The 288,358-nt window shown below is 35.7% G+C and overlaps 8 protein-coding genes and 2 long non-coding RNA genes across 13 annotated transcripts; 5 read left to right on the forward strand and 5 right to left on the reverse strand.

The window, feature by feature from the left end:
• The first annotated feature begins 555 nt into the window (after positions 1-555).
• On the forward strand, positions 556-3,848 carry LOC128557791 (uncharacterized). The gene is made up of 2 exons (XM_053546088.1): positions 556-685; positions 977-3,848. The coding sequence occupies exon 2, from the start codon at positions 978-980 to the stop codon at positions 3,090-3,092; it is 2,115 nt and encodes a 704-aa protein (XP_053402063.1). The 5' UTR covers positions 556-685; position 977; the 3' UTR covers positions 3,093-3,848.
• An 11,883-nt stretch (positions 3,849-15,731) lies between these two features.
• LOC123548742 (UPF0598 protein CG30010-like) lies at positions 15,732-31,783 on the reverse strand. Its single transcript, XM_045336254.2, has 3 exons — positions 31,586-31,783; positions 22,460-22,508; positions 15,732-16,236 (listed from the first exon to the last, which is right to left on the reverse strand). The coding sequence occupies exons 1-3, from the start codon at positions 31,709-31,711 to the stop codon at positions 15,749-15,751; spliced, it is 663 nt and encodes a 220-aa protein (XP_045192189.2). The 5' UTR covers positions 31,712-31,783; the 3' UTR covers positions 15,732-15,748.
• On the forward strand, positions 31,242-147,118 carry LOC123548739 (katanin p80 WD40 repeat-containing subunit B1-like). 3 transcript variants are annotated; one of them, XM_053546091.1, is made up of 19 exons: positions 31,242-31,290; positions 41,713-41,843; positions 49,892-49,930; positions 56,902-57,019; positions 58,972-59,072; positions 59,988-60,113; positions 60,906-61,021; positions 61,413-61,484; positions 63,044-63,194; positions 65,131-65,240; positions 109,935-109,997; positions 110,456-110,580; positions 112,473-112,523; positions 113,535-113,818; positions 114,042-114,197; positions 123,731-123,807; positions 131,481-131,555; positions 132,494-132,610; positions 142,425-147,118. In XM_053546091.1, the coding sequence occupies exons 2-19, from the start codon at positions 41,754-41,756 to the stop codon at positions 142,555-142,557; spliced, it is 2,004 nt and encodes a 667-aa protein (XP_053402066.1). In that variant the 5' UTR covers positions 31,242-31,290; positions 41,713-41,753; the 3' UTR covers positions 142,558-147,118. The 3 variants fall into 3 exon arrangements, with proteins under 3 accessions (XP_053402066.1, XP_053402064.1, XP_053402065.1); XM_053546089.1 differs by lacking the exon at positions 31,242-31,290 and adding an exon at positions 31,869-32,048; XM_053546090.1 differs by lacking the exons at positions 31,242-31,290; positions 49,892-49,930 and adding an exon at positions 31,870-32,048.
• On the reverse strand, positions 87,390-99,566 carry LOC128557790 (uncharacterized). Its single transcript, XM_053546087.1, has 2 exons — positions 99,163-99,566; positions 87,390-95,278 (listed from the first exon to the last, which is right to left on the reverse strand). Exon 2 carries the CDS (start codon positions 95,275-95,277, stop codon positions 93,139-93,141), a length of 2,139 nt encoding a protein of 712 aa, XP_053402062.1. The 5' UTR covers position 95,278; positions 99,163-99,566; the 3' UTR covers positions 87,390-93,138.
• On the forward strand, positions 114,665-116,526 carry LOC128557794 (uncharacterized). Its single transcript, XR_008371392.1, has 3 exons — positions 114,665-114,740; positions 115,362-115,609; positions 116,157-116,526. It is a non-coding gene; the product is annotated as an uncharacterized LOC128557794 (long non-coding RNA).
• A 9,471-nt stretch (positions 147,119-156,589) lies between the features above and the next one.
• On the forward strand, positions 156,590-171,220 carry LOC128557792 (uncharacterized). The gene is made up of 7 exons (XM_053546092.1): positions 156,590-156,667; positions 162,229-162,360; positions 162,888-163,098; positions 164,189-164,378; positions 164,956-165,004; positions 167,073-167,275; positions 167,742-171,220. Exons 1-7 carry the CDS (start codon positions 156,605-156,607, stop codon positions 168,049-168,051), a joined length of 1,158 nt encoding a protein of 385 aa, XP_053402067.1. The 5' UTR covers positions 156,590-156,604; the 3' UTR covers positions 168,052-171,220.
• A 1,235-nt stretch (positions 171,221-172,455) lies between these two features.
• On the reverse strand, positions 172,456-177,987 carry LOC128557793 (uncharacterized). The gene is made up of 2 exons (XR_008371391.1): positions 177,392-177,987; positions 172,456-174,548 (listed from the first exon to the last, which is right to left on the reverse strand). It is a non-coding gene; the product is annotated as an uncharacterized LOC128557793 (long non-coding RNA).
• Positions 177,988-195,119: 17,132 nt separating this feature from the next.
• Positions 195,120-210,000, reverse strand: LOC123548720 (cytochrome b-c1 complex subunit Rieske, mitochondrial-like). Its single transcript, XM_045336225.2, has 4 exons — positions 209,782-210,000; positions 201,008-201,148; positions 197,716-198,018; positions 195,120-195,525 (listed from the first exon to the last, which is right to left on the reverse strand). The coding sequence occupies exons 1-4, from the start codon at positions 209,957-209,959 to the stop codon at positions 195,362-195,364; spliced, it is 786 nt and encodes a 261-aa protein (XP_045192160.2). The 5' UTR covers positions 209,960-210,000; the 3' UTR covers positions 195,120-195,361.
• Positions 210,001-210,143: 143 nt separating this feature from the next.
• Positions 210,144-264,135, forward strand: LOC123548718 (transmembrane protein 241-like). 2 transcript variants are annotated; one of them, XM_053546093.1, is made up of 14 exons: positions 210,144-210,260; positions 226,996-227,089; positions 227,825-227,871; positions 237,268-237,351; positions 242,303-242,384; positions 242,874-242,951; positions 245,454-245,580; positions 246,293-246,341; positions 246,874-246,909; positions 254,794-254,828; positions 255,337-255,406; positions 259,684-259,780; positions 260,178-260,242; positions 262,057-264,135. In XM_053546093.1, the coding sequence occupies exons 2-14, from the start codon at positions 227,021-227,023 to the stop codon at positions 262,217-262,219; spliced, it is 1,002 nt and encodes a 333-aa protein (XP_053402068.1). In that variant the 5' UTR covers positions 210,144-210,260; positions 226,996-227,020; the 3' UTR covers positions 262,220-264,135. The 2 variants fall into 2 exon arrangements, with proteins under 2 accessions (XP_053402068.1, XP_053402069.1); XM_053546094.1 differs by having other exon boundaries at positions 210,154-210,219.
• Positions 264,136-269,150: 5,015 nt separating this feature from the next.
• On the reverse strand, positions 269,151-283,155 carry LOC123548717 (exosome complex component MTR3-like). Its single transcript, XM_045336222.2, has 7 exons — positions 283,000-283,155; positions 278,981-279,038; positions 276,728-276,806; positions 274,014-274,335; positions 272,745-272,804; positions 271,777-271,887; positions 269,151-269,476 (listed from the first exon to the last, which is right to left on the reverse strand). Exons 1-7 carry the CDS (start codon positions 283,084-283,086, stop codon positions 269,378-269,380), a joined length of 816 nt encoding a protein of 271 aa, XP_045192157.2. The 5' UTR covers positions 283,087-283,155; the 3' UTR covers positions 269,151-269,377.
• Positions 283,156-288,358: the final 5,203 nt, after the last annotated feature.

A 288,358-nucleotide genomic window follows, 5' to 3' on the forward strand; every position in this document is an offset into this window, starting at 1 on the left:
TAACGATGTGCAAAGCGCATGTTCCGGGTGACTCGCTTCAAGGTCAAGGTCACACTTAAGGGTCAAAGGTCATATATGACTTTGCTTTGTGTATATTGCTCTGCATTGCAGTGGTCTTGTTTTTATTTGGCAGATCTCTTTTTTGTACTTACAATAATGTTTTTTTTTTTTAATTACTTCCCTTTTATGTTACTATAAATAGCTTATTTTGAAACTTTGTTGTTCCAGTCCTTTGGGGCTACAACAGTCAAGTTCTTAAAATTTTGCTCCAATCCTATGATGTAAGCCTTCGGGCGTATATTGCCCCGCATGGCGGCGCTCTTGTCTCAAAATGTAAGGCCAAGTCTTGATGTTACCAGTTATTTTCTCAATTAAGAAATTGTTTTAGATTTAGTGGTTCCTGGTGCCTTATTTAAAGGGACACTTAACTCCAGTTATTTCTCAAGCTCTATGCTTTTCTAGTATCTTAATACTGTCAAGGGAAATAATCAGCAGTTTTCTAGTCTTATTATGAAAATGAATTACCTCTCTTAGTTGAACAAACCAAAAGAGGAAGTAAATTTGAATAAAATTTCCTTAAAAGACTAAAAAAGAAAGTAAATTTAAAGTCATCAACATCATATGTCTTTAAAGACAGTAAAATAGACAATAAATAAAATCACTTTGTTAACAGGAAAATTTCAAGGTGGGTTGTGATCATTACTGGCACTTCTTTAAAAGAAATGGAGCATATCTATGTCTTTACACCTGATATGTTACACTTTACCATATATTAATAAAAACTTTATTCTGTTAAAAACGTCATTATGTCCTATAACCAGTTATAATATTCATATAGCACAAGAAAATACAAAGATACAGATTTTAAATAGACATTATATTTTATAATGCAAAAATTTCTGAATTTTTGATAAAAAACACATTTAAAGAAATAAGATGATAAAAGCATCAATATTTTTCTGCCTTTCATTTCCAGAATGTCTCAGGATCCTGATTATTACTGGATTGTATCATTGAAACTGTCAGAGGTGCTCAATGATATTGGTGTCGATGAAAGAATGATTCTGAAGAGGAGGAGGATGGCCTTGTTGAGGGAAACTATGCAGACTTGTAATCACAGATTGCAGGGTGGGAATAATTCCTTCTATAATTTTGGTAGCCAGTCTGAAGGGTCTACAACAATAGGACTCTATTCAGACACTGATCTACTCTTCTGCCTCTGTGAGTATAATGTGATACAGGACTGGGGTGAATGGCAACCTGGCAGGCCCAATCTACTGATGATCCAGGATGAGACCACATCACCAGGTTACTGTCTACTACAATGGCTGAGGCCGGATGAGCCTCTTCCTGTTCCTACTGATTTATTTAATCATGAAACAGACAGAGTTAGCAGAGGTAAAGTGCTGCTGAAGAACACATGTTATAGAGATGCTGTAGCAGGAAGTGTAATAAATGGTCCTGCTGCATCAAGGCAAGGAAGGCCAGGTCTTGTTGATCAAGACATTGTTTCAGCATTCCACTGTAAATCATGGCCTGCAGAAGCCCAACCATGGTTATTACAACAAGGCATAGGAAGATGGCCTACAGAAGACATGAAGAGGTATTGTGAGACTACTGGATGTTTTGTTGTAGCAGTGAGCAGTAAAAATGGCCAAAATGAGGAACTTGAATGGAGAATATCTACTTCACATGCTGAAAGATGTCTGATGTTTAATTTAAACATCACACAATTAAGATGTTACATTCTGATGAAGATGATTCTTAAAACATTTATAAATCCTCAGTGTGATGGTGTACTTTCAAGTTTCATGTGCAAAACTGTTTTATTTCATTGTATACAAAATAAACATTCAAATAACTGGATGCAATCTAACTTACTCCCATGTTTAATGTGCTGCCTTACAGTATTGCAGAACTTTGTAAGACAAGAAAACTGTCCACATTTTGTAATACCTGAAAACAACCTGATGTCTGGAAGAATTTCTCCTCATAACAAACTCAGAATTCTTGAAATACTACAAAAGATCATACAAAGTAAGGGTCGTGCACTGCTTGAGATTCCCATTGATGACTTTGGTCCAAGACTAACGGTGACAATGAACATGGATGAAACTTTTCAGTATTACCAAACTCCAGCCCAAATGTATGCCCACATTTCAACAAGTATGCTACTTAATACTGCCAATACAGTTATTTTCTGTCATATGGACTTTTTAGGAAACATGTATCATGATGGAAATGCAATAGTGCATGAGAATGTATCAAACTTTATGTTAACACTAACTAAAATGTACAAAGAAGTGGGTTTTAGCAGTTTGGAAAAATCTGCACTGAAGTTTTTAGCACCTCTACGTTCATCTTCCCTAGGATCTGTGATAGCATCTCACGACATTTACACTACTCACAGTATATCTCCAGAAGCACTGGGCTGGTTTTCAGCTGGTTTGAACTCAGATGTGGCATCTGGTAGATTGAAACTTGCATCAGCATTATATTGTGTAGGAGATATGGAAAGAGCAGAGTTGGTTCTGAGGAATACTGGAGAAAAGTATGATCTGAATACTGTTGAATCTGTATGTAATTGTTATGAACATCCCATGTATTACCTAAGGCCAGGATTCATGCATAAATGTAACACTGGAAATGAAGAAATGGTACAACATACTACAGCATTGTGTGTAAGATTTCTGCCGTGTGAAATTGGCTGTGTTCCTAAAGAGCTACAGTATGAAATGTTTAGATCTACACAAGAGGACAGGCTAGAAAGGAATGAATGTTTTGACACTTGGATGGACTGCGCTGTGGTAGATTGTCTCCCTTACCTCTACTTCCTACAATACAAGACTTACAGGGCTCTTCAGAGAGTGGCAGATCAACAATGTGCACTTACAAACCTTGTCACTACCATTGATTCAGAACAAAACCTAGGTCACAGGGAAACAGCACTGAACTTACTAGGACAGTGTATGGAACAGGAAAACCGACATATTGATGTTTTACACTGCTATATAATGTCTTTGAATATCCGAGCAAGAAACAATGCCGCAAATTTTCTTATTTGTAGACTTCTCAATGAAATCGTAAACTGAGTTGAACAGGGTATTCCATGGAACACGCATATCTACATAAAGATACTGTATGTTGCTATAAAACACTCATAATTAAATTATCTATTATTCATACAAGTACTATACAGGCAATGTAGAGGACTCAATGTTTAAACCAATCATGAAGAAAAATTGTATGAACAGATGTACACTATACGCAAACAAAAGCAGTCTAATGACAGTGTGCTCAACGATTTGAGACCCTTCCGCATAATAAAAAGCTTTATTAAAATTTTCATGAGCATATGAATAAAGAAGACACTTGGTACATTTTTGCATTAAGGGGACGATTTGTAAATAGGCAAAATAAAATCTAATTCACAATTGTCATTTCACAATGTTGATTACTATTGACGAGTTTCAAAGTATTGCAGCTCTGTTTAAATAAGTCAGGGTTGGTGGGTAGGAAAAATATTTTAATTTTTAAACTTATTTCATTTTGTTAACTAAACTGTTGCAGATAATTTGGATACTGCTATCATACAGAAAGGATAATAATAATAACGTCTTTATTTACAGAGGCTACACATTTGGGTAACCCAATCTTCCATTTGGGCCTCTTCAGATATTTACATGCATAATATGTACAAAACAAACAACGTTATTGACAAAATTAAGAAAAAGAAGAAAATAATAGTTACTGTAACTATAACTGTTACCGTGAATGGCTTTGTTGAATTCAACTTGATCCTTGAATTTCATCCAGCCTAGCTGTTTAAAGAGTTTCTGAAGGTGTGTCAAAATCTTTATTTTAAGTATGATTTTTGATACCCTTTTCTGGAATTTTAGCGTATCATCAAGAAAATTATTGCTACAATTTCCCCAGACAGTGCAACTATAATCCAGATGTGGTAATATGTATGCATTGAAGAATAGTTTTCGGACCTCTAGACTCAAGTATATACTAATTCTTAAAAGAAGATAGAGTAATGAATTGCATTTCTTTAGTGTGTTTTGAACTTGATCTCGCCAATTTAGACTATTATCTACACAGACCCCTAGCAACTTTTCTGTATTTGTAAAATCTATTACTTGGTTTTGTAGTTTTAGATGTGCATTAGGCGTGTTTTTAGTTTTTAGCTCACCTGTCACAAAGTGACAAGGTGAGCTTTTGTGATCGCGCAGCATCCGTCGGTCCGTAAACTTTTCCTTGTGACATCTCTAGAGGTCACATTTTTCATGGGATCTTTATGAAAGTTGGTCAGAATGTTCATCTTGGTAAATTCTAGGTCAAGTTCGAAACTGGGTCACGTGCCTTCGAAAACTAGGTCAGTAGGTCTAAAAATAGAAAAACCTTGTGACCTCTCTAGTGGCCATAATTTTCAATGGATCTTCATGAAAATTGGTCAGAATGTTCACCTTGATGATATCTAGGTCAAGTTTGAAACTGGGTCACGTGCCTTCAAAAACTAGGTCAGTAGGTCTAAAAATAGAAAAACCTTGTGACCTCTCTAGAGGCCATATATTTCACAAGATCTTCATGAAAATTGGTCAGAACGTTCACCTTGATGATGTCCAGGTCAAGTTCGAAACTGGGTCATGTGCAATCAAAAACTAGGTCAGTAGGTCAAATAATAGAAACAAGAGGACCATGATGGTCCTGAATCGCTCACCTATCCCCACAAGACCCAGTGTTGAACTGAGTATGACGTCGTTATTTCTATTATTTGACATAGTGACCTAGTTTTTGAGCACATGTGACCTAGATATCATCAAGATAACAAGAGGACCATGATGGTCCTGAATCGCTCACCTCTTCCCACATGACCCAGTTGATAAACATTCAGACCAACTTTCATACAGATCCCATGAAAAATATGGCCTCTAGAGAGGTCACAACGTTTTTTCATTATTTGACCTACTGACCTACATTTTGAAGGCACGTGACCCACTTTCGAACTTGACCTAGATATCATCAAGATGAACATTCTGACCAATTTTCATGAAGATCCATTCACAAATATGGCCTCTAGAGATGTCACAAGGTTTTTCTATTTTAGACCTACTGACCTAGTTTTTTGACCACACATGACCCTGTTTCGAACTTGACCTAGATATAATCAAGATGAACATTCAGACCAACTTTCATACAGATCCCATGAAAAATATGGCCTTTAGAGAGGTCACAAGGTTTTTCTATTATTTGACCTACTGACCTAGTTTTTGATGGCACCTGACCCACTTTCGAACTTGACCTAGATATCATCAAGATGAACATTCAGACCAACTTTCATACAGATCCCATGAAAAATATAGCCTCTAGAGAGGTCACAAGGTTTTTTGTATTATTTGACCTACTGACCTAGTTTTTGATGGCACATGACCCACTTTCGAACTTAACCTAGATATCATCAAGGTGAACATTCTGACCAATTTTCATGAAGATCTCATGAAATATATGGCCTCTAGAGAGGTCACAAGGTTTTTCTATTTTTAGACCTACTGACCTAGTTTTTGATCCCACGTGACCCAGTTTCAAACTTGACCTAGATATCATCAAGATGAACATTCAGACCAACTTTCATACAGATCCCATGAAAAATATGGCCTTTAGAGAGGTCGCAAGGTTTTTCTATTATTTGACCTACTGACCTAGTTTTTGAAGGCACGTGACCCAGTTTCGAACTTGACCTAGATATCATCAAGGTGAACGTTCTGACCAATTTTCATGAAGATCTTGTGAAATATATGGCCTCTAGAGAGGTCACAAGGTTTTTCTATTTTTAGACCTACTGACCTAGTTTTTGAAGGCACGCGACCCAGTTTCAAACTTGACCTAGATATCATCAAGGTGAACATTCTGACCAATTTTCATGAAGATCTTGTGAAATATATGGCCTCTAGAGAGGTCACAAGGTTTTTCTATTTTTAGACCTACTGACCTAGTTTTTGATGGGACGTGACCCAGTTTCGAACTTGACCTAGATATCATCAAGATGAACATTCTGACCAACTTTCATAAAGATCCCACAAAAAATGTGACCTCTAGAGTGGTCACAAGCAAAAGTTTACGGACGGACGGACTGACGCACGCACGCACGGACGGACGACGGACGACGGACGCTGCGTGATCACAAAAGCTCACCTTGTCACTATGTGACAGGTGAGCTAAAAAATTCTGACCAATTTTCATGAAGATCCATTGAAAAATATGGCCTCTAGAGAGGTCACAAGCTTTTTCTATTATTTGACCTAATGACCTAGTTTTTGAAGGCACGTGACCCACTTTTAAACTTGACCTAGATATCATCAAGGTGAAAAATTCTCACCAATTTTCAAGAAGACTCATGAAAAATATGGCCTCTAGAGAGGTCACAAGGTTTTTCTATTTTCGAGCTACTGACCTAGTTTTTGACCGCACATGACCCAGTTACGAACCTGACCTAGATATCATCAAGCTGAATATTCTCACCATTTTCATGAAGATCCATTGAGAAATATGGCCTCTAGAGAGGTCACAAGGTTTTTCTATTTTTAGACCTACTGACCTAGTTTTTGACCCCACGTGACCCAGTTTCGAACCTGACCTAGATATCATCAAGGTGAACATTCTGACCAATATTCATGAAGATCTCATGAAAAATATGGCCTCTAGAGAGGTCACAAGGTTTTTCTATTTTTAGATCTACTGACCTAGTTTTTAACCCCACGTGACCCAGTTTCGAACTTGATCTAGATATCATCAAGGTAAACATTCTGACCAATTTTCCTGAAGATCCATTGAAAAATATGGCCTCTAGAGAGGTCACAAGGTTTTTCTATTTTTAGACCTACTGACCTAGTTATTGACCGCATGTGACCCAGTTTCGAACTTGACCTAGATATCATCAAGGTGAACATTCTGACCAATTTTCATGAAGATCCATTGAGAAATATGGCCTCTAGAGAGGTCACAAGGTTTTTCTATTTTTAGACCTACTGACCTAGTTTTTGATCCAACATGACCCAGTATTGAACTTGACCTAGATATCATTAAGGTGAACATTGTGACCAACATTCATGAAGATCTCATGAAAAATATGGCCTCTAGAGAGGTCACAAGGTTTTTCTATTTTTAGATCTACTGACCTAGTTTTTACCCCCACGTGACCCAGTTTCGAACTTGACCTAGATATCATCAAGGTGAACATTCTGACCAATTTTCATTAAGATCCATTGAGAAATATGGCCTCTAGAGAGGTCAAAAGGTTTTTCTATTTTTAGACCTACTGACCTAGTTTTTGACCCCACCTGACCCAGTTTCGAACTTGACCTAGATATCATCAAGGTGAACATTCTAACCAATATTCATGAAGATCTCATGAAAAATATGGCCTCTAGAGAGGTCACAAGGTTTTTTTTATTTTTAGACCTACTGACCTAGTTTTTGACCGCACGTGACCCAGTTTCGAACTTGACCTAGATATCATCAAGGTGAACATTCTGACCAATTTTCATGAAGATCTTGTGAAATATATGGCCTCTAGAGAGGTCACAAGGTTTTTCTATTTTTAGACCTACTGACCTAGTTTTTGATGGCACGTGACCCAGTTTCGAACTTGTCCTAGATATCATCAGTGTGAACATTCTGACCAACTTTCATAAAGATCCCATGAAAAATGTGACCTCTAGAGTGGTCACAAGCAAAAGTTTACGGACGCACGCACGCACGCACGCACGCACGGACGGACGGACGGACGGACGACGCGCGATCACAAAAGCTCACCTTGTCACTTTGTGACAGGTGAGCTAAAAACCTTGTGACCTCTCTGAAGGCCATATTTTTCATGGGATCTGTATGAAAGTTGGTCTGAATGTTCATCTTGATGGTATCTAGATCAAGTTCGAAACTGGGTGCTGTGCGGTCAAAAACTAGGTCAGTAGGTCTAAAAATAGAAAAACCTTGTAACCTTTCTAGAGGCCATATATTTCACAAGATCTTCATGAAAATTGGTCAGAACGTTCACCTTGATGATATCTAGGTCAATTTCTAAAGTGGGTCACATGCCATCAAAAACTAGGTCAGTAGGTCAAATAATAGAAAAACTTTGTGACCTCTCTAGAGGCCATATTTTTCATGGGATCTGTATAAAAGTTGGTCTGAATGTTCATCTTGATGATATCTAGGTCAAGTTCGAAAGTGGGTCACGTGCCATCAAAACTAGGTCAGTAGGTCAAATAATAGAAAAACCTTGTGACCTCTCTAAAGGCCATATTTTTCATGGGATCTGTATGGAAGTTGGTCTGAATGTTCATCTTGATGATATCTAGGTCAAGTTCGAAACAGGGTCATGTGCGGTCAAAAACTAGGTCAGTAGGTCTAAAAATAGAAAAACCTTGTGACCTCTCTAGAGGCCATACTTGTGAATGGATCTCCATAAAAATTGGTCAGAATGTTCATCTTGATGATATCTAGGTCAAGTTTGAAAGTGGGTCACGTGCCATCAAAAAGTAGGTCAGTAGGTCAAATAATGGAAAAAAAGTTTTGACCTCTCTAAAAGGCCATATTTTTCATGGGATCTGTATGAAAGTTGGTCTGAATGTTCATCTTGATGATATCTAGGTCAAGTTCGAAGTGGGTCCCCGTGCCATCAAAAACTAGGTCAGTAGGTCCCAAATAATAGAAAAACCTTGTGACCTCTCTAAAGGCCATATTTTTCATGGGATCTGTATGAAAGTTGGTCTGAATGTTCATCTTGATGATATCTAGGTCAAGTTCGAAACAGGGTCATGTGCGGTCAAAAACTAGGTCAGTAGGTCTAAAAATAGAAAAACCTTGTGACCTCTCTAGAGGCCATACTTGTGAATGGATCTCCATAAAAATTGGTCAGAATGTTCATCTTGATGATATCTAGGTCAAGTTTGAAAGTGGGTCACGTGCCATCAAAAAGTAGGTCAGTAGGTCAAATAATGAAAAAACGTTGTGACCTCTCTAGAGGCCATATTTTTCATGGGATCTGTATAAAAGTTGATCTGAATGTTTATCGAGCTTTGATAGTAACAGAGATATTTGACTTTATCAAAAACTTTAACCAAAAGTTCTAAGTTAAAAAGGGGCATAACTCTGTCAAAATTCAAATCAGAGTAAATAACTATTTTGAGTTTCAAGTCAAAAGCTTTAATAGTAACAGAGATATTTAACTTTATCAAAAATTTTAACAAAAAATTCTAAGAAAGGGACATAATTCTGTAAAAATTCAAAACAGAGTTATGGGGATTGTTTTTCCTAGTGTAGACTTGGATGGTAAACAAGTATTTTAAGTTTCAAGTCAAAAGCTTTGATAGTAACAGAGATATTTGACTTTATCAAAAACTTTAACCAAAAGTTCTAAGTTAAAAAGGGGCATAATTCTGTCAAAATTCAAACCAGAGTTATGGGGATTGTTTCTCCTGGTGTAGACTTTTATAGTTAATAACTATTTTGAGTTTAAAGTTAATAGCTTTGATAGTAACAGAGATATTTGACTTTATCAAAAACTTTAACAAACGGTGACGCCGACACTGACGCGAGTACAATAGCTCTACTTTTCTTCAAAAAGTCGAGCTAAAAATGTATTAAATGCATTAGCTGTGGTTTTAGGGTCTAATATGAGAATGTCATTTTCATCATTGATTAAACCTGTCTGGGGTATTTGATTTTTTCCTGATAGGTCTTTAAGGTTCTTCCATAGCTTTTTTGGATTTCTTTTATTTTCATTTATCATTTTATTAAAAAAATTCTTTTTGGATTCTGAGATCAGTGTTTTAACTTTTTTTCGCCAAAATTTATACTGTTCGTGATCATTGGCTTGCTTAGCTTGATTTCTTGAACTTATAGCTGCTGCAATATTTTTATTAAACCAGTCAGGCTGGTGAACGTGTTTAACCCGTCGCTTCAGAATTAAGGACTGTTAGAAACATTTGGTTAAAACAATCAAGCGCATCATCAGGCCCATCAAAGATGTTAATAATGGACCATGGTTGTTTTTCCAATTCCTGAATGAAATCATTTTCTACAAAATGCTTTAAACTTCTGTAGGTTATAGTGTTGTGTACTAGACAATGTTTTTCTTTTGTACATTTTCTTGTAAAGCAGACTGGGTAGCCATCACTTAGTGACAGAACTGGTACTTTTACATTAAATTTTGATATATTATTTGGGAAGTTAGAATAGACATGGTCAATAATTGTACACGGTCAATAATGTTGTAAATACAACATCTCTGACCGTACATTTCTGAATGGACATGCCTGCTATTTCATATCAAATTCAATGTTTTCTCAGCTATATTAATATCAAGATTGACCAAATATAAGGCAATCTTTATTGTTACATGAACAGGGAAAATATTAAGATAAAACTTTTTTGTAATACATGAAAAGGATCTTTAAGGATGTAGGAGCGAATTTTTTCTAACGTTAAGAATTTTTTCATACTCTGTGAGCTTAAAGATTAGTTTCTAAGACAAACAAGAGAAGAAAAAACATAGGTCACCGAACTCGTTTTATTTTTATAGGGCATTTTCTTCACCCACTGTTTAAGCATTTCTGAAATTTTGTAAAATTGAAAAAATGATGGTACTTTATAAAACATATAATATCCCATTTAATGTTATAGGGATTTCATGTCTTACAGGTTAGTATGAATACAAGGTGATGTCAGTATTATATAAGCATAAATGTCACTAACAAATCTCTTTCATTTTTACATGTTGACATAATTACCCCACCCACTTTATTTTCAATGGAAAAATGTATTTAGATCTACAAAAAAAAATTCTGACGGTAAGATTTTCAAAATATTTTGCAGCTTTAATGACACACAAAAATGCTTCAAAACGGAAAGAAAAAAGGTTGGGGTCACCATGCATCTAAGAGATTTATTAAGAAAAAAACTGTTAAAAACTGGTGAATTTTTATAATTTTTGTACTTTTTGTTTTAATCTATATTTTCTAGATAAAATAAGGTGCTATCTTGAAAACTTTTATTTCAATTATAGCTTATCGTTATATGTATCAGTCAGTAAAATATCAAAACCAAACCTGATCTACTTTCATAGATATTTGAAATTACCTACCCCTACCCCATTGTAAATCTTACGTCAATTTTAGGCAAATGCCAGCCAAAAATAAGGGTGAAAAAAATTTTTTCGCAAAAAGTAGAATCTATTTGGTTAAATGGTACATTATTAGTCATATTTTAATTATTTAGCGTTAATTTTTGGTAAAACTTTCCTTAGAAAGCAATATTCGAAGAAACATTTTTCAAAATGGCGGATATCCTGAAAAAAACGCTCGTACATCCTTAACAGATTTTATTTTCATATGATGTAATGTTTGTTACAACTATTATCATTACTGAATAACAATGATAAATCATATAGTACTTTGTTTTATTTCCTTTTTTTCAAATGCTTAAATAACAAGAGCCTCCCGCTCAACTTCCATGATTCTGGGCCGAAACATTTTTGAGTTGTCATTCAGAAACCAATTGACCATACAGGTCACGTGGTACCAGAAAATACTAAACCTCTGGCTGCTGCTGCTACTTTACGTGATATTTCTGAAGAGATTGGCGAGAAATTTCTGTCTTATAATGTGTCTTTAAAACATTTAGATGAATTGCGAGAAAGTACTGTTAGGAGTCTTACATTGCTAGTTTTGGGATTTTCCAACATTCAGGGACGGAATTAGCTGAGAAAGCATAAATATTCAGATGTCAAAAGAAGACGAAAGAAGGCTACACGACAATAATAATTGATGATATCTACTGTTGAAAATTTTGTGTTCTTCTTTAACAAATCGCTAACAAATTTATGCTTGTTTTTATTATCATAAAAATATTTGTTTATCATTCAGTTTGATATTTTCTTAGTATTTGACTTGTACTCTATTAGTACTTATGCCCCGTGTGCAAAACTGGAAAAAGTGCAATGAAGGATAATGATACATTTACATTTTAGGCATAAATAGCCCTTCTCCCTCATCCCTCAGAAGAATTCACATCACCGAAGCCTTTCCAGGTTCATGTTGATCGAGGTAACTGATTTAGTGCGATTTTCGTACATATTCACGGGCTCCGCAGCCTCTATAATTTTGTTTAGCGAAAAGTTATACATATTTGAATTAATCGAAAGCCTGTAGACCATAGACATGTTGCAGGTGGCATTGCATAATCTCCGCACGGGCATCGTTAGGAGGCCAGGTGCTGATTGTGCAGCCAACGCACGATTTTCTGTGGACATAGTGCCTAAAAGAAATCGTATGGAGATTGTAGACACAGCGGCCACAATGCTCCTGCTTGCTGCAGTACCGAATGAAATCGCACAGATATTGAGCAATCATCGTGCGGCAACACTACAGCAGCCACATCATTTCCGTGTGGCGGCCTTGATATGGCATAACATTTTTGGTTGCGGGTTTATCCCGTGACCAAAGTTAAGTGTATTTCTGACAATCATGTAGCATCTTTATTTGATTCCAAATCACATCCAAAGGAATTTGTTCATGTGCTACACAAAGTAGTCCCATTCATGACCAATGCGGATGAATTATCAATGATCAAGCAGTTCTTATTCATCCTCTATCCTTTTACACTGGCCATTTAGATTATGCAAGGTCTGTCAATGATTAGGTATTCCAGCCCATGGTTACATCACTGACCTCCAGCTGTTCATGTAAGGTCAGGCAGAGGTTACAAATGTATCTTAGATATGAGGCACATTAGTATTTGTTTCTTATACATGTATATTTATAGATTGCCATTTAAAGTGAAAACCAAAAGGTTCCTTCTAGCGCATATAAACTATTCTTTTTAAGGATTACTGTTTTAGCATAATGTTACAAATGTTTAATGATGCAATGAGAAAAATATGTTCTGCCATTTTTGGTACAAACTTAACTATTTAAGAACAAATCTAAGTATTAACAGTTTTATTATAACCCAAAGTTGCTTTTTTAATATAACCAAGTGCAGTATATATTATGCTATTTGGAAGCATGTATTTCACTTCCGGATATTTTCATCACGCGACTATACCAGCGAGTACCTGCACACTTAACACAAAGAAATTTCATACATGCATTTACGATTTGAAAACCAAATCAGGAAGATTAAAAACATACGCGAAAGAAAGCACTTGCAAATCTGATACGTTAAAAGCTAAAAAAATCACGTGACCAGGGACAATTTCATTACGTATTTTTTTATTTGGCGGGAGTCTATTTTTAGATGATGAATATTCATTTCATAAATCTCGAATTTACTATGATATATTCAGTCGAGGAGTTACAGAATTTAAACTTTATTATTGTGTATTATTGTTCTGTTATTTTACGTACTGGTATTGCACTTAAGACTGAATTGAAAGACTGATTATGGGTAAACACATATTGGGCTAGAGGCTATTTGTAATGAATATGCATGAGTCAAAGATGGCGGCACACTACGGGAAACCAGATTCCTTTGACGATATCCTTGTATCCATTACATGCTCAGTCAAATGTGACATGTTCACCATAAGTGTTCCTTTCCTTGAGAAGGAACAATAACTCTAGCAAAACCCGCAACCATCAGACATCTCAAGGCTTTGATTCAAATGGTTATATTATATTGGTCATCTCCAGTACGTAAGATTTCCGTTGGAAGCTTGCAGTGACTGCAAGGCAACTGCACTGAAATTGCTTGATTTCCGTATACTGTAAACCTAGAATTGTTTTCGCGCTTTTTAAATTAGCGCCTTTCGCGGGTAGTATATTTCCGTGAAATTAAATAGCCGCAAAAAACTCTGTTCTAACAAAAACGCGAAAGCTTCTAGCTTCAGCTTATATAGATCGCTATAAAATGGTTCTGTGCTTAGACATAACTGGATATTAATAATTCATATTCTAGTACCGTAATTATATAACATGAGTGCACAAATCCACATTATTTCAATTTATTTACAATCTACTTATTTATGAAGTAACAGCATTTTCAATATCGATCCGTAAGGCAAACAGGGGATAAAAACAATATGCATCTATCGAATGATATATACATGCAATTTGCAGTCGGCTGCCAATACGATATAATATTTGTAAGTAAAATATTGTGTCTATTTCTGCTTAGTGCGGATTAATCGCCTATTTAAATGGCAAACAAATGACAAGAGTTATAACAGCAATTTACTGACTGTCAGTAATTGGAGGTGTGAATAACCGTTGATATGGATGAAAAGGATTAGGGTGCATTTATAATTGAAGGGTACAATAAAACTGAATGCTTTCGAGAATACTATAAATGCAACTATGCAGTGATACTTACCTTATTATACTAAATCTGTTCACGTGCGACTTCATATTCGCGGGATTCGCGATGGATATGATTCCGCGAAGATTTGTATCCACGAAAATGTTCATGTTTTGAAAAACGCGAAATATAGTATCCGCGAACATTTCTAGGTTTACAGTAATCTCCACACAGCGTCTGTACGAATTTCTCCTTGCTTGTACAAAAGAAAGGGCATGATGCCCGTATTTAATGTGAACACATACACCATAGCCACCTACGATACCAAATTTAGACCAATTTATAGCACAGCGCCCGGGTCAAATGTGAATTAGGTGAAAGCTAGATATATTTATACCATTGTATATACAAATATGTAGTAGTTTCCATTGATTTTATCCACTTTCAATTGTCTGTGAGGACGTCCAGTGTCTTAATCCAGCGAAGACACTTCTCAAAACTTTACTTAGGTTTTGGAAAAGGAATATCTAGGCGTTCTGTGAAGCGTCTATCGGACTTGCAAAGTCCCCACTGACACCTTTATACCATTTCTAATAAGTTTTACTTGTATATATATAATCATTTTCAAAAGGAATTTATCAAGCCCAAGCCTTCTCAAGGTATCCTTCAGAAAGGGTTTACCTGTTCTGCATTAATGTGACCTTCACCTTTGACCTACTGATCTCAAAATCTATAGGGGTCATCTGCTTGTCATGATTGGTCTACATTCTGATAGACCGACATCTGCAAAACAATATATCCCTTCTTCTTTGAAGGGGGGCATAATTAGGACCCCAGGGAGGGGCCTCTTTTCACCCCAAGGTAATAATTTAAATAATCTTGGTACAGGACCACTAGAGGGTGTCACATACCTAATATCAAAACCCTATGCCCTCTGTTTTTTTGACAAGAAGACTTTCGAAGTTTAGATAACCATTTTACTAGAATATTTAAACAAAATATCATTAGACTATGTTCACTGGAAACTATTGAAAGGAAAAGCTGGAAAGTCTCAAATTTTGGACCAATCACTTTGGATACCCTAAATAACATATATTATTTAATTTAACTCTTTTAAAGTGATGGTAGTTTTCCAACTGCACTCAATACAAAGTTATCAGCATTATAGGAATACGATATGAAAATTCTTCAAAGACAAAATTTCACACATATTTCACATCTACCTTCATATTTCTAAATAGCAACATATTGAATCAATTCAGAGAACACCTTTTAAGTAACAGATTTATTTTTAAACAATAACTCATATAATAATTTGATTTTTTCACCTATAACTTACAAATTGACTAATATATATTAAACTGCCAATTAACATTTAGTAAATCTCTGAGTACCCACGATAATGAACTTGTTACACATATACTTGTCTCGGCACTTTTTGCTAAAACTGTTATGGTTTCCTTTCTTCATGTAGAGCTGTCCAAGCTTCAGCAGGATCTGAATTTATCACAGACAACAAGTCATTACTTAATGTGTATTTCTCTCCATTCCATGTAAAATGTGTTGGTGCGTTTTCTTCACCATTACCGAATTCAAAGTATTTACTTATTGCGATAGCTATACTTGATTTAATTAAACCTACGCCACCAATCTCTGGATCTGCTGGATGGTATATACGGCCAGTTTCTGGTAACATACATATCTTTTCTGGCTGGAAAGGAACGTTCAAAGTTGGACTTCCAGGATAACCGTAAGATAAAATATTGCAAGTATCTTTATCTTGGTTGTCTGTCAAATGCACATAAACTATAGGTCTATCATCACATCGAATAAAATTCCTCTCCCGGCCACAGGGAGACAAAAATGGGAAATGTTCCATATATCTTCCGGTCTCATTCAAACGCAGTCTCTTGAAAAAGAAGTCCAAAAATTTCTTTTCTGAAATTGAAATGATTAAATTATAATTTATTAGTTTACAAATTAAACTATAAGTTTACAAATACATGGCACTGCACATGGCACTAGGACTGGGATGATTACTCGGTTAATCAAATCCGATTTGATTACTAGGTGAAACTGGTTTCAATTTCACAAAACTGCAAATTGCTCTCAAACAATAAACATCACAAATACTTTATCTATATACATTTTTTTGACCAGCATATAGCCCGCAGTATATTTCCACTAAAACACATCAACTGAACATTATCAATAGTCTCGAATTTGCTTGTCGTGATATATCTAAAATAAAATACACCAAAATACGACTTATTGTCACACTGCTTCCAAACGATAAAGTCTGTAAGTTTCTAATGAAGTCAGTTGCTGAAAGTACCTTTGTAGGGTCGTCAGGAAAGAAAACAGCATTTCAAATATGGTCGCCAATTAACCGGTTTGATTCGATTTTATACAAATGATTTACCGGTTTCAAAATTTTGAAATCATCCCAGCCCTACATGACATATGTCCTCTTGTTAACTGGAACATTCGTGCTATATGACTGATGACCGAGTTAGGAAGCATACTAAGAAAGGATCATATGGACCTTTGACCTCAGTGTGACCTTGACCTTTGAGAAAGGGGTTTAAGAGTTGTGCAAGACACATATCTGTATTATGGGTAACATTTTTCCAAGAAAATCTGTTGATGTATAACATGAAAATGCAGAATAATGGATAGACAAGCACAACCCAACAGTGCACGAAACTGGTTATAGGACTAGGATGGGACAGATTACTTCAAATCTATTGCCTTCTGTCAAAATATCAAGGAAACAATAGTCTAGCTCAAATTTTAAACACCTGTTCTTTTGCTCTCTTAACTTAGTAAATTGGGTCACTGGTATATAAAAGAATGAATAACTTTTACATCCAAGCAAGAACAGCAATTACTGAAATTGTTACATATAAGAACTATTACTGCTTAGCAAAACAGCGATTACTGATACGCTTATTTTCCTTTCCTTGCTTTTACTGCCCAGCAAAACAGTGATTACTGACATGATACTCTTTCATTTTACTATAACTACCAAGCAAAACAACAAGAGCTGTTCCTAAGACAGCGTGCTCCACTATTCAGCGATTTGAAAATGAATATGTGTCTCAATAAGAGACCTCTACTTTAAAAGGAAGATACACCAAGAGGCATAATTCTATCAAGAACATAAATTAGAGTTATTGGGATTGTTAACACACATGCAGATGATGATGGTAAAGATATATTTTGAGTTTCAAGTCTTTATCTTATATAGCACCAAAGTTATGTCCAGAAAACAAAGTTTGTTAAAAAATTTAAGTATGAAAGGGGCATAATTTGCTCAACAAGAGGGCCATGAAGGCCCTGTATCGCTCACCTGACCTATTGACCTAAAGATCATCAAGATTAACGTTCTGACCAAGTTTCATTAAGATATGGTCATAAATGTGGCCTCAAAAGTGTTAACTAGCTTTTCCTTTGATCTGGCACGTTGACCTAGTTTATTTAACCAACACGACCCAGATTTGAACTTGACCTAAAGATCATCAAGATTAACATTCTGAGAAAGTTTCATGAAGATACAGCCATAAATGTGGCCTCTAGACAGTTAACAAGCTTTTCTTTTGATTTGACCTGGTGACCTAGATTTTGATCCTGCATGACCCAGATTCGAACTTGACCTAAAGATCATCAAGATTAATATTCTGGCCAAGTGAAGATATATGATAGTAAATGTGGCCTCTAGAGTGTTAACAAGCTTTTCCTTTGATTTGATCTAGTGACCTAGTTTTTTACCCCACCTGACCCAGATTTGAACATGCACTATATATCAAGATTAACATTCTGACTTAGGTTCATTAAGACAAGGTCATACATGTGGCCTCTACAGTGTTAACTAGTATTTCCTTTGATTTGACCTGGTGACCCTACATGACCCAGATTCAAACTAGACCTTGAGATCATCAAGATTAACATTCTGACCAGGTTTAATGAAGATACATCATAAATGTGGCCTCTACAGTGTTAACAAGCTTTTTCTTTGATTTGACCTGGTGACCTAGTTTTTGACCCCAGATGACCCAATATCGAACTTGTCCAAGATTTTATTGTGTGTAACATTCTGACCAAGTTTCATTAAGATTGGGCCAAAACTGTGACCTCTAGAGTGTTAACAAGCTTTTCCTTTGATTTGACCTGGTGACCTAGTTTTTGACCCCAGATGACCCAATATCGAACTTGTCCAAGATTTAATTGAGAGTAACATTCTGACCAAGTTTCATTAAGATTGGGCCAAAATTGTGACCTCTATAGTGTTAACAGTCAAATTGTTGACGACGTCGGATGAACGACGGACACAGGGCGATCACAAAAGCTCACCTGAGCACGAAAAATACAAATCAGAGTTATGTGGATTGTTACCACACATGCAGATGATAATGATAAAGATACCTTTTAAGTTTCAAGACTTAATCTTATATTACATTAAAGTTATATCTGGAGAAAGTGAAGATTGGAAAAGAACTTAAGTACAAAAGGGGCATAATTCTGTCAAAAAATACAATCAGAGTTATGGGGTTTGTAACCACACATGCAGATGATGATTATAAGGAAATATTTTCAATTTCAAGTCGATGTCTTTTAAAGTACCAAAGATAATTACATGTATGTCTATAAACGAAGCTTTCGAAAAAAAATTAACGTGAAAATAATTCCAAGTATAACAACTTTGTGACCTTGACCTTGGGTATAATGAGCCCAGCCCATGCACATACTTTGTTTGTATGCAGAACAATATTTATGTGAACTTACAGTAAGACAAGAGGACCATGATGGTCCTGAATCGCTCACCTCTTCCCACATGACCCAGTTTTGAGTATGACGTCGTTTTTTCTATTATTTGACATAGTGACCTAGTTTTTGAGCTCATGTGACCCAGTTTTGAACTTGACCTAGATATTATCAAGATAAAAATTCTGACCAATTTTCATGAAGATCCAATGAAAAATATGGTCTCTAGAGAGGTCACAAGGTTTTTCTATTATTTGACCTATTGACCTAATTTTCGAAGGTATGTGACCCTCTTTTGAACTTGACCTAGATATCATCAAGGTGAACACTCTCACTAATTTTCATGAAGATCTCATGAAAAATATGGCCTCTAGAGAGGTCACAAGGTTTTTCTATTTTTATACCTACTGGCCTAGTTTTTGACCGCACGTGACCCAGTTTCGAAACTGACCTAGATATCATCAAGGTGAACATTCAGATCAATTTTCATGAAGAGCCATTGAAAAATATGGCCTCTAGAGAGGTCAAAAGATTTTAATAATTTTAGACCTACTGACCTAGTTTTTGACCGCAGTTGACCCAGTTTCAAATTTAACCTAGATATCATCAAGATGAACATTCAGACCAACTTTCATACAGATCCCATGAAAAGTATGGCCTCTAGAGAGGTCACAAGGTTTTTTTATTATTTGACCTACTGACCTAGTTTTTGAAGGCACATGACCCAGTTTTAAACTTGACCTAGATATCACCAAGGTGAACATTCTGACCAATTTTTATGGAGATCCATTCACAAGTATGGCCTCTAGAGAGGTCACAAGGTTTTTCTATTTTTAGACCTACTGACCTAGTTTTTGACCGCACATGACCCTGTTTCGAACTTGACCTAGATATCATCAAGATGAACATTCAGACCAATTTTCATACAGATCCCATGAAAAATATGGTCTTTAGAGAGGTCACAAGGTTTTTCTATTATTTGACCTACTGACCTAGTTTTTGATGGCACGTGACCCACTTTTGAACTTGACCTAGATATCATCAAGATGAACATTCAGACCAACTTTCATGCAGATCCCATGAAAAATATGGCCTCTAGAGAGGTCGCAAGGTTTTTCTATTATTTGACCTACTGACCTAGTTTTTGTAGGCACGTGACCCACTTTCGAACTTGACCTAGATATCATCAAGATGAACATTCTGACCAATTTTCATGAAGATCTCATGAAATATATGGCCTCTAGTGATGTCACAGGGTTTTTCTATTTTTAGACCTACTGACCTAGTTTTTGACTGCACGTGACCCAGTTTCAAACTTGACCTATAAATCATCAAGATGAACATTCAGACCAACTTTCATATAGATCCCATGTAAAATATGGCCTTTAGAGAGGTCACAAGGTTTTTCTATTATTTGACCTACTGACCAAGTTTTTGACAACACGTGACCCAGTTTCGAACATGACCTAGATATCATCAAGGTGAACGTTCTGACCAATTTTCATGAAGATCTTGTGAAATATATGGCCTCTAGAGAGGTCACAAGGTTTTTCTATTTTTAGACCTACTGACCTAGTTTTTGAGGGCACGTGACCCAGTTTCGAACTTGACCTAGATATCATCAAGGTGAACATTCTGACCAATTTTCATGAAGATCTTGTGAAATATATGGCCTCTAGAGAGGTCACAAGGTTTTTCTATTTTTAGCCCTACTGACCTAGTTTTTGAAGGCACGTGACCCAGTTTCGAACTTGACCTAGATATCATCAAGATGAACATTCTGACCAACTTTCATAAAGATCCCATGAAAAATGTGACCTCTAGAGTGGTCACAAGCAAAAGTTTATGGACGGACGCACGGACGCACGCACGCACGGACGACGGACACCGCGCGATCACAAAAGCTCACCTTGTCACTTTGTGACAGGTGAGCTAATAAAAGCAATAGTAACAAAGATATGACAGAAAAACAAACGTTGCAGAAAAACTTAAACCTTAAAATAACCCAAGTATAACACCTTGGTGACCTTGACCTGGGGTATAATGGGCCCAGCCCCTGTACATACTTTGTATGCTGAACAATGTTTATGTAAAGTTACAGTAAGATATAAGCAATAGTAACAAAGCTATGACAGAAAAACAAAGGTTGCAGAAAAACTTAAACCTTAAAATAACCCAAGTATAACGCCTTGGTGTCCTTGACTTTGGGTATAATGGGCTCAGCCCCTATACATACTTTGTTTGTATACTGGACAATGTTTATGTGAAGTTATAGTAAGATATAGGCAATAGAAACAAAGATTTGACAGAAAAACAAAGGTAGCCAAGAAAAGTCACGCAGACGCTGACGCCGGGGCTCCGAATAGTGGAGCTAAAAATTACTGAAATAGTTAATACCTGCATTACTATTACTGCTCAGCAAGACACTGTAGATACCTTTAATTACTATTACTGACCATCAAAACACTGCAAGACACTGTAGTTACCTTTAATTACTATTACTGTCCAGAAACACTGCAAGGCACTGTAGTTACCTTTAATTACTATTACTGTCCAGCAACACTGCAAGGCACTGTAGTTACCTTTAATTACTACTACTGTCCAGCTAAACACTGTAAGGCACTGTAGTTACCTTTTATTATTATTACTGTCCAGCAAAACAATGTAAGGCACTGTAGTTACCTTTAGTTACTATTACTGTCCAGCAAAACACTGCAAGGCACTGTAGTTATCTTAAATTACTATTACTGCCCAGCAACACTGCAAGGCACTGTAGTTACCTTTAATTACTACTACTGTCCAGCAAAACACTGTTAGGCACTGTAGTTACCTTTTATTATTATTACTGTCCAGCAAAACAATGTATGGCACTGTAGTTACCTTTAATTACTATTACTGTCCACCAAAACGCTGCAAGACACTGTAGTTATCTTTAATTACTAATACTGTCCAGCAACACTGCAAGACACTGTAGTTACCTTTAATTACTATTACTGTCCAGCAAAACAGTGTAAGGCACTGTAGTTACCTTTAATTACTATTACTGTCCACGAAAACACTGCAAAACACTGTAGTTACCTTTAACTACTATTACTGTCCAGCAAAACACTGTAGTTACCTTTAATTACTACTACTGTCCAGCAAAACACTGTAGTTACCTTTAATTACTATTACTGTCCAGCAAAACACTGTAGTTACCTTTAATTACTATTACTGTCCAGCAAAACACTGTAGTTACCTTTAATTACTACTACTGTCCAGCAAAACACTGTAGTTACCTTTAATTACTACTACTGTCCAGCAAAATGATGCTTAACTTTCTTTCTTTTCAATTACTGCTCTGCCAAAACACAGTTTATTGAGATGCTTTACATGTAGTAATTATTGAGATGATTACCTTTAAAACATGAGGTGAAATTTTTCATCTTTGAATCATCAAGGAACAGCTGAAAAACAAATAAATTTTAAAGTGAGTAATTGTTACAAAAATGTCTGAAGTATATGGAGACTATCCAATGCACTGGCACCAGATCAGAAAGAAAATGCCTCCGTACGTGTTATACCCTACCCCTAGGTATTCTATAAGAACCATGGTCGTGAACGGAAAAATATACTAACCCGTTTCAATCGCGCATTTCATACCTTAAACACGCAGTGGGGTAAATATGTACTATGGATATCAAACAAGTGGTAATTTATCTTCCATTGTGTGCCGGTCACATTTTTTCAATACATTTTATCTTAGAAAAACAACGCGTAGTTTATAGTAATTTCAACATTACACAAAAAACCTGCTTGAACTTCCCTGGTGAAGTTCCGTTCTAGATTATAAAACGATTCTGATTGGCTGTTGTAAAAATGTATGTCAATCGTCATTTTACTACACGTGTTCGCTAAAATATGAAAATGCAGCAAAATGTGCAAAATGAATAAAATATACTGAACAGATGCAGACCAATGTACGATTTCAAATTAAAGATCATATACAAGATGAATTTCATTCATCATTTCGAGTTTTAGTGTAAAATTGTGATTTTTGAAAAATCTGTTTGTGTTTGTTTACGTTTCGCCAAACATGTGCGCACTGCCGTGACCTCTAGACCGGATGTTCATTAGGGAAGTTCAAGCAAGTTTTTTCTGTAACGTTGACAAAAGCATAAAATATGTTTATAATCTCAGCAATATGGAATATTGAGACAATGTGACTGGTGCACGATGGAAGATAAATTATCGCTTGTTCAATATACTTGGTACCCATTCACCGAACTGCGCGTTTAAGTTGAGAAATGTACGATTGAAACGGATTAGTGCACTTTCCCGTTCATGACCATGGTTCTTATAGAATACCTAGGGGTAGGGTATAACACGTACGGAGGCATTTTCTTTCTGATCTGGTGCCAGTGATCCAATGGACACAAATCAGACATAATTAATCCCACTAGTATATATTCAAAGACCAGAGCATTATAACTGGCAGGGTGCCAGTATACCTGCACAGTATTAAATCCAGGTTTCTAAACTTTACAATTTACTGTAACTTATAATCAATGATTATCAAACACGCAGGAAAGTATATATTTTATTTGCCTAGAGAGACTAGTATTGCAAAAAAATTAATACCGAAAGGCTAAGACTAACAACAGGACGTCCCTGCTGATGATTTTCTTTATCCACATGACTGTTGTGCTGATTATTTTCGTTATTTGCACAGCGATCATGCCTGGGAAGTCACTGTCATGTCGATAATTTTTGTTATCCAAACAACTAAACATGTTGTACACATATGTCAAACTAAGTTAAGCTTTTCTGAAGTTTTTTCCCTCCTTACAAGATCCTAACAGAACTGCTTATTTGTCAATTTCTAGCATGCACCTTTTGGTAAGTTAACATGCAGTTATGATGCCTACCATTATTATGTTGAATAACTTTTGTACGATTTTTTTAATAAAACAAGAGGGCCATGAAAGCCCTGTATTGCTCACCTGACCTATTGACCTAAAGATCATCAAGATTAACATTCTGACCAAGTTTCATAAAGATATGGTCATAGATATGATCTCAAAGTGTTAACTAGCTTACATTTTCCTTTGATTTGACCTGGTGCCCTAGTTTCTGACCCCAAATGACCCAGATTGGAACATGACTTAAAGATCATTAAGATAAAACCAGAGTTTTGCATTCTTGTATCCTTTGACCTCTAAGTGTGACCTTGGCCTTAGACCTAGGGACCTGGCTCTTGTGCATGATACTCTGTCTCATGATGGTGAACAACCGTGCATAGCTGTCAAGGCTCAACAAAGGCCTGGAGTGTGATCGGGGTTCGAAGGGAAGGTTGTCCCTCTTAGGGGGTCTGGAGGACGATGATCCCTAAAAGCCGGAAACGCCCTCACATAATTATAAAATTTAGACTTTTAACACAAAATACATCTGGTTTTTAAAAGTTTCCCTCAATGTTTACTTTTTGTGACGTTTATTCATGCGGTAGTTTATTCATGCGGTAGAAATAACACGTTGAACCGGTGAATGTAAAAGCTGTATTATACGGTATAAAAACACCGTGTCAACGTCGCCTTGCATGTTCGATCCAATAATTTTCTACGAAAAAAACTATTTCTTTAAAATGCGTGTGACTTGGAAAAGTAGGCGTGTGAGCGTGATCTTGGGCCAAAATGCGTGTGACACATGCGCAATGCGTGTGTCTTGACAGGTATGAATGTGCCAAGTTACATCAAAATCCCTCCCCTTACAGAAGCAAGCCTCTGTGGCGTACATGCTGCGTATTTGCTGTGTATATGCCGCGAACACAGTAGTACGCCAAAGGAGTACATTTTACATACACGCATGCCGCGTACATGCCGCGTACTATTTCGACGAGTACACAGCATGTACGCAGGAGGTCACTAGTACACTTCAAGTACGCAGCACAGACTCTGAAAATTTAAGGAGTACACTGCATGTACGCAGGAGGGACTTGTACAAGAAAATAGTACACTGCATGTACACCGCAGATACTTCGAAATTTATAACACTTATATTTAGTTGCATTAAAGTTGTTTCCCCTTGATGCAGTTACGCCATTTTCTTCAGATGTTTACCAAATTACATGCTACAAAAATTGATTTATTTCATTGAAAAGTGGATGAAGAAAAGCATACTAATTTATTTGATAACATCAATCTACATTATTTTGGTAAGGGTAAATACTTATTGATGCATGTCACTTATCTTTTTTCTGTTTTTTTCTGTCCAAATGATCTGCATTTGCATAAAAAGTTGGTGGGGTAAGGAATTTACATTATCACAGCAGTTTGCCACAAGAGTACACAGCATGTATGCAGCAGGAGTACACAGCATGTACACCGCAGGACTCGGGCCAGGAGTACACAGAATGTACGCCGCAGGAGTACACAGCATGTACGCCACAGGAGTACACAGCATGTACGCCGCAGGGGTAGTACACCGCAGGCTCATTTGCATGTGAAAAGTGTATGTGCCGCGTACATGCTGCGTACTATTTTTCGCATACTAAATTCCTCCAGCGTACATCCTGTGTACTATGTAGTCCACAGCATGTACGCCGCAAGTAGTACGCGGCAGAGCTTATTTGCATGTCAAAAGTGTACTACAAACGTACTATCAGTGTATGTGCGGTGTATATCCTGCGTACTATTTAAAGCCCTTGATTTCAGTACACATCATGTACGCATCATATACGCTGTATGTACACAGCAAGAGTACGCAGCAGGCCTTTTTCTTCTGTAAGGGTCCATGTATGAAGAAGAAATGCTCCGGACAGAGTCATTTTTGAATTTGACCTTTGACCTTAAGTGTGACCTTGACCTTTGAGATAGGAACCTGGGGTTTGAGCATGACACTCCGTCTCACTGAAGTTAACATTCAAGCCAAATATAAACAAGGTTGCTCCATGCATGTCAATGTTATGGGCCGGACAAACAAATCCAGACAGGCGCCTTCACTTCCCCAAGCAGGCTCGACAAAAATTGGCAAAATTTAGTGGCAAGCTGCAACACAACTCAAAAACGAATTTATCTATAAGACTGCTCAATGCTGTTATATTCCACGATAATTTTTATTATACCTCCACAAAACATGGTTTGGAGTTGGGGGGGGGGCCGCGGGAGTATATAGGAGTGAGCTTGTCTGTTGGTCGGTGTGTCAGTCCATTAGTTTTCTGGTTTCCCGATGATGACTCATGAAAGAGTTGATCAATTTAAATAATTTTTGGTACACAGGTGTAACGTTAGAAAATACAGGTCAAGTCCGACTTTGCGGTCAGTAGGTCAAAGTAAAAGTGACCCAGAACAATTAAACGGTTTCTGGATGATAACCTAAGAAGGCTTAGGCCTAGAATCATATTTTTTGTTACACAGGTGTAACATCATGAAATACAGGTCAAGTTTGACTTTGAGGTCAGTAGGTCAAAGTCACAGTGACTTCGAAACAGTTGAATGGTTTCGGATGATAACTTATTAAAGACTTGACTGATTTAAATAATTTTGGTACACAGGTGTAAAATCAGAAAATACAGATCAAGTTTGACTTTGGGGTCAATAGGTTGAGGTCACAGTGACCCTGAACAGCTGAACAGTTTCCAGATGATAACTTGAGAACTCTTGGGCCTAGGATCATAAGTTTTGTTACACAGGTGTAACATCATCAAATACAGGTCATGTTCGACTTTGAGATGAGTAGGTCAAAGGTCAAGGTCACAATAACACGAAACAGTTAAACAGTTTCCGGATGGTACCTTGAGAACGCTTTGGCCTTGGATCAAGAGAATTAATAGGAAGGTTGGTTATGACCAGCAGATGACCCCTAATGATATTGAGGTCAGTAGGTCAAAGGTCAATGTCACAGTGACCTGGAACATTTAAATGGTTTTCAGACAATAACTGCAGATCGCTTGGGACTAGGATCTCGAAACTTAAAAGGGAGGTTGGTCATGACCAGCAGATGACCCTACTGATTTGGAATTCCAGAGGTCAAAGCAGAACACATTTTGACTTTAACCTATTTTTTGACCCCACCTGACCCAGATTCAAACCTGTCCTATAGATCATCAAGTTTAACATTCTGACCAAGTTTCATGAAGATATAGTCATAAATATTGCCTCCAGAGTGTTAACAAGCTTTTCCTTTGATTTGGCCTGGTGACCTAGTTTCTGATCCAACCTTACCCTGATTTGAACTTAGGCTATAGATCATCAAGATTAACATCTTGACCAAGTTTCATTAAGATATGGTCATAAATGTGGCCTATACAGTGTAAACTAGCTTTTCCTTTGATTTGACCTGGTGATCTAGTTTTTGATTCTACATGACCTAGATTCAAACCTGACCTACTGACCTTGAGATCATCAAGATTAACATAGTAATAACTAAATGTGACTGCGAGCAGATAAAAAATTTCAAAATAATTCAACTCAATGTGAGTGTGACACTAACCATTTAGTGACAATGTAGATAAAAAATTTCAAAATAATTTAGCATCCTAGTATCAACTCTATGGAATGAATCTGTAACTAACCATTTTTTGACGATGTAATTCATTCCGTATAGCTGATTTCTCGGGTTGTTTAAGAAGGAGATAGCAATCACTGAACCCTAGACTAGCTCCTAGACTATGATATATCTTTTTTACATTTTTATGATTAAATGAAGTGAACTGAGCCAGTCTATATTCTATGTCCAATATCATAATAATCTGTGAAAATCTCTAAAATAGACTGGCTTTTGTCTCTATGAAATTAAATTCGTCAAAAAAGGAAAAATGTAGAAATATATTATTATCAGTCTAGTGGCTAGTCTAACTGAACCCTAGCCAAAGAAGTATGAAATATATCTTTTACAGGAGAGATCGCCGTGATGTCATGCATCAACACCTGTTTATCTTGTGGCGGGCAAAACAAATATTTTTACATCATTTGTGTATTGGATCAGAATTTTTAATTTTGATAACTTTTTCGCTCATTTATGGATTTTAAAAATTCAAAAAGTTTTGAAATAATTATGATTTTCATATTTTCTTATTCAACTATTTTTTTTTCAAAATGAATAAAAGTTTTAAATGACATATGATTTTAACAGCGTTGTAGCGATGCTCCTAACTTTTAGAAAAAACACTGTAAGATAAACGTTCATAATCACTTTTATTTCGAAATAATAATTTATCAATAAATTGCTTGTTTTATTTCCTTTCCATTGATAAAAAAATTATTGATATCATTTGCGTTTTAAGAAAGTTTAAGCAGTTAGAAAAAAATCACAGTTTATCATAGTTTATAGAGATAGTACCTACCCAGCACGCAAGCCTATATGGGTCCCATATGGGCTACATCTGGGCAAATGTACCATATAGGTCCCACATGGGACCCTTATTGTAAGTATTGGCCCATATTGGTCCCATATGGGACCCGTATATAATGTCCCAGTGATGTAAATTACAAATGTATTCATTTTAAGTTTATATGTGGTGTCACCAGTATATAAGTTCATATTTTAAGTTTTCTTCGAAAATTTGTATATTTTTTGAAGTATCAGAAGAAACATGTTTCCAAGAAGGGTCCCATCTGGGTCCCATATTGTAAGTATTTGCCCACATTGGACCCATATGGGACCCATATACAATAACTCAGCGATGGATATACCAATCCATTCATTTTAAGTTTAAAAGTGATGTATCTAGCATAGAAAATAGTTTTTTATGGTTTCTCTGAATGTCTCTACGTTTTCTTTTCTCTCAAAAAGAAATACGTTTCCCAGAATGGTCCCATCTGGGTCCCATATTGTAAGTATTTGCACACATCAGAGCCATATGAGACCCATTGAAGTGATACAGCAACGTCTTGACTTTAAGACCATAAGTGTTGTCACTAGTATAACAATCCTTTTTTCTATGTTTTCTTTGAATTCTAATACATGTACATTTCTTTGGTCTCAAAAAATATGTTTCCCAGAAGGGCCCCATATGGGTCCCATCCCAGCAAACAAAAGACGTCTTGAAGACGTCTTTATTTGGTTGTTTTATGGTCATGTCATCTGTGAACAGAAAAAAAGACGTTCTTTTCCGTTGTTTTACCTACGAAATAAAGACGACTTTTAAAAGACGTTTTAAAGCCGTCTCTGTCTATAAGAAAATGCAAGGTTTCGTTCTTCTTAGCTGCAATAACATTTACAATATAAACTGTTAGAAAAAAAACTATGCTATTAGACATACCGGAATGCTGGATCGAAGGTTTGATAATTTTCTTACTTCATAATAGAAAGGACGGGTATAGCATTTTTATTGTATTTTCAAAATAAAATTACTAGGGTTACAAAATCATGAAAATGGACTAATATACTATTAAATGACTTCCGAAATTATTCCTAATTGTTATTAAAATTCGACTGTTGTCTAAGCTATTTCGAAATTGTGTAATTACTTTTTGATAATAACATTAATTCATTTTAAAATATTCAGGAAAGCTATACTGGACATTGGGAACATTTATAATACATGTTTGTAACCATGGTAACTAAGGGTCCATCTCTGTCTACACATGTTATCTATTAGTCACGCCAATGGTTTACACACTATTCAGTTAATTGGATGGAGGTTTAAGCTGCAATACAGAACAAGCTTATTCATTATGTACAGAAGGGACCGATGCAGAAAAAGTGAGTACAATACTTTAAACATTATTATAACATAATAATTATATAATTATTCGTCAATAACTTGACGTACTTATAAGATATCTATTTTGACATCATTAGCTTTTTTTTAATCTGCATTCTATTTCCTTAAAAATATCTCATACTATAAACTTATAGAAGACATCTCAGAAAATGTTGATAATAGTTTAAATGCTTCCATTAAATGTTTAATCAGTACCTTATTATCAAAACTGTTTTTGCATTTCTATTTAATTTACGGGAAAATGATGAATGATAATTATAAAAAAACTCGAATTTAATATATTTCAGGTGATATTAAAGCTATAAATTACGACTTACTTTTTTGCAAATAGTCTTAATTTTCATGGACAAATGCTCAGACTGACATTATTTTTACTACTTTACAGAATGCCTTTACAAAGAATTTGATGAAGTGAGTTGGAAATGCAATAGATCAAGATAAAAAGGTCCACAATGATTCTGAAACAACTACATGGGCAGCTACAATGTTTCGGACAGTTGACAGTATCAATCAATCAATAAGACCCATACAATTCTAGAACGCCCCTAAATGGCCCATACTATATATACGACATGGGACCCAGAAAGGTCCCACATGGGTTATAAGATCTGGGACCCATAAGGGGCCCACATTGGTCCCATATAGTATATCCCATATGGGACCCATGCCAAAATGGTTTGCAAAACCCATCTGGGTCCCATATGGGTAGCCCATATAGGTCCCATATGGGAACCCATATGGGTCCCACATGGGTCCCATGTATGCTTGCTAGCTGGGTAAGTTTTTAAAATCATAGTTATGAAGTTAAAAAACTTTGAATGAAGGCAAATTTTGTCCACATATATATTTCTCAAAAAAAGATATATAGATATTGGGTTAATATGAAAGGCTTTCTGAAACATCTGGTTACTGTGAAAGGCACATGACAACTCTTTCACAGTCAACAATGGTGTAATTATATATTAATCTGGTCATTGAAGAAAAGTTACAAGTTATTTTTGACTGTACACATCTGTTTCACAGTGTAAAATTGGAAATACTTGGCAAAACTAGAATTTCAGTGTAATTCAGTGTAATTTAAGAGATTGGTTTGTGCCCTGCATAGTAATCGTTACAGTTACATCATACTGCTATTAATAAACCAAAAAGAAAGTACCCTGACATCCAAGCTTCCGGTGAGAAACCACCAAAGAAATTTTTCTTTATTTGAGAATTGAAACAAGTGAAAAAGATAATCTATAATTTTACAGATTTTTCGATCTATAAATTTACAGATCAAATGTTTGAAAACTGCTAAATTTTCATCATACTTTGACTCAAAATCGCAGCTTGAAATTAATTGATTTACTTATGGTATGCATAAATAAAGGTCAATTATAACTTTCAGTCATTTCTGTTGACTTTGATATTTTTGAAAATGCCAAAAATTCAAAGTCAATAAAAGTGGCTGAAACTCACAAATGATGTTAATTTGTGCATACTGTAAATAAACCAATTAATTTCAAGCTGCGGTTTTGGGAATAAATGTAATTTCATAAATTTTCATACACACAATCTGTAAATTTACAGATAATCTGTAAATAAACCACTAAATTCCTAGACCTGCATGTACAAATCTTGTGGATGTGCTTATTCTTGGGTGTTGGATTAACCAAAATCAGGGAATTTTGTGGACAGCTTATTGTTATTAATACGTGAATTACGGTTCTTCCATACGGGAGGATAAAGACAAAGAAGAAGAAGAAGTACTACGAGAAGACAAACACTGAAACAGTCTTTCAATGCTTCATAAAAGTTAAAAACTTATGTAAGATTTTAAACCTGTCCTTGGTGGTCTATAAAATAGAAATATTCTCTTATTTTAGGCTCCGGAGACTGTCCTTGAATATAATGTACATTTCTGCAAAAAGTTCCTGCAAAAATCTTTGGTATTCGACGTGAAAACATAATTATTTGCAGCCCAGTAATTGAAACCTTTGATTCTGAGGGTATCAACAGGAAGTTGACAAAAATGTGTGGAAATAGTACTTGCGCAATGTATTAAATACGTGTTTGTTACCGGCGCCCTGATTAGTCATTTCGAAAACTCTCTGGATCCTTGTCCAATGAAACAAATTGTTACATGCTTTCTAAAAAAAATGGTCGAAGTTGAAGTCATGGACTCGAAATTCTTCTAAATTCCCAACTATTTGACTTATATATACTTTTGTATAGAATGAATTAGTGTTTTATTGCTTAATTAGTTATTACAAGATGTCTCAGACAAAGAGAGCATGGAAACTGCGTAAGTAGGCAGTACAGTTTTAAATGACAGAATCATGAAATGATTCCACAATCAGAAATTAATAAAAAGCTCATGAATGGTGTCTGTTGATCATTTGTGACATAAAAAAAACTTGCCTAACTGAAAATAATTTGCCAGATTTGTTTTCTAAAACGTGAAGCTGCTTGGAGCTGTTTATGCTCAAAGATGTATAGGAGAGATCCTGTTTGTATACAAATCCTTAGCAGCCTTAGTATTTTCTATTTTTAGCACGGATAAAACAGAGATCAGATGGGCCAAAGAATTATAAAATACACAGAATGGCAACTGGCTGTAATCTTGCATGATCTCATGTCAGAGCATGAACCGGCAATATCTTTTTGTACCTTTAAAACAACATTTAAAATACATGTTACCTTCTAAAACAACATTAGTTTAATGTAAAATAGTCTTAAGACACAAAGTACAGGTTTCTTACCATCAAAAGAAGCGTGGTGATACGGTGATAATTAATTTACTGATGAGTAATCGCTTTCGCATTCAGAATGGCATGTGGAGAACGCGTCACTTCCGGTAAACGAGATCCATTCAGTTGTCAAGTTTTTTTTGCGAGATTTGCTCTATGCCTTTCAAGTTTCCAATCTGTTTATTTTTATAGCTCTTTGGGTGGGCAGACGCTGAGCGTCCATGTTTTTTGTAAACTGAAGTTTTTCTAACGGCTTAAACTTCCTCAAAACTCATATATCCAGAGCTCCAGATAAGCTGCGTATTTGCGTAGATCTATTAGGGGTGTGGAATTCCTATGTCCGACTTGTCCGACTTTATTATTATTATTATTATTTTACCAGATTTATATAGCGCCCTTTTCATGATCAATTTCACATTCAAAGGCGCTTTACATAGTTCAGATGCAGCCACACGGCGCATAATTCATCCTCTACCAGTACAGACACAGAGCGATCTGACCAGAGGGACAGATTGAGACAAAGCCCCCACGACAGAGAGATCAGAAATCAGATACAGGCTTGTCCGGCTAACTTAGCCTAGCTCGTTGCGAATAGACAGCCTGGTTCTTTAATGTGCCCGGTGTATAGCACTGATACACGCAAGGATTGCCTAGGTTCCTGACCAGTACACCTCTAGTTGGGTGGGAAACACTGAAAAGCGTTTCTGAAAACTCCCGAGTAGCTACCGGGGATCAAACCCCTGACCTCAGGATTGGAAGGCCAGTGTGCAAACCACTGAGCTATCCGTCCACCCAATACTTGGGACTTGGGACTTTTTGATGGCGGACAAGTGAATTTTCTCATTCCGTTTGTCCGCGGACAAGCACAAATTTTCTGGTTTGAAATGAAAAAAGGAAAAAAATAATTCAGAAACGCTGAACAGTGCTTCCAAGTTTATGGAGTTAATAAAAGAATTTGACGTACAAAACGGATGTTTCACCCGCCGAGGGCCTCTCGATTTCTCAGGTTTTGGGAAAACCATACTGCGTCTAAATTTAGCATCTCTTTCTCTGCGTTTTGATTGGTTCGCGTGATTTTTGCACACTATAACTCGGCGAATAGAAACCGGAAACGTAAACAATTATCACAAAGTTTTGGACAAATTCGTTGTTACAACCTCGTCTGCCAACAAAAATGGAAGTCAACAGTCAAAGCACAAAGAGCTCGCTACTACGAGTCAGGAAGTTTCATGTTTTCTAACTGTAACAGTCAGAAAAGTTCATGCTTTCTCACATGATTTCGCATGGCATCATGACCAGTCTTCCAGGTATTTCTGTTAAATGTTCGACGGCCTCGCGGACGAACACAAGCTAAAGTGTCGAAAGCTTAATTTTTGAAACAGCTACAGTATTACACTTTATTATGTTTGCTTTTGTTAATACTTGTAGATTATTGTCGAAAATAAAGAATTATTTGCATGCTTAAATGTTGAAAATCTGGGCTAGTAAGTTTTGACTGCGGACAAGTAGATTTTTCAGTCTCATTTGTCCGTGGACAAGTGAAAAATATTGTGATTTCCACACCCCTGTCTATTTACGCAGTAAAAATTGCAGAAAACCCAATTGAATTCATACAGTGTGCGTACTGAAACACAGTTAAAGTTCCTAATACCAAATCATAAAAAATCTCTTGCGTATGATATTTTCCTTATTACTAGAACGGGTACGAGACTTTAACGCTAGACCATTCACTGGTAAAACGTTACCGCAGAACAGGTTGCAATTTATCGTAAAAAAAAACAGGCCCATTCAATCTGCTGATCGGTGTTATCTGGACGCTTTGTTAACAATTTTACGCTGATAAAATGTAAAGAGGTCGCAGAAAAACATTGTTGCAGCACTAACAAACAAATTAGTGGGTTATTTTGCTGTTAAACAATGACAGTTATCTGTTTGTGACGATGTAGTGTCACCGATACTGGCTGACATCTTACGGGAGAACGCATATTGCGGTGAACACATGGTTCGGTATTGTGGATGAATTGATCTCTGACTGTATAAAGTGAAACAGAAAACAGCAGTATGGAACAACAATATCTCAGAAAACAGTAAATGATTAGAGAAAAAATATCTTTGGTACTATGAATTAAAATACACATGTTTACATTGATTACAGGCTTGTAAAAATGATTAAAAAAGACAGTACTGTTTTAATTAATCACATTTCATTATAATTTTAAATACATTTTTGTATTAAACATTGAAGGGTGCCATTAAAGAACTTTTATGTAGTTAGTCAATCCATGTTAACGATAAATACCATTTATACTGTAAGCAAAAGATACTTAATTATTTGTGCGAGATTGGTGAAATACCCAATTGATTTTAGCAAATACCCAATTACTTCTAAAAAGGCTGGGTAATGATATTATTTTTACTCAATTCAGATTTCCAATACCCTATTCAGATAAAAAGTGATGGGTAAATACCCAATTGCACAAAAAGGTTATCTGGAGCTCTGTATATCAATAATTTTTTGATCAATAGAAAGGTTATAAAACAAGCAATTTATTAATAACTTAATTTCGAAGTAAAGTGGATCAATTATGAATGCATAAATATTACAGTGTTTTTCTAAAAGTTTTGAACATCGCTACGCTGCTATTAAAATCATATGTCATTTAAAATGGTAATTCATTTTATAAAGATAATTGCATAAGAAAATATGAAAATCATAAGCATTTCAAAACTTTTTGAATTTTTAAAATCCTTAAATAAACGAAAAAGTTATTAAAAATTAAAAATTCCGAACCCATACATAAACAATGTAAAAGTAATTGTTTTGCCAACCACCAGATAAACACGTGTTAATGCGTGACGTCACGGCGATTTCTCCTATACAAAGTTATGGTAGGTTTACACTAAGAGCTATAAAAATAAATAGATCGGTAACTTGAAAGGCATAGAGAGCAAATCTTGCCAAAAAAACGTTACAACTGAACGAGATCTCATTTACCGGAAGTGACGCGTTCTCCAGGTGCCTTTTTGTATGCGAAAGAGGGACCCGGTCAATTAATATTAATTTTATACCAGATTTATATAGAGCCCTTTTCATGATAAACACATTCAAAGGGGCTTTACATATCACAAATGCAGCAACACAGGGCATGAAATTCATCCTCTACTAGTACAGACACAGAGCGATCTGACCAGAGGGACAGACTGAGACAAAGCCCCCAGAACAGACAGAGAGAACTTTTTAGATACAGGTGTGTCCGGCTAACTTAGCCTAGCTCTTTGCGAATAGACAGTCTGGTTCTTTAATGTGCCCGGTATAAGCACTGATACACGCGAAGCCGTCTTTCCTGGGAAGAACCAGTACAGGCCTCTAGTTACTCTAGAGCATCTCAGAAATTTTCATTGCCTGGACTGGGATTCGAACCCTGGACCTCTGGATTGACAGTCAAGCATTTTATCACTAGACCACCGGCCCACCTATGGTAAACAAGCAAATTCACTGAATTGGTATCCCCCGCCAAAAGGTTTTGTGGTGAGGAATGGCAAAAAATATACCTGGCCAAAAAGTTAAGGATGTTACCAAGAAGCAAATAATTTCATTAGTCAAAATCATTTTAACAGGAAATGAATGCTTTTTGGGGGGTGGGGAGGTAGGGGGGCAGCGGGCGTGACTGGGTGGGGGTACAAAACTTCACATGTTGATTATAAATATTGATGGAAAATTAAAAATGAACAAAAAAAAATTGGGGAGGGGGGGTGGAGGGGGCGCGGATGCATGATTGGGGTGGTGGGCATGACTGAGTGGAGAGTGAGTTGGGGGGGGGGGGGGGGGGAGGGGGTGTGACCAAGGCAACAACTTCACATATTTATAATAAATGTTCATGGAAAAGAATGAAAGAACTCTAATGAAATTCTACCAATTGGTTGGTTTGTTATGTACAAGTCTGTGGATTTTTTAACAATTAAAGGGCAATAACTCTAAGGGAAACTGAATCCCCACCAAAAAAAAAAAAATTGACGGGCATCATAGTGGTATGCTGGTTCATGTTTATTTCAAGTTTTATGAAATTCTATCTGATAGTTACTGAGAAATTGCTTCAGACGGACATTTTTGGGCATTTTTCATTAAATCAAGGGCAATAACTCTAAGGGAAATTGACCAATCCCAAAAAAAACTTGACAGGCATCATCGCAGTATGTTGGTTCATCTTTATTTCAAATTTCATGAAATTCTACCAGCTAGTTACTAAGAAATGGCTGCGGACGGACAATTTTGGACATTTTTCAGTAAGTTAAGGGCAATAACTCTAAGGAAAATTGATCAGTCAAAAAAAAAAACACTTGACGGGCATCAGCGCAGTATGTTGGTTCATGTTTATTTCAAGTTTCATGAAATTCTACCGGCTTGTTACTGAGAAATGGCTGCGGACGGAAGGACGCACACACGGACGGATGGACGGACGGACAACGCCATTTCAATACCCCCTCCCGATTTCATTGGCGGGGGATAATTAATTGTCACCGTATAACCATGCTTCTTTTGATAGTAAGCCAGTGATTTTTTTTACTTTTAGGGGAAGGGTGTCGGTGTCCTTTGGAGGGGGGAAAATACAACGTAAAACTTAGAAAAGGGGAATTTTTATTTGTGTTGAAATAAACTAGTTTCAAGTTTATTGATAAATTCAGGGCCCATAAGAGCATGTGACATGACATATAACACAATGTAGCATACTGATACCAGATAACCAAATAAATTTTTCAATTTGGAGGATAAGACGAGAAATTTTGAGTATTCAATCCACAGAAAAATTGAACTACCAAAATTTACAAGAGACATTGGGTCCCTTCCTAAACAAGCTGTCGCTGAGCAGCTGCTTTTTAGCTCACCTGTCACCTGAGCATGAAGTGCTCAAAGGTGAGCTTTTGTGATCGCCCTGTGTCCGTCGTCCGTCCGTCGTCAACAATTTGACTGTTAACACTCTAGAGGTCACAATTTTGGCCCAAACTTAATGAAACTTGGTCAGAATGTTGCCCTCAAAAAAATCTTGAATGATTTCGATATTGGGTCATCTGGGGTCAAAAACTAGGTCACCAGGTCAAATCAAAGGAAAAGCTTGTTAACACTCTAGAGGTCACAATTTTGGTCCAATCTTAATGAAGCTTTGTCAGAATGTTACTCTCAATAAAATCTTGGACGAGTTCGATATTGGGTCATCTGGGGTCAGAAACTAGGTCACCAGCTCAAATCAAAGGAAAACCTTGTATACACTCTAGAGGTCACAGTTTTGGCCCAATCTTAATGAAACTTGGTCAGAATATTACTCTCAATAAAATCTTGGATGAGTTCGATATTGGGTCATCTGGGATCAAAAACTAGGTCACCAGGTCAAATAAAAGAAAAAGCTTGTTAACACTCTAGAGGTCACAATTTTGGCCCAATCTTAATGAATCTTGGTCAGAATATTACTCAATAAAATCTTGGATGAGTTCGATATTGGGTCATCTGGGGTCAAAAACTAGGTCACCAGGTCAAATCAAAGGAAAAGCTTTTTAACACTGTAGAGGCCACATTTAAGACTGTATCTTCATGCATCTGGGTCAGAATGTTAATCTTGATGGTCTCAAGGTCCAGTTTTAATCTGGGTCATGTAAGATCAAAAACTAGGTCACCAGGTCAAATCAAAGGAAAAGCTAGTTAACACTGTAGGGGCCACATTTAGGACCGTATCTTAATGAAACTTGGTCAGAATGTTGATCTTGATGATCTATAGGTCAAGTTCAAATCTGAGTCAGGTGGGGTCAAAAACTAGGTCACTAGGTCAAATAAAAGAAAAAGCTTGTTGACACTCTAGAGTCCACATTTATGACTGTATCTTCATGAAACATGGTCAGAATGTTAATCTTGATGATCTTTAGGTCAAGTTCGAATCTGGGTCATGTGGGGGTCAAAAACTAGGGCACCAGGTCAAATCAAAGGAAAAGCTAGTTAACACTTTAGAGATCACATTTATGACCATATCTTTATGAAACTTGGTCAGAATGTTAATCTTTAGGTCAGTAGGTCAGGTGAGCGATACAGGGCCTTCATGGCCCTCTTGTTTATTTCTGTCAAATTTGCAGACACCACTACATTTGACCTGTCACAATATAAAACAAACTGTAAAAAATGTGTATGCGTTGGACTAGTCCCTTCCCAAAGCATAAAATCAAACCCTGACCGACTAGAAGATGGAAAACTCAACACTACCCGTCCAAACAAATAGAACGCAAATCATTTACAGACAAACATTAAACACTGTTGTTGTGCAAAATAATAAAGTGCTTCGATGATACTGATTTATCAAGGGAAGTTACTCCAACCAGTGTCGATGTAAACAAAACGCGAGATACCGCGGTGAACTGTTTTCCACATGAAAATAAATAAAATGAACTAGTGAATTATGATTTAATTGATTGGCACTTTTTTTTGTATTTTCAAAGGGGAATTTTATGCATCGGGAAGGGGAAAAAAACATACTATTTTGAGGGGGAATGGGGCTGAATTTAGCCGAATATTTTGGTGGAAAAAAAAATGCTGTAAGCAGGGTTTTTTTTTTTCAGCCGTATTTACAGCCATTATTCGGCTGTATTCCCAATGCCAAAAAGTATGTGTTTTTCCCAAAATGAGTCTAAATTCCCAATCTACATTCTGAAAAAAAATTCACATTTACAGCCATTATTCGGCTATATTCCCAATGCCAGAAAGTATGTATTTTTCCCAATATGAGTCCAAATTCCCAATCTGCATTCTGAAAAAAATTTCATTAAAATTGCACAAAAAATGACCAAGTTATGGACAATTTTGCAATGGAAGTATGTTTAAGATGTTCTACAATGTGAAACAAGTGTATGAGAAAGTGCTTAAACACATCCTTACTATATCCTATAGGACTAAATATTTCCCAGTTTGGAACATTAACACGTCAAAATTCCCAATTTTGGGGGTATAGGCTATGTTCCCAAATAAGCTAGAAAAATCCCTGGTAAGAAACATATTTTGCGTCTTAAGGCTATTTCACATTAAACTAATGTTGTTTTAGAAGCTAACATTTAACGCTTCACTAAGATGACACAGAATTTTCTATTTTGGCCCTTTCAACCTTATAGAGGTTTCATTTATGCTTTGATTTGATACAAACTTGGACAGAATATTATCTTAATGATCTCTAGGCCTGGATCGAAACTGAGTCATGTCAAGTCAAAAACTAGGTTATCAGGTGAAATCAAAGGAAAAGCTTGTTAACAACTTAGAGGCCATATTTATGACCCTATCTTCATGGAACTTGGTCAGAATGTCCTGAGCCAAGTTTGAAACTGGGTCATGAAGGATCAAAAACTAGGTCACCACTCAAATCAAAGGAAAAGCTTGTTAACACACTATCGGTAATACTTATAACCCTATATTCATGTTACTTGGTAAGAATGTTTTTATGCCCCCGAAGGGAGGCATATTAGTTTTCAACTGTCCGTCCGGTTATTAGTTCGTCACAACGTTAACTTTTTGCATGAAGGCAACATTAACTTTTTGCATGAAGGCACTTTACTCGCGAACCACTGCACCCAGGACATTCAGACTTCACATGCTAATAGTACTTATTGAGTACACAACCCCTATTGACTTTGGGTTCACCAGGTCAAAGGTCAAGGCGCTGCGGGGGCATTTGTCACCATTAGTGACAGCTCTTTTTTCTTGACGATTCTCATACCAAGTTCGAAACTGGGTCATGTGGGGTCAAAAACCAGATCATCACTCAGATCAAAGGAAAAGCTTGATTACACTGTAGAGGCCACATCTATGGCTCTATCTTCATGAAACTTGGTCAGAATGTTTGTGTTGATGATTCAAAGACCAAGTTTAACATGTGAGCGATACAGGGTAATTATGACAGGGATATAAATTAACACTCACCAAGTGCAACCAAATTTAAAGCTGGTCCGGTCAGTTTTCCAAGATAGTCGCCCAGCCGGTGAATGGCTTTGGATTCTTTTAATGTCAATATTCTGGGGTTTTCAGAGACTGTCTTATTAATATGCATGATGTCACTTAAATCAACCAATTAAAATTACCGAAATATACAACAACCAGTCAGCAAACACGGATTATTTACTCCATCACTAACAATGGGTGTGCCCATAGAAATACAGCACTAGAAAGTAGAGGTTTATTGAAGGCTGTCAAAGAGCTTAGAACGGCCTGTTGCAGTGACAGAAGGAAATATCATCAGGATTATGAAACGTCCTAAAGCCCAAATAGGACTTTAAATGAAAAATGGGCTGTTAACAGACCATGGCTGCTTAGTACACTGACTGCAACATGGTTTGTACTTTTTGTACAAGTAATAATTTTGTGACACGTTGTGAGTCCTGTAACTTGACATTGTAACAAAATACTAGAATTCAGCTGATGTCTATAAGCGTGCAGCCTCTATCAAAAAAGCCCATGAACAACCCATAACCTCAAGTGCTGCAAAAATCATTTAAACTTTAAATTAAATGCGTTCATGTTTGAGAGGCTGTGTCCTACGTTTAGAACATGTCATGCATTGGGTGATTACAACTTTCCATTTTCAGTGTGAGTTTGACGAGTGTTCTGAATTTAAGAAATTGATGTATATTAGCAGGAAGCAAATTACGAGACTTATTATTAAGTATGTAGATCTAAACCACTGTTAGTATATTTTTCTGCTAATAATAGCTGGGCCCCTAGAATTTGCCTGTAAGGAGTCCAGATGGCTAATAGGGTCTGAGTTTTAATTTATATCACTGTTATGACCCTCTTGTTTAGTCTTTATCTACTAAATAATACAAACAACAGTTCATTGAAAGTTTTAGAGTTTTATAAATTCTGCAGTTTGTCAAATGAAAAGAAGAAGATGTGTAATTTTTAGACCACTCATGCCACATTGAATAGATTTACAAAGATAATCATGACTCCATTTTACCAAGGCATGGACAGTTGTATGGCAACTCCCTTGCTTGGCATTCAGTATGAGAGGGTTGTATGAGGGGGTAAAATGGCAGAAGATTAAAGGCCCTCAAACTATTACAGTGGATGGCAAAATATCAACTCCAAGCTGGAAACTAAAATTTTCAGGAAGTGGGGATGTGCTGATATGTTAACTATGAACAATTTTAAGCTATTATTCTCTTAATCCTTTGTCTAAAACATTGCTTATTTTACAGAGGAGTTTGTAGCCCATGGTGCAAATGTGAACTGTTTGGCAATGGGTCACAAGACAGGCCGAGTGATGGTGACAGGAGGTGAGGACAGGAAGGTCAACCTGTGGACGGCTGGAAAACCAAACTGTATCATGGTATGATTACTGAGTTATTGTTGTAGACTTGTTTCATGTGTTAGCAGCTCTAAATGAGGTGAATATTCAGCATAATAGGCTTACAAGGAGAGCTGAGGCATAATGTGTCTCCCACATGTAGTAGGGGAGACATATTGATTTGTAGTTTTTTGTCTGTCTGTCTGCCTGTAACAAAATTAGTCCACGCAACTCCTCTGTCACTACTGGATGGATTTACACCAGTCTTCACAGGAGTGAAAATTGGAAAACCAAGTTGTGCATTTAGTTGGCATTTTCTGGTTTGAGAATTTTTAGAGGAGTTATGGCCCTTGATTTGTCAAATTTTATGATGTTTTGACCACTTCTCATATACCGTAAAAACTTGAATATATTACACAGGTTTTTAGCTCACCTGTCACAAAGTGACAAGGTGAGCTTTTGTGATCGCGCGGTGTCCGTCGTCCGTCCGTGCGTCCGTAAACTTTTGCTTGTGACCACTCTAGAGGTCACATTTTTCATGGGATCTTTATGAAAGTTGGTCAGAATGTTCATCTTGATGATATCTAGGTCAAGTTCGAAACTGGGTCACGTGCCATCAAAAACTAGGTCAGTAGGTCTAAAAATAGAAAAACCTTGTGACCTCTCTAGAGGCCATATATATCACAAGATCTTCATGAAAATTGGTCAGAATGTTCACCTTGATGATATCTAGGTCAAGTTCGAAACTGGGTCACGTGCGGTCAAAAACTAGGTCAGTACACGGGTATGAAACGTTGCCTGCGGCACAAAATGTGCCGCACTGAAATGAAGGCATCGCGCCTCCGGCGGCGCAGGCATTGCGCAGGATGTTTACAAAAATAACGAGCAAGGTGAGTAAAATTGAATGTTTTTGGTTATTGTCTTTTTACAGTAAAAACTTTTTAGAAATCGGGGAATGCAGCGGGATGTAGTTGTGTCTTGCCGACAAACCCATGCCCAATTTGTGAACAGATATGTAATATTGTTATTTTGCGCGTGTTTTTCATTGGATACAGTAACGTGAAAATTACAAAAGCAGTGAATATTCAGAGTCATTTCACCTCCAGCTGGAAAAGAAATGATGTAATTCTGCAGTATACCGTATAAAGACATGATATCTGATCGATTGTGATAAAATACATGCCTAGGAAAAGGCATATGCCCTCGTTCTGCCGACTTTTCAGTCTAGTGCCGCAGGCATCTCGATGGTGCCGCAGACATCGTGAGAGGCGCAGTCATCTTGAATACTATTGTAGTCAGTAGTACGTGTAATTTCGACCTTCTAACATGTATTGAAGTGCAAAAATATCAGTAACAATGTTGTTCCTTCAGTTATTATAGTAGTAAGACAAATCTTCTCAATCTGAACTTTGTAATATAAATAGCTATTTTAAGAAGTTTGCAGTATTCTGTCTCGCTGTGTTTGGGAATGGGACCAGGGAAAATCACGTCATTTTGTATCAAGCTGGGATTCAATTTCTCCCGTAAAACAGCAATATTCAATTACTAAATATCCCATTTTTAACAGTTATTGATGCTTATAGTTCAAAGCAAGGTATGAAAATCAGCATCCGAACACAAAAACTGTCATATTTTTTGCCATTTTTCAACCAATTTTAATGTTTTTGTTTTAGCATCGAGTTTTTTTTACAGTTTAGGCGTACTTTTTTATTAGCGACGAGCTGAATTCCACCCACTCCAAAAAAAATAATAAAAATAAATGAAAACAAAATAATAAAAATGAATAAATGGTGAGCTTCGCAAAAAAACAAAAACACACACACACACACACACGCACATAAAAACATGAAATTTCGCTCGCGCTATGTTTTTCTGTAACAGTATATCAGCACAAATTTCACTGTTAAGTCAAGATATTTACATACGAACGAAGAATATTTAAAAAGATACTGTTCCCAAGTTTTGTGTAGAAAAGAACCAATGAAAAAAATGTCCAAAATGGGGCTCAACTTGTTCTTATCATTTCTGAAATTCTACAAAAATATTAACGTATTTTACTCACTCTTTGTCGTTCAGCTATGATTTAGGTCTGTGCACTGACTGTACACATAAAGTTTTCGTCTGATCATAAGGTGAAATGACTTTCTTTTTCCTTTTTATATAAACTGAATGCATGTACATCCATCTGAAAACATAATATAAACAAGATATTTAACTTTCGATAGCTTCATTGCTTCTTTTCCATACAAAACTTGGGAACGGTATCGTTTTAAGGGAAGTTTCATGTTTTTACGGTTTGTTTTTTTGTGTGTCTTTTTGCGTTCCTTTTTCTTCGGAAAGCCCCAAAATAGTGATATTTCGCCATTTTTTTCGAGGGGTTGGGGGAGGGGGAGGTCGAAATTCAGCTCATCGCTTATCAAAATAGTACGCCCAAACTGTAAAAAAAAAACAAAACAAACAAAACTTGATGCTGAAACAAAAACATCAAAATGGTTGAAAACTGACAAAAGTTATGACAGTTTTTGTGCTCAAATTCTTGTTTTCATACCTTGCTTTGAACTAAGCATTAATAATTGTTACAAACTGGAATGTTTGGCAATTGAATATTGTTTTTTAGGAGAAAATAATCCTAATTCGATACAAAATGACGTGACTTTCTCAACTTGGAGGCACCTGGTCCAATCCCCCAAAAGAGCAAGAAAAAATATTGCAAACTTCTTAAAATAGCTATTTATATTACAAAGTTCGGATTGAGGAGATTTGTCTTACACAATAACTGGAGGAACAACACTGTTATTGATTTTTTTGTACTTCAATACATGTTAGAAGGTCGAAATTACACGTACTACCGACTACAATAGTATTCAAGATGACTGCGCCTCTCACGATGTCTGCGGCACCATTGAGATGCCTGCGGCACTGGACTGAAAAGTCCGCAGAACGTGGGGATATGCCTTTTCCTTGACATGTATTTTATCTCAGTCGATCAGATGTCATGTCTTTATATAATATACTACAGAAATACATCATTCCTTTTACAGCAGGATATGAAATGACTCTGAATATTCACTGCTTTTGTAATTTTCACGTTACTGTATCCAATGAAAAACACGCGCAAAATAACAATATTACATATTTCTTCACAAACTGGGCATAGATTTGTCGGCAAGACACAACTACATCCCGCTGCATTCCCCGATTTCTAAAAAGTTTTTACTGTTAAAAGACAATAACCAAAAACATTCAATTTTACTCACCTTGCTCGTTATTTTTGTAAACATCCTGCGCAATGCCTGCGCCGTCGGAGGCGCGATGCCTTCATTTCAGTGCGGCACATTTTGTGCCGCAGGCAACGTTTCATACCCGTGCAGTAGGTCTAAAAATAGAAAAACCTTGTGACCTCTCTAGAGGCCATATTTTTCATGAGATCTTCATGAATATTGGTCAGAATGTTTACCTTGATGATATCTAGGTCAAGTTCGAAACTGGGTCACGTAGGGTCAAAAACTAGGTCATTAGGTCTAAAAATAGAAAAACCTTGTGACCTCTCTAGAGGCCATATTTCTCAATGGATCTTCATGAAAATTGGTCAGAATGTTCATCTTGATGATATCTAGGTCAAGTTCGAAACTGGGTCACGTGGGGTTAAAAACTAGGTCAGTAGATCTAAAAATAGAAAAACCTTGTGACCTCTCTAGAGGCCATATTTTTCATGAGATCTTCATGAATATTGGTCAGAATGTTCACCTTGATGATATCTAGGTCAGGTTCGAAACTGGGTCATGTGGGGTCAAAAACTAGGTCAGTAGATCTAAAAATAGAAAAACCTTGTGACCTCTCTAGAGGCCATATTTCTCAATGGAACTTCATGAAAATTGGTCAGAATGTTCAGCTTGATGATATCTAGGTCAAGTTCGAAACTGGGTCACGTGGGGTTAAAAACTAGGTCAGTAGGTCTAAAAATAGAAAAACCTTGTGACCTCTCTAGAGGCCATATTTTTCATGAGATCTTCATGAATATTGGTCAGAATGTTCATCTTGATGATATCTAAGTCAAATTCGAAACTGGGTCACGTGGGGTCAAAAACTAGGTCAGTAGGTCTAAAAATAGAAAAAACCTTGTGACCTCTCTAGAGGCCATATTTCTCAATGGATCTTCATGAAATTTGGTGAGAATGTTCAGCTTGATGATATCTAGGTCAGATTCGTAACTGGGTTATGTGCGGTCAAAAACTAGGTCAGTAGGTCTTAAAATAGAAAAACCTTGTGACCTCTCTAGAGGCCATATTTTTCACAAGATCTTCATGAAAATTGGTCAGAATGTTCACCTTGATGATATCTAGGTCAAGTTTAAAAGTGGGTCACGTGCCTTCAAAAACTAGGTCATAGGTCAAATAATAGAAAAACCTTGTGACCTCTCTAGAGGCCATATTTTTCAATGGATCTTCATGAAAATTGGTCAGAATTTTTTATCTTGATGATATCTAGGTCACATATGCTCAAAAACTAGGTCACTATGTCAAATAATAGAAATAACGACGTCATACTCAGTTGAACACTGGGTCATATGGGGGTAGGTGAGCGATTCAGGACCATCATGGTCCTCTTGTTTATGATTTTTTTCATTTTCACAAAAGTGTGCGTAGGGGTAAAGCTTTGTTCATTTTCGTCAAGCCTGCTTGCAGTAATCTCAATATAGTTGTCACTTTTGGCGGGTCTGCGTATGTGCGTCCGTCCAATTGTGTTCGGACCATAACTTTGACGTGCATAGACCAATTTTGTTTATATTTGGCATGAATGTTTACTTCAATGAGAAGGAGTGCCATGCACAAACCCCATGTTCCTATCTCAAAGGTCAAGGTCACAGTTGGAAGTCAGAGGTCAAATTGAAGTTTGTCCGGACCATAACTTTGATGTGCATGGACCGATCTTGTTTATATTTGGCATGAATGTTTACGTCAATGAGAAAGAGTGTCATGTGGCCCTCTTGTTTTTAGATTGTCTGTAACTGGTTAAGCAGCGAGTACAATTTTCATGCAAAGTTATCGTTACACGAGCCCCAAAAATGGCCGATTGTAAACAAAATTCTGACTGATTTTCAATGCATATTATAGTCCAGTGTATGTGTTTTTCCCAAGATTTTGATACAAGATCTGGGATGCGTAATATATACGCTGGCATAATATATTAAAGTTTTGAAGTAACAGGTAGGATTTCTACCAAACCTGACAGGAGATTTTAGTGCCAAGTGTGGTTATACATTCAACATTTTCTGGTTCAGTGATTTTCAGTAGAGTTATGGTTCTTCTTTTGTTGTATTTTACTCACTCAAGGACTGATCTTGTTTAGAGGCAGTCATATTTTGGTTTAGGATCGGGTACCCCAAAAGTAAAGGTTACGGGTCAGATTTTGTGTTGATTAAAGTTTCATGACACTCTTTTCAATTTCACTGTACATGTGTATTTTATGAAATTAACTTAAGTCTAAATACTGTTTTATATAGCCTCCTACCTCTAATTCTTTCTCTTTTTTTTAGCTCACCTGTCACAAAGTGACAAGGTGAGCTTTTGTGATCGTGCAGCGTCCGTCGTCAGTCCGTGCGTCTGTCCGTGCGTGTGTGCGTGCGTAAACTTTTGCTTGTGACCACTCTAGAGGTCACATTTTTCATGGGATCTTTATGAAAATTGGTCAGAATGTTCACCTTGATGATATCTAGGTCAAGTTTGAAACTGGGTCACGTGTGGTCAAAAACTAGGTCAGTAGGTCTAAAAATAGAAAAACCTTGTGACCTCTCTAGAGGCCATATATTTCAAAAGATCTTGATGAAAATTGGTCAGAATGTTCACCTTGATGATATCTAGATCAAGTTCGAAACTGGGTCACGTGCCGTCAAGTAGGTCAAATAATAGAAAAACCTTATGACCTCTCTAAAGGCCATATTTTTCATGGGATCTGTATGAAAGTTTGTCTGAATGTTCATCTTGATGATATCTAGGTCAAGTTTGAAACTGGGTCATGTGCGGTCAAAAACTAGGTCAGTAGGTCTAAAAATAGAAAAACCTTGTGACCTCTCTAGAGGCCATACTTGTGAATGGATCTTCATAAAAATTGGTCAGAATGATCAACTTGATGATATCTAGATCAAGTTCGAAAGTGGGTCACGTGTCATCAAAAAGTAGGTCAGTAGGTCAAATAATGAAAAAATAATGTCCATCTTGATGATATCTAGGTCAAGTTCGAAACTGGGTCACGTGCGGTCCAAAACTAGGTCAGTAGGTCTAAAAATAGAAAAACCTTGTGACCTCTCTTAGAGGCCATACTTTTGAATGGATCTTCATGAAAATTAGTCAGAATGTTCAACTTGATGATATCTATGTCAAGTTCGAAACTGGGTCACATGCCATCAAAAACTAGGTCAGTAGGTCAAATAATAAAGGAAACCTTGTGACCTCTCTAGAGGCCATATTTTTCATGATATCTGTATGAAAGTTGGTCTGAATGTTCATCTTGATGATACCTAGGTCAGATTCAAAACTGGGTCAACTGCGGTCAAAAACTAGGTCAGTAGATCTAAAAATAGAAAAACATTTTGACCTCTCTAGAGGCCACATTTTTTAATGGATCTTCATTAAAATTGGTCTGAATTTTCACCTTGATGATATCTAGGTCAAGTTCGAAATTGGGTCACGTGCGGTCAAAAACTAGGTCATTAGGTTAAATAATAGAAAAACCTTGTGACCTCTCTAGAGGCCATATTTTTCATTAGATCTTCATGAAAATTGGTGAGAATGTTCACCTTGATGATATCTAGCTCAAGTTCAAAACTGGGTCACGTGTGTTCAAAAACTAGGTCATTAGGTCAAATATTAGAAAAACCTTGCGACCTCTCTAGAGGCCATATTTTTCAATGGATTTTCATGAAAATTGGTCAGAATTTTTATCTTGATGATATCTAGGTCATATTCAAAATTGGGTCACATGAGCTCAAAAACTAGGTCACTGTGTCAAATAATAGAAAAAAACAACGTCATACTCAGTTCAAATTTGGGTCAAGTGGGGACAGGTGAGCGATTCAGGACCATCATGGTCCTCTTGTTTTTTGTTTTTTTTTTTCATTTCCTACACTGACTTAAATCTTATATATCTCATATTGTTTCTTACTTGTTGGATTACTCATTGCCAATCCAGAATTTTTACTCCTACCCATTACAACCATCCTGCCCTCCCCTTTCCCCCACCTCCAACCAAATTCTTAAAAAATGTTTTACACATCTTATATTGTAATGTGATTGTCATTAATTAGGTGACTTTAAGTGGACTTTTTTACCTGGGGACTGTTGCATTGGCTGAGTCCACTTTCATTTCCACTTCTCTGTTGGCATTTTCAAACAGTGGAGTGCACTGTAATTACATGGTTCTTGTTTGTTAGAGGATAACTCACAGCATGATAGCTTAGAAAATCTTAAATTATTCAATATGGGAATGATTTTATGTATGTCTTATGTCTTAGGCCTAAAAAAAATTTTGTTTCCGGTAACATGCTCAAAAAAATTGGGGTAGTTAGGTAGGAAAATTATTTTTTGGGGGATTTTTTTTATTAAGGAAATAATTTTTGTGTTAAAAAATGAATACAGATAAGGGGGTTATGCCTTTAGAGCACCAGTAAGTTGATTTCTAACATCACTGGTCATGTTTAAAGCATAAAAAGTGCAGTTTTGCAACTTTTTGTTTAAAAGTTGAAAAAAATATTCTCCAATGCCATAAAAACATTAAGGGTCTGGCCAAAAATTTAGGGTAGGTCAGGATACTGGAAACAAAATTTTTTTTTACGCCTTATTAGACATCTTCATCGACTTATAAAATGTTGGAAAAGTATACTGGTCATTTCCTAATATTAAATGTAATTTCCCAAATTTTAAATGACAAAAAAAACATGTCAGTACCAATTATTCTTGAATAGGTCGGATTGAAACTAGAAATTAAGGGCATTTTTTGCCTAAAGATACTCCAATCACTTTTGTCCATTTCCTATTAATTTAAGTAAATTTTTGCCTTTGAGTTGCTATGAAAGGTGAACTTGTTCATTCTAGAAAACAGAGGAATCAATTGGAGATTTTACCTCCATGATGGTAAGAAAGAATTCACACTTGTACACATTACCTTGAGGAAACAATAAAAAAAAAAAATTTCAGAGAAAAAAAAATCGTTCTACTAAAATCATACATACGTATGTGCATTAATAAGAAGGGAAGGTGAAAATTTTTTTACAGCTTGATGTATCTCTGCTTAATCCTACATTATAAAATTTTGAAACATTATCATGGATGTATTGAGATATTTTTGCATAATGGTGTCAAAAAATAGTTTGATATTGCTTACAGAAGCTAAAAGCTAGAAAACTATTTAATGATATGCATGTTACATGTAACAAAACTACAGCTGCAGGCTTGTCTCCAGATTCATGTCAATTTTTCTTAAACAGTTACTTTTTACATTTTCATTCAAAAACTGATTCTGTGCTTTTTAGGTAGGTTTATTTTTGTAAACCCTTTTAAGTGTTGGTAAAATATATGAGTAAACTTACATGCTCAATAAAAGTTAGCTGTGAATTGTATAATAATAGAGTAATAAAAGGTATTTTTTTATGAGTTACAATATTTATTATAGTTGCTTTAAAAATGATTGTGTTTTGTACATCTGGAGTCATGCCCCTTTAAATGCTGTTTTATAACCACATTTTATCAGTTGGGGGAGTTTGTATATTATGTGATCTTAATACAAGTGCCTTTGATGGCAGTTTCTGGGTCATTCACATGTATGCATTTCAGTCTGGCTGTTTAATTTTATTTCTGTCAATATTTTTGATTAAAACTTTTTATTTTCCACTTAACATTGTGTAAAACTGTTTATACTTGAGTAATGTAGCTTAAACAAAAAAGAAATATTGTCAGTTTTGTTATTACTAAAGTTTTTGCAAGACTTCTTGGTAATAATTGTATTTACTGTATATTCCATTCATATATTTAAATAAATATGAAATATAAATTCAACTCGTAGTGAATCAGTTTTAACAATAATAACACTACCATAGTGCTAGTATTCATATATTACCTAATTAACTATTAAATGAAATATTTTGGGAATATTGTGAAGTGAGAGGGCATTAAATAGAGGATATACAGCAAGACAAATAAAATGTTTGGCTCTAAGTGACTGGCAAGCTGGACAGACGTGGATTTGAGCTCTCAAGAAAGGGGTGAAATTGAAATTTATTAACATGAACTATGGTGGATATATTTATATGGCTGTGTTGCTTGGAATTTTCTCCATCTCACTGTGGAAATATTTTTGTGATTCTTAAGTTAGTATATTCATAAACTGGTGAAAATAATTCAAAACTATTCTGAAAATTGGAAATTGTTTAAGATATGGAATTCTCACATTAACAATACCAGCATACCAGAGACCTACTTGTAATCACATGGCCAGGTGGTGTTAACAGCTTTATCTGGACTTAATGTGATAACAATAGCAAGCAATTATAGATAATCAGGAACAATGGCCTCAAATAACACAACTTTAGATATGGAGGAATTTGAAGGATTTTCATACAATGAAATTTCTAGCAGCTATGTAACTGACAATCTGTTTGATCTTTATGTAAGCCAGACTAGTGACAACATTTCTATTACTTTCTATAAGAAGTCAACATATGCTAAAATGCTGCAAATTTTGCAATCAATGTATTCCCTAAAACCTACAAAGGACAATACTGGATTATCAACAACAATATCCCTTGAAGAAAAGAAAGTTGTAATAACAATATACAACACAATGACAATGTTAATCCAAGGATCAGGGTGTCGATTATGGCTAGACAAAATGCTTGACAAAATCAAAGTTGAACTTAACCAGATCTCTGAATGCAACAAAACTACAAATACTAACAACAATAGCCCTGAGATCAGGACACCATCAGTCCAATTAAAAAAAAGCAATTGTGTAAACTTAAAGAGTGGAGGATACCTTATTACCCCCAAGCATAAAGAAGGAAAGAAATCAAAGCGCTGGTTTAGTTTCAAGTCACTTTCAAGGCGACTCACGTCAACACCCTCTGGTTATTCCCAACCTGAAAACAGAAGCTTCTACTTACAAGAGCAACAAAATTCTGAGAAAAATATACTAAACCGTTCAGATGAACTTCAGTTAAATTCACCACTAATTGAAAGTGAAAGTCCAAGTTCATCACTGTCCCTGCTAGAGAACGAGAAGACATGCAATAGTGAGAACACTTCGTTAAAACAAGTCTATTCTGTAAATGGAACTGCAATTGAAACCGAGAATATAAACTACAAAGAAGCTCCTTTTCAGACAGTAGTCAGCACCTGCACCCAGACAGAAAACAAAAACTTGAATTTAAACACTGATACGCCCAAACAAACAGAAATTGACAATCAGTCTGACATAAAAGAATGTGTTCAGGCAATGAAAAAACTCAGACTAGAAAATGAAAAACTCACAGAAGCAAATAAATCACTAATACAGAAAAATGTGAAGCAAGCTCAACAGCTACAAGAGTCTGAAAGTAAAGCAAAACAAGCAAAAACGTCAGCAGATGAAGCAATACAAAATTTAAAAAGTGAATTGGCCAAATGCAATGGTAAAATACTTGGTCTAGAAGAAGAAAACACAAAACTTAAAAACCGTCAAAAAGTAACAAACAGTGAGAAGTCAAAACTTGAGACGGAATTAAAGAAAATAGAAAATGTAAGCAACAAACATCTTAAAGAAGAAATGAAAGAAATAATGACTGACTGGAAAGAAGAACTGACAAATGAACTAAGAGCTGTAAAAATTCAACTGCAACAGCTACAAACCATGAGTAGTGTTACCCAGAATCACACAGGTACATGTGTACAGATCCCAACAGAGGGGAATACAAGCTCAGTCCATAGCACAGAAAATCCAAGTCCAATAACTGTATCTACATCGAATGAAGGTAAAAACAAACCAAAAGTGTTCATACTTGGGGATTCAGTTACAAAAGTTTTGAACCGAAAACTCTTAGCTGGTGAAAAATTAGAAGTGAACATCAAAACGCATCCCGGAGCCAAAGTGAAAGACATTGAGAAAAACTTTACTGAGCTGTGCAACAAAGATTCAAACATTAAGGACTATGATGCTTTCCTGATACATGCAGGTATCAATAATGTCTCAGAAGCAGATCAACCGGAAACAATAGCTGCTCAATACCAGGATTTAACCATGTGCCTGCTACAGTCTAACCCTGCATCAAAAATTGTTATATCATCTATTCTCCCAAAGAAAATGGACAAACTCTCTCTTAGTGTCATCATGGAAACAAACAAGCTGATTAAAAGTTTTTGTAATGACAAAGGGTTTGAATTCTTGTCAAATGATGAAAGCTTTATGCCAAATGGGAATGTGAATCAGACTCTGTACTACAATGAAGTACATCTAAACAATAAAGGTGGGGCCGTCTTTGGTAAGAACATTAAGACGGCTCTCTACAAAATGTTTAGACAAACAGCAACCCAACAGGAAACAAGTGAAAATTTTCATTTTGCCCAAGATCGCCGAAGACCCCATCGGGTATACCAAAGTCACAAGCACAGAGGTTACCCTCCACACGTACACCCTCCCTTCATGATGATACCTCCATGGGCACAACCCCAGTGGCGGCAGAGGTTCAAAGCACATCCAGTTCAACGATTCTAAGCTGTGCCGAAAACTCATTTCCGGTGTCCATGTCTGACGCTTCTGATTCAAGAATTTCTGATTCCGAGTGGTTTGACAAAAAGGGATTAAAATTTATGCACCTAAATGTGCACTATCTTAGTCCAAAATTTGATGAAATAAAACTGCTTATACATGAAAAAGATCAAATTGATATCATTGGATTTTGTGAAACTTTCCTAAATGACTCCTTCAGTGACAGTGAATTCCAATTAAACAACTATTATATGTTTCGAAAAGATAGAAAGACAAATGGAGGTGGTGTAATTGTTTATATTAAAGATAAATTTCCTTGTGTACGTAGATTTGATTTTGAAGTAGAGGATCTTGAAATAATATGGCTTGAAGTAAGGCATTCCCAACAAAAGCCTTTCATTTTTGGATATATATACAGACCACCTTCATCATCAAAACAATGGATAGATCAATTTGAATTGACTCTAGAGAAAATTGTTTGTGAAGGCAGAGAAATTATTCTGTTAGGTGACCTAAACATAAATTTGTTAAGTAATAATTCTACTGTGAATAACTGGCTTTCTCTGACATCTTCATTTAATTTTGATCAGCTAGTCAGTGAACCTACAAGGATCACACCTACTACTGCAACCCTGATTGACCATTTATATACAAATGTACCATCCAATATTAAGAAAGTAACTGTTCCAAATATGTCAATCAGCGATCATTTTCCAGTTTGTGTAACACGTAAAATTTCATCTGAAACAAGTGGTCCAGTTCATAACATAATTACATACAGAGATGTGCGTGAATTTGTTGAAGAAAATTTTCTTGATGACCTAAAAACCCAACCTTGGTCAATTTTAGACATTTTTGATGACCCAAATGATGCTTTACACTGTTTTATAACCACATTTTCTGCTGTTTTAAATGCCCATGTGCCACTCAAAACAAAAAGGGTAAAATATAACAATCAGCCTGGCTGGTTTAATCAAGAAATTCAAAGTGCCATGAAAACAAGAGACTCCTTTAAGAAATCCGGTGATTCAACTCAATACAAATCTTGGAGAAATAAGGTTAAACAAATTATAAAATATGCAAAGAAGTCATACTATAGAGATGTTATAAACAACAATGAAAAAAATCCAAAAAAGTTGTGGAATCATTTGAAAGAGTTATCTGGTAAATCAATGAAACATCAAACAAACTACATAAATGATGATAATGGCAATCCTATTACGGATCCTAAAGAGGCAGCTGATGTTTTTAATAACTTTTTTGTTGAAATATATAAGAAAACTCAACACTCTGAAACTCAACACTCTGAATGTCAAAATGACAAGTATAACTTGGAATTCTTAGAAAACCATGTAAAATCAAACAATGTTCATGAATTTAAAATCCCACTGATAACAGAAGAATTTGTAGCAAATCATCTAAAAACTCTTAACCTTAGAAAAGCAACAGGGCTAGATGGAGTAAGTGCTCGATTTCTAAAGTCATCGTACAAAATAATTGCAGCACCATTGAAGACTATAATAAATCTTAGCATTAATACTGGTATTTTCCCAGATCAATTTAAACTAGCTAAAATAACTCCAATATTCAAAAAAGGGTCTAAATCAGAAAAAGAAAACTATCGCCCAATATCAGTTTTGCCTGTATTATCAAAGGTCATTGAACGTCATGTCAGTGACAGTTTGAAAGCCTACCTTGAAAGCAATAAGTTTTTATATGAATATCAATCAGGATTTAGAAGTCACCATTCCTGTGAAACAGCCCTTACATCTATAGCTGATAAATGGATAAATGCAATTAACAATGGACAGCTAGTTGGTACAATATTCTTAGACTTGTCTAAAGCATTCGACCTAGTCAACCATTCGGTACTGCTGCAAAAACTAAAAATATATAACTTTAGTCAAGAATCACTAGATTGGTTTAAATCATATTTAAGTAATAGATTTCAAAAAGTATGTATTTCTGGAAAAATATCTGAATCAAAGCCAATAATGTCTGGTGTCCCTCAAGGCTCTGTGCTTGGCCCTCTGCTTTTTATTTTATATATTAATGATCTGCCCCAACATCTGAAAGACAGTTTTACTGATATTTTTGCAGATGATACAACCTTAACTGTTGTTGGAAACACCAAACAAGAAATCAGTTCTGAATTACAGTCTGTACTCTCTAAAATTGAGGACTGGTGCAAGCATAATTATATGACAGCTAATGTACAAAAAACCAAAGCAATGTTTATCTCATCAAGAGGAACTAATAAAGATACTTTGAACCCATCGCCCCTTACATTCAACAATGAAACTGTCGAATATACAGAATCAGAAAAACTGTTAGGTGTACATGTCAGTAATAACTTAAGCTGGAAAGATCATATTGATAACACACTAAAGAAATGCAATTCCTTACTTTATCTTTTACAACGAATAAAATGCTACCTAGATATTCCCCAGAGAAAACTTTTCTTTAATGCTTATATTTTACCCCACTTGGATTATTGCTGCACAATTTGGGGTAATTGCAACAGGGATTCAATGGAAAAAATTACAAAATTTCAAAAAAGAGCAGCTCGAATCATCCTTGATAAATGTTTTGATTTTCCATCTGAAGATTTGTTTAAAGAGCTGAACTGGATGAAATTCAATGAACGACTGCATTATAAGAAAGCAATTTTAGTCTTTAAATCAATTAACAATCTTAGTCCATCCTATCTTCAAAGTAAATTTAAATTTGTACATAATCCTTACATTAATTTAAGATCAGAATCAAATAAATGTCTTGAAGTACCTAAACCAAACTTAGAACTGTACAGAAAATCCCTTGAATACTCGGGACCAAAAATCTGGAACACATTACCTCTTGAAGTAAAAAATTCTAACAGTCTTGAGCAGTTCAAAAGATCCTATTTAACAAACTGGAAAATGAACAACATAACATATGCTTAGAATGTTGTAATCATGCTATTGTCAAATTTGTATTTGAAATCTATTTGTAAATATTGTACATAATTTTGAGGCCCACTTGGAAGATTGGGCATGCCTAATAGTGTTGCCTCAATAAATAAAGTCATTATTATTACTGCTGGTGGTATGAACCCTGTATTGGTACCTACTGGAATTCAGTAGCATGTGCAAAATTACTAATTTCTTCCTGATTTGAACATTCATCTTATGTCCCAGTTCGACTCATTTATGCTTCCATCCATTTTGGTTATTAGTCTCATGATATCTGGGTTAGTGCAGTTTAATTTGCACTAGAAACTTCTTACAATTTTTTTAGTCCCAAGAGATAACCATTGTTTTGGTAGACTGTCATTAGTATAAGAAGAAGTGTTAAAATACAGAAATATCAACAGTCTTGTGTATTACAGAGCCTGGCTGGTCACACAACACCTGTAGATTCTGTGAGGTTTGGACACAATGAGGAAATGGTTGTGGCTGGCTCTATGTCCGGAGCGCTTAAAATATGGAACCTTGAGGAGGCCAAAAGTAAGAGATTTATTGTTAAAGCTTTAAAATGTCGTGTAGTTAAAAAATATGCGTAAATTTATTGTTGAAGCTTTATTTTCATTTCATGACTATGAATTTTATAATTTGTCATGATATAATTTTAATTGTGAAAAACTTTTGAATCAGAAAGCATTTCTAGTTTTAAAGTCAACATTCTTTTGTATAATAAGCTTATGTTTAAAATTTTCAGCATTCTTTCATGTAATAAGGTTACATTTATGAAATTTCACTGTTTTCTTGCAATCAGGTTGCAAAGTTCTGCAGAATTTCAGGAGAGTTGATTTAATGGTTGGACTACAATAAAGACGTCAATTTTAGTAATGTTACTGTCATATTTCAATGACATACGGTCAAAAGTTGTTGTCACCAAGATTTTGAAAATGTACCCACATTATTATACCAAGGGGGACATGTGTCCCCACCATTTTTTATCTTCAGCAGATCTCTGTGGTTGTGTCTATGGAATTTCAGTTTTTTCGTGTAATAAGGTTGTGTTTATGAAATTTTACCATCCTTTTGTGTAATAAGGATGTGCTTATGAAATTTCAACATTCTTCTTGCAATAAGGTTGTGCTTATGAAATCTACCAACTTTTTTGCTCACCTGAGCACAAAGTGCTCAAAGGTGTGCTCAAAGGTGAACTTTTGTGATCGCCCCGTGTCCGTCGTCCATCCGTCCTTCATCATTGTCAACAATTTGACTGTTAACACTCTAGAGGTTACAATTTTGGCCCAACCTTAATGAAACTTGGTCAGAAAGTTACTCTCAATTAAATCTTGGATGAGTTCGATATTGGGTCATCTGGGGTCAAAAACTAGGTCACCAGGTCAAATCAAAACCGCCTCGATAGCCTAGTCGTAGAGCGTCCGCTTCGAGTGCGGGAGGTCGCGGGTTCGATCCCCGGCCGCGTCATACCAAAGACGTGAAAAATGGTACCAGTAGCTCCCTTGCTTGGCGCTCAGCAATAAAAGGGAAACTGGCCTCTTCTCTCATACCCTCGTGGCGATGGATTCCATCAGGACGGAGGTGTCGAGAGTGATTAATATAAGTTGTAGAACTTTCTTCACAATCTACCTAAAATAAATTATGTATAAACTAAATAAAAGGAAAAGCTTTTTAACACTCTAGAGGTCACAATTTTGGCCCAATCTTAATGAAATTTGGTCAGAATGTTACCCTCAATAAAATCTTGGACGAGTTGATATTGGGTCATCTTTGGTCAAAAACTAGGTCATCAGGTCAAATCAAAGAAAAAGCTTGTTACCACTATAGAGGCCACATTTATGACTATATCTTAATGACACATGGTCAGAATGTTAATCTGGATGATCTCAAGGTCCAGTTTGAATCTGGGTCATGTAGGGTCAAAAACTAGGTTACCAGGTCATATCAAAGGAAAAGCTAGTTAACACTGTAGAGGCTACATGTATGACCATATCTTAATGAAACTAAGTCAGAATGTTAATCTTGATGATCTATAGTTCGTGTTCAGATCTAGGCCAGATGGGATAAAAAACTAGGTCACCAAGTCAAATCAAAGGAAAAGCTTGTTAACACTCTAGAGGTCACATTTATGACTGTATCTTCATAAAACCTGGTCAGAATGTTAATCTTGATGATCTTTAGGTCAAGTTCGAATCTGGGTCATGTGGGGTAAAAAACTAGGTCACTGGGTCAAATCCAAGGAAAAGCTTGTTAACAGCCTAGAGGCCACATTTATGACTATATCTTAATGAAACTTGGTCAGAATGTTAATCTTAATGATCTTTAGGTCAACAGGTCAGGTGAGCGATACAGGGCCTTAATGGCCCTCTTGTTGTGTAATAAGGATGTGTTTATGAAATTTCAACATTCTTTTTGCGTAAAAATGATATGTTTATGAAATTTCAGCCTTCTTTTCATGTAATAAGGTTATGTTTATTAAATTTCAGTATTAAGAACATTGACAGGACATAAATCAAGTGTAAAGAGTTTAGACTTCCATCCATATGGTGACTATGCTGCATCGGGATCACAAGATAGTACTATAAAGGTATTTGGTGTTTTTTCTCCTGTCAAATTTTAGAGCTAATTTTTTTCAGAGAGAAAACAGAATTCCAATCATATTTCTGAAAAAAAAAACACCTATATTTTCAATGCAGACCCTATCAAAATTATGAGTATTAATTTTCATACAAACAGCAAATTAATCTTTAAGATTTCAGATTGTTATAAATGTATAGTGAATATTTGTTTGCTTCAGAGTAAAATTAAAAAATCTTTCAACAAGTGAACACCAGATCTATGCAGTATTTTCTCAAATGTAAATATAAGATATGGTATTTTAATACATTGCTTGCTCACTAAATACATCACTGCATGTATATCATATGATACTGGTGGATGATGCATTACAAAACTATTAGAGTAACCTTGACCATAGCTGAATGACAGCATCTTTCAATTTGGCTATTCTGATGGATGACTGGGTGGGTTTCGGAAGAATAGGTGTGTAACGATACGATAGTCTCACGATACAATACATATCGTGATACAGATGCAAAGATATGGTACATATCTCGATACACATTAAGCATTCATTTGACAGAATGAAAAAGAAAAAACAAAGTCAAAGAAACTGTTATAAATGAAAAATTTGTTTAGTTACTAGCTTTAAGACTCATTTTATGAAAGTTTTGATTCAATATTTCTACTTTTCACTCTATTGTTTCTGTATCGTGAAATAGATCTATGATATGATATGATATGTGTATCACCAGACTATTAAAGGTATCACTATAAAGTGAATTGCAATATATATATCCTTACACCCCTAAGGAAGAACTGACTTTTTTCAGACTAGATGGCCTTTCAACTGCTAGACCTGCAGACTACTAGGTGGATGGGTGGTCACTTGATGATGAACTTAGTATGAATATTTCATTGAGTTATGTGTTTTTAATTTCAGTTATGGGATATACGTCGTAAAGGTTGTATATATACATACAAGGGTCATACAAATCCTGTGAACACGTTGAGGTTCAGTCCAGATGGGAAGTGGATAGCTTCAGGTGGGGAGGATGGACTGGTTAAGGTATGCTGAGCTTTCCTTAGAACTTCTGGTTCACTTTTCCTCTCACATGTCGAGTTAGGGCCCTTTTTAAAGTAACAATAGTTTCACCATACGCCAGCAAAGAATAGTTTGGTTTTACCTTAATGACATCATTTTTCAACTAATTTTTGATCTAAGTACATGCATTTGCTTTGGTCTCTCTTAGTTTGACACTGCAGGTGTTGCGAATTTGTAGAAATTTGACAAGAATTTTGTTTTTGCAAGCAAAAACACTTGCATCAGCAAAGGAAAATTGTGTTATATTTGTAAGAAATAAAGTCATCATCAAGAAATGAATAAGAAATTGAAATATTTGCATAAAGTGTGGATGATAGTTTAGTATCTTGAAAACTAGTATCATTGGAAGAGCACCACAGAAGAGCTGCTCAATGGCTTATACAAACCTGTGGCTTAATGGTAGTTAGCACCCAAATTCAGTCTCCAGTGTGTTTCATCCCTTACTTATCAAAACCCAAAATTAATTATATATATATATATGTATATCTAAACTAATAAATGTTCCAGCACAACAATTTGAACATGTTGATGAAGAAAAATAGGATTGTTCTAGGAGATGATATGGTGGGAAAGGAATGATTTTTTGTCATATCACGTTTTTCAGATATATTTCGTGATGTTTAAGTTAAAAAAAATCAGCGTATTGATCACTCATTATCATTTACACATTATCCTACTTATATGTCTGTATGACCATAATATAAGGATATTCTGAAACAGTAAATGATACATATTTGGAAATATATATTTGAACAGATTTGGGATTTGACTGCTGGCAAGCTATTGACAGATATGCGATTACATACTGCTGGTGTTAATGTGATAGAATTCCATCCTAATGAGTTACTACTGGCATCTGGTAGCTCAGACAAGTAAGACAACTTTAACTTCCTCCAATATTCCAGGAGTTTGGAGACCAGTCTGTAACTTACATTTTCTGATTGGTTAATTATTAGCAGGCTACGGATCGAAACTAGTCTTCAGATATTAAATCTTTTATAAATTTGGAGGAAGGTTTAGTTCAAAATCCAAATTTTTTATTAAAAAGTTCTATTAAGAAGTACAAAGAATCATCAAAAATGTGAGCCAACATGTATATTGAAATAATAGCTGCTTTGATGGAAGCCATGCAACATGACAGCTAAATCAGATTTCTTAGTGATGAAACTTAAATGGCATTTAAACATTACAGTATAAAAACTAGTGCACTGACCTTGTGAATCAAAACTTTAAATGAAAACAACATGTCTCTTTTATTTTCAGAACAGTAAAATTTTGGGACTTAGAAACATTCCAGCTGATTTGCACAACAGATACAGATGCCAGCCCCATCAGGTATTTACTGTGAATCTGATACTAAAGCAATCAAATGACTGATGTCTCGGAAAAAAAAAAAGATATAAATATAGATTTGAGATTATGATTTGCTGTAATCTTGCTGTATAGTGTCCACCTATGACCTTGATTATGAAGGTTACTTGATGCTTACCTGTATCACTGTGAAGAGTTTAAAAAGTAATTTTTCGCTCATCTGATTTTTTGAAAAGAAAAATGATGAGTTATTGTCATCATTTGATCGTTGTCAGCGTCAGCATTGCCTGTTCAAGTTTTATGTTTAGGTCAGCTTTTCTCTTAAACTATCAAAGGTATTGCTTTGAAACTTGCAACACTTGTCCACCATCAATAGCTGACCATGTATAGCAAGAAATGTAACTCCATCCTGCTTTTTGCAAGATTTATGGCCCCTTTTAGACTTAGAAAATATCAGATTTCTTGGTTAAGTTTTATGTTTAGGTCAACTTTTCTCCCAAACTATCAAAGCTATTGCTTTGAAACTTGCAACAGATGTTCACCATCTTAAGCTGACCCTGTACATTAAGAAACATAACTCTGTCCTGCTTTTTGCAAGAATTATTGCCCCTTTTGGACTTAGTAAATCAGATTTCTTGGTTAAGTTTTATGTATAGGTCAGCTTTTCTCATAAACTATCAAAGCTATCGCTTTGAAACTTGTAACACTTGTTAGCCATCATAAGCTGTCCATGTACAGCAAGAAACATAACTCTGTCCTGCTTTTTGCAAGAATTATGGCCCCTTTTGGACTTAGAAAATATCATTTATAATTAAGTTTTATGTTTAGGTCAACTTTTCTCCTAAACTGTCAAAACTATTGCTTTGAAACTTGCAACAGTTGTTCACCATCATAAGCTGACTCTGCACATCAAGAAACATAACTCCATCCTGCTTTTAGCAAGAATTATGGCCCTTTTTGGACTTAAAAAATCATGGGTAGGACAATTTTTCTAGTATACAAAAAAATCAGATGAGCGTCAGCACCCGCATGGCAGTGCTCTTGTTATCAGATTACAATGATTTATAGTGATAATATATGTGCACTCACTAATATTTGTTGTTATTTAACAAAATTTTAACAGGATGCTGTTGCAAATTCAGAGTGAATATGCTTTAAAGTGCCATCTAAATCTTTTATAAAATGATGAGGTTGTAAATTTATTAGGTTTGGAAGCTGTGCCTGTTTGTTGACTGTTTGAGACTTGATGAATATCCACAGATTTGCTGCAAGCCCGCCCGCTTAGCTCAGTAGGTAGAGCGTTGGTCTACGGATCGCGGGGTCGTGAGTTCGATCCTCGGGCGGGGCGTATGTTCTCCGTGACTATTTGATAAACGACATTGTGTCTGAAATCATTAGTCCTCCACCTCTGATTCATGTGGGGAAGTTGGCAGTTACTTGCGGAGAACAGGTTTGTACTGGTACAGAATCCAGGAACACTGGTTAGGTTAACTGCCCGCCGTTACATGACTGAAATACTGTTGAAAAACGGCGTTAAACCCAAAACAAACAAACAAAACAGATTTGCTGCATTGATATTTCAGGTGTTTATACTTTCACCCGGATGGTACCTGTGTTTACTCTGGCGTTAAAGATTTCCTGAAAGTGTATGGCTGGGAACCAACACAGTGTTATGACTCTGTACCTATTACTTGGGGAGAAGTGGCAGACATGAGCCTAGCTCAGAATCAGCTTGTAAATATCTTATGTGTAGTGTGAAAACATGCAATTACAGTAGAAAAATCTTTATTTATGTGTAAACAACAGCTAAATATACATAGAAGCCTCCATGATCAAATGATTACCATTATTATCTTAGAATTGGTTTTTGCTGTTATTGGTTTGAAACCTCATAGAAGATACAGATTTGAATAAGTGAATCATAGGTTATATGTGAACAAAGTTGCAATATATCCTTACTACAAATCCCTCAGTAAATATTGTTAAATATTTGCCAAATCAGTGTGTCAGAATGAGTTTCTGCATTCCTGCATATTTTATGCTATTTTGAATTAGTGAACATCAAAACCTATCTGTCCTAAAAAAAGAGAGTAGGGCTGTCATAAAAGACTTAATAACCAGGATTCCCAGCAATATTTATGCTACCAGTATAACAGCTACTAGGCATCATTCTAGGTTTTTGCCGATTAATGACACTAACCCTTACCATGCTGTACATGATTGATTCTGCCTTTGCGGCCAGTGTAGATCATGATCAGCCTCCACATCCATGCAGTCTGATCAAGATCTGCATTGTTTGTCATTATGTCAGTATTGTTAGCTCACCTGAGCAATGCTGAGTTTTTCTGATAACTGGATGTCCAACGTCTGTCTGTCTGTCGTCTGTCTGTCCGTCAACATTTAGCTTGTGTATGCGATAGAGGCTGTATTTTTCAACTGATCTTCATGAAATTTGGTCAGAATGATTACCTTGATGAAATCTAGGCCGAGTTTGAAAATGGGTCATCTGGGGTCAAAAACTAGGTCACTAGGTCAAATCAAAGAAAAACCTTGTGTATGCGATAGAGGCTGTATTTTTCAATTAATCTTCATGAATTTTGGTCAGAATGATTACCTTGATGAAATCTAGACCGAGTTTGAAAATGGGTCATCTAGGATCAAAAACTAGGACACTAGGTCAAATCAAAGAAAAACCTTGTGTATGCGATAGAGGCTGTATCTTTCAAGTAATCTTCATGAATTTTAGTCAGAATGATAACCTTGATGAAATCTAGGCCGAGTTCGAAAATGGGTCATCTGGGATCAAAAACTAGGTCACTAGGTCAAATTAAAGAAAAACCTTGTGTATGCGATAGAGGCTATATTTTTAAATTGATCTTCATGAAATTTGGTCAGAATTATTGCCTTGATAAAATCTAGGGAGAGTTTGGTTATTGGTCACCTGTGGTCAAAAACTAGGTCACTAGGTCAAATCAAAGAAAAACCTTGTGTATGCAATAGAGGTTGTATTTTTCAATTGATCTTCATGAAATTTGGTCAGAATGATTGCCTTGATGAAATGTAGGTCAAGTTTGAATATGGGTCATCTGGGGTCAAAAACTAGGTCACTAGGTCAAATAAAAAAATACTTGTGTTTGCTCCAGTTTTAATGATAATTGGTCAGAATATTTTTTCCATGCAATCACTACGCCTATGTTTACACTGTTATGGTGTATTATGGTGTGTTTCTCAGGTGAGCGACCTAGGGCCATCTTGGCCCTCTTGTTTTTGATAAGCACCCCTTATAACAGATAATGGTATTGTTCAAATTGAAAGATGGATCAGTTCATTATAGTTTAGCAGGGTAAGGGGTAAGCCATCACTTCATATGAATCAGATGTGCAGAACTGCCTTTGGCACTGGTTTAACTGTATAAAAGATGGAGAAATAAGAAAAGAAATGGAATTAATTATCAAATATTTGTAAAAATCTCTTTACAATGTTCATTTGTGCATCAGTTCAAAATTGTCTCAGAATCTTTCCTCTATCTCACTTCAAATTATAAAACGAAATATTGCTAAAATTATGTCAAAGAATGACAGTCATTTTTAAAGCCGCTCCTTTGAAAGCAAGATTTCCAATATCTACTAGTACTTATGTTACCTAAACTAAATGGAAATTTATTTTGTAGATTGGTGCTTCATTTTCCAAGACTAATGTCTCAACATTTGTAATAGATCTGAAAAGAATACAACCACATGGTGGAGTGCCGCATCAAGAAGGAGGTCAACAACTATCCAGGTACAGTGTCACTGACTTTCTGTCTACAGTTTTTGCTATACCGGTATACCTCATCTCTAGCTTTGTAGCCAATCAGAAGTCTGTTCATAACCTTTGTAGCTAAGTAGCATTTAGCCTGGCGGCAAGTGATTCTACCTTTACAACCAGTGCAGACCAAGATCAGCTTGTACATCCTTGCAGTCTGATCATGGTCTGCACTGTTCGCTATTCAGTCAGTATTTTTTAGGTAAGCAACCCTTTTAACAGTAAATTGTACAGTCCAAAATGAAAGTTGGACAAATTCATTTTAGAAATTTAGCTGGGTAATGGTTAAGCAGATGGTAATTAACATATTTAATTTTATGTTTTATTATCTCAGGACTCGTTACATAAATTGCCCATCTGTAGTTCAACACTAAATTTTGTTTTGTTATCATTAAAACTTGAAAATATTGATGAAATTTATGAAAATATTGATGAAATTTATTTTTACTGTAATACATGTAATACATGTAGAATGACTTTCCGGTCACTAAGTGTATACTAGTTTGTACCTGGAGTGAAAAATTTGAATATTTCTATTTTAAAGGAGTTTAGTATAGTTTATGTGGCATTGTGAAATAATAGAAGTTGTAACAATTGTCAAGTATTTGTAAAAAGCAAGTGGAATGTCTATTTTACTCCTTTCAAATCCCTTTGATTGAACTTTACAAGTGGACTTTTCATACATTCATAGATAAGTTCAATGATAAAGTTCATTTATCCCCTCCCCTCCTTTCGTTCATTTGAACAAGTCACTGGCTCATGGAGTAAACATGTCCTAATGAAGTTACTTACCGTGTAAGAGAAATTACTTATTGAAGAATTACAGTCAGTTGCTTATGGAGAAATGCAGCAATACAGCTTGTCTCTAGGAGAGCTGTCCTACTTGCCCAGTGTCACTTTCATTTTTATTAGCTCATCTGATTTTTTGGGGAAAAAATGGTGAGTTATTGTCATCTCTTGATCAGCGTCGGCATTGCCTGGTTAAGTTTTATGTTTAGGTCAGCTTTTCTCCTAAACTATCAAAGGTATTGCTTTGAAACTTGCAACAATAGCTGATCCTGTACACCAAGAAACATAACTCCATCCTGCTTTTTGCAAGATTTATGGCCCCTTTTGGACTTAGAAAATATCAGATTTCTTGATTAAGTTTTATGTTTAGGTAAACTTTTCTCCTCAATTATCAAAGCTATTGCTTTGAAACTTGCAGCACTTGTTCACTATCATAAGCTGACCCTGTACAGTAATAAACATAACTCCAGCCTGCTTTTTGCAAGAATTATGGCCCCTTTTGGACTTAGAAAATATCAGATTTCTTGGTTAAGTTTTATGTTTAGGTAAACTTTTCTCCTAAACTATCAAAGCTATTGCTTTGAAACATGCAACGGTTGCTCACCATCATAAGCTGACGACTCTGTACAGCGAGAAACATAACTCCATCCTGATTTTTGCAAGAATTATGGCCCTTTTTGGACTTAGAAAGTCATTGGTAGGACAATATTTCTATTATAAAGAGACAAATTAGATGAGCATCTGCACCCGCAAGGCGGTGCTCTTGTTTCTTTTTGTTATACCCTCCCGAAGGTAGAGGGATATAGTTTTGGTGTTGTCCCTCAGTCTGGAGCCATATCTGGAAAGTGGCTTAGAATATTTAGATATAACTTCATATATGTACATGTTAACCACTATCTGGATATACAGCTCGTCAAGTTTCAGTCAGATTGCCCAAGTAACACCAGAGTTATGGCCCTTAGTACTTTCTAGTGTTATCTTTATAGGGTTCTATAAATATGGCAATTTCTGCTTCATAACTTGTGACATATTTGACTTAGAACTGTGTTATTTAAACCAAATTTAGATCACTGTAATGTGGTAGTGTACATATGATTTAGTCAGGATCACTGTTGTAACTTCTTAGTTATTGCCCTTTAATTGTTTAAAAATTCACATACTTGTACATAACAAACTAACCAATTGATAGAGTTTCATTCAACTTCTTGCATTTTTTCCATGAACATTTATTATCAGCAAGATTGTAAAGTTGTTGTGTAACCACACCAGGTCATCTTTCCCCCGCATCCACCCGCCCCACCCGAATCACACAAGTTGTTCCCCCCACCCCCACCTCGCTCCTCCAACTAGTAACTCGCACCAGATTGCGCTCTCTTCAGGACATCTGTTCTTTAAAGTTCAAATGTAATGAAATTGTTTGCTTCTTAGTAGTAACATTCTTAACTTTTTGCCACATATATTTCTTGTTTTTGAATAGATTTAATTCAAACTTTGTGTTCGTTCCACATCATCATACACATCAATTACATTTTGGCTATAACTCTGGCTCAGTAATTGATAAATAATGCCCCTGTTTAAGTTGCAATTTTTGGTTTAAGTTTTAATGCACTCATTCTATCTCTGCTCTGTTGTTACTATTGATTTGTTTCAGACTTAAAATAGTTGTTCCACATCATTACCCATATCTTACGACACAAGGTGCATTACTGGTTCAAAATATTCCATGAAATCTGTCCTTTTTATATGCCTGAAGCAGGGCTTCGGAAATTTGCCGGTTTGTCGGTTTTGGACCGATTTTTGACTTTTCAGACCGATTCATGAAGTGAAAAAATGAAAAAAATCGGTCCCGTAAAAGTGGAGAAAAGTATAAATTTCGGTCTGATATCTCAATACACCATCTACTGCCAAGCAGGAAATTGTTGGTCGCACCCTCAGATAATCAATAAACGTGTCAAACGGTCTGATTGTCACCTTGATAATCGGTCCGTAATTAGCACGTGACGCAATCAGTGCTCGCGCGGCACATCCTTTAATGTTTGCAGACAGCCAACTGCAATGGATTAAACATTTTTGACTGGTTTCCAAATATGTCTGACTGGATCCAAATCATTTCGACGGGGACCCACTTCTTTTATTTAGAATCCGACGGATGGTTTATTTCAAAAGGCTATGTTTGATCACGGTAAAAAACAAATAGTCACTGCATTTAATCAAAGAGCTATAATTGTCCATTCTTTGATTTAATGAGACATCACACGGAAAACCGATCAAAATATTTTTTATAATTACTTGATTTGAAAAAATTACAAGATTCATTTGTTGGGGCTCCAGTTGAAACAAGTGCAGAAAATCGTCTTTGCAACCTGACTGTGAAAAAAGGAAAAAGAAAAAAAAAATGGACTGGCAAACACGAATGATAAAGAAAACCGGAGTGGCGCTGTTTATCAAATCGGTCTTTTAAAAAACGTTTCAAAATGAAATTTTGTTTACATCAGAAGAGAACATATAACTTTATAAAATGTAGTTGCTTATTGAAGTACAACATAAGTGAAATGAAATATCCGTGGCCAACACGCGTGACCTTTTGGTACTATACATGCGGGAAATTCGATCTCAGCGTTCGGCTACACATTCGGTCCGCGGCAGAGTATTCTTAAAATACTGAGACTGTTTAGCAGAGAATATGTGTCGTGTAATTCACTTTAACGCATTGTATTTAAAAGAACTCCGTCAAAGAATGAGGAAACATCACAAAGTATCTGCCGTATCTGCCGTGTATACGGTACCGGTCACGTGCGTTGGCTTTTAGACTAGTTACGCACACGGTGTCAATGCCTCGGTAATTTTATCCTTACAAGTATTTTCTCGGAAAAACATCGAAATTTAAACAAAGTAACGATCACACATAACACTGAATAACTGTCTTCATTGTATGGAAACACGCGGTGACCGGTAACTCAGTTTTAATGCATGACATGCTTATTTCTTTACTCTATCACGTTTTACAAAATATGTAATATTGGGAATGCGGTGGGTGGGGTAGCGCCGATGTCAGGATTTTCGTTTCGGACCGATTGAGTTATCAAAATTTCCGGAGCCCTGGCCTGAAGGGACATATTATATGTTATACCCCTTGTGTCCATCTATTTGTCCTTTCGTTAGCAATTTCGTGTCTGCTCTGTAACTCTTGAACCCCTAGAAGGGATTTTGAAGAAATTTGATGTAAATGTTCACCACATCAAGACAATGTGCAGAGCACACTTTTTCAATGGCTCGCTTCAAGATCAAGTTCACATTTGGTGGTCAAAGGTCATATCAGTTTGTTTTGTGTCCACTCATTAATTCTTGAGCTGCTTGAAGGATTTTAAAGAAACTTGGCACAAATGTTTACCACATCAAGACAATGTGCAGAGCGCATGTTTTGGTTGGATCGTTTTGAGGTCAAGGTCACATTTAGGGGTCAAAGGTCATATAAATTTGAAATTTTGTTTTGTGTCCGCTCTGTTACTCTTGAACTGCTTGAAAGATTTTCAAACAAACTTGGAACAAATGTTCAGCACATTGAGACGATGTACAGAGCACATGTTTCGGAAGGCTTGCTTCAAGGTTAAGGTCACACTTAGGAGTCAAAGATCATATAACTTTGTTTCGTGTGTATATTGCCCTGCATTGCGATGCTCTTGTTTTTTATTTGGCAGATCCTTTTTTTTTTTTTATTCAATTACAATAATTTTTATGCCCCCAAAGGTGGGCATATTAAAATCACACTGTACATGCGTCTGGTAAATTCTTGTCCGTGAAGGGATTTTGAAATAACTTGGCATAAATGTTCACCATAATGAGACGTGTCATGTGCAAAACCCAGACCCCTGGCTCCAAGGTCAAGGTCACAGTTAGAGGTCAAAGGTTAACATGGTCTGTTTTGTGTCCAGTCAATAACTCTGCCATCCATGAAAGGATTTTTAGCTCGACTATTCGAAGAATAGGGGAGCTATCCTACTTGCCCCGGCGTGAGCGTTAGCGTCACACAAATGTTAAAGTTTGCGTACCACCACAAATATTTTCAAAGTCCATTGAGATATTGCTTTCATATTTTGCATACTTGTTTACCATCATGACCCCAGTCTGTAAGAAAGAGGAGGCAACTCTATCAAGCATTTTGACTGCATTATGGCCCCTTTTCGACTTAGAATAAATGTTAAAGTTTGCGTACCACCCCAAATATTTTCAAAGTCCATTGAGATATTGCTTTCATATTTTGCATACTTGTTTACCATCATGACCCCAGTCTGTAAAAAGGAGGAGGCAACTCTATCAAGCATTTTGACTGAATTATGGCCCCATTTTGACTTAGAATATGCTTATTGTAATGTTAAAGTTTGCGTACCACCCCAAATATTTTCAAAGTCCATTGAGATATTGCTTTCATATTTTGCATACTTGTTTACCCATCATGACCCAAGTCTGTAAAAAGGAGGAGGCAACTCTATCAAGCATTTTGGCTGAATTATGGCCCCTTTTCGACTTAGAATATGCTTATTGTAATATTAAAGTTTTACTCATTGCTTATATTATACTATCAAGCACTGAGAATAGTCGAGCGCACTGTCCACTGACAGCTCTTGTTTTATAACTTGGCATAAATGTTCACCATAATGAGACGTGTCATGTGCAAAACCCCTAGCACCAAGGTCAAGGCCACACTTAGAAGTCAAAGGTTAACAGGGTATGTTTTGTGTCCAGTCCATAACTCTGTCATTCATCAAGGGATTTTGAAATTACTTGGCATAAATTTTCCTCACAATGAGATGACATGTCATGCGCAAGATCCAGACCCCTAGCTCTAAGGTCAAAGTCACACTTAAAGGTTATTGGTTAACATGGTCTGTTTCTTAGCCAGTCTCCATAACTCTGCCATTGATGAAGGGATTTTGAAATTATTGGCCTAAATCTTCCCTATAATGAGATGAGGTGTCATGCACAAGACCAAGATCCCTAGCTCTATGGTCAAGGCCATACTAAGAAGTCAAAGGTTTTTCTTGTCTGACCCATAACTCTGCCATTTATCAATGGATTTGAAAATAATTTGACACAAATGTTAACCATATTGAGAAAGTGTGTCACGCTTATGTCTTGAGCCTCTTAGGTCAAAGTTAAGGTCAGGAAAAGATGTGTGATTTTTATACACTCAACATATGTTATGCCCAGGGCTCCAGATAAGAAGTGTAAAGCGTAAATTACGCTTTGAAATAATGCATAAATAATGCATATAAGCATGTCTGATAATTTTTAAGCGTATAAAAACGTTTATGAAATTACAGACAAGCACACAAAATCTGAATCGTCTGGATGCTTTATGTAACAGAGCAAGGTCGGCATTAATTCTCCCACATTGAACGTACACAGGCATTGAATGGTACTCTATAAACCTAGGTTAAACATTTTTTACACTCAATGCCTGCGTATATCAAATAGTTGGGAATGAATTAATATTGATGGTACGTACCGGTAGTGTAATTTTAAGCGGTGTTTATTTAAAATATCAATTTTCGGTGCAGAATAAACAACAAAAATGTCTAAGAATGTAAAAGTGAACAAACATTCTATGCATTCTTTAAACCAACAAAAATGATCCCCGAAATATAGCTACAGGTATGTTGAATATTCTACTGGATTTGGTAGCGAATGTGAAGCCAAAGCAAACCAAGGGAGAAAAAGGAAGCAAAAACTTAAATGTTGAATTGAAACTGACTTGCAAACAAATGCATGGGTGTTACACACATTAAATATGTTATAAAACTGATTTCAGCTTTTTAATATTTACAAATTTTCAGGGGTAAAATTAGTCAATTTCAAATTTTAACCATTTTACTCATTCACAAAAAATGTGATGAGTAAATACTCATAGGCCAAAAAAGATTATGTGGAGCCCTGTATGCCCACGAAGTCTGTCATTTAGCAATTTCATATCTGCTCTGTAAGTCTTCAGCCACTTGAAGGATTCTGAAGAAACTTGACACAAATGTTCATCACATTGAGATGACATGCAGAGTGCATGTTTTGGATGGCTTGCTTCATGGTCAAGGTCACACTTTGGGGTCAAAGGTCATATGAGTTTGTTTCGTGTCTGTTCTGTAACAGTTGAACTGCTTGAAGGATTTCAAAGAAACTTGGCACAAATGTACACCACATTTAGATCACATGCAGAGCGCATGTTCCGGGTGGCTCGCTTCAAGGTCAAGGTCACTCCTATGGGGTCAAAGGTCATATGACTGTTTCATGTTTATATTGCTCTGCATTGTGGTGTTCTTGTTTTTATTTGGCAAATCTCTTTTTTTAGCTCACATGTCACAAAGTGACAGTGTGAGCTTTTGTGATCGCGCAACGTCCGTCGTCCGTCCGTAAACTTTTGCTTGTGACCACTCTAGAGGTCACATTTTTCATGGGATGTTTATGAAAGTTGGTCAGAATGTTTATCTTGATGATATCTAGGTCAAGTTCGAAACTGGGTCAACTGCGGTCAAAAACTAGGTCAGTAGGTCTAAAAATAGAAAAACCTTGTGACCTCTCTAGAGGCCATATTTTTCAATGGATCTTCATGAAAGTTAGAATGTTCACCTTGATCATATCTAGGTCAAGTTCGAAACTGGGTCACGTACCATCTAAAACTAGGTCAGTAGGACAAATAATAGAAAAACCTTGTGACCTTTCTAGAGGCCATATTTTTCATGGGATCTGTATGAAAGTTGGTCTGAATGTTCATCTTGATGATATCTAGGTCAAGTTCGAAACTGGGTCACATGCTGTCCAAAACTAGGTCAGTAGGTCTAAAAATAGAAAAACCTTGTGACCTCTCTAGAGGTCATATTTTTCAATGGGTCTTCATGAAAATTGGTCAGAATGTTCATCTTGATGATATCTAGGATAAGTTCGAAACTGGGTCACGTGCGATCCAAAACTAGGTCATTAGGTCTAAAAATAGAAAAACCTTGTGACCTCCCTAGAGGCCATATTTTTCAATGGATCTTCATGAAAATTGGTGAGAATGTTCATCTTGATGATATCTAGGCCATGTTCGAAAGTGGGTCACGTGCGGTCAAAAACTAGGTTAGTAGGTCTAAAAATAGCAAAACCTTGTGACCTCCCAAGAGGCCATATTTTTCAACGGATATTCATGAAAATTAGTCAGGATGTTCATTTTGATGATATCTAGGTCAAGTTCGAAACTGGGTCACGTGCTTTCAAAAACTAGGTCAGTAGGTCTAAAAATAGAAAAACTTTGTGACCTCTCTAGAGGTCATATTTTTCAATGGGTCTTCATGAAAATTGGTCAGAATGTTCACCTTGATGATATCTAGGTCAAGTTCGAAACTGGGTCACGTGTGGTCCAAAACTAGGTCATTAGGTCTAAAAATAGAAAAACCTTGTGACCTCTCTAGAGGCCATATTTTTCCATGGATCTTCATGAAAATTGGTCTGAATGTTAACTTTGATGATATCTAGATCAAGTTCGAAAGTGGGTCACATGCAATCAAAAACTAGGTCATTACGTCTAAAAATAGAAAAACCTTGTGACCTCTCTAGAGGCCATATTTTTCAACGGATCTTCATGAAAATTAGTCAGATTGTTCACCTTGATGATATCTTGGTCAAGTTCGAAAGTGGATGACGTGTGTTCAAAAACTAGGTCATTAGATCTAAAAATAGAAAAACCTTGTGACCTCTCTAGAGGCCATACTTTTCATGAGAACTTCATGAAAATTGGTCAGAATGTTCACCTTGATGATATCTAGGTCAAGTTCAAAACTGGGTCACGTGCCTTTAAAAACTAGGTCCTTAGGTCAATTAATAGAAAAACCTTGTGACCTCTCTAGAGGCCATACTTTTCATGAGATCTTCATGAAAATTGGTGAGAATGTTCACCTTGATGGTATCTAGGTCAAGTTCGAAACTGGGTCAAGTGCCTTCAAAAACTAGGTTATTAGGTCATATAATAGAAAAACCTTGTGACCTCTCTAGAGGCCATTTTTATACGCCCGTTTGAAAAACGGGACATATTATGGGAACGCCCCTGGCGGGCGGGCGGCGTCCACAGACTTTGTCCGGACCATATCTTCTACATGCATGGAAGGATTTTGATGAAACTTGGCACAGTTGTTCACCATCATGAGACGGAGTGTCATGCGCAAGAACCAGGTCCCTAGGTCTAAGGTCAAGGTCACACTTAGAGGTCAAAGGTCAAATTCAAGAATGACTTTGTCCGGAGCATATCTTCTTCATGCATGGAGGGATTTTGATGAAAGTTGGCACAGTTGTTCATCATCATGAGACGGAGTGTCATGCGCAAGAATCAGGTCCCTGGGTCTAAGGTCAAGGTCACACTTAGAGGTCAAAGGACACAAGAAAGAAAACTTTGTCCGGAGCATATCTTCTTCATGCATGGAGGGATTTTGATATAACTTGGCACAAATGTTCACCACCACGAGATGGAGTGTCATGCGCAAGAACCAGGTCCCTAGGTCTAAGGTCAAGGTCACACTTAGAGGTCAAAGGATACAAGAATGAAAACCTTGTCCGGAGCATTTCTTCTTCATGCATAGAGGGATTTTGATATAACTTGGCACAAATGTTCACCACCACGAGACGGAGTGTCATGGGCAAGAACCAGGTCCCTAGGTCTAAGGTCAAGGTCACACTTAGAGGCCAAAGGTCAGATACAAGAATGACTTTGTCCGAAGCATTTCTTCTTCATGCATGGAGGGATTTTGATGTAACTTGGCACAATTATACACCATCATGAGACGAAGTGTCATGCGCAGTTCCCTTTTTAGCTCACCTGAGCAATGCTCAGGTGAGTTTTTCTGATCGCTCGATGTCCGGCGTCTGTCGTCCGTCGTCTGTCGTCTGTCGTCTGTCGTCTGTCGTCTGTCAACATTTAGCTTGTGTATGCGATAGAGGCTGTATTTTTCAATTAATCTTCATGAATATTGGTCAGAATGATTAACCCTTTGATGAAATCTGGGCCGAGTTCGAAAATGGGTCATCTCGGGTCAAAAAACTAGGTCACTAGGTCAAATCAAAAAAAAAACCTTGTGTATGCGATAGAGGCTGTATTTTTCATTTAATCTTCATGAATATTGGTCAGAATGATAACTTTGATGAAATCTAGGCCGAGTTCGAAAATGGGTCATCTCGGGTCAAAAACTAGGTCACTAGGTCAAATCAAAGAAAAACCTTGTGTATGCGATAGAGGCGGTATTTTTCAATTAATCTTCATGAATATTTGGTCAGAATGATAACCTTGATGAAATTAGGCCGAGTTCGAAAATGGGTCATCTCGGGTCAAAAACTAGGTCACTAGGTCAAATCAAAGAAAAACCTTGTGTATGCGATAGAGGCTGTATTTTTCAATTCTTCTTCATGAATATTGGTCAGAACGATAACCTTGATGAAATCTAGGCCGAGTTCGAAAATAGGTCATCTCGGGTCAAAAACTAGGTCACTAGGTCAAATCAAAGAAAAACCTTGTGTATGCGATAGAGGCGGTATTTTTCAATTGATCTTCATGAATTTTGGTCAGAATGATTACCTTGATGAAATCTAGGCCAAGTTCAAAAATGGGTCATCTGGGGTCAAAAACTAGGTCACTAGGTCATATCACGTAAAAACCTTGTGTATGCGATAGAGGCTGTATTTTTCAATTGATCTTCATGAATTTTGGTCAGAATGATTACCTTGATGAAATTTAGACCAAATTCGAAAATGGGTCATCTAGGGTCAAAAACTAGGTCACTAGGTCAAATCAAAGAAAAACCTTGTGTATGCAATAGAGGCTGTATTTTTCATTTAATCTTCATGAAATTTGGCCAGAATGATAACCTTGATAAAATCTAGGCCGAGTTCGAAAATGGGTCATCTAGGGTCAAAAACTAGGTCACTAGGTCATATCGAAGAAAAACATTGTGTATGCAATAGAGGATGTATTTTTCAATTGATCTTCATGAAATTTGGTCAGAGTGATTGCCTTGATGAAATCTAGGTCGATTTTGAATATGGGTTATCTGAGGTCAAAAACTAGGTCACTAGGTCAAATTAAAGAAAAATCTTGTGTATGCGATAGAGACTGTTTTTTTCAATTGATTTTTATGAATTTTGGTCAGGTTGATTGCCTGAATGAAATCTAGGTCGCATTTGAATATAGGTCATCTGAGGTGAAAAACTAGGTCACTTGGTCAAATCAAAGAAAAAACTTGTGTATGTGATAGAGGCTGTATTTTTCAGTTGATCTTCATGAATTTTGGTCAGAATGATTGCCTTGATAAAATCTAGGTCAAGTTTGAACATGGGTCATCTAGGGTCAAAAACTAGGTCATATCTAAGAAAATGCTTGTTTTATCGCAAGAGACCAATTTTTTGTTCCAATCTTAATGAAAGTTGGTCAGAATATTTGTTTCCATGAAATCACTAGGTCAAACATGTTTTACACTGTTATGGAGTGTTTCTTAGGTGAGCGACCTAGGGCCATCTTGGCCCTCTTGTTAGAATGACTTCCCTTTGTTGTTACTATAAATAGCTTATATTGTAACTTTTTCATTACTAGTCTTAGGGAAAAATCGAGACCACTTTTCTGTAGTACAACATGCATGCTACATCCAATTATGAGGTGTATTTTGACCAATCTCTACCTGGTAAAGATTTTTGTGTGGACTTAAAAATTTTTTTTTTTTTTTTTTTTTTTTTAAGATTACCTTCCCTTAGTTGTTACTATAAATAACTTATATTGTAACTTTTTAGCTCACCTGTCAGAAAGTGACAAGGTGAGCTTTTGTGATCGCGCGGTGTCCGTCGTCCGTGCGTGCGTCCGTAAACTTTTGCTTGTGACCACTCTAGAGGTCACATTTTTTGTGGGATCTTTATGAAAGTTGGTCAGAATGTTCATCTTGATGATTTCTTGGTCAAGTTCGAAACTGGGTCACATGCCATCAAAAACTAGGTCAGTAGGTCTAAAAATAGAAAAAGCTTATGACCTCTGTAGAGGCCATATATTTCACAAGATCTTCATGAAAATTGGTTAGAATGTTCACCTTGATGATATCTAGGTCAAGTTCGAAACTGGGTCACGTGCCATCAAAAACTAGGTCAGTAGGTCTAAAAATAGAAAAACCTTGTGACCTCTCTAGAGGCCATATTTTTCATGGGATCTGTATGAAAGTTGGTCTGAATGTTCATCTTGATGATATCTAGGTCAAGTTCGAAACTGGGTCATGTGCGGTCAAAAACTAGGTCAGTAGGTCTAAAAATAGAAAAACCTTGTGACCTCTCTAGAGGCCATATATTTCATGAAATCTTCATGAAAATTGGTTAGAATGTTCACCTTGATGATATCTAGGTCAAGTTCGAAAGTGGATCACGTGCCATCTAAAACTAGGTCAGTAGGTCAAATAATAGAAACACCTTGTGACCTCTCTAAAGGCCATATTTTTCATGGGATCTGTATGAAATTTGGTCAGAATGTTCATCTTGATGATATCTAGGTCAAGTTCGAAACAGGGTCATGTGCGTTCAAAAACTAGGTCAGTAGGTCTAAAAATAGAAAAATCTTGTGACCTCTCTAGAGGACAGACTTGTGAATGGATCTCCATAAAATTTGGTCAGAATGTTCATCTTGATGATATCTAGGTCAAGTTCGAAAGTGGGTCACGTGCCTTCAAAAAGTAGGTCAGTAGGTCAAATAATGAAAAAACGTTGTGACCTCTCTAGAGGCCATATTTTTTATGGGATCTGTATGAAAGTTGGTCTGAATGTTCATCTTGATGATATATAGGTCAAGTTTGAAACTGGGTCAACTGCGATCAAAAACTAGGTCAGTAGGTCTTGAAATAGAAAAACCTTGTGACCTCTCTAGAGGCCATACCCTTGAATGGATCTTCATGAAAATTGGTCAGAATGTTCACCTTGATGATATCTAGGTCAGTTTAGAAACTGGGTCACATGCCTTAAAAAACTAGGTCAGTAGGTCAAATAATAAAAAAACCTTGTGACCTCTCTAGAGGCCATATTTTTCATGGGATCTGTATAAAAGTTGGTCTGAATGTTCATCTTGATGATATCTAGGTCAGCTTTGAAACTGGATCAACTGCGGTCAAAAACTAGGTCAGTAGGTCTAAAATTAGAAAAATCTTTTGACCTCTCTAGAGGCCATATTTTTCAATGTATCTTCATGAAAATTGATCTGAATGTTCACCTTGATGATATCTAGGTCAGTTTTGAAACTGGGTCACGTGCGGTCAAAAACTAGGTAAGTAGGTCTAAAAATAGAAAAACCTTGTGAACTCTCTAGAGGCCATATTTTTCATGAGATCTTCATGAAAATTAGTGAGAATGTTCACCTTGATGATATCTAGATAAATTTTAAAACAGGGTCACGTACCTTTGAAAACTAGGTCAATAGGTCAAATAATAGAAAAACCTTGTGACCTCTCTAGAGACCATATTTTTCAATGGATCTTCATGAAAATTGGACAGAATTTTTATCTTGATAATATCTAGGTCAAGTTCAAAACTGGGTCACATGAGCTCAAAAACTAGGTCACTATGTCAAATAATAGAAAAAACGACGTCATACTCAGTTCAAAACTGGGTCATGTGGGGACAGGTGAGCGATTCAGGACCATCATGGTCCTCTTGTTGATTATTGGCCTTAAGGAAAATGGAAACCACTTTTCTGTGGTACAACATGGAGGGTACCTCCAATTTTTAGGTGTTTTCTGACATATCTGTACCTGGTCAGGATTTTTTTGTGGACTTAGAATTTTTTTATGAATTTCTTCCCTTTGTTGTTCCAGTCCTTTAAGTTTCAGTAGTAAAGTTCTTTAAATTTTGCTCCCATCCTCTTATACAACTCTTCGGGCGTATATTGCCTCGCTATTATCTCAAATTGTTTCACATAAATTTTATACCGTGAATTATGTGAATACCCATTGTGACGTCCAAAAGCATGTCCTCTCTTTAAGGTCGAACAGTTTTCGTCCAAACTTCACCAAACTTCCTGACAATGTTTGTGGGTTTAATATCTCGGCCAGTTTCGATAACCACCCAAATTGCCTTAGGCACTCTTGGATTAAGGCCCTTGAATTACTCTAAATCTGTTAAATTAGCGTTGTCCATTTAAACAGTTTTGATCCAATTATCAATTTCATCTCACATGGAACCCTTGATTCCTTTTAACTCTTTTTAGCTCAGCTGTCACGAAGTGACAAGGTGAGCTTTTGTGATCGCGTGGCGTCCGCCTGTGCGTGCGTAAACTTTTGCTTGTGACCACTCTAGAGGTCACATTTTTCATGGGATCTTTATGAAAGTTGGTCAGAATGTTCATCTTGATGATATCTAGGTCAAGTTCGAAACTGGGTCACGTGCGGTCAAAAACTAGGTCAGTAGATCTAAAAATAGAAAAACCTTGTGACCTCTCTAGAGGCCATATTTTTCATGAGATCTTCATGAAAATTGGTCAGAATGTTCATCTTGATGATATCTAGTTTAAGTTCGAAACTGGGTCACGTGGGGTCAAAAACTAGGTCAGTAGGTCTAAAAAAAGAAAAACCTTGTGACCTCTCTAGAGGCCATATTTCTCAATGGATCTTCATGAAAATTGGTCAGAATGTTCACCTTGATGATATCTAGGTCAAGTTTGAAACTGGGTCACGTGCGGTCAAAAACTAGGTCAGTAGGTCTAAAAATAGAAAAACTTTGTGACCTCTCTAGAGGCCATATTTTTCATGGGATCTTCATGAAAATTGGTGAGAATGTTCACCTTGATGATATCTAGGTCAAGTTCAAAAGTGGGTCACGTGCCATCAAAAACTAGGTCATTAGGTCAAATAATAGAAAAACCTTGTGACCTCTCTGAGGTCATAATTTTCAATGGATCTTCATGAAAATTGGTCAGAATTTTTTATCTTGATGATATCTAGGTCACATGTGCTCAAAAACTAGGTCACTATGTCAAATAATAGAAATAACGACGTCATACTTAGTTCAACACTGGGTCATGTGGGGATAGGTGAGCGATTCAGGACCATCATGGTCCTCTTGTTTTTGTGGGAGTGGGGGGGGGGGGGGGGGGGGGGGGAAGAAGGCATACAGCATTAACATAATTACCTTCATGATATGTAACTGAATATTTTGACAGGCATATTTTGTTACAGTCTGGCACATACAACTGTAGATCAGAAAAATGTTTGTTTGCATACAGGCTTTCCAGCGTTCCTACTGTGTTCCTACACAAAGTGACAAGGTGAGCTTTTGTGATTGCCCGTCGTCCATCCGTCCGTGTGTGCATGCGTCCGTCAGTAAACTTCTGCTTGTGACCATTCTAGAGGTCACATTTTTCATGGGATCTTCATGAAAGTTGGTCAGAATGTTCAACTTGATGATACCTAGGTCAAGTTCGAAACTGGGTCACGTGCAATCCAAAACTAGGTCAGTAGGTCTAAAAATAGAAAACTTTTGTTACCTCCCTAGAGGCCATATTTTTCAATAGATCTTCATGAAAATTGGTCAGAATGTTCACCTTGATGATATCTAGTTCAAATTTGAAACTGGGTCACATGCGGTTGAAAACTAGGTCAGTAGGTCTAAAAAATAAAATATCCTTGTGACCTCCCTAGAGGCCATATTTTTCAGTGGATCTTCATGAAAATTGGTGAGAATGTTCATCTTGATGATATCTAGGTCAAGTTTGAAACTGGGTCACATGCAGTCAAAAGCTAGGTCAGTAAGTCTAAAAATAGGTAAACCTTGTGACCTCCCTAGAGGCCATATTTTTCAGTGGATCTTCATGAAAATTGGTGAGAATGTTCATCTTGATGATATCTAGGTCAAGTTTGAAACTGGGTCACATGCAGTCAAAAGCTAGGTCAGTAAGTCTAAAAATATGTAAACCTTGTGACCTCTCTAGAGACCATATTTTTCATGGGATCTGTATGAAAATTGGTCAGAATGTTCATCTTGATGATATCTAGGTCAAGTTCGAAACTGGGTCACATGCGGTCATAAAATAGGTCAGTAGGTCAAAAAATAGGAAAACCTTGTGACCTCTCTAGAGGCCATACTTTTCACGAGATCTTCATGAATATTGGTCAGAATGTTCACCTTAATGTTATCTAAGTCAAGTTTGAAACTAGGTCACATGCGGTCAAAAACTAGGTCAGTAGGTCTAAAAATAGAAAAACCTTGTGACCTTCCTATAGGCCATATTTTTCAATGGATCTTCATGAAAATTGGTCCATCTTGATGATATCTAGGTCAAGTTTGAAACTGGGTCACGTGCGGTCCAAAACTAGGTCAGTAGGTCTAAAAATAGAAAATCCTTTTGACCTCCCTATAGGCCATATTTTTCAATGGATCTTCATGAAAATCGGTGAGAATGTTCACCTTGATGATATCTAGGTCAAGTACGAAACTGGGTCATGTGCGGTCAAAAACAAGGTCAGTAGATCTAAAATTATAAAACCTTGTGACCTCTCTAGAGGCCATACTTTCCATGAGATCAAATAATAGAAAAACCTTGTGACCTCTCTAGAGGCCATAGTTTTCAATGGATCTTCATGAAAATTGGTCAGAATTTTTATCTTGATGATATCTAGGTCAAGTTCCAAACTGGCTCACATGAGCACAAAAACTAGGTCACTATGTCAAATAATAGAAAAAAACAACATCATACTCACTTCAAAACTGGGTGGGGCAGGTGAGCGATTCAGGACCATCATGGTCCTCTTGTTTGAAAGTGGTGATAATGCTACAGTAGCATGGTGATGATGGGCAGTACCATGGTGATAATGTGACAGTATCATGGTGCTAATGCGACAGTACCATGGTGATAATGTGACAGTACCATGGTGATAATGAGGCAGTGCCATGGTGATAATGTGACAGTACCATGGTGATAATGCGGCAGTACCATGGTGATAATGCAAGAGTGCCATGTTGAGAATGGGACAGTACCATGGTGATAACGTGACAGTACCATGGTGATAACGTGACAGTACCATAGTGATAAAGCGACAGTAGCATGGTGATAACACCACAGTACCATGGAGATAATGCTACAGTACCATGGAGATAATGCTACAGTACCATGGTGATAATGTGACAGTACCATAGTGATAACACAACAGTACCATGGTGATAATGCTACAGTACCATGGTGATAAGGTGACAGTACCATGGTGATAATGAGACAGTACCAAGGTGATAATGTGACAGTACCATGATGATAACGTGACAGTACCATGGTGATAATGTGACAGTACCATAGTGATAATGCGACAGTAGCATGGTGATAACACCACAGTACCATGGTGATAATGTTACAGTACTATGGTGATAATGCGACAGTACCATAGTGATAACACAACAGTACCATGGTGATAATGCTACAGTACCATAGTGATAACGCTACAGTACCATGGTGATAATGCTACAGTACCATGGTGATAACGCTACAGTACCATGGTGATAATGAGACAGTACCAAGGTGATAACGTGACAGTACCATGGTGATAATACGACAGCAGTATGATGATAATGGAATAGTATGAAACTGAAGTTGCAAAATCATGATACTACGATAACCAATATGGGATTTTAAGATGGTGAAAACATGACAGAATGATGATGAAAACACAGTAGTATATTGCATTATTACCATTGTAATATTGTAGTATCGCATTTTAGTTAACATACTAAAGCGTTATTATCATCGTAGTATCATGTTATTATTACCATAGTTTCGTGGTTTTTTGTTTTCATCATCGTAGTACCGAGTATTGTGTTTCAGATCAACACATTCAAAGATAATGGCCTTAATTGAATTTCATAATATATATTGATGTTTCTATAGCAACATAATGTCAATGCAGATATCATTATTTTGTGTAAATAATGTCAGTTCATGAAATCTTCATGAAATTGTCATGATTTATTCATTGACTTTTAAAAAATTAAAGGGAATTCCTATAGTTTTTTATGCGCATCTTTCTGCGCAGCCGACACTTTCCATTGAAAACTGAAGTGAAGTCAACATTTGTTGAACCATGTGACAGACAATCTTAAATATGAGGAATCGTGAATGAAATAACATTTTTGATAAGTTTTATCAGTAATCAAATGTTGACACTGGTTTATGTTATATTGACAAGTATAGTGCCTGACAGGTATCTTGCCATTTTTTGTGGTTGTGTTTTCACATAGCATTTTAGTACAAAGACAGTGTTGTTCATATAATGTAAGACAATTGACTTAGTACTGATAAGACAATATCACTTTTCAGATTATTTAGTATTTAATTATAGAAAGAATAAAGTATTTTTAATTGTTTTTAACTTCTAGCAGATATACATGTAATCAATTTAGTCAGGTTCGCGCCATTTTTCGTCCGAACAGGTGTTGTATTCTGGCGGTCTTGACTTAAAATTTAGCCTGGTGACCCATACATTTTTAGCCATTTTTATGCTCACAATACAATTATCCATACACAAGAAAAAAATCAAAAAAATCTATAAAACAGTTTTTTTTCAAAATTTAAAAATATATTCTTCACTATGGGTATTTTTCATTGAAAAAAGTTCACAAAAGTGAATATGAAACAAATTCTTTTTCCATTTGTACCCATTATTGTAAGGATATAGTATTACAAATATGACTACGATATCAAATAAGTATATAATAAAATCTGTAAAAAGAATAAACCTTATTGTGCTGTCTTGATATATATTTTGGTTAGTATTTATAAAAAGGCAGAAAATTATGAAAATTGTGAAAAATTGCTGGCAGTTTCAGCAATGGTGGGTGTGTTCAAAACAATTTTTCACAAAAACAAGCCTGGTGACCCATTGTTTTTATCTGTTCATTGTTTTCAGCACAAATTTTGAATTTGAAAAAATTCCATGAAAGCAAAAAAACTGTAGGAATTCTCTTTAAGTTCTCTAAAATTATCTTGTAATAGTATGTTATATGTATAAATACAAACAGTGTGAATTGCAGGGCACATCATCTTCATGTAGGTATTCAGGTTTTCTGCTATACCCTGTTCAGTTCAGTACAGGTTCCTGCATGTTGAATAATACATAAAGAAGTCTAAAGATAAGAAAATTTGCGGCATTGTTTCTTACGCGGATATTTAGAGAAATCAAGTAGCAGCGTAAAGCATCAATATGTCGGTTTTCTTGTTCCATGCACTGTCCTAGTAAGTTCAGTGCTGTTTCCTTGTGACCTAGGTTTGGCTCTGTTTCCATGGTAGTGACAAGGTTTGCAAGTGCACATTGTTGGTCTGCCGCTCTCTGAAGAGAGCCATAGGTCTTGTACTGTAGGAAATACAGGTAAGGGAGAGAATCCACTACAGCCCAATCCAGCCAGTAGTCAACCATTTCATTCCTTTCAAGCCTGTCCTCTTGTGTAGATCTAAACATTTCATACTGTAGCTCTTCAGGAACACAGCAGATTTCACACCGCAGAAATTTAACACAAAATGCTATGTTATGTTGTATTAGTTCTTCATTTCCAGTGTTACATTTATGCATTAATCCTTGCCTTGGGTGATACACGGGATGAAGATAACATCCACATGCAGGTTCAACAGTATTCAGATCATACTTTTCTCCAGTATTCCTCAGAACAAACTCTGCTCTTTCCATATCTCCTACACAGTATAATGCTGATGCAAGTTTCAATCTACCAGATGCCACATCTGAGTTCAAACCAACTGAAAACCAGTCCAGTGCTTCTGGAGATATACTGTGAGTAGTGTAAATGTCATGAGATGCTATCACAGATCCTAGGGAAGATGAAAGCAGAGGTGCTAAAAGCCTTACTGCAGATTTTTCCAAACTGTTAAAACCCATTGCTCTGTACATTCTTGTTTGTGCTAATGTAAAGTCTGATAATCTCTCATACACCATTTCATTTCCATCATGCATTGATTCTAGTAAAAGGTGCTTGTGATTTCTACTTATGTCAATAGTAATACTAAATAGCAGCTCTGCTGAAATTTCAGCATACATTTCAGCTCGAGTTACATGATACTGAAAAGCTTCACCCATATTCATCTTTACCTGCAGTCTCATACCAAGGTCATCAATGGGAATCTCCAGCAGTGCACGACCCTTACTTTGTATGATCTTTTGTAGTATTTCAAAAATTCTGAGTTTGTTATGAGGAGAAATTCTTCTGGCCATCAGGTTGTTTTCAGGTATTATAAAATGTGGACAGTTTTCTTGTCTTACAAAGTTCTGCAATACTGTAAGGCAGCACATCAAACATGGGAGTAAGTTAGATTGCACCCAGTTATTTGAATGTGTATTTTGTATACAATGAAATAAAACAGTTTTACACATGTAACTTGAAAGGACACCATAACACTGAGGATTTATGAATGTTTTAAGAATCATCTTCATTAGAATGTAACATCTTAATTGTGTGATGTTTAAACTGAACATCAGGCATCTTTCAGCCTGGGAAGTAGATATTCTCCATTCAAGTTCTTCATTCTGGCCACTTTTACTGCTCACTAGTACAACAAAACATCCTGTAGTCTCACAGTATCTCTTCATGTCTTCTGTAGGCCATCTTCCTATGCCTTGTTGTAATAACCATGGTTGGGCTTCTGCAGGCCATGATTTACAGTGGAATGCTGGAACATTATCTAGATCGGCAAGACCAGGCCTTCCTAGCCTTGATGAAGCAGGACCATTTATTACATCTCCTAGAATAAAATCTCTATTTAATGTGTTCTTCAGCAGCACTTTACCTCTGCTAACTGTATGATATCTGTTTAGGTAATGATCAAAATAAGCAGTAGGAAGAGGAAGAGGCTCATCATCCCTCAACTCTTGTAGTAGACAGTAACCTGGTGATGTGGTCTCATCCTGGATCATCAGTAGATTGAGCCTGCCAGGTTGCCACTCACCCCAGTCCTGTATCACATTATACATACTTAGGCAGAAGAGTGTATCAGTGTCTGAAGCAATTCCTATTGTTGTAGACCCTTCAGACTGGCTACCAAAATGATAGGTGGAAATGTTCTTGCCCAGCAATCTGTTTGTACTAGTTTTCACAGTTTCTGTCAACAAGACCATCCTCCTTCTCTTCAGAATCATTCTCTCACTGACACCAATATAATTGAGCACCTCTGACAGTTTCAGTGATACAGTCTGGTAATAATCAGGATGTTGAGACATTCTGGAAATGTAAGACAGTAAAATATTTATAAACTGCATCATCTTCCTGTTGTTTATTTAAATCTGAATTTTAAATTGAAATAACAGAGAAATTTAGAAACAAATAATATAAAATATTTCCATTTATTTTCTATATATTTGTATTTGTGATACTGTATTATGAATTACAACTGTTATAGGCCAGGAAGTTTTTTTTAACAAAATAAAATTTTCCATTTAAACAGTTGCCATAAAGATATAGATTACTTTAAAAATGTAAAAACAAAGTGCCTGCCTTTACTCACCTTGAAAGATTTTTCTTATGAAGTGTGATTGTGTTTATTGTCTAATTATCTGCACTAAATGATATAAAATAAAAATTATTTCCAATCTATTTTCTTTTTTATGTTTTTGGGAATTTATTCAAATTAATTTCCTCACGTTTTTGTTGAACTAAGAGAGGTAATTCATTCACTTGATAAGATTAGAGCAACTGCTCATTATTCCCCTTACAGTTTGTCTCTTGCACTCTGATTGTGTATGTGATGAGGACCTGCTTAGCTCAGTAATTCTTTGTGACTATTTGATTAAAGGTACTGTGTCTGCCACCTGTAGGCATATTCAGTTTCTAACCAATTAAAGTGAAACTTAGTATACATCATCAGTATAATGTTGGCAAGCACTAGTTACATCGACTTTCATGTTCTTTTAATATTTTTGGAGAAATGGCTCATTTTAGGACTTTAAAATATTGCATCTACATTGGCATATTGTTTACTCAACTCCTGAAATATTGCATCTATGAAATTATCTAGCTCATAATTGAAAACATTTACGAATCATTGGTACACGAATCATTTAGGCAAGGTAGCCAGAGGAAAATCTTATATAAGAGATATTTGGTCTCGCCAGCTAACGTTTTAACAAAGGACATTCTATTTCGTTTGTCAGCTAGTCTAAAACATAGTCACCTTAGCGAGTGGACCCATTTCATTGTTCAAGTTAAAGGCGTAGGAACTTCCCTGGGTCACATAACTCATATCTTGACACCCGCGTACCTTTATATTGAAGAGAATTCAAGGGGAGTAAATACCAATGACTCAGGCATAGCTAATAGCCGGTATCGGGACCCAACGTCCTAAATTACATTTGTATAAAATGTAAAATTTATAGCTCGCGTAAAAAAGATAAATACATACTGTTTTTCATTAAAATATATTTTACAACGTATTTCTGATCATTATGTTTTTAACAAGACCTGTGTAAAACTTTCCCGGCGTATTTTCACACATTTTGCATTTTAATATTTGAAACTCCATATCAGGTAGCCTGGAAATTGATTGTCAGATTTTGTAGCTTACATGTAAACTCACCAAGGTGAGCTATTGTGACCAGTCATTGTCCGGCGTCAGTCGGCATCTGTCGTGTGGCGTCCGTCAACATTTGCGTCCGTCAACATTTGCCTTGTGAACACTCTAGAGGCCACATTTATGACCCAATCTTCATGAAACTTGGTCAGAATGTTCGTCTTGATAAGTCAAGTTCGAAACTGGGTTATGTAGTGTCAACTAGATCTGTAGGCTAGGTCAAAGGAAAAAGCTTTGTGAACACTCTAGAGGCCAAGGTTGTGACCCAGTATTTATGAAACTTAGTCAGAATGTTTGTCTTGATGATCTCTAGGTCAAGTTTGAATCTTGGCCATGTGGGGTCAAAAAGTAGGTCAGTAGGCCAGATCAAAGGAAAATCTTTTGAACACTCTAGGGGCCACAGTTGTGATTCAAACTTATGAGATTTGGTCAGAATGTTTGTTTTGATGATCTCTAGGTCAGGTTCGAATCTGGGTCATGTGGGGTCAATAGGTAGGTCAGTAGACCAGATCAAAGGAAAAGCTTGTGAGCACTCGAGAGGCCACAGTTGTGACCCTATATTTATGGAACTTTGTCAGAATATTAAATTTTGTCTTGTTGATCTCTAGGTCAAAGTTTAAACTTGGTCATGTGGGGTCAAAAACTAGGTCAGTAGACCTGATCAAAGGTAAAGCTTGTAAACATTCTAGAGGCCACAGTTGTGACTCAATCTCTATGAAACTTGGTCAGAATGTTTTTCTTGATGATCTCTAGGCCCAGTTTTATTCTGGGTCATTTGAGGTTAAAACCTAGGTCACATGGTCAATCAAAGAAAAAGTTTGTGAACACTCTAAAGGCAACAGTTGTAGCTCGGTCTACTGTGAAATCATTTAATTTAGTCGGCACGAAATTTGTGGTTTTGGCCAAAATAGCTGTTTTGTGGGGATGTAAATTCATGGATTTTCAATTTTTGGGGGGAAAAAATCGTGAGATCTACAGGAATAGATCTACTAGTACTTCTGTCCTAACATGTGAAACCTACACGTGTCAGACAGCACTACCATGGTTATCGAATTTGCAATCTACGCCGCAGGAGATTAGCAAGTGATCATGTGCCAATTAACGACCCCGTTACCTATAATTGCAAAACTTTTTAAAACTGTGAAGCATTCAGTGAGATAAGTCGGCACCAATTAAAAAGTGTCAAAACGGTGGCAGCTTGCACAATTAGCAATTCCCTGGGACCAGTTGTTCGAAACTTTAACCGGCTGTTAAATTAACTGCCGGTTAAATTTTGGTTAAAAATACTACACTTGGTGAGAAACACAGGTATGATGTTTTGATTTAATTGTAAAGAATTTTCATTGTTCATAATTCTTACCTCATACTTTTATTTTTCAAGGTCGTCTGAAATGCCGAAAAATAACTCTAAAAGTTAATCAACCGTTAGCTTAATCGCCTGTTAAAGTTTCGAACAACTGGACCCAGAATCGAAACAAATACAAAAGTTGATTATTGATCATTTGATTGTGTTTTGAACAAGAACTAGTTATTGTACTGTAAATTAAAACAAACTATCATAGATTCAATTTAAATAATGTTGTTTTTTATCCCATAGTACTAGTATTACTATAATAATCCTTACATAAACTATTATGAACTGGTGCAATTTTTTAGCTCAACTGTTTGAAGAATAGGGGAGCTATCCTACTCGCCCCGGTGTCGGCGAGAGCGTTAGCGTGAACGTTAGAGTTAGCGTGAGCGTCACACAAATGTTAAAGTTTGCGTACCACCCCAAATATTTTCAAAGTCCATTGAGATGTTTTCATATTTTGCATACTTGTTTACCATCATGACCCCAGTCTGTAAAAAGGAGGGGGCAACTCTATGAAGCATTTGACTTTGACTGAATTATGGCCCCTTTTTGACTTAGAATAAATGTTGAAGTTTGCATACCACCCCAAATATTTTTAAAGTCCATTGTGATTTTGCTTTCATATTTTGCATACTTGTTTACCATCATGACCCCAGTCTGTAAAAAGGAGGAGGCAACTCTGTCAAGCATTTTGACTGAATTATGGCCCCTTTTCAACTTAGAATATGCTTATTGTAGTGTTAAAGTGTTACTCATGGCTTATATTATACTATCAAGCACTGAGAATAGTCGAGCACGCTGTCTACTGACAGCTCTTGTTTTATACCCACTAAGTGAAGCATATTAGTTTTCAACTGTCCGTCAATTTGTTAGTTTGTTCGTTCGTTCGTCCCAATGTTAACTATTTGCATGAAGGCATTTACTCACGAACCACTGCAACCAGGACCTTCAAACTTCACATGGTGATAGTACTTATTGAGTACACGACCTTACTGACTTTAGGGTCACCAGGTCAAAGGTCAAGGTCACAGAGGCCCATGTTAACTTTTTACATGAAGGCACTTTACTCAGAAACCACTGTACCCAAGACCATCAAACTTCACATGCTGATAGTACTTATTGAGTACACCACCTCTGCTGACTTTGGGGTCAAAGGTCAAGGTCACAGGAGCCAATGTTAACTTTTTGCATGAAGGCACTTAACTCATGAACCACTACACCCAGGACCTTCAAACTTCACATGCTGATAGTACTTATTGAGTACACAACCCCTATTGACTTTTGGGTCACCAGGTCAAAGGTCAAGGCGCTGCTGGGGCATTTGTCACCATTAGTGACAGCTCTTGTTATCGATATAGATCAATAAACTATCAAATTTGCATAATTTAAGTATTCTTGAGAAAACCCAGGCCTATTTAAATTCAGATCACGCATAATAAAGCCTTATGAGACAAACATAAGACTTACGTAGATCTGAAGACAATATATGGGTTATCCCAATAAAATTATAAAGGTGATCATTAAAATTGATCTTATTGGTCATATCGGTCATTACTCATTATTTTTAAACATATTTGAACGTTGTGGGCATGTTGGCAAAAGTTAGGACTCTTTTTTTGCAATATCCAAAAGAGCACTGTATCGTTGAGGAATATATATTTGGTTCCAACCCAAAAGAGCGCTTGTATCGTTGAAGAATGTATATTTGTCGCTTACCCATCAGAGCACTGTATGGTTGAAGAACGTTTTTTTTTTTTTAATTTTATACGCTTTTAAACGGTAAACAGAGTCGTTCTAATGTAAATCTGCTCTTGAGCTGGTAAACAGCGACAAAAGAAAAAAATGGATCTTCATAAAAATCGGTTAGGTTCGAAACTGGGTCACGTGCGGTAAAAAACTAGGTCAGTAAGTCTAAAAATAGAGAAACCTTGTGTTCTCTCTAGAGGCCATATTTTTCTTGGGATCTGTATGAAAGTTGGTCAGAGTGTTCATTTTGATAATATCTAGGTCAGATTCGAAACTGGGTCACGTGCAGTATAAAACTAGGTCAGTAGGTCTAAAAATAGAAAAACTTTGTGACTTCTCTAGGGGCCATACTTTTCATGAGCTCTTCATGAAAATTGGTCAGAATGTTCACATTTATGATATCTAGGTCAAATTCGAAACTGGGTCACATGCAGTCAAAAACTAGGTCAGTAGGTCTAAAAATAGAAAAACCTTGTGACATCCCTAGAGGCCATATTTTTGAATGGATCTTCATGAAAATTGGTCAGAATGAAATTGGTCAGAATTCACCTTGATGATATTTAAGTCAAGTTTGAAACTGGGTTACATGTGGTCCAAAACTAGGTCAGTAGGTCTAATATCAATGGATCTTCTTGAAAATTAGTGAGAATATTCACCTTGATGATATCTAGGTCAAGTACGAAACTGGGTCACATGCATTCAGAAACTAGGTCAGTAGGCCTAAAAATAGAGAAACCTTGTGACCTCTCTAGAGGCAATATTTTTTATACGATCAGTATGAAAGTTGGTCTGAATGTTCATCTTGATGATATCTAGGTCAAAATTCGAAACTGGGTCACAAATGGTCAAAAACTAGGTCAGTAGGTCTAAAAATAGAAAAACCTTGTGAGCTCTCTAGAGGCCATACTTTTAATGAGATCATCATGAAAATTGGTGAGAATGTTAACCTTGATAATATCTAGGTCAGGTTTGAAACTAGGTCATGTGCCTTTAAAAACTAGGTCATTACGGTCAAATAATAGAAAAACCTCGTTACCTTTCAAGAGGCCATATTTTTCAATGGATCTTCATGAAAATTGGTTAAAATTTTTATCTTGATGACATCTAGGTCAAATTCAAAACTGGGTAACATGAGCTCAAAAACTAGGTCACTATGTCAAATAATAGAAAAAAAACAATGTAATGCTCAGTTTAAATCTGGGTCATGTGGGGACAGGTGAGCGATTCAAGACCATCATGGTCTTCTTGTCTAGAAATTTGAGAGTTAGATATATTGCCGTGTCATCTGCAAAGAGACGAACTTCGGAGCTGATGTTTTGTGGGAGGTCATTTATGTAAGCTAGGAAGAGCAGGGGACCAAGTAGACACCTGTAGGACACCTGATGATATTAGGATGGCATCAGAGGTAGTGACGTTTAGGACTTCTGATTGAATCCTGTTATCTAAAAAGGTTTTGACCCATCTTAATGTGTTACCTCTGACTCTATATTTGTGTATTTTTAGAAGAAGTTTCTCATGGCTAACCTTGTCGAAAGCCTTACTAAAATCTAGCAGTATAAGATCTACTTGTTTCTTATTGTAGACTGAAGTGACCAGATCATTTACTAACATAACTAACTGGGTAACACACGCTCTTTTTTCCCTAAAACCATGCTGCAGGTCATACAGAATACCATGGTTGTTGAAGTGGTTAACAATAAGGAAACAGTGTATTCAAGCACCTTGCACAAGACACATGTTAATGAATTAATTCAGAATGTTACAAAAAAATCAGCTGTCGATCTTCATCAATATCCACTACCAGATAGAATGATGATGAAAACGTGACAGTATGATGATGATAACACAGCAATAAAATGGTGATAACATGACAGTACCATGGTGATAACGGAATAGTATGGTTACGAAATTGCGGAATCATGATACTACGATAACGAATACGGGATATTATGATGGTGAAAATATGACAGTATGATGGTGAAAACACAATAGTATATTACATTATTACCATCGTAAAATCATATGATCGAATTTTCGTTAATATAGAATCACGTTATCATCATTGTAATCTCGTGTTTTCTTTACCATAGCTTCATGATTTAGTTTTTTCATCAGTGTACTACAGAGTATCGCATTTCAGATCAGCACATTCAAAGGCAATGGTCCTAACTGAATTCCGTAATACATAGATGTTTCTATAGCAACATAATGTTTGTACTCCAGGCAGATATAATTATTTTGTGTAAATTATGTGAATTCATGAAATCTTCATGATTTATTCATTGACTTTTAAAAGTTCTCTAAAGTTACCATGTAATAGCACATGTTACATGTATAAATACAAACAGTGTGTATTGCAGCATCTTCATGCAGGTACTCAGGCTTTCAGCAGTACCCTGTTCAGTTCAGTGCAGGTTCCTGCATGTTGAATAATACATAAAGAAGTCTACAGATAGAAAATTTGCGGCATTGTTTCTTGCTCGAATTTTAAGAGATATCATATAGCAGCGTAAAGCATCAATATGTTGGTTTTCTTGTTCCATACACTGACCTAGTAAGTTCAGTGCTGTTTCCCTGTGACCTAGATTTCTTTCTGTTTCAATGGTAGTGACAAGTTTTGCAAGTGCACATTGTTGGTCTGCCACTCTCTGAAGAGAGCCGTAAGTCTTGTACTGCAGGAAGTAGAGGTTTGGTAGAGAATCAACCACTGCCCAATCCATCCAGACGTCAGATATTTCATTCCTTTCAAGCCTGTCCTCTTGTGTAGATCTAAACATTTCATACTGTAGCTCTTTAGGAACACAGCAAATTTCACACTGCAGAAATCTAACACAAAATGCTGTGTTATGTTGTATTAGTTCTTCATGTCCAGTATTACATTTATTTATGAATCCTTGCCTTACGTAATACTGCGGATGATCATAGCAGTCACACACAGGTTCAACAGTATTCAGATCATACATTTCTTCTATATTCCTCAGAACAAACACTGCTTTTTCCATATCTCCTACACAGCATAGTGCTGATGCAAGTTTCAATCTACCAGATGCCACATCTGAGTTCAAACCAACTGAAAACCAGGACAGTGCTTCTGGAGATATACTGTGAGTAGTGTAAATGTCATGAGATGCTATCACAGACCCTAGTGAAGATGAAAGCAGTGGTGCGAAAAGCTTCAGTGCAGATTTTTCCAAACTGTTAAAACCCATTGCTCTGTACATTCTTGTTAGTGTTAATGTAAAGTCTGATAACCTCTCATACACCATTTCATTTCCATCATGCATTGATCCTAAAAGGAACTTGTAACTGACACTTATGCATTTGGTAATATTAATTAGCAGCTCTGTTGAAATTTTAGCATACATTTGGCCTGGAGTTTCATGATACTGAAAAGCTTCACCCATATTTATCTTCACTTGTAGTCTTGTACCAAGGTCATCAATGGGAATCTTCAGCAGTGCACGACCCTTACTTTGTATGATCTTTTGTAGTATTTCAATAATTCTGAGTTTGTTATGAGGAGAAATTCTTCTGGCCATTAGGTTGTTTTCAGGCAACATAAGATTTGGACAGTTTTCTTGTCTTACAAAGTTCTGTAATACTGTAAGGCAGCACATCAAACATGGGAGTAAGTTAGATTGCACCCAGTTCTTTGAACATGTATTTTGTATACAATGAAATAAAACAGTTTTACACATGAAACTTGAAAGGACACCATCACACTGAGGATTTATGAATGTTTTAAGAATCATCTTCATCAGAATGTAACATCTTAATTGTGTGATGTTTAAACTGAACATCAGACATCTTTCAGCGTGGGAAGTAGATATTCTCCATTCAAGATCTTCATTCTGGCCATTTTTACTGCTCACAGGTACAACAAAACATCCTGTAGTCTCACAGTATCTCTTCATTTCTTCTGTAGGCCATCTTCCTATACCTTGTTGTAATAACCATGGTTGGGCTTCTACAGGCCATGATTTACAGTGGAATGCTCGGACAAAATCTTGATCACAACAACCAGGACTTCCTTGCCTTGATGAAGCAGGACCATTTATTACACTTCCTGCTAAACCAAAATCTCTATGAGCTGTGTTCTTCATCAGCACGTTACCTCTGCTTACTGTATGATATCTGTCTGGTTCATGATCAAGTAGAGCAGTATGAAGAGGAAGAGGCTCATCATCCCTCAGACATTGTAGTAGACAGTAACCTGGCGATGTGGTCTCATCCTGGATCATCAGTAGATTGTCCCTGCCAGGTTGCCACTCACTCCAGTCCTGTATAACAATAAATGCACTGTCGCAGATGAGTGCATCACTGTCTGAACAGAGTCCTATTGTTATTGACCCTTCAGACTGGCTTCCAAAATGATACAAGGAAATATTTGTACCCAGCAATCCGTATCTACTATGTGCCATTATTTCCCTTAACAGGACCATCCTCCTCCTCTTCAGAATCATTTTCTCATTGACACCAATATCATTGAGCACCTGGGACAGATTCAGTGAGATAGTCCAGTAATAATCAGGGTCTTGAGACATTCTGAAAATGTAAAACAAAAAGAATTAATAATATTTATAAACTGCATCATTCACCTTCCATCTTGTTGTGATCTTAAATTAAAATAACAAGGAAAGGAAACCAATAATATTTATATTTCCATTTATTACTCCAGTCTGTGTGTGTGTGTGTGTGTCTGTCACAAAGCTTGTCCGCACTCTAAGTCGAACATTTCTCATCCGATTTTCACCAAACTTGAACAAAATGTGTTTGACCATAAGACCTCGGCCAGGTTCGATAACTAGCCAAATCGGTCCAGGCATCTTGGAGTTATGGCCCTTGAATTACCAAAAATCGGTCTTTTTACTCTTGTCCGCACTCTAATTCGAATATTTCTCATCCAATCTTCACCAAACTTAAACAAATTGTGTTTGACCATGAGACCTCGGCCAAGTTCGATAACTAGCCAAATCGGTCCAGGCATTTTGGAGTTATGGCCCTTGAATTATCAAAAAATTGGCCTTTTTACTCATGACCGCACTCTTAATCAAACATTTCTCATCCGATCTTCACCAAACTTGAACAAAATGTGTTTGACCATGAGACCTCGGCCAAGTTCGATAACTAGCCAAATCGGACCAGGCATTTTGGAGTTACGGCCCTTGAATTATCGAAAAATCGGCCTTTTTACTCTTGTCCGCACTCTTAAGTCGAACATTTCTCATGCGATCTTCACCAAACTTGAACAAAATGTGTTTGACCATGAGACCTCAGCCAAGTTCGATAACTAGCCAAATCGGTCCAGGCATTTTAGAGTTACAGCCCTTGAATTACCGAAAAAATCCGTCTGTTTACTCTTGTCCGCTCTCTAAGTCGAACATTTCTCATCCGATCTTCACCAGACTTGAACAAAATGTGTTTGGCCATAAGACCTTACCCAAGTTTGATAACTAGTCAAATCCGCCCTGGCACTTTTGATTTATGGCCCTTGAATTACTGATTGGGTCCACTCATCCAGACCATCTAATTGGATCCACTCGTCTAAAATATCTAGAGAAACTAACATTTTTCATAGGGGCAGTTGTGGGAGACATGCGCTTTTCTCAAAAGCATCTCTTATTCTCTATATATTTGTATTTGTGATGCTGTATTATGAATTGCAACTGTTAATAGGGCAGGATGAATTTTTTTTTAACAAAATAAAGTTTTCAATTAAAGGCACTGACCTTCAGACTTGGCTAAATATAATCAATCTTTCTTTCAAATTGAAGTTTGGTCATATTATAAAGATTAGAATATGAGTTTTTGTTAGCTCACCTGTCACAAAGTGACAAGGTGAGCTTTTGTGATCGCGCGGCGTCCGTCGTCCGTCCGTCCGTGCGTGCGTGTGTGCGTCCGTAAACTTTTGCTTGTGACCACTCTAGAGGTCACATTTTTCATGGGATCTTTATGAAAGTTGGTCAGAATGTTCATCTTGATGATATCTAGGTCAAGTTCGAAACTGGGTCACGTGCCATCAAAAACTAGGTCAGTAGGTCTAAAAATAGAAAAACCTTGTGACCTCTCTAGAGGCCATATATTTCAAAGATCTTCATGAAACTTGGTCAGAATGTTCACCTTGGTAATATCTAGGTCAAGTTTGAAACTGGGTCACGTGCCTTCAAAAACTAGGTCAGTAGGTCTAAAAATAGAAAAACCTTGTGACCTCTCTAGAGGCCATATATTTCACAAGATCTTCATGAAAATTGGTCAGATTGTTCGCCTTGATAATATCTAGGTCAAGTTCGAAACTGGGTCACGTGCCTTGAAAAACTAGGTCAGTAGGTCAAATAATAGAAAAACCTTGTGACCTCTCTAGAGGCCATATTTTTCATGGGATCTGTATGAAAGTTGGTCTGAATGTTCATCTTGATGATATCTAGGTCAAGTTCGAAACTGGGTCATGTGCGGTCAAAAACTAGGTCAGTAGGTCTAAAAATAGAAAAACCTTGTGACCTCTCTAGAGGCCATATATTTCATGTGATCTTCATGAAAATTGGTCAGAATGTTCAGCTTGATGATACCTAGGTCAAGTTCGAAAGTGGGTCACGTGCGGTCAAAAACTAGGTCAGTAGGTTAAATAATAGAAAAACCTTGTGACCTCTCTAAAGGCCATATTTTTCATGGGATCTGTATGAAAATTGGTCTGAATGTTCATCTTGATGATATCTAGGTAAAGTTTGAAACAGGGTCATGTGCGGTCAAAAACTAGGTCATTAGGTCTAAAAATAGAAAAACCTTGTGACCTCTCTAGAGACCATACTTGTGAATGGATCTCCATAAAAATTGGTCTAAATGTTCTCCTTGATGATATCTAGGTCAAGTTTGAAACTGGGTCACGTGCTGTAAAAAACTAGGTCAGTAGGTCAAATAATAAAAAAACCTTGTGACCTCTCTAGAGATCATACTTTTCATGGGATCTGTATGAAAGTTGGTCTGAATGTTCATCTTGATGATATCTAGGTCAGGTTTGAAACTGGGTCAACTGCGGTCAAAAACTAGGTCAGTAGGTCTAAAATTATTAAAATCTTTTGACCTCTCTAGAGACCATATTTTTCAATGGATCTTCATGAAAATTGGTCAGAATTTTTATCTTGATAATATCTAGGTCAAGTTCAAAACTGGGTCACATGAGCTCAAAAACTAGGTCACTATGTCAAATAATAGAAAAAACGACGTCATACTTAAAACTGGGTCATGTGGAAAGAGGTGAGCGATTCAGGACCATCATGGTCCTCTTGTTTCTAAAATATTTAAAAAATTCCAAATCAAGATAAAAAAAAAAGATAACCGAATGAACTGAGTCCGCCACGGCAATAAAGACATTTACCTGTCGTCGTAACCAGTATCGCTATAGTGGAAGTAGTGAATTATGACTTCAAAATGTAGATATATATTATGGAGACAGTTTAGCTGGAGTAAAAGCGTTACAAATGCTTTTCGATTTTCATCATAAAAAGTAGTAAAAACAGAAAATTCTCATGTATTTCTGTAACATATAGGTTGTCAGTAATTTAGTTTTAAAGCCTTCTTAAGAAATCTCTTTCGCTGCCGATAGCGACTAAAGTCGAATCGCCCATACGTTGCCGATAGCGACTTTAGTCGAATTTGTACACTGTTGCTAATTATAATAATAAAAATAATAAATGTAATTGAAATTACTGAACATCTTAGGGAGGAGTAGTCGTTCTTCGCCTATTTCATTTGAAAACTTCCGGTAACAGCTTTTATCCATGATTTTATTCAAGTGCAAGATTGTGCAAAACTGCTGGGCGATTTTTGCATCTTCTTTAGGATTTGGAATAGATATCTGTGTAAAATGCCTCCTCGTGGTAGAAAACATGTCAGCGAGGTTTTGCAAACTATATTTAACGATTCCGATTCGGAGATTGCTACGAAATTGACGAAAGTAGTGTCATTTCATCCGAAAATTCAGATGAAGAAAACATTCCCCATCCACCGCAAGTTAGAAATCGTCAGCCACAAAGAGTGAATCAGCATAACCAAAGACATGTTATGCAAAACATTCAGAATGGACAGAATATAAGACTAAATACAGTAAATAATGTACAGAATCAACTCAAGAAGGTATCCCCATAATGTATGTGAAGTTTCATTAGGATACATTCATAAATAAACAAACAGTTTACTTGTAAGTGAGCATAATTATGTCATTTTCAGGAATACTCGCAGAAATGCCTGGCACTGGGCGGAAGTTTATCTTTAGGGTCCCTGGCAGCGAAAGAGTTAATAATATATAGCATTTATTTCCAGATATCTAAAAAAAAAAATTTTTGTTTTTGAACAATCTGGAGGCCAGTCCCTTTAAAACTGTTGCCATAAAGATATACTTTAAAAATGTAAAAAAAGTGCCTGCCTTAACTCACCTTGAAAGATTTTTCTTAAGAAGTGTGATTGTGGTTATTGTCTAATTTTCTGCCGTAAATGGTATAGGATAAAAATTACTTCCAATCTGTTTTCTGTTTTATTATTTTTTTTTTTTTGAAATTTACTTTCAATCTATTTTCTGTTTTAATTTTTTTGGAAATTTATTCAATTTACTTCCTCTTTCATTTTTGTTAAACTAAGGGAGGTAATTCATTCACTTGATTAGATTAGAACAACTGCTCATTATTCCCCTTACAGTTTTGACTTTCACTATGATTGTGTATATGATGAGGACCTACAAAGTGCTTTTGCTTAGCTCAGTAGTTCTTTGTGTCTATTTGATAAAAGACACTGTGTCTGCCACCTGTAGGCATATTCAGTTTCCAACAAATTGAAATAAAAGTTAGTATACATCATCAATATAATGTTGACATGCATGTGTTACTTTGACATTCATGTACTACTAATATTTTTGGAGTAATGGCTAATTTTAGGACTTAGAAATATTGCATTTGCATTAGTACATTGTGTACTCAACTCCAGAAATATTGCATTTGCATTAGTACATTGTGTTCTCAACTTCAAAAATATTGCATGTACAGTAAAACTCCAGAGATATATTGCATTTACATTAGTACATTGAGTACTCAACTCCAGAGATATAGCATCTGCATTAGTACATTGTGTTCTCAACTTCAAAAATATGTTGCATCTATATTAGTAAATTGTGTGCTCAACTCCAGAAATATATTGCATTTACATTAGTACATTGTGTACTCGACTCCAGAAATATTGCATCTATATTAGTACATTGTGTACTCAACTACAGAAATATATTGCATTTACATTAGTACATTGTGTACTCAACTCCAGAAATATTGCATCTATATTAGTACATTGTGTACTCAACTACAGAAATATATTGCATTTACATTAGTACATTGTGTACTCAACTCCAGAAATATTGCATCTATATTAGTACATTGTGTACTCAACTACAGAAGTATTTTGCATTTACATTAGTACATTGTGTATTGAACTGCAGAAATATTGCATCTATATTAGTACATTGTGTACTCAACTCCAGAAATATTGCATCTATATTAGTACATTGAGTACTCAACTCCAGAGATATAGCATCTGCATTAGTACATTGTGTTCTCAACTTCAAAAATATGTTGCATCTATATTAGTAAATTGTGTGCTCAACTCCAGAAATATATTGCATTTACATTAGTACATTGTGTACTCGACTCCAGAAATATTGCATCTATATTAGTACATTGAGTACTCAACTACAGAAATATATTGCATTTACATTAGTACATTGTGTACTCAACTCCAGAAATATTGCATCTATATTAGTACATTGTGTGCTCAACTCCAGAAATATATTGCATTTACATTAGTACATTGTGTACTCAACTGCAGAAATATTGCATCTATATTAGTACATTGTGTACTCAACTCCAGAAATATTTTGCATTTACATTAGTACATTGTGTATTGAACTGCAGAAATATTGCATCTATATTAGTACATTGTGTACTCAACTCCAGAAATATTTTGCATTTACATTAGTACATTGTGTATTGAACTGCAGAAATATTGCATCTATATTAGTACATTGTGTACTCAACTACAGAAATATATTGCATTTACATTAGTTCATTGTGTACTCATCTCCAGAAATATTGCATCTATATTAGTACATTGTGTGCTCAACTCCAGAAATATATTGCATTTACATTAGTACATTGTGTACTCAACTGCAGAAATATTGCATCTATATTAGTACATTAAGTGCTCAACTCCAGAAATATATTGCATTTACATTAGTACATTGTGTACTCAACTCCAGAAATATATTGTGTTTACATTAGTACATTGTGTACTCAACTCCAGAAATATTGCATCTATATTAGTACATTGTGTACTCAACTCCAGAAATATATTGCATTTACATTAGTACATTGTGTACTCAACTCCAGAAATATTGCATCTTTATTAGTACATTGTGTGCTCAACTCCGAAATAATTGCATTTACATTAGTACATTGTGTACTCAACTCCAAAAATATTGCATCACATTAGTACATTGTGTACTCAACTCCAGAAATATATGCATTTACATTAGTACATTGAGTACTCAACTCCAGAAATATAGCATCTGCATTAGAACATTGTGTGCTGAACTCCAGAAATAATTGCATTTACATTAGTACATTGTGTACTCAACTCCAAAAATATTGCATCTACATTAGTACGTTGTGTACTCAATTTCTACAGTTTCCATCCAACTGAAATGAAACTTGGTATACCTCATCAACAAAATTTGAAATGAGTGGCCATAACTTTCATGTCTTAAGTATTTTTTTATGCCCCCAAAGGGAGGCATATTAGTTTTCAACTGTTCGTCCATTCGTTTGTTCGTTAGTTCGTTAGTCACAACATTAACTTTTTGCATGAAGGCACTTTATTCGCGAACCACTGCACCCAGGACCTTCAAACTTCACATGCTGATAGTACTTATTGAGTATACCACCCCTACTGACTTTGGGGTCACCAGGTCAAAGGTCAAGGTCACAGGGGCCAACATTAACTTTTTGCATGAAGGCCTTTTACTTGCGAACCACTGCACCCAGGACCTTCAAACTTCACATGCTGATAGTACTTATTGAGTACACCACTCTTATTGACTTTGGGGTCACTAGGTCAAAGGTCAAGGTCACAGGGGCCAACGTTAACTTCTTGCATGAAGGCACTTTACTCGCGAAATATAGCACCCAGGACCTTCAAACTTCACCTGCTGATAGTACTTATTGAGTACACCACTCTTACTGACTTTGGGGTCACCAGGTCAAAGGTCAAGGTCACAGGGGCCAACGTTAACTTTTTGCATGAAGGCACTTTACTCGCGAACCACTTCACCCAGGACCTTCAAACTTTACATGCTGATAGTACTAGTACACCTACCCTACTGACTTTGGGGTCACCAGGTCAAAGGTCAAGGTCAAAGGGGCCAACGTTAACTTTTTGCATGAAGGCACTTTACATGCGAACCACTTCATCCAGGACCTTCAAACTTCACATGTTGATAGTACTTATTGAGTACACCACCCCTACTGACTTTGGGGTCACCAGGTCAAAGGTCAAGGTGATGCGGGGGCATTTGTCACCATTAGTGACAGCTCTTGTTAGCTCGACTATTCGAAGAATAGTCTAGCTATTCTACTCACCCTGGCGTCGGCGTCGGCGTCGGCGTCACACCTTGGTTAAGTTTTTGCATGCAAGTACATACAGCTATCATTTAAAGGCATATAGCTTTGAAACTTATTTATTCTTTTTCTAGGTCAATTACCAACCTCACTGGGTCAAGTTCCATAACTCTAACATGTATTTTGAGCAAATTATGCCCCCTTTTGGACTTAGAAAATTCAGGTTAAAGTTTTACATGCAAGTTACTATCTCCAAAACTAATGCAGATATTGAATTGAAACTTCACATGTGTCTTCGGGGTTATAAAACTAGTTGATAGCACCAAGTCCCATAACTCTGACCTTCATTTTGGCCAAATTATGCCCCCTTTTGTACTTAGAAAATTTTGGTTAAAGTTTTGCGTGCAAGTACATACAGCTATTACTAAAAGGCATATAGATTTGAAACTTATTTTTTCTTTTTCTAGATCAATTACCTACCTCATTGGGTCATGTCCCGTAACTCTGACATGTATTTTGGCCAAATTATGCCCCCTTTTGGACTTAGAAAATTCTGGTTAAAGTTTTGCGTGCAAGTACATACAGCTATTACTAAAAGGCATATTGATTTGAAACTTATTTTTTCTTTTTCTAGATCAATTACCTACCTCACTGGGCCAAGTCCCATAACTCTGACATGTATTTTGAGCAAATTATGCCCCCTTTTGGACTTAGAAAATTCAGGTTAAAGTTTTACATGCAAGTTACTATCTCCAAAACTAATGCAGATATTAAATTGAAACTTCACGTGTCTTCGGGGTTATAAAACTAGTTGATAGAATCAAGTCCCATAACTCTGACATGTATTTTGGGCAAATTATGCCCCCTTTTGGACTTAGAAAATCCTGGTTAAAGTTTTGCGTGCAAGTACATACAGCTATTACCAAAAGGCATATAGCTTTGAAACTTATTTATTCTTTTTCTAGGTCAGTTACCAACCTCACTGGGTCAAGTTCCATAACTCTTAACATGTATTTTGAGCAAATTATTCCCCCTTTTGGACTTAGAAAATTCAGGTTAAAGTTTTACATGCAAGTTACTATCTCCAAAACTAATGCAGATATGGAATTGAAACGTAACATGTTTCTTCGGGGTTATTAAACTAGTTGATAGCATCAACTCTGATATGCATTTTGGTCAAATTATGTCCCGTTTTGAACTTAAAACTCTTTTGATATTTAACATTTTGGGTAATAATTTCCTGCTTCTGTGACAATATTTCGAATAGTCGAGCTTGGCTGTCTTACGGACAGCTCTTGTTTTTAGTATGGCCCTATTGTGGACTTTATTATGCCCCACTTCGAAGAAGGAGGGGTATATTGTTTTGCAGATGTCGGTCGGTCGTTCGGAATGTAGACCAATCCGTTTCCGGATGATAACTCAAGAACGCTTGGACCTAGGATCATGAAAGTTGATAGGGAGGTTGGTCATCACCAGCAGATGACCCCTATTGATTTTGAGGTCTGTTTGTCAAAAGTCAAGGTCACAGTGACCCTGAATAGTAAAACGGTTTCCGGATGATAACTCAAGAAGACTTGGGCCTAGGATCATGAAAGTTGATAGGGAGGTCGGTAATGACCAGCAGATGACCCCTATTGATTTTGAGGTCAGTATTTAAAGGTCAAGGTCACAGTGACCCTGAACAGTATATAGGGAAAAACTTAGAATCTTCATGTCCATAACTTACATCATTCAAATTTGGACCACGTGTATAGTTTTGAGTGGCAAGATGAACCTTGACATGAGTTGATCTTGATCTTGACCTAGTGACCTACTTTCACATTTCTGTAGCTACAACCTTCAAATTTGGACCTCATGCATAGGTTTGTGTACCAAAAAAAACTTTGACCTTGTTATTGACCTAGTGACCTACTTTCACATTTTTGAAGGTACATGCTTCAAATTTGGACCACATGCATAGTATTTTGTTCCAAAATAAAATTTGACTTTGATTTTGACCTAGTGACCTACTTTCACATTTTCAAGCTACAGCCTACAAATTTGAACCACAAGCATAGTTTGTGTACTGAAATGAACTTTGATCTTGAGATTGACCTAGTGACCTACTTTCACATTTTTGAAGTTACAGGCTTCAAATTTGGACCACTTGTATGGTTTTGTGTTCTGAAATAAAATTTGACCTTGATTTTGACCTAGTGACCTACTTTCACATTTCTCAAGCTACAGCCTTCAAATTTGAACCACATGCATAGTTTTGTGTACCAAAATGAACTTTGATCTTGAGGTTGATCTAGTGACCTATTTCACATTTCTGAAGCTACAGGCTTCAAATTTGGACCGCATGCATATTTTTGTGTTCTGAATTGAAATTTGACATTGATTTTTAGCTCGACTATTCAAAGAATAGTAGAGCTATTGGACTTACCCGTGTGTCGGCGTCAGCGTCCCGATTTGGTTAAGGTTTTGTATGTAAGCTGGTATCTCAGTAACCACTTGTGGGAATGGATTGAAACTTCACACATTTGTTCACTGTCATGATCTGACGTGTCCTGTGTAGGTCCCATAACTCTACTTTGCATTTTTGTCAAAATTATGCCTCTTTTTCAACTTAGAAATTCTTGGTTAAGGTTTTGTATGTAAGCTGGTATCTCAGTACCCACTAATGGGAATGGATTGAAACTTCACACACTTGTTCACTGTCAAGATGTGACATGCACTGTGTAGGTCCCTTAACTCTACTTTGCATTTTTTTCAAAATTATGCCCCTTTTTCGACTTAGCAGTTTTTGGTTAAGTTTTTGTATGTAAGCTGGTATTTCAGTATCCGCTTATGGGAAAGGATTGAAACTTCACGCACTTGTTCACTTTATGAGCTGATAAGCTCTGTGAAGGTTCCATAACCCTTTTTCCCATTTTTACAAAATTATGCCCCTTTTATTGACTTTTGTATTCATTCAATTGACAAGGCTGTTGAATAGTCGAGCATTGCTGTCCTCCGACAGCTCTTGTTACCTATTACTTTACTTTCACATTTCTCAAGCTACAGCCTCCAAATTTGAAGCACATGCATAGTTCTGACTACCGAAATGAACTTTGACCTTGAAATTGATCTAGTGACCTGCTTTCACATTTCTCAAGCCACAGTTTTCAAATCTGGACCACAGACACATTGTTTTGTACCGAAATGAAATTTGACCTTGATTTTGACCTTGAGCTAGTCTTGAAATTTGGAACATTCAAAAATGGCTCAGTGGATGGCACCAAGATCACTCTGTAATCTCTTGTTAGGTTAATAGGTTAAAGGTTAAGGTCAGATTAAACCAGAATGGTAGAATTTTTGTTTACAGTGAGCATATAATTTCTGTTCCTTGTGTAATTACTGAATGCATCAAGGGGGGCATTTCGTGTTCGACGAGCTCTTGTTTAATACAATATCAGGTTTTTTTGTTGTTTTTTTTCAAGGGGCAACATTATGTCATACAAAGTTACGGATGTATCTAAAAGGGATAAGAATCTCTAAGAGTCTATGGTTAAATTGTAAACAATTTCACAAAATTGAATGGTCTATTTGGGCTAGTCCTCATGACATGATGATACCTTGGTAGAACTTATGACATTGTTATTATAAGTCTTATTTATAAATTACACCATCATTATTAATTACACCGTTATTAAAGTCAGATCAGTTAAATTGATCTTTGGATGTCTATCATCCACAGTTACTTGAAAGAACATCTTCAGTCTGTTAAATTACTTAAGCCAGTTTCAACTAAACTTTATTGTTCCTTGGCTGATCCTCTTTTAGATTCCTTCAATCTAGGTAATCATATAGAATTCTGGTAGCCACAGCAACCAAAAGGAAAACTTTTAAAAATATTCTGATCAGAAAGCTTAGTATCAGAGTAATTTCACAGCAATGTTCCTTTGATGATCCTCTACCAAATTTGCACATACAAGTTATTTTGATACGGTTATAAATATGGCCACCAGGGGTCGGGCTTGTTTTCTGTTTATGGCTGTATGGCAAACTTTAAAAATTGATTTTTTCTCAGAAATTGGTAGACTGCTTTCAAAATAATTTCACTATTATGAATGAAAATCAACAGAATTTGTTTGTGTTATTTTGATTTATTTTAAAATCTGGCCACTGGGGAAATGGGCTAGCTAGAATGACTTTTTAAATTTTTTCTACTAGTAGCTTTTATATCTTTTGTGTGCTTTTGTGTAACAAAAAGTGATACATTTAAGCAGATTTATCCAAAACAATTGGGCCAAATGTATAATCCCCTGCCAAAAGTGGAGGGATAGAGTTTTGGCGTCGTTTGTCCGTCTTTCCGTCTCTCAGTGTGTGTGGTCCATGTAAATTCTTGTCTGGGCTGTAACTCCGCCATCCATAAAAGGATTTTGAAATAACTTGGCATAAATGTTCACCAAAATAAGACAACATGCCGTTCGCAAGACCCAGACTCCTAGCTTCAAGGTCAAGGTCAAAGGTTAACATGGTCTGTTTCATGTTGGGTCCATAACTTTGCCATCCATGAAATAACTTTGCATAAATGTTTATCATAATGGGACGATTTGTCATGCACAAGGCGCAGAAGGTTAACAAGGTCTGTTTCGTGTCTGATTCATAACTCTGCCATTCATTAAGGGATTTTGAAATAACTTAGCATAAATGTTTACCGTAATTTTCATGCACAAGACCCAGACCCCTAGCAGCAAGGTCAAGGTCATGCTTAGAAGTCAAAGGTTTACTTGGTCTGTTTTTTGTCTGGTCCATAACTGCCATTCATCAAGGGATTTGACACAAATGTTAACCATAATGAGACGATGAGTTGCGATTATGACACAGGTCTCTCAGGTCAAGGTCACAAAATGATTCTTGCCTAAACTATTCTGGCATATTTTGTGCAGACAGCTGTAGCATTCTAGGGCATGCTTTGGGGGCATTTGTCACTAATAGTGATGGCTCTTTTTTATTATTGACTGTAGAGAAAAACATTTCTGTGCTGGGTTCACATAGGCCTTGAAAAGTGCTTGAAAAAGAGCTGCATATTGAAAAGTGCTTGAATGAAGGGTAGCCTTGAAAAGAGCTTAAAAAGTGCTTAAATTTGAAAAAAAAAGTTTTGAAAATGGCAGATTCATTGGGAATTGTATGATATCCTTGATAGTATCTTAATACAACATGTTATATTTAAAAAAAAGGTCTGTACTGATGTGCTTCAGTACTTGTGTCTTTACGTAGCGTATTGTGCACGAATTGATATTACTGCATTTAAATTTGGTGTGTCATTGTGCGCGCATGCGTGGTAGCTTATACTACGTTACCAATGTTAGTGCACACAATATTCTCCATGAAAAATAAGGTCAAATTGAATTGTAAAAAAGTAAATTTTACTGATTCTTGTTGTAATTGACTGATAATTGATATTAAAATAGGCAAGTGCCATTTCAAACTGAGTTGGCTTAAGGATTATAAATGGTGCAGAAAGGAAAATGACATCCACAGAGCAAATTGACGAGTTTGTAATAAAAATGAAAGAAAAATTAAAGGGTTGAACTTTTGTGACTAGAAGTAGTATTGTAAGTTGTTGTAAATATGCTGCAAAAGTATTTTCAGAACACATTTTTGAAATAATATGCATGAAGAATTCTTCAAAATGTTGTTTGTATACTTTTTGTACGCCTGTTTGAAAAACGGGATGTATTATGGGAACGCCCCTGGCGGGCGGGCGGGCGGCATCCACAGACTTTGTCCGGAGCATATCTTCTACATGCATGGAGGGATTTTGATGAAACTTGGCACAGTTGTTCACCATCATGAGACGGAGTGTCTTGCGCAAGAACCAGGTCCTTAGGTCTAAGGTCAAGGTCACACTTAGAGGTCAAAGGATACAAGAATGAAAAAAATCAAGAATGACTTTGTCCGGGGCATATCTTCTTCATGCATGGAAGGATTTTGATGTAGCTTGGCACAATTATTCACCATCATGAGAGGGGGTGTCATGCACAAGAACCAGGTCCCTAGGTCTAAGGTCAAGGTCACACTTAGCGGTCAAAGGATACAAGAATGAAAACTTTGTCCAGAGCATATCTTCTTCATGCATGAAAGGACTTTGATGTAGCTTGGCACAATTGTTCACCATCATGAGACGGAGTGTCATGCGCAAGAACCAGGTCACTAGGCCTAAGGTCAAGGTCACACATATAGGTCAAAGGATACAAGAATGAAGACTTTGTCCGGAGCATATCTTCTTCATGCATGAAAGGACTTTGATGTAGCTTGGCACAAATGTTCACAAGCATGAGACAGAGTGTCATGTGCAAGAACCAGGTCCCTAGGTCTAAGGTCAAGGTCACACTTAGAGGCCAAAGGTCAAATACAAGAATGACTTTGTCCGGAGCATTTCTTCTTCATGCATGGAGGGATTTTGATGTAACTTGGCACAATTGTACACCATCATGAGACGGAGTGTTATCACTGGTCCCTTATTTTGAATTACTTCCCTTTGTTGTTACTATAAATAGCTTATATTGTAACTTTTTTATTACTAGCCGTAGGGAAAAATCGAGATCACTTTTCTGTAGTACAACATGCATGTTACATCCAATTCTGAGGTGTATTTTGAGCTATCTCTACCTGGTAAGGATTTTTGTACAGACTTGCAATTTTTTTTTTCTTTAAAGATTAACTTCCCTTAGTTGTTACTATAAATAACTTACATTGTAACTTTTTCATAATTGACTGTAGGGAAAAACCAAGACCACTTTTCTGTGGTACAACATTGATAATACTTTCAAATTTTTGGTGTATTTTAAGGTATCTCTACCTGGTAATTTTTTTGTGGACAGAAAAATAAAAGAATTACAATAATTTCTAAACAAAAACATTGTAAACAACTACAAAATTAGAATTCCATTTGCAAATACAGGTGCTAGTGTAAAGAAATTTGCTGTGACGGGCGTATATTGTGACATACTGGCACTCTTGTTATGGATAATATTTATGGTTTAAATAGTTTGATGAATGTGTTTCAAAGTAACACTTATAAAAGTCTCGAAAAAATGGAGTGAGGTACAGGTCCTTGAAAATGCCAATTTGTCCTTGAAAATCCTTCAATTCAGTTCTCAGATTTCTGTGTGAACCTTGTGTGTGGTACAACATTGATGGTACCTCCAATTTCTGGGCAAGGATTTTTTTTGTGAACTTAGAATATTTTTTTTAATTTTTCCTTTCTTGTTCATGTCCTTTGGGCTTCAACAGTCAAGTTGTTTAAATCTGATATAAACCTTCTGGCATATATTGCCCCACCAGGCAGATCTCTTATTACAACCGTAAATTCTAGTTAATATTTTGATGCACTTTGGCTCAGTCTCTTATCACTAAATGGTTTTGACGCAGACTGTTGTCCAACATGATCATCCACATTGGGGGGTATTATTCACTCAGGTGATAGCTCTGTTTTTCTTAGATAGGCATTATTTCATTATAAAATGTTGAAGAAGTCAAGCTTGCTGCCTCCTATAACAGCTCTGGTTTGTTTATGTTTACAGTAGTCACGGCAGGAGAAGCTTTTTGACAGAAAGGCCACCCACACAGTCAAGTAGACAAGCAAGGTAAATTATTGAAGTTATATCTCTCAAATGACACTATGGGAAATATTACTTGTACATGTAGTGAATAAATATATATCAGATTTTGTATTTCTGAAAGCCTATTTCACATTTCTCCTTCTGTAGAGATTTATAGACACAAAGTACAGGTTTTACAAAAACCAACTTCATTGTTTTTTCCATACAAAGTAATGTATGTGTTTTTGCACTATGTTAAAAACAGTTTAACATCAGTTAATTGACATTTGCTTTACCATTAGATGAAATTCTTAGTAAGTGAGGAAGTATTTTCTCAAAATTTAGACTGGAATCGGGGATGTGCATTATACATGCGTGCACATTATTTATGGATATTAATGGGTAAATAACCCATCACTGGAGCAATAGCCTATGTACAACGAACATAATTCAGGTTTTACAGGAGTGTAAGTACAGAAAGGTTACACTGGATTGTTTTTCAGTGTACCGAAAGAAGATGAGAATGAACCAACGAGTACTAGTCCTGATCAGGAAGATAGAGAATCTGTAGCTGATATAAGAGATCCTGAAGACTTTAAAGAAATATTTCAACCTAAACATAGAATAGGTGAGAGAATAAAGCAGATATTCCCAACAGAGTACTGTAAAATCATTTTCTGTCAGGGGCATGTAATTCTATGTATATTCGGTAAAATCAGCTGTTTCTTAGTACATGAAGTCATGGATTTAAAATTCTTAAGGTAGAATTAATGCTTTTTTGATTGGGTTTGATTTCGTGACGCAACACTACCACAAAATCCACACAAAAAAATCCTCTACAGATGTACTGATGTAATAGTAAACCTTAACTGTGTAATCATTTTAAGTAGACCGTACCTGTCAACTTAGTAGAACGAGCACAACTGTAAGAATGGAGAATCACAATTTCTTTCCCCATGTGAGACGTATTTTAGCAGTTACGATTTGACTGAAGACAATAAGTCTGAAATCAAGCGTTCTCCACCTCTGAAGTATGTAGAGAATTTGTCAGTTTCTTACGGAAAACAAGACAGAATGCTGGATCACTGGTTAGGTAGACTGACCAACATTGTATAACTGCAATACTTGCTCTTGAAATTCTTTTGCAAATTAAACTAGACATTAAAAAATGTGCAAAACTTGTATTCTGCTTTAAAATGCTGTAGCGAAAGGATGAAATGAAATGGTGAACTGCCATGACTGTTCAGATTTTGAGATTTTAATGCATTTAAAATTTCTCTCATAGTTTACCTGTATAATATTAATATTTTGAAATATCAACATTATAGGGCTGGGTACCACCTTGAAAAAAATACCGCGGTATACCACGGTTTTTTCCTAATTACCGCGGTATATACCACGGTATACCATCATATTTATCGTAAGACTTACAGCAATGGTAGTGGTCATAAAAATATTGAAAAACTCTCAGAAATACTATTAATAATATTATGAGCAACAACGAAGACTAGTTACTTGACTAGAATTAAAGAAAAAAAAGTACACTGGAATATTAACTTGACTAATGACTAGTTAGATTAATGACCCTTAGTATTTTTTACCAGCGTGTATTCGTTGAAAGACGCCATATTGTCTCTAGGGAAGCACTGGGTCACATGTATATAGGTCGCGCTTGTTTGAAGTTCGATTCGTGCACCCGTTTGATAAACCAGTAACGTTTATGAAGGCTTCATCAGATTGTTTTCAAACAAACAAACAAAATTTCGACTGAACATTTTCCATACTATTTATTTCTTTTTTAATACGTGCAAATACATACTGGGATATTTTAAACTATCATCATTTAAACAAGAAGTCGGGACTCGCCGAATTTACCAGACTCAAAGTAAAAACAAGTGCACCCATGACGTCATCCATCTATACGGAATAATCTGGAGGTTTTCGAAGGTTTTGATTGGGGATCACGCGGTCGATCATACATGTTCAATTGCACCATTGGGTGGTTATTTTTGGAAACTAATAATAGTAGCATGGGAATTCCAGAGATATAAATCGGAAAATATTGCATGGTGTCAATTGCTGTTACGGAAGGCTACATAGACAAACTATATTAAAAATAAACAGAGATAGGGATAATGTTGATAAAATACCGGTATTCCCCGATGGTACCGCGGTATCGTACCACGGGAAGATGGTACCACGGTTACCGGTATACCGGTAATACCGCGCACCTCTAATCAACAATATGAAAACACAGTATGTCTCAATAAATCTGTATAAAAATTAGCTGAAAATCATATTGCCCAATATCCATTACTTTATGAACACTGTCATTTGCTGAGTATACTTAGTGAAAAAAATGCACATGGAAGACTTTGACAAAACAAAATCTTTTGTTAGAAAAGAGAGTAGATCTTTTCAAAAGTTGCATTAGAAGCATTTTGTTTAAGAAAAACAATGTAGGAAGAATTTGAAAATTTATAATTCTGCACTCATAAAATGATTTTTGTTTGTTAACAGATAGATCACCAACAAGAAAGATGGAACCATTCCAACCTCCAAGTGATGATGGTAAGTAATCACCTTCGTACAGATATCTCCGGTTTGTGGGTTTGGAAAATTAAGTCTGTGCATTGTGGGATTTCAAAATAATTTGACTAAAATTTAACACCGTAACAAAACACAGGACACACAGTCGTATCATCACAGAGACATGTATATTTTCTATCAATTGTAAAATTGCAAAAATTTTCTAAGTGTTCCTCTATTGGGCAATTTAAAGTGTGTTTTGTACAGGCCTTGAAAATTCCTTGAAAATGAAAAAAAACAACAGAAAGCTGGCACAAGTACTTGATTGAGGAAAACTGCTTAAATTTGACTCAAAACTTTGTAAAATGTTCTTTCATCAACTTGCTGTGTGGAAAGAATAAATTAAAATACCAAAAAAGGAAGATACTTTGAAAGAAAACATAGTATTTGGTCACTTATAGATCTGGTATGCACAAGGAGCAGTCAAAAGAAGCAGTCTATGGCAGCATATCACAATTTACAGAGTTAAATTCCCAATATAACACTGTTTTTGGAAGATTTTAAAGGGTGATATTGACAAAAGTTGTCCTTGAGAATTGAATAGCAATTGAATTTTGTCTCAGATGTTCTGTATGGACCATGGAAAGCCTTGTATGGCTGATTGAGATAAAAAAAGAAAAAAGACCGACAGCATGTCTGCTGCATTGCACAGACAAGTTTTTCTTCTATTTTGTATGGTCATTCGAGAGACTTTTAAGACATTTCCTCCTCAGATCAATATTTTCCAGTAACTCATCTTGCCAAAAGTACAGCTGAGCAGATAAAGGGACATCATTTCTTTCTGTATGTTTCTGTCCCTTTCTCTTCCTTTTCCATTCTTTGTTGATATCCCAATTTTTAATTATGTGTGTGCATGCATGCACGCGCGTGTTTTTTTCTTTCATGTAGCTTAAAACATATGTCACTGATCCCATTGTCTAAATATTCCATAATGAAGATAGAGGTTGTGAAATAGGAATTGATTTCTAAAGTTGTGCATATTTCTTCAATTAGAGCCTGTTAAACAACCAGCACCAAAAGCCAAACCAGCAACCACTCAAGCAAAGATAACCAAGCGTGAGCTTCCACAGACGCGCCAGCCGGATCCACCTGCACCAAGGCAACAGCAACCACCGCGACAGCCTGAGCCAGCACGGCAACCAGACCCAACTCCGAGGGTACCGGAACAGGATATGAGAGCGAAACCTTCTAAACAAACGGTTCATGTGCCTCCAACACGACGGCAACCATCCCCACCACCAGGTGACGGAGGTGTAAATCCTGAAGACTTTTTACCTGTGAGTAAATATTAATGATTTCACAGTGTACCATTTGAATATTAATGCGTGGATTTACAATTTAAAAAAATTGAAATAAATGAGAATTTTATTTCTTTGTTGCAGTTAAATTCCATTTATAAATATGTCCAACAAATTGGCAAAATCTAATCTCCTGCTTAATGTTTATAATTTCTCTGTATTCATAAACCAAAGCTAAACCATAAGTTTCTTTATTTTACAGCCTGAAGTTGCAAACCAAGGGCAAGCTCAGAATCTGTCTGAAGACGCAAGTTTAGACATGATAGTCAAGGGCCATAACACCATGTTATCTGTATTGTCAAGTAGGAGTAAAAGTTTACAAACAGTTAGGGTCATGTGGACTTCAGGAAATACCAAAGTAAGTTACTGGCTTCAGTATATTTGGCTGAAGAAGTTACTTTAGGATCAAGTCTGCCAGTACATATTGTTGTCAAAATGTATATACTACACCCCAGATAAATGGGTGTATGATAGATAATGGTGACTGTTATATAGAAACAGATAATAGAATCAATATTTAAAATTGAGACAGAAAACAGACCTTGTGTTTTTACACCAAAATGTTGATCCATAGATGAATATTTTGAGGTAATGTGATGATCTGACTGTCCTATTCTGCAGTTTACTTAAAATTTAACCTATAATACTGTAAAACTAAATATCACCAAAATAAAAAAGGTACATAACCAGGTCTGTTTTCAGCATTTTGAAATTAGCAAGTCTTTTACTTGTGTGTGATATAGTAAACTAAAACAAGTGAGGTTTAATAGGCATAATTTATAAATAAAAATACCCTTGAGTTTATCAAATATGGCTTACACAGGGGTGGTATAGTACGTCATCAACAGGTGCGCGCAACACTTCCCGATGCGGCATTTTTGTGTCAAAACATCTCGATTCGGTGAGTAAACTTGCGATTATTACATTGACAACTAATAGATTCGGAAATGACATATAGTCTAAAGTACCCGCACATGCGTCTAGTTCATCGTTTACGTTTGCATTTTTCAAGAAAGCCTTCCGTTTAAGAGAACATTCGTGCACAATGCACTTCATGGAAATACTTCCCTATTCACCACACCGTATTATGTCGCATAACAAGAGTTTACATGCATTTCTGATAAATCCAAGCATTGACGGGTGTTCTTTCATGGTAAACAGATGTCAGTGATACCTTGATTAGTCATTGGAATCTAAACTTTCCGAAAAATCAGTAAACTAAAATTTCGCCTTCCCGGTTCACCAACTGAATTGATGTCCTTCCCGGCTCACCAATTTCCAGCATGACTAACATCGGGCTGGTGCTCATGTAAATGTGATCACGCTTGCCTGGAAGTTCTATTAATTGGAATAACTAATTGTTAGAGCGCTTGCACTAGATGGTCTGTAACCTCTATTTAAGCATTTGACGATAGTACTTATTGAAAGAACGAGGCATATCTTGAACATATGTTGTATACTATAAACGTGCATATGTATGATATAATTATGTTCTATCATGTCCTTATATTTGTTATTTTAGGTACATGAAAGATGAAAAAGGAAACAAAACTTCTAGTCTGCATCAATGGAATTGTCAATATATGTTAAAAAGGATTGCTGAGTGATTGGCATGCAAGACATAATTGACGTATTATATTTTCCAAAAGCTGTACGACATAATATTTGAGAAGTGGAGAACATCCTCTAAAGGAATTACCCCCAGACAAGGATTTCAACGCTAAACTAGGTCTCCGTACCAAACACGAATATGTCGGTTGCTGTTTGAAGGTATGGATATAAATTAGTCCAAATAATATTGTACTTGAGAGTTGAATATCGTTATATGTTTTTGACTTGTCGATATCCGCAGACAACATAAAATATCAAAATATAAAATAGGTCTACCCGAGGTTTCATTATTTAGACTAGGATATAAATAACTGATTTAATTTCAATAATTTTACAGTAGAGAAACCTTAATCAGGGGTATAGATAGATAGGCACTTCAACGCATGATAATATAAATAGAAAGTATTTTGGAAACCGTTAGTTAATTTGTTACTCTAATTATTTTTTCATGATAACTATATATGGCGTGTCATCGAAAATAGTCGAATATGATGGCTTTGATTCCGAACTTGAGTTCAAGGCAAGATTCTATGGGACAAATGCATTGATAATATGCTAAGTAAAGCAAAATTATATAGTTAAATTATTATCATGTGCTGTTTTTTAAAGGAGCAACCTTTTAATATATTTTTAAAGGTATAATGTCGCACCAGTGCAGTTTAGTTTTTAATGATATGCTACTATTTAATTTTGTTTAACGTTTTAGGGCCACGTGTTCATCACAATTGCTCGGGGAAAAATGAGAAATTACTGTATCGCGCCAACGAAATGTTCTTATTAAGGGGTATTAGATGTGCGCAGGGAAGGAACAAGAGTGACTGCAACCAAATTATAATTACCACGTAGCAGAATGGGACATCGATTGAATCTACACTAGAAAGCGGTTCAGGATTTAACATTTGACTAATGTTCAGATTTTGCTTGCAAATCTTAGTGCACCCAATTACATGTTAAAACTCGAAGTGAGCTTGAACAGTGGTAGAACAATTTTACTTGCAATGTTAATTATTTTACTTTTCTTAAACTGTTTAGTTGTTGAAAATGTTGTTGTATAAAAGATTATTTAAAATAGGAAACTTTACTGATTTTTTATTTAAACCCTTACACAGTGGAAGCCGTTGTGACATAAACATACGCACATACACTTTCAAGACATAGCAACATTTTCCTTGTTATCAGCTAATGTTATATTTTTACACAAATCAACGAAAGTAGATTTATTACTTGATTGTAGCAATTCTAAATTTTATACACACTTATACGAGTATAATGATAACGTTTCATTAACTTTGGACGTAATTCTTTATAACTCAACATTAAAAAATAAATGAAATTCACCTTAAATTTCATTAAGATCGCATATCTGACAAATTCGTTCCACATTGTATGCCTTAATTTTATTCGATCAAGAAGTAGTGTACATCTCTATGTCACATATTCTCAACAACTGGTAATATTCAGACACGACAGGGAACCCTAAAATAATTACAAAACTTTTGTGGTAATTTTAGTGTAAAAGAAAAACGATAAAAGACTATTGGTAATTTATTATCACATATTCTTAAACGCACAATACCCTCAACAACATGGTTATTATGAAATTAAAGGTGTTTTATTTTAAATGGCCGTTTTTTTATCCACATTCTGAATAGACGACAGCAGCTTTTTGTGGAAAAAATGTCAAAGAATATGTCAACATCTATAGAGGAAGGAATTACACGGAAAAGAAAGCTCTGAATGTTATTGATAAGTTACCGTTAAAACCAATTATTGCCATGATATACATCATGTACAAGATTTGTAATTATGAAAATTATAAAAAGGTTGAAGTGGAGATGCACTGCCTATACTTCAAAATCAACAAAAATCAGAATATAATAACTCTTGAAACCATTAAACTGGAAAATGTTGAGGTTTTGCGCAACTACACTAATTATAACTCAGAAATTTCATTAAAACACACAAAAATTGATAAAGTGGCAATGTAGTATAATCTGTGAACGTTTATCGACCGAAGCATAGAGATAACAAGAATATTTAGTATTTACATTGTTGTGTTTTACCCGTTATGAGCATTAGTGTCAACGACATTTCATACAAAGTTTAATACTGCTGTTGCCTTTCATCAAAATCTGTCAAATGTTATTTAGAAGAAAGGAGATGCACTGACAAGACTCTGTGACTTCAACACAGACAGACAAAACAAAAAATGTTTCAATAAAAAATCACAATTGTTTGAAGGACACCATAGTCACGCAAAATCTGTTCATGGCTAAATGTTGACGGTAGTGGTCACACGTAACAGTGAGTTGTTTTAAACGGTGTCTGCACATATTGCCAGTGAGTGAACCTCAAACAACGACTACTTTTGTGGTCTTCATTTCTGACTTTTTCACAAACATCCACAACAAGCGTGTATTGTTCTTTCTTCAATTCTGATTCTCATTTTATTCCCGAGAATGAATTACTATATGCAGTTTATGTTCATCTGTCTACGGATATCATACAACAGTGAGTTGTTTTAAACGGTGTCTGCACATACTGCCAGGCCTAAATTAAAATTAAGTTTGTTTGACCTTTACCGACCCAGTATTTTTACAGTGGGTAGGTAGGTAGGTAAATAATTTTATTATATTTTAGTTTTTTAAATGTTTGTTGTCTCAGTAATAAAGTCTATTTATTAATACCTATTGCTTGTAGATAATCTCTGAAAATGCTCTATTAAATGTATGCTTGCAATATATAAACCCCTAGCCCTATTCATGCACACACAATATGGGACTTAATTTGCACATAAGGCAAAGTTCACCAAGTCTTTGAGTATCTTTCATGTCTACACTTTTTCTTTATATATATATCGAAAGTGTTTTCATGATTGTTTTCACTACATCTGCGCTTAAATGTACAAGCCCCATGTGGTTCTGGGACGATCTGTGTATGAAAAGAATTGGAACCACTGCCTTACCCTTGCATGATCTAATAGGGTCTTAACACTTGGTTTTGCAGTAACTCTGTGATTCCAGCAGGTATGCAAATTTTGATTCCATACCTCGTGTTTTTATTTCCATGTAAATGAGATGTGGAACCAAAATTTGTAGTTCTGTTTGGCGCCATATAACCTATACTGTGTTGGTGCGCCGTAAAACCCAAATAAATAAATTAATTAAAAGTACAAAACAATATAGTCCTGAAAATACGCGATATTTGTCATCTAATCACACTATTGAATTACAGCTTATTTTCAACAAGTGTTTGATGCTTAATTCAATAGATAATAGCTTTTTATGAGTTTTAGAAGGTTTTTACAATGGTTATGGCAGTATGCAAGCAAAAGTGATGATTTTTTAGCTTCAATCTACTTGCACGTATTGGTCATGTTACTAAGAACAGAAACAAGATTGGGTTTTCCGACATCAGACATTTATTATGCCATTGTCCTGGCAAAAGATTTTTATAGCTCTTTGTTCTGGCATAACAAAATTAAAATATTTAAACTGTCTTGCCTGTAATATTTCAACACATTTACGCTCTTGTCAATTTCTTGAAATTCGAAAACTGAGATTTTCTCACTTCGAACAAATGCATTTCGAAACGATATCTGATTAAAGACATTTTGAAATTAACAATTAAGTCAGTTTATAATATATTTTCACAGATAATTAAATTTCCCACCACTCGCCTGTCAATTGCCGCAATACTGTCACTGTTATGAAAGCAGTTTTATGTACAAGCAAATTTCAAATATAATTTAACACATAGTAGACAAAATAATATTTTCATGTACACTATGTTTCCTTTGTTATCAATAATATTTGTTCTTCTTAAATTTCCTTTTCACAGCAGACATTTTTAGCTCACCTGAGCAATGCTCAGGTGAGTTTTTCTGATCGCTCGATGTCCGGCGTCCGGCGTCCGTCGTCTGTCGTCTGTCGTCCGTCGTCTGTCAACATTTAGCTTGTGTATGCGATAGAGGCTGTATTTTTCAATTAATCTTCATGAATATTGGTCAGAATGATAACCTTGATGAAATCTAGGCCGAGTTCGAAAATGGGTCATCTGGGGTCAAAAACTAGGTCACTAGGTCAAATCAAAGAAAAACCTTGTGTATGCGATAGAGGCTGTATTTTTCATTTAATCTTCATGAATATTGGTCAGAATGATAACTTTGATGAAATCTAGGCCGAGTTCGAAAATGGGTCATCTCGGGTCAAAAACTAGGTCACTAGGTCAAATCAAAGAAAAACCTTGTGTATGCGATAGAGGCGATATTTTTCAATTAATCTTCATGAATATTGGTCAGAATGATAACCTTGATGAAATCTAAGCCGAGTTCGAAAATGGGTCATCTCGGGTCAAAAACTAGGTCACTAGGTCAAATCAAAGAAAAACCTTGTGTATGCGATAGAGGCTGTATTTTTCAATTCTTCTTCATGAATATTGGTCAGAATGATAACTTTGATGAAATCTAGGCCGAGTTCGAAAATGGGTCATCTCGGATCAAAAACTAGGTCACTAGGTCAAATCAAAGAAAAACCTTGTGTATGCGATAGAGGCTGTATTTTTCAATTGATCTTCATGAATTTTGGTCAGAATGATTGCCTTGATGAAATCTAGGCCGAGTTCGAAAATGGGTCATCTCGGGTCAAAAACTAGGTCACTAGGTCAAATCAAAGAAAAACCTTGTGTATGCGATAGAGGCAGTATTTTTCAATTGATCTTCATGAATTTTGGTAAGAATGATTACCTTGATGAAATCTAGGCCGAGTTCGAAAATGGGTCATCTGGGGTCAAAAACTAGGTCACTAGGTCATATCACGTAAAAACTTTGTGTATGCGATAGAGGCTGTATTTTTCAATTGATCTTCATGAATTTTGGTCAGAATGATTACCTTGATGAAATTTAGACCAGTTTCGAAAATAGGTCATCTGGGGTCAAAAACTAGGTCACTAGGTCAAATCAAAGAAAAACCTTGTGTATGCAGTAGAGACTGTATTTTTCAACTGATCTTCATGAAATTTAGCCAGAATGATTACCTTGATAAAATCTAGGCCGTGTTCGAAAATGGGTCATCTCGGGTCAAAAACTAGGTCACTAGGTCAAATCGAAGAAAAACATTGTGTATGCAATAGAGACTGTTTTTTTCAATTGATTTTTATGAAATTTGGTCAGGTTGATTGCCTTAATGAAATCTAGGTCGAATTTGAATATGGGTCATCTGAGGTCAAAAACTAGGTCACTTGGTCAAATCAAAGAAAAAACTTCTGTATGTGATAGAGGCTGTATTTTTCAGTTGATCTTCATGAATTTTGGTCAGAATGATTGCCTTGATAAAATCTAGATCGAGTTTGAACATGGGTCATCTAGGGTCAAAAACTAGGTCATATCTAAGAAAATGCTTGTTTTATCGCAAGAGACCAATTTTTTGGTCCAATCTTAATGAAAATTGGTCAGAATATTTGTTTCCTTGAAATCACTAGGTCAAACATGTTTTACACTGTTATGGAGTGTTTCTTAGGTGAGCGACCTAGGGCCATCTTGGCCCTCTTGTTTTTTTCACTGTATTTTTGTAATCTCCACCATCTAGTTGCTCTCCATAATGACTGCATCGATAGTATTAATAAACAAAGTCTAGCCCCTACCGTATTTTCCAAAAGTGTTAGGACTAGTTATTTTCACTTTCTCAAGACTTATTTCCCGGAAAATGATTATTTTGTAAAGTGTCCCAAAAATATGGACACAATAATCATAATCCACCCAATGTTGAAAGCGAAATAAAAAGCGTAAACGATTATTGGTAATTATTCTGTTGATAAACTTAGTCATTGTCCTTGTTTTCATCATCAATTAACATCCCCTTCGAAGAGCTAAAAGAAGTATGTCGGTATCATCTGAAGTGGAGATCAAAGCGGTATAGTTGCCCGAGATTGTCATGGAATTACGTCATGTTTTCGCGCCATATGACACATCACTGTTTGATCGTACCGCTTCGGTTCTTTAAATTAATCAATAAAAAAGTTTCTTCTTTAATTTGTTAAAGCGAATTCAATATCCTGTATAAATTGACAGGTAAATGTGTCAAACGATAATTGTGGATATCCTACTTCTGTGAGCTATTTTGCCGCACTAACATAAATCTGTTTGCCAAAAATCGTTTTACGCCATGTTTTTAAATTGCTGACGCTTTTTCATTATTTAAGATTTTTTTATTCTGTTTTTTGTACTTTCTGGTCAAAAGTCTGAACTTTATGCCCATAGAATTTATCATTTATTTACCCTTAGAAAGAAATAAATAATTAAGATCGCACTGTTTGACATTTTACAAAGAACTAAATTTAAAATTGACCGTTTTTATAGAATTTTGCCTACATTCCTGTCGATATCTTATTAAAATCGTTATAGAATTCAAACTATATTACTTCTTAAGCGGTGCTAAAAATATTGATGCAGTAATAACAAAAAAATAAATGCACTACGCGCATTTTTTGTGTATGTGTAAACAAAAGTAACGTCGACCGATGGAAATTAGATATTACGATAGGTCACACGTGCTCGTGGAATGGAAAATTACCGGCATGACGTATTGGTCTACTTTAAGTTTCGCGGGTAAATTAGATACTAGATTTGTAAAATTATGTCCTTTTGTTAGATTGACTTTCGGTTATAAGCGGTTTGATGTCGTCTGCATCCTATGGCTTTAGGCAACGTTATCGGCAAAGTTGACACGTTTTCGGAATACACGAGATAATAAACAGTCCGCTTTATCGATTTTCTACTAGCTGACCGCGGGTTACTTTCTCACTTGCCATAACTATCTATGCATTTGTTAAATAAAATAATCGCCAGTTTCAAGCACCAAAATCAGTTTTTCCCTCTCAGTGAAAAGAAAATAAAAATATTTTTTTTCTCTGGAATGCAATAAAATTATTTGAGTCGGAGCAATTTTATCGGGTCGGTAGGTAAAGGTCAGACAAACTTAATTTTATTTTAAGCCCCAGTGAGTGAACCTCAAACAACGACTACTTTTGTGGTCTTCATTTCTGACTTTTTCACAAACATCCACAACAAGCGTGTATTGTTCTTTCTACAATTCTGATTCTCATTTTATTCCCGAGAATGAATTACTATATGCAGTTTATGTTCATCTGTCTACGGATATCATACTGCTGAACCCTAAGTGTTTAGCTTCATAATTTAATTCTGATAAACAGAATATCTCTGGTGTTTCTGTTGTGATCTGAAAAAGAAAAAGTAAATCTGTCATAATATAGCCCTTGAAGGTAAATTAAGCACTGTTTTTACTGACATAAACGTTCATTGCTAAATACTATCTTTGCTGGTAAGGCAACCGAAGTACCATGGTCAAAATAAATTGAAAGGCTACATATAATTAAGTCAAACACGATGCCACCCGGGCGGTGAACCGGGAAGTGCATCGTTTTACCTGGTGAACCGGGAAGGCGAAATTCTATATTACTGATTTCTTTGAAATTATAGATTCCGATAATTAATTAAGGTATCACTGACCTCAGTTTGCCATAAAAGAACACCCGTCAAGGCATTTAGTCATTAGAAATGCATGAAAACTCTTTTTATGCGATATAATATGGTGCGGTGAATAGGGAAGTGTTTCCATGAAGTGCATTGTGCTCGAATGTTCTCTTAAACGTAAAACTTTCTTGAAAAATGCAAACGTCAGTGATAAACTAGAGACACATGCGGGTACTTTAGACTATATGTCATTTCCAAATCTATTCGCCACCAATGAAATAATCGCAAATTTACTCACCGAATCGAGGTGTTTTGACATAAAAATGCCGCATCGGGAAGTGTTGCGCGCACCTGTTGATGACGTACTATACCACCCCTGTTACAGAAGGTCGTTGGTTCTACCCAGGTGCCCGCTAGTGATGAAATAATGTAGGGAGGAGCACTTAGGGGTCTTCCTCCACCAGCAAAGCTGGATAGTCGCCTTATGTTCTATAATTGTGTTGGTCCAACGTTAAACCAAACAAAAAAAGGAAGAAAAAAAATAACCCATCAAATATGTAGGAAAAACTTTGAAAAAAGCTATTCACAGAAATGCAGAGAATTCTTAGTGAAATGGAAATTGCCTCATTTCATAAAAGGTCGACTTTCTTAAATGCATTGCAGGCTTTTCAAGATGTTACAGAAAATCTGATAATTGTTGTTAAACTAAAGGGCAGCCCCTTTAAGTCTGTTTGTTCTATATTTCAGACTGCTATAGATTCAGCAATAAGTCTGTTTGTTTTATATTTCAGACTGCTATAGATTCAGCAATAAGTATGAATGACAAAGGTGTGATAGTTGACGTTCTTAATGTTCTTAATGCCAAATCGTAAGTATAGAATGAAGTGTTGGTAATCTGCTTTCCATTTGTTTACTAAAATACAGTAGTAAAATACAGCAGTTTATTACATGCTCATTTTGTAAACTTGGTTAAATTATAGTGTAACAATAATGTCAATATTTTTATGCTTTGTCCGTTCGTCTGTCACACTTATGTCCAGAGAATAACTTGAATAGTGATTATTGCATTTGATTGAAACTTCAAATAATCATTAAGGCATTGAGACAAAATGCAATGTCAAAAATTCATAACTGTACCTTACCTAGTTTTTGAATGATCTCCCTTTATTTTACAAAATAAGGCTTGTCCGGCGAATTACTTCAGGTTTCTAATAAGTTATTCCCTCTGTTTGGATAAGCACATGCATTGGAGAGCATCATTTGGTTTTACAGATTGCTTGTCAAATTTCCTATCATGTGCATGTTATTTTCATGTAAATCCTCGTGTTAAAAAGTTCATTTACAATTTATATTTTTAGTTTTGCTTTGGCTAAAGAAAAATTATATCATTTATGTAATAGTAATAAGAATAGACATGTATGCAATAAAAAGATGATTATATTTGCATCAAGAAATATGCAACTTTCTTTCGTTGAATAATATTGCAATCCTTAAACCACACAATTTTTCCTCTGCAGTACTTGTTAATACATGTATGTCTCAGTACAACAGTAATAATCTGTGAAGATTATATCTTGCTAACTCACTGCTGTAACAGTAGATTTATAGCCAGCGTTTCAACTGTCATTTAATGTTGGGTGTGAAAACTGAGTTTTTCTTGCACTTTTGTACTCAGTCACTAAGAGATATATAACAGCTGTCTCCAAAACAGGGGGTGCAAAGTACTTTTCTAGGGGTGAAACCCCCCATTTGGCATCAGTGTTCACTTGAAGAAACATGTTCCAATCCAGTTCCAATCCAGTTAAGGGGGCCTCCATAACTGAGTGGTCAAGGTTTAGGATAATTCAAGCTACAAAAGGCATTCCTTCTGGAAGGTCAGAGGTTCTTACAAACTTACTGCCATGTGAGAGGGGCAGATGTGATCTTCCTCCAATTTGAAAAGCTGGAGAGTAGCTGTATGACCTATACTGGATGAGCTAGTTATAGCAGTACATCATACATGTGTGTGCAAAGTTTTATTACAATCTGTGCATATTTGATAACGACAGAGTATAGTGAAAAACTAGCATGTTATTGTCATAAATTTAATTGTTGAGACTAAAACATTGTCAATTTTGGGTCCTGTTCCACAGGTGATTTAATGAAAGCTTCAAGCTCCACTATAAGATGAAATAAATTCATTAAACTAAACCAAAAATGTAACAGTTTTAAGTTTTAACAAGTTTAAAAATCTGAATTTTTCTGTTCACAAGCCCTTATGAGCTTATGTCTTAATAGTAGAGCAGCAAACCCCCAGTTTTAGCATTCAACCTGGCCACCAAAAGTTACAAAATATGTCATATACCAAAATGTCTGGGAGAGTCTGAAGTTTATTGGACTTCCGGCATAAATTGCAGTTTTTTGGTGCGGACCGAGAAATCCAAGATGGCGTCCAAGATGGCCGCCATTTTTAGTCCTTATATGTAGATTTGAAAATAAGGCTGGTAAATATTTATAAAAAAAAACACAAGTGACCTAACCACATACAAGTATCTAAACTTAGGAAGTGTTAAATAATTGTTATATTCGCAAGGTCACTCAAGGTCAGGTCAAGGTCATACTTAAGGTCAAAAGGTCAAAATCGGTCTAAAATCACTGTTTAAGCTACAATCTTTTTTATTTTCTCCAAACTGAATGGCGTGATCTGTCATTTCTCATATCAGAGTAGATCTGTGTGTACTGCAGTTTCATTTGCAATATTTTACAGGAGTACATTTTGGTTACTATGGTTACCATAGTTGAACTAAATACGTTTCAATATAGCCGTTATTTCAGATCTATTTGGTGGATTCATGTACAAGTTTTTGAAAAGAACAAATGTTACAAATTTACTTTTGTTGTGTATAGTAAGAAGAAGTTATATAATTTTGATACTGGTCAATGTCATTTCAAGGTCAAGATCAAGGTCAAGGTCAAAATAGACCAAAATTACTTTTTCACTTACAAATTGAGAGGATAGATCTGGTAACTATAGTAATACCTAAATGTTCTTTAGTATGGCCGGAATTTTATCTCTATTAGGCAGATTAAGATATACTTATGAAAAAAACGCATGTAACAGAAAACCTGTTTTTTTCTGAAAGACAGTTTTTAACATACAGAATATTCTGGTCCACGGTCAATGGCATTACAGTGTTTTAAAATGGCCGCTATTATTGTCCTTTTAGGTCGCGTCATAAATAAGGCTATTAAATATCAATGAAGAAAACACATATGACCTAATGGCATACAAGTATTAGAAGTAAAAAAAAAAGTTTAAAATAAATGTTATATCACTCAAGGTCATTTCATGGTCATACACAAGGTCAAATACGGTCTAAATCACCATTTCAGCTGCAACTTTTTTCATTCTGAGACTCCAAAATTAATATCATTACAGTTTATTTTTCATATATCAGACTAGGCTTGTGTGTATGACAATTCATTTGCATTATTTTAGGGTGAAAAATTTTGTTACCATATACAGTTACCATGGTGAAACCAAATGCGTTTCAATATAGCCACTAGTTTAGATTTAGTTAGTGGAAACCGGTCACGGCCATTTTCAAGGTCATATTCAAAGTCAAAGGGTAAAAATAGCCTAAAATCACCTAAACCCTATACACATTTTCAATATTTTAAATTCCACAAATTTTCATATTAAAGATTGTATATTTGTTTAAACATTGTAATGATACATATTTTGCTTATTTGGCTGTGTAGAAGACAATTGTAAACGTTAAGATCACGAAGTTAATATATGGTTTCTCGGTGGGCGTTCTGGCCATAATGACCCGAGAGCCATTGTAAAACTAGATGTGCCATTAGTATGTACTTTTTTCAGCTTGATTATGATGAAAGTTTGAACCACTCTGGAGTCCGTCTCCTGGAAAAACTAGTACCGATGCCATATGAGTTTGCATGGTCATGACCCCAGTAGGGCTCGTACTCAGAGACCCCGGGTTGAGCGGTTGACACCTTCACCATAAACCACTGCAATTTAGAACAGAACGCACACCTAAGTCATTTATTGACAATATCATGTTATCGACAAATGTACCAAAAAGTTTTTGTTTACTTTTAACGTAAATTTGGTACTATTCGTACTAAGTATATAATACGTTTTTACACCACGGCTGTCAGTGACGTCACACGCCTGAGTTAACAACAATATTGACAGATGTTCCATTTCAAAGTTGAAAATAGTATGTAATAACAGAAATTACATAATTACTTTAGTTACGTATGCAACATTTGATTTTGTAATTGGTATGGGAAATAATCTACATCCAATTGTTATTGTTATCATGTCTTCCTCAAACATCTTAATCATTAAAATATATTACAAAATATTGCAGATATAATACTTCCTTAAGCATTTTAACCACATATTATAAAAGAACGTTTCCAATCTAAAGGAAGTATTTCTTTGTATAGTTAGTTAATATTTCATCTCGGAATAAACATTATCTTCAAATCTTTTTGACATCTATCAATTTCCGTCGGCTTCAACATCTACAAACGTAAAATGGTTGTACAAAGGCAGATCTTTTGTGGTAACGGATGTCACCAGCATAAAATGTTTTGCATGTCACTGGAACATGACACTGCTAATGGCTTTTCACCTTCAAATTGCCACTTTTTCTATATAATATATTCATAGTTAAACTCTGGTAGTTATTTACATCCAACTTAAATTTGCAGTTTCAGGAACCATGAAATCAAACAATAAAGCAAATTTATTAGATACCAAGTTTCAAGTTGTATTGGCCAACAAATCACCATAAGCTTTTAAACAAGAAAAGGTTTTCAAAAACAGAGGGTCTATGTCTTTCTATTGTAACATTGTCAGTATCCCAATATTTCTTAAATCCTAATTGGGAGAATTGCATGGTCGAAAAGTGTTAGCTAACCTCAAGTCAGAAAAAGCTTCAGAATAAGACTGTATTCACCCAGTTGTCCTTAAGCGCTTTGGTTATAAATTGTTGATATTCTGGTAATACTTTTCCGAACCTATCTCCTTTGGTTACTAGCCTAGCAGATTTGTCCTGCTGCTCAAAGAGGGAGACCCTAGTAACTTAGCATACTGTTGGCTTATGCCTATGTTTTGGTTAAGCTTTTGCTCACCTTACGTAACACAACATTCTTCATGACCTCCAACATGGCTTTCATGACAAAGTATTGTCTGACTCGGGTGATTGTATTTAATTTAACAGATGAAATGACTAGAAACATCACCATTTATAAACAAACTAACTTGATCTTGCTAGACCTAAGTTTGGCTTTTGAAAAGATAAACCACAAAAACTTCTTCTAAAGGCGTTTGCCTACAATTTCTCGAGTGGCCTGTGGCATTTCTTCTCAATAGATTCTCTTACTTCACACAATAGAAATAAGTTTGTAACATTTGTTCTTTTCAAAAACTTGTACATGAATCCACCAAAGCTATATATTAAACAGTTTAGACAAAATATGGAATGGTTTGCAAAATTTAACTAATTTCTGTGTCAAAGAAGGACCATAACTGGGCTACAGTACTTGTTCTAGTTATGTAGTCTTGCCTACATTTGTAGCTATGATGGTAAACAAGTGGTCAAAGCCATTTGACAAACATGTTTGACAAAATATGGACCGGTATGAAAAATTTAACTGATTTCCAAGTCCATAAAGGGCCATATTTCAGCTGAAATAGTTGAACTATTGCCTAAAGATGGAAATCATGATGAATAGCAAGTGTTTAAAATTTCAAAGCCACATGTCAAATACAAATAGTTCCGACGAAACCTGTACGATGTACGAAAACCGAACCAATATTCAAGTCCAAAAAGGGGAATAATTCAGTCAAAATGTAATAGAGTTAAGTACTATTGCCTACAGATAGAGACTAATATAATAAAATAAAATAAGTGTTCAAAGTTTCAAAGCCACATGTCAAATAGATGATGCAAAACATGGACTTGAAAGTAATCTGAACCAATTTCAAAGATCAAAACGGGCCATAATTCAGCCAAAATACTTGACAGAGTTATGTACTCTTACTTACTGGTAGGTACTGTTATAATAAACAAGTGATCAAAGTTTAAAAGCCACATTTCAAATAGTTTTTACAAAACATGGACTTTTACGAAATCTGAACCAATTTTTAAATCCAAAAAGAGCCACAATTCAGCCAAATTACTTGACAGAGTTATGTACACTTGCCTACTGGTAGAGACTAATATATTTAAACAAGTGTTCAAAGTTTTTAAGCCACATGCCAAATAATTGTTAGAAAACATTGACTTATCATTAGAATAGCTTCAAATGCAAATTTAACTTTAGGCTTCATAAAAAAAAAACATCACAACAACCAGTGAAAATGTCAAAACTCTACCATATAAAACTCTTATCCATCCATACATGACATAGTTGGAATATACACCTACCATCAGTATCATACACTCAAGTCAAAACACACAAAATTGAAATTGCCCCACATCCCCATTTAGAGAATTTTCCTTCTATACTTTCTTATAGAAAAAAACATCATGTTGTTTGAAAAATAGAAAAATGAAATAAAAAAAAAACACTGCATTGTAAGCAATGCTTTTATCTTTTAATTGTACTTATTTCATAATTGCACAAATTATGTTAACAGTTTTTTCATCTTATTGCACATTCTCACGTTATCTGATGTTAGACCCATGACTAATGTCTGAAAGAGGCTTTGGCATTACCACAGTGACAGAGATAGAAAATAGCGTAGAAATATTTTCAGAGTTACGTTACAAAACAGCCTTATTTCTTTATATCTCGCATAAACCCAGTCCTTGGTTAGCTTATTTTTTGTCTCGCTACAGGCAGTAGTTTTTCCAAATTCAGAAAAAGAAAAATGTTTACGTCAATTTTAAGCATTGGAACTTAGATATAGCTTAAAATGAAACATGCAGCGAATGTAAATCAAGATGTTTATGCAAGTGCTGTTTAAGTATTTTATAACTATAAAGAAAAGATGATTTAAATACAGGTATTAATATTGATCTTGTAACTGAATTCATATTAGTATAAGTTTATGTGCTAATGCAGGAAATAAACACGAATATGTCTTTTTGGAAACGAAACAATGTAATAGATAAAAATGATATAAATGTCATTTTGTATAGTTAAAAATGATATAATGGTTATTTTAACATTTTGACCTTAATATGTATGACCTTAAAAATTATCTTGATACACCTAAAATATAACATATTTTAAACATTTGAGTATATTGCAAATATATCTTAATTAAGATTGCAAATGAAATTGTAAAACACATAGGTCTATTCTGAAATGAATATTTGTACCATTTGAAAAAGAATGAAAACGTGTGTATAGTGTCACGGTACGAACTTGGTCACGTTAGAAGATGTTTCCGGCAGTCGGTTAACTTGGTTGGTAGAGCACTCGGCCTGTAAGCGGGCTTTCCCGGGTTCGAGCCCCGGACTGACTGCATTTTTATCTCACCCTGTGACATAATGGCGTCCAACATTAGACCGTGGCATGCTTGCTTGGTCAGTCTTACGACGCTTGCAATATTATATACCTCCGGAATTCGAGGACGAATTTCCAATTTGGGGGGTGTGGGGGGGGGGAGGGGGTGTATGTCACAGTACGAACTTGATCACGTTAGGGGAGAAGATGTTTCAGGCAGCCGGTTAGCTTGGTCGGTAGAGCTCTCGCCTTGTAAGCGGGGGTTCCCGGGTTCGAGCCCCGGACTGACTGCACATTTATCTCACCCTGTGACAATGGTATTAAAAAGTGTTTTTATGTGTCCTTTTTGCTGTTTTGACCAATTATCCTTGAATGACCTCAATCACTCCCAACAATATAACATTTAAAAGAACCTTTCACTACAAACAATTAAAAGGAGTTTGTAAAATGTGTTGTTTTTTCACATTTGTATGTGATTCCACCAATTAGATCTTAATAACAGATATATTAGAACTAATTTTGTTTCACCATGGTAACCATGTTAGCCAAATGTACTCCTATAAAAATATTGTAAACAAAATTGTCATGCACACAGACTTGTTCTAATATGAAAAATGGCCGGTTATGTCATAGAATTTGGAGAGAATGTAAAACGATTGCAGATAAAATAGTAATTTTAGACATTTTTGACCTTTTGACCTTGCCTACAGCCTTAAACTGACCTTGAGTGACCTCAAAAATATAATATGTTTTCACACATTGTTAGTTTAAATACTTGTATACAGTTAAGTTACATAGTTTTTCTTCGTAAATTATTTACATCTTTATTTTTTAAATTTACCTATAAAATCTTAAAATGGCGGCCATCTTGGACGCCATCTTTGATTTCTCGGTCCGCACCAAAAATTCGCAATTTATGCCGGCAGTCCAATAAACTTCAGACCCTGCCAAACATTTTGGTATATGACATGTTTTGTAACTTTTTGTGGCTAGGTTACTCATTAACTAAGCCATTTATTAGGTTTTGCTGCTCTACTATAAATTCTAGAGTTCATTTTGCCTATATTTCAGTGGGTTATGGAATCTGGATATATCTGCCAGTTTACTACCACATATAAGAGATCTGATTGCACATAAATACGAGGAGTAAGTATAAATATTAGGAGTTTATAGTCAATTTGATTAAATATAACTAGATATCCTAAATGATATGTTAACACTACTCGAAATATACTGTAATAATGGTTATTTATAAGGTATCTAGCACATCAACTTGTGCAGATGAGGTGAGACCTTACTGTGCAGTATGAAAATAAAAAAACTATTTTTTTGGCAAATATTAGGACTGGGACGATTTCAAAATTTTGAAACCGGTTAATCTTTTGTATGAAATAGAATCGAACTGGTTAATTGGCCGCCATATTGAAAATGCTGTTTTCTTTCCTGACCACGGTATCAAGGTACTTCCAGCAGCTGATTACATTTGGAACTTAAAAACTTTGTACTTTGCAAACAATGTGATAATTAACAAGTCATATATTGGTGTATTTTATTTTACACATATCAAGACAGTCAAATCCGCGAATATTGACTATGTTCAATGTGTTTTAGCAGGAAAATACCGCGGGGCCATGTGCTAGTCAAAGAAATGTATAAAGTACAAATTGTGATGTTTATTGTTTGAGAGCGATTAGCGGTTTTGCAAAATTGAAACCGGTTTCACCGAGTAATCGAATCGGATCCGAGTAATCGTCCCAGTCCTAGCAAATATTGTTAACTGATTTTTAAGCTGAATTGTTTTGTACTATTTTGTAAACCAAATTATTGGAAAATGCTTCTAAAAGAGACTTACTGGATGTATCAAATGTGTACCTCTACAAGGATTGAATTCTAATGTTGTTGTCATTGACATCGTCCAACATTGCCGTCCTTTTCTTTGTTATCATTATTTTGTACTCAGAGGTAACTTAGCATAAATGTTTGTAATGAATAAAAGTGACTTGTAATGCATTGTAGTTTTGACTACTTTTAATACATATATAAGTCAGATTGTTCTAATTCATGTTTTTGTTACTGTGTATCAGGTATGTAATGATTGCCTGTGAGTCGCTGAAGATAATACTGAAGAACTTTGGGCCTCTGATCAAAGCAAACCTGACTGCACCGCCAAGCTACGGTGTGGATCTCTCTAGAGAAGAAAGGTAAATATTGCTTTCCCTATCAATATTTGTGTTAAGGAAGTGGACCCGTAAAGTATTCTTGGCGTGCGACTTCAGCATTCTCTGGTACAACAGAAAGCCAGGTGCTCATATGAGCTACATTACTGGCTGAAGAATGAGAAAGTGCTATACAAGAATTCTTAATTGCACATTAATTACCGTTATTAAAGGTCGACTACCAGTAACAAGTTCAGTTTTGTAACAAGACCAAGCATCTGTGTGAATGTTACGAAGGGTGCTGACTTGGAATCATTTGTTTCAGCACCACTTTATTGTGTGTTCAGAACCAAACAAGTTCATCCATGTGAAGAGTCTATTCATCTGCATGGTGCAAGTTCACTGGTTCTACCAGTTTCCAGAGCTTGTGCCGAGGGCTCTGAAAATTATTGAAAACAAGTATCTTGTAGGTTGAGCTGCTTAAAACTTCCACTCGTCCAGATGCAGTGTGTACCCATCCTGCTAATCACTAAAGGGAAATGCTATTAAGCTGCATTATTCAGAATACATCAGTTTTAAATTCCTGTAAAAACAGTACATACTGGAATCATAGACTATCAAGCATCCAGCTAACATGAAAATACTCTGGTAATGTAACAGAACAGGATGGATTTTAGAGTTGCAAAACTGTAAATCAGCCCTCATTTCAATCATTGTCGATGTTCTCACTTTTAAGTGCCTCTGTTTTCATAGATTTTTTTTTTATTTTTGGTGCAGAATAGTATTGTTTATGCAGGACAAGTAATATTGAAAACTCCACTCCCTCAGAGCCTATATCTATTAGTATTTACAAGCAAATGAGTGGGTTTGTCTAATTCTGCCTGTACTAGTTCCAGAAGGAAGAGCAGCTGTCTTTCTCAACCATTAAATCTAGAAATTTGTCATTGGACATATAATGTCCATGTAAATAAAAACATACAAACAATAAAATGAAGACAAAAGGGGTTCATAGTATAAAGTTGATTTTGAGAACCAGTCTTGGAACTCTTACTGGACTAGTAGCTGTGGAGCACAACCCTGAAATTGTCCAATAAAAAGGTAGTATTCTGTGTCTGGTTTTATAATCTTAGCCTGCCCTAACCTGTCAGTGTTAATTGGACATTTTATTAGAATTTTCTTAGTTTTGTTGAAACTTATGCTTACATATTTAAGTTTTATAGCAGAATATTTTATTGTAAAATGAAACGTTTTAATGGAATCTCAGTGTTTGATTTTACATAACTGTAATACTTTAATTTACTATGTATTTTAAAAACAATTAAATCTGCTTAAGAATGTGTTGTCAAAAAAAGGATTACAATTACTCTTAAGAATTCCTTTTCTGATTTTTATTGCTTTGTTCTGAATATATATTTTATGTCAGCCTCTGCATCCTTTCCTTCAACTCAGTTTTTTTATCCATCGCAAAAGGCAGAGTGGTATTGTTTAGGCATTGTCCATCAGGCTGTCATTGCGAAATTTAAATAGCTTATAATTGAAGAAGTACAAAAGCTAGAATCACCAAATCTCACATAATTATTTATTAACACATTGCCTTTGCTCAGGTATAGTATTTTCCCTCTTAAGTAAAAGCAGAGTTTTCCCCCTATATTTGTTTAAAAATATATAGAATAGTAGAAAATGCTTATAATTCATTTGCTGATGTTGTATTATCTGCCTTGACTAGTTATTCCCATAGTATTGTTGGGAAAACTTGAAAATGCTTATAATTCATGTTTTTTAGCTCATCTGTCACGTAGTTACCTCCCTTCATTTCAAATTAAAATGGGTATATCTCCGTAATTAATGAAGATACTGATCTGAAATTTCATTTATGCCATCAGATGGACTTGGACAATCTGTGAAGATACATATTGACTGAATTCATGACAAATTACCTCCCTTTATCTTTTATGTAAATGAATATACCTAGCAGCTTCTAATGAGATTGGTTTGAAACATTATTTATGTCTTCCATGGTAAGAAATTTCTACTTCTTCTTACTTCTCTAATATAAAGGCTTGTACTCTGTATCTTCTACATGCATATACCAATGCATGATTACCTCCCCTGATTTTAATAAAAATGGTTTTATCTCAGTAAGTATTTATAGGACTTATTGTCATTAGTTGGACTGAGACAATCAGTGTAGATAACTATGGACTGATTTTATGTCAAATTACCTCCCTTTGTTAACCAGGTTGTCGCGTTGAAAACCTGAGTTATTAGATTGGGGTAGATGTCGGTCGGGCGGGCGGGCGGCGGCGGCGGCGGCGGCAGTGGCGGCGGCAGCGTCAAACTGGTGTTTCCGGTCAATAACTTTTGTTTGGGTAAAGATATTTGAATAAAACTTGGTATGTATGTAGCTTATATCAAGACAAAGGCTGGGACAGATTTTGGGGTTTCTGGGGTCAAGGTCAAGGTCACTGTTACTTAAAATAGAAAAAGGGTTTCCGGTCAATAACTTTTGTTTCGGTAAAGATATTTGAATAAAACTTGGTATGTATGTAGCTTATATCAAGACAAAGGCTGGGATTGATTTTGGGGTTCCTGGGGTCAAGGTCAAGGTCACTGTTACTTAAAATAGAAAAAGGGTTTCCGGTCAATAACTTAACTTAGGAATGAGCTATCATGATGAAACTTGGTGCATAGAAAACTTATATAAAGTTGTAGCTTGGGATTGATTTTGGGGTTTCTGGGATCAAGGTCAAGGTCATCGTTACTAAAAATAGGGTTAGGGTTAGGTTAGGGTTAGGGTTAGCATATTCTTTACATGCATGGAGGGATTTTGATGAAAGTTGGCACAATTGTTCACCATCATGAGACGGAGTGTCATGCGCAAGAACCAGGTCCCTAGGTCTAAGGTCAAGGTCACACTTAGAGGTCAAAGGATACAAGAATGAAAACTTTGTCCGGAGCATATTTCTTCATGCATAGAGGGATTTTGATGTAACTTGGCACAATATATACACCATCATGAGATGAAGTGTCTTGCGCAGTTCCCTTCTTTAGAATTACTTCCCTTTGTTGTTACTATAAATAGCTTATATTGTAACTTTTTCATTACTAGACGTAGGGAAAAATCGAGACCACTTTTCTGTAGTACAACATGCATGTTACATCCAATTTTGAGGTGTATTTTGACCAATCTCTACCTGGTAAGGATTTCTGTGTGGACTTACAATTTTTTTTTTTTTTTTTTTTTTTTTTTTTTTTAAGATTAACTTCCCTTAGTTGTTACTATAAATAACTTATATTGTAACTTTTTTATAATTGACCGTAGGGAAAAACCAAGACCACTTTTCTGTGGTACAACATAGTTGTTACTTTCTAATTTTAGGTGTATTTTAAGGTATCTCTACCTGGTAAGGAGTTTTTTTGTGGACTTAGAAAAACAAAAGAATTACAATGATTACTAAACAACCACAAAATTAAAATTACATCTGCAAATACAGGTGCTAGAGTAAAGAAATTTGCTGTGACGGGCGTATATTGTGACATTCTGGCACTCTTGTTTATTCTTATGAAAAGTGTTGAAAACCTGGTTTCGTGGCATTGCCGCGTTTCTTGTTTCAAATTAAAATGGGTGTATCTCAGTAACCAATGAAGATACTGATTTGAAATGTCATTTATGCCATCAGATGGACTCGGACAATCAGGGTAGATAACTTTTGACTGAATTTATGAAAAATTACCTCCCTTTATTTTATGTAAATGAATATACCTCAGCAGCATCTAATGAGATTAGTTTTAAATGTTATTTAAGTCTTCCAGGGTAAGGAATAGCCATGCTAGTACAAAAATGCAGCATTTGAGGGTCCTTGGTATGGAGATTGGCTGTGACTAGTATGTAACCCATAGGTCAAAAGGGACTGTTACAAGAAAATATTTATCCTGATGATACTTAATGTGTATGCCTATAAGATCTATGTCAAAACTTAAGAGCAATGGTACTCAGATGAGCGATATAGGGCCATCATGGCCCTCTTGTTTGTGAAACTTAATATAAATATAGATCACTATATTGGGCAGAGGTTTTCCATTTGATTTTGTAAAAGAGAGAAACCAACAAACAATTGCATGGTCCTTTTGTACATAACTTGTGTATGTCTGGAAATAAAATATTTTTTCAAGAAAATGTCCTCTCATTCACAAAACAATTTAATTTGGCAGGAGATAAAAATTCACTGAGTTTTATTGTTTTGCTTGAGATTTAAACTAAGATATGTAGGGATATATAGGATGTATTTTTATTTTAATGGCTGGTTATAAAGTAAGCTTGCCACATGCTGAAACAAACAAATTCATATGAGATCTTTTTCTGTTTGGTGTAAGAGGTCGCTCTGAAGTGTGATATATGTTACATCATCAGCACTGAACATCGTGAACAATGTCTATATCAGAGCCTTAGTCCTGATACCATATTCATCAACATCAAATTCGGGAATACTGCGGCTGTAAAATGCATAGTTTAAGTTTTCTTTATGCTCAGTTATTTTCAGATAAGCACTAGTGACAAAGAAACTTAAATGTGACTCCAGTGTGACCAAGAGGTCAGCAGATTCTCTCTTCTACATATATTGAGCATAAAGTTATAGAAAAATGAATGTCTTATGATCTTAGTTCTAAGTTTCAGGCCTTAACAATTGATGAATACAGGTTCTAACAGGTTGAATTAGCATTGTCACATGTGTGAAGTTTAAGGCAGTGTACCTGAACAGACAGTCACCATTTTCAGTTTGATTATATAGTCTCTGTATGCAATATCAGCATTCTCTGGTTGATACAAAAAATCAGTTTTCTGTTCTGGCCGAAGGATTCCGAAATAGGATACAAGAATACGAAATTGAACGGAAATTGCTGATAGTCATTATGTGTCCATTACCTTAATTATGATATTCAAAAATCAAGTTTAATGACCTGGCAGCTTCACAGTAAGAACTAGTGTTTGTTAGTACCATGTATAAAAGAAACTGTCATAATGATAACTGAAACATTGAACCAAATATCTTAAATAATGCCTGATGCGAAACAAAACATAAGTTTTGCTACATCTGTTGACCACCACTCACAAGTTAATGTTCACCAAAAATTGGCAAAATGGAGATGTAATTACCACCGTGTTTGAATATTAAACAAGGCAATACGGTATTATCACACATTTAGTATCTAGCTTTCATAGCTATATACAAATAGAATTTTTAGGGGGTTTATTTAACAGTTTAAATGTAAAATTTATCAGATGGGTAAAAGTATCATCTGCACTTTACATGACTGTTTCTGTTAGACACAGTGTGTGAGTGTAGCATAAAATGATCAGGTAGATTTTACCATAAACAGCCATTTACCATCTTGTTTGTTGAACTTCATAGCTGGTGAAACCCTTATAATGGCATTTTAAAGCTGCATACCTTCAGATAAATGTTGATTTTTTAGCTCACCTGAGCCAAAGGCTCAGGGTGAGCTATTGCGACCGCTCAATGTCCGTCGTGTGGTGTGCGTCGTCAGTGTGTCCGTCAAAATCTTCTTGTACAAAACTGCATGGCCTAGGGCTTTGATATTTGGTATGTAGCATCATCTAGTGGTCCTCTACCAAATTGTTCAAATTATCCCCCTAGGGTCAAATATGGCCCCGCCCCGGGGGTCACATGGTTTATATAGAGTTATATAGGGAAAATTTTGAAAATCTTCTTGTACTAAACCACACAGCCTAGGGCTTTGATATTTGGTATGTAGCATCATCTAGTGGTCCTCTACCAAAATTGTTCAAATTATCCCCCTAGGGTCAAATATGGCCCCGCCCCGGGGGTCACATGGTTTATATAGACTTATATAGGGAAAACTTTGAAAATCTTCTTGTGATAAACCACACGTCCTAGGGCTTTGATATTTGGTATGTAGCATCATCTAGTGGTCCTCTACCAAAATTGTTCAAATTATCCCCTTAGGGTCAAATATGGCCCCGCCCCAGGGGTCACATGGTTTATATACACTTATATAGGGAAAACTTTGAAAATCTTCTTGTACTAAACCACACGGCCTAGAGCTTTGATATTTGGTTTGTAACATCATCTAGTGGTCCTCTACCAAAATTGTTCAAATTATCCCTCTAGGGTCAAATATGGCCCCACCCCGGGGGTCCCAAGTTTTACATAGACTTTTATATGAAAAAAAGTTTAAAAATCTTCTTGTCTGAAACCACAACACTTAGACATTTGATATTTGGTTTGTAGCATTGTCTTATGGTCCTCAACCAAAATTATTCAAATTGTACCCCTGGGGTGAAAAGAGGCCCTGCCGTGGGGATCCTAAGTTTTATATAGACTTATATAGGAAAAATCTTTAAAAATCTTCTTGTCTGAAACCATATGACCTATGCTTTTGATATTTGGCATGATGCATTGTCTAGTAGTCCTCTACCAAAATCATTCAAATTATGTCCCTGGGATTAAAAGAGGCCCCGCCCTGGGTTCACTTAGTTACTATGTGAGTGATATAGGAAAAAATACTTAAAAAATCATTTGATCCTATTTCCAAGACTGTTTAATTATAATTACCTGATGACCCCAAGTAATATGATGTCACTTGACTGTGACCTTGACCTACTGACCTACTTTCTTGTTTTTTAAGATACAGCCTTGAAATTTTGATGACGTACACAGTTTTGCACACCAATCGTAAAACTGAATTTCATTGACCATGAATGTGACCTACTGACTTTCTTAATATTTTATCATCAGTTTGATCTTTGAAACATGTAGCTCATATTACTCAGGTGAGCGATCCAGGGTCATCATGACCCTCTTGTTTTAGAATTTATTAAAGTTTTTCTTTACAAGAGAGGGAAAAAAGTTATTTGGTACCTTTATAATCTTTTTTTCTACAGTAACTCCTTTAGTCAATAGCTTGTGCAGAAAACTCAAAAGCATTGGTCACACCATTGAAATTTGATAAAAATGTAAGGAATTTAGCTCTACTTTGTATTGTAATTATACAGTAAAATATCTATTTAAACGATACTGGTTTATCATTTCCGATATCAAGTATCAATTGTTAGGTTTTTTTTGTTTTTTTTTAAAGTTTTGAAATTAATATGGTAACATCACCTTTCAAATATGATTGTAGGGAGTGTTCTAAATTAGCCGTGTACAACCAATTGTTTTGAAGTGAATTTTTTGTGTGGTTAAAGGTATATCATCTGAACTCATTTGTCCTCTACCACTGATTCATGTGAGGGAGATGTCAGTTATTTGTGAATTCAGAATCACAAAGCAGGTTAACTAACAAGCATGACACAACTGAAAAAAAAGAAATACGGAACACTTTTATACAGCGGGTTTTTATTTTTATTTTTTTCCAAAACAAGGGATGCAAAACATCATCATCTCATTCATGTCTGAATGTGAGAGTTGTGCCCCTTTGTCAAGAAACATTTACAGCTGATGTGAATTGTGTATGAGGAAAACATATGTGAAGTTGTGCATCTGAGGTTTTGTTAGTGATTTCACTTAGTAAGACCAGAAATGGTTCTTTATTTCAGAAGTATGCATAAAGGGCCTCAGTATATCAGGCATATATCCAAAACTTTTAGACCTAGAGTCACAGAACTTAATAGGAAAAGTGTGTAAAAAAAATTTAGTTTTGCATTGCCAACAAGTACCATGTGACTATACAGTAACAGATAGTGGGGCACCAATGTCCTATGGACACAAAAGTAGTCATTTATAAAGTCAACAACTTAAAAATATACATTTCTGTATTAACTTTAAAACTGTTTTAAATTGTACCTCATAATATTCAGTTTGCAACAAATTTATTTTATGATCTCTTTGAAATGCAATGAGAGCTTTGAAACATAGCCCAAAGCAGTTATATATTTGTATAATTAAAAGATTTTCCTGGTTCATTAAACTTTTTATTGTCACCTTAATTTACCCTATTAGTATGAACAAATATAGCTAAGAACATGGAAATTAATTTGAAGAGTGTCTTGTATATAAAATTATTGAACGAAGTAAACTTGTATCATAGTCAGTCCCACATGATTTTTATGTCTCCTAAACACACTGTGGTGGGAGATATATTGATTTACTCCTGTCTGTTCATCTGTCTGTCACATATCTTGCCCGCACTTTTAAGTCAAACATTTCTCATGCGATCTTCACCAAACTTGAATTAATATCCTAGTCAGCCCAGGCATGTCAGAATTATTGCCCTAAAATTACCAAAAATCGCTGCCAGTATCCGCACTTAATATAATTGGTCAATTTTGTCTGCACTCTAAGACGAACATTTCTCATGCAATCTTCACCAAACTTGAACTTAATGTGTTTGCCAATAAGCCCTCGGCCAAGTTCAATAACTAGCCTAATTGTCCCAGGCATTTCGGAATTATGGCCCTTGAATTACCAAAAATCGCTGCCAGTATATGCACTTTAAGTCATTGGTGCATGGTTGATTCGGATACATGCAACTATTCAGATGATTAGGCAGTTGTGGGAGACATTCGCTTTTCTTAAAAGCACCTCTAGTTATTATAGGTATTGAAAAATACTTGTGATATTAGGCTGTCTGTATAATATAACCTTGAAGTATAGTTTGTATAATTCGCGTAATATGAGCTGTAGATCTCCATACAGCTGCCTTTAAAAAAAATAGTAGCTTATTTGGTTTACAATTATAAAAAAAATATGGTCATTTACCTGATCCAGTATTTCTTAGTTTGCTTTTAATTTGGTGGGTTTTGATGATAAAGTTCTTTAAACAATTTTCTATCAAAAACCAAATATCTGAATTTCATAAGGTACAACAGAAGCTTCATGATACTGTCTTTTGCTGAATCTAAATTAGGAATCTGATCAGTAAGTCAGTCTGGAATTCACCATATGACTGCTACCAGTATTATTAGTTACGCTATAATTATATTTAAAAAAATGGCATTTAGGCAAAGATATGCTATGGATCTGTTGAAAAATGTCATTCAAAAGAAGTTTAGCTATGATCCTGGTGAAATATGGCATAAAACTTGAGCTGTGTTATACCATGATTCTGATGACAATGGTATTTTATGATTTAAGCTGTGTTACACTGATCCTGACGACAATGGTATTTTATGATTTAAGCAGTGTTACACTGATCCTGATGACAATGGTATTTTATGATTTAAGATGTGTTACACTGATCCTGTTGACAATGGTATTTTATGATTTAAGCAGTGTTACACTGATCCTGTTGACAATGGTATTTTATGATTTAAGCAGTGTTACACTGATCCTGTTGACAATGGTATTTTATGATTTAAGCAGTGTTACACTGATCCTGATGACAATGGTATTTTATGATTTAAGATGTGTTACACTGATCCTGTTGACAATGGTATTTTATGATTTAAGCAGTGTTACACTGATCCTGTTGACAATGGTATTTTATGATTTAAGCTGTGTTACACTGATCTTGTTGAAAAAATGGCAGTTAAGCTGTGTTTTACCATGATCCTGTTGAAAAAAAAATGGCAGTTAAGCTGTGTTGTATTGTGATCCTGTAAAAATGGCATTTACACAGTGTTATACTGTAATTATTGAAAATGTGGCACTATAGTCAAGTTAAACTGTGATCATGTTTATACAAAAATGTCATTCAAGCCATATAAAAATTGAGAAAGTGTCGAAAAATAGCATTAAGCCAATGGTAAACAAAAAATAATATGTCTAACTTGTGAAAGGTTTTATGCAAATTTGCACAAACAAACATGCTCAACTGAGCAACTTAGCTGTAGTCTTATTTCATATCCTAATATTGGAAATATGTTTCTCCATTCCAGGTACAGAAAATGCAATGGATGTTATAAACATTTAATGGACATTCGAACTGTCGTCGACAAAAAATCATCGATATCAGGGAAAGTTGGACATACTTTTAGACAGCTTCAAATTTTACTAGGATCTTTAGATTGAACGCTCGTATTTCTCTCTCGTCTTTACCAGCTTAGGCTACATTGTCTCGATGGCATTAGAATTGATCTGTCTTGTGAAGGAATTTATAGATGTGCAGTGCGGATTTTCATGTTCTAATGAAAAACGGTTGAAATGGCTGTGTGATATCATATATTATACAGGGTGGATTTTGACAGCTGCTTCTGAGGAAATTATATGCAATAAAATATTGTGATATAACTGTATTCTATAATTCTAGTGCTAAATATATACAAGGTGTTAAGTGTCACTGGAATGTGATAAAAACCTTTAAGTAAATAACCAAGTTATATAAAAAAGATGTGATAAATATAACCTGTAAAAGATGGAAATAAGTACCGGGTATTAATAGAGGAAATTTAAACTGGTTACAGTAGAAAGATTGTCAAGATATGAGTATTGCTAAAGGAGGACATTCTTTTCCTGTAGTCATCGAAAGTGTTTTATATATTTATACTGGCAGTTTCAGCGCTATTCTCAATAGTACTGTTTTTATTGATCAGCACTTGTATGAAGTCTATCTGAAATAGGCCGAGTTACAACATTGGACCACAGTTAACTCTTTTTTTCAAATTGCTATGAATAACAACGTTGGGCCACTGTAAAGTTTGTTTTCAAATGCTATGAATTACAACATTGGGCACATTTAACTGTTTTTAAATTGCTATGAATTTCAGCATAAGGCCTCAGTTAACTCTGTTTTCATAGTGCTATGAATTAAAACATTGGGCCACAGTTAACTCTGTTCTCAAATTGCTATGAATTACAACATTGGGCCACAGTTAACTCTGTTTTTAAATTGCTATGAATTGCAACATCAGGCACATTTAACTCAGTTTTCAAATTGCTATGAATTACAACATTGGGCCACAGTTAACTCTGTTTTTAAATTGCTATGAATTGCAACATCAGGCACATTTAACTCAGTTTTCAAATTGCTATGAATTACAACATTTGGCGACAGTAAACTCTGTTTTTAAATTGCTGTGAATTACAACATTGGGCCACAGTAAAGTTTGTTTTCAAATTGCTATGAATTACAACATTGGGCACATTTAACTGCTTTCAAATTGCTATGAATTTCAGCATTAGGCCTCAGTTAACTCTGTTTTCATAGTGCTATGAATTAAAACATAGAGCCACAGTTAACTCTGTTTTCAAATTTCTATGAATTACAACATTGGGCCACAGTTAACTCTGTTTTTAAATTGCTATGAATTACAACATTGGGAACATTTAACTCTGTTTTCAAATTGCTATGAATTACAACATTGGACCACAGTTAACTCTGTTTTTAAATTGCTATGAATTGCAACATTGGGCACATTTAACTCTGTTTTCAAGTTGCTTTTAATTTCAATATTGGGCCACAGTTAACTCTGTTTTCAAATTGCTATGAATTACAACATTGGGCCACAGTTAACTCTGTTTTCATAGTGCTTTGAATTGCAACATTGGGCACATTTAACTATGTTTTCAAAGTGCTTTGAATTTCAACATTGGGCCACAGTTAACTCTGTTTCCAAATTGCTATGAATTACAACATTGGGTCAGCGTCACCTCTGCTGGATGACTGAACATTTGTGACACTGTGAATAGCAACTATAGAACAATTTTTAACAACATTGTGAATCACTTTTAATTGCAGTTTACTGCACTTTAAGCACTATGAATAGCCACTGTAGGTAACTGCTTCGCTTATATATCTACCTTTATATCACTGAGTTACAGCTGTGGATCACTGAATTACAGCTGTGGGCCACTGAATTACAGCTGTGGATTACTGTTACAGCTGTGGATCACTGAATTACAGCTGTGGATCACCGAGTTACAGAATTACAGCTGTGGACCACTGAGTTACAGCTGTGGACCACTGAGTTACAGCTGTGGATCACAGTTACAATTGTGGCTCACTGAATTACAGCTGTGGAGCACTGAATTACAGCTGTGGACCACTGAATTGCATCTTTGGACCACTGAATTACAGCTGTAATTACTGCTAACTCTGTGTAAGGATCACTGTCTGAATCACTGCTAACAGCAATTTATAACACTATGAATTACACATGTGAAACACAGTTCCCTTTGCCTTAAGATCAAATGAATAATAGATTGATCACATTTATTTTTATTTTTTTATCCTTGAATTATGATTGTCAGTCACTTACAATACTGCTTGAGATCCGTTGCAACTGCGGATAAATTTTAACTCTGTTTTTCAGCTCAACAATTCATTACAACAGTGGATCACTGTTCATTCTGTCTTTGGAGCACTATATACTGTATAATGGTTCACTGAAATCTGAACGCTAAGTACTGACTTAGATTATACTCCATTCTTTGATACCTAATTAGCATAATATTTAATGATTATGACATTGCCATAAATGTTATTAAATACTTCATAGATTGATCATTTTGGTGCTTCATCATTTGACAGTTGTACAAATATAAATCGTAGTGTGCACATTGGTTTTTCTGTACCTTGTGTTATCATATACGTAATTACATTGACTTTCAAATGTGTACATTCTCAAATTATTGCTGTAATGGTACCTAAGTAATTAAATTATATTCATAATGGTTCTAGTGTTCAAAAGAGGCCATTTAGAAAGGTACTTGCCATTGGCCATGCACATTATTCTCTTCTAATGAAACAACTTAAGGCACCTTCTGACATTAGAAATCATAGTTCTGTTTACTTTTCATTACATCAAACTTAACACTTTGATCTGTAAATTTTGGAAATATTCATGAGAGTTTAATTTCCACTATCACATTTTTTTGCAAATTCAGATATCCCCCCCCCCCCCCACCACCTGCTTAGCTTAATAGGGAGAGCGCAGATCTATGATTTGCGGGGTTGTGAGTTGGATCCCCAGGCGTATAACTGAAATACTTTTGAAAAACAGTGTTAAACCCAAAACAAACAAACAAAACAATTATTTCACTGATACATGTATTCAGTTTTCATAACATTTATTATAAAAAAGGTGTCTAGTTAGGAAACCTTGGTAACATGTAATGCCAGTAAGTTCTGACACAATAAAATCGCAATATAGTTTCCGCGTGAACATTCCCCAGTCTACAGTATTGTTCTGATATTTCTACCACATAAACCATTATTACTACTGTTTTGTTGCTGTGAGCATTAATAAACCTTTTGAACTGCTGTCTGAGTATTTGGATTGTGGGAGAAAAACAAATAACATCAAACCACAAATGGTTTTGTTACAGTTATTTTGATGTTTACAGCATTTTTATAGACTGGTTATTAACAAATATTGCTTCTCTTTTTTTCTGTTTGTGCAAGTTGTCATGTTTGAAAGGAACAAAATTGTTGAATTCTTTTAATTTCTTTTTTCTCACATAAATGTAATAGTTTTTTTTAGTCTGTTCTTTCATTTCAAATTCTTCAATATGGTCTTTTTGAAAATTATCATAGTTCAGAAATATATAATGGCCCTTCTTTCTCTTTTTGGTGAATGGGGCCAGAGCTGTCAAAGAATGGAATGGCATACTTGTAGGAAAAATGGAAATTGTTTACCAAAGCAATTTTTAGCTCAACTTTTCGAAGAAAAAGTAGAGCTATTGCACTCACCCCGTTGTCAGTGTCGCCGTTGGTTAAAGTCAAATATCTCTGTTACTATCAAAGCTATTGACTTGAAACTTAAAATAGTTATGTTCTATCAAAGTCTACTTCAGGAGTAACAATCTTCATAACTCTGATTTGAATTTTGACAGAATTATGCCCCTTTTTAACTTAAGAATTTTTTATTAAAATTTTTGATAAAGTCAGAAATCTCTGTTACTATCAAAGCTATTGACTTGAAACTTAAAATAGTTATTTATTATCAAAGTCTACACCAGGAGAGAGACACAGTTCCCATAACTCTAATTTGAATTTTGACAGAATTATGCCCCTTTTTTATCTCTGTTACTGTCAAAGCTTTTGACTTGAAACTTAAAATACTTATTTACCATTAAAGTCTTCACCAGAAGAAACAATCCCTATAACTCTGATTTGAATTTTGACATAATTATGCCCCTTTTTAACTTAAGAATTTTTTATTAAAATTTTTGATAAAGTTAAATATCTCTTGTTACTATTAAAGCTTTTGACTTGAAACTCAAAATAGTTATTTACTATCAAAGTCTACACCAGCAGACACAATTCCCATAACTCTGATTTGAATTTTGACAGAGTTATGTCCCTTTTTAACTTGGAATTTTTTTTACTGGCAATGCTCTAATTCAGAGTCAAGCACTGAGGAAAGTCAAGCACACTGTCTTACGGACAGCTCTTGTTATAGTCACGGGAATTAGTACTGCTAAATCCTTTAGGTATGATAAATTATATTTTCTCCAAGTCTTTTTCGTACTAAATGTAGTCCTAGGACAGAAAACAATTAATTTTGTCTTTCTTTTAAAACACAAAGTTGAAAGATTTATTTTATGATATTTCATGGGGATGTGGGAATTGTAACAAATTTAATGTTAAAATGTGTATTCCCAGGTGGTGGGGATGGGGTGGAATTCAACCCCCCCCCCCCCCCCCCCCAAAAAAAAATGGCCATGATAACTTCAGCATCCAATGATTTAAGAGATATTCTTTGGAATATATTACTGCTGTTAAAGTGTGATTTAGCATTATTTATATATCTTGTTTTCATACATCCATCATCTCTTTTTTCAAATTGATGTACAAATTATTGAAGTTGGTATGTCCTCTTGCAAACTGGCATTCACTGAGTCTGGTATTGCAAACTGGCATTCACTGAGTCTGGTATTGCAAACTGGCATTCACTGAGTCTGGTATTGCAAACCGGCATTCAGCGAGTCTGGTATTGCAAACTGGAATTCACCGAGTCTGGTTTTGCAAACTGGCATTCACCGAGTCTGGTATTGCAAACTGGCATTCACTGAGTGGTATTTATTTTCCATTCAGATGTTTTGTTTCATATAAAGATTTTAGCTTGGGCATATTTTCTCGGACTGAATGGAATTGTGAGTATAGACATTCTCTGTAGACAGTTTATAAACTCATCACTCAGAGTGTCATTTTATTTAGCATGCCAGCTTTAATAATAAATAGAATATATGTTTTTATAGAAAGGCTGAAAAGATGTATTGAAAAATGTTTTCAAATATGTTTTATTGGCCTTTTGTTGCTGTAAAATTTTGATTTGTTTTTAGCTCACCTGTCACAAAGTGACAAGGTGAGCTTTTGTGATCGCGCAGTGTCCGTCGTCCGTCGTCCGTGCGTGGGTGCGTGCGTGCGTCCGTAAACTTTTGCTTGTGACCACTCTAGAGGTCACATTTTTCATGGGATATTTATGAAAGTTGGTCAGAATGTTCATCTTGATGATATCTAGGTCAAGTTCGAAACTGGGTCACGTGCCTTCAAAAACTAGGTCAGTAGGTCTAAAAATAGAAAAACCTTGTGACCTCTCTAGAGGCCATATATTTCACAAGATCTTCATGAAAATTGGTCAGAATGTTCACCTTGATGATATCTAGGTCAAGTTCGAAACTGGGTCATGTGCCATCAAAAACTAGGTCAGTAGGTCAAATAATAGAAAAACCTTGTGACCTCTCTAAAGGCCACATTTTTCATGGGATCTGTATGAAAGTTGGTCAGAATGTTCATCTTGATGATACCTAGGTCTAGTTCGAAACTGGGTCATGTGCAGTCAAAAACTAGGTCAGTAGGTCTAAAAATAGAAAAACCTTGTGACCTCTCTAGAGGCCATATATTTCATGAGATCTTCATGAAAATTGGTCAGAATGTTCACCTTGATGATATCTAGGTCAAGTTCGAAAGTGGGTCACGTGCCGTCAAAAACTAGGTCAGTAGGTCAAATAATAGAAAAACCTTGTGACCTCTCTAGAGGCCATATTTTTCATGGGATCTGTATGAAAGTTGGTCTGAATGTTCATCTTGATGATATCTAGGTCAGTTTTGAAAGTGGGTCACATGCCATCAAAAACTAGGTCAGTAGGTCAAATAATAGAAAAACCTTGTGACCTCTCTAAAGGCCATATTTTTCATGGGATCTGTATGAAAGTTGGTCTGAATGTTCATCTTGATGATATCTAGGTCAAGTTCGAAACAGGGTCATGTGCGGTCAAAAACTAGGTCAGTAGGTCTAAAAATAGAAAAACCTTGTGACCTCTCTAGAGGCCATACTTATGAATGGATCTCCATAAAAATTGGTCAGAATGTTCACCTTGATGATATCTAGGTCAAGTTTGAAACTGGGTCACGTGCCTTAAAAAACTAGGTCAGTAGGTCAAATAATAAAAAAACCTTGTGACCTCTCTAGAGGCCATACTTTTCATGGGATCTGTATGAAAGTTGGTCTGAATGTTCATCTTGATGATATCTAGGTCAAGTTTGAAACTGGGTCAACTGCGGTCAAAAACTAGGTCAGTAGGTCTAAAATTAGAAAAATCTTTTGACCTCTCTAGAGGCCATATTTTTCAATGGATCTTCATGAAAATTGATCTGAATGTTCACCTTGATGATATCTAAGTAAGTTTCGAAACTGGGTCACGTGCGGTCAAAAACTAGGCCAGTAGGTATAAAAATAGAAAAACCTTGTGACCTCTCTAGAGGCCATATTTTTCATGAGATCTTCATGAAAATTAGTGAGAATGTTCACCTTGATGATATCTAGATAAAATTCAAAACAGGGTCACGTACCTTCAAAAACTAGGTCAATAGGTCAAATAATAGAAAAACCTTGTGACCTCTTTAGAGACCATAGTTTTCAATGGATCTTCTTGAAAATTGGTCAGAATTTTTATCTTGATAATATCTAGGTCAAGTTCAAAACTGGGTCACATGAGATCAAAAACTAGGTCACTATGTCAAATAATAGAAAAAACGACTTCATACTCAAAACTGGGTCATGTGGGAAGAGGTGAGCGATTCAGGACCATCATGGTCCTCTTGTTACATTTTGCTGATTACTGGCTCCAGAAGCATTCCATATTCTAATGAACTTAAGGTAGTGTGGATCTGTAATGACTCTCAGCAATTTCTGTGTGATTAGGTTTTCTCATCTTGCAATTCTACGTTCTTTGATCGTAAATATAGGTCAACGTGCACATGACTTTCCATAAAAAATTGGGGAATCCTGAAATCACACATGGATAATATGCACTTTGCAGTTTTGTCAGTACGGGTCCACTTCCTTCATATCCATTTCCCCATATTTTAGACATAATATTCAAAGCTTTCTCCTTACACACATATCATTGTGTCCTATATTAGAAATAATGCATTGTTCATACAGTAAAATTTCCAGCTTTGGATATTCTCTCATACTTCCTGTCTAGAGCATGTGTTCTTTCATTCCAATATACATGTATACACTTTCTTTAAAGATTACAAAATATAATAATGTACTTTTATTTATACTTCTGTTTTGTCTTTTTTGTTATTGTTTAAATGCCATGTTAATTATTACTTCGAAAAGTTATTTACACTTTATTTGTCTACTTTTGGAAATTTTGGCATGGTCCAATTCTGGACTGCTTGACCACAATCCGTGTGATTTCTTGGCTTATATATTAGTCACAATTTAATGCATATTGCTGTACACTGTTCAATCTGGTCTAATTTTGGAATTGGTTTTTTCAGTAGTGGTGGTGAATAGAATCAATCAATATATCCCAAAGAACTGTATGTAGACACCAAAATTAAACCTGCTACTGATTCTAGGTTACACCACCTAATTAGCTCAGTCAAGAAAACACAAGATTGTCAGTTTATTAATTGCTTGTTCTCACAGAGAAGTGAACTTCTTTATGGTGTCATTAATTTTGTCTTCCTCCTCAGATGATTTTGTGTTACAGATAGTATTGGTTCGCTGTTGATCATGAAGTTTAACCTTGATACTGTTTAAGAAATATTTCCATCCTTGAATTTTGTCCTTTCAGTTATACAGCAGATTTATTTGACAAACTAAATATTTGGAGTTTAGATAGAGTAATGAACTACAAAATTTCAGTAGATTTATGTTGTGATTTTGAGTAAGTATCAAAAATATCAATCCAGAGCAAGGAAACTTTCTTTGTCTGAAAATCAAAATTTTAGACTGGTTCTGACACTAATGTTGAAATCTAGGACTTAGCTTCAAAGGACTGAAATAGCTTTATAATGCTAAAAATCTGAGGATCTTCTTGTACCTGCAAACGCTCTTTTAATGCAACTTTTTGATAAAATTTTCATTTTATAAAAAAGGTTTAAAAGAAATTTAAGTGTTTTAAAATCCATAGTATCATGTTGTGCTAGAGTAAAGATGAATATGGACCCAGTCTGCTGATGAATCTGGACCCAGTCTGTTGATGAATTTGAGCCCAGTCTGTTGATGAATATGGTCTCACTTTGTTGATGAATATGGGCCCAGTCTATTAATGAATATGGACCCAGTCTGTTGATGAGTATGGGCCCAGTCTGTTGATGAATATGGGCCCAGTCTGTTAATGAATATGGGCCCAGTCTGTTAATGAATATGGGCCTAGTCTATTAATGAATTTGGGCCCAGTCTATTAATGAATATGGGCCCAGTCTGTTGAGTACAGATCCAGAACATTGATGAATATGGGACCAGACTTCTCATACAAGGTCAGTAGCATGGTTATATAGCATGGTTGTATGGAAGGTATGCTGTGTAAGCATTCCACTTCATGTTCCATCCACCCAGTTAGGTAGGCAAGTCGATGAATTAGGAGGTAGTTAGTTTGATTTCCAGGCAGTGCTTTTGTTTGTGATTTCACACAAAACCAAATGTCAAGTCATTTGTCCTCTATCTCTTATCCATGTGGAGAAATTGTCAGTATTTTGAAGAGAAACATGACAGTCCATGTTACCTTTACCACAGTGCAGTACTTAAAAAAAAATGAAATTAAACACAAATCAAATAAATTGCAACAAAAGTATCATCCTTTGCATGTGAATTGTCCTGAAAATTGACTGACTCTCCGTTCAACTTCCAGCTTACAAATATAGACACACAAAGACATATTTCTGGAATAGTGGGGAAAGGTTGAACACAAATGATTGCAAAAAACTCATTGAAACCGCAAAGCTTCTCCAGATCATTGATAAATAGCTTCTTGAAATGTGAGAACATTTAGCAGTGAATTAAATTTGTCTTTTAGGAGTGGATAATGTTGGAGGAGTAGAATTTATTATATGAACCAGGAAGTATTTTTAAAAGTGCAGATGTATATTTCTGTACTTTTAGCATGTTAAAAAAAAAATTAAAAATGTAAGCTATAATGTGCAAGGATTTTACATTGTGGCATTAAAGGTGCACGCCTCCAGGTTTACCATGAAAAAATTTGAAACCAGAATGCCGACAATTCAATGAATCGGGTTGTTTTTTACATATTATTTACAGTTAATTCCAAATGAAAATATTTCCTAAATGTTCATGAAAGAAAAAAATCTGAGGGCATGCCCATTTAAAGGATAGAAAAAGTGAACCACTTTCATTGCTTTTCTTTTTAGTTTCACTTGAACTACTATTTGTTACATGTATTGTTAACATAATATCTTTTTTTTACTATTCTAGGGGTGTGATGTATGGCTTATTGCATGTAATTATTGCAGGGATAAAGGAAATAAATATATAACTGCTACTGTGGGAAAACCAACATTAAGGCTTTGTGCTGATCCAATCAATCTGGTCTTGGTCCAGACTGTTTGTTTATCATTTGCATACAATGCTGATTTTGATAAAGCAACAGTATGGGTGTGGGGATAAACTACGGTATGGGTGTGGGGATAAACAAATGGTATGGGTGTGGGGATAAAAGAACAGTAAGGATGTGGGGATAAACAAACAGTATAGGTGTGGTGATAAACAAACAGTATGGGTGTGGGGATAAACAAACAGTATGGGTGTGGGGATAAAAGAACAGTATGGGTGTGGTGATAAACAAACAGTATGGGTGTAGGGATAAACAAACAGTATGGGTGTGGGGATAAAAGAACAGTATGGGTATGCACTGATCTACATCTTGATCTTTGCTGGTTGTGAAGTCTTGATGTTGATTATCGCATGGCAGCACTCAATTTGAAAACTTTAAATAGATGTGTTGCTTGTTTAGTTATATTGAATATATTGATACAAATTATTTCTCAATATTTTTGTACCGTCCATATGAACCTACCTTGTCAACACTTAACTGTCATAACTGTCATTAGGTTGTTAATGAAACTATAAAGCACAATCTTTGTACAATGGAAATACATTTATAAACTGTAATAAAATTGTTTTTATAATGTCTTTCATTGTTGTGCATTTTTTTGAGAGGAGTACAATGTACTTATTTCTTGGACTGTGATAGAAATAAAGTATATAAAATAAGCCTCCTGGCTTACTAGTACCATTGTAGAAAAGACCTCACTGAAAAAGCCTCCCAGATTGAAGAGTACTTCGTCATGAAACATAATAGAAAAGAGCTCAAGTCAGGCAGGTCTCCCCAGCTGAGGTGTACTTTATTTCATTTATTAATCCCCCGCCACAAGTGGTGGGGGGTTATAGGAATGGTCTCTGTCCGTCCTTCTGTCCTTCCGTAACATTTTGTGTCCGCTCTGTATCTCCTAAACCCCTTGATGGATTTTCATGAAACTTGGGTCAAATGATCACCTCATCAAGACGATGTGCAGAACCCATGAGTCAGCCATGTCGGTTCAAGGTCAAGGTCACAACTCGAGGTCAAAGGTTTGAGCCTTCCATTTCGTGTCCGCTCTGTATCTTTTAACCTTGAAGGTTAATCATGAAACTTGAATCAAATGATCACCTCATCAAGACGATGTGCAGAATCATGAGTCAGCCATGTTGGTCAAGGTCGATCAAATACCATTTTAACTTAGCAAGAGTTCCAAGATTAAACCAGAACCCAATTCACAGTTTATTGTTAACTTTTCTACATGAACCAAAGCTGAAGGGCAAGTTACTTTAAATGTGTTGAGTCATCACAGTGAACAATGGCCGTCCTCTCTCCTGTAGGAGGGACGGACGCTGTTGAGTCATCACAGTGAACACTGGCCGTTATCTCTCCTGTGGGGAGGAGGCGTATGCCAATCTTAATGGATTTCGTGGTTGTACCTATCAACGAAATTAAATCCAAATGAACAAACAAAATCTTTAAAATCTGAAATAACACAAAAAGCCATTTTTGTTGAAACAACGAAATTGTATGCCTACGAATCTAATGATTTCACAGTTCTAAACTTTGTTTTGGTCATGTGCAAGAGATTTTGTACAGAGATTGGTTGTATTGTTAAATTGTTTTGAATCGTCACAGGTGCGTGATTGCATGCAGTCAGTACACACTACCGACCGAAGATATGTATCATTTTATGTATCTGGACTCTTCAGATGTTATTTGCAACCGTGACATTTTTTTCAAACAATTTACGCAAGTCCAAACGGCAATAACGTAGTCTTGAAGTAGTATAAATTTCGCTGGGTGTTGGCACACTTTGAATTAATGTAACAACTTCTGTTCAGAGCTTACAACTTTTGAATGTTCTTTTCCTTTTGTCAATTACTTTAGATTTATGGTGGTAAAAGTTTTTGGAAAAATTCCAACTTTAATGATGAATAAAAACAATGTGCAACTTCAGAATGGTATTTTCCTTTCCTTAACGGAAGATATATAGAATTTAGATACTTTATCTAGACTCTTCCACGCGTTGTAATGTAACAGGTTTGAAAGAGTCTTAATATAAATGCTTAAATCTGAATAAATAGTCTGTTCTGTTCTGTTCCATAAATTTACAATAGAGAAAACGTGTACGAAATTTCTGTACTTGCTGTCAAACCTGTCACAAAACATGTAGCCCAATGGTTAAGCCAGTGTACTCTATCAATTATATACTCCACATTTCCTCGGTCAAAGTAATTATGTTTAAGGAAAAAGGCACAACGAATTGCGTATTTTACATAGCGGCCAGACTGCTAGTTGAATATATGTTGAAACATATCTTGATGTGATCAGATGGGGAGACAAACACTTGATAATATGTACGTAAAACTGTTATGTTTAAATTAATAAAAAGACTGTTGCTATGTTAAATAAAAACTGGTTAAAAGGTTATGGTTTGTTATATTAAATGGCCACGCTACGTTACAGCGTTTATACTACATATTAAGGTAGCATGGTACACTTCGAATTTTGGCCCCCGTCAAATCACGGAAGGGTTCTGTGCTTGTTGATTGATACTCAGGAACATTTTCGCTATTTTGTAAAAATACGAGCTGGATGGGCCCCCATTCCGTTTATATCCTGAAGTTCAGTAAGGACTATTAAATTGAGAAATGCAACAAAATTGGGCATTGTTCTTGTAGCGGGATCATTGCAGGCTGTTCAAAAAGTGCAAAATTGATGATTTTGGCATGCTATTTTTCATGGATGGTGTAAAACTTTCGTTTTGATAACTTTCTTTATTCTTGTATGAGAATCCTGATCTTGCCATTAATTAAAAGCACAAAACATGCACGCAATTTATAAAATGGCCACCCTGATTCTGCTCATAAGAGAAGTGCAATATTGTGACTCGCTACATGTAAGACTGTCCGTGCCCAATATTTTCGAATCTAAGCGTACCCTGCTACCTTAACGACTCATATGTATTGCTGACAGACTATTATTTTAGGCCTAACTATAGTAAAGGAATCAGCGTGGGAGCCATCTGGTCTATCGCGTTATGGCTGCCAGGTATTTAAACACTAATTTTTCACTTGGCATGGCCAGAGAGGTCTAAATTTAAGCTGGTTTCTGTTTAAATTTCATTGTGGGTGTATATTTGACACTTTTTGTAGAAAAATTGGGAGAGGAGGTTGCATTTTGTAAAGTGAAACTCAATTTTAGTGTGAATAATACTTCCAGGTCACAGCAGCGTGATTTTGATGTGATTTTACAGTAATCAAAAGTGACAAGAGAAAATCTCTCTTAGAAGATATATGACCCCTACTTTTCTCTTCATTTTATGTCAGTTTTATCATAACTTTTTAAAATCAATTAAGGATTTGTTCTCTAAAATGAGTCTAGCTATGTATGGTAGTTCATTAAAAAATGTCAGTTTTATATAGACTATATAGGGAATACTTTTCATGCTATTGGGACCTTTTGATACAATACAATACAATACAATACAGTAAGTTTTATTTCAAGTCGGCAAGACACAAACATATGAAACATAAGCTCTGATGAGCTTTTTAACCGACCATTAACAAATATATATATGAGGTCAACAAGAATATAAATAGCTGTAAAAGAAAATGTTATATATCTAAAAAGCACACAAATTAAGCACATCTAAAGCTGTGGAAAAGCTGCTGATCCTGACCATAGGCCTAAAAACTTCTATAAGAACTTCATGTAAAAAAACTGAATTAGCAAAACCAGCACAAAAGTGCGACAGAAAAGAAAAATGGTTTTAAAAAATCAATTATCCCCTCAATTCAGATTTGAAAGGAACTGATCAGCAACTTTCTCACAGAGAGTAAACACATTGAATATAATATTAAGGAACATAGTTAAACAATCAGTGAAATCATATAAAACAATGCGACACATATAAAAACAGAAAGGATATTTGAGGACATGCAATAAGTTACCATGCATAAAATAAGTGTAGTTGCTGACTGCAAAGTTGCATTAACTATCACAAGAGCAAGCACAATACAAAAATAATAAGCACAAAATGATATGCAAGTCAATATTTATTTATTGTCGGTAGATAAAATAACATTATAAACATAAGCTATGTATAGCTTTTGACCGACATATATGCAAAACTATTACAAAACACTAAACTCAGAATAATAAACACAAATCATATGCAAATGAAACAAACAAAAGGAGAAGCAAACTAAAAATAAAGCATACTAAGGCACAGGGCAACACTTAATATATTTGATCCGGAACTTTTACGTCAGCTGGGAATTAGTCAATGAATTGTAAATTGCACGTTATTCAAAAAGTACAGCACCGAATAAAAATGGCGACCTCCATGCAAATTGATAATTTTTCCAATCATCTTGATGAATTTCTTCAGTCAGATGTATGTATGCATAAATAAATAGAATTCATTTTTTTTTACAACAGATTAAACGATGTACAGAAGACCTTCGTTGCAAACTGTAAATATGCGCTGATTTTGAAGAAAAGTTTGCTGTTTTCTTCAATTGATAATTTAAACAAGATTTAGCTTACCAAAAGGTTCCTTCTAGCGCATAATATGAACTTAGGTGCTACCTAGAAGGAAGAGCTCCCTTGAAAAATCACCTTGAAAATTAAAGGAGTGCTGCTGGAATGACCTGGAATTATGGATCGCACATGCTTGTGGAATGGAAAATTACCGGCATGATGTTTTGTATCTTTACGATTCCCGGGTAAATTCCAGTAGATCCAAATAATAAGTTTGTTGACGTTTTTCATGATGTAATTTCTGAATTTTGGTAAAGTTACGACGTAAAAACACTTTTCCTAAATTTCTGGAGTGGACTGGAATTAATAAAACTGATTTTAACAAAATAAGGAACCCTGTAAATGAAACGCTGAAAAAGTATTTAAAGGAAGACTATGTTGATAAAGGTAAACGACTACGATACCCAAGACATTATGATCGAGACTTAGTGCATTCTGGAGAGAAGGAAGGAGGAATGAAAATGTTTAAATCTACAATACATCGGGTCACACATTAAACCGGAATCCACCTAAAAACCGGAATACACCGGAATACACTTTCTATAACCGGAATACGCCTGTATTTTTTTAATTTAAGGTATTTTTGAAGGGTTTTTGATATAATTCAATTATATATATCATAAATAATCAACATACCAAAGGAAAATACAATACCTTCACGCAAAAAGATTTTATAAGAGATTGAAATTCGGCGACTGTGCGGGAAATTACCATAACCGAAATACACCCGTATTTCTTCAACAAATGCTATTTTTGAAGTGGTTTATGACTGAATTCAAAAATATATATCATAAATAATTAATTTTCAAAATGAAATTAAAATACTTCTGTGCATTACGTTTTGTACATGATTGAAAATCGACGAAGGCACTGGAAATTTGCGTATTCGTAAATTAATTTCCATGCCCTAAAATTCTCTAATGTACATTCGTATTTCTTAAATAAATTGTATTTTTAGGGTTTATGATAGAATTCAGTCATATCTAAAATAAATAATTAATTTACAAAATGAAAATTAAAATGCGCATAACGTTTTATATGAGGTTGCAAATTTGTTGAGCGCACGGGAAATTTGCACACCCGTGGATGAACCATAATTTTGTTAGATTTTAACTTCTAAAGGTAGGTAAATTTCTTTCAAGTTTTGATTTTTTGGTTCAAATTATTTCAAAATAGTCTTTTATGCTGTAATATAATATTCCTTTATGAAATATAGTGTAACCATATCAGCTTCTTTAATTTGTTATTAAAAGCGAATGTGCATAAACTGACAGGTAAATGTGTCAAACAATAATAGCGGATATCCTAGCTCTATGACCTATTTGCCCTCAAGGAATTTACATTATTGTTTAAGAAGAATATCTTAAAAGTAAAGTGTCGTGTCAAAAATATACATGTACAAAGATGCATTTAAAACCGCAACAACATCATATTGCTTTATTTAAAACCACATTTCTATTTACGTTCACGAGGTCACGTAACCTAACTTATTATGCCACACTAACAGAAATCCGTTTTACTCCATTTATTTAAATTGCTGCTGCTTTTTCATTATTTGAGATTTTTTTATTCTGTTCTTTGTACTTTCTGGTTAAAAGTCTGAATATTATGGCCATAGTATGTATCATTTATTTACTTTTAGAAAGAAATAAGTAATTAAGATCGCGCTGTTTGAAGTTATACAAATAATTATGTGAAAATTCGACCGTTTTTATAGAATTTTCCCTACATTACTGTCGATATCTTATTAAAATCATTATAGAATTCAAATTGTATTACTTCTTAAGCGGTGTTGAAAACTTGAAGCGATAATATTAAAAAATGAATGCACTACGCGCGTTTTTTGGTACGTGTTGATTAACAAAAGTAACGTCGAGCGATGTAAATTAGATATTACGCTAGGTCGCACGTGCTCGTGGAATGGAAAATTACCGGCATGATGTTTTGTATCTTTACGATTCCTGGGTAAATTCCAGTCAATCCAAATAATAAGTTTGTTCACGTTTTTCACGATGTAATTTCTGAATTTTGGTTCCGACGTAAAAACACTTCTCCTAAATTTCCGGAGTGGACTGGAATTAATAAAACTGATTTTAACAAAATAAGGAATTCTGTAAATGAAACACTGAAAAAGTACGACTATGATACCGGAGACATTATGATCGAGACTTAGTGCATCCTGGAGAGAAGAAAGGAGGAATGAAAATGTTTAAATCTACAATACATCGCTGTTTTAGCAAAACATTGAATTAGTATTGATACATTAAAGTAGGCCTACATGAAAATAAAAAATTATACTGAATGTACCTGTATAACAACAAGTATGAAATTAAATAAAAGCTTATCATATTTAACTGCACTTACCTTGTCAGACATTATTTGTCACATGTCGCATGTGTGTGTTTACAAATATACTGATTAATTGATATAATCAAAAGGTGTGAAAATCCAATCAAACTCTATCAGGACTAATCAGAGGCACGTGTTTGTTACGCTGCATATATTCAAAGGATATTAATTGTGCTTTGGAAATAAGCGCAGTAAACGTTTTTACATTTATATATTAAACATAATATAATTCTTTTGAAAACTGATTTTTCGTAATTTATTTTCTTCTTAAATTATCAAATTAAACATGAAGAAATAATTCAATTAGTTCCAATAATAAACATACGGCCGCTTCTTCCCGATCAGCGCGGTTTATGCACTGACATGTGTTTTGTGTATAATTCATTTAATTTTCTTTTTTATTTGTTAAACGAAATGCGAAATATGAAGAAATAATTAAATAATTTCCAATTATAAACATGTGACATGCCCTTTCTGATCATGTTATGTCCTTTCCGATCAGAGCGGTTTATGCCACTCGTATTTTGTCTATAATTCATTTAAAAAATCAAAAATTGCTATTTTATCATTCATAGTTTATTTTCTTTTTTATTTGTTAAATGAAATATGAAGAAACAATTAAATAAGTTTCAATAATAAACATGTGACATGCCCTTTCCGATCATGTTAAGCCCTTTCCGATCCGCGCGGTTTATGTCGGGACCCATATTTTGTTCATGATTCATTTCAAATCGAATATTGATATTTTTTGTCTTAAATTATTTTCTTATTATTTGGAGAAACAGTTAAATAAATTTTAATAATCAACATTCCGGTTTTTAAAAAGGGACGAGTGCATTTATGTTATGGAAACTTCCCGTGCGCACGCCAAATCCAAATCTCGTATAAAATCGTTTTGCGTTAAAGTATTTTATTTTCCTTTTGTAAACTTATTATTTATATTATACACGAATGATATCTGCAATAAACCCTACAAAAATACCATTTATTAATAAAATACGGGTGTATTTCGGTTATGGAAATTTCCCGCACGGTCGACGAACTTCATTCTCGTATAAAATCATTTTGCGTAAACGTATTTTATTTTCCTTTCGTATGTTAATTATTTATGATATATATGATTGAATTATATCAAAAAACCTTCAAAAATACCTTTAACTTAAAAAATACGTGTGTATTCCGGTTATGAAAAGTGTATTCCGGTTTTTAGGTGGATTCCAGTTTAATGTGTGACCGGGCAAAGAGGCTATTTCTAATGAATATGCATTAGTACAAAATGGCGGCGCCTACTGGAATTCGGATGCCTTTGATGATACCCTTGTATTCATTACCTGCTCAGTCAAGTGTGACATGTTCACCATAAGTGTTCCTTCTCATGAGAAGGAACAATAATGCTGCACAAGTGTGGCCATTTGTAACCTACTATATGCATTTGGTTACTGTTACGGATTTCTGAGCTGAAACGAACCCGTACTGAAACCTTAACCAGGAATTGTGCCAGAAGTCTGTCAAGCTATAATATCATCAAATGAAATGCAATGGACTCGCCTACTTTATTTGATATAAACATATGCTTGAAATAATGTATTTGTAAAACATTTTATCATTTTACCTGTTAAATATGTCAGATTGAAGCCACTCTTGTTGGATTTTTTATTGGCAGAATAATTTATCTTACTTATTGATCAATCAAAGGATGCTTGCTCTTCACTGCATAGCAGTGTTGGTGCCAGTAGTAATGTCATGGCCAGCAACAACAACAAAACAGGCTTAAGTAGAAAATATCTGTTACTTTGACATGTCCACATAATATCTGTAGACAGTAAAAGCCTTTTATTTTCCCATATGAAAACATCTGCTGTTAGTCATGTGTGTCCAGTCATACAAATTTCTCCTTTTCCTTTTTTTGTAGCCAGTAGGTAACACTAAGTTTTCCAGTATGGATCTCAACATGAGAATGTTTTTGCAATCAAAAAAGTTTACTTAACTTTTATCCATCAATGGATAATTAGACACTTCATATAAAGTAAATGGATAAATCACTTTTTTCTTAAAATAAAGTACAGATGTATACATGAAACCGACAAATATTACTAGTATCAGTAATGTAATGTTGTTTCTTTAATTGTTGGTCTCTGTGGTTAAGGTCACTGTGTTCGAATCACTTGTCCCTTACAGCAGTTGGTTTGAAACTTTGTTTGGGGTCACATGGGGTATAGAATATTCTTCATTTTAGGATGCAGTCTAGCTCGCATATGGAATATGGATGGTTCTACCTTGTTCTCCTCTCAAGTCAGCCCTTGCCTAAGACAATGCCCAGATGAGGACTTGTGAGGTCCGTCTAAAATCAAGTGTTTATATACTTAGCATCATTGAAAAGTTACCACATAATATATACCTCTTTACTTGTTTATTCAATATCGACGTCACTTTTTCATGGCCTGTGCACGGTCTATTACTCATAGACCCTGTCTGGTCATGTCTCCCATTTCATGACTGTCGAGTGAGAACAGCATATACGACGTATAATTTCACGACATGAAAGTTCAGCGTCAACCATGCCAATGGCCTGAAGGCGTTGATCGTGCCTTAAACGTGGCATTCTTAGCAAGGATATTCTGGATTTTTTAACGTATTCCTTTTAGTCTGTCGACTAACTTTCAAGTGCGATGAATGATTTGCGATAGAATTTTCGTACATGTCGACATTGCTGGAAAAAGCCATTTTGCACGTGCAGCCCGTGCCTCAAATGAAGTTAATTGAATTTGACAAATCTTTACACCAGTGAAGTCTTATTTGCGTCTGAAATGTAGTCGTGTTATGCTTTTAACACAGTGCAGTGAGATTTTTAAAATATAAGGTCCATTAGGGTGGTAACTTTTCAGTAACGCTGAGTATACATCTGCAAGTACAGGTGATTTTTCAAAGAAAAAAAAATCTGCAACTTAATCCTGGGCGCCAAATGTCACAGGGCTCAAACTCATCAGGTAAGAAACTGTATGTGAATATATTCTTAAATTGTTACGATGATGGCAAAATGTCAAATTCCATTTATATTATTTTCAGTCCAGTGCATGTATGTTTTGCAATGGGTTTTATGGTAAAAGTTTTGGACAGCCAGTATGTAGCACATGTCACCTATTTCTCTTCTCATCCGATATAAACAGAGATGAAGGGGAGGAGGATATCTACACTGAGGTAAATGATTGGGCATTCACTCCTACTACATATAAAGGCATAATTTTATATAAAGACATTGTAATTTTTAGGAAAATAGCGGCAGAAAACTAAAAATTATGTAAATATGGTAATGGAATGACCCAGCTTTTGGCTAAAATAATTTATATTCCCAACATTTTTTGCACTTTTTGGTAGCAGTAAAGTCTTCCCTGCTTCTAGTCATTGTTGTACAATGCAGTCAGTTATTTCAATAAGTTTGCAGTGTATTATTACTGTATATTATAACATGACAACCTGTATAAAATTAAATCACTGATTGATAGTTTGTGTAATATGATTGGTCTGTATTCAACACATTTTCTGGACTAATAAGTCAAAAATAAAAATAAAACTGATAATTTCTGATGTCACGTAGTAAAACATTTACCCGGTCTGGAATGGCTTCAGTCTCTGGCAATAGTTTTGAATATAGTCTGGCAAGCCATTCAGTAAGTGGATATTATACTGGATTTATATAGCACCCATTTCATGGTCAACTTTTTAAGAAAGCAGATTCGGGAGATAGTGGCAATGAGGAGCCTGAGATGGCCCAGGATTTCTGTGAACACAGTCATCTACCGGCCAGCTCTACACATGTCAGGGCGTCACAAATCTCACACAAGATGGATAAATTGGCAGAGAGGATTGGCATGCTGACGTTACCCCGGGAGAGAGATCATGTGCCAGAGGGACTGGTAGATTCTTTACCTCCAGAAGGTAACTTCAAATGATTGCAGTCATGACCAGTAAAGTTTGTATTTCTGAAGACCTCTGCAAGTTAATTCTTCTAGTTTTTAGCTTGACTGTCCGAAGTATGGAGAGCTGTCCTACTCAACCTGGTGTCAGCGTCTTTCCGTGTCCGCACCTTGGTTAAAGTTTTGATGCACTTTCTCTTTATTTCTGTAATTACGTGATGAATTTGTTTCAAACTTAAGGTAGTTATTCCTCATAATCACCAACATCATATGGCACAAGGGCCATAACTCTTGCACCAATATTTCATGAATTATCCCCCCTTTTTACTTAGAATTTCAAGTTAAAGTTTTGATGCACTTGCACTCTGGAACAAATATTTTAAGTTTGAATTAAATCTATTCAGTAATAACTAAGATATAGTGAAAATGCATCAAAATTAACATTAAATTCTAAGTAAAAGGGGGACATAATTCAACATCATCACCGACATCACATGACACAAGATGCATAGCTTTTGCACCAGTATTTTATGAATTATGCCCCCTTTTTGCTTAGAATTATACTTATTTAGTGTTTTGATACACTTTATCTTCATTTCTCTTATTACTAAATTTTTTTGACACAGACTGAAGCTATTGTCCAATTTCTTCATCCGCCATTTAACACTCCAGTGACGGCTCCAGCTTCCTCAGATGTGCCCAGTTTCACTATCCAGCATCGAAATAGTCGAGCTCGCTGTCTTCTGTGACAGCTCTTGTTTGTGTGTTAGAGTACGTAAAGCTATGTCTAAAAAGGCATAACTATGCTTCTAATGGCTTGGTTGTAAATCTTAAAATTTTTTGCCATGAAGACTCATATATAACCATTTTCAGGAGGTTTTGCCTGTTTGGTCAAAATGTGAGAAAATGCAGTTATAAAACACTTGCAAGTCTCCTTTGGAACAAAGACTGGCAGATACATGTAAATATTTAAATACATAGGTTGAGTAAATTGTTTTGTGCTGACATAAGTGACCAAATCTCCTACATTATTCAGAGGAAGTCCAAAAATTCTGTTGTAGTAAATATACAGCATAAACGTTCTTTAAATCTCCTTTTGTGGCATTTTATAGTTTTACTGGTTGTGTTCAAGTACCTGGATGATATTTCCCTGTGGACAGCTGGCATGGTTTGTCCTAGGTGGCAGCAGCTACTACAAGGGGAAACAAATGACTCGAAATGGCGGGAATTTACAAAGCTGCGATGGCCATTGTTCAACCCTCATTACAAAGTGAAAAATTGGAAAACAATTTATACAAAACTGTAAGTAAATTAAAGCAAGTCAGACTACCATCATTTACATTTGTATAGAACATTTGTCCTTGGTTTGTCATCCCAACACCAAGGAGTGATGCACCAGTTTTAAGTACTCTTCAAGTGGCCAAGTGGTAAAGGTGTATTACTTACACATCACAGCTTTGGTTTTGAAATGTGTAAAATTCATTCATGTGAAGATGCTATTCAGCCTACTTGTAGGAGAGAAAAGATTTTGCCTAAATATTCCTGTAAATAATGTGCTATAAAAGTGTCTTGATATGAAAAACAGATAAGCATCACAAGATTGATTGATATTTCAGAAAGAGAAGCCTACTTGTTCTGTGTTGAGATAAAAAGTAAAAAGTGTTGTCAGCATTTCAAGTTAATGAAAAATGTGTTTGACATTGTGTCTGAGTTGACATTGATTTTACTTCTGTTGATGCTGTACTAGTCAAAAATTTTATTGACTTGCACTGTGATGCAGACATGTTTTAAAGTGCCAGTGCATTGTGGGTAACCAGGTTGCTATTTTTTTTATACAATGCATATTACCTTTTAATTGAAATGTTTACCTTTCTTACAGGCTTGAGAGTTCTCCGTGTAGATATTGTCTGGAAAGTATGATGCTACAGGTAAAACATTCTTTTTATCCACCCCCACAGTCACCCCCCACTCCACCACCACACACACACACACACATTAAATTTTACTTGGGGGCATATAGTGTTGTTGCTGTCCATCTGTATGTTCATCCTGAAATCTTGTGTGTCCAACTCCTCCCACACTATTAGTCTGATTTGCTTCAAACTTTCTGTGTCCTTATGAACATTTTCTGTGACTGTTTTTACAGCAGTTATGGCTCTTAGTTTTTGCTATATAGAATATAGAGAAAAATCTTGTATGTCCAACTCCTCCCACACTATTAGCCTGATTTGCTTCAAACTTTTAACAGATGAATAGGGTTGATGTGCAGATAAATGAAGGAATTTTGTCTGTGATTATTTTTATTGCAGTTATGGCCCTTTGATAGTTTTTGCTTTATAGAGGATGACACAGTATGTAAGGGCATCCGATATTTCTAATTTAGTAGAACTTTGTCCACTATGTAACTTTAGGTCTTTATAGAACTTGGTCCCCCATGTAACATTCTTTAAACCTGTAGACCCTTGTTCTTTGGAATTTATCTTAGAAGGGAGTGCTTTGCACAAGTCAGAGTTTGTTTAAAAGGAAATACTGCTTACTGTGAAAATTTAAGGAATGACATAATGTGTATAATATAGCCATTAGTCCTTCATGAGAAGTTGCCAGGAACATTTATTTATTGTCATTTTACATTTAGTTAATTGTCTGCCAAATGACTATAAAATGAAGAAAATCAGTAACCGTTTTCTGTATGCCAGTACTGTTCTGCCAATACATGTACTGTAATTGCATTAAAGATAGATTCATAAATTGTAATAACATTAAAATTTGATGGATATCACTGAAGACACATCTGTGTCCCAATGAATTTTGTGTCCTGATAACCATGTAAGGAACTTCATCTGTGTCCAAATGAATCATCTGTGTCCTGATAACCATGAAAGGAACTTCATCTGTGTCCCAATGAATTTTGTGTTCTGATAACCATGTAAGGAACTTCATCTGTGTCCAAATGAATCATCTGTGTCTTGATAACCATGTAAGGAACTTCATCTGTGTCCAAATGAATCATCTGTGTCTTGATAACCATGTAAGGAACTTCATCTGTGTCCAAATGAATCATCTGTGTCCTGATAACCATGAAAGAAACTTCATCTGTGTCCCAATGAATTTTGTGTTCTGATAACCATGTAAGGAACTTCATCTGTGTCCAAATGAATCATCTGTGTCTTGATAACCATGTAAGGAACTTCATCTGTGTCCAAATGAATCATCTGTGTCTTGATAACCATGTAAGGAACTTCATCTGTGTCCAAATGAATCATCTGTGTCTTGATAACCATGTAAGGAACTTCATTGCTGTTAAATTAGTTCTTTATCATATACCAAATATGTCCCTGGCAGTCCAGTAACCAGTTAATTTGCCCTCTTATGGTTAATGTAATGCTTCTAGTTGTTTGCATGGATTACATGCTTCTGTCCTATGCGGTTTAATTCTGTTTATACTTAGGAATATAATACAGAAATAGATTTTATTCTGCAAGCAGTAAAAAAAATTTATACTATTATTCTGGATGTAATTTGATTGAAACTTATAAAAGGACATGAATAGTTGACGTTTTTTCACAGGGTTGTAGAGAGTAGTTCTAAGCTTTTAGTATTGTAAATCTAAAATAGATATTTAACAGAATTATGTAATACTGTGAAATCATTTCTATTTGTGTGAGGGACTAGTATTGTTGGATTTTATCTATTAAATCCCATAGAATCATTTCCCTTTGAAGTAGCCATTGTGGTTGAAAATTTGAAATTTTAGGAGAACAAAATGTAATGATTTAGCTGTATATCTTGAGATGAATATGAGATATTCTAGACATGAAAATAACTATTCTTTCAGGCTCAGTAGTAAGATAAATTCAAGTTATTGCTCTGTCATGGGACTCTGTAATTCGGAAACAATTATCAGGGATATTGGCTTGATTTAAAGGTATAAGAATGGTTGTAATTACTATATAAAAACACTAACATTTCAATAGCTAAATTTTCTTTTCTTTTCAGAGTACACCTCCTATAGAAGAAAATTCCTGGAGACATCGTAGGTTGAGAAGCGAACTGAAAACTCTGAAATCAGATCCACCAGAAGGTATTCGGGCTGAGCCCCTGGATCGGCATTGTTGTCATTGGCAGGCTTCCATCACGGGACCACAAGGGAGCCCGTATGAGGGTGGCCTGTTTCTTCTCTATCTACAAATTCCAGACAGGTGAACACACTGAACATTTCTCTGTTTGAAGCCTTGAATATTTTGCACCATAAATACACTTAACGAAGATAACTTCTACATCAAAAAGAACTTGCATTTAGAAGAAATTTCTGTTTCGTTTCCTAATATAGTCGGTAAGGGCTTTTGGAATGTTTCCATTACTTGCAGAAAGATCAACAAAATATAAAAATAAATGACTGATTTTGAAGGTTAGGCCTATTTCATATGCAATAGGATTGTGAAAAAAAAACATCAAGAGTTCTCAGACAAACAGTAAATTTTAATGTTTATGTCATATAGGTTCCAAATAGTCCTGGACTGATTTTGTTTTTAATAAAACTTGTGTAATATTTAACAAATTAAATCATCTAGACGAAAGTTGTTGAAGATTTTCAAAAAGTCCATGTAGGTCATGTTATAACATATTTCTTTTCTCTTATATTAAATTCTTTACATTGTTTTGCAGTTACCCTATGAGGCCGCCAAAAGTACAGTTTATAACAAAAATATTCCATCCAAACATCAGTCGTCATGGAGATGTGGGACTGGATTCCATTCACTACAACTGGAGCCTGGCTTTGACAATATCTAAAGTTCTCATTAGTATACAGTCTTTATTAACGGATCCATATTGTGATGTGTGCATGGAACCAGCAATTGGTTCATTGTACAGTAAAAATAGACCAGAATTTGATAGGATATCACGATTATGGACATGGAAGTACGCTATGCACGATTTTCTCATGCCGATGGAAATAGATCTGAATGGATTATAGTTCTTTTTTTATTCTGGTAGTGGGGTTGCAATTTCCTACTTGTATGTGTACATGTAAGGTTTTATTATTGTGTGTGAGGTGACAGAATTTTTCTCAGTTTTGTGGTACACGCTCAGTATGTACATTTGTATTTGTAAATTATATTGCCCCATATCCAAAGTTTTAAAAATGTAGATTTACCTGTAGTGTCCAGCTTGATTGAATTCATATAACAATTTTCAGTGGACACTCTTTAAATACTACCTGTACATGTATCAGTATGTAAGTTGCAGCCTCACTATTATTTTAGGGTTGTGCAATTCAAAAATTGTTATGTCTTAAGTTGTTATTTGTGCTAGAAATGCATAATCAATTATATTTGTCTTTTTATTATAGTTTTTAACTTGACTACCAGATGGTAGAGTTGTTACAGTTACTCGAGTGCATTTCCATGGCTCCCACTAACGCATTTATAGCCACTGGTATTTTCCTTGAAACAGATGAGCAGTCAAGATTTTCCTCATACAAAAGCAAGGCCAGGTTGTTTGGCATTTTTAGCTCACCTGTCACAAAGTGACAAGGTGAGCTTTTGTGATCGCGCAGCGTCCGTCGTCCATATGTCTGTTAGTGCGTAAACTTTTGCTTGTGACCACTCTAGAGGTCACATTTTTCATGGGATCTTTATGAAAATTGATCAGAATGTTCACCTTGATGATATCTAGATCAAGTTCGAAACTGGGTCACGTGCGGTCAAAAACTAGGTCAGTAGGTCTAAAAATAGAAAAACCATGTGACCTCTCTAGAGGCCATATATTTCACAAGATCTTCATGAAAATTGGTCAGAATGTTCATCTTGATGATATCTAGGTCAAGTTCGAAACCGGGTCACGTGCCATCAAAAACTAGGTCAGTAGGTCAAATAATAGAAAAACGTTGTGACCTCTCTAAAGGCCATATTTTTCTTTGGATCTGTATGAAAGTTGGTCTGAATGTTCATCTTGATGATATCTAGGTCAAGTTCGAAACTGGGTCACGTGCCATCAAAAACAAGGTTAGTAGGTCTAAAAATAGAAAAACCTTGTGACCTCTCTAGAGGCCATATATTTCATAAGATCATCATGAAAATTGGTCGGAACGTTCACCTTGATGATATCTAGGTCAAGTTCGAAACTGGGTCACGTGCTGCCAAAAACTAGGTCAGTAGGTCAAATAATAGAAAAACCTTGTGATCTCTCTAAAGGCCATATTTTTCATGGGATCTGTATGAAAGTTGGTCTGAATGTTCAGCTTGATGATATCTAGGTCAAGTTTGAAACTGGATCATGTGCGGTCAAAAACTAGGTCAGTAGGTCTAAAAATAGAAAAACCTTGTGACCTCTCTAAAGGCCATACTTTTGAATTGATCTTCATAAAAATTGGCCAGAATGTTCATCTTGATGATATCTAGGTCAAGTTCGAAAGTGGGTCACGTGTCGTCAAAAAGTAGGTCAGTAGGTCAAATAATAAAAAAACCTTGTGACCTCTCTAGAGGTCATACTTTTCATGGGATCTGTATGAAAGTTGGTCTGAATGTTTATCTTGATGATATATAGGTCAAGTTTGGAACTGGGTCAACTGCGATCAAAAACTAGGTCAGTAGGTCTTAAAATAGAAAAACATTGTGACCTCTCTAGAGGCCATACCCTTGAATGGATCTTCATGAAAATTGGTCAGAATGTTCACCTTGATGATATCTAGGTCAAGTTTGAAACTGGGTCACGTGCCATCAAAAACTAGGTCAGTAGGTCAAATAATAAAAAAAACCTTGTGACCTCTCTAGAGGCCATACTTTTCATGGGATCTGTATGAAAGTTGGTCTGAATGTTCATCTTGATGATATCTAGTTCAGGTTTGAAACTGGGTCAACTGCTTTCAAAAACTAGGTCAGTAGGTCAAATAATAAAAGTCTTTTGACCTCTCTAGAGGCCATATTTTTCAATGGATCTTCATGAAAACTGGTCAGAATTTTTATCTTGATGTAATCTAGGTCAAGTTCAAAACCAGGTCACATGAGCTGAAAAACTAGGTCACTATGTCAAATAATAGAAAAAACGACGTCAAACCCAAAACTTGGTCATGTGGAAACAGGTGAGCGATTCAGGACCATCATGGTCCTCTTGTTTACATTAAATTTTGGCTTTCAATTTTTTAACTTCTACTTCATCTAGGAATTAAAAAGAAATAGATTTTTTTTGTGAATACTGATTTACATAAATTGTTCCTGAACAGTAGTAAGTTTTCAAACAAGAATAACTTGTAAATTCTGGTGAACCATTCAGTATTGCTATCCTCGACAGGACAAAGTACACCACTTACCATAACTTGGCTTATAGGTTATAACACTAATTTTGACCAGTCTTGGAAGCATTCTTGCCATTGGTTACCCAGGTTGTGCTCAGAAACAGCCAATTAGAGGCTGGAACTCCGAGGCTAGTGGGGCCTCCATGGCTGAGGTCGTTGACTTCTAATCACTTGCCCCTCACTGATGCGCATTCAAGCCTCACTCGGGGCATTGAAATCCTCATGTGAGGAAGCCATCCAACTGGCTTATATAAGGTGGGTGGTTCTATCCAGGTGCCCACCTGTGACAAGATAATGCAAAATGGGGCAAAAAAGGGTCTTCTTCCACCATCAAAGCTGGGAAGTCGCCATATGTCTTACAATTTTGCTGATGCAACATTAAACCCAACAAAAAAATCGAAGGCTGGTCTCCAAGCTCTTGTGTTATAACCTTAGATACTGGCCTTGCTTTTCGAGAAACATTGTTGGGTTGAGATTTAAATACCTCAAAATTTCAGACTAGAGTGTCACATTTGTAAGAAACTAATCTGTCTTGCTTATTAAATTGATCTGCAGTTAATTTTGCTGTACAGTAAAATAACTAAATAAGGATGTGAACCAGTTGAACATTTGATAATCATTTAACAAAACCAATTAAAATCAATTACTGTATGTTTACTTCGAAAATTCAACAACCATAGTATTTTGGAAAATTAGTAAATTCCAGATATTATGGTAAAAGCATCTGCAGTTCGTAAATTGATCTATGTCACTTGTACAAATGATAGCAGTGGCAGAACAATAACATTGATCTGCTATTACTAGTATCTGTATATCATACAAACTTTACAAATAAATGTTTTATATTGTTTCCCTACGTTTGTTTTACTGGAAGAAGAGAGCTATGAAATACAGCATCTCTCCAAATCTTAAGGCTGTATGGAATGAACTTTTTAAACAACAGAAAACTCAACTTTGATTTCCAGTGGGGTCAAAGGTCAAGTTCAATGACCTTGAGACTGAAAACGGTTTCTGCTAAAAAACTGGGGAATGCATGCGTCTTCAGCCATCAAGTTGCATAGGATGATCGTCTGGTTAGCTCGATAACCTCTTGTATTGGGGGTCGTAAGACAATTGAGTAAAGGTTATACTTGTCATTAGAGTGAAAATGGTTTATGCTTACTTGGAAAAGCTATTTAGCAAGGTCAGTTGGCATCTACTCAAAGATACTGCCCTGGAAATTACAGCTTATTTTTGATGCCATACCTTTGTCCTATTTGTGTAATGGTGTACATGTTATAATCATCAGCAAATCTTCACTGTCGTCACATCTGCCCTACTTACAGGACATTTAATGGGTTTAAAAGACAACTTTTTAAGTTGGTATATACTAAAACAATTCCAACGCAATCTTTTTGCAGTAGAAATTGTCATGTGGTATGAATGCCAGAAAATTTAGCTCGGCTGTGCTCGTATATTTTTGTTGAAGGCATTGAATCTGCTTCACCACCACCAGTATGTGTATGAAGCAGCCACTCGGCTAACTTCCCAAACCTGACCGTGTTCCAATTTCAGTTTGTCTTCAGCAGTCACATACTAGCAGCACTGCTATTTTTGCCAGCTGCTTAACAAAGGGTTGCCTATATTACTGACCTGTTGCATCTCTGCTCTCTATGTAACATACTCATTTGGTTTGCTTTGTATGGAGATGATGAAACTATCAACAGTGAAGCAATTTCATTGATATAAAATTCATGGTTTGGGGGCGAAATGTCTGTTTCTTGGGTACATGGTGGTAAATTGAATTTTTAACTTTCAACTTCTGGAAACAAGATAGAAATTTATATTTGGATTTAGTTTCGTGAATTGAAACCACCATGAAATGCATGAAAATTTAATTGGTCACTGACAAATAATTATCTGATAGTACTGAAGGACGCCAGTTTCATCCTTGGGCAAGGCAAAGGTTTCTTGACCACTCAACAAAAGACAGAAATCCTGTGTGTACGTCTGAATATGTGGTGAAGTTGTCATTACTTGTCTAGTACAAAATCAAAGAATACAAAATGAGAGAACTGACCACAACAACAGAATACAAACATCCAATTTAGGTTTCAGTATCGGTTTACTTTCAATTTCCAAGACATGATGTATATACATTGTACAAATGAGCAAAAATAGAACTTTTCTGAAAGTGTTACAGATAAAACTTAAAATTGGCAAAGGTTTCAAGAAAACCAACATGGTAGTGCTAATTAAACAGCTTCCAATAAAACCCCCTTTAATGTATTAAAGACCTCTATCTTGCATGCTTTAATAACTCCATCGTGTACAAGGGAGCATGTAGTAGCAAACCTAATGTACAGTCAGACACAGTTTTTAATTGTAAATATCATAGGTGACACACCAGTGTATTGAGGCTTCCATAAGAGATCAATGTTTGTAACTACTGTTATAACTTGTTTCACTATTAATGTGATTATTTAATATAACACTGAAGCGGTATTTCCAGTTTTAGTAACAGAAATTTAGTACATAATGTATTGCCATGGCACCTGGTGTTTTCAATGCAATAGCAGAAATTATAACAAAAATACCTTGTCAGTAAAAACTGTATGAAGAGTTTAAAATTGTTGACTGTATTTATCCCATGAAAATCTGAATATTCAGTAATATCCGGAGAAAATTGTATATTAATTTTAAATTGGCTGGATAGTGATCATTAAACCAAACAAGTGTTAATACTATAATTCCCAAGATAAGCCTGTTATAAGCTTGTTTATTGTATAAAACCCGACAACATACTGCTACACTCAGTAACTCTATTTAAGGCAAGATTTGTATCGTTCTATTCAATAGATCACCATTTCCTAAAAGTTGATCATGCTTCCTTCCCTTGCTTGTACATATAAATAGATGCTTGTGAATACCATACAAAGTTATGTGAACAACCAATGAACAGGTTTCAATAATGATACTCCACTATCCTAATACATTGTATGTTCCAATCCCCCCTGCCAAAGCGTAGCATTTTGTCATTTAAATGGCGCAGTCATCTTTTCTTGATGAAGGAAGTAAAATGCCACCCGAAGCATAATTTCAGGCATGGGTGGGTACCTGGGTAGAACCGCCTACATTCCACAAGCCAACTGGACGGCTTCCTCACATGAAAGAATTCTACACCCCAAACGAGGTTTCGGACCCACAGTGCCGAGGAGCAAGTGATTCAGTCAGAGACCTTAACCACTCAGCCACAGAGGCCTTTTCAAATCTAAATCAGTGTTGGGCAAGTGATTATTTGAGGTTGGCCACCTAAACCAAGTGGCTATGGAGCCTTTCTAAAGGAAACATTGCCAAGTTTCCTATTGTCCATGATTATAATTATGGTATAAATGAAAACCTAAAATTTCAACTTATGCACAGTTAACAATACAAACAATATGTCCATGATATATCTACATTCTTTTTCTAAAAATAAACAGTGCAAGCATCTTCCTGACAAATATATTTAAGAATATAGGTATCATTTCATCAAGACAACCTTGCACAAACTTCATATTAAATATTAGCTTAAAATCATCTTTTATATACATTTTAGCACACAGTGACTACTGTTTTTCACTGTAGTGAACACACTTTCTTTGCCATTTGAATGTACGTCAATTTTTCTTGTAAGGATTTACAATATAAATCTGCAGTCATAGTAACCGTGTCCTTGGACAGTATGTCACGATTCCTTTTGTGTAACATAATTATGTCGACATTTACTGATTCCTCAGGTAAACCAAAACATGCATAATTTACTCGGTCCATTACCTGTAAACTACATCACTCATCCATCTCATTTCTAGAATCTATGGTAACCTCACCAGATTCCTATAAACTGACAATACATCAAGGATCCACCTTTCTTATTGCCTTTACTTGAATTATTTTGTCCATTTATTCTTTCTAATTTCTTCAACCCATTTTCTTTTTCTTCTTAGCAATTGCATCTTCAACAGCCTTCAACTGTTTAAGAAGTTCTTCTCTCCTTGAGACTGTGCTCTTCTTCTTCACGGCTGCTGTGGTAGCAGCTGGTGCTGGTGCCGCTGGGGCAGGTTTTGCTGGCCCTTGGGGACGTGCTGGACCAGGGGGACGTCCAGCTGCCTTGGTAGGTGATACTGGTACTGCCTTTTCTGGCTTTTTTACAGGCTTATCTGTAAAATTATAAGAGATTTATGCCTTTTCAATATCAAAGTTGCAACACCTTTATTTTCTATAAACTTAAATCTCTCCAGTAAAATATTAAAATCTATGAGAGGATCATTCAGAAGCAAAATTAGAGCATAGAATGCATCCAAGCAAAATCATAGCAGACTTAGTTTGATTGAGTCTGTACATGAGAGGTAATGAAATGTGCAACACCTCTCACATTGAACTAGCAGAATTCTATTATAGTAAAATTGAATGTCCTCCATGATCCCCGAGAGTAGAAAATATAACAAGAGGACCATGATGGTCCTGAATCGCTCACCTATCCCCACATGACCCAGTGTTGAACTGAGTATGACGTCGTTATTTCTATTATTTGACATAGTGACCTAGTTTTTGAGCACATGTGACCTAGATATCATCAAGATAAAAAATTCTGACCAATTTTCATGAAGATCCATTGAAAAATATGGCCTCTAGAGAGGTCACAAGCTTTTTCTATTATTTGACCTAATGACCTAGTTTTTGAAGGCACGTGACCCACTTTTAAACTTGATCTAGATAACATCAAGGTGAACATTCTCACCAATTTTCATGGAGATCTCGTGAAAAATATGGCCTTTAGAGAGGTCACAAGGTTTTTCTATTTTTCGACCTACTGACCTAGTTTTTGACCGCACATGACCCAGTTACGAACCTGACCTAGATATCATCAAGCTGAACATTCTCACCAGTTTTCATGAAGATCCATTGAGAAATATGGCCTCTAGAGAGGTCACAAGGTTTTTCTATTTTTAGACCTACTGACCTAGTTTTTGACCCCACGTGACCCAGTTTCGAACCTGACCTAGATATCATCAAGGTGAACATTCTGACCAATATTCATGAAGATCTCATGAAAAATATGGCCTCTAGAGAGGTCACAAGGTTTTTCTATTTTTAGATCTACTGACCTAGTTTTTAACCCCACGTGACCCAGTTTCGAACTTGATCTAGATATCATCAAGGTAAACATTCTGACCAATTTTCCTGAAGATCCATTGAAAAATATGGCCTCTAGAGAGGTCACAATGATTTTCTATTTTTAGACCTACTGACCTAGTTTTTGACCGCACGTGACCCAGTTTCGAACTTGACCTAGATATCATCAAGGTGAACATTCTGACCAATTTTCATGAAGATCCATTGAGAAATATGGCCTCTAGAGAGGTCACAAGGTTATTCTATTTTTAGACCTACTGACCTAGTTTTTGATCCAACATGACCCAGTATCGAACTTGACCTAGATATCATCAAGGTGAACATTCTGACCAATATTCATGAAGATCTTGTGAAAAATATGGCCTCTAGAGAGGTCACAAGGTTTTTCTATTTTTAGATGTACTGACCTAGTTTTTACCCCCACGTGACCCAGTTTCGAACTTGATCTAGATATCATCAAGGTAAACATTCTGACCAATTTTCCTGAAGATCCATTGAAAAATATGGCCTCTAGAGAGGTCACAATGATTTTCTATTTTTAGACCTACTGACCTAGTTTTTGACCGCACGTGACCCAGTTTCGAACTTGACCTAGATATCATCAAGGTGAACATTCTGACCAATTTTCATGAAGATCCATTGAGAAATATGGCCTCTAGAGAGGTCACAAGGTTATTCTATTTTTAGACCTACTGACCTAGTTTTTGATCCAACATGACCCAGTATCGAACTTGACCTAGATATCATCAAGGTGAACATTCTGACCAATTTTCATGAAGATCCATTGAGAAATATGGCCTCTAGAGAGGTCAAAAGGTTTTTCTATTTTTAGACCTAATGACCTAGTTTTTGACCCCACGTGACCCAGTTTCGAACTTGACCTAGATATCATCAAGATGAACATTCTGACCAATATTCATGAAGATCTCATGAAAAATATGGCCTCTAGAGAGGTCACAAGGTTTTTCTATTTTTAGACCTACTGACCTAGTTTTTGACCCCACGTGACCCAGTTTCGAACTTGACCTAGATATCATCAAGGTGAACATTCTGACCAATTTTCATGAAGATCTTGTAAAATATATGGCCTCTAGAGAGGTCACAAGGTTTTTCTATTTTTAGACCTACTGACCTAGTTTTTGATGGCACGTGACCCAGTTTCGAACTTGACCTAGATATCATCAAGGTGAACATTCTGACCAACTTTCATGAAGATCCCATGAAAAATGTGACCTCTAGAGTGGTCACAAGCAAAAGTTTACGGACGGACGGACGGACGGACGACGGACGCCGCGCGATCACAAAAGCTCACCTTGTCACTTTGTGACAGGTGAGCTAAAAACACTGAGTCCATGTACAGAAACATAGTATGCCAAAGTCTAGTATCGGATAGGAATAATAACTATGCAGGATCTATGAAAACATAAAAATATAGATATCTGTGTGAATAAACTACTTTTTGTTTGGTTAAAAATACTTCAAAGTTTCAAATGTATAGGTAAGTTCAGTGTGGATATGTAAAACCACAGAAGAAACTGAAGTTTTTTTTAACTAAGTGCTATTACTAGATATGACATTTTTTTGATTGCAGCCATTTTTGAACCATTCATGATATAATAGAACAAGAGCTGTCTCCATAGGATGACACATGCCCCCGATGGCACTTTAAATGAATAGTTATGGCCGATGTTCGAGTTTAGGACCTTTGACCTACGGAGCTGGGTCTTGCCCGCGACACGTCTTACTGTGTCACACATCAAAAACTATATGCCTCCCTTCGGGGGCATAAAAAACAGAATATATTTTTTATGGTAAAAATGTAAATATCCAATTTTCTATTTAAAATAAATATAAATTTCAATCTTACCTATCTTGGGAGGATTGGTAACAGCAGGTCTTTTCAATGGTGGGGCTTCTGCCTCGGGTTCTGCTGGTCTCTTTCTACTGACAGGCTCAGGTGCTGATCCAGGGGGAGGCTTCTCATTTTGCTGCAAGCAGAAGTAAGTAAATGATAAATTCAAGTATTTATATCAGAAAAAGCTGCAAGCAGAAGCAAGTAAATGATAAATTCAAGAGTTTATATCAGAGAATACTGTCAGCAGAAGCAAGTAAATGGTAAATTCAAGAGTTTATATCAAAATGCTGCATGCAGAAGCAAGTAAATGGTAAAGTCAAGAGTTATACCAGAGAATGCTGCAAGCAGAAGTAAGTGAATGATAAGTTAGATTGTTTATAACAGAGAATTCTGAATGCATCCTGATTACATGGATCTTGTGTAAGACCAGGTTTCCCTAGCTGTAAAAAAGAAACCGAGTTTCAGCACGGACATTAAGATAACTTTCATTCCTATCGCTATGAAAATAAATTCTAATAGATCTTGGTATTTCCCAACATCAACATGGGGAGATACTTAGGCAAAACTTTTATAACTACAGCTATCACTAAAGGTGAATGTACCCCCCGCATGCATGACACAGACATTGTTGAATTTCAGGTTTAAAATTTAAAATGAAAAGTAATACATGGCAGTTGTTCTAAAGTCTGGCCTGGCCTGGCCTGGCCTGGCCTGGCCCGGTGTGTCAAAGTTTTGATCGGACCAAGCCAGGTCAGGCCAGACCATAGATTTAAATTTTGTAAAAAGATGATACTGATTTCTATAGCATCTCCAAAAACTGACTTTTGGAACTGCAGTTAATTAATTAAGGAATAAGTTTGGATATTTCAGACATCACATACATATACATTTTGAATGTGTGTGGGTATTTTCCTACTCAGCAAAATTATACACCTGGTAATAAGCTTGTACATAGCAAAACAATTAAGTCTAATTTAAAGGTGATGCCAGAATTAATTGATGACTATCATCAGGGGATCTGAGCCACCTCAACTGACTCTTGACGGGTGACTGGGTTTTCCAATAATTGAATATTTACCTAACTAAATATTTTATCTATTGAGAATTGTTTTAATATTATCCGAAACTATTGACCTGGCACTTAAAAATATTCCATATGTTTCCATAAATAAATTCTTGGTGCCAAAACTTAAATATAAATACAAATATTGAAAACCATGCAAATATAACCCTTACAGAAGTAAGCCTCTGTGGCGTACATGCTGCGTATTTGCTGTGTATATGCCGCGAACACAGTAGTACGCCAGAGGAGTACATTTTACATACACCGCATGCCGCGTACATGCCGCATACTATTTCGACGAGTACACAGCATGTACGCAGGAGGTCACTAGTACACTTCAAGTACGCAGCACAGACTCTGAAAATTTAAGGAGTACACTGCATGTACGCAGGAGGGACTTGTACAAGAAAATAGTACACTGCATGTACACCGCAGATACTTTGAAAATTGTGCAGTACACTTCATATACGCGGGAAAGACTTGTACAATATCTTTTGGCATTTATACCTAGTTTTTTTTTTATAAGTTAAAGTCTTAAGTAAACTTCATATACGCGGGAGGGACTTGCTCATTTTCTTTTGGTGTTTATACTTTGAATTCTTTTAGGTAAAAGTCTGAAGTACACTTCATGCAGGAAGGATTTGTACATTTTTTTTTTTTTTGGAAGCAAGAACTTGATTTCCAAGTAACTTTTATCTTAATAGCATAGAATAGTTCAGATTACCGGTATTCTGAACAATGAAAATTTGCCAAACTATTTGCAATGTTCATTTTTGAAGTTTACATCTTATAGTGATTTCTGAGCTGTACCTTGCATGCAACCCGCCCGCTTAGCTCAGTAGGTAGAGCGTCGGTCTACGGATCGCGGGGTCGTGAGTTCGATCCTCGGGCAGGGCGTATGTTCTCCGTGACTATTTGATAAACGACATTGTGTCTGAAATCATTTGTCCTCCACCTCTGATTTATGTGGGGAAGTTGGCAGTTACTTGCGGAGAACAGGTTTGTACTGGTACAGAATCCAGGAACACTGGTTAGGTTAACTGCCCGCCGTTACATGACTGAAATACTGTTGAAAAACGGCGTTAAACCCAAAACAAACAAACAAACAAAAGCACCTTGCATGCAGTGTAAAAATATATTCTTTTTCATTTTGAATTAATCCTGGAGCTTTCTAACTTGGATAACTGAAAAGCCTTATCTGAACTTCGTTGCATTACATTTTGTAATACATGAAATAATTACCAAGATAATGCCTCAACAGCGCCCGAATGAGAAGAATTAATAGCTCTCACTGTTATTTGAATACTCTTAAGCAAAACACCATTCTATCATGTTTTATAAAGGCTTTAATGCTCATTATGTTAACTCATTAAGGCCTCACCAAATTAAAAAGTTGTTCATCGGATTTGCCTCTCGTATATTTTCAGAACGTTTTTGGCTAATTGCGCTCGCCCCATTGGAAAAAATCAATCCAAAATTTTTTGGTGCGCTACTTTTTACGGACGTAAAAGTGTATAAATGCTTATATAATTCCAGTCCTAGATTGTTCTCAGATGGATTTTAATCAGAATAAATACATACTACGCACACATTGTCTATAATAAATCATAACACTTATATTTAGTTGCATTAAAGTTGTTTCCCCTTGATGCAGTTACGCCATTTTCTTTAAATGTTTACCAAATTACATGCTACAAAAATTGATTTATTCCATTGAAAAGTGGATGAAGAAAAGCATACTAATTTATTTGATAACATCAATCTACATTATTTTGGTAAGGGTAAATACTTATTGATGCATGTCACTTATCTTTTTTGTTTTTTTCTGTCCAAATGATCAGCATTTGCATACGAAAGTTGGTGGGGTAAGGAATTTACATTATCACAGCAGTTTCGCCACAAGAGTACACAGCATGTATGCAGCAGGAGTACACAGCATGTACGCCGCAGGACTCGGGCCAGGAGTACACAGCATGTACGCCGCAGGGGTAGTACATCGCAGGCTCATTTGCATGTGAAAAGTGTATGTGCCGCGTACATGCTGCATAATATTTCCCGCATACTAAATTCCTCCAGCGTACATACTATGTACTATGTAGTCCACAGCATGTACGCAGCAAGTAGTACGCGGCAGAGCTCATTTGCATGTCAAAAGTGTACTACAAACGTACTATCGGTGTATGTGCGGTGTATATCCTGCGTACTATTTAAAGCCCTTGATTTCAGTACACATCATGTACGCATCATATACGCTGTATGTACACAGAAAGAGTACGCAGCAGGCCTTTTTCTTCTGTAAGGGAAGCCAAGCTTATTTGAAACTCTCTCCTCGCATATTTTGGTATTTTGTTTACATGTTAACTTCACAATAAACAGTATTGTATGAAGACCGGTTAGACATAAAATGAAGGAAAATAAATATACATGTATTCATTTTGTATTAAAGCAAATGTAAAGACAAAAAAATATCATATGAGATTGTATATGAAAGAAAGGATAGAAAAGCAAGAAGCAAGAAAAGACAGGATGTAGTGGTCACTTTAGAGCACTTGGTTATGTTTGACGGACTTACATCATACTCATAAAGGGTCTGAATTAATTAGATAATTTGGAGTCGTGTTAAAATATGTTTTAAATCTGTTTGTTTGCTGTATGTATTTTTGTACGTGTAGAAAGATAGAATTATTTTGTGTGTTTGTGATTGAGGAATTACCATATAGCAAAGTATGTAGATCTAGTGTTATGTTGAAAATTAGTTGGACGCTGTTGAATAATTCCGTGCGCTCTCTTGTGTAAATAGGACAGTTGAAGAAATAGTGGTATGTATTTTCAACCTCGCCACATGTACATAGTGGGCTATTAACGATGTTCTTGGAAAAGAGGTCTTCATTTAGAGAACTACAATGTGTTCTGAGTCTGCAATGGAGAATTTGGTATTTGCGGTCTCCAACATAGTAGTGGTCGGGGGCTTTATGTCCTCCAGATGAGTCTCCTTTTAAAGATGGCTAGTGTGGGAGAGTTTCGCAGATCTAGTGGTAATTGATTCCATTCGGATATGGCTGATGGTAGGAAAGAGTTAGCATATAGTTGTGTATGACACTGATATTGTTTGCATTTCTTAGATTGGCCAACGGCATCTGGAACCAAGGAGGAGAGATAATGGGGAGTCAGAAGATTAGTCATTTTATAGAATAGGATTAGTTTATGTTTGTTTCTCCTGATTTTGAGGGGCTCAAATCCAGTATCATTGTACAGGTTCTCAAAAGAAACTAATTTGGTTGCCCCAGTAATGATTCTGCAGGCTTCCAGTCGAATTTTCTCAAGTTCAAATTCTTCCTGGTGGGTAATATTACTCCATACCACATCAGAATACTCAAGAAGAGATTGTATAAAAGACAGATATATAGTTTCTAGGGATTTGCGATCAAAAATAAACTTTAAGGTTCTCATGATACCGATACGTTTCCACGCCTTTTCCTTGATACGCTCTATGTGTTCGTGCCATGTTCCGTCTTTAGAGAGGACAACTCCAAGATGTTTGTGGGATTCAACCTCATTGATCTGGACATCATGCATGGTTAAAGGAGGATGTAAGGGTTTATTAACTTTACGAGAGATAAGAAGAGACACTGTTTTTCTTGGATTAAAGTCTACTAGCCAGTCATCCGACCATTTAGTTATTTTTAAAAGATCAGAGTTCAAAGATTCTGCAGCAGATAATGGATTATATACAATAATATACAGACTTGTACCGTCAGCAAAGAGTTTGATGGTAGAGTGTATGTCATGAACAATAGCATTGATGAAAACAATGGAGAGAAGAGGTCCCAGACTAGAGCCCTGTGGTACACCAGCAGAGATTACAACTGTATCAGAAGAGCCATCAGGAAGAACTACTTTTTGTTTTCTTCGTGATAAGTAGTCACGAAACCAGTTTAAAAGACGTCCAGAGATACTGTGGATTCGAGTTTGAAAAGAAGACCTTTGTGCCAGATGCGATCAAAGGTTTTAGAGATGTCACAGAAGACTGCATGGACTTCTTTTCCTTCATCTAGTGATTGACAGAAAGTATTGTATATTGAGAAAAGTTGGTTTGTTGTTGAGTCGTTGGGGACAAGTCCAGATTGGAGAGAAGAAATAAAGTTATTTTCTAAGAAGAAATTGAAAACATGTTAGTAGATGATTTTTTCTAATACTTTACTGATGGTGCTAAGTAGAGATATTGGTCTATAATTTGATACTAATTGCGGATCATTCTTTTTAAAGACAGCACAAACATGTGCAAGTTTCCATTGTGATGGTAGTTTTCCAGTGTTAAGTGATATGTTAAAGAGTTTACAAAATGGATTTGCTAATTGCTGTGATAATTCCTTTATGATTCTATTATTTACATTGTCTGGTCCAGTTGCTTTTCCTGTTGAAAGTGACTCGAGTGTTACAGTTATTTCATCTTCTGTGATATTGATAGAGTTTAATGTTGTGTGATTCGGATTTACTTGTAAGTGTGGCAGTACGTGTTTTGTTATTGTCGTTAAGTAATGTTTGCGATTGGAAAAAGTTATTAAATAGGTTTGCCTTGTCAGTGTCTGATGTGATAAGATTACCATTATCATTTAAGGTTTGAACTGCTGGGTTAGTTAAAGGTGATATGAATTTCTTTAATATTATTGTATATGCCTGTAATTAAAATTCACCGATTACTAAGAAATAGTCGTTGCTTGACAGTGTCATACTTACGATTTTATGCAAACGTGCTCAGGGGTCGCTTTGTACAATATTTTACCATTTTTTTTAGCAATTTTACAAAAACGAAAGTCCCTCGTCAGAGTGTACAGAAGTGTTTGCATTAATGACAAAGAATTGCACTGAACATGAGTTTGTGGCTGGAAGGGTACACATGTGGGCTCCAGTCTCACTAGTTCTTTTCATTCAAATGTAAAAAAATATGGTAAATCTCATTAGAAAACTTACCGTAATGTAGTCAACCAGCCATATTTATCCACCGCTTCTGCGATGAATCCTCCACCGCCACGGCGTTGGAACCACCGCTTCTGCAAAAGCTATGGCCAGTGTGATTTGTGCAAGTGTGTATCAAATAAAAGCATAAATGAAACCTCTTTATGGCTGAAAGGGCCAAAATAGAAATTTTTGCACCTTTCAGGGGCAGTAACTCTAGAACCCACGATGGAAGCTAACCGGTTTTCAAAAGAAACTGAGATCTTATCATATATATACTTAAAATATTTGGAAAAAGTTGTCTCCCTTTGAAAATGAATGCCATTTGTACTTAAAATATTCAGAAAGAATTGTCTCACTTTGAAAATGAATACCATTTGTAAAGAATAAAGATAAACAATTGCTGAAAACTGCGTCCCACCTTGTTATGTGAAATTTCACCACTCCCACGCCATTGCAAATGCATCAAAACGAACATGTGTAACAGTCCTTTGAAATTGGTGTGTTTATAGGTGTTAGACTGTCAGGAAGTGGGGCCCCTTTAAGCACTCCTTTTCCGGATTTCAATGTTTATATCAGTATACTGACACTTGTTTCATAAAGTAATATACATGTTTTACATGCTGTTCAATTTTCATGTCAAACAACTCTTTCTTTCTATGATTTGGTGTTGTTTGATTTTTGTTTCTCAAAGCTTAATTCTCAACCTTAACCAAGGCAAAATGTTGTCAGTCTTAATTTTTTTTTCATCTCAATTAGATCTTATGTATGTACTGCAAAACAGTTTTACAATATTTAGTCCAAGTATGATCAGATGTTGGTAAAATTTAATTTCTTGTGCTCGGGTTTCAAAGCAGCAAGAAAAATAAGAGCTGTCCATAAGACAGCGCGCTCCACTATTTGGGGATTTAACAGTAAAATGAATTTGTACTAGTATCTCAATAAGAGACCTCTACTTTAAAGGAAGATACATCAAGATATAGAAAGACATTACTACCACAGATGATGATTATAAAGAAATATTTTTAATTTCAAGTCATCATCTTTTAAAGTACCTAAGATATGTCTATAAACGAAGCTTTCGAAAAAAATTAACATGAAAATAATTCAAAGTATAACAACTTGGTGTGACCTTGGGTACAATGAGCTCAGCCCCTTCACATACTTTGTTTGCATGCTGAACAATGTTAATGTGAAGTTACAGTAAGGTATAAGCAAAAGTAACAAAGAAAAACAAGAGGACCATGATGGTCCTGAATCGCTCACCTCTTCCCACATGACCCAGTTTTGAGTATGACGTCGTTTTCTCTATTATTTGACATAGTGACCTAGTTTTTGAGCTCATGTGACCCAGTTTTGAACTTGACCTAGATATTATCAAGATAAAAATGCTGACCAATTTTCATGAAGATCCATTGAAAAATATGGTCTCTAGAGAGGTCACAAGGTTTTTCTATTATTTGACCTATTGACCTAGTTTTCGAAGGTACATTATCCTGTTTTGAACTTTACCTAGATATCATCAAGGTGAACATTCTCACTAATTTTCATGAAGATCTCTTGAAAATTATGGCCTCTAGAGAGGTCACAAGGTTTTTCTATTTTTATACCTACTGGCCTAGTTTTTGACTGCACGTGACCCAGTTTCTAAACTGACCTAGATATCATCAAGGTGAACATTCAGACCAAATTTTATAAAGATCCATTGAAAAATATGGCTTCTAGAGAGGTCAAAAGATTTTTCTAATTTTAGACCTACTGACCTAGTTTTTGACCGCAGTTGACCCAATTTCAAACTTGACCTAGATATCATCAAGATGAACATTCAGACCAACTTTCATACAGATCCCATGAAAAGTATGGCCTCTAGAGAGGTCACAAGGTTTTTTTATTATCTGACCTACTGACCTAGTTTTTTAAGGCACGTGACCCATTTCAAACTTGACCTATATCATCAAGGTGAACATTCTGACCAATTTTCATGAAGATCCATTCAAGGGTATGGCCTCTAGAGAGGTCACAAGGTTTTTCTATTTCAAAACCTACTGACCTAGTTTTTGATTGCAGTTGACCCAGTTTCAAACCTGACCTATATATCATCAAGATCAACATTCAGACCGACTTTCATACAGATCCCATGAAAAATATGGCCTCTAGAGAGGTCACAACGTTTTTTCATTATTTGACCTACTGACCTACTTTTTGAGGGCACGTAACCCACTTTCAAACTTGACCTAGATATCATCAAGATGAACATTCTGACCAATTTTTATGGAGATCCATTCACAAGTATGGCCTCTAGAGAGGTCACAAGGTTTTTCTATTTTTAGACCTACTGACCTAGTTTTTGACCGCACATGACCCTGTTTCGAACTTGACCTAGATATCATCAAGATGAACATTCGGACCAGCTTTCATACAGATCGCATGAAAAATATGGCCTTTAGAGAGGTCATAAGGTTTTTCTATTATTTGACCTGCTGACCTAGTTTTTGAAGGCACTTGAACCACTTTCGAACCTGACCTAGATACCATCAAGGTGAACATTCTGACCAATTTTCATGAAGATCTCGTGAAATATATGGCCTCTAGAGAGGTCACAAGGTTTTTCTATTTTTAGACCTACTGACCTAGTTTTTGAACGCACGTGACCCAGTTTCGAACTTGACCTAGATATCATCAAGATGAACATTCAGACCAACTTTCATACAGGTCCCATGAAAAATATGGCCTCTAGAGAGGTCACAAGGTTTTTCTATTATTTGACCTACTGACCTAGTTTTTGAAGGCACGTGACCCAGTTTCGAACTTGACCTAGATATCATCAAGGTGAACGTTCTGACCAATATTCATGAAGATCTTGTGAAATATATGGCCTCTAGAGAGGTCACAAGGTTTTTCTATTTTTAGACCTACTGACCTAGTTTTTGAAGGCACGTGACCCAGTTTCGAACTTGACCTAGATATCATCAAGGTGAACATTCTGACCAATTTTCATGAAGATCTTGTGAAATATATGGCCTCTAGAGAGGTCACAACGTTTTTCTATTTTTAGATCTACTGACCTAGTTTTTGACGGCACGTGACCCAGTTTCGAACTTGACCTAGATATCATCAAGATGAACATTCTGACCAACTTTCATAAAGATCCCACAAAAAATGTGACCTCTAGAGTGGTCACAAGCAAAAGTTTACGGACGGACGACGGACACCGCACGATCACAAAAGCTCACCTTGTCACTTTGTGACAGGTGAGCTAACAAGAGGGCCAAGATGGCCCTAGGTCGCTCACCTGAGAAACACACCACTATAACAGTGTAAACATGATTGACCTAGTGATTTCATGGAAACAAATATTCTGGCCAACTTTCATTAAGATTGGACCAAAATTGTGGTCTCTTGAGGTTATACAAGTATTTTCTTTGATATGACCTTGTGACCTAGTTTTGACCCCAGACTACCCATATTTGAACTTGACCTATATTTTATCTAGGCAATCATTCTGACCAAATTACATGAAGATCGATTAAAAAATACAGCCTCTATTGCAAACACCAGGTTTTTCTTTGATTTGACCAAGTGACCTAGATTTTAATCTCAGATGACCCATATTCGACCCAAACCTAGATTTCATCAAGGCAATCATTCTGACATAATTTCATGAAGATCAAATGAATCAACCTTCAAGAGATCTAACATGCACATATATTTCATATATAGAGCTTCAAAAACCTGTGATTTAATGAAGATCAATTGAAATCAAGAGGGAAAAGATGGCCCTAGGTCGTTCACCTGAGAAACACACCATAACAGTGTAAACATGTTTGACCTAGTGATTTCATGGAAAAAAATATTCTGACCAATTATCATTAAAATCGGAGCAAAATCTTGAATATGAACAAGTATTTTCTTTGATTTGACATAGTGACCTAGTTTTTGACCCCAGATGACCCCATATTCGAACTTGACCTAGATTTCATCAAGGCAATCATTCTGACCAAATTTCATGAAGATCAATTGAACAAGAGGGCCTAGGTCGCTCACCTGAGAAACATACCATAACAGTGTAAACATGTTTGACCTGGTGACTTCATGGAAACAAATATTCTGACAAATTTTCATTAAAATTGGAGCAAAAATCATGAGTGTAAACAAGTATTTTCTTTGATTTGACCTAGTGACCTGGTTTTTGATCCCAGATGATCAATATTCGATCTTGACCTAGATTTCATCAAGGCTATCATTCTGACCAAATTTCATGAAGATCAATTGAAGAATACAGCCTCTATTGCAATCACAAGGTTTTTCTTTGATTTGACATAGTGACCTTGTTTTTGACCCCAGATGATACATATTCGAACTTGACCTAGATTTCATCAAAGCAACCATTCTGCCTAAATTTTATGAAAATCCAGTGTAAAATGCAGCCCCTATTGCATACACAAGGTCTTTCCTTGATTTGACCTATTTTTCCTAGTTTTTTAACCCAGATGACCCGCTTTCGAATTTGACCTAGATTTCATCAAGTCTATCATTCTGACAAAATTTCATGAAGATCAGTTGAAAAATACAGCCTCTATCGCATACACAAGGTTTTTCTTTGATTTGAACTAGTGACCTAGTTTTTGACCCCAGATGACCCATATTCAACCTTGACCTAGATTTCATCAAGGCTATCATTCTGACCAAACTTTATGAATATCCAGTGTAAAATGCAGCCCTTATTGCGTACACAAGTTTTTTCTTTAATTTGACCGGATGACCTAGTTTTTGATACTAGATGACCCACATTCGAAAATGACCTAGATTTCATCCAGACAAATATTCTGATTAAATTTCAGGAAGATTCGGTGTAAAATGAAGACCCTATTGCATACACAAGCTTTTTCTTTGATTTTATTTATTTATTTATTTGGGTTTTACGGCCCACCAACACAGTATATTTATTTATTTTGTTGGGTTTAACGTCGCACCGACACAATTTTAGGTCATATGGTGACTTTCCAGCTTTTTAATGGTGGAGGAAGACCCCAGGTGCCCCTCCGTGCATACTTTCATCACGAGCGGGCACCTGGGTAGAACCACCGACCTTCCGTAAGCCAGCTGGATGGCCAACACAGTATAGGTTATATGGCGCCAAACAGGACTACAAATTTTGGTTCCACATCTCATTTACATTGAAATAAAAACATGAGGTATGGAATCAAAAATTGCATACCTGCTGGAATCACAGAGTTACTGCAAAACCAAGTGTTAAGACCCTATCAGTCGCCTCTTACGATCATGCAAGGGTAAGGCAGTGGTTCCAATTCTTTTCATACACAGATCGTCCCAGAACCACATGGGGCTTTGATACGACCTTGTGACCTAGTTTTTGACACCAGATGACCCATATTCAAATTTGACCTAGATTTCATCAAGGCAATCATTCTGACTGAAATTCAAGCAGATCAATTGAAAAATACAGCGTCTATAGCATACACAAGGTTTTTCTTTAATTTCACCTAGTGACCTAGTTTTTGACCCCCGATGACTCAATTTCGTACTCGGCCTAGATTTCATCAATGTAATTATTCTGACCAAAATTCATGAAGATCAATTGAAAAATACAGCCTCTATCGCATACACAAGGTTTTTCTTTGATTTGACCTAGTGACCTAGTTTTTGACCCAAGATGACCCATTTTCAAACCTGGCCTAGATTTCATCAAGGTAATCATTCTGACAAAATTTCATGAAGATCAGTTGAAAAATACAGCCTCTATCGCATACACAAGCTAAATGTTGACAGACAGACGACAGACAGATGCTGGACATCGAGCGATCACAAAAACTCACCTGAGCATTGCTCAGGTGAGCTAAAAATACAGCCTCTATCGCATACACAAGGTTTTTCTTTGATTTGACCTAGTGACCTAGTTTTTGACCCCAGACTACCCATATTCAAACTTGACCTAGATTTCATCTAGCCCTTTACTCCATAGATACTCCTTTTAACGCATCTATGCATTACTCCATAGATACTCCTTTTAACGCATCTATGCATTACTCCATAGATACTCCTTTTATCGCATTCTACTACACTGATAGTTTAAATGCAAAATACCAATAAAATATATTGGCAATGAAGTCCACAAAAGCATATTTATGAAGTTTAAACTGTTAATAAAAGATCAGTTTCAGAAAAACTAGTGATTATAATTGTAATTTATTGATAATTATCACTTTTAATCCAGGTGGCATTTTCTGAAAATCACACTGACTTTATATATTTTAGGACAGCTATTGATGGATGGAAAAGTACATAGGTGACCCAAAACAAGTTATTATTTGCATTCTATCATTCAACTAGGGCAAATTATGTAAAAGTGAGACATAAGATTGGTGTAATAAAAGGTGTGGTTACCATAACAACCATTAAAATCCATAGATCACTTGTCAACATTGTGGAATTTATGCTAATTGACCTGGACCCCTTGGAAGTGTGTTTATTGTGCACAGCTGTCAAAACAAGGCAATTAGGGTGTTGTTTGCATCATTATTTATGATGTGGATCAACAAATTTTATAGAAAGTGTCTTTGATCAGTGCTTCTTATCAAAACATTATGTAATTAATTAATTTTATGATCTATGAAGTTCTGTAAGTTTGGAAGGGGTGTAGATTTTAATGATTAATATTAAATGGGTTTGCTTATTTTGAAAATCACTTAATATAGACCTTTTTAGTCTTTCATTTACCTTCAATTAATAAAATTGTGCATTTGAAACAGTAAAAAAATTTCTTTTCTGTTGTATCACATGAATAAAACAGCTAAATTATAATAATATTCTAAGGTCTTAGGTTTGTAGCTTTCTATTGTGAAAAATATTTATCACAAAATTATGAAAAATATACCATCAGAAAGAAAATTTAATTCTAAAAATAAATTATGTTGGACACTAAATGGTTAAAACAAGTATTCATAGACTAATTTTGATCTGAGTAACACAGGTATAAATTTTGCATTTTTCTCCAATAACCTGTATGGAGATAGTGTACAGATAATGCTACTGAGTGTATTGGGTATCAATAATCAATACTATTGTATCTGTATGGAGTAAAGGGCTAGGCAACCATTCTGACCAAATGTTATGAAAATCCAGTGTAAAATGCAGCCCCTATTGCATGCACAAGGTTTTTCCTTGATTTGACCTAGTTTTTGAACCCAGATGACCCACATTTGAATCTGACCTAGATTTTATCAAGGCTATCATTCTGACAAAATTTCATGAAGATCAGTTGAAAAATACAGCCTCTATCTCATACACGAGGTTTTTCTTTGATATAACCTAGTGACCTACTTTTTGACCCTAGATGACCCATATTCAAATTCTATCTAGCAATCATTCTGACTTAATTTCAGAAAGATCAATTGAACAAGAGGGCCAAGATGGCCCTAGGTCGCTCACCTAAGAACCACACCATAACAGTGTAAAACATGTTTGACCTAGTGATTTCATGGAAACAAATATTCTGACCAATTTTTAGATTGGACCAAAAAATTGGTCTCTTGAGATTAAACAAGCATTTTCTTAGATATGACCTAGTGACCTAGTTTTTTTTAACCCTAGATGACCCATGTTCAAATTCGACCTAGATTTTATCAAGGCAATCATTCTGACCAAAATTCATGAAGATCAATTTGAAAAATACAGCCTCTATCACATACACAAGTTTTTTTTCTTTGATTTGACCAAGTGACCTAGTTTCTGATCCCAGATGACCCATATTCAAAGTAAACCTAGATTTCCCATTAAGGCAATCATTCTGACCAAATTCAAAAAAAATCAATTAAAAAAATACAGTCTCTATCGCATACACAAGATTTTTCTTTAATTTGACCTAGTGACCAAGTTTTTGACCCTAGATGACCCATGTTCAAACTCGACCCAGATTTTATCAAGGCAATCATTCTGACCAAATTTAATGAAGATAAAACTGAAAAATACAGCCTCTAACCGCATACACAAGGTTTTTCTTTAAATTTGACCTAGTGACCTGTTTTTTGATCCTAGATGACCCATTTTCGAACTTGGCCTAGTTTTTCTTTAAAGGAATCATTCTGCCCAAAAATTTCATGAAGATCAATTGCAAAAATACAGCCACTATAACATACACATGTACTTTCTTTGATTTGACCTAGTGACCTAGTTTTTGACCCCAGATGACTCATATTCAAATTCGATGTAGATTTCATCAAGGCAAACATTCTGATTTCATAAAAATCAACTGAAAAACACAGCCTCTATCACATACACAAGTTTTTTCTTTAATTTGACCTAGTGACTTAGTTTCTGATCTCAGATAAACTATATTCAAACTCGACGTAGATTTCATCAAGGCAATCACTCTGACCAAATTTCAGGAAGATCAACTGAAAAATACAGCCTCCATTGCATACACAATGTTTTTCTTCGATTTGACCTAGTGACCTACTTTTTGACCCCAGATGACCCATTTTCGAACTCGGCCTAGATTTTATCAATGTTATCATTATGACTAAATTTCATGAAGATCAGTTGAAAAATACAGCCTCTTTCGCATACACAAGGTTTTTCTTTGAATTGACCTAGTGACCTAGTTTTTGACCCTAGATGATCCATTTTCAAACTCGGCCTAGATTTCATCAAGGTAATCATTCTGATTAAAATTCATGAAGATCAATTGAAAAATACAGCCTCTATCGCATACACAAGGTTTTTCCTTGATTTGACCTAGTGACCTAGTTTTTGACCCCAGATGACCCGTTTTCGAACTCGGCCTGATTTCATCAAGGTCATCATTCTGATCAAATTTCATGAAGATCTGTTGAAAAATACAGCCTCTATCGCATACACAAGCTAAATGTTGACGGAGGATAGACGACAGACGCCGGACATCGAGCGATCAGAAAAACTCACCTGCTCAGGTGAGCTAAAAATACAGCCTCTATCGCATACTCGAGGTTTTCCTTTGATTTGACTTAGTGACCTAGTTTTTGACCCCTGATGACCCATATTCAAACTTGACCTAGATCATTCTGACCATAATTGATGATGAAGAATTAATTGAAAAATACAGCCTCTATCTCATACACAATGTTTTTCTTTGATTTGACCTAATTGACCTAGTTTTTGACCCCAGATGACCCATTTTCAAACTTGACCTAGATTTCATCAAGGTAATCATTCTGACCAAAATTGATGATGAAGAATTAATTGAAAAATACAGCCTCTATCTCATACACAATGTTTTTCTCTGATTTGACCTAGTGACCTAGTTTTTGAACCCAGATGACCCATTTTCAAACTAGTCCTGGCTTCCAAAACTCTAAATGCCGCTTTTTTATATTTTGTTTTTTTTTCATAGTTGCGGCTTTAGAGTTTTGGACCAGGCCTACTATGAAACCATACCAAAATAAAAAGTTGTCCAACTTTTCGTCGCAAACATAGTCAACTGAAATTTTGAACGAGGACGTATGGGTATCTTGATAAAGTAATCACTTCTTCATCAGTTAACACCATTTATCAAATTCTGCAAGCAAATCTTACAATAAAATCGCCGATTTTTACAAGTCACTGTTAGATCAGCATCATTTCAGCGGCCATTGTTGAATAGCTACAACGAGTTTTCTCGCATGACGTAACCGCGCGAGCCGCTAAAAATATAAAATGTAGAGCACCTTGTAAACAAAAGAAATGATTTATACATACAAGTTTTCTTAAGGATTTGTCTAATGAAAGTAATAATTCAAATCAATTTCAATAAAAAATAACCATTTTCCCAAGTTTTTTTGCACCGGGATGCGATGCAAAGTTCAAACGCGAAGCGGCACATGTAAGTGCTCTTTTAAAGCGGTTCCTCGGGTGAAAGGTCAGTCTCGTATTTCAAAGGAGCAAGATGGCGGCGTAGAGTAAACGTTTCGACCAGTTTTGAAATTGTCAGGGATTCTGCCATCAATTATGGGTTTTAAATGCTAAAATTGGCACAATGGGAGATTTTACTATATAAAACTGATCAGAAAGTGCTGCTGCCGATTTCTTTTTAAAATGTACAAATGCGAGCGTGTCAGATTTCTGGCACGATTATTGGTATGATTTCCCTACGGAGTACACTTCAGCTCTCCCGTCCAAATCCAGTATATAAACCGGGAGAGCTGAAGATCTTAAGCTATTTTCAAACTTGACCTAGATTTCATCAAGGTAATCATTCTGACCAAAATTGATGATGAAGAATTAATTGAAAAATACAGCCTCTATCTCATACACAATGTTTTTCTCTGATTTGACCTAGTGACCTAGTTTTTGAACCCAGATGACCCATTTTCAAACTTGGCCTAGATTTCATCAAGGTAATCATTCTGACAAAATTTCATGATGATCAGTTGAACAAGAGCTGTCCATAAGACAGCCAAGCTCGACTATTCGAAATATTGTCACAGAAGCGGAAATTAAATTTCCCAAATGTTAAATATCAAAAGAGTTTTAAGTTCAAAAGGGGACATATCTGAGTTATGGGACTTGATGCTATCAACTGTTTTTATAACCCCCAAGAAACATGTTAAGTTTCAATTCAATATCTGCATTAGTTTTGGGGGGGTAGTACGCATGTAAAAACTTTAACCAGAATTTTCTAAGTCCAAAAAAGGGGGGATAATTTGCTCAAAAATACATGTTAAGAGTTATGGAACTTTACCCAGTGAGGTAAGGGAATTGATTTTAGAAAAAAGAATAAATAAGTTCCAAATCTTTTATGCCTTTTAGTAATAGCTGTATGTACTTGCACGCAAAAAATTTAACCAGAATTTTCTAAGTCCAAAAGGGGGCATAATTTGGCCAAAAATAAATGCCAGAGTTATGGGACTTTACCCAGTGAGGTAGGTAATTGATCTAGAAAAAGAAAAAAAAAGTTTCAAAAAACTATATGCCTTTTAGTAAAGCTGTATGTACTTGCACGCAAAACTTTAACCAGAATTTTCTAAGTCCAAAAGGGGCATAATTTGCCAAAATACATGCCAGAAATTATGGGACATGACCCAGTGAGAAAGGGAAATTTATCTAGAAAAGAAAAAATAAGTTCAAAACTATATGCCTTTTAGTAATAGCTGTATGTACTTGCACGCAAAACTTTAACCAGAATTTTCTAAGTCCAAAAGGGGGGATAATTTGGCCAAAATGAAGGTCAGAGTTATGGGACTTGGTGCTATCAAATAGTTTTTTTAAACCCGAAGACACATGTGAAGTTTCAATTCAATATCTGCATTAGTTTTGGAGATAGTAACTTGCATGTAAACTTTAACCAGAATTTTCTAAGTCCAAAAGGGGGGATAATTGCTCAAAAATACATGTTAGAGTTATGGGAAATTGACCCTTTAGGTTGGTAATTGACCTAGAAAAAGAATAAATAAGTTTCAAAGCTATATGCCTTTAAAAGATAGCTGTATGTACTTGCATGCAAAAACTTAACCAAGGTGTGACGCCGACGCCGACGCCAGGGTGAGTAGAATTGCTAGACTATTCTTCGAATAGTCGAGCTAAAAATACAGCCTCTGTCACATACACAAGCTAAATGTTGACAGACGACAGACAACTGACAGACGACAGATGCCAGACATTGAGCGATCACAATAACTCACCCGAGCATTGCTCCGGTGAGCTAAAAAGTAAACCCTGTAATAGAGGTATAGTAAAAACAAATAAATGAACACTTCACAATAACATTTACTATTCAACTTCATACTTACATAAGATTATTAAAGGTATCACATAATGTCAAAATAGAGTCAACACTGGTGTATTCTTTCTTAAAAGAACATTGGTGAAGATCAAAGAAAATTTTCAGATTAAATTTCAGTTCCAATTAAATGTACTACCAGTTTAACATGTTTGTAAACTTCCAAAACATTTTGCGCATTCACATATTCAAGTCCTAATCAATACTGATGTTAACCGACAACGACTGTGGTATCATCTAAAAACTCGTAAAACGGAACTTCCAAGTTGAGTGGTGCTGGACCTTTCCTGATTCTACCAGAGGTGTCATAATGGGATCCATGGCATGGACAATAATAGCCGCCAAAGTCACCTGCTTCTGCCACAGGCACACAGCCTAAAATAAGAAGTTCACATTGTTATATAAAACATATTTTATAGCTCTTCGTGATTTATCAATAATAGTTATAATTATGCAATACCCTTTAGGTTCTTCTGCATATTTTGATCTTTTTTTTTCTACAATGTAGAATTTGATAAAACCCTTATTATTTTAAAACTTCAGGATCAACTGAGAAAATATGGCAAATAAAGAAGGTAGATCCTGTGCTCTTTTTTTTTTTTGCAAGACTGATTTGAAAAATTTGGACTTAAGAGCAGGTTTTCATACCAGAGTCTATAAAATCACAATTTGAAAACATGTTTGTCATTAGAAAGTTTTTTAGAGTTTATAATTTTAACTGAAACTTTTTTCAAAGCATATTGTCTTACATATAGTCAAATAAAATATACCAGTATATGTCCATATGTTTGTTTTTTTTTAGATAAATGTATCTGCTTATGATTCAAGAAATGTGATTTTTTAAGACAGTACTGTAAAACCATTGATATTAGTGAGGGACTGATTTTTAAGCTTTTTGCCATGTGTCAATCCTTGAAATTTAATTCTGATGAATAAATCAACTTCCTTTTTCATATGATTTTATAAAGCGGAAATCCATGGATTCATATTCAAACAAAATAGCTGTTTTGTCCAAAAACCATGAAATCACATACCCACAAAATTAATACATGATGTCATAGTATTTGAAATTCGGCCATATGTCTATATTTTTATAATCATAAAAATTGCTCATTTATAAATAAACACATAGGTTGCCATTAATTAGTAGGTTGAGTTTCATTTCCTTTTAAGTTTAAACTGGGTCCTGGCTTTATTCTATGTTTTCCAGGTAAATGACGTTATGCTGTTACTTCTAGTTATCAAACATGCAAATCTACCTAAATACAATACTATATTAAATCTACCTAAAAACAATACTATACTAAATACATACAATTAAATGCCTACTAAACAAGAGCTGTCCATAAGACAGCACGCTCGACTTTTCTCAGTGCTTGACTCTGAATTAGAGCTTTGCCAGTAAAATTTTTTATAAAACTTTAGCCAAACAATTCTAAGTTAAAAAGGGGCATAACTCTGTCAAAATTCAAATCAGAGTTATGGAGATTGTTTTTCATGGTGTAGACTTTGATAGATAATAAATATTTAAAGTTTCAAGTCAATAGCTTTGATAGTAACAGAGATATTTGACTGTATCAAAAACTTTAACCGATGGCGACACCAACACCGATGCTGACGCTTGGGGTGAGTGCAATAGCTCTACTTTTTCTTTGAAAAGTCGAGCTAAAATTGCAATTGAAACTTTAGGTAAGTCTAAATCTTCTGGTGACACACAGCATAAAACAAGTGGTTAATGAACAATGTAATACAGAGCCTAGGGGACATATTATCTCAATTATTGCATGTTGTAACTTTCTCACATAAATGATGTACAATTAATGCTTACAGTTTTTGACAGGTGGTAGTGCTGTTCTGATGAAAGCTTTAGCTAAGTTATGTGAATATTAATCCATGCATGGCAGCTACTGATAGGCAAGAAAAAATTTCATCAATGACCTAAAATACTTCACTTCAAAGTATCAAGTTGACCTTTCAGCTAATGGTATTTGGGTTTGCAGATGACATGTATCACAATGTTATGGGCACCACTCCTTCAAAGTAATATTAAAATACTTTGGTGGTAGTTGACCCTGTTAACAGACTCTGTTAACATCTGACCTTCAAATGAGATCTTGACCTTTCATTATGAGGTGCATTTGTGCTAAGTACTATTAAAATCTCTTAATGGATGGCAAATTTACGCAGAAGACACAAAAACAGAGTAAGACCCTGTTAAAAGACTCAGTAAACATTCAGCCTCCATGTGTGACCTTTAGCTTTATTTGGCATTAGTCTTGCAGGCGACACATGGTCTTGATGTTGTCAACATTTCTGCAAAGTTATTTGAAAATTATTCCATGTCTGAATGAGCTTCAGAACAAACATGACTGATGGAAATACAGAACTAAGAAATCCTGTGTCCCCAACAATCCAATCTGGTAGTGGGCTAATTACTCCTCCATTCTTTTAAGATCATTAGCAATTTAGCAGCATCAACACCATACACATGAAGACCTTTACCAGCAACTTAACTTACGAAACCCTAGAAATCTGAAGAATTTATTTAGCATACTGTCACCTTACCTAAATGTGTACAAACACCAAGAACAATTAGCCATTTTGGATTCTGTACTCTATCATCATCATGCTGAGGGTCCCGAAGTTCACCAAGATTTACACCTTTCTCAGTGTCAATTTCTTCAGAAGTACGATGTCTGACAAACAGGGGCTTCCCACGCCACTTAAACACCATATTTTTCCCCTCGGGGATGTCATCTAATTTCACCTCTACCTTGGCCATAGCCAACACATCCTTTGTTGCTGCCATACTGAAAAGCACTCCTTCAACCACTGACTTTCCTAAATATACACCTCCCAGGGCTCCAGCTAAACAACAGAAAAAGATCATAAAAGTTTTAATACAACAAGAGGACCATGATGGTCCTGAATCGCTCACCTCTTCCCACATGACCCAGTTTTGAGTATGACGTCGTTTTTTTTATTATTTTGACATAGTGACCCAGTTTTTGAGCTCATGTGACCCAGTTTTGAACTTGACCTAGAATTATCAAGATAAAAAAATTTTGACCAATTTTCATGAAGATCCCTTGAAAAATATGGTCTCTAGAGAGGTCACAAGGTTTTTTTATTTTTTGACCTCTTGACCTAGTTTTCGAAGGTACGTGACCCTGTTTTGGGCCTTTACCTAGTATCATCAAGGTGAACATTCTCACTAATTTCATGAAGATCTCATGAAAATATGGCCTCTAGAGAGGTCACAAGGTTTTTCTATTTTTATACTTATGGCCTAGTTTTTGACCGCACTGACCCAGTTTCAAAAACTGGGCCTAGATATCATCAAGGTGAACATTCAGATCAATTTTTTTGAAGATCCATTGAAAAATATGGCCTCTAAAAGAGTCAAAAGATTTTAATAATTTAGACCTACTGACCTAGTTTTTGACCGCAGTTGACCCAGTTTCAAATTTGACCTAGATATCATCAAGATGAAAATTCAGACCAACTTTCATACAGATCCCATGAAAAGAATGGCCTCTAGAGAGGTCACAAGGTTTTTTTATTATTTGACCTACTGACCTAGTTTTTTAAGGCACGTGACCCAGTTTCAAACTTGACCTAGATATCATCAAGGTGAACATTCTGACCAATTTTTATGGAGATCCATTCACAAGTATGGCCTCTAGAGAGGTCACAAGGTTTTTCTATTTTTAGACCTACTGACCTAGTTTTTGACCGCACATGACCCTGTTTCCAGCTTGACCTAGATATCATCAAGATGAACATTCCAACCAATTTTCATACAGATCCCATGAAAAATATGGCCTTTAGAGAGGTCACAAGGTTTTTCCATTATTTGACCTACTGACCTAGTTTTTGATGGCACGTGACCCACTTTCGACCTTGACCTAGATATCATCAAGACGAACATTCAGACCAACTTTCATACAGATCCCATGAAAAATATGGCCTCTAGAGAGGTCACAAAGTTTTTCTATTATTTGACCTACTTACCTAGTTTTTGAAGGCACGTGACCCACTTTCGAACTTGACCTAGATATCATCAAGGTGAACATTCTGACCAATTTTCATGAAGATCTCATGAAATATATGGCCTCTAGAGAGGTCACACAGTTTATCTATTTTTAGACCTACTGACCTAGTTTTTTACCGCACGTGACCCAGTTTCGAACTTGACTTAGATATCATCAAGATGAACATTCAGACCGACTTTCATACAGATCCCATGAAAAATATGGCCTTTAGAGAGGTCACAAGGTTTTTCTATTATTTGACCTACTGACCTAGTTTTTGATGGCACGCAACCCAGTTTCGAACTTGACCTAGATATTATCAAGGTGAATGTTCTGACCAATTTTCATGAAGATCTCATGAAATATATGGCCTCTAGAGAGGTCACAAGGTTTTTCTATTTTCATAAAGATCCCATGAAAAATGTGACCTCTAGAGTGGTCACAAGCAAACGTTTACGGACGCACGGACGGACGACGGACACCACGCGATCACAAAAGCTCACCTTGTCACTTTGTGACAGGTGAGCTAAAAACAGATCTGTTGTTTTTGTTGCAAATAATTTTCCAATTCAGTGCTGATTCCCCAAAACCAATGTCAGGTCTCTGCTACCACAAGGATCCAGATTAGTGTACATCCATACTGTTCATTAATTCCTACTTCCATACTGTTTATTAATTTCAGCACTTGTATGTGACACTTAAGCATGTGCAGGCTGATCTGGGTCCATATTGGTCATAAAGCCCTAACACTGGATTTAGCACAGCGGAACTCAGTTATAAATACTATAAACAGACCAAATCAGTGTTGTTAAGATTCCTTACCAGCATAAACCTCAACATGTTACTGATATTGTTCATACACAAATCATGACTTTTGGCATATTGCTTCTGACAACCATCAAAGGGAACATGTGTCTCACATGTGATTCAAAACTTAGGACGTCCAGTTTTATGCTCTTCTGGGCATCAGTCAAATAAAGATGGGACATGTTTTGACTATAATTATCAACACAAACACTGAACACCGTAAGACTTTGGCCTTGGTATTATTAAGTACAACCATAAAGAGTCAATTCTGCAGCATTTTTTTAACTGTCTATACCAAGACCATGGGCAACTCCTCCGACTAATTACATGTACAATGACTGGAAAACACAAAATAATATTAAACCAGTTACATATCTGAGCCTGTCTGTATTGTGTTTCACTGGTATATCTTTACAAAATTTCTACTTAGTAACTAATATTGTTGAAAGAGCTACAATCATACTTTTTTTGCAGCTCCATTTGGTATAACTTAACAATTAAATTTCCCACAGAGTAATGCTACAATTTTTTAAATCAAGAAATATCTCTCACTCTTTTTGTTACCCATATATTACCGGTCTATCATAAATTCTAACACTTTTAACCCCATTTGATTTCCTACTAAACATTTAGAAAACTGAAAATTCTGCGTTATCATGCAACAATTCACTGTCAGTACATCAAAATTATTATGTCATAGAATCAAACTTTGTAGTGTGTTCTGGAAATGAATCCCACTGACATAAAATAGGCAAATACCGAGTAGATGTTGTCAAAGATGTACATAATAATCCTTGATAATGTTAGAATCAAAATGATATATCTCAGACAGCGATCTGCTCTCGAATAAAATCATCGTCGTTTAGATGCACATTATTATATCACTCAAGCTGCACACAGTCAGTGATATAATTCCTTTCCATCTGAACTAAAAAAGATCATTTTATTTAACAACAAATCACTGTCTGTGATACAATTTTTTTTTAACAAAAGTAATATTCATGGTAATTTCTTACCTCCAGCAAGTAAATAACTGAAGTTTCGAGTAGGTGCTTCATTTGTATTAGATTTTTTGTTGTCGAGATTTCCTTCCTTTCTGTAATCGGCAAAGTCTGGCACTCGAATATCTGTATGAACTAACCTCACCTGTGAAGGTCCTAAAATAAGAAATAAAGATTCAAATTAAACATATGATTTCTATATCTTAAACTGCACCGGCTTTAAAGGGCAAGAAATGCCTGGCAATAAGTTAATCTTATAAGAAAGCCATCTACAAGCCTTTCATAACGCTGAAAGAAGTTTTAATATCGGATGTATTATGACATCAATGAATTTGAAAATCCTTCAAAGTTCAAGAGGTTTAGGAGATACAGAGCGGACACAAAATGGAGGCTCAAACCTTTGACCTTGAGTTGCAGGGTTGGCATTAAAGTGATGGTGGAAAATACGGGGAATCATGAGTCAGACCAATATATTTTATTCTTCAGATATGCTATACCCACTAGAATACTATCATAATCCCTTCATACCAATCCATTTGTGTTAACATTAAGATGAGAAGTCAATGACAATACACAAGTGGTAGGGATCAGTGACAATAATACACTATGCCTCAGGCACTGCTGTTGGCCATATCACATGTTACAAACAACTTAACAGCACCTGTTTGTATTATTTTAGTAAATCATTATAAAATTCAATTTATTTCTCTGAACTTTTAACTAGCTATGATAAATGTCTGATTTTACCTACTGCTTGTTTTTTACACATAGATATTTTCTTAACAATCCGTTCAATGTTGACATCTATACATATTTTATTATCATTTTGAAAATAGACTGACGTGTCTGAAGATTTGTGCCACTTGGCTGCTATTATAACTCAAATCATTCTTACACTTATTCCCTTTTACAGCTTATCATACTTTATATGTTGATGCTGTTTACTATTGTTATCATAGTCGGTTGTAAATGTACTCTTGCTGACTCAAAATAAATATTACAGTATTATGGTCATTTTAACAGAAAGATGAAATCCAAGAAAATATGTGTAGCAGTTCTCGTATCGGGTGGCCTCGGCTCAACTGGTAGAGCGTTGGCACGGTAAGCCGAAGGTCCAAGTTCGAGTCCCGGTGAAGGCCGCACATTTTTCCTGAGACTGTTACATTTGGAGGTTCTACACAGATGTTCAACCTTGTAGCCCATGAGAGGCGAAGCAGTTTGGCTGGGGTGTGCATCTGAATTTGGTTAACAGTCTGCTGCAGACACAAGTCAGGAGTGCCAATGTCTTGCAATAAAATGGAAGGTGTGTAGCGGTTCTCGTATCAGGTGGCCTTTGTAAATCAATTTGTAGAGTGTTGGCACAGTAAGCCGAAGTCTGAGTCCCGGTCGAGGCTGCACATTTTTTCTGAGACTGTTACAAATGATATTCATTCTTTCAAATAAACAGTTTTTGTTCAGGCATAATTTTATCATATGATAGTGAAAATACAACCTATAGGTTTTGCATGAATGTTTTTTGGATATCACAGAGTCTTATGATGGTTGAACTATGTAAGTCTTATGATGGTTGAACTGAATGAACTCAGGCCTTGACACTAACTTTTTTCAGTGATGTCCCAGAGGGCCCCCTTCCTGTAAAATTTGGTGTCCCTTACCAATACAAGGGATCCCTCCAGTTTGAAAGGATGAAAATATACTCAAGCAAAACTGCTAACTCTTAATCTTATTTCTTTCTTTTCTAGTTTCACACTAAATTCAGCAACAGTAATGTTTTATTTTGTTGCAACTAATACAGGTTGTTCCTGAAGCAAAAAAAGAAATAAATACAATTTAAGATCTAGCAGTTTTTTGCGAGATCAAAGCAACATCTAATGAAATTGCAAGAAACTAAAACAAGATTTTGAGTGAGGGGTTGTTTCTTGGGGGTGGGGGTAATTGGTGGAAAGGGATGTGCCTTGCCGCTGATATGGATACTGAAAGGGTTGGTGGTACTGGGTGGATGCATTGACATAGTTAAGTATATTTTATAGTCCATGTACGACAACATCAATGAATTGGAAAATCCTTTAAGGGGTTTATAGAAGATACGGAGCAGATTCAAAATGGAAGGCTCAAACCTTTGACCTTGAGTTGTGACATTGACCTTGAGCCAATATGTCTGACTCATGAGTTCTGCACATCGTCTTGATGAGGTGATCATTTGACCCAAGTTTTAGCGGATACAAAATGTTACAGACGGAGACCGTTCCTCCATTCCTATACCCCCCTCCCCCACCCACCATTTGTGACGGGAGGATTAAAAGGAGCTGTTTTCGCAAGACAGTGCCCTTCGTCTGTTTCATACTTTCTAAGTCAGACAACAGGCATAACATCAGACTTTCGGAAAGTTGGAGAAAATGCCCGGACGTTCTGTCCGGCAATGTCTAAAAATCTGCCGGACCGAAAAACAATCCACTGGACCAGAAAATAAACAAGAGCTGTCTGATGACAGCGCGCTCGACTATTCGAAGAATTGATTGAAGAATGGGGTCAAAATATTTCCACGGATATTCAGACAAAGAAAATAAAAAGACTAGACAAACAATGTTCCTGTATTACTTTGAATTTCGATAAGTCTTGCACTAAAACGGCAAATTAGAGCCAATTTCAAGTCCAAAAAGGGCCATAATTCACCAAAATAGTTATGTACTCTTGCTACAGACGGGAAAACATAAAGATAAACAAGTGTTCAAAGTTTAAAAGCCATGTCAAATAGTTTTGACAAAACATGGACTTGTATGAAAACAAACCATTTCAAAGTCCAAAAAAGGGCCAAATTCAGCCAAAATAGATGACAGAGTTATGTTCTCTTTCCTACGATAGAGGACTATTTACTAAACAAGTGATAAAAGTTTAAAAAGCCATAAATTTCAGCGAACTCGATGGGTTTGAACTCGAGGGTCCCCTGGAATTATTCGAGTTTTCCGTTGTTCGAGCCATCCAAATGGGCGGCCATTTTAAATTTGGGAAATTCGAGGGCACGATGTGTTACAACCTTACACCGTAATATATTGCCAATTTTTACCTAAATGCGTGTACGATACGAGATTAAAAAAAAAACGAACGCTGAAATATGCTTTATTATTTATTTTCAAACATGACATGATACGAAAAAAACCAGCAGATAAAACCTAATATAATTATAAGAATTTGGTGAAGACAGCATCATTAGAAAGACATGAATAACAAACCTTTTTTGAATCATAGTCCAGTACAAATATTATCAATATATTGCTTTCCAGTTTGCCGACTAGCTATATCCCCCCGTATCCGGGTCCTTTACTAAATTGTTCAGCCCTGCTGTTGACGTCGGATCTCCCGTTTTTATGCAAAAAAATAAGACAGACGTAGTATGGGACATTGCTCAATCATTTTAAATAATTTTATTCGTATAAATCAAAGCCCCTTTAAGCATTGCAGTGACAAAGTCACTTTTGTTTTAAAATTAACTTGTTTGTCGTTTATACCGACGCTAATTACGTTAAATGTGTGGGAAAAATTTCGCACGCGCCGGTTAAGGGGAAGCTTGGCGAATGTCGGCAGAAGTGTAAAAAACTTTGAAATACAAGCCATCCCGGCAAAAATTTTCTGTTCGACTGAATAGGTGTAATTAATCACTGTAATTAAGCCGAGGGGACCACCAAATGAGTTCGAGAGTTCGAATTATCGAAGTTCGAGCGATCGAGGTAGAACTATAATGAATAAAGAAGGAATAAATTTGGGACCCCGGGCGAAGAATTCGAGTGAAACCCGGGTTGTTCGAAAGATCCGAGTTCGAGCCATTTAAGTTCAACTGTATGTCAACACTTTACAAAAAATATGAAACTGATACGAAAACTTTAAACCCAAGATTTCTAAGTCAAAAGGGGCCATAATTCAGCCAAAATCTTTGATGGAGTTATGTACTCTTGCCTATAACTGGACTGATGATGGTAAACAGGTGCTGAAGTTTCAAAGCTTTATCTCAAAAGACTTTGTCAAAATATGAAAATGGGACGAAAAATTTAACCCCGATTTCTAAGTCAAAAAGGGGCCATGTTCAGCCAAAATCCTTGATGGAGTTATGTGCTCTTGCCTATACTGGACATGGTGAGGTTTAAAAAGTGTTGATAGTTTCAAAGCTTTATCTCAAAAGGGCTTTGTCTAAATATGAACTGGTACGAAAACTTAACCAGATTTCTAAGTCGAAACGGGCCATAATTCAGCCAAAATTCCTGATGGAGTTACATACTCTTGCCTATAGCGGCCATGGGGATGGTTAACAAGTTTGAATTTTCAAAACTTTATCTTAAAAGACTTTGTCAAATTGAACTGGTCCCAAAAATTACCATGATGTCTAAGTCAAAAGGGGCCATAATTCAGCCAAAATCCTTGATGGAGTTATGCGCTCTTGCCTATAACTGGCCATGATGATGGTAAACAAGTGTTGAAAGTTTCAAAGCTTTATCTCAAAAGACTTTGTCAAAATGTGGACTGGTACGAAAAACTTAACCAAGGTGTGACGCCGACGCCGTGGTGAGTAGGATAGCTCTACTTATTCTTCGAATAGTCGAGCTAAAAACCTCTGTAAAACTACCAGTTTAACACGCTGTTTTACAAGCTAGGCACTAATCTTCACCATTTATCATTTATAGTAAGATAGGACCTCTTCATTTAGTACTCATTTTTGCTTACTGTACGTTCCGCAGGCATGTATTTTCATCAATTTCTGGATTCTGTGCCTGTATTTTTTTAAAGACGCCATTTTGTCCGATATGTTGCAGTTCTCGGGATCAGGGATCAAATTAAGCGGTCACTAACTCACGAAATTCGAATAAGAATAAAAAAATGCGAGTAGAAAATCTCTTTAAAAACTCCTTTGATGTTTTAGTTCATAACGTGTATTAGAAAATATATCAGCTTTGATACATTTTAGCAATCCAGTTTAGTTTGAAAAGAAATACACTAGTATTTTGTGAAAGTTTTACCTTTGTAGCTATATAATACAACTATATTTATAAATTATAACATTTTGGGTACATTTTAACTTCTTAATTTGGGTACCTTTTAACTTATTACTTGGGTACATCTAGATCGGCTACTATATAAGTGTCCCCCCCACCCCCTTCCAATTCAATAAACAACTCCTGTCTTATCTGCTGCTTATCAGCGATTATGTAACAGTATAATTCCTTTGTACTAACAAACATATCTGCCAATATCAGAATAATGAAAAAGCTCATACCGGTGAAATGTTTTTCTCTTATAAGTGCAACCATCATAATTGGAATGTAATATGACATGATAAATTCAAATTATTATGTTTCATCTATACTGAATTTTCAATTTTACTAATAAATTGTATGAAGTGTACCTATCTCATGCTTTAAAACACGGAAATGCACATTGGGTTTTCAATCTTATAAACTCTTGATGCACTTTTTATTTGGTTTTACTCATACTTGTGCAATATAGTATGTATTTTGTCATTACTTTTCTTATCATTGTGTGTCTAACATGTTTGTCCAGGTACTCCAGGGTTACAAACCATGTACATTGCAAAATTGTAAGACAAAATACATATTACCAAACAAGGGACCTCTATATAAAGTATTTTCTACTTCTTTGAACAAACTCCCTATATCCCCGTTTCTCGTATTCTCAGGGTTTTTCATCTTCTCGTTTTGCCTTAAAATTGTCAAATAATTTAATGATTGTTTAATTTTTACACAGGAATGGTTCAAAACAGACACACTGAAATTTCAAGTGATCTGAACGCATACTGAAGAAAATATCGGGATTGCCCCATTTTCAAAAAATCATTATTTTTTTCTGGTGGTGTTAGCAAATTGCCATAAATTATTGATTATGCAATTAATTGTCATATATTTCTTGATGTATTTACTACAGAATAAATCTTTTTATTACACAATGGTAATTTTAATGTTTTAAATTCTACAACTTATTTGTGATGAAAAGTCAAATCTAAATCTACGGGAATACAAGAAACTCTTGGTCCATTTCTGCGTGTGAGGGTGGTATCAAATAAAGTAACAAAATAATTACATGCAAGTTATTATCTCCAAAACTAATGTAGATATTGATTTGAAACTTCACATGTGTCTTCGGGGTTATAAAACTAGTTGATAGCAGCAAGTCCCATAACTCTGACTTTCATTTTGGCCAAATTATGCCCCCTTTTGGACTTAGAAAATTCTGGTTAAAGTTTTGCGTGCATGTACATACAACTATTTCTAAAAGGCATATAGATTTGAAACTTATTTTTTCATTTTCTAGATCAATTACCAACCTCACTGGGTCAAGACCCATAACTCTGACGTGTTTTTTTGAGCAAATTATGCCCCCTTTTAGACTTAGAAAATTTTGGTTAAAGTTTTACATGCAAGTTATTATCTCCAAAACTAATGCAGATATTGATTTGAAACTTCACATGTGTCTTCGGGGTTATAAAACTAGTTGATAGCAGCAAGTCCCATAACTCTGACCTTCATTTTTGCCAAATTATGTCCCCTTTTGGACTTAGCAAATTCTGGTTAAAGTTTTGTGTGCAAGTACATACAGCTATTACTAAAGGCATATAGATTTGAAACTTATTTTTTCTTTTTCTAGATCAATTACTAACCTCACTGGATCAAGTCCATAACTCTGGCATGTATTTTGGGCAAATTATGCCCCCTTTTGGACTTTAAAAATTCTGGTTAAAGTTTTACATGCAAGTTGGAACTTCACATGTGCCTTCGGTGTTATAAAACTAGTTGATAGCAGCAAGTCCCATAACTGATATGCATTTTGGTCAAATTATTCCCCCTTTTGAACTTGAAACTCTTTTGATATTTAACCTTTTTGGGTAATATTTTCCTGCTTCTGGGACAATATTTCGAATAGTCGAGCTTGGCTGTCTTACGGACAGCTCTTGTTTTTTTTAGCTCACCTGTCACAAAGTGACAAGGTGAGCTTTTGTGATCGCGCGGTGTCCGTCGTCCGTCCGTGCGTGCGTCCGTAAACTTTTGCTTGTGACCACTCTAGAGGTCACATTTTTCATGGGATCTTTATGAAAGTTGGTCAGAATGTTCATCTTGATGATATCTAGGTCAAGTTCGAAACTGGGTCACGTGCCATCAAAAACTAGGTCAGTAGGTCTAAAAATAGAAAAACCTTGTGACCTCTCTAGAGGCCATATTTTTCACAAGATCTTCATGAAAATTGGTCAGAATGTTCATCTTGATGATATCTAGGTCAAGTTCGAAACTGGGTCACGTGGGGTCAAAAACTAGGTCAGTAGGTCTAAAAATAAAAAAACCTTGTGACCTCTCTAGAGGCCATATTTTTCATGAGATCTTCATGAATATTGGTCAGAATGTTTATCTTGATGATATCTAGGTCAAGTTCGAAACTGGGTCACGTAGGGTCAAAAACTAGGTCATTAGGTCTAAAAATAGAAAAACCTTGTGACCTCTCTAGAGGCCATATTTCTCAATGCATCTTCATGAAAATTGGTCAGAATGTTCATCTTGATGATATCTAGGTCAAGTTCGAAACTGGGTCACGTGGGGTTAAAAACTAGGTCAGTAGATCTAAAAATAGAAAAACCTTGTGACCTCTCTAGAGGCCATAATTACTTTTCTTATCATTGTGTGTCTAACATGTTTGTCCAGGTACTCCAGGGTTACAAACCATGTACATTGCAAAATTGTAAGACAAAATACATATTACCAAACAAGGTGACCTCTATATAAAGTATTTTCTACTTCTTCTGAACAACTCCCTATATCCCCGTTTCTCGTATTCTCAGGGTTTCTCATCTTCTCGTTTTTTGCCTTAAAGTTGTCAAATAATTTAATGATTGTTATTTTCTACACAGGAATGGTTCAAAACTGACACACTGAAAATTTCAAGTGATCTGAACGCATACTGAAGAAACTATCGGCATTTTGCCCGATTTTCAAAAAAATCATTATTTTTTTCTGGTGGTGTTAGCAAATTTGCCATAAATTATTGATTATGCAATTAATTGTCATATATTTCTTGATGTATTTACTACAGAATATATCTTTTTATTACACAATGGTAATTTTAATGTTTTAAATTCTACAACTTATTTGTGATGAAAAGTCAAATCTAAATCTACGGGAATACAAGAAACTCTTGGTCCATTTCTGCGTGTGAGGGTGGTATCAAATAAAGTAACAAAATAATTAAATGGGATAATTTCTGTAACATTTTATGACTCCATCTGAAAGACAAGTGAATTTTCTACAAAATAACATCCACATGTTGTTTATGAAATGGTTATTCTGTTACTGGGAATAAAAACAACCCCTTAGGCCCCCGAGAATATGAGAAAACAGGATATATGTTATGAATATTAATTTTTATTATGGGTCTGTCGGGTATAATTTCCAAAATGAAAATTTACCGAAGGGGTGGTCTCAAACACTTTACTTGAACCTTAAGAGTATATCTGATATTTTTAAAGTGGGTACATTTTGGTCTTTCTGGGTACATTTCTATCTATAAATACTGCATGACACCCTTGCGAGTATTTTATGCAGGTGACTTTACCACGAGGGTACATTTTGACCAGAACCCCTGGGCCTAGCAATTTATTATCCATCTAAATGATTATGTACATAACCAACAAATATAAATTAGCACCATCATCTAACAATATCACTTTGTCTGTTATCATCATCAATTGGTTTTAAGAGCATTAACTTTGCTGTGAGTGAGAGTCATGACTACAACATTACCTCCTATTCCGGCAACTGCGGATATTGCCGACTTCGGCAGGTTCGATTTCTCCTTGTTAGTTTTGTATACAAATAATTTATTGAGTTTATTGGATAAAACTGGTGATGCTGAGACTGCATTACTATTTACAATTTGTGTGGCTGCGGTGAACACCGCTGATTTCGGTATCGAAATCATTTTCGAACAATGTCCTACGGCGGAAGAAGGTCAACTACTTGCGATAAAGGTCGTAAAAGTAATAAATAATTAAATTCCTTTTAAGAACACAATTAACATATAAAAGCTTATGGTTTAAATACTGTTCTTTCATTTTACAAAATAACAATTATATAAAGTGTGAAGAATTAATTTGGCGGCAGTTGAGTCATCGGTTTCGTGCACATAACAATTCGAACCAAGCACATTGCGACAACGTCATCGAGTCAAATATGATCACGGTAGTGAAATATCTTTCAAATGCAATGAAGTCTACCTTATGGTAGTATTATTTGTTGTACTATATGAGGTTTTCATGTGAATAACTAACCTTATATATATATAAATAGCTCTACCTACAGCAAAACCGTAACATTTTTTTGACAACTGTATTAGAATTCGGATAGTTAGACAGTCACAGCACTACAATACAATCGGGAAGGTCTAATACGGGGAGTAGAAACTCCGTATAAATCAATACATTTATCTGTATTATTCTGTCGTCCATACCTGTAAATATCGACCAGTCGTTAGTGATCGATATTTTGTTTTCTCCACTATCGATTAGCGTGTAATTAGCATATTACCTCATGTTAATCAAGGAGCTATAACACTTACTGTTCAAAGGGTTTACCAGTCACATATTAAGTGGCGATACTTAGATGATCAGAGATTGATCTAAAGGGATTCTGAAGTAAAAACAGCATGCGACTGCATGTGGTGATATGCTTAATTATTATGAATTAACTCGAGCTCACTTCCCTGAAGAAATATTTTACCACGTAACTTCAAACCTTTATCAAAGGGCCGATTTTTGTTGGATTTGAATAAAAAAAATGGAAAATAGCAGAAAGCTGACACTTTTCTTAATCTTGTAGAGCCGTAATTATAATTATTGTTTATAATGTCAGATTTCTACATACAGAAACAAACATTCTTCTTGAACGTAAGGAATGTTTCAAACAAAATTGTTTTTTTTTAATCCAAAAATTTGTTTAATAAATTTAATCTTAAAACTGATGTGTGAAAAATACAATGTATTTAAACTAAAATAACAATATATTTTAAAAAAAAGGCCGACAACAAAGTTACATTTAGTATTCCGAACTTTTAGATAAAACTGCAGAAAATCATCTAGGTTTAACACGCATTTAAATGGTGAAGAACAGAGCAATATCATAAACAAATATTTTCAGGCAACAGTTTACAGTTTTGACTTGCTATTTTCATTAAAATATGTCCTAATTTTTTTGTTCTAAATACTCTGAATCAACAAGGCAAATATCATGTAAAAACGACATCTTTCTCTCTGGGTAAGACAAGTCTAGATTTAGCCATTTTCACAGGGCGAAAAGTAACATTAATGTAGATATTTTCCATTTAAAAACAGATGCAGGCAATAATTTCATGGCAGAACTTTTGTTTTCAACAAAAAATTCAAAAAATGCTTTACCAGATTTTCACTGAAAGGACGAGTTAAACTGTAAGGCGTAAGTGTTTGAGTAATAGCAGAATAACCTACGGCATACGCTTCGATTGGACGACAGCATAAGATAAGATAAATGCAGGTTTCCAGTCCCCGTATCAGTTGTTCCAGATACAATACAATACAATAAGTTTTATTTCAAGTCGGCAAGACACAAACATATGAAACACTATAGCACTATATCTAAGATAAGATGAGTTTTTATTTAAAGTCGGCAAGAAAGCAACATTAAATTAGTAAATTTATGTTTTGTATAATTGTTCAAAATGTTATCTCTGTTTGCAGAATAAATACAGTGATTTAGGGTATAGTGGATTTTAGGATATAGAAGATTGGTTGATAAATTTTGTATTTAGACATCGGTATGCCTAAAGTGCGCAATGGAACCATTTTTACAGGAAAATTATCTGTTTAAAGGAAATGTCATTGAAATGGCAATTAAATGATCATAGGAAACACTAACATCAGATAATTTTACATTTTATTAGCTCGACTATTCGAAGAATAGTCTAGCTATTCTACTCACCCTGGCGTCGGCATCGGCGTCACACCTTGGTTAAGTTTTTGCATGCAAGTACATACAGCCATCAATTAAAGGCATATAGCTTTGAAACTTATTTTTTCTTTTTCTAGGTCAATTACCAACCTCTCTGGGTCAAGTCCCATAACTCTGACATGTATTTTGAGCAAATTATGCCCCCTTTTGGTTAAAGTTTTACATGCAAGTTACTATCTCCAAAATTAATGCAGATATTGATTTGAAACTTCACATGTGTCTTCGGGGTTATAAAACTAGTTGATAGCAGCAAGTCCCATAACTCTGACTTTCATTTTGGCCAAATTATGCCCCCTTTTGGACTTAGAAAATTCTGGTTAAAGTTTTGCGTGCATGTACATACAACTATTTCTAAAAGGCATATAGATTTGAAACTTATTTTTTCATTTTCTAGATCAATTACCAACCTCACTGGGTCAAGACCCATAACTCTGACGTGTTTTTTTGAGCAAATTATGCCCCCTTTTAGACTTAGAAAATTTTGGTTAAAGTTTTACATGCAAGTTATTATCTCCAAAACTAATGCAGATATTGATTTGAAACTTCACATGTGTCTTCGGGGTTATAAAACTAGTTGATAGCAGCAAGTCCCATAACTCTGACCTTCATTTTGGCCAAATTATGTCCCCTTTTGGACTAAGCAAATTCTGGTTAAAGTTTTGTGTGCAAGTACATACAGCTATTACTAAAAGGCATATAGATTTGAAACTTATTTTTTCTTTTTCTAGATCAATTACTAACCTCACTGGATCAAGTCCCATAACTCTGGCATGTATTTTGGGCAAATTATGCCCCCTTTTGGACTTTAAAAATTCTGGTTAAAGTTTTACATGCAAGTTGGAACTTCACATGTGCCTTCGGTGTTATAAAACTAGTTGATAGCAGCAAGTCCCATAACTGATATGCATTTTGGTCAAATTATTCCCCCTTTTGAACTTGAAACTCTTTTGATATTTAACCTTTTTGGGTAATATTTTCCTGCTTCTGGGACAATATTTCGAATAGTCGAGCTTGGCTGTCTTACGGACAGCTCTTGTTTTTTTTAGCTCACCTGTCACAAAGTGACAAGGTGAGCTTTTGTGATCGCGCGGTGTCCGTCGTCCGTCCGTGCGTCCGTCCGTGCGTGCGTCCGTAAACTTTTGCTTGTGACCACTCTAGAGGTCACATTTTTCATGGGATCTTTATGAAAGTTGGTCAGAATGTTCATCTTGATGATATCTAGGTCAAGTTCGAAACTGGGTCACGTGCCATCAAAAACTAGGTCAGTAGGTCTAAAATAGAAAAACCTTGTGACCTCTCTAGAGGCCATATATTTCACAAGATCTTCATGAAAATTGGTCAGAATGTTCACCTTGATGATATCTAGGTCAAGTTCGAAACTGGGTCACGTGGGGTCAAAAACTAGGTCAGTAGGTCTAAAAATAAAAAAACCTTGTGACCTCTCTAGAGGCCATATTTTTCATGAGATCTTCATGAATATTGGTCAGAATGTTTATCTTGATGATATCTAGGTCAAGTTCGAAACTGGGTCACGTAGGGTCAAAAACTAGGTCATTAGGTCTAAAAATAGAAAAACCTTGTGACCTCTCTAGAGGCCATATTTCTCAATGCATCTTCATGAAAATTGGTCAGAATGTTCATCTTGATGATATCTAGGTCAAGTTCGAAACTGGGTCACGTGGGGTTAAAAACTAGGTCAGTAGATCTAAAAATAGAAAAACCTTGTGACCTCTCTAGAGGCCATAATTTTCATGAGATCTTCATGAATATTGGCCAGAATGTTCATCTTGATGATATTTAGGTCAAGTTCGAAACTGGGTCATGTGGGGTCAAAAACTAGGTCAGTAGATCTAAAAATAGAAAAACCTTGTGACCTCTCTAGTGGCCATATTTCTCAATGGATCTTCATGAAAATTGGTCAGAATGTTCACCTTGATGATTTCTAGGTCAAGTTCGAAACTGGGTCATGTGCGGTCAAAAACTAGGTCAGTAGGTCTAAAAATAGGAAAACCTTGTGACCTCTCTAGAGGCGATATTTTTCAAAGGATCTTCATGAAAATTGGTCAGAATGTTTACCTTGAAGATATCTAGGTCAAGTTCGAAACTGGGTCACATGGGGTTAAAAACTAGGTCAGTAGATCTAAAAATAGAAAAACCTTGTGACCTCTCTAGAGGCCATATTTTTCATGAGATCTTCATGAATATTGGTCAGAATGTTCATCTTGTTGATATCTAAGTCAGATTCGAAACTGGGTCACGTGGGGTCAAAAACTAGGTCAGTTGGTCTAAAAATAGAAAAAACCTTGTGACCTCTCTAGAGGCCATATTTCTCAATGGATCTTCATGAAAATTGGTGAGAATGTTCAGCTTGATGATATCTAGGTCAGGTTCATAACTGGGTCATGTGCGGTCAAAAACTAGGTCAGTAGGTCGAAAAATAGAAAAACTTTGTGACCTCTCTAGAGGCCATATTTTTCACGAGATCTTCATGAAAATTGGTGAGAATGTTCACCTTGATGATATCTAGGTCAAGTTTAAAAGTGGGTCACGTGCCTTCAAAAACTAGGTCATTAGGTCAAATAATAGAAAAACCTTGTGACCTCTCTAGAGGCCATATTTTTCAATGGATCTTCATAAAAATTGGTCAGAATTTTTTATCTTGATGATATCTAGGTCACATGTGCTCAAAAACTAGGTCACTATGTCAAATAATAGAAATAACGATGTCATACTCAGTTGAACACTGGGTCATGTGGAGATAGGTGAGCGATTCAGGACCATCATGGTCCTCTTGTTATATTTCTGTTCAGTTTAAACGTGTTTATAAAAAATGATATAAATTATGTTAGAAACATATATACAAACACTTGAATTAAATACATTTAACAGAAATCTAAAAAAATAAAATGTAAAAATATTAAAAATATTTGATGTTTGTGTTTCCTTTATATCATTTAATTACTATTCCAATGTCATATTCCTAAGATAGATACATGTGTTAAATCGTTACTAAAAAAAAAAATGGTTCCATTGCACACTTTACCTCCACTGCGCACTTTACCTCCATTGCGCACTTTAGGCGTACCCTTTAGACATAAAGTAATTCCTATGAGAGAAAATACCAAGGTCCCTACTGTACTGGGGCTCGAACCCTGGACCTCGAGATCTGTAGGCGGACACTCAACCATGTCACTAAAGGGTTAACCCAACAGCAAGGCTGTTGGAAGTGGCCTATAAACCTATACTATTACTACACTTCTCCCCCTTTACTTTTCAGAGCTTACCAGCTCTCCAGAATGACACTCCATGCACACTGCATGAGTCCATCAAACACTTCTGAAACCATTAAAGTAAACTCTTGGACAGAAAATACCAAGGCCCCTTCTGGGGCTCGAACCCCGGACCTCAAGATCTGTAGGCGGACACTCAACCATGTCGCTAAAGGGTTAACCCAACAGCAAGGCTGTAGGAAGTGGCCTATAAACCTACTATCACTACAGACTTGAATTATTGTATAAATTTTCATATCATTCTTTAACAGGTCCCAGAAAAGTCACAAATTAGCTATATAGCTAAATGTAGCTATGTATAGCTGGAAATGGCTATAAAATCAATAACAGTTGTTCAAAATATGTCAATATCAAATATAAAATAGTTATTGTCCCTTTCAAATGGTTTATGAGACAAAAGATAATCACAAAGAATTGAGATCCATGCAGTTTCAGTTTCAGTACATGTTGCAAGTTTTTGCGTTAAGTCATAAATTTATAAATAGGTCTATACTACGACGATTATCACTAGTAAAAAATAAAGTAGTCATTTAGATATGTATCTATCGCAAAATACTGCTGCATTTATTAAAAATGTGACCACAAAGATTTTGGTTTTGTGTTATTGTCTTTCATCTTATAAACCATTTGGACGCGATTATAGCCGGGAGACAATCAAAATCCCCTTGATCAAAATCCCCTTCACTGAAAACTGACAGGGTGTTACAAAATCCCCTTCATACTTTTGCAGGGGGTATCATAATCCCCTCTGTGATTTTTACTTATTTCATCAAGTTCAAATACAACTATACACAATTTAAAAGTCTATTGCATAAAGCACGTAAATACAATGCCTTTAGCAAACATAATTTAATTTGGAGCACTGATATCTATATATCTGTAATGAAAATTACAGAGGGGATTATGATACCGCCTGCAAAAGTATGAAGGGGATTTTGTAACACCCAGTCATTTTTCAGTGGAGGGGATTTTGATCAAGGGGATTTTGATATACACTCACATTTTATTTTGAGATATTTTGCATAATTGTTATTGGATTTATAGCTACTTCTAGCTAGATTTAGCTATATAGCTAATTTATGACATTTCTGGGTTTAACTGGCATGCAGACTGACATTCCGATATACATTTTAAACATTCGCTTGTGTTATTTTTCATACATCAACAAATGAAAATTGAGTCTATCCCCTACTTAGTTCAATAATAGAACGTTTTGGGACCGCGTGATAACTTTTGATTGTCACTGTCCTTATTCTGCATATTTCTGTTAGGAAATCCCCAATGAAATTGTGAGAACGTTATCTGGTACATGTACAATGTGTTTGTAACGATTACATCTCTGAAAATTAATTTATGTTTACATTAAAGCATAAAATTGCCTCGCTAACATTTTTTGAATGTATATTTTGTAGGGATGGGAACGAATACTGAAATCAGTATTCGAATATTCGGTTTGCCATATTCGAATATATTCGAATATTCGGCATGTTTTAATGGAACTTTTAAATTTTTATTAAGTGATTGGCATATACACAATATATTCCGCTTTTTAAAACATGAATCATCGTACGTAATAAGACCTAAAAATGTTTGTTTTGGGTAACCCGACCCTACTTAGTTAGACCCGCCGACCCTAGTGTTTTATTTAACGACTCCGTAAGTATAATCATGAACATATTTAACTAATTCAAATTTTTAGAAAAAACATTCAAATTGATTAAACTTTAGACCGTCGCAACTTTATCTAAAAATAGCAGGTCGTCCAATTCAAGCACGTGTCGCGCTGTTGTATTACCGCCGCCATTTTGAAAATTTTCAATCAGCGTGTAAAAAGCCGACAAACTTAACGAAGGCAGACTAATCCTCCTTCAACATGATCATATATTATTTCTTGATTTTATTATAAACTACTTCAAAATTTATTTCAAATATGGCCGATTGCCCGGGCGCTGTGGATGTAAACCGTTTCAGTGGACGGTATGAAATGTTAAACAAAATTTTGCAAAAATATCGCCAATATCTACAAGTTTGGTATTGTTTTTGAAAAAAAAAATCTAAAATTTGTTACATAAAACAGGCGCCAAATGAACAAAAGATATCACATTTACGCCTGGTGCAAACTGTTAATCCGTAACGATGACCCCTCGCTGTCAATTATGCATTGCAATTTTCTTGTTAATTGGACCATTTTTGACATGTATCACATTTACACCTGTTGCAAACTGTTAATCCGTAACGGTAGCCCCTGCCAATTATGCATATCATTTTTCTTGTTAATTGGACATCTTTTGATATACGATAAACAAACACGACAGAACAAACGGTTTTATTCTGAAAAATTAGCATGCTTATATTGCTCCAAATAAACTATACTTAATAAACACTAATTTACGAATATTTGAATTTGATTTTCCTATTCGAATATTCGGCAGATTTTCGAATATTCCAATATCCGAATATTCGTTCCCATCCCTAATATTTTGTTTTGTATCTGCAGTTTAGTGTCATCAGAAGTCTGCTGTGTATTGAAACCGATGTCAGGGTAGATTTCTCATCACACCTGTTTACACATATTTCCGAAGATTTAAGTCTCTTTTTTTAAAAATTATGAGTTATATTCAAAGTTATATTCATTGAAGTTTCTACATGAATATTAATGTTTAATTTATTTGAGGAATAGCCTATCGGCACGACAGTCGTGCCGATTTATTTTCTTATTTTGCATGACGGTTGTGCCGATTAATATTATTATCCGCATGACGGATGTTTCAGTAGCATTTCTATTTTTGGCGTAAGGTATATCATAGTTAAAAATACTAGCTATTATCAGGTCTAGGATTTCGTCGTTTTTAGCTCATCTGATGAAAAAAAATGATGAGTTATTGTCATCACTTGATCGGCGTCGGCGTCGGTGTTGCCTGGTTAAGTTTTATGTTTAGGTCAGCTTTTCTCCTAAACTATCAAAGCTATTGCTTTGAAACTTGCAACACTTGTTCACCATCATAAGCTGACCCTGTACAGCAAGAAACATAACTCCACTCTGCTTTTTGCAAGATTTATGGCCCCTTTTGTACTTAGAAAATATCAGATTTCTTGGTTAAGTTTTATGTTTAGGTCCTCTTTTCTTCTAAACTATCAAAGCTATTGCTTTGAAACTTGCAACACTTGTTCACCATCATAAGCTGACCCTGTACAGCAAGAAACATAACTCCATCCTGCTTTTTGCAAGATTTATGGCCCCTTTTGTACTTAGAAAATATCAGATTTCTTGGTTAAGTTTTATGTTTAGGTCCTCTTTTCTTCTAAACTATCAAAGCTATTGCTTTGAAACTTGCAACACTTGTTCACCATCATAAGTTGACCCTGTACATCAAGAAACATAACTCCATCTTTTTTTTTTGCAAGAATTATTGCCCCTTTTGGACTTGTCAGTTTTCTTGGTTGAGTAATATGTTTGTCAGCTTTTCTCCTTAACTATCAAAACTATTGCTTTAAAACTTGCAACACTTGTTCACCATCATAAGCTAACCATGCACAGCAAGAAACATAACTCTGTCATGCTTTTTGCAAGACTTATGACCCCTTTTGGACTTAGAAAATATCAGATTTATTGGTTAAGTTTTATGTTTAGGCCAGCTTTTCTCCTAAACTATTCAAGCTATTGCTTTGAAACTTGCAACAGTTGTTCACCATCATAAGCTGACTATGTACATCAAGAAACATAACTCCATCCTGCTTTTTGCAAGAATTATGGCCCTTTTTGGACTTAGAAAATCATGGGTAGGACAATTTTTCTATTATACAAAAAAAATCAGATGAGCGTCATCACCCACAAAGCGGTGCTCTTGTTTACAGATATTCTATAAATATACGGACAATCATAAATTTAAAGATTTTTCAGTCTATAAGTTTACAGGCTGGATTTATGAAAAATGTTAAAATTACAAATTTAATCAAAACCGCATGCATTGATAAAACTGATAGAAGAAAAATCAAGAATTTCAGACAGGTAGGATCACTTCAATTTTTTTCATATTTTCCGAAAATTTAAAGTCATCAGTATTGACAGGAAACCACATAATTATAACCTTCATTTATACATGCAGTCTTAAAGTCTGTTTGTTTAAACCTGCGGTTTTTATTTAAATTGTAATTTTAAAATATTTCATTTACACAGTCTATAAATTTATAGAATGAAAATATTTACAGAATATCTGTAAAAACAACAAAATCATAGACCTGAGCATCATGTTCATTGTTTAAGATATTAAATCAATAGACTTTAAGTAATTAATAAAAAATTATTTTGCCTAAAAATAATTACTTTTATTTTTTCCCGAAATTTATACCTATCTCGTTGCTAGGTGTGTTAGCTATAAACTATCGTCGTTGTCAAGTAATCCAGTTTTCTAGTTCCTTGTCTAAACATAACAGGTTAATGATAAACGCCTATTCGTCAGGGAACCACTCGAGCGTTATATTAAATCGAGAGCACGTGCAATCTTCTCAGTTTGAACTAAAGGTGTATTGGCTAGCGCTTCAGATCGATGTTAAATTGAATAGCCATGCCACGTGGTCGATGCAGAGCACGCCTGAAAGGTAGAGGCGAGCCAGCCTGTCGAGATGATTATGAAGGGAAGGAAATGAAAAGCGAACTAGACGGCGGATTTGCCAGAAATTCCAGCATCAGACAAAATGCCGGTAGGTTTGTTATTGATTTCGAACAAATTTTGAAGGAGTCGCAATTAGTTCTGCAGTTTGGTAATGACAGTACTTACGTCAGTAAATAGTTATACACAGTTAATCTCTTCCCGTTAACATCTATGCACCGATATGAATTGTGTATTGTATTAACTGTAAACTTAATACGGGGTGTGGCGACCCTATTTCTCATAATTTTACAGATTCGAACCAAAAGCAATAATGTTGCTAGTTCAGTCAACTGTCGTAATAGTTTCTTGATTCCGACAGGCAGTGGTATTTTCAATACACGAGATTCACATAGGGTATTTCCGTTTTATTACTCGTAAGGTGCTCGCAAGGTAAATAGTAACATCGGTGACGTCACATTTCATAAGACAGTGACACTGTTGTGCTCATTTACTTCCCGCAATTTAAATAGCAAATTTTTGGAGTGTTTTACGTTAACGTCCCCTTTATGGGACCGTCGAATAGTTTAGTATTGCAAGGGTATAGTATACGGATTAAGATCGGATGGGTTATGGAAACCAGAAAGATTGTAAGGAAAAATATTTATACAAGGACGCAACTGTAAGATATTTAAGTAGGTTTTCTCAAACACTATTAATTACGACCCTCACTTTGCGTTTTACATGACCAGGAGAATCTGTCAGCATGCAAACGCAGGCATCAGCACCTGTTAACGTTGGATCAGGTTAGGTCATTTAACTCTTTCGATATCATAAACAAATACCACTAACAAATTCACCGGTTCAATATTAGACTTAAATGTACTTAATTTTCTTCCGATTGGTTTCGGTAATGATCTTCAAATACACTGCACGGGAACACGTGCATCCATAGAATCGAAAATTTAAGATCCACAATATTTAATCCAAATAAATAAAGATGTTGAATTTGCTAGGTTGTATAATACAGGTATAATGTACATGTCAGGTGGGTAATTTAGGCCCTTCCTTTGAAATGTGTTTTCGCAACATTATCTGAAGACTTATTTATTAAATCTCTTTTCAGCATAGTTTGTCAAGTATAGAGGAATAATTTTCTTATGCTGGGAAACAAAATATGATTGAAATTTAACTAAACACACCGACGTACATATATATCGCTACATTAATTCATGCAATGCACATTGTCTTCGCTTAATATGTCACTGTCAATTTTGAACTAAATTCTTGTGTGCCTCATGTATTTTTCATGCAAATCATGTAGAGTTGTCACCACAGATTACAAAGAGTACCGTTACTTTGTAGTGCATCTTTGAAATAGAGTGAGGCATGTTGTTGATAAAATTTATGTAATTCGTCAACTGTTATTTTAGGCTAAATGATCGCAAACGTTTTACAAAAAAAAAAAAAAAAATCAAAAAAAAAAAAAAAAAAATCGAGTGGTCTATTATGAAAATAAGATTCAAACGTTTTTAAACAGTATTAGTTGGGCAGTTTGTTCTTTGTTTGGTGCAGGATTGTTAATTGTTGCACTACTACGTTTGTTAATTTGGTGAGGAAATTCTGTTTCGTTGAAGCTCAACTTTCCGTACATTAAATTTGAAACGATTGTTACGTTTCCCGAAACACTTTGTTACTTGAATTTTTCGAAGAAACGGGGTCAGAATCGTGATGTCTGTCAATTTAGAGGCTGAAAAACAATAGATATTTTGTTATTTTCCATACAGAACCGGATTCTATTATATTATTATAGATTCTATTGTTACCAGAGTCAAATAAGATATCACGGAAACTTTGTTAATTCAAGTTGCGGCCTCAAAAATGTTTTTTACACCATTCTAAACTTTAAAACTAAAGAGAAATCAATTGAATTTATACATGTATATGTGGCTAGCTTTCCTATGATATTTTATTGGTTGTCATTAATTTTTAATAGTATTTAGTTAGAGCTGTTCGTATTTATTTCTAAGGGCACTGGTGTCAGTTAACATGACATTTTAAAATGGCGTGACATTGCAAATAACAATAGATAGAACTGTTTTGCACTTGGTTTCCCATTATATCACGTTTTTGTTTGGTGTTAGAAGCTAACTAATATAAGATTAGGTCATCATAGTTGTAAATATGTAGCGTTAAGATATACTGCCAATATTAGCCGAATCCAATATCACAGATCATATTAATGGTTCTTAAAATTTTGGAAGTCATCATACTGTATTACAACACCTTGACTGATGATTTTATCATTGGAATATGTATGTGTAGTGAGCAAAACTTCAGAGCTGGTTATCATGGGATTTGGTTGAAATCTGTAACAAACTACCAGTCGTTTATTACGTTATGTATGAATGAAAATTTTTGGTTGTCTTAATTTTTCTCCTGTTCCAGTAAGTGAATTCTCTCCGAATAGCCCATGTAGCACTATATCATGTTAACGAAATTCTGTAGTTTTTTGACCTTAGCCCGGAACTGGATTTCATAAATCAGTGTTGGTTTGTTATATAAAATATTAAAGTCAGATTTTTAATATTTAAGTAAAAAATTTCTTTGACAAACCAAGCCGAAATTATTTACTGAAGACAGATAATATTAACGTCATTATGTATTAGATTTACAAAATAAGGTTGAAATTGTGTTTTCGTGTAAGTTGAATATCTGGACATATTTCATGCTGTATAGCGCAATCTATTTATAGAACGATTACGTATTTATAAGTAGAAAGCGATAGCGAAACATTATTGGAAAAGTCGATTATTCAGGGTCTTCATAGTAAAGTACGGTTTTCTTTTAATATACGATTGGACAGAAGTACAACTACTTTAACACGTTATTGATAAATATATCGACTCAGTTCCGCAGTAGATCTATTCATTTATAAATACCCGTATAATTGCACGACAATTTTTAGGGATGTGTGACCCATCCGCTAGCTTCGGTATTCTACCGCAGTATTATTATAAATTAATAGTGCAGACATGCCTTGATGTATAAATCCCACACGGTAACTTAAACGATAAAATGTTTGGTAATTATGATTTTCTTCATTAAAACGTTTCAATACAGAAAACATTTCAGTATGCACTTAACTTTTTTCATTGACAATCTTCTTGAGTTCAACGATGCATGAGAACCATAACAAGCAAACGATAATACAATGTATAAACATGCAGTCGTTTTAATTAGTATCAAGTTGATCTATACTATGTTTAAATTGGTACCGTAGTGTATTGGATTGTGTTGTCATACCCGACCCGATTGAGGCCTGGTAAACTCATTGAAAAGCTAACCAAAATGCAGTAACAACATAATGCTTGTGGATAAAAGGGATAATGCTTGTGGATAAAAGGGATAATGGTCTTTCTGGATATTGATGTATAGCCTTGAAGGGGTACATATCAACATGGTTGGAACTGAATTTAATTGAATTACATTAGGACATAAATCTTAAGATAAAACGTGTATCCAAACAAATATATTTTAGGTAAGCATTTAAGTTAGTTATTTCTTTCAAAGATAGAACTACAGATTATCATCATGATGATGAACAAATGATCCGAATCACTCAAGACGATAATCCTTCTGCTCCTTGTTTCATACATTGGCAAAACGTGATCACGTGATGTTGGCGGGATTTGCTCTACTTGTCTTTCAAATAGCCTATTCGATTATGTTATAGTTATATGGATGAACCAGTTTGGCTTTAAAGAACAAATATAATTGTTGTAAAGCTGAGATAGTATTTTTTTAGAATTTAAGAAATCTTTGCACAGAATTTTTGGGGGATAAATTTTGGCAAATTTATTGTGGCCTGGAAAAATTCTGTCGACCGTGGGGGCGATCGGGCGTGCTTTGGGACGTTTTGATGTTACGGTGTATATTAAAGGTATTGCTCTAGTGCCTTGGCAATATCTGACTAGCCTTGCTTAAATGTATCATAGCCTTGCTGATGTCATAGCCTTGCTCATCATATAGTATTTGCCTCGCTTAGAATTACAGTACGTTGCCTTGCTCCATTGGTCCGCTAAATGTTCCTCATTACTTTGCAGGTAACGTCGAGTTATGGGAAATTTAATTTACTGTGGTGTACTGTAGCCTTGCTCATTATAGTATTTGCCTTGCTTAGAAGTACAGTACGTTGCCTTGCTCCGCTAAATATTGTGGTGTACTGTAGCCTTGCTCGTTGCTTAGAATTACAGTACGTTGCCTTGCTCCGTTGGTTCGCTAAATATTGTTGTGTACTGTAGCCTTGCTCGTTGCTTAGAACCACAGTACGTTGCCTTGCTCCGTTGGTCCGCTAAATATTCCTCATTGCTTTGCAGGTAACGTCGAGTTTTGGGGGATGTTTAATTTACTGTGGTGTACTGTGGTATTCCTTGCGTCCGTGTGGCGCTGCTTGTTGCTCTACAGGTAACGTGGAGCAATGACGTGGTGCTTTACGAGTACGTCTGGTTTCCTCCCGGTCGACTGGTTTTTCAAATAGCTTTCATTGGAGTGGCCATACTCTGCCAAAATATTGATAATAACTTTTATATTGAAAGGAATATTTCATAGGTTGAATTAGCACTGTTTACAGTATCTTACGCACGGTAATTGAAATATGTGACTGTATTCATATCTGAAATGTACAAATAAACATGTAAAAATGTGAATGTTACTTGTCTTCTGGTTATAATTTCGGGTAATAAAATAATAAAAAATTATTTTGCCTAAAAATAATTACTTTTATTTTTTCCCGAAATTTATACTATCTCGTTGCTAGGTGTGTTAGCTATAAACTATCGTCGTTGTCAAGTAATCCAGTTTTTCTAGTTCCTTGTCTAAACATAACAGGTTAATGATAAACGCCTATTCGTCAGGGAACCACTCGAGCGTTATATTAAATCGAGAGCACGTGCAATCTTCTCAGTTGAACTAAAGGTGTATTGGCTAGCGCTTCAGATCGATGTTAAATTGCCCACCGCCACACCCCAGTAATAATAATAATAATAAAATTGTTGTATACTACAATTCATTATATTTTGTATCTTTAATTCTGTTATGACAATCTGACTGTTTTGTGAAGTATTTATGTTGCAGATAATATGCTGCCATTGGGTGCCAACTCCGGAAGTGATCAGACTCCAGGTACTTTCCACAGACATTAATTGAACGGATTCCTGGGCTACAAACAATTTGGGAAACAGACAATTTAAAAGGATATCATTCTTCCGGACTGTGCTTTATGAGAAATCAAAAGGACAATTTAGAATTAATACATGTATAATTTTTTATTACTAAAATTCCAGTTAATCATTTCCATATTTATATACAATTATTTTTATGTCACTCCTAATTGTAAGGGCCTGGAAAAATTCTGTCGACCGTGGGGGCGATCGGGCGTGCTTTGGGACGTTTTGATGGTACGGATGTTACGGTGTATATTAAAGGTATTGCTCTAGTGCCTTGGCAATATCTGACTAGCCTTGCTTAAATGTATCATAGCCTTGCTGATGTCATAGCCTTGCTCATCATATAGTATTTGCCTCGCTTAAAATTACAGTACGTTGCCTTGCTCCATTGGTCCGCTAATGTTCCTCATTACTTTGCAGGTAACGTCGAGTTATGGGGAATATTTAATTTACTGTGGTGTACTGTAGCCTTGCTCATTATAGTATTTGCTTGCTTAGAAGTACAGTACGTTGCCTTGCTCCGCTAATATTGTGGTGTACTGTAGCCTTGCTCGTTGCTTAGAATTACAGTACGTTGCCTTGCTCCGTTGGTTCGCTAAATATTGTTGTGTACTGTAGCCTTGCTCGTTGCTTAGAACCACAGTACGTTGCCTTGCTCCGTTGGTCCGCTAAATATTCCTCATTGCTTTGCAGGTAACGTCGAGTTTTGGGGGATGTTTAATTACTGTGGTGTACTGTGGTATTCCTTGCGTCCGTGTGGCGCTGCTTGTTGCTCTACAGGTAACGTGGAGCAATGACGTGGTGCTTTACGAGTACGTCTGGTTTCCTCCCGGTCGACTGGTTTTTCAAATAGCTTTCATTGGAGTGGCCATACTCTGCCAAAATATTGATAATAACTTTTATATTGAAAGGAATATTTCATAGGTTGAATTAGCACTGTTTACAGTATCTTACGCACCGGTAATTGAAATATGTGACTGTATTCATATCTGAAATGTACAAATAAACATGTAAAAATGTGAATGTTACTTGTCTTCTGGTTATAATTTCGGGTAATAAAATAATTGGATATTAAAACAACACCGCAACAAACACCATTATAAATTAGTAAAATTAATTGAATAATTCATCAATTGAAAATAAATCAAAAGAATGCACAGAACACATCTATAGTTATCATACCTATTTTACTTTCCATATTATGTTTTAATACAATAAATCGTGCATGGGAGGCTCCAGCAGGGGGTGGGTGAGGGGGTCAATAAATAATATCTAATTTGCATAAGAAAAAAATAACATGATCTATATCTTACAATATTGGCTTACATTTGCAATAGTAGATTAGAAGTCTCTTGACAAAAAAAATCACAAGGCTTGCTAAAGTTTTCCTACCTAAAGTTTTCTTACATTAACAGCTAATTAATCTGAACTACTGACCTTGTAGTTCTTAGATATTTATTTAGATTAAATCTTGTACGTAATGCCAGGCGCGTAGCTGTAAGTTGTTATCTAGTAATAATGGTAATATGTGATACCAAATTATGTGAACAAGCACCTAGACTAAAATTTTCAGAAGTTTGTGTATTTTATTGGCTCTTTAGTCCCACCAACACAGCTCAGTCCTATGGAGACATTCCAGCTTTAAATGTAGGGAAAGACCTCTAGTGTCACACCAGGCCTTGATTCAGACATAAGCGTGCAAGCAACTGGGTGAACCACCACAATGCATACTTACCCTACTTACTAATTCTTAGTATGGTAGCCTAAAAAACAATGTTTTTAAGCCTAAAAAGTATGAAATCTTGTTGGCAGTTTTCTTTTATTGTTTAATATCTAAGTATATAACTTAGACATGTTGCTGTTTTTCAGGAGATGGTAGAATAAGAATCCAGGTATGAGAAGTTCACTACAGCAAGCAGCTGTGTACTGTCTGCTGTTCGTAGCTACACATTTTGTTAATAAGGTAATTTTATTGTTAGGCATGAATGATTTTGTATGCAAATTAATGAAGTCTAAGTAGTTTATACACCACATTTAGTTCATAATTTAATATACAACATACCTATTTATATAGTTTTCGCATTTCTGTTATCTTTTGGTCCAGGAGATGATACAGTTTAATAGACATATTAGCAAAAATAAACTCATGCTGAATATTAATCAGTCTACAGCAGACTGAGCAGTATATATGAATTAAGGCTATACACATTTGTATTACTTTAAACAAATAAACAAGGCCTTCAAGTAGTTTTTACCTGATTTTTTTGCAGTTCAGATTTCATGTGGGCAGGAGTTGAACCACGAGGGCTTTAGCCCAAGTGGTTAAATATTGAAGCATCTGAACGATGAACTGTGGTATTCTAGACAGTTAAGCGCAAGAAGACCTGATTATTTCCATTCTTACATATCCATTGAAATATTTTGATAAAATTTATGCTGGGCTGTCTTTAAACAAGTAGTAATAAATCGGACATCACGCAGGAATGTGATGGCATAATTAACGGCATAATGCTCTCTAACTGGTCCATGTGTCAACCATTGTTTATCGCAGAATATATATAGAGAGCTTGGCCTTCTTCTTTGTTTAACTGACAGTCAAATCGAGCCATGTTAGAATTTATTATTGCTGCATAATCTAGCAAGTTTGTAGTTATTTCAGTGATTGTGTTGACTTATAGTGTTGTTCTGTTATTTTCAGTATGTTCTGTCTGTCTTGAAATTCCAGTTCCCAACTATATTTCAAGGGTATGTACAAAAATTTGTGTATACTTTTTACATGTTGATACTAAGTAACTAGAAAGCAACTAGTTTTTTAGCTCACCTAATGCTCAGGTGAGTTATTGTGATCGCTCGACATCTGGCGTCTGTCTGTCAACATTTAGCTTGTGTATGCGAGAGCCTGTATTTTTCAATTGATCTTCATGAAATTTGGTCAGAATGATTGCCTTGATGAAATCTAGGGCAAGATTGAATATGGGTCATCTGGGGTCAAAAAGTAGCTCACTGGGTCAAATCAAAGAAAAAACCTTGTGTATGTGATAAAGGCTGTTTTTTTTAGTTGATCTTTGTGAAATTTGGTCAGAATGATTGCCTTGATAAAATCTAGGTAGAATTCGAATATGGGTCATCTGGGGTAAAAAAATAGGTCAGATCAAAGAAAATCCTTGTGTATGCGATAGAGGCTGTATTTTTCAATTGATCTTCATGAAATTTGATTAGAATGATAACCTTGATGAAATCTAGCTAGATTTTGAATATTGGTTATCTGGGATCAAAAACTAGGTCACTAGGTCAAATCAAAGAAAAACATTATGTATGCGATAGAAGCTCTATTTTTCAGTTGATCTTCATAAAATTTAGTCAGAATGATTACCTTGATAAAATCTAGGTAGAGTTTGAATATGGGTCATCTGGGGTTAAAAAGTAGGTCACTAGGTCAAATCAAAGAAAAACCTTGTGTATGTGATAGAGGCTGTATTTTTGGTTAAAGTTTTTTTACACTTTCTCTTTTTTCTCCTTATCTCTGTAATAACTTGATCAATTTGCTTTAAACTTAAAACTATATTCCTCATCATCACCCACATCATATGGCACAAGCGCCATAACTCTCACGCCAATATTACATGAATTATCCCCCCTTTTTACTTAGAATTTAAGATTAAAGTTTTGAAACACTTTCACTCTATCTCAGTCATTACTAAATAGATTTGATTTAAACTTAAAATAGTTGGTTCGCCTTATCATCAACATCATTATGACACAAGGTACATAACTCTGGCACCAGCTTTTCATGAATTATGCCCCTACACTTTTTACCTAGATCACTCTATTTCAGTTATTACTAAATGGATTTGATTCAAACTTGAAATAGTTGTTTCACCTTACCAAGCACATAATATGAATTATGCCCCCTTTTTACTGATAATTTAAGGTTAATTTTGATGCATTTTCACTATATCTCAGTTATTACAAAATGCATTTGATTCAAACTTGAAGTAGTTGTTCCACATCATCACCAACATCTTATTACACAAGGTGCATAACTCTTGCACCAATATTTTATGAATTATGCCCTCTTTTTGCTTAGAATTATTTTTATGTAGTGTTTTGATTCATTATTTCTTTACCTCTCTTATTACTTAATATTTTTGACACAGACTCAAGCTATTGTGCAATATCTTCATCCACCATTGCAGTCATTAAACACTCCAGTGACAGCTCCAGTTTCCTCAGATGTGCCCAGTTTCACTATCCAGCATCAAAATAGTCCAACGCGCTGTCTCCTGTGACAGCTCTTGTTAAAAGGCTTGTCAGGAATCTCAGAAGTGAGGTTTCAAATCTGTTGTGAGCTTTCCTATAGATTCAAGTAACAGGTTATCTTTTCTGAATTGCAGTCAACCTATTGTTGAAAAACGTAGATTCGGGAGAGGGGGTTTATACACCATTGATAAAATACACTTTAATTCCAATTTTCAATGTTAGTTTATTATGAGATTTTGTCTAGTGATGGAAATAAGTCATCAAAGGTATAATTTCTCTCATTCCTCTGGTCTAAAGTCACTTATAATTATAACTGTAAATATTTCATTTCTTGTTTCTATGATCTGTCATTTTCAAAGTCCGAGCCAAAAGTAAAGAATTCCCCTCCCAAGTTCTGACCTAGGCTTATATACAAAAGCAGGTACCCTCCCATATTTGGAGTGTATCATAGTGATGAAAGACAAAGATTACCCCTAATATTTATGAGGATAACCGTTGACTGATGGTACCATCCCAAATATGGAGCAACCTCTAACTCTAACAGATCAGACATGTTTACGATGGTACATGATGACAACATACCCTGATAAAATGATACACACTCCAGCCCAAGCAATTTATGAGGGTAACTGGTGAATGACATCTCTAGTAGCAGAGGTCAAAGTTTCACATCAGTAGAATCAATTAAAAATCAACTTTAATAAGACTAGCTGCTAAATTTACAACACTCCCCCACCCTTAGCTTCTTAATTGTCCCCAATTAGTTTTAACATTAAAATATAAGTGACTACTGAGCCAGACTCTTGCTCTCAAATACTATGAAGAAGGTACATAAGAATATGAATACCTAAACTATATTATCACTGAATTGCTCCTCATATAAATGATTAAGTGTCATGAATAGTAGCAAACATGCTATTACTTTGTGTTTTAATAAAACTCATGATTATAGTTCGGAAGAACTATGTGACTAAATACTTCTCAAAGTAGTATACATGTAAAATGACTATTATACTAATGTATGTATGATAACATTAAAAGTGTAAAAAAAAAATCGCCAACTGTCCTAGTAAAACACATGTAATAAAAATCCAGTGTTGAATTCAGTTCATCTATAAGGTGAATATATTTTTGTAAGCACTTTCACACAATGTTTATTTCACTCACACTAAGTCCTGGTGCCTTTATTTATTTTAACATTAACACAGTATGATGATAGAATAGGCACAATTTTGATTAGTTTCATTGATATGGTAGTCGTCTTTACCATTTACTAATGTAAGTCCTGGTGCCTTTAATTTATTTAAATTAATTAGAAAAAAAAAAGGGAATAGGCACAATGTTGGATTTATATGGCTATGGTAGTCGTCTCTACCAAAGTTTAAGTCCTGTGTGCCAAGAGCATCTAATTATACAACATATGATTTTAATAAATGGCACAAATTTTCATATCTGAAAATGAAGCCCACAAATAAATCCATTTCGATACACCAAGGCTGAATGGGATTATTATTACCAATGCAGCCACTAATTAAATCCATACAAAGAATAATTAATCCATTTGAATACACTTGTGCTGAATGGGATTATTATTACCATTGCAGCCACTAATTAAATCCATACAAAGAATAATGAAATGAATAAGTACACACTTATAATCCAGGACGAATATTAGTTAGCACTTAAAATCCAGAAGGAATATGAACTTAATCCAAAACATTAACACTTTTAATATTTATAACTATTGTGCACCATGTTGGTATGGTCTGTATTGGGTCCTGTTCCTAGAACTTCTCCTCACTTGTTGACTGGTACTGTCCAGGCAGGGTTTGGAAGTTTGCTGGAACCCTTTCATTTTGATTTATGGTTATTTTCCTTAGACTTCACCATGTTTGATTGCCAATGGGTCGTTTTATTTCCATGAAACGGTTTCAATCTGTCATGATGCACTATTCTTGATTTGCCATTTGGGGAAAGTCTTATCTCATACAAAAGGTCTGTGATCTTCCTTGTAATAACATAAGGCCCTTCCAAATATTAGGGTCAATTTTCTTGCTGATTCCTTTATGTCTAGACTTCTCTAGCACAAAACTAACTGTCCTTTACTAAAATGTGTTTTTGAAATCCGGGTGGTCATAATCACGCTTCTGTCTGACAGCATTCTTTTGCAAATTAGTTCGTGCTATATGATGCGCCTCTGTTAACTTCTCTTGTAGTTGAATGGCATAGTCCACTGAACTTATTTATTCTCTAAAATGCAGCAAGTTGAACGTCAACGGGATAATGCTTCGCGTCCCATCATTAAATAAATTTGGCGTGAATCCGGTCGCCTGGTGGACACATCTCTGTATGCGGAGGTGATTAAATTAAGATTTTCATCCAGTTTGTTTGATTGGAGTTACATAAGTAGATATCATATTTTGCAAAACTTGATTGAATCTCTCTGGTCCACCATTTGCCATTGGCCTATATCCACTAGTCCTAGTTTGATTAATTTCCAAAATCGACAGACTTCACTGAACAACTTGGATTGGTAATTTGTCCTTGATCAGAATGTATGTCCAAACCACATACCATATTGGACAAAAATTCATATACAATCTTATGAGCAACGGTACTTGCTAGCTGATCTCTGGTTGCATAACACTCAGCCCACTTGGGTAAATCCATCAATGACCACGATAATATACCGATTTCCGGATTCTGTCTCATTAAGTGGCCCCATTATGTCCGTTGTATACGATCCATAGGATGGCCAACTGTGTACTCCGTTAGTGGTGCCCTCGGTATGTTTTTCGGCCTTTTTCGGAATGCACACTTTTCACAACTTTTTGATGTGCAACTGGATGTATTCCTTCATTTTATACCAGTGATATTTGAGATGTAATTTTGAATATGTCTTTGAATTCCTAAATGTGCTCCAGTAATTGAATCATGACAGATATCAAAGTTCCTTATATAGTACTCTAGGCACTATCACACAAAAGCTGATGGTTCTTCGCACTGACAATGTACTTTTTAAATAACACTCCATCCAATCAGAGTTAACAGGTCATAATTTAGCCAATAATTCCGCACACTGGTGAATTCCCTGCTACCTTATCTCTCAGGGGTCGTCTGTTTTCTTCAAGCCACTGTATCACAATTCCTAAATCTGGGTCTGCTCTCTGTAATTTGGCCATTTTTGACAGTAGTAACAATAACTGTGTTAACCTGTTTGAGACAACCTAAGTTAGATGTTTGCGCTGCATCCTCGGATAATGCAACATGTTCATCCAGTATGCATTTACGTCCTTGTTCAACACCTCCTCGTTATTGTCACCTAGTTGAAGCTATTTCCACTTTGTACACCATTTAAATCCAGACTATTATGGAATCGAAGTCGTTGAACGCGATTTCGAAGTACTTCCCAGTCTGTTTTAATCCATGGAAAAGTGTATTAAAACAACCTATCAACTTCATGATTTGCAGCTGCATGAGCACAAAATACTGCTCCAAAATCCACTATTTTGAGCCTTCACTCGTAATATGACTGGCCTACTCATGATTCCCAATATTAAAGTTTTTATCGAATAATGGAACAACGTCATTGAATTGTGCAAAATCTGACCAGGAATCGTGTTTCTTCAAACAAGTCTGACACCCTTACTGGTAAACTTTCAAGTATTGTATTCCCATCATAGCCTGACACTCCTCTGGTTCACATGGAATTCTGGACAGGCTATCAGCATTGATATGCTTTTTCCCACTACGATGTTCGATTTTAAAGTTATACTGTGACAAAACCTCTAGCCAGCGCGCCATTTGATCAGTAGGTGACTTAAACGACATTAACCACCTTAAACTTGAACAGTCAGTCCTTAATAAAAATTCTCTACCCACAGAAAGTGTCTAAACTGGGTTATAAATGTCACTACGCCCAACAGTTCTCTTCTTGTGGCACAATAACGTCGTTGTGTTTTGTCAAATGATTTACTCGCAAACATAATTGGTTTTTCAACATAATCCTGAACTGTATCTGACCATTGCATTTGCGACAAGCAACCCCGCACGAGAAATTGCTACTATCAGTATCCACTATGAATAAGCCTTCCTCTTTGGATATGCTAACACTTCTTTGCCTGTCAATGCAGTTTTAAGTCCATAAAAGCACTATCCTGTTCTGGTCCCCAGATAAACGCTCGACCGGCCTCTGTTAAGCGATTAAGTGGTGACGCCCTAGCACTAAATCCCTTGATAAAACGTCTGTAATAACTACAAAAACCTAAAAAACTTCTGAGTTCGGTTAAATTCCGCGGCACAGGGCCATTCTTTCACAGCTTTAACTTTCTCTTCTGAAGGACGTATTCCAGAACTGTCAATTGTGTGACCTAATATATTTATGCGCTTTTGGAGTAGATTGCACTTGCTTGGTTTAATTTCAAGTTATTTTCCTCCAATCTGGTTAAAATTTCATCTAACCTAAACAATGCCTGATCAAACGTTTCGGCAAAGTACAAATATCATCCATGTAAATAATCATTGTCCGCCATTGTAAGTTCTTAAACACTAATTCCATACACCGCTGAAATGTATGTGGAGCCCCTGTAAGGCCCTGTGGCATAGTAACGTATTGATACAGACCGCCCCTGCTGGTGCCAAATGCAGTCTTTTCACGATGTCTCTCATCCAATTCTATCTGGTAAAATCCTGACAAAAGATCTAATGAACTGTAATAATTATTTCCTCCCAAACTTTCTAAACAACTGTCAATTCTCGGCAGTGGATAGGCACATTTTTTACTTAGATCATTTAAACCCCTATAATCCACAACGACACGCACTCCTGCCTGCGGGTCCTTTTCCTTACAAAGCATAAAGGTGCAGACCATGGGCTCTTACTTTCTTCAATTATTCCCATTTCAAGTTGTTGTTGAATAATTTTTTCTTCTTGGCTTCGAACGCTTTTGGCACCCGTCTAGGTGGTATTTTTACAGGTCGAACATTTTCTGCCACCTCAATTGTATGTCGCACTAATGAAGTACGCCCTAAATCTGTGGAGGAACTGGAAAAAAGCATTTTTATGTTTCTCCAATAGACACTTCATGCTTCTTTTTGTGACTCATTGAGATTTTCAGAGGATCTATGGTACAAGTCCTTTAACCCACTACTCCATTTAGTCATGTCATATTTAATGTCATTTTCACTTGTTTTGGTATTATTGTCCAATATTTCACAGTCATTTAAAATCGACATTTTCTCTCAATAAATCCTCTTGTTTAGTTTCATGTAAATATCCAATAATGACCTTTTGATAATTTCACTTTCTGTTAGAGGTGTTAACTAGTCTAATGGGAATTGAATCACCTGAATTCTCTTTGGAGCAATGAGCACACTTCCCATCAAAACATTGTTTAGCCGTTGTTTATTCTCTGAAGGGTAAATGATGCCCAATGATGAATTAATTGCACCGAAATTTATAGCCTCCCAGGTATTACTGTTTCTGAATTCGCTGGAATTGTTACTCTTGACCTTGTGGTCACTCTGACTGCCCTCAGGGAACTTTTTCAACTAGAGTTCTACACATTTTCCCATTCAATTTTAATCCCTTTTTAGCACTAAGTTGGTAATCATTTTCATACAAGAAGTCTAATCCAATTAGTCCATCTTCATGAATAGGTGCAACTTAATACAGTGTAATTAAAAGTTTGACCCGATGCACTAAATGAAAATTCACATTGTCCATCTATGGCTAATAAACCATCATCCGCAACTTCAAGACGTATTGAAGGGTCAACTTTACACAACTCAGGTCGCACATCCTCTGGTATTCTATGATATAATGCAGTAGAAAAAATTGTAGTACAGGCACCAGTATCTAGGACTAAGTTCGCGCGCACAGTTTGAAAAATATTTACAGGCAATATAATGGAAACACCATCCGTATTAGCACTCCTACACTTAATAGTCTTAAATTCAACTTCACTGTTATCGACCAAGTTCGGGCCGTTAGGCTTGGTCGAAGCTAGTTTTCCGACTTGTTACCTTCCTGAAGGTTTGCCTTACACTCGTCCGCATAGTGACCAAATGCTGGCATCTAAAACACCGCACATCTTTTCTTGGGCGCTGATTTACTTTACGAATCGAGGCTGATCTACTACTTTTAACATTCAGTGGTTCGCGAGATGATCAATCTTTTTGCCTATGTTGGATTTCAGATCCCTACCAAATTCTTGCAGTCTTGCTTCTGTTACATAAGGTTCCCTGCCCGTGTCAATGTTCCTAATTCTCGCCCCTCTCATGTCATCTCTGATGCTGGAATAGTTGTCGAGCAATTCTCTTGCCTGATCGATAGTTTTTGGGTCCTGCATCCCAATGAACAAAGCCGCCTGAGAATCCTGAAGTCCCTTAAGAAAGTGCCGAAGGTTTATCGTTTCCCTCGTCTCGTTGTTTGCTGTGGGGTAACCTTTTATTACCAACCTCTTAACCTCTGCCACATATTCAGCCAACGATTCTTTTTCCCTATTGTATTTCCGGTTTTCTAACTCAGCCAGATAGGAGGAAGTGGAGCGCTTTTCCTGAAATCGCATCGCCATAGATGATTTTATCTTCGCATAACTTGACAATTCGTCAGCTCCCAGGCTGCTTGAAAGCGTATTCCGCAGCATCACCGCGTAAACTGTTCTTAAGGCGGAACAAACGTTCACTATTGTCCCACTTGCACGCATCAACCATAGCTTCAAATGGGTGAATGAAACTCTCCCAGGATGATTTGCCATCAAAGATAATTTGCCTTGGTAGAGGAACCTCGTATTTATCACGGCCTCTCTGTTGATTTTGCTGCCTTGATGTATTGCTGTTTTCATTCGAAGCTGTGTCCCTTTCATTGACTAAATTTCTTATCTGATTGTCTTTTTCATAGAAATGTCATTGATTCGTTGTTGGTAACTGCGTACTAATTCATCTCTTTGTAAAGTACTTTCCTGTTCATTTTTGCGTTAGTCTCTCACTTAAGGTCAAGTTATCAACTTCTGCCGATTTAAGTTTTTGTCTTAAAAGTTCAACTTCAGCTAATAATTGTTCATGACTATCATCGTCTTCAGTTGTGACAGAATCTTTTTCGTGTTGCTTTTTAGGTCCCATAAATTATCACTTAATTGTCACCACAAATATTTGAATAGAATATATGTCCAAATTTCTTATAAGCACGTGTGTGAGTCCGTTTCGTCGCTGCCACCAGTGTTGAAATACGTAGGTTCGGGTGAGGGGGTTTATACACCATGATAAAATACACTTTAATTCCAATTTTCAATGTTAGTTTATTATGAGATTTTGTCTAGTGATGGAAATAAGTCATCAAAGGTATAATTTCTCTCATTCCTCTGGTCTAAAGTCACTTATAATTATAACTGTAAATATTTCATTTCTTGTTTCTATGATCTGTCATTTTCAAAGTCCGAGCCAAAAGTAAAGAATTCCCTCCCAAGTTCTGACCTAGGCTTATATACAAAAGCAGGTACCCTCCCATATTTGGAGTGTATCATAGTGATGAAAGACAAAGATTACCCCTAATATTTATGAGGATAACCGTTGACTGATGGTACCATCCCAAATATGGAGCAACCTCTAACTCTAACAGATCAGACATGTTTACGATGGTACATGATGACAACATACCCTGATAAAATGATACACACTCCAGTCCCAAGCAATTTATGAGGGTAACTGGTGAATGACATCTCTAGTAGCAGAGGTCAAAGTTTCACATCAGTAGAATCAATTAATAAATCAACTTTAATAAGACTAGCTGCTAAATTTACAACACTATTTAAATTTTGTATCAGAAATTAAAGTGTCTTTCTCATGCTAGTGATATATAGCAAAATACAATGTACACTTTCAGATGGCAGACACTGGTTGGATTCCTGATGTTAAGTTTATTAGTATCTACCAGACATCTTCCTACACTGTTAGACAATACAAATAGGTAAAATTATTATATTATTCGTCATATAAAAGGCATATATAGCCAGTCCATAGTTTGTGTTTTTGACTGATCTTTAGTTCAACACTTTATTTTGCTGGGCTAAAGTCAAAATTTGAAGAAAAAAAATAATGTAGATTTATTTCCGAATCACGTAATGAAACAGTTTTTGAATAAGTTGAGACTGTTCATCTGTGTCCCTTAGGGCCAGTCAGTAATACTGCTATCTCATTAATTTGAGTCTTTCCGCTTACCTAGCCCGCCCGCTTGGCTCATAGGGAGAGTGCAGATTTGTGGATCTCGGAGTCGTGAGTTGGAGCCCCGGGCAAGGTGTATGTTCTCCGTGACGATTTGATAAAAGACATTGTGTCTGAAATCATTCATCCTCCACCTCTGATTCATGTTGGGAAGTTAGCAGTTACTTGCGAGAAAGGTTTGTACTGGTACAAAATCCTGATCCAAGAACAACGGTAAGGTTAAATGCCCGCTGTTACATAACTGAAATACTGTTGAAAAATGGTGTTAAACCCAAAACAAACAAACAAACTTCCTGCATAGCTTAGTAGTGAGAGTGCAGGTCAGCAGAATGCAGGGTCATGAGTTCGATCCTGGGCAAGGTGTATATTTATCATAGCAATTGATAAAAGACATTGTTTGAAATTATTCGTGCTCCACCTCTGAATTATGTTGGGAAGTTGGCAATTACAGTGGACGCAACTTGACCCCGATGGTTGACCTTTGTATTATAATACATAATGAGGCACAACCTATTATTGAAAAGGAGTGTACGTAAAACACGAGCTGCACGAGAAAAAGGAAATATAATTTTGTGTAAATATAAATTAGTGTATTGGAAAGTTTTAATTGATCAAATGAAAGTATATATACTTTGATACTGCACTGTATACAAACTAATGCCATATAAATATACACGGCTACCCTAAACACCCTTGATTTCTATAATGAAATAACCGATATGAATAATCAGCCTAAGGTCAACCATCGCGGTCAAGTTGCGTCTACTATATTTGCAGAGAACAGGTAAGTATTTGTACACAATCCAGGAAAACTGGTTAGGTTACTGTTGAAAAATGGGACTAAACCCAAAACACACAAACAACTAAATCTTTCATTAATTTTTGAAACTCTGACTAAGTGGTTCATATATTTTTATTAGAGTCAGTGGTTTTTCATTAATATATAACATTGGACATGGAAAACATTATGCTTTTCTTTGTTTGATTTGATTATTCATCAAATAGTTTTGTAAATAAAGGAAGATAAGTTTTCCATAATTCTTGTACAGTTCACTTTTCTAGTAGTGGGAGATTTTTTGTTTGTACTGTAATGAAAAGTATAACACCAGATAAAGGCTGGCAATTATTTTATAATATTTCTGTAATTTTGTGAATTGATCTGATGAGATTTCCAATGTTATGAATGATGTTTCTTATATATTCCGGAAGTTCAAAGTTTTTCACAAGAGAAAAGTTAAAATGTTGTCACTTTTGCCATATTTGTTTCCCTGGCTTGATAAAACACATAGAGAATAACTGATGACTTACCAATGATTCTTCAGAATGAAATTAAAACAGAGTCTTGTGTTGGCTTATAGCAACTTAAAATACATGAATAATTAATATAACCAGTTTGTTAGCATCAGATTGGCTTTTGTCAAAATTCCAGCTTCTCTAATTATAGTTTTTCTAGAAGATACATTCTAATTCTAATCATTGAGTTTTTATTCAGTGTTTGTGGATGATAGTGTGCCACATGCTATGGGTTGTCGAACATTTCTCGTCCGATCTTCACCAAACTTAAACAAAATGCGTTTGCCAATAAGTGCTCATCCAAGTTTGATAACTGGCCAAATCGGCTCAGGCACTTTGGAATTATGGCCCATGAAACTTGTTAACTCGACGATATAGCACTCGCCCCGGTGTCGGCGTTGGCATCGGCGTTGCCGTTGGTTAAAGTTTTTGATAAAGTCAGATATCTCTGTTACTATCAAAGCTATTGACTTGAAACTTAAAAAACTTATTTACTTTCAAAGTCTGCACCAGGAGAAACAATCCCCATAACTCTGATTTGAATTTTGACAGAATTATGCCCCTTTTAAACTTAGAATTTTTGGTTAAAGTTTTTGGTAAAGTCAAATATCTCTGTTACTATCAAAGCTATTGACTTGAAACTTAAAATACTTATTTACTACCAAAGTCTACACCAGGAGAAACAATCCCCATAACTCTGATTTAAATTTTGACAGAATTATGCCCCTTTTAAACTTAGAATTTTTGGTTAAAGTTTTTGGTAAAGTCAAATATCTCTGTTACTATCAAAGCTATTGACTTGAAACTTAAAATACTTATTTACTATCAAAGTCTACACCAGGAGAAACAATCCCCATAACTCTGATTTGAATTTTGATAGAATTATGCCCCTTTTTAACATAGAATTTTTTGTTAATACTTTTTAATAAAGTCAAATATCTCTGTTACCATTAAAGCTTTTGACTTCAAACATAAAATAGTTATTTACTATTAAAGTCTACACCGAACGCACAATCACCATTACTCTGATTAAGTTATGGAGTTATGTACCTTTTTAACATGGAAATTTTTTTTTGCACACTTGGCATTCTTCTTGAGAATCTTAGCTCTTTTTACAGAGTTATGGCCTTTGAAATAGCCAAAATAGTGGATTTTTTGTTTGTGATGCTCATAGCTCAAAAAGTATAGGGCCTAGAATAATGAATCCTTTGCAAAAGCTTTAATTCAGAGTCAAGCACTGAGAAAAGTCGAGCGCGCTGTCTTTTTATAATCAAAGCACTAAAAGTCTGGTAAGGCAGTTGGCAGTTGAGGTCTTCATGCATGGTTGACTCATATACTACTATTCAGATGATTAGGCAGTTGTGGGAGACATGGGCTTTTCTGAAAAAGCAGCTCTAGTTATGCCCCCCTTCGAAGAAGGAGGGGTATATTGTTTCGCAGATGTCGGTCTGTCTGTCGGTCGATATGTAGACCAATCCGTTTCCGGATGATAACTCAAGAATGCTTGGGCCTAAGATTATGAAAGTTGATAGGGTGATTGGTCATAACCAGCAGATGACCCAATTGATTTTGAGATCAGTAGTTCAAAGGTCAAGGTCACAGTGACCCAGAACAGTTAAACAGTTTCCGGATGATAACTGAAGAACGCTTGGGCCTAAGATCATGAAAGTTGATAGGGAGGTTGGTCATGACCAGCAGTTGACTCCTATTGATATTGAGTTCAGTAGGTCAAAGGTCAAGGTCACAGTGCAGGGGCATAGGGACGATTTGAGCATTGGGGTGGGTTTGGGAGGGTGTGTCCCCCTCCTATGAATGGGGTCCGGGGTGGCCCAGGGAAAATTTTGCATACAGCTAGAGTAAATGGTGCAATCTGGCAACTTCTTGGACGGCTCAGTATCTGTTGAACATACTCGTTTTTTTTTTTGAGTTTTCACCCCTAATTACAGTTTACTATGTTTAAACACTGTAATGGCGGTACGATGTTAGATACGGACAATGTCTTGCCAGGGTAAAACCAGTAATGTCTAAGTAGGGGATCGAGCACAAGACCCTGACTTAAAGGGGTAATCTAATCCTTATAGCATTTTAGTCATTAAATGGCATTATAAAGATAAAACGCAATTCATTGTTTTCTTTGAACCATTGAGGGTTGAATGAACGGACTTCAGGGTTCTTTTTACCAAATGATTGATTTGGAAATGCAAAATTGCGAGGGTGATTGGCCTTTAATATTTTTACGTAGAAGCTGTAATACTTGTTAATTTAACTAGATCTGTAAAATCTATGAGGATTTTTCTACATTTTATGTGTTGAATTTAATCATTATGATTGGTGCCTTTGATTTTCAAACAATATGTTTAAGTGTCAAAAATATTTAATTTAATATATTTTATGTAAAGACATCTAAAGATCCCGATTTGCACTTGTGTTTTACTCAAGATACTTTCCTTTGTCAGCAGAATTTGAGACACAACATTAATTGCAAGTTTGGTAGTAAGCAATTAAATACGATTAACTTTCTTTATTTCATGTATTGCCTATAATCCGAGTCTGCGGGGCGTGAAAATACAGTGACCTTGGTCGTTGCGGATTATCGATTTTGTACAATACCCTGTCACCAAGGTGATCTAGCAAGGTGTCAGCGATATGACAAAATTCTGTGTACATATCAGTCGCCGATGCACTTCATGATAAATGGAAGACCGCTGTATTTATTTTCAGTTAAATTTTCTAGCCTTTTCAAAAATACATGAGTTTGGCATTTCGCCGCTCTTCGAAATATTGGGGCGGCAGGTGCCGCCCCAGCTCCTACACCCTTGCAGTGACCCTGAACAGTTTAACTGTTTCTGGATGGTAACTCAAGAACGCTTGGGCCTAGGATCATGTAATTTGATAGGCAGGTTGGTCATAGCTAGTAGATGACCCCAAATAACTTTGAGGTCAGTAGGTCAAAGGTCAAGGACACGGACCTGGAATAGTAAAAACGTTTCCAAAGGATAACTTGAGAACGCTTGGGCAAAGGATCTGGAAACTTAATAGGGTGGTTGATCACGACCAGCAGATGACCCCTATTGATTTTGAGGTCAGTAGGTCAAAGGTCAAGGTCACAATGATCTGGAACAGTTAAAATGTGTCCGGACAGTAACTTGAGAATGCTTGAGCCTAGGATTACAAAACTTAATAGGGAGGTTTATCATGACCAAAAGATGACCCCTATTGAATTTGAGGTCAATAGGTCAAAGGTCAAGGTCACTTTAACCTAGAACAGTAGAACTTTTGTGCACAGTGACCAAATAATTTCTGTTCCTTATGCGATTACTGAATGCATCAAGGGAGGCATTTCGTGTTCTACGAGCTCTTGTTTTAAATATCATACAGATACTGTCTTACTTCCATCTTTTCAGGTATGATGTTGCTAATTGGCTGCCAGGAATGATGTTCTTTGTTTGCTCAATATACTCTGGGTCGAAAGCTTTAGCTTCCCTGGTAAGTAACAAAGTTATGTAGCCAGATATGTTTATATAGACTTACTGTAATAACGAAGAAGGGGTTTTGTGAGATATTGAAGCTGGCAGAAAGCAGAAAACAAACATTTGTAGCAATTTGAGTATATACCATATAATAGAATGGCAGCCAATTTTGCTACTATGATTGGTTGAAAAACTGATCTGTATCATAGGTAAACCAGGGTTTTAGTCAGATGAAGACTTAAGGGTGTGCTTGTGGCCTTATGGATTTCAAACCTCAGTATTTGGCATAGGCCTTCACCACTCTGCTATTTGTACATGTAATTTAGGTTTATCATTTTTAAAACAATGCAACTTTGGAGTATAAGTGCAAACTTTTCCATTTAGTAGTTGAAGCAGCCATATAAGTAGGGGAAGTATGTAATGCTTTTATACAAGAACCATTGAAGTTTATTTAAATATACGGCAACATTTTCCAATTTACTGCAGAAGGTATTTTGTATTTCAGACAATACCGGTGTTTTTATCCCTACATAATCTGGTGACTGTGATACTGTGTACTGCTCAGCTGGCGATATATAGACAGGTAATACAAAGAGATAGTATTTAGTTTGTATATAAGTTTATTTATAGGCACCACTGGTAACCCATATGGGCAACTTCTCCAGAAGACTGTTAGTAATGTCAGTGGGAGGATAGTGCAATATACAGAAGATGCCCCACTTTCAGGAGCTTCCCTTGTTCTTTGCAATTTTCACTGCAAGCTATAATATGAGACCTTGGGATGTTCTGAACATTTTAATTTGGGAGACATTTCTTCTTTGAAATGTTTTGAAAATTTCTGAATTCTCACCCTTTATTTGAAAAGTGAGTATTATATTTGAAAAAAAAAAAGATTATATAAATTAAAAATTTAGATTAGATGGATGAAAACTTCTGTCAGCTTATAAATGTCTGAGAAAGAGTCATATAAATGTCTTTAAATACAAAATTTAAAGATGATTTTAATCTTTTTATATCTTGTAGGTCAAACTCATCATTCATGTTTGGGCAGTATTTTTTTCAAGTTTCTCTGTGTAACAATTATTCCTAATAAATGCAATACTTGTTGGATATTGTTATTAATACCAAGGCTAGCCATAAGTTGTTTTCAAACTGAGGTATTATTACCGTCATCCTACGAATATAACACGCACATTTTTATGCCCCCGAAGGGAGGCATATAGTTTTTGAACCGTCTGTCAGTCTGTCGGTCTGTCAGTCTGTCCCGTCCATATCTTTGTCATCGATGGATGGATTTTCAAATAACTTGGCATGAATGTGACCACAGTAAGACGACGTGTCGCGCGCAAGACCCAGGTCCGTAGCTCAAAGGTCAAGGTCACACTTAGACATTAAAGGATAGTGCATTGATGGGCGTGTCCGGTCCATATCTTAGTCATCGATGGATGGATTTTCAAATAACTTGGCATGAATGTGTACCACAGTAAGATGACGTGTCGCGCGCAAGACCCAGGTCCGTAGCTCAAAGGTCAAGGTCACACTTAGACATTAAAGGATAGTGCATTGATGGGCGTGTCCGGTCCATATCTTTGTCATCGATGGATAGATTTTCAAATAACTTGGCATGAATGTGTACCACAGTAAGACGACGTGTCGCGCACAAGACCCAGGTCCGTAGCTCAAAGGTCAAGGTCACACTTAGACTTTAAAGGATAGTGCATTGATGGGCATGTCCGGTCCATATCTTTGTCAATCATGGATGGATTTTCAAATAACTTGGCATGAATGTGTACCACAGTAAGACGACGTGTCGCGCGCAAGACTCAGGTATGTAGCTCAAAGGTCAAGGTCACACTTAGACGTTAAAGGTCATTTTTCATGATAGTGCATTGATGGGCGTGTCCAATCCATATCTTTGTCATTCATGCATGGATTTTAAAATAACTACGCATGAATGTGTGACACAGTAAGACGACGTGTCGCGCGCAAGACCCAGCTCCGTAAGTCAAAGGTCCTAAACTCTAACATCGGCCATAACTACTCATTCAAAGTGCCATCGGGGGCATATGTCATCCTATGGAGACAGCTCTTGTTTACCGAGATTTTGGTCTCGAAGGACCGATGCGTCCTATATACAGGATAGAAAAAGACCGAACATTTCCCCCGACTCAAAAATTAAGAAAATCGATCTTTGTTTACACCACGTACCTTTATATTGAAGAGAATTCAAGGGGAGTAAATACCAATGACTCGGGCATAGCTAATAGCCAGTATCAGCGTCTTAAATTACTTTTGTATCAAATGTAAAATTTAGAGCTCACATATCATAAATAAATGCTGTTTTTTTTTTTCATTAAAATATATTTTACAACGCATTTCTGTAACTGATCATTACGTTTTTAACAAGACCTGTGTAAAACTTTCCCGGCGTGTTTTCACACATTTTGCATTAAAATACTTGAAATCAGGTAGCCCGGAAATCGAATATCTAGTCTTCAAACATAATTTTGATAGTTGTCTATAATCCTCTTGTTCATCGAGAAATTCACGCCCGAGGCATTACTTATCTTACACCTACTGTCACAATCTGCAAACAATTAACTGTTTAATCATACCCAGAGGCAATTGTAAACATGTGAATGCGAGATTTTAGACTGATCCAATATGATCATAGTCACTGATCCGTAATGTTCAAAACAGTTTGCAAACCAGTCTTAAAATTAGGTCATTTTACCGCCACATGCCAAAGTGTACTTTCATTTTCACTGGTGTCAATATTCATGGAGTGATCAGAGGATGTGGAAGTTTAGTGCTTACACAGACTTTATGCTTTTCAATTTAAATACTTGCACAACATGCAAAAACATCGACAATGATTTAGCAAAAACTGGCGAGTTCGTGGAAACTAAAGCGAAATTCGAACAAACAAATTCGGCTGATATTTTTTTCACTGCGTCCTATACACGAGTGCGACCTATAATCGGCCAATTAGGGTAAACCAACTTAAAGAAGAAAGCTGATGGCAGATTGGCAGCTTGAATTGGTTGATAATAGAAAAAAGAGATAGGTTATATTACTGTTTCAGTTGACAAGTATATACAGCTATACTATGCTGATGATGTTAGTTGTATCGTCAATTCTAATCGGAGCCACGGATCCATACTATCACATGGATGGTTACTTCTGGACGTGTCTTCATATTCTCTCAACAGGTATACATGTAATTCTGGTCAGTAATTCTTATACATGAAGTGGTCTTATTAATGGCTGTTCTGAGATGTTGCTATCAAAATTTCAGAAATCCTTGATGTATCCATCTTTAAAATATATACAGCACAAAGCTTTCTTATACATTTATGTAATTATACCTCCAAAAAGTATTTACTAGAAATGAAAAAGATATCTTAGTACATAATATATTGTGCATACCGGTACATTCATATAATATTATCTTAAACCAGATTTTCATGATGAACAAAGTTCAGAGGTGCTTTACATACAAAAGCTCAAATTCATCCAGTTACAACATAGACCCGGGGTGTGACCAGAAGGACAGAGGGAGAGAAACCTCGCAACAAACTGAGGAGAAATCTTTAAGATAAGACAAGTCTGGCAAACTCGGCCTAGCTGTTTCTAATAGACAGCATGGTTCTTAGACATACCTGGTGTATAGCACCAACACACATGGAGCCCCTGTTCCTTAAAAGTATATGCACTGGCCTCATAGTTGGATGGGAAACACTCAATAGGACCTTAGAAAATTTCAGTTCCTGGGCCAGGATTCGAACACTGGAACTCAGGATTCACACTAAAGCTTGTTACCCAGCTAATTGAGATTTGAATTATTTTTTTCATATTTCTACAAGTACAGTCAAGTCATGTCACACCACCATGATCAGTAATGGTTCTTTTGTCTGTTTTCAGGTGCTTATGGTATTTTCACAAAAATTTCAAGAGGACGATTAAAACTGAGGTATTTAGTTTTCTTAAATTTTAATTTTAGTGGAACATAGTGACCTAGTATGCATTTTCTTGTAGTTTTATTGTTGAGATAGATGTTGAAATCTTCTTTTCTTTAAAAAAAAAGTGAATAAATGAGCTTTCAAAATGATTTTATGGGTATAAAAAAAAAATGACGTTAAAATTTAAATAATATATAGATCAGGTTACTGTAGTCTTTAGTGGGTATGAAGTTTCATGTTTTTAAACATTTGTGTTGATTAAAGTTATAAGTCTTCACTACAAACATCAAAGACAGAAATGCCTTACCAAAAGGTGATTATATACGAGAACTGGACATGCAGACTAATCATGGTCTGCACTGTTTACTATTCAGTCAGTAAATTTTCAGTAAACACCCCTTTGAATAATACCAGTAAGTGGTACTGCCCAAATTGAATGATGCACCAATTCATTTAAGAAATTTAGCAGGACAAAGGTTAAGCTGGTATTTTGAAATAACTTTGATGGACAAATCTTTCAGAATGAAATATTTCTAATTTCAGTGCACATGAAAAGATGTATTGTAATTACCTGTATAGGTAAGTGTTTTCTCTGATGTTAAAAATATCCAATCGCTATCTTTCACTAAACTATTTGAGCGGCGCCATGAGAAAACCAACATAGTGGCTTTGCGACCAGCATGGATCCAGACCAGCCTATTGCAGTTAGAGAAACCATTAGCGAACAGAAACCATTAGCGAACAGCAAAGCCACTATGTTGGTTTTCTCATGGTGCGGCTCATTTCATCTTGAGATATTTACTTCAAATGTATAAAATCCTCATCAGATGTATTTAACTTTTCTATTAAATATATACATTAAGTTTGCATATACAGCAACATTCATAATTAAATATCATACAGTAACAGTTGTTAAAAAAAAACAGCCAGTTTTTAGCTCAACTGAGCTCAAGGTGAGCTTTTGTGACCACTTGATGTCCGTTGTGCGTCGTCCGTTTTCTGTCTGTTAAAAATTTATAAAAAAAAAATCTTCTTCAAAACTATTGGGCAAAATTACACCAAACTTCACAGGAATTGTCCTTAAGTGGACCACTTTCAAAATTGCACAAAGAACTATAATCCATGCAGAACTGTGATTGTGATGGCAACCGAAAGGAAAATCTTTAAAAATCTTCTTCTCAAAAACTGTCAGCCGGATTTCAACTCTGTGTTTTCTGAACCTGTGTCACCCAAGTCTTTCAGTTTGACTGAACACAAAAGTAGGACAAAAATGTAGTTAGTCTATCTGACTGACTAGGGTGACACTGGTTCAGAAAACTTCAAGTTGATGATGATAAAACATGTATAGGTATGTGTTGATTTTGACATTTTATATCGTATCCCATTTGTTGTGTAACTTTGTGTCACCCTCGTCCTTCAGACTCTGGTGATACAAATAGTAACACAACCAACAAATGCCTAGATCGATATACTAGTATAATATTCCTTATGTGTTACGTTCCCCTGTCAAGGATATAATTTCATTGCTGAACTCTAGCAGTCTTCTTTCTTATCCTTAACCACTTGAAGGATTTTCATGAAACTTGGGTCAAATGTTTATCATATTAAAGCTATGTGCTTTATTTGTATGCCAGTCTTGTCAGTTCAAGGTCAGAATCAGAAATGAAGATAAAAGGTTTAAGCCCTGGAATATGAATTTATCCTGTCACTTGCAGTATTTTCGACCCGATATCAGGGTGCCGTATATCTTTCTTGATATACCATCAGTTGATCATGTGACCAGTGATATACGGTCAGTTGATCATGTGACCTTATGATCGATATTGTTGTCACAAGAAATTTTGCAACGAAACCATCATCATTGTGTTGGAAATGTCCGAACTAAGAAAATGAGTGGTCAAATAATGAGTTTTTATTCAAAAACGAAGAAGATATTGCGATTTTGCCGGTAATCACGTCATTATATAAGTGACGTCATTGCGAATATGACGTCATTTAAGCGGTTGTCTCACACTTATTTTTGTAAAATAAATTGCCAAATATCGAAAAATGAAGTAATGACAAGATAAATAGAATAATAGGTTAGTGCCTAAGATGGAGAAAGTTTATCTGGCTCGGCTCCGGACGTTATCAGGTTCGCCTTCGGCTCACCTGATAACCTCCTCCACCTCGCCAGATAAACTTTCTCATCTACGGCACTAACCTATTATTCTCTATATATATCTCCTACAATCTTGGAATGCTTTTCATGAGTGAGTCAAATATTCACCTTATCAAGATTCTTTGCGAACCCACATGGCAACCAAACCGGTGTAACAGCCCAGTTTTTCCCCCAGTCAGTTCTTTCCCCGGGGAAAAAACTGACTAGTCAATTCTTTCCCCCGGGGAAAAAACTGACTAGTCAGTTTCTTCCCCCCCCTAGTCAGTTTTTTCCCCCCTTGGAAGTTTTCTGATAGGGAAAGAAACTGACTAGTTAGTCAGATTTTTCCCCAGGGAAAAAACTGACTAGTCAGTTCTTTCCCCCTAGTTTTCCCTTCAAGTACTGGATTCTTTCGGTATTGTTATTTGGGATACAAGTGTCTATTCATTTTCCATTTAAATTTCAGATGAAACAGGTATTGTTTTTCATTTGAATAAACCTGTATGTTTCTTTTTTGTAACTTTAATCAATGTTTTTTTTTGTCAAATCAAATTTTTTAACTTCTGTTTGATTGCCATTACTATTTAATATCTGGCGCGGAGAAGAAATTGTCTAGTCAGTTCTTTCCCCCCTTGCATATACCTGACCTATCAGGTGGGCAAAGAAACTGACCGGTCAGTTCTTTCCCCCCCTAGACAGTACTTGACCTGTCAGGTGGGGAAAGAAATTGGCCGTTCGGTTCTTTCCCCCACTAGCCAGTACTTGACCTGTCGGGTGGGGAGAAGAAATTGACCAGTCAGTCCTTTCCCTCCTAGCATATACTTGACCTATCAGGTGGGGGAAGAAATTGACCAGTCAGTTCTTTCCCCCCTAGCATATCATTTCACCTATCAGGTGGGGGAAGAAATTGACTAGTCAATTCTTTCCCCCCTTGCATATACTTGACCTATCAGGTGGGGGAAGAAATTGACCAGTCAGTTCTTTCCCCCCCCCCCCCCCTCCCCCCAGCCAGTACTTGACCTGTCGGGTGGGGAGAAGAAATTGACTAGTCAGTTCTTTCCCCCCTTGCATATACTTGACCTATCAAGTGGGGGAAGAAATTGACTAGTCAGTTCTTTCCCCCCTACATTTGTAGCATATACCTGATCTATCAGGTTGGGGAAAAAATTGACCGGTCAGTTCTTTCTCCCTTATCATTATACTTGAACTGTCAGGTGGGGGAAGAAATTGACTAGTCAGTTCTTTCTCCCCAAGCCAGTACTTGACCTGTCAGGTGAGGGAAGAATTTGACCAGTCAGTTCTTTCCCCCTAACATATACTTGACATATCAGGTGGGGAAGAAATATTGACCGGTCAGTTCTTTCCCCCCTAACATATACTTGACCTGTCAGGTGGGGGAAGAAATTGACTAGTCAGTTCTTTCCCCCCTAGCCAGTACTTGACCTGTCAGGTGGGGGAAGAAATTGACTAGTCAGTTCTTTCCCCCCTATATATAGTTAGTACTTGACCTGTGGTGTGAGGAGAAGAAATTGACCGGTCAGTTCTTTCCCCCCTAGCCAGTACTTGACCTGTCGGGTGGGGAGAAGAAATTGACCGGTCAGTTCTTTCCCCCCTTGCATATACTTGACCTATCAGGTGGGGGAAGAAATTGACCAGTCAGTTTTTTCCCCCAGCATATACTTGACCTGTCAGGTGGGGGAAGAAATTCATTAGTCAGTTCTTTCCCCTAGCCAGTACTTGACCTGTCAGGTCGGGAAATGAAATTGACCAGTCAGATCTTTTTCCCCTAGCCAACACTTGACCTGTCAAGAGGCGAAATGAAATTGACCAGTCAGTTCTTTCTCCCGTAGCCAGTACTTGCTCTGTTAGGTGGGGAAGAAATTGACCAGTCAGTTCTTCCCCCCCTAGCCAGTACCTGCTCTGTTAGGTGGGGGAAGAAATTGACCGGTCAGTTCTTTCCCCCACCTAACAGAGCAAGTACTGGCTTTGGAGGGGAAAGAACTGACCAGTCAATTTCTTCCCCCACCTGACAGGTCAAGCACTGGCTAGGGGGGAAAGAACTGACCCTGACCAGACATTTTCTTCACCCACCTAACAGAGCAAGTACTGGCTAGAGGGGGAAGAAATTGACCGGTTAGTTCTTTCTAGCAAGTACTGCCTAGAGAGGAAAGAACTGGCCAGTAAATTTCTTCCCCCACCTGACATGTCAAGCATATGATGGGGGGAAAGAACTGACTAGTCAATTTCTTCTCCCCACCTGACAGGTCAATAACTGGCTAGGGGGGAAAGAACTGACCAGTCAATTTCTTCCCCCACCTGACAGGTCAAGTACTGGCTAGGGGGGAAAGAACTGACTAATCAATTTCTTCTCCTACCTGACAGGTCAAGCACTGGCTAGAGGGGAAAGAACTGACTGGTCAATTTCATCTCCCCACCTGACAGGTCAAGAACTGGCTAGGGGGGAAAGAACTGACCGGTCAATTTCTTCCCCCACCTGACAAAGCAAGTACTGGCTAGGGGGGGAAAAACTGACTGGTCAATTTCTTCCCCCACCTGACAGGTCAAGTACTAGCTGGGGGGAAATAACTAACTTGTAAATTTTTCCCCCTACCTGATACATCAAGTACTGGCTAGGGGGAAAAGAACTGACTGGTCGAATTCATTTCCCCACCCGACAGGTCAAGTACTGGCTAGGGGGTGGTGAAGAACTGACTGGTTAATTTCTTCCCCCCTGACAGGTCAAGTACTTGCTGGGGGGAAAGAACTGACCGGTCAATTTCTTCCCCCTCTAGCCAGTACTTGCTTTGTCAGGTGGGGGAAGAAATTTACCGGTCAGTTCTTTCCCCCCCCTCTTGCCAGTACTTGACCTGTCGGGTGGGGAGAAGAAATTGACCGGTCAGTTCTTTCCCCACTCGCCAGTACTTGCTTTGTCAGGTGAGGAAGAAATTGACCAGTCAGTTCTCCCCGCCCCCTTGCAAGTACTGCCTAGAGGGGAAAGAACAGACCGGTAAATTTCTTCCCCCACCTGACAGGTCAAGTATATGATAGGGGGGAAAGACCTGACTGGTCAATTTTTTCTTCCCACCTGAAAGGTCAAGTTCTGGCTAGGGGGAAAGAACTGACCGGTCAATTGCTTCCCCCACCTGACAGGTCAAGTACTGGCTAGGGGGGAAAGAACTGACTAGTCAATTTCTTCCCCCTCCTGACAGGTGAAGCACTGTTTAGGGGGGAAAGAACTGACTGGTCAATTTCTTCTCCCCAACCAACAGGTCAAGATCTGGCTAAGGGGTGAAAGAACTGATTGGTCAATTTCTTCCCCCACCTGACAAAACAAGTACTGGCTAGGAGGGAAAGAACTCACCGGTCAATTTCTTCCCCCACCTGACAAAGCAAGCACTGGCTAGTGGGGAAAGAACTAACTGGTCAATTTCATTTCCCCACCTGACAGGTCAAGTACTGGCTAGGGGGGAAAGAACTGACAAGTCAGTTTCTTCCCCCACCTAATAGAGCAAGTACAGGCTAGGGGGAAAAGAACTGATTGGTCAATTTACTTCCCCCATCTTACTGGTCAAGTACTGGCTACGTGGGAAAAGAACTGACCAGCAGTAATTTCCTTACCTTAGAAGAAATTGAAACAGGAAAAAGGCAAATAAAAAAATACAACAGAAATTAAAATAAGTTCATTTAAAAACATTTCTTTAATTTACACAAAATATGAAACATATTTCTTATTTTATATAAAATTTAAATGAAAACCGACTGTCGGAAATGAAAAACAGGCTAGTTAAGAATAACCAAGAATAACCAGTTCCAATTCACTAACAGGGGAAATAATTGACTAGCCAGGAAATTTTTTCCCCCCATAAGAATGATCAGTAGTAACCAGTTGCCATTGGGGGGAAAAAATTGACTAGGGGGGTGGGGAAAGAACTGACCAGTCAGTTTCTTCCCCGGGGAAAAAACTGACTAGTCAATTCTTTCCCCCGGGGAAGAAACTAACTAGTCAGTTTTTTCCCCGGGGAAAGAACTGACTGGGGAAAAAACTGACCGTTACACCGGGTCAAACTCAAGGTCAGAGTCACAGATCAATCTTGATGTGCCTGTATTCCTTTATCATACTAGTTTATATGCATACTGATTCAGACTGCTTTGGTAGGGAAGTGGTTAGCACCTGCTTTGAGTGCAGGAGGTTGTGGATTTGCTTCCTAGCCATGTTATACCTAAGATCTGAACAGTGGTACCAGTGCCTCACTTGCTTGGAACTCGGCATTAAAAGGGAATCTGACATCTCCTGTCTTATACCCTTTCGGTGATGGAAACCACCAAGGGTATATTATTTTGCTGATGTTGATTGGTCAGTCCATAGACCAAGCAGTCTCTGGATTATAACTGAAGAACGCTTCGGCCTAGCATCATGAAAATTGATAGAGAGGTTGGTCATGACCAGCAGATGACCTCTACTGATTTTGATATTAGCAGGTCAAAGGTCACAGTGACCCGGAACAGTTAACAGTTTTCAGATGGTAACTTGAGAACGCTTAGGCCTAGAATCATGAAACTTAATAGGGAGGTTGATCCATAGATGACCTCTTATGATTTTAAAATCAGTAGGTCAAAGGTCAAGGTCACAGTGATCCGGAACAGTTAAACCTCAGCTTGACCTCAACAGAACATCTCTTGTACAAACAAATATAAAATAATCACAAGGATATTTCCAACACTTCTTCTAAAGACCATTTCCAGACAACTCAACATATATTTTGGTGCACTAACAGCTTTTGCTTTTCTGAATACAATCTAAACCGTGTTAAATACTATAACTGAAACTAATTCATTGTTGCTGCCATCCAGTTTCCTTAAAATCTTCACAAGATGAAATGTTGTCTGATTAATATGGTTAGCAAAAAACTTTGTTGTGAAAAGGTCATGGTCACAGTGACCTAAAATAATAAAACAAATTCCAGACAATAACTTATTTGGCCTAGGTTTATCTAATTTGATAGGCATGTTTGTCATGACCAATAGATATGAGCTCTATTGATTTTGAGGTCAGTAGATCAAAGGTCAAGGTCACATTTACCCAGAACAGAAGAATTTTTTTTGCCATATAACTAGAGAATGTTTTGGTCTAAGATCACATTTGATACGGAGGTCACTTATGACTGGTGAATGACCCATAATTATTGATTTGAGGTCAGTATGTCCAACGTCCAGTGCACAGTGACCAAATAACAGGCCTCCTAGTGAAACCTTTAAAACCTTTAAAAACTTTTAATTTCAGAGCAAACCTTTAAAACCTTTAAATCTTCTGAAAAAACCTTTAAAACGGCCAAATAGCCTGTAATTTTCACTCAAAACCTATATTTTTGTTCAGACTGCTTGCCGTGCCAGTTTAAAGCAAGTAATGGTTATACTACTGTATTTCTTCCCCCCTTTTAAGTGTTGTTATTAGGATACTGCTTGTGTATCTTTCATCTTGAGTTTTTCAGAATGCTGTTGTGTTCACCAGACCACATACATGTAGTAAATACCTATATATATTATGTGTTTTCAACGAGAATTCCGACAAAAATAGCCTTTATTTACTCTTTACTTTTTAATATTTTACACTAAAAGGCCTTTATTTCCATAGATTGGAGCCTTTATAAAAACCTTTATTTTTGTTCAGGCCTGCTAGGAGGCCTGAAATAATTTCTTTCCCTTATGCAGTTACTGAATGCATCGAGGTGGGTGGGTCGGTGGGGGGCATTTCCTGTTTTATTACATACTCGTTTCTATTCCCTGTTAAGTTACACTGGTACAAGAAACGTCAATATTTTTCCATACACTGACGCCTGGATTTCATATCGGGTGCATGACGTAATTCAGTGTGGGTTGTTGCACTATTTTTTTCTATTTAGTTAAGTATTGTCAGTCATATTCAGGCTATTGAACAAATTTATGATATTTGCATTATATTTATACGTGTTGATGCGTATGTAATAAAAAGGTTATTATCTTTGCATCGGGAACTATGCACTCGTTCTTCAGCTGAGGAATATTGCGCTCCTAAAGTCGCGCAATATTTCCACTGAAGAACTTGTGCATATTTCCCGATACAAAGCTAATTACCTATAACTATGAGCTCTTGTTTTATACTTGACCTGAAATAACAAATTAATCTGTAACAATTATCCATTATGAAACAATTTTTGCAATCTATACTTATGACTTATATCAGAATGAGGGAAGGGTAGAAAATGTGCAGTTTCCTATTTTGCATTAGGGCATCACTATCTACACAAGGAAGTTCTGGAATTCATTTCTCATATTTTTTATTTCAGTGTGATAATATTAGCTCCCTCCAGTTATTTTCTAGGTATGTACATTATTTATTTCCCACCAGTACTCAATTTTGCACACTGGGCTAGTGTTTCTGGTGATCTTACCCATGCCATTGAAACCCATCTGGCTCCTTCTATTATAGAATTATTAATTTATTTGGTAAAATAGTGCATGCAAGAAAATTAAAGTTTTAGGAGGTGCAGATTAGAATATCTGGCTCTTGGGTAACTGTTTTGTGGTAAATTAGCAGAGCCTTGTTACCGCCAAAAACCTACTGTCTAACCGAAATTCCACATCTATATTCTGCATATCCCACAGATGTATAGATTTGATGCACATGCAACTTGCCTGACAGAAAAGGACTGTTAATCAGGCAAAATCGGGATAAACAAACGAGCCCACCAAGTGACACAGTATTGTAATTCTATTATTCTACTCAGTAGTTAGTTATTAATGCTGGTATTATTTAGATAAAGAAATAAAAAAAAATCATTTTATAGATATTTTTGACACAATGATCCAGTGGTATAAATTAATTTCAGGTGATGCAGTGCAGGCGGGAAGATACCCATATTTATATTTCTCCAAATTTTATGTTGGTTGTATTATGAGGTATATTTAACTGTTTTATATACATTTAATGAAGGCACTTATATTTAAGTGCAGCAGTAGTTTTAAATGTATCATCTGTAGATTTATTTGAATTAATTCCAGGAAAGCTTTCCTACAGTTTAAAGGTGGTAAATCAGATTTTGGTCAACTAATGGATTTGTTCAAAACTTAATCAGCTGATCATTTACACTTATTTGTGTTCACCGAGTTCTTACTACACGTTAAATTTTCATTGGAAATATTTTTAAAATTTGATTTTCTTTTCCTGGTTGCCCTACCAAGATATCATTATTTGAGCATAAGTATAAATTAAATAACCATATTTTGCCTAAGGAATAGTATGAATATAAGCACTATTGTATCAAAACTGTCAAAGATTTGCATTGACAAGTATATATTTTGCCAAAATTAATTAGAAATGCAAGTTTATAATATAAAATTATTATTAACCCTCTTTGTTATGGTTGAGCAACCAAGATAAACTGAAAACAGATGAATTCTGAAGCTACACTGTTTTAAAATTTGCCTTTTGTTACAGGTAGTTGTAATATTTCAATATCTATCAAATTGAAGTATGAAACTAGAAATTATATTGAAATTATTGATTATAAAAAATAAAAACTTTTTAAATACTTTTATGTTAAAGGGAAGTAATTACATTTTTAGCTCAACTATTTGAAGAATAGTCAAGCTATTCTACTCACCCTGGCGTCGGCATCACACCTTGATTAAGTTCTTGCATGCAAGTACATACAGCTATCATTTAAAGGCATATAGCTTTGAAACTTATTTTTTTTCTTTTCTTTCTTTTTTTTCTAGGTCAATTACCAACCTCACTGGGTCAAGTTCCATTACTATCTCCAAAACTAATGCAGATATTGAATTGAAACTTAACTTGATAGCATCAAGTCCCATAACTCCGACCTGCATTTTAGCCAAATTATGCCCACTTTTACACTTAGAAAATCCTGGTTAAAATTTTGCCTGCAAGTACATACAGCTGTTACTTAAAGGCATATAGATATGAAACTTATTTTTTCTTCTTCTAGGTCAGTTACCAACCTCACTGGGTCAAGTCTCATAACTCTGACATGTATTCTGGGCAAATTGTGCCTCCTTTTGGACTTAGAAAATTCTGGTTAAAGTTTTACATGCAAGTTACTATCTCCAAAACTAATGCAGATATGGAATTCAAACTTAACATGTTTCTTGGGGGTTATACATCTAGTTGATAGCACTAAGTCCCCTAACTCTGACCTGCATTTTAGCCAAATTATGCCCCCTTTGGACTTAGAAAATCCTGGTTAAAGTTTTGCGTGCAAGTACATACAGCTATTACTTAAAGGCATATATATTTATGTCTCCCCCAGGAGACATATTGTTTTTGCCCTGTCCGTCCTTCCGTCCTTCCGTCCGTCCGTCCGTCCGTCCGTACGTACGTCACACTTCATTTCCGAGCAATAACTGGAGAACCATTTGACCTAGAACCTTCAAACTTCATAGGCTTGTAGGGCTGCTGGAGTAGACGACCCCTATTGTTTTTGGGGTCACTCCGTCAAAGGTCAAGGTCACAGGGGCCTGAACATTGAAAACCATTTCCGATCAATAACTAGAAAACCACTTGACCCAGAATGTTGAAACTTCATAGGATGATTGGCCATGAAGAGTAGATGACCCCTATTGATTTTGGGGTCACTCCGTCAAAGGTCAAGGTCACGGGGGCCTGAACATTGAAAACCATTTCCGATCAATAACTAGAGAACCACTTGACCCAGAATGTTGAGACTTCATAGGATGATTTGTCATGAAGAGTAGATGACCCCTATTGATTTTGGGGTCACTCCATCAAAGGTCAAGGTCACAGGGGCCTGAACATTGAAAACCATTTCCAATCAATAGCTAGAGAACCACTTGACCCAGAATGTTGAAACTTCATAGGATGATTGGTCATAAAGAGTAGATGACCCCTATTGATTTTGGGGTCACTCCATCAAAGGTCAAGGTCACAGGGGCCTGAACATGGAAAACCATTTCCGATCAATAACTAGAGAACCACTTGACCCAGAATGTTGAAACTTGATAGGATGATTGTACATGCAAAGTAGATGACCCCTATCGATTTTGGGGTCACTCCATTAAAGGTCAAGGTCACAGGGGCCTGACCATTGAAAACCATTTCCGGTCAGTAACTTGAGAACCACTTGACCCAGATTGTTGAAACTTAATAGGATGATTGGTCATGCAGAGTAGATGACCCCTAACGATTTTGGGGTCACTCTGTGAAAGCTCAAGGTCACAGGGGCCTGAACATGGAAAACCATTTCCGGTCAACAACTTGAGAACCACTTGACCCAGAATGATGAAACTTCATAGGATGATTGGTCATGCAGAGTAGATGACCCCTAACGATTTTAGGGTCACTCTGTTAAAGGTCAAGGCCACAGGGGCCTGAACATGGAAAACCATTTCCAATCAATAACTTGAAAACCTCTCGACCCAGAATGTTGAAACTTCATAGGATGATTGTTCATGCAGAGTAAATGACCCCTATTGTTTGTGGGGTCACTCCGTTAAAGTTCAAGGTCACAGGGGCCTGAACATTGATAACCAGTTCGATCAATAACTTGAGAACCACTTGACCCAGAATGTTGAAACTTCATAGGATGATTGAACATGCAGAGTAGATGACCCCTATTGATTTTGGGGTCAGTCTATTAAAGGTCAAGGTCACAGTGGCCTGTTCATGTAAAATCGTTTTTTGGAAATAACTTGAGAACCACTTGACCTACAATGTTGAAACTTAATAGGATGATTGGACATGCAGAGTAGATGACCCCTTTTTATTTTGAGGTCACTTGATCAAAGGTCAAGGTCACAGGAGCCTGAACGGTGACTTGAGAACCACTAGGCCAAGAGTGTTGAAATTTAGCGGGATGACTGGACATGCCAAGTAGATAATCCCTATTGCAGCCAACCATCAGTGTCTCTTTGACTTTCGCTCCTGACCTCTATTGACTTCTTGCCTATAGGACTTTGCATTGGGGGAGACATGCGCTTTTTTTACAAAAGCATTTTCTAGTTGAAACTTACTTTTTTATTTACTAGATCAATTACCAACCTCACTGGGTCAAATCCCATAACTGTGACATGTATTTTTGGCAAATTATGCCCCATTTTGGACTTTAAAAATTCTGGTTAAAGTTTTACATGCAAGTTACTATCTCTAAACCTAATGCATATATGGAATTGAAACTTAACATGTTTCTTCCGGGTTATAAAACTTGTTGATAGCATCAAGTACCATAACTCTGATATGCATTTTGGTCAAATTATGTCCCCTTTTGAACTTAAAACTCTTTTGATATTTAACATTTTGGGTAATATTTTCCTGCTTCCTTGACAATATTTCGAATAGTTGAGCTTGGCTGTCTTACGGACAGCTCTTGTTTATAAAATTTAAAGTAATAAAATATACATTTCCAATAAGGATCTCACTGTATGTAGTGACTCTTTTTGTTCCTTGAATAAATAAGCATATACATAGATGACGTTAACATAATAATGTTGATGTGTGGTAGTCATATGGAGCCAAAGGTCCGAGCCATTAAGTTTTTTTTTATACACCTAAGCACAATAATGATTACTTAATTGTTTGAATAAGTTTAAACCTTAATAAATTGTATCACAATAGTTGAGCTTGATTCATACAGCCCAGGCTATCCCAATCACATGTTCAGTACACCAGGTTATTTAGCATGTCCCGCATGTGTACCAAATTGATGAACGTGCAACTAGCCCAACTGGAACAAGTACAAAATTTGGCAAAATTGATGTACCGGTTAAAAACAGGGTACAAAATCGAGTCCAGCTACTGACACATGGTTAAATGACAGTGTAAAATGACATCAGTCATCCCTGTCAATCCGGTGAATGGTTATTGTGCCTGTTTCTGGTTGTTTGGCCAGATAACAGAAGTCTGTTCAATGCAGTTCTGTTACTGATTGTAGTTAGGTATATAATAATAAGATATCATTCTGGTGTTACAGAAACATCTGTAAATGTCAAAAACATAGCTTGGAATCATAGATAAATGCATTACATAAAAACCTTTTGTTGCAAACTTTGTCTTATCACGTTTGATATTGTGGAAGTGAAATAAAGCCATCTCTTAAACTCTGAATAGATAGGTCTGATGTACAATACTTAGTGACTTCACAATGGCAACTTGTATTTATTTTCTTTATATTATGTTAAGTTCCTTTCTTTTTATTTTTCAGTGGTGTATTTGGTGTTTTCCTAGCCCTTAGTAATATAAAGCTGATAGAAAGTAATATGGACAAGGCTGATATGGCAAAGATATCAGGCATATCCAAGGTAAGTTCTCATACAGTATATATTGTTGTAGGACAATTCTTTATCTCGTTGGTATAGTCTGTGTTATACAGAAATACTTTTAATTTTGTGGGAGTAAAATTTTGTGGATTTGGCAAAAACAAATTTTCACAGGCATTTTGATTGTGGATTTTATTAATTAAAGCAGAATGGAGTAGGAAAATTGTACTTTCATGAAGATCTAACTTTCGAAGATATTGTTTGGGCTGTATGATATTGGGAAAATTTGCATTACAGGTTTGTGCAGGTCACTAGGAAATGAGCAACACCCTTTGATGACAGTTTTGTTCAGAAAATTTGAAATACAAATTTATAAATAAAATAACTAGACTGTTTTGTAATGCATTATTATTGTAAGTATTTTATTTTGCTGTTTCAGCTTGTAACCTCCGTCACATCCTTGCTGTTCTTCAGAAGCACATTTACAGCCTCACATCTACTCTGGTATGGTACCCTCTCGTTGTGTCCTACAATAATGATTACCAAACAAACTGTTCCTTTGTCTGTCCATATGTCTGAACTTTGCTTGTCTGTAGCATTATTTTAAAATCTATGAAAGAGATTGAGTTCAAAGTTGAAATGTAGATATATGTGAGAAGAAGTGCAGTGCGAAGAAGTGCAGCAGGCAGTTATCATATCTGTAGCGTCAGTACCCTAGTTTACTATTTTTTATGCCCCCACATTTATGTACCATTGCTGCTGTCCATTTATTGTCCATCTGTATGTCCCAAAATCTTATGTGTCCAAGTTCTCCCACACTGTTAACCTGATTTGCTTCAAACTTAGATGAATTAGCTTTATGTGCAGATGTCCATAAAGGAAAAATCTTTTGCTGTGACTATTTTTACCACAATTATGGCCCTTCGATAGTTTTGCAATATAGATGGAGAAAAATCTTGTGTGTCCAACTCCTCAAACGCTGTTGAAAGCAGTGTGCCCAATCACATGATCGCGCTACGTCATTTTAAGCTCGAAAGTGAAAGTAGAAAGGTTAACGAAAATTATAAATTTCGGCGTAAGTTTTTTATTCAATATATTGTGTTAATATCACACACATGATTTGAAACCTTCTTGAAAGTGCTACCCCCGGTACTACGATTTCCCAACCAAAACCTCGTTTTAACCCTATTCCTGTTCAACCACTTCCAGCATTGTGTGCTCATTGTGCAAGTCAATTGAAACAGGAATAGCGTTAAAACGAGAAGGTTTTGGTTGGGAAATCGTAGTACCGGGGGTAGCACTTTCAAATAGGTTTCGAATCATGTGCATGATATTAACACAATATATTGAATAAAACACTTTCGTCCAGATTTATATTTTTGTTTACCTTTCTACTTTCACTTTCGAGCTCAAAATGACGTAGCGCGATCACGTGATTGGGCACACTGAAAAGGATATGCTTCAAACTTTCACAGATAAACAAGCTTGATGTACAGATGAGCATTAAGGAAGGAACTTTTCTTGTGACCAGTTTTACTGCAGTCATAGCCTTTTGATAGTTTTGCTATATATAATATAGAGAAAAATCTTGTGTGTCCAATTCCTGAAACACTATTGAAAGGATATGCTTGAAAGTTTCAGAGACAAAGGACCTTGATGTGAAGTTGACAATAAATAATGGACTTTTATCTGTGGCTATTTTTTACTAGAATTATGGCCCTTTCTTAATTTCACAAAGTTGGCCATAGTGAAGAAATTTGGTCTGTTCAACTCCTCATACTCTTTGAAAGAATGGATTTATATGCACAACCTTTGTCAGAATAAAATTTGCTTCAAACGTTTAGTCGAACATCCTTTACACGAAGATGGTCAGTACTAAAAACTTTGCTATTTAGACAATGGTGCAGTATGTTGAGGCATCCGTGTTCTATAGACACAATTCTAGTTTTCATTTCTTCTTTGCATGACTGGAGCATAACTAAAGAACTATTTTCAAAAGTTGATGCTTTCTTTGAAAATTTATGCCAATCAGTAATAATTGACCAACAACTGTGAGATGTGTACTGGTGATAACAAGTACAAAAGAACATAATTGAACCATAATTCTGTATTTGGTTTGAAATATTGATTGTACCAGGAACAGACCAATATACATAATTCATATCTTTCCAATCCTTGTACAGTTCATTGCAGTCCATTTTACTTTAAGCACATTTTGCTTTATAAACTCATAAAATACTATGCTTGTTTGCTTGAACAGAATTTCAGTAATGTTTAGCATTGAAATACACATTACACGTACAACCGTTTATTTCCAGGATATGTGTCAATCATTTAGCAGCCATAGTGTGTGAAGATTCCTCCAATATTGAAGAGGTCCCAGTATTACCATCTGCTACAGTGTCTAACTCATCCGATAAACAACATTTAACCCAGCAAAACTCAATGACTAGAGAGTACATCAAAGTTACTGTCCAGTGATTTTTTTCCTCCAACATTGAAGAGTATTCAGGCTGTCATCTGCTTCAGTATCTACCTCATCTGAGTAATAACATTTTATCTGGTAGTAAAAATTGCATGAACATATCTAAACAGAGCAGGATTATGATAGTTTGCAATGATATCAACATTTGGAAAAAACAACAGATTATAATTGAGATATAGCACCTAATGGAAACTGATTATAATTGAGATATAGCACCTAATGGAAACAGAATGACATTGAAAACATTTAAATGTTGAAATTAATTTTCTAGAATTTCTTTAAAATGGAGTTTGCCTTGCAGTTCTCCCGTTTTCTGAAAGGATGAAATATGAAAAAAATGAATATATTTTTCAGTGGAGACTGGATTTAAAAAAAAAAAATGAACGGTTGCTATAGATATTGCAGGAGAACAGAATATAGGGACATGCAAGTGAAGTATAATAATGGCATACACTGTGCTGTGTTGAGATAAAGAGTACCAGTGAAAAAAGCACAATTTTCCTATACAGCAGGTATAGGTGCATGTCTGCAATTATATTTTCAGTCGCCACAAGTAAGCCATATGGGTAAATTTTCTAGAAGAATGTTAATAATTTGAGTTGGAGGATAATGTAAGATGTAAGAAGTTTCCCTGCTTCTTAAGCATTCCAGGTTATTTTAGCATACATGGGACTCTTATTCATCGTTATTTAGAGTAGTAAGGAGTCAGACTTAAAATTCCTGGTTTCGGTGTAATACCACTGTGTCTGCTCCACTACTCTACTACAGTCGCAGTCATCCCTACTTGCCTTTTATTTACGTATTTTGATGCTATGAAAAATCCCTTTTTTGCAATGAAATTAAAACAATGAAATGATACCTCTAACATTAAAAAGGTTCCTATCACTAACCACTGAGTCTCTAGTATTTGAAACTTATGTAACTTGTTTCTTGCCATCCATGCTGAAGGTCATGGACGTTTTTTTACTTGTTCAGTTGTTGTATTTGTGAATGGATGTTTTAAAAACATGTTTACAAGGTTTTAATATATTGTGTGATGTGTATTGTATGATTTGTGACTTGAGATTTTATTGTTAGTGTATAGCTTTTTCAGCTTGAAGCATTTTTCTTCTTTTTCTCGCAACAGCGTTTTAACGGGGCTGGCCTCCTGATGAATGTCAAAGTATCTTTTTTTTCCCCCAGTATATGAAAAAGTCTGGCACAATAATCACTATTTTACGAGTTAAATTTAAGTTACAAGTTAATTTCTGTTAAACTACATTAAGATCAGGGTTTGCTTTGAAATTAATGCTATTCTTTGAAAATGACTAAAACAAGAAAAAAAACTACTACTTTTATTTTGAAAGAAATAACATACTTGAATTTCACCAAAAACTCCTTGAAAACCATTTTGTCTGCAAATTATTTAGTAGAAAGAATAATTTTAAAAAAGAAATAGAAAATATGAAAATAATTTGAAAGAAGTCAATGATCTTTGGTAATTTATCAATCCAGTATGCACCAGTAACTGTCATAGACAACATTTTATCACAATTTCTACGATAACACTGTTTTGGTAATAGTTGATCAATGTAGTCTAGATGCAGGTTTCAAGACAGAGATTAAAGAAGAATAGTCCTTGAAAAAAAGAACTTGAAAAGTTGTTGAGTTTTGTCTTGAAATTCTGTGTGAACTATGAATTTCAATAGTGAGCATAATGTGCTTATATTTTGCACAGTACACGTGTTTTAAATTCTGTCTCACCTTTTTATTTACTGTAACTAACAAATGTAACAACTTTGTAAATTTGGAAAAATTTGACATAAATCTGGAGGTGTGCCCCTTTAATGTATTACATGTACCAGTAATTGTACTCTGTGAAGATATTTACTGATAAATACTAATTTATATTTAATAAATATGATTCAAAAGATTTTCCATTAATTTTGTTTTTTACTTGAAAATCCAACATGTTAGCCGAGTTTGCTTGTGAGCTGTAGACAAGGAATTTTTGTGTCAACTTCAGAGATAAGAATAGTAAACAAGAGCTGTCAAAGGAGACAGTGCGCTTGACTGCTTTGATGCTGGATAGTGAAACTGGGCACATCTGAGGAAGCTGGAGCTATCACTAGTGTTTAATGACTCCAGTAAGAATGAAGATACTGGACAACGGTTTGAGTCTGCAAAAGTATTAATAAGAGAGATAAAGAACATTAAATAAATATAATTCTCAGCAAAAAGGGGGATAATTCATGAAATATTGGTGCAAGAATGAGTTTTGCCCCTTGTGTCACATGTGGGTGATGATGTGGAATAACAGCTTCAAATCCATTTAGTAATAACTGAGATATAGTGAAGATGCTTCAAAATTAACCAGAAAGTCAAAGTAAAAGGGGGCATAATTCAAGAAATATTGGTACCAGAGTTATGGACCATGTGTCATGATGTAGGTGGTAAGGTGGAACAACTATTTTAAGTTTGAATCAAATCCATTTAGTTATAAGTGAGATAGAGTGAAAGTGCATCAAAACTTGAACCTGAAATTTTAAGTAAAGCGGGGGGATAATTCATGAAATATTGGTGCAAGAGTTATGGCCCTTGTGTCATATGATGTGAGTGATGATGTTGAATAACTGTTAAGTTTGAATCAAATCCATTTAGTAATAACTGAGACAGAGTAAATGTACATCAAAACTTTAACCTGAAATTCTAAGTAAAAAGTGGGGGGATTATTCATGAAATATTGGTGTTAGAGTTATGGTCCTTGTGTCACATGATATGAGTGATGATGCTGAATAACTGTTTTAAGTTTGAATCAAATCCATCAGTAATAACAGAGATGAAGTGAAAGTGCGTCAAAACTTTAACCAAAGTGCGGATGCGGAAGGACGCCGACATCGGGTCGAGTAGGACAGCTCTCCATACTTCGTAAAGTCAAGCTACAAATATGTAAAAAGATATAATAGCATACTCGGTTTGATTGAATCTATTCAGGAGAGATTATGGAAAGTGCAACATCTCTCATGCCCCTAGCACCGACTTAAGCGAAATTCTATTACATAGATATTAATAAGAAGCCTTTTTCATTTTTAGCTCACCTGTCACAAAGTGACAAGGTGAGCTTTTGTGATCGCGCGGTGTCCGTCGTCTGTCCGTGCGTCCGTAAACTTTTGCTTGTGACCACTCTAGAGGTCACATTTTTCATGGGATCTTTATGAAAGTTGGTCAGAATGTTCATCTTGATGATATCTAGGTCAAGTTCGAAACTGGGTCACGTGCCATCAAAAACTAGGTCAGTAGGTCTAAAAATAGAAAAACTTTATGACCTCTCTAGAGGCCATATATATTTTACAAGATCTTCATGAAAATCGGTCAGAAGGTTCACCTTGATGATATCTAGGTCAAGTTCGAAACTGGGTCACGTGGGGTCAAAAACTAGGTCAGTAGGTCTAAAAATAGAAAAACCTTGTGACCTCTCTAGAGGCCATATTTTTCATGAGATCTTCATGAATATTGGTCAGAATGTTTATCTTGATGATATCTAGGTCAAGTTCGAAACTGGGTCAAGTAGGGTCAAAAACTAGGTCATTAGGTCTAAAAATAGAAAAACCTTGTGACCTCTCTAGAGGCCATATTTCTCAATGCATCTTCATGAAAATTGGTCAGAATGTTCATCTTGATGATATCTAGGTCAAGTTCGAAACTGGGTCACGTGGGGTTAAAAACTAGGTCAGTAGATCTAAAAATAGAAAAACCTTGTGACCTCTCTAGAGGCCATATTTTTCATGAGATCTTCATGAATATTGGTCAGAATGTTCACCTTGATGATATCTAGGTCAAGTTCGAAACTGGGTCATGTGGGATCAAAAACTAGGTCAGTAGATCTAAAAATAGAAAAACCTTGTGACCTCTCTAGTGGCCATATTTCTCAATGGATCTTCATGAAAATTGGTCAGAATGTTCACCTTGATGATTTCTAGGTCAAGTTCTAACTGGGTCATGTGCTGTCAAAAACTAGGTCAGTAGATCTAAAAATAGAAAAACCTTGTGACCTCACTAGAGGCGATATTTTTCAATGGATCTTCATGAAAATTGGTCAGAATGTTTACCTTGAAGATATCTAGGTCAAGTTCGAAACTGGGTCACGTGGGGTTAAAAACTAGGTCAGTAGATCTAAAAATAGAAAAACCTTGTAACCTCTCTAGAGACCATATTTTTCACGAGATCTTCATGAATATTGGTCAGAATGTTCATCTTGATGATATCTAAGTCAGATTCGAAACTTGGTCACGTGGGGTCAAAAACTAGGTCAGTAGGTCTAAAAATAGAAAAAATCTTGTGACCTCTCTAGAGGCCATATTTCTCAATGGATCTTCATGAAAATTGGTGAGAATGTTCAGCTTGGTGATATCTAGGTCAGGTTCATAACTGGGTCATGTGCGGTCAAAAACTAGGTCAGTAGGTCGAAAAATAGAAAAACCTTGTGACCTCTCTAGAGGCCATATTTTTCACGAGATCTTCATGAAAATTGGTGAGAATGTTCACCTTGATGATATCTAGGTCAAGTTTAAAAGTGGGTCACGTGCCTTCAAAAACTAGGTCATTAGGTCAAATAATAGAAAAACCTTGTGACCTCTCTAGAGGCCATATTTTTCAATGGATCTTCATGAAAATTGGTCAGAATTTTTTATCTTGATGATATCTAGGTCACATGTGCTCAAAAACTAGGTCACTATGTCAAATAATAGAAATAACAATGTCATACTCAGTTGAACACTGGGTCATGTGGAGATAGGCGAGCGATTCAGGACCATCATGGTCCTCTTGTTTAAAATTGTTTTTTTGTTGCTTTTAGTGCCAATTACGTCACCTGGATAAAACCACCAGCAACCCGCCCGCTTAGCTCAACAGGGAGAATGTGAATCTATGGATCATGGGGTTGTGAGTTCAGTCCTCGGGCGGGCTGTATGTTCTCCGTGACGGTTTGATAAAAGACATTGTGTCTGAAATCATTCGTCCTCCACCTCTGATTCATGTGGGGAAGTTGGCAGTTACTTGCGGAGAACAGGTTTGAACCTGAATCCAGGAACACTGGCTAGGTTAACTGCCTGTCATTACAGTACTGAAACACTAATGAAAAACGATGTTAAACCCAAAACAAACAAAGAACCACCGACTCAGCAAGTGCTTCAGTGACACTTCATATGGAGGAATTCTACACCATAAGTGAGGTTTAAAACCCAAGCGTAGAAAGTCAAAAAATACAAAGTCAGTGAACTTGACCATTCCCCAGCTGAGGCCCCTCCTATAAATATGATGTTTGACAAAATGCAGTTGAATTGCCTGTTTAAGACTGTGAGTCACTACGTTTCAGAATATAAACTAACAATATCATTTATCATAAAGTTGTCAAGTTAAGCTCCTAGATGGACTTGTAATATAATTTTCACTAATAATAAAGGCTGTACAAAATTTTCAGTATTACATGTATTGTATTTATGACATATACAAAGTTATCATAGATAGAATAATTAGTATGTGTGAATTTCATGTTAAGAGTGGTGATAAATGTAAGCCTTACCCTTGATGTAAATTTCATTAAGATATTTTCCCAAATTATTCATCGTCTTTTTGTTTTGTTTCTTTTTGATCAGTCCAGTCACATGGCTAATTTACTGACTTTAATTTCATAACTGAAGCTCAGGTTAACAAGAACTACTGTAAAAATGCATACCAGTACCTCTTCTGCCCCATAAAAAATGACATGTCGGAGGTAACTGGCTGTATGATGGAAATGTGATGTGGTATAGAAGGAATTTAGTTTTACCTAATACCATAACCATAACACATAAACTTGGATAATACTTCTTGTTATATCATAGATGTTCCTATCCATTTTCAAAAAGTATCATATCCAGAGGCATTTTCAACAGTGTATCATATAGATAACCACTTTGCCAAACTATCCAGTAATCCTCAATTCCATACCAGTCCCAATGTGTCCCATGTAAAAACAACTTGCCCACATGTTTCAGAGGTAGGGAAACAAAACAAGAGCTTGTAGAACACGAAATGCCCCCCTTCATGCATTCAGTACTTGCACAAGGAACAGAAATGAATTGGACACTGTGCACTGCTCTACTGTTCTGGGTCAACATGACCCTGACCTTTGACCTACTTACCTCAAAATCAAAAGGGTCATCTGCTGGTCATGATCAACCTCCTTATTAAGTTTCGTCATCTTAGGCCCAGTTATTCTCAGTTATCATCTGGAAATGGTTCAACTGTTCTTGGTCACTGTAACCTTGACCTTTGACCTCAAAATCAATAGGGGTCAGCTGCTGGTCATGATCAACATCCCTATAAAGTTTCATGATCCTAAGCCCAAGTGTTCTCAAATTATTGTCCGGAAATGGTTTAACTGTTCCATTTCACTGTGAACTTGACCTTTCACCTACTGACCTCAAAATCAATAGGGGTCATCTGCTGTTCATGACCAACAGTATCAACTTTCATGATCCTAGGCCCAAGTGTTTTTAAGTTATCATCCGGAAATGGTTTAACTGTTCCGGGTCACTGTGACCTTGACCTTTATCCTACTGACCTCAAAATTAATAGAGGTCATCTGCTGGTCATGACCAACCTCATTATCAACTTTCATGATCCTAGGTCAAAGCCTATTATTATCTTATTAAAGTCGATTATCTTGAATGATCGTCCGGAAATGGATTGGTCTATGGACAGACCAATCAACCGAAATCTGCAAAACAATATCCCCCACCTTCTTCGAAGGGAGGCACAACGACTGCTAGAAGAAGAAAGCACTCTTGAGAGGATCTTCATGATTCCTATAATTCATGATCCCTATAAAGGGCTGTTCTTGCACAAAGTAAAGAGGGCAGACCTACAGCCTTGTGTATTTGCATTTAAAAATTCAACATAAAGAACTTTAATGGTTATGTAAATGTTTATTTCACATGTCATTAAAAACAGGATTTAAAATAAACATTTTGATATTTAAAGAATCTACCAAAACATCATTCTTAGTGAAATATCTGTTCCCATGGCAACTTTAGAATTAAACGGTCCATTCCATGAAGTCCAAAGAGATTCTGACTTGAACATTCATATACATTTTTAAGTCCACTTGTTGAACAATGAAATCCTGCTTATGCTCAAGTATTTTCTTTTATACTGGTGTTGACCGACTTCACCAAGCTTTGTTGACAGACTGGATATAACTGAACACACATCTCCACACATTTTGTTATTGCCTGAAATGTGCAAATATATTATTGAACTTGCATTTACTTATTGCCTGAAATGTAATAATATATTACTGAAAACACATATCTACACATTTAATTAACCCTAAAATTTAAAATGTCAGTACCATTAAGGACCAAAAAGCTGATCATCTGCAAAATAATCATCACACAAGAAACCATGCTGCGTGGCAATTTTTAATCAACCAATGAAACAACATGTAGAAACAAGAGCACAACGTATGGGTGCCATCACTCATCTGCAAGTGCTGGACAGAATGTAAGAGTGTTACAATTCAGTATTAGAATTTCTAAGTACAGAAAGGGCTATAATTCTGACATAATGAAGGTTAGAGTTATGGTTCTTGGCCTACATAGTCAACTAATGATGATAAACAAGTGTGCAAAGTTTCAAAGTTGTAGCTCTTATAGTTTTTTTTAGAAAAGGCGGACCTAAACAAAACAAGAGGGCCATGAAGGCCCTGTATCGCTCACCTGACCTATTGACCTAAAGATCAACAAGATTAACATTCTGACCAAGTTTCATTAAGATATGGTCATATATGTGGCCTCTAAAGTGTTAACAAGCTTTATGTTTGATTTGACCTGATGACCTAGTTTCTGAACCCACCTGACCCAGATTTAAACTTGACCTAAAGACCATCAAGATTAATATACTGACCAAGTTTCATTAAGATATGTTAAGCAGCTTTTTCTTTGATTTGACCCGATGACCTAGTTTTTTACCCCACCTGACCCAGATTAGAACCTGACCTAAAGATCATCAAGATTAACATTCTGACCAAGTTTCATTAAGATATTGTCTTAAATGTGGCCTCTAGAGTGTTAACTAGCTTTTCCTTTGATTTGACCTTGTGACCTATTTATTGACCCCACATGACCAAGATTCGATCTTGACCTAAAGATCATCAAGATTAACATTCTGACTGAGTTTCATGAAGATATAGTCATAAATGTGGTCTCTATAGAGTGATAACAAGCATTTTTTATTGATTTGACCTGGTGACCTAGTTTTTGACCCCACATGACCCAGATTCAAACTTGACTTTAGGATCATCAGGTTTAACATCCTGACCAAGTTTGTTGAAAATACAGTCTTAACTGTGGCCTCTAGAGTGTTAACAAGCTTTTCCTTAGATTCGACCTGGTGACCTAGTTTTTAACCCCAGATGACCCAATATCAAAATCGTCCAAGAGGGTAACATTCTAACATTCTCCAGAGTGTGAACAGTCAAATTGTTGACAACGGACGGATGATGTACGGACAACGGACACAGGGCGATCACAAAAGCTCACGTTGAGCACTTCGTGCTCAGGTGAGCTAAAAATTAACCAAGAAACTCAAATTCTCTAAGTACAAAAAGGGCCATAATTCTGATAATGCATATCAGAGTTATGGTTCTTGGCCTACACAGTTATCTAATGATGATAACAAGTGTGCAAAGTTCCAATGCTATACCTCTAATTTCTATTGAGAATAGGTGGACCTAAACAAAAATTTTAACCATGAAACTCAAATTTTATATGTACAAAAAGGGCCATAATTTTGACAAAATGCAAATCAGAGTTAAGGTTCTTGGCCTACACACTCGACTAATGATGATAAACAGTGTGCAAAGTTTCAAAGCTGTATCTCTTACAGTTCTTAAGAATACGTGGACCTAAACAAAAACTTAAACCAATGCTGACGCCGAGGGTCAAGTGACGACAATACCTCGTAGATTTTTTCCAAAAACCAGACAAGCTAAAAAAAGTATGAAACCTACCAAAAGTGTCCACAACAAAATATATATGCAAACTTAAAATGACCAGTTTCAATAGTCACATACCCTTTCAATTGAAAAGTGAATAAAAGATAAATCTATACCGATTCTTGGTAAAACATGGTCAGTCATGCATAATATTTGTTTTTTTAACTGACTGGTTAGATAATTAAATAACATGTCAGTATAAGCTCCCTAATGAACGAGTTTGGTTAATTACTGTTTTAGAGACTTGACATCTTTTTTGACTAAGTTGTTGACTTTTTTTTATAATGTTGTGGGTGTAAAATAAAGCCAAATAATAAGTTTGATATTACACTAGCTGGCAATGTTTCAATGTATAGAGGATGTTAGTCATACTGTCTTGATCTATAGAAAGTACAGAAATAAGTAACTGCAACGTTTCAGCAGAAAAGGCTAACCTGAGATAATAAGATTATCTCGAGTCTTTCCACATCAAATTTACTTATAATTTTATTCATCTTGTTTCAAAAATTCAAAATAGAAAGATATTCTATGTGTTACCTTATTCATCTGTTCAAACTGTATTTCTCCCTTTGAAGTGACAGCAGATATCTGGTTTAGTGACGGCATCAGACCCACCGTCACACTTCCATTGTTTACAGCTGAATGCTCCTGCAAAAATAAAGCAAATACTTGCATCTGCAATATTTCACAACATCAGGCATGATGGTGTTAATGGTAATGATAAAAATATTTAAAGAGGTTAACATATGAAAACATATAATAGTTTCTTAACATATACACTTACTAGTTATATAAAAACATAATTAGTATATGCAAATACAAACAATCAAAAAAAGAAACAAAGAATATGGAACAGAATTAAGCCCGAACAGTAATGTAAGGGGAGGACGGAAGCAATATTTAAAGAAAAATTTCTTTGGTGTGAGCAGGGTATGTGTGTGAGGTGATGATGACAGGGTACTAAATGGCAAGAAACTAAATGTTTTTTTGGTGGGAGAGGGGGTTAATTTTGGGGGGATTGTTATACAGATTGCTGCAGTCTGCACATCGCCTCATCACCACCTGCCTATATTCTTGGTCTACTTACTCATCTAATGATCATAAACAAGTGTGCAGTCTCAAAGCTGTAGCTCTTACTGGTTATAGGAAAAAGTGGATATAAACAAAAAATTTAACAAAGAAACTCAAATTTTCTATGTACAAAAAAAAGGACCATAATTCTAACAAAATGCATATCTGAGTTATAGTTCTTGGCTTACATAGTCACCTAATGATGATAAACAAGTGCGCAAAGTTTCAAAGCTGTAGCATCAAAATATTTTCGGAACAAGTGTAACACATTTGACAATACAATTGACAACAATCCCAAAATTCTAGAAGGCTTGATAAATATCATCTTACTTTAAAAATTATGTTCTAAAACCCTTATCCAGGTATAGATATATGTTTTTCCTAATATTATTCCCTTCTAAATGTTGACCATAATATTTTAATCGCATATATACCTTTGATGAATATTCTTCATGAGTACATGGATCCAACAGAATAAGCTCACCAGCTAGTCTCTGAAAATATACACAGGTCTTACAAAATGTGACACAGATTTGTGCAGGAGGCCTCTGTGGCAGAGTGGTTAAAGTCAAAGGCTTCAGATAACTCGCCCCCCAACGCTGTGAGTTGGAAGGCTTAATTGGAGTCTTGTGATGAAACAATGCCCAGACAAGCACCTGGGATCTTCCAGCACCATCAGAAGCTGGAAAGTTGCCATATGACCAATATGTGTGATGTTAAGCCCAACAAAAATAGGTTTGTGCCTGATAATATATGATGAAGGTAAGTAAAGGTAAGCTTTATTTAACATGGCATATGATCAACAGAGAACATCAGCCACAAAGCTCTCATGTCCAAAACATGGTGTCTACTAATGGCTAATTATCCAGGCTTATTACAGAATGTCAGTAAGAGATCTACCATTTTCATTTAACTGATGTAGCCAGGAACTGAAGCCCATGTCCTCCTTCCCTTAAAGCAGACTACCAATAAAGTGATATCATTAAGATAGTTGTAAAATGATGGAATTCTGTGATGATAACATAGTATTTACTGGTAGTGTTTGATCAAAATATTCCATTGAATTTCTTTTTATATGATACAGGCTGTATGAAATATCATTCTTATCTATGCTGGGTTTATTAAGTAACAAACATTTTACTATGTTTTCAAATGTTCAGAAATCTTGGAAAGAATAAACAGAATGATGGTAAAGGACATGTGTACAATTCTGGCTAAGGGAACAAACCAGGGAATGAACAACATAGCATCATACACAGAGAATATTTATCTTTACATATTGAATTTATTAAACTCATTGAATAAAATAATAAAATGCCTGGCAGAGCATCGCATTTTATAAATTTTATTCAATGAGTTTAATAAATTCTATGTGGAAAGTATCAAATGTAATATTCTTTTTATCACATGTTAGTTTTTTTCCTGCCGAAGCATAAAAAATTCAACTTCCTTGAACTATTATAAACAAGTCAATTTGACCAACATCTCCTATACTATAAACGACGTTGATTTCAAAGCTTTATTATATCAGCAGATTATCAATTTTATATAATAGTTTTATTTCACTATCGCAATGTCGAACTTGTGAAAAATACAGCTAAACATTGTTTTACAAGATCACACATCTTGACTCCTTTGTCGGCCGTTACTACAAATGCAGATTTTTTATTAAGAACATAAGTGAAACAAACTATAGGACGTACTGCCGAGCATCCTGCGACAAGGTCATACATTTCAACTCCTGCGTCGGCCATCGCCACAGACGCACAAGTCACTGAGGCTGCAAGCGCACTTCCATCATTCTGTAGAACTGTTATGTAAATATTAACTTGTGCCTTGGGAAATTTATGGAGTAACACAGCTGGTTCCAGGGCCTCCAACAACTGTACCGAGTAATCTTTTTCTTCGTTGTCTTGTTGATACTGTCTTCGCTGTTCACACGAGAAAGTCGTAAATTTAAACTCACAGGTTAATTGTCCTTTCATGCTAAATTCTTCCCTTCTTACAACTGCTCTTGGTCCATATCTATAAGCAGACGGTAAAATTTGAAATAAGATAGCTATGAAAATCTTATATTTAACACAACGTGTTAAATTTTAAGACTTTTGGCTAAATTGAAAAAATGAAAATAAACATATTTACTATTTCTTTAATTGTACAATGTACTTTAACGATGTTGCCTTTATGCACAAGTAAACATTTTTACTACTTTTGAATTGTAGACAGTACATTATATTGCTTTCATGCATATTGTTTTAACATATAAATGTTAAGTATCAATATGTAGTAAAAATCTCAAAAGTAGTACAAACTTTTTGAATTATAATACTATCAGGTCTATATGTCTATCATTAAAAATACAACATCAGCAGGTATTCACTGATTCTGATTATATCTCTTTGTAAAATATCAGTTCTATAAGCTTGTTTGTTTTGGGTTTAACACTGTTTTTCAACAGTATTTCAGTTATGTAACGGTGGGCAGTTAACCTAACCAGTGTTCCTGGATTCTGTACCAGTACAAACCTGTTCTCCGCAAGTAACTGCCAACTTCCCCACATGAATTAGAGGTGGAGGACGAATGATTTCAGACACAATGTCTTTTATCAAATCATCATGGAGAACATAAGCCTCGCCCAGGGCTCAAACTCACGACCCCGAGATCTGCACTCTTCCTATTGAGCTAAGCGAGCGGGCTCAGTTCAATATGACTGTGGCAAGTATATTGTGAAAAAATACAGTGAGTTTTGTTGCCATAAACTTTCATGGTCTTGAGCAAAATGTCTATTTTGAGGCCCACATGGTAGATGGGGATACCCACTGTGCAGCTCGTTAAATGAAGTTGTTACTTACTTACTTACTATTTGCTGTAGGCTTAAACATGTAAATTTTAAAGTTTACAGATAAACAAAATATAAAACAGTTTTCTTCATTCGTTGGGATTGACACAAGTACAAAATGTGAGAGGCCCCCAGACTCCCAAGTATATTAATCATGGCCTGCACTGTTTGCTATTCAGTCAGTAATTTTTCAGTGAACATCCCTTCTAATAATATGTGGTACTACCAAAATTCAATGACAGACCAGTCCATTTTAGGAATTTAGTAGGGTAAAGGTTAAATAATTTTGTATTGACATTTAAAATGACAATCTGCTAAATTTCTGAAATGGACTGGTCTATCATTCATTTTTGGCAGTAGCATTTATTATTGAAAGGGGTGTTCACTTAAAATTTACTGACTGAACAGCAAACAGTGCAGACTATAATAAAGACTTTATTTATAGAGGCAGCACATTTAGGTCTAGCCCAGTCTTCCCTGTGAGTCTCATACAAAATACATATTTACAATAATGTACAACATGGTACAAAATGAAACAAAACAGAGGTTGAAACTGACAATCACACGGTATTTTCATGTATTAAAGAGAGACAAAAAAAAACATAGATGCAGAGATTCTTCATGACAAATTCTTAAACAAAGGAAATAGATATAAACATAACATCTCACAACTGCGAAGACTTTACAAGACAACAACATAAATAAAGTCATCATAAAACAAAATTTGAAATTACTTTACAAAAATTTGAATATGACACTTTAATGTTATTGTTTATGAACTTTGACCTAAAGAAGACATTCTCCAATGACTTATGTATTTACTTTTAAAGCTTGCAAGACTTTCTGCCAGACAGACATCATTTGGCAGTGTTTTCCAGATATTTGCTCCTGAGTATTCAAAGCTTTTTCGAAACAAGAGCTGTCTCCATAGGATGATACATGCCCCCGATGGCACTTTGAATGAATAGTTATGGCCGATGTTAGAGTTTAGGACCTTTGACCTACGGACCTGGGTCTTGCGCGCGACACGTCGCCTTACTGTGCCACACATTCATGCGTAGTTATTTTAAAATCCATGCATGAATGACAAAGATATGGACCGGACAGGCCCATCGTTGCACTATCATGAAATATGACTTTTAACGTCTAAGTGTGACCTTGACTTTTGAGTTATGGACCTGGGTCTTGTGCGCAACACGTCGTCTTACTGTGGTACACATTCCTGCCCAATAATTTTAAAATCCATGCATGAATGACAAAGATATGGACCGGACACGCCCATCAATGCACTATCATGAAATATGACCTTTAACGTCTAAGTGTGACCTTGACCTTTGAGTTACAGACCTGGGTCTTGCGCGCGACACATCGTCTTACTGTGCCACACATTTATGCGTAGATACTTGAAAATCCATCCATGGATGACAAAGTTATGGACCGAACAGTGCACACCAAGATCAACCTGAATATCTGAAGAAATAAATTACCACATACTCCTTATTTAAAGCACAAATACTATAACATTACAAATTAATATAAAACTGTTCCATCAAAGAGTGTACAGAAAGATATACTTACACAGCACATATAACCTTGGTACCGTCTTGTTCAATATAAGCCGACCCCTGTGCTTGACTCACAACACCAGTTTTCAAAACTGAAAGAAAAATCAATGAAAAATGTGTAACAGTAAAAAAATCCTGAGTCAACAGTTAATTCATATTTTAGTGTCTTTAGGGCTGTCAATGAAGAAATACAATCAGCTTGCTTACAGCAAGTAAGTGCTTAATACAGGAGGCCACTTAAAACAAGTGGCAGATGTGGCAGCTTCAACTGTACAGTTAAAGCTTCAACAAAATGGTAAATGTTTTTGGAACAAATTCAACATACTGTGTCGGGTAAGTTTTCCAAAAAACATTTTATACATTTAGCCACACAGATTTGTTTACCAATTTCAGATCACTTCTGACAGATGCAGTTGTGTTTAGTATAAAAAATATAAAAAAGGTCAAGTACCTCCATTTAAAACAAGAGCTCCGCCAAGCGGAGGCAATATATGCCCGAAGGGTTATATCAGAGGAGGAAGGGAGCAAAATTTAAAGAACTTAACTGTTGAAGCCCAAAGGACAGGAGGAACAAAGGGAAGAAACTAAAAAAAAATTCTTAGTCCACAAAAAAAATCCTTACCAGGTACAGATATGTCAAAATACACCTAAATATTGGAGGTACCATCCATGTTGTACCACAGAAAAGTGGTCTCAGTTTTTCCCTACGGCCAATAATAAAAAAGTTTCAAAATAAGCTATTTATAGAATAACAGAAGTAATTCAATAAAAAAAAATTATTGTAAGTTAACAAAAAAGGGATCTGCCAAAAACACCACAATGCAGAGCCATAAACAAGTTTCTTTAAACCCTTCCAGCAGTTCAAGAGTTACAGAGCGGACATGAAACAAAGTCATATGACCTTTGACCCCTAAGTGTGACCTTGACCTTGAAGTGAGCCATCCGAAACATGGCATTGCGCTCTGCACGTCGTCTAGATGTGGTGAACTTTTTTGCCAAGTGTCTTTGAAATCCTTCAAGGGGTTCAAGAGTTACAGAGCGGACACGAAAAAGCTAACGGACGGACAGACGGACACCAACGCCTTAACATAATACGTATGTCCCTCCAGGCATCTAAAAAAGTGAGAGGACCTTACGAGGATGCTATGACCCAAATTTAAGACAATCTGCAAATGGAAGTAGTCACTGAAAGATATTTCTAGTTTTAGCTCTAATGGTTCCTCAAATGGGCCAAGTCATTGAAGAAAATTTTTAACAGAAGATATGATAAGAATACTACAGACCAAGTGTGATGAAGATTTATTAAGACACATCAAGCGGTTCATAAGGTCATTTAGTTTTCTGTTTTCAGCTTACATGACCCCTTAGGCCTAGTAGGGGCCAAGTTCCCCGGTTTGAAATAAATTTGGGAGAGGATTTTACAATGATGCTACAGTCCAAATCAGAAGAATTTTGTTTTTTGAGTTACAAAGTTCATGACGGATGCCAGACCATTTGCCTATTCTTATAGATTTATAGTTAAGAAACCCATGCAGTTCATGTCAGATAATCACAGTAAATAAGAGTGTAAAGTTTACATCCATTCCCATTAGTGGTTACTGAGATTCCAGCTAGCATGCATAAACTTATACAAATTGAGACACTGACACAGATGCTGAAAAAACAAAATGGCAAGTGCAACAGCTTTGAATAGCTGAGTTAAAGTTTCATCCTTCACCTCTAATTAATACAGGGAAGTTGCAATTATATAAGGAGAACCATTAATTTCTGACAGATACTGAATCTAGCAACACCATGTGGCCAACTTTTACACTATAGAAAAGCTGCATAAAAGAGGCATCCTGCCAGACAAACATCAACATTTCTAAGCTTAAAACTTAAAGCTTATGATATCAATCATTATAACAAAAATGATAAGCCAGTATTGGTTATATAGACATTCTAATGTGTATGATACAAGTACAACTAAATTCCTTCAATTTTATATCAAAGTCCAATAGTGTGACTACTGATCTTTGGAGTTTTCTGTAGGTTTTAGTGACAAACAAGTGTTACTGAAGATAAAGGAAAGTTGTCATGGAATCACTTTAATTTTTTCCCCCCTGTTGCATTTAAAAACTAAAGTATGCCCCTTCCAAAATGACATAAATCTGGAGGCACAGCTTTAATGCTTTAGACCAAACACAAAGGAGTTCAAATCATGGAACAACTACATTACCAGTGTGCAGGAAATGTTCCTAATCAGGAATTTTAACATTTTACATACATATAGGTCTGATCTTGTCCAAACTTCTACCATCATGCCTCTCTTGTTGACTGTTGACCTGTAATTACAAGTAAATTTGATGAATTGGTATCCCCCGCCGAAAGGGTTTGTGGTGAGGAACGGCAAAACAGTATATCCGGCAAAAAGTTAAGGATGTTACAAAGAGGCAAATAATTTCATTAGTCAAAATCAATTTAACAGAAAATGAATGCTATTTTTTGGTGGTGGAGGGTGGGGGCAGCGGGGGTGACTAGGTGAGGGTACAAAACATCATATGTTGATAAATATTGACGGAAAATTAAAAATTAAAAAAAAAAATGGGGGGGTGTGAGATGCATGCTTGGGGTGGTGGGCATGACTTGGTGGAGGAGTGAGGTGGGGGGAATGGTACAACTTTGCATGTTGATAAATATTCATGGAAGGTTTGAAAAAAAAAAATGAAAAATTATCTTTTTTTGGTTGGTGGGGAGTGGGTGACCAAGGCAAGGTGGTGACCAGGTGTGGGTACACAACATGTTTATAATAAATGTTCATGGAAAAGAATGAAAGAAGTTTAATGAAATTCTACCAATTGGTTGGTTTGTTATGTACAAATCTGTAGATTTTTAAACAATTAAAGGGCATAACTCTAAGGAAAATTGACCAATTAAAACAAAAATGACAGGCATCATCGAAGTATTTTGGTTCATATTTATTTCAAGTTTCATGAAATTCTACCAGCTTGTTACTGAGAAATTGCTGCAGACGTGGATTTTTCATTAAATCAAGGGCAACAACTGTAAGGGAAATTGACCAATCAAAAAAAAAACTTGACGGGCATCATCGCAGTATGTTGGTGCATGTTTATTTCAAGTTTTATGAAATTCTACATGATAGGTACTGAGAAATGGCTGCGGACGGACATTTTTGGGCATTTTTCATTAATACAAGGGCAATAACTCTAAGGAAAATTGACCAATCAATTTCTATTGCTCCAAACTTGTGCGCCAATACCTTCTATATATTTAGCATTAATACTTTGTTTCTAGTGTAGATGTATGAACAATTTTCTACAACTAACATTTTTCTGTAATGTTGTATTAAAGTGAAAGCACAGTAAAATGTATACATTCATGTACTGGTGCAATAATTAAGAGCATTATAAAGCCATTGAACCCTTTTTTGTTTTAAACTTTGCATTAGAACATAATTTCTTTGGACTTCAAAAATTATACGTCATAAAAATCTGAAAAGGGGAAATAATTCTACCAAAACTGAAGGCAACAAAGTTATTTCTATCTTAATATGCATCATTATGTTATGCTGAATAAATGGACCAGTTTGAAAAAAATATTTTCATCATTTTTCAAGAAATATTAGTTTTCATGTCGAAAGCCCGTGACCATGACGAAAGACAATGTGACCAGCCTGGTGAAGAGAGAAGAAGAAATAAAATGTTTGATTTTCATGCATTTTTAATTTTGACAGCTGTATTAAATCTTTAGTATATTTAGGCCTGATAGTATATTAGGGTATTTAAAATGATACTAGAAACTTAAAAAACTTATTCATGTTCGTCAGATATGTCTGTGTGGAGATAACATGCAGAAAATTGTTGTCTTAATACTAAGATAAGCTTGTCAAAGCCCCAAGTGTCTGTGGGCGAATCTTGGACGTTTTGACCCCAAGACATTTCGACCCCAAAATTTAATTTTCTTGGACAATTCGACCCCAAAGACATTTCGACCCCAAGACATTTCGACCCCTCAGAAATAGTTGTATGTTTTCATTTTATATTTCTTCCATTTTGCATATTTCAGAAAATATATAGATCTATATAAATATTCTATTTTTAAATGAATCATACACAAAATACATGTCAGTGAATAAACCGCACTGACCGGAAAGGACCGGCCGTATGTTTATTATTGGAACTAATTGAATTATTTCTTCATGTTTAATTTGATAATTTAAGAAGAAAATATATTATGAAAAATCAGTTTTTAAAAGAATTATATCATGTTTATATATGAATATAAAAACGTTTACTGCATTTATTGCCAAAGCACAATTAATGTCCTTTGAACATATGCGGCGTAACAAACACGTGCCTCTGATAAGTCCTGATAGAGTTTGATTGGATTATCACACCTATTGATTACATCAGTTAATCAGTATATTTGTAAGCACACACAAGTGACATGTGACAAATAATGTCTAACAAGGTAAGTGCAGTTAAATATGATAAGCTTTTATTTAATTTAAAAGCTAACAAAATTATGGCGATTGTGGTTCATCCACGAGTGCGCAAATTTCCTGTGCGCTCAACAAATTTTCAGCTTCGTATAAAAACATTTTGCGCATTTTATTTTCCTTTTGTAAATTAATTATTTATTTGAGATATGATTGAATTCTATCATAAACCCTAAAAATACGATTTATGAAAGAAATACCTGTGTACATTAGAGAATTTTAGGACATGGAAATTCCGAATGCACAAATTTTATTCATTTATGATATATATGATTGAATTATTTCAAAAATATCTTTAACTTACAAAATACAGGTGTATTCCGGTCATGGAAAATGTATTCCGATGTATCCCGATTTTTTAGGTGGATTCCGGTTTAATGTGTGACCGAAATTGCTTGAAGCTGTTAAAATCATACTTTTAAAATCATACTTTAAATCACGTGTATTTGCTTAAATATTTAATATAGAAAAAAGTAATAATGCTGCCACCTTTTCCTTACAGATATGAAATATGATATTTTTCCCCCGTTTTTTAACAGAACAGTACTCACATATTCTTATATTTTGCAGTAATGGGGATTTCGTGTTTGATATTTTACAACTGGAAGGAATGTTGTTCATAGAAAAGAGCAGTTTGTAAATAGCAAAAATCATATTCTGTATGCTGTAAAGCAAATACTTTATGTGTGCGTCAAAATCGCTTACGAAAATAACATTAAATGTGAAAATAAGCAATATGTTGTTTAATTTCCTATTGTTTTCTTTACATTTTCGCCCAAATTAAAGATAATGTTGACACATGTATATAAATATCCGATGTCACAACAATCGCTTAATTGATTGTTAGTTGCATTGCGCACTGTAGATAAATATACACAATCATGCTCTATATCAACAAACAATAGTTAATCAAGGTGTGATAATCCAATCAAAAGATCACGTTTTCTAAATATGATTTTAAATATCAATATAATGAAGATGGTGACATCTTAAACTTCTTTGAGTTATATTATAATTATTTCTATTTGGTTGAATCCCATAGAAATGAGATGCATATATCTTTCACAAAAAAAAAAAAAAAAAATCGAATGATAATAAATAAAGAGGTATTAAATATGTGTTATTTTCATAATTAAAATCAGCGAAATCGGCCCATGATTTAAAAATCTTTTTTTTTTTAATATAGCCGTGTAATAAAATAGTCTAAAAAGTTAAGATGATTTGAAAATATGAATAAACACCAAGTATGAAAATATGTTATATGGAGGTTATTTTAAGATAGATAATCAGAACGATTTGTTCATAAATTATTTACGTAATAAATGCGGCTGATACACAAATCCCGTGATTTTCATTAATAAAAAAAAAATATATATAAATGATGATTATTTCGTTATTGTGAGATAAAAATGACTCATTTTTCATATGAAGGCAGGTACTAATATAGTCTTTAAGAAATTAAAAAAGAATTTTAGAAAATAAAGAAATTTAGACAAATATGGCTCATTTTTGTAAGAATAACCGTATTTTAACATTTTAATTGGTAATTAAGCGTTATTACATTAAATTTTTGAAATTGCTCAATTATCTATAGATTAAAGCTTAATTATAACAATGACAGCATTCTTAGATGTTTTCAGGCATATCATTGAATGGGGTTGAAATGTCCAAGGAGTTGGGGTTGAAATGTCTTGGTGTCGAATTGTCTCTTGGGGTTGAAATGTCTTGGGGTCGAAATGTCTTGCTAGCTCTGTGGGCTATCTCTCGTGTAATGGAAAAATACATACCAGAGTTTTTGAAGATCTTGGCTTGCAGAAAGAATACGGACTAACAGATGTTTCGGGTCCCGTAATTCTTTTTGTATCTACTGGCATGTTTAATTTTTGGCAAATTTCACATGGGCGCTGACATATTTGGTGTACTTGATAAATTAACACGTTGTGACAATCGGTTATTAATAAAACCCGGACCGGCCCGGCCCGGCCTAAACCACGGAAATAGCCGATTCCGATTGTACGGAAACCACCGAAAATTTACGGACGGAAGGCTAATATAATTACGAATGGTAATACCGTCATCTTAATCAAGGCAAATTTATGTATATTTTATTTTATTATTACAAAAGTAGAAGCAAAGTATTTAATATTGATGATACGTATGTTTGATGAAGTATTGCACTTGACATAAGCAAAGACCTAAAATAACAAGATATTTGAATCACATTCAATCAAAGAAGTAATACGTTCGGCAGTCGGTACCGTACAGACACGAGATAGCAGTTTGCAGGATACTTTCACTCAACAGAACTGGACAGGCTAGTTAATGGTGCGTCGTTATTTCACACCTAACGATGTGACACTAGGTTGTGTAGTACAGCGAAAGGGTCTATACCGTGCACTGGAAGTATTTATGAAATTTGGTTGCCCGACCAAGATAGCGTTTTAGCATATTAAGTATTAATTTAATAAAAATATATTGCCTTAGGGAACATATGAATATAAACACTCTTATTTTAAGGTTGTCAAAGATTTGCATTGATAAGTACACATTTTGCGAAAATTAATTAGAAATGTAAGTTTATGAAATTATTATTGTACTCCTTTTGCCTATCTCGGACCAAGACAGATCGAAAATAGATCGGAACTTCGAAGCTATGCGCTGTTTTCATACTTGCCATTTGTTTCAGGTTGTTGAAGTATTCAAATTTGAATATAAAACTATAAATTATATCAAAAGCTAAAAAAATAGTCCACTTTTTACATTTTTTCATATTAAAGGGAGACAATTACAAAAATTCATAAAAGTATCAAAGTAAACATTTCCAGAAGAGGTATAACTCTATGTAATAAGTCTTTGTTCCTGAAATACAAGAAAACTGAAAAAAATATCATAAAATGTTGCTCAAATGATAAATCATATGATTTAGCTTTAACAATGAACTTTCGTGTTTTAACAATTTACTGCTAACGTTTTTCTTTTGTTTTTGGATTATTTAATTTCTTATTTCTTTCTTTTATATTTGAAATAATACTAGCATATCTTTTTAACACAGAATTAAAAAGAAAACCCGGTCTGGTCGGACTACGAACTATTTCAGCCTATGCTTATACAACTATTCACATAATGTTAACTTTTTGTCCAATGCAATTTTCCCATTAGTTTAACTTGAATAATATATCTTATTTACAAGCGTTTTTATATCTCGTGCGCAAAATCGTTATTTTCAATTTCTGCGCATGTGATATTATACAATAATTGCCTTTTGGTGAGGTCGATATGAGCCGCGCCATGAGAAAACCCACATCCGCGCAGTCTGGTCAGGATCCATGCTGTTTGCTAACGGTTTCTCTAATCGCAAAAGACAATGTTGGTTTTCTCATGGCGTGGCTCATATGTGGATTTATCGGCCTGATAAAAGCAACATCAACCTCGGCGAATTTTATCGACTTGATATCGCTTTAACAGGTCGATAAATCCACATATCTACCACACATAAAAGGCGACAATTGTTTTATTATTAAATCCAGCCTACTCATAAGTATAAACATTAGATACAAATGTCTGCAACCTTAGGTCATCTTTCGTGGTTAATTGTATACGACGTCGCATAACGTGTGGACGTCACAGCTGAGGTCAATACGTGTGTTTGGCTCCGCCTTCGAGAAAATACGACTTTTTATCGTTGAACATGTGACTACATCTAGAACAATGGAAAGGACTATAAATATAGATTTAATGATAAAAAAAACTAATTTCATATCGCATGCGCAACAACGCTATTTTGTTTTTCTGCGCATGTGACATTACATTTTCATGTCTCCCTATGTAAAATCGATACTTTCGTACTGATTAAAAGACGATGCACTTATTTATACATAGGATTAAATTACTTTATCTTGTGTTCATACATGTGTGAACCCGGCCTATTTTTCGTTTCTGCTTTTGAATGATTTGTTCTACATGCAACATTTTGAAAACAATTTTTCATCAAATATTAAACTGAAACTGTCACCATCAGATTAGAAATTAACTAACTACTAAATACTAAGAAAATAAGTGCTCTCATTATATGTTCCGTAGTTATTGCCGTTTTTCGAATGTTACTGCTGTTGATTTTGTTGAAGTATGCCCATAAATACAGCGTTATGTAACCTCAAGACTATATCTATCAAAAAGTATTTTTACACAGCAAAGTTGCGACAATTTCTAAGTGCTTACTAGTAAAGCCTCCTTAATTCTGTCTTCATTATTTGGTAAGTAATAACTTTTTTAATGTTAAATAAATCATTTCATTAATTTTTCGGTATAATAAAATAAATAATGTATTCCTGAGAGGGTGATCCCTCGAAATAACTCTATCCGTGACTAATATTTTTCAATGCGACAATTGTAAGTTACAGTAGAGAAAGAGTTTAGTATTTAAAATGTAAATGTATAATAAAATGTTGACGAAAATTGGCTTAAAATCCTAAAAGGCCACAATAGGAAATAATTCTTCCCGGCTAATTCTGACTTTTAAGTTGGTCGGGACTTTGATATGCACAGTCAAAATTTTCCTAGCACCGCAGCATGAAAATGAACCTGTTAGTCACTTTATAATTTTATTTCATCCAAAAACATTTCAGGAACATCTTCAGAAAATAAAAGATACATACTGAGTGGCGAACGATCAGTAAAATGTTTAATAAGAAGTACTATATTATGTTTTTCATTACGCCGCTTTTGTGTGTAACATGTATTCAGGTATACACGCGTAACAATAAAGATCGGAAAGAAATCGAAAATGGCTAACAAAATAAGAATATAATTAAAATGAAATGTATGCAGTTGTAACTTTTTGGTGATTAACTTATTTTCTCTTAGATACAAGCATTTGTATGTAAAAATGAGTGTGCAATAGCTGCGCGTGAAAATAGGGTAAGAGAAGATTAAGACAATACCGCGAAATCGAAGAAGGAGACCCCTGTTTATTTTTCGCTCATATTACAATTCATTTTTTTATCATAATTGTATTTGTGAAAAAAGAACACACTACTTAGTCATTCCGTTTGAAAACATATAATGGGCCCGGGTATACCAAATGAAACATAATTACTTTTTGGATATAATGGACAACCCAAAAAATAAATAATCTTCGTAAAAACAGAAATGTCACAACAATTTATATTTAGGGTTGAGCGAAAATGTGATTTCTCGACGCGATTTGCGTAAGAAGTACGAATTTTATCTTTTCAATACAATGTAATATCGGGTGAAGATCAACTTTTACTATTATTTAAACAAGTTATGAGGATGCAACTTGTTTTTGGAAAATCCCGCTCATTACACTTTCTTTACCGTAAAGTTGAAAAAATATGTAAGGTTAAAACTTTTCTGAGATGCTTTAATGAATTTGGCCACACATGGGCCGTTTAACAACCCATTTTAGCTGGAGAATTACACTCAGATCCTTCGTAAAAAACTGCAAACTATCGTACAGTTACTCTGTATATAAAAAGCAACAGTTTAATTTGCATAGTTACAATAGGCTTGGTTCTACCAATGAAAAACTAACAAAATGTAGGGTCTCAGAATGCGACAGCATTAAAGCTGCTCAATATAGATCCAAGTACAGTTCACTTCCGGTGTGGTCACGTGACCATAGTAAAGTAAGCAATGTTAGAATAAATCGTCTGCAGTACACTGTGATATTGATAAATTTACAAAAAAAATCTTAATGAAGAAATTTGTGAGATTTGAAGAAACACCATCCATTCAAAGTTTTCTTTTTCTTTTTCCAGACTTATTTGTAAATTATGATTAGCGGGCTCAAACGATTCTTCTGTTGTTATGTATCAAAAATGCCGAGCACTGGCAAACTGACTGAAAGGGTATTCTGTATACAATAATATATCAAATCAACCTAAATAAATTGCAAAGTTTTGCAAGATATGCCTAACCATTGAAGTTTAATCTTGAAGTATTTAAATGCATAATCTGAAAGTGTAGAGCATTGGTAAATATCCAAACGAACCTTAACAAGTTTTTACTTGGTCTTTTTTCACGAAACATTGTGATTCGTTTTATATATATTGAGTGCAGTTAAATGGTAATTTTGTTCCCATTTAAAAGATTTCTTTTTCGCGTCGAGTTTTGGTTCACCAACTAATGTGAAATACACTCGATGACTGCTTCCTGGACACTAACCAGTACTCTCACCGAAAGAAGGGACTGTTGGAGTTACGGTCAAAATCCGCTGACAGGATCCGACCCCGCGACCTCCGGATTACGAGACATCTGTACAAAAATGAAAAAATGGTAAACTTTGTATCTCGATTCTACTCTATATAGTTTTGAACTAATTTGAAATATAACTTAAGTAAGTCAGTTTATTCAGAGATTACTTGCAAACTTGAAAAAAAAAGAAAAAAAAGATGCTAAAAACATCATAGCAACCTGCCGAATATGAAATCGAATATTGAAAGTACAAAGACTATGCCAAAAACTGCAATGTACCACAAAATATTCAATGTGTGACTTTCATCGTACGTCAATTCAGTCGACTAAGTTCAAAGATACTCAGAATACTGCGTGAACAAACCTATCTCACAATTTGTTTCTATATATTTTATACAGGAATATTTTTAAAAATATGGGGTACCGTGTGTAAAACTTTTCAATATTCAACGCTGCATTCTTCGTGCGTAATCGGTATCCCGACCTATCCTAAATTTTTTACATGACCCAAATGTTTTATGGTCTTTGAGATTTTTAAAACTTTTTAATAAAAAGTGCTCATTCCACTCTTTAAAAATTGTCAGTGATATTAGAAATTATTCGTATTCATTTTCTTTCTTTTTTTGACATAAAAATAATTTCTGTAAAGTCTCATTGAACAAAAAAGTATCATAAAAAAAAACCCTGCCTATTTACTAACTATTTTTAGGCATGTTACCGGACACAAAGAATTATTTAGGCTTTGGGAATGCACAGGTGAAACAAAAACTCTTTGAGGCCCGAGAGGATATCCTTTCTTCGAAATATAACAATTTTTTTGGACGAAACGTAATTATAAAATAGTATATAATGATAACGATACAAAATATCGGGAACTAATTAGAAGGCTCGTCAAAACAACGCTATGTATAACGACTTCCTGTGTAAAAG

This window comes from Mercenaria mercenaria, chromosome 6 (genome assembly GCF_021730395.1).
Source record: "Mercenaria mercenaria strain notata chromosome 6, MADL_Memer_1, whole genome shotgun sequence".
Lineage (NCBI taxonomy): Eukaryota > Metazoa > Mollusca > Bivalvia > Venerida > Veneridae > Mercenaria > Mercenaria mercenaria.

Excerpts from the sequence above, each read along its gene's own strand:
- LOC128557791 (XM_053546088.1), top strand. The coding sequence starts at position 978 with ATGTCTCAGGATCCTGATTATTACTGGATTGTATCATTGAAACTGTCA.
- LOC123548742 (XM_045336254.2), bottom strand. The coding sequence starts at position 31,711 with ATGTTTTCACGTCGAATACCAAAGATTTTTGCAGGAACTTTTTGCAGA. Across the intron at positions 22,509-31,585 it reads TTATAGACCACCAAGGACAG|CTGTTCCTTGATGATTCAAA; the intron begins GTTTAAAATCTT and ends TTTGTTTTTCAG. Across the intron at positions 16,237-22,459 it reads TTTCACCTCATGTTTTAAAG|AAAAGAAATTTTTGGACTTC; the intron begins GTAATCATCTCA and ends TTTCAATTTCAG.
- LOC123548739 (XM_053546089.1), top strand. The coding sequence starts at position 32,018 with ATGTCTCAGACAAAGAGAGCATGGAAACTGC. Across the intron at positions 65,241-109,934 it reads GGAGGTCAACAACTATCCAG|TAGTCACGGCAGGAGAAGCT; the intron begins GTACAGTGTCAC and ends TTATGTTTACAG. Across the intron at positions 113,819-114,041 it reads ATCCTGAAGACTTTTTACCT|CCTGAAGTTGCAAACCAAGG; the intron begins GTGAGTAAATAT and ends TTTATTTTACAG.
- LOC128557790 (XM_053546087.1), bottom strand. The coding sequence starts at position 95,277 with ATGTCTCAAGACCCTGATTATTACTGGACTATCTCACTGAATCTGTCC.
- LOC128557792 (XM_053546092.1), top strand. The coding sequence starts at position 156,605 with ATGGCGACCTCCATGCAAATTGATAATTTTTCCAATCATCTTGATGAA. Across the intron at positions 165,005-167,072 it reads TGGAAAGTATGATGCTACAG|AGTACACCTCCTATAGAAGA; the intron begins GTAAAACATTCT and ends TTTTCTTTTCAG. Across the intron at positions 167,276-167,741 it reads TATCTACAAATTCCAGACAG|TTACCCTATGAGGCCGCCAA; the intron begins GTGAACACACTG and ends ATTGTTTTGCAG.
- LOC123548720 (XM_045336225.2), bottom strand. The coding sequence starts at position 209,959 with ATGATTTCGATACCGAAATCAGCGGTGTTCACCGCAGCCACACAAATT. Across the intron at positions 198,019-201,007 it reads CAGTTATTTACTTGCTGGAG|CTGGAGCCCTGGGAGGTGTA; the intron begins GTAAGAAATTAC and ends TCTGTTGTTTAG. Across the intron at positions 195,526-197,715 it reads TGGTGTTTGTACACATTTAG|GCTGTGTGCCTGTGGCAGAA; the intron begins GTAAGGTGACAG and ends TTCTTATTTTAG.
- LOC123548718 (XM_053546093.1), top strand. The coding sequence starts at position 227,021 with ATGAGAAGTTCACTACAGCAAGCAGCTGTGTACTGTCTGCTGTTCGTA. Across the intron at positions 245,581-246,292 it reads TCTTCATATTCTCTCAACAG|GTGCTTATGGTATTTTCACA; the intron begins GTATACATGTAA and ends GTCTGTTTTCAG. Across the intron at positions 246,910-254,793 it reads TATTGTAATTACCTGTATAG|TGTGATAATATTAGCTCCCT; the intron begins GTAAGTGTTTTC and ends TTTTTATTTCAG.
- LOC123548717 (XM_045336222.2), bottom strand. The coding sequence starts at position 283,086 with ATGCCAGTAGATACAAAAAGAATTACGGGACCCGAAACATCTGTTAGT. Across the intron at positions 271,888-272,744 it reads ATGAAGAATATTCATCAAAG|GAGCATTCAGCTGTAAACAA; the intron begins GTATATATGCGA and ends TTATTTTTGCAG. Across the intron at positions 269,477-271,776 it reads AGTTTGAACAGATGAATAAG|GCAATAACAAAATGTGTGGA; the intron begins GTAACACATAGA and ends TGCACATTTCAG.